We start from the raw sequence: 288,358 nt of genomic DNA, 5'->3' as shown, positions 1-288,358 counted from the left end.
TCTGAGCTATTGGAAGCAGCACCCTCTTCCCCCAATGGATGCCAATGTGGGTCAACAACTGGGTCATCCATCACCTCCTCTTCTATGTCATGTGCACCTTCCTCTGTGTCACCGTGTATGGTGGTATAGTGTGCGGGAAGGGGCACCTGAGTCTCATCAGGGTCAGAATCTGGCTCTGTACACTGCGAGGACAATGTAGTGCTCTGAGTGAATGTACCAGCAGAATCATCCATCAGCGGCTGTGCATCAGTGCACTCCATGTCAGATTCATCTTGGCCTGGGTAATTCACCATTTCACTTGATAATCCAGGCATGGTATGTGAAAACAGCTCCATGGAGTAATCAGTAGTATGGCCTGCGTCATCCTTCAATCTTGGTTGGGGTGAAGGACACAAGGAAAGGTGTGGTTCATGAACATGAGCCTCCAATGACGACTCAGTGCTTTTACTTTTTACAACTGAAGAAGAGGAGGCGATAGAGCTGGAGGCTGAGTCAGCAATGTAACACAAAACTTTTTCCTGATGCTCTGGCTTTAAAAGCGGTTTGCCAACTCCTAGAAAACTAAGCGTTCGAGGCCTTATGTAGCCAGACGATGACGCAGGGTCAGCACCTCCTGCATTCGGTCCTATTTTGCTCTTGCCACTACCATCAGATCCACCACCAACACCATCATTACCAGCTGCCAACCCCCGCCCAATTCCACGGCCTCTTCCACCAGCCTTCCTCATTTTTGGTAGAAATGTAGACAAAATCCAACAAACTATATAGTAATGTAAAACAAGGTACAAGGTGTCTATAGGACAGGGGAGATTTTGAATTTCTGCAGACACTTGTGGACACTGGACACTTTTGGATTGTGTGAGGCCCACTGATATCTGAGCGCTATGTGACAGGCTCGATGGCACAGCTGTGACCAAAGTGACTAGAGGATAAGGGAGATTTTGAATCTCTGCACACACTTTTGGACACTGGACACTTTTGGATTGTGTGAGGCCCACTGATATCTGAGCGCTATGTGACAGGCTCGATGGCACAGCTGTGACAAAAGTGACTAGAGGATAAGGGAGATTTTGAATCTCTGCACACACTTTTGGACACTGGATGGACACTTTTGGATTGTGTGAGGCCCACTGATATCTGAGCGCTATGTGACAGGCTCGATGGCACAGCTGTGACCAAAGTGACTAGAGGATAAGGGAGATTTTGAATCTCTGCACACACTTTTGGACACTGGACACTTTTGGATTGTGTGAGGCCCACTGATATCTGAGCGCTATGTGACAGGCTCGATGGCACAGCTGTGACGAAAGTGACTAGAGGATAAGGGAGATTTTGAATCTCTGCACACACTTTTGGACACTGGATGGACACTTTTGGATTGTGTGAGGCCCACTGATATCTGAGCGCTATGTGACAGGCTCGATGGCACAGCTGTGACCAAAGTGACTAGAGGATAAGGGAGATTTTGAATCTCTGCACACACTTTTGGACACTGGATGGACACTTTTGGATTGTGTGAGGCCCACTGATATCTGAGCGCTATGTGACAGGCTCGATGGCACAGCTGTGACCAAAGTGACTAGAGGATAAGGGAGATTTTGAATCTCTGCACACACTTTTGGACACTGGACACTTTTGGATTGTGTGAGGCCCACTGATATCTGAGCGCTATGTGACAGGCTCGATGGCACAGCTGTGACGAAAGTGACTAGAGGATAAGGGAGATTTTGAATCTCTGCACACACTTTTGGACACTGGATGGACACTTTTGGATTGTGTGAGGCCCACTGATATCTGAGCGCTATGTGACAGGCTCGATGGCACAGCTGTGACCAAAGTGACTAGAGGATAAGGGAGATTTTGAATCTCTGCACACACTTTTGGACACTGGATGGACACTTTTGGATTGTGTGAGGCCCACTGATATCTGAGAGCTATGTGACAGGCTCGATGGCACAGCTGTGACCAAAGTGACTAGAGGATAAGGGAGATTTTGAATCTCTGCACACACTTTTGGACACTGGACACTTTTGGATTGTGTGAGGCCCAATGAATATCTGAGCGCTATGTGACAGGCTCGATGGCACAGCTGTGACAAAAGTGACTAGAGGATAAGGGAGATTGGATTGCTTTTAAAAAAGCAGTTTACGGAGCAGTGGGTAAACAGCAATGCAGGAATGTCAGGAAGCCTTAGAAGGCAGCCCAACAACCAACACCACTGATACACCACTATATAGCCTCCCCTTGCACTGTACACACAGTGACTGGTGTGTTGTGCAGGCCAAATTGCTAGCAGCAGAAGCAGTTTTTTTGTCTTCTCAGCAGGACAAAAAAAAAAATTGGGATTGCTTTTAAAAAAGCAGTTTGCGGAGCAGTGGGTAAACAGCAATGCAGGAATGTCAGGAAGCCTTAGAAGGCAGCCCAACAACCAACACCACTGATACACCACTATATAGCCTCCCCTCGCACTGCACACACAGTGACTGGTGTGTTGTGCAGGCCAAATCGCTAGCAGCAGAAGCAGTTTTTTTGTCTTCTTCCCTGCCTAACGCTCTCCCTACAGAATCAGCAGCAACCTCTCCCTATACTAAGATCGGCAGAAGTAAGATGGCGGTCGGCGTGCACGCCCTTTTATACCCTTTTTGACGCCCACCAAAGCAAGCCAATCACTTGCATGCCCTTCTGAAAGATGGTGGTGACCCGTGCCTATGTCATCACGTTGCTCACAGTGTCCATGGATCCTGATTGGCTGAAAAAGAGCGCAAAACAAACTTTTGAAACGCGACTTTGGCGCGTAAGTCGCCGACCTCGTGGCCAACCTCATCCTAGGGTCGGGTTTCGTTTCATGAAACCCGACTTTGCCAAAAGTCGGGGACTTTTGAATTTTTTCGACTCGTTTCGCTCAACTCTATTCATAATACAAGTTACGCACTGAAAAATGGGGGTTATTTGGCTACAGTTGTGGGGGGGGAGGGCTGGCTCCAGGTTTTCATGTGCCCTGGGCGAAAGAGCGCCCCTTTAACACATACCACAACTCATCATGCTCCGATACAGCAGAGAAATAGCGGTATAGTACAATGAAAAATACTTCACTTTTTACATCTCATGACGAGGCCCATCTATTTCTCCATACAGAATCATTGGTCCCATATAATGTTTGAAACAGTATATGATGAGCTCCACATAATGCTACAGTATATGTTGGTCCCCATGGATGAAGCTCCACTGTCTTATGGGCCCAAATAATGCTCCAAACATAATGGGCCCCATTTCTAATGCTCTAGTGTATAATGGGCCCTGTAAATGCTGCTCCAGTGTCTGATGTCCACCTTTGGAATGTTCCAGTGTATGGTGGGCCCCATCTATCATTCTCCAGAGTATAGTGCTCCCCAAAAATTGCTGTCCCAACATTGAAAACAATCAAATAAGTCTCCTCGCTAGGGAATCCCTGTACTTGTCTGGACTCCTCGTCATCCCCATCTTCCATCTCACTGCACAGTATTTCAACTTTGCAAGTGCTGTGATCCTGAGCAAGCAGGGGGGGGCCACTCGTTGGCGACGGCACTGGCACAGGGCCCCTGATAGTATGGTGGTGTGTCTGATGGCGGGTGGGCCGAACCTGCACTTTCATCTGCAGCTTCCTCTTTGTCACCGTGTAAGATGGAACTGTATATGGGAAGGGTAACCTGAGTTTCATCAGGGTCAGATTCAGGCCGTGTAGCGTGCGAGGGGAATGTAGTGGTCTGGGTCAATGTACCAGCAGATTCATCGAGCAGTGGCTGGGCATCAGTGCACTTGTGTCGCCCCCAGGAGTACGGTCACCACAGTGGCATTACCTTCCTCCTAGGGAGTGTGATGTCATGCTTGGGAGCAACGAACGATCTCTCTAGCAGGTTAACTGATTGGGCGGCGTTATTCCCACGAGTCATGACCCTCCAAACAGCGTTCATGAAGGCAAAGTGTTTGTTTTACGTGGGCAGTATGGTTGCAAAGCTGAACCTTAAAGGAATGTCCAGAAGGGCACCACCAGGAGTGGAGCCTACGGTTAAATTCGACTCCACCTGGGAAACCTCAAACATGCCAGCTACAGAACAGATGCACACATTGCAAGCTTAATTCCGTTAACGAACGAGACTCCGTCATGCCCCGCGGTCCGAGTCCGGCTTACTAGAGGGACACGTGAGGCTCTGGCACATGAGATTGGCCAATAACTGGTGTGTCATGCCCTTACATGCCAATGGCTGCATGTGCGCTACACTGAAAAGGCCAGCGTTTGTCGCTTACAGGTGCAGATAACCCGCTGAACAACGTTAGTGATGGGGATCACTGATTACAATTATTACCCGCGAACAATGATTTCCCAGTAAGTGCAGGTCAACCGCAGTTCCGGAATTAGGCCTAACCGTCATTCCTGAAAAAATGAAAAACTTACGTGTGCAAACCACAGGTGCTGTAGCTTGCTTAACAGCTCGCCAGCCATTCTCACGCCCAGTATGGATTACACGTGATTGCACAAAGGTGAGAAAGGGTACCGTATCCCCAGATAACATGTATGGATAGCGTACACATTCAAAATATATGTCTATACATCAGGAGGCAGGCTCAAACGGTGTCAGGCCCAGTATGGATTGCACGTGATTGCACAAAGGTTAGAAAGGGTACCGTATCCCCGGATAACATGTATGGATAGCGTACACATTCAAAATATATGTCTATACATCAGGAGGCAGGCTCAGACGGTGTTAGGCCCAGTATGGATTGCACGTGATTGCACAAAGGTTAGAAAAGGTACCGTATCCCCGGATAACATGTATGGATAGCGTACACATTCAAAATATATGTCTATACATCAGGAGGCAGGCTCAGACGGTGTTAGGCCCAGTATGGATTGCACATGATTGCACAAAGGTTAGAAAGGGTTCCGTATCCCCAGATAACATGTATGGATAGCGTGCACATTCAAAATATATGTCTATACATCAGGAGGCAGGCTCAGACGGTGTTAGGCCCAGTATGGATTGCACGTGATTGCACAAAGGTTAGAAAGGGTACCGTATCCCCGGATAACATGTATGGATAGCATAGTGTACACATTCAAAATATATGTCTATACATCAGGAGGCAGGCTCAGATGGTGTTAGGCCCAGTTTGGATTGCACGTGATTGCACAAAGGTTAGAAAGGGTACCGTATCCCCGGTTAACATGTATGGATAGCGTACACATTCAAAATATATGTCTATACATCAGGAGGCAGACTCAAACGGCATCAGGCCCAGTATGGATTGCACGTGATTGCACAAAGGTTAGAAAGGGTACCGTATCCCCGGATAACATGTATGGATAGCGTACACATTCAAAATATATGTCTATACATCAGGAGGCAGGCTCAGACGGTGTTAGGCCCAGTATGGATTGCACGTGATTGCACAAAGGTTAGAAAGGGTACCATATCCCCGGATAACATGTATGGATAGCATACACATTCAAAATATATGTCTATACATCAGGAGGCAGGCTCAGACGGTGTTAGGCCCAGTATGGATTGCACATGATTGCACAAAGGTTAGAAAGGGTACCGTATCCCCGGATAACATGTATGGATAGCGTACACATTCAAAATATATGTCTATACATCAGGAGGCAGGCTCAAACGGTGTCAGACACAGTATGGATTTAACGGCCCAGATTACACAGCGGAGGAGCAGGGAGAGGTAAAGATTGCAAATGCTGGGGCCCTGCCCAAGCAAGGGGGGCCCACTCGTGGGCGTCGGTACTGGCACTCCCCTCATAGTACGGCAGTGTGTCTGACGGCGGGTGTGCACCACCACCGTCAGAGACACTTGATTGCACTATGAGGGACCCTGGGCCAGTGCCCGCGCCCAAGAGTCGGCCTACCCACCTGTCCAGGGCAACGGCACTCGCACGGTGTCGTGCGCTAGGTGGTGACCCCGGCCATGGGGGGGGAGGCAGCACAGTTAGGGAGTTTTAGAAAGTGGCATATGTTGATGTTGGACATTCAGCTGATGCAAAAGGTGAAATAGGTCAAGTCCCAGGAAGAGGTGGACCAAAGCAAGCCATTTTTCTGTCACCCTATGTGTCATCAGGGGAAGGTGGGACAAAATCCTTGGAAACCCATGCGTGGTTCATTTTAATGAAGGTTAGATCATCCACATTTTGGGTTGACAGACGGGTCCTTTTTTCTGTCAGGATTGATCCAGCTGCACTGAAGACTCTTTCCGATAGCACACTTGCAGCTGGGCAAGCGAGCTCCTGTAAGGCATATTGTGCCAATTCAGGCCAGGTGTCCAGTTTAGCGGCCCAATAGTCAAAGGGGAATGACCTGTGTGGGAGAACATCGATATGGGAGGAAAAGTAGTTTGTAACCATAGTTGACAACTGCTGTCTCCTGTCACTTTCCATCGATGCAGTATTACCAGTTGTGTGAGCGGTACTTGAAAAATCAGTCCACAACATTGTCATGAAACCCCTGTCTCCAACGCCACTTCTGCTGTGTGCACCACGAACACCTCTGCCAAGCTGACCCCGGCCCGTACGGCTCGTGTGAGAACCATCACCGCTGCTGTGTGCTGGGAATGCCTCAAGCAACCGATTTACCAGAGTTGCTTGTTTATTAGCCAATATTAGGTCAAGGTTCTCCTGTGGCATGATGTTTTGTAATTTGCCTTTATAGCGTGGATCCAGGATGCTGGCCAACCAGTAGTCGTCATCGTTCATCATTTTGGCAATGCGGGGGTCCCTTTTTAGGATCAACAAGGCATAATCTGACATGTGGGCCAATGTTCCCGGTGTCAATGATGCACTGCGAGTGCTGGGTGGAGGAGCACTTTCTGGCAAATCCACATCCCTCCAGTCACGCACAAACCCTGTACCAGACCTTGCCACGCCAACATTTTCACTTGCGCCACGAGATGCATCCTCCTCCCCTAAGTAATCATCCCCATCATCCTCCTCCTCCTCCTCCTCTTCTTCCTCCACCTCGTCCAGGAGAGGTCCCTGAGCAGACAATGGCTGAATGTCATCAAGGATTCCCTCCTCCTCTTCCTCCTCATCAACATTGGCTGCAGAAGCCTGCTCCTTAAGGTGCGTCAAAGTTTGCATGAGCAGACGCATAAGTGGGATGCTCATGCTTAGGATGGCGTCGTCTGTGCTTACCAGCCGTGTGCATTCCTCAAAGCACTGAAGGACTTTACAGAGGTCTTTCAGCTTCGACCACTGCACACCTGTCAACTCCATGTCTGCTCTCAAAGTGCCTGGCCGTGTATCCTCCCACAAATGCATTATGGCCTGCCTCTGCTCGCACAGCCGCTCCACCATGTGCAGGGTGGAGTTCCACCTTGTTGCAATGTCGATAATGAGGCGGTGGTTGGGAAGGTGGAGCAATCGCTGCAGCTTCTGCATACGAACGGAGTGTACAGGCGACCGGCGGATGTGCGCGCACAGTCTTCGCACCTTCTGGAGCAGGGCTGTTAACTCCGGATAATTTTTGAGGAAGCACTGCACCACCAGGTTCAAGGTGTGAGCCAAGCAAGGTATGTGGCTGAGTTTTGAAAGGGCTATGGCTGCCACAAAATTACGGCCGTTATCACTAACTACCTTGCCTGCCTCAAGATGTACACTGCCCAGCCATGACTCAGTTTGTCGCTGAAAGTACTCGGCCAGCACCTCGGCGGTGTGTCTGTCGCCCAAACACATCATCTGCAACACAGCCTGCTGACGCTTTCCACTAGCTGCTCGATAGGGGGACACCTCGTGTGCAACAGTGGCAGCTGCAGATGGAGTGCTCGTACGACTGCGCTCTGTGGACGAGCTTTCGCTTCTGGAGGAGGAGGAGGGTCGAACGCCTACAGCCAACTGTTTAATATACCGTGGGCTAGGCAGCACTGTCCCACCACCGCTGTCCCCTGTGGACCCTGCATCCACCACATTAACCCAGTGCGCAGTGATGGACACGTAACGGCCCTGGCCATGCCGACTGGACCATGCATCAGTTGTGAGGTACACCTTTCCGCTCACTGACTGCTTGAGTGCATGGACAATGCGGTCTTTCACATGATGGTGGAGGGCTGGGATGGCTTTGCGAGAGAAGAAGTGGCGACTGGGTAGGTCATAGCGTGGTACTGCATAGGCCATGAGTTCGCGGAAAGCTGCGCTTTCCACCAACCGAAAGGGCATCATCTCAAACGAGATTAGTTTGGCAATGTGGGCGTTCAAACCCAGTGTACGCGGATGAGAGACTGAGTACTTTCTTGACCTACTCATAGTGTCTGGGAGGGTGAGCTGGACTTGAGAGCTGCATATGGTGGAAGTAGCGGTGGACAGGGCGGACTGAGAGAGGGTTGATGATGGTGATGGAGTTGGTGTTCTTTCTGATGGCCTAGAATCAGTCTTTCGTTGATATAACAGTGGGATTCCCTGACTGCTGTGGCCTTGCAACGACACCTCAACATTTGCTGCTGTGCTAACCGGTGGGCTTACAGTGGGGGAAACAATGTAGCATTGCTGACTACCTTCGTTGTGATCAGTTGCACATGTGGCACTTGAGGTTTGGTGTTGTGTCCACGCTTGCAAGTGCATGCTGGTTAAATGTCTAAGCATGCAACTGGTATTCAAATTTTTCAGATTTTTCCCTCGGCTAAAGGTCTTTGCGCACTTCTTACAGATAACCTTGGCCTGATCATGAGGATTTTGTTCAAAAAAGTGCCACACTGCACTCTTCCTACTTTGGCAGACATTTTGCGGCCTAGCACGCTGTGATCTTTTGACCCTCTGGACAAGCTGTCCAGCAACTCTTTTGATTTTTGGAACCTGTCTTTGGAGTGCTCCGGGCCTGCCAGATAACAGCTGTTGCGATGTCGAAGTCTGCTGTGGATGCTCCTCATCTGAGCTATTGGAAGCAGCACCCTCTTCCCCCAATGGATGCCAATCTGGGTCAACAACTGGGTCATCCATCACCTCCTCTTCAATGTCATGTGCACCTTCCACTGTGTCACCGTGTATGGTGGTATAGTGTGCGGGAAGGGGCACCTGAGTCTCATCAGGGTCAGAATCTGGCTCTGTACACTGCGAGGACAATGTAGTGCTCTGAGTGAATGTACCAGCAGAATCATCCATCAGCGGCTGTGCATCAGTGCACTCCATGTCAGATTCATCTTGGCCTGGGTAATTCACCATTTCACTTGATAATCCAGGCATGGTATGTGAAAACAGCTCCATGGAGTAATCAGTAGTATGGCCTGCGTCATCCTTCAATCTTGGTTGGGGTGAAGGACACAAGGAAAGGTGTGGTTCATGAACATGAGCCTCCAATGACGACTCAGTGCTTTTACTTTTTACAACTGAAGAAGAGGAGGCGATAGAGCTGGAGGCTGAGTCAGCAATGTAAGACAAAACTTTTTCCTGATGCTCTGGCTTTAAAAGCGGTTTGCCAACTCCTAGAAAACTAAGCCTTCGAAGCCTTATGGAGTCAGACGATGACGCAGGCTCAACACCTCCTGCATTCGGTCCTATTTTGCTCTTGCCACTACCATCAGATCCACCACCAACACCATCATTACCAGCTGCCAACCCCCGCCCAATTCCACGGCCTCTTCCACCAGCCTTCCTCATTTTTGGTAGAAATGTAGACAAAATCCAACAAACTATATAGTAATGTAAAACAAGGTACAAGGTGTCTATAGGACAGGGGAGATTTTGAATTTCTGCTCACACTAGTGGACACTGGACACTTTTGGATTGTGTGAGGCCCACTGAATATCTGAGTGCTATGTCACAGGCTCGATGGCACAGCTGTGACCAAAGTGACTAGAGGATAAGTGAGATTTTGAATTTCTGCAGACACTGGACACTTTTGGATTGTGTGAGGCCCACTGAATATCTGAGCGCTATGTCACAGGCTCGATGGCACAGCTGTGACCAAAGTGACTAGAGGATAAGTGAGATTTTGAATTTCTGCAGACACTGGACACTTTTGGATTGTGTGAGGCCCACTGAATATATGAGCGCTATGTGACAGGCTCGATGGCACAGCTGTGACCAAAGTGACTAGAGGATAAGTGAGATTTTGAATTTCTGCAGACACTTGTGGACACTGGACACTTTTGGATTGTGTGAGGCCCACTGAATATCTGAGCGCTATGTCACAGGCTCGATGGCACAGCTGTGACCAAAGTGACTAGAGGATAAGTGAGATTTTGAATTTCTGCAGACACTGGATACTTTTGGATTGTGTGAGGCCCACTGAATATATGAGCGCTATGTCACAGGCTCGATGGCACAGCTGTGACCAAAGTGACTAGAGGATAAGGGAGATTTTGAATTTCTGCAGACACTTGTGGACACTGGACACTTTTGGATTGTGTGAGGCCCACTGAATATCTGAGCGCTCTGTCACTGGCTCGATGGCACAGCTGTGACCAAAGTGACTAGAGGATAAGTGAGATTTTGAATTTCTGCAGACACTGGACACTTTTGGATTGTGTGAGGCCCACTGAGTATCTGAGCGCTATGTCACAGGCTCGATGGCACAGCTGTGACCAAATTGACTAGAAGATAAGGGAGATTTTGAATTTCTGCAGACACTTGTGGACACTGGACACTTTTGGATTGTGTGAGGCCCACTGAATATCTGAGCGCTATGTCACAGGCTCGATGGCACAGCTGTGACCAAAGTGACTAGAGGATAAGTGAGATTTTGAATTTCTGCAGACACTGGACACTTTTGGATTGTGTGAGGCCCACTGAATATATGAGCGCTATGTCACAGGCTCGATGGCACAGCTGTGACCAAAGTGACTAGAGGATAAGGGAGATTTTGAATTTCTGCAGACACTTGTGGACACTGGACACTTTTGGATTGTGTGAGGCCCACTGAATATCTGAGCGCTATGTCACAGGCTCGATGGCACAGCTGTGACCAAAGTGACTAGAGGATAAGTGAGATTTTGAATTTCTGCAGACACTAAACACTTTTGGATTGTGTGAGGCCCACTGAATATCTGAGCGCTATGTCACAGGCTCGATGGCACAGCTGTGACCAAAGTGACTAGAGGATAAGTGAGATTTTGAATTTCTGCAGACACTGGATACTTTTGGATTGTGTGAGGCCCACTGAATTTATGAGCGCTATGTCACAGGCTCGATGGCCCAGCTGTGACCAAAGTGACTAGAGGATAAGGGAGATTTTGAATTTCTGCAGACGCTTGTGGACACTGGACACTTTTGGATTGTGTGAGGCCCACTGAATATCTGAGCGCTATGTCACAGGCTCGATGGCACAGCTGTGACCAAAGTGACTAGAGGATAAGTGAAATTTTGAATTTCTGCAGACACTGGACACTTTTGGATTGTGTGAGGCCCACTGAATATCTGAGCGCTATGTCACAGGCTCGATGGCACAGCTGTGACCAAAGTGACTAGAGGATAAGTGAGATTTTGAATTTCTGCAGACACTGGACACTTTTGGATTGTGTGAGGCCCACTGAATATCTGAGCGCTATGTCACAGGCTCGATGGCACAGCTGTGACCAAAGTGACTAGAGGATAAGTGAGATTTTGAATTTCTGCAGACACTGGACACTTTTGGATTGTGTGAGACCCACTGAATATCTGAGCGCTATGTCACAGGCTCGATGGCACAGCTGTGACCAAAGTGACTAGAGGATAAGGGAGATTTTGAATTTCTGCAGACATTTGTGGACACTGGACACTTTTGTTTTGTGTGAGGCCCACTGAATATCTGAGCGCTATGTCACAGGCTCGATGGCACAGCTGTGACCAAAGTGACTAGAGGATAAGTTAGATTTTGAATTTCTGCAGACACTGGACACTTTTGGATTGTGTGAGGCCCACTGAATATCTGAGCGCTATGTCACAGGCTCGATGGCACAGCTGTGACCAAAGTGACTAGAGGATAAGGGAGATTTTGAATTTCTGCAGACACTTGTGGACACTGGACACTTTTGGATTGTGTGAGGCCCACTGAATATCACAGTGCTATGTCACAGGCAGAAATTGGCTAGTGTATCACAAACTACAAGGTGTATGTAGAATTGGGCAGAGTAGGAATCTCCCTAGAGTGCAGGTCTGTAAGAACGGAACATGTCCTCGACTTATTCTCACAGAGTGACACAGATAGCTTCACTGTGGCTGTGATAACAGCCGTTACCCGGTACTGTGTGAGGAGCGTACACCGCTGTATGGTGTGAAAAAATGCACGCTCAGTACCTCAGCATGACAAAAAAAAAATTGGGATTGCTTTTAAAAAAGCAGTTTGCAGAGCAGTGGGTAAACAGCATTGCAGCTGTCAGGAAGCCTTAGAAGGCAGCCCAACAACCAACACCACTGATACACCACAATATAGCCTCCCCTTGCACTGCACACACAGTGACTGGTGTGTTGTACAGGCACAATCGCTAGCAGCAGAAGCAGTTTTTTTTTCTTCTTCCCTGCCTAACGCTCTCCCTACAGAATCAGCAGCAACCTCTCCCTATGCTAAGATCGGCAGAAGTAAGATGGCGGTCGGCGTGCACGCCCTTTTATACCCCCTGTGACGCCCACCAAAGCAAGCCAATCACTTGCATGCCCTTCTGAAAGATGGTGGTGACCCGTGCCTATGTCATCACGTTGCCCACAGTGTCCGTGGATCCTGATTGGCTGAAAAAGAGTGCAAAACAAACTTTTGAAACGCGACTTTGGCGCGTAAGTCGCCGACCTCGTGGCCGACCTCATCCTAGGGTCGGGTTTCGTTTCATGAAACCCGACTTTGCCAAAAGTCGGCGACTTTTGAAATTTTTCGACCCGTTTCGCTCAACTCTACTAATTACAAATGTGTTGTAGCATAATGAAAACAAAAATACAAAGTTAGCACCAATTATATCTAAAGTGCCTACCCACTTTAAATTCTGGGGGCAGCCCCAACACGCGTTTGAAGCTCGATTTCTCAAGTGGACTGTAGGTGGAAAAAGTAAGCATTAAATATGCTATATGTGGCCTTAAAGGGGATAGCCAATGAACAACATTTATATCCTGTCTTGTAAATTTAAGATTGCTGCTGGTGGACTATGGGGTCTCAGCTCCATATTTAAATAGAGGTATGATTGTCTATATATTGTACCATTCCATTCAATGTCTATGGAATTGACAAGAAACACAAGTACAGGGTGGGCCATTTATATTGATACACCTGGGTGGGCCATTTATAAATTTGGAATCCAAAATGGCCAACTTCAAAATGGCCACCATGGTCACCACCCATCTTGAAAAGCTTTCCCCCTCCCATATACTAGTGTGCCATAAACAGGAAGTTGATATCACCAACCATTCCCATTTAATTTAGGTTTGTCCATATAAATGGCCCACCCAGGTGTATCTACAGTGGGGAAAAAAAGTATTTAGTCAGTCAGCAATAGTGCAAGTTCCACCACTTAAAAAGATGAGAGCGTCTGTAATTTACATCATAGGTAGACCTCAACTATGGGAGACAAACTGAGAAAAAAAAATCCAGAAAATCACATTGTCTGTTTTTGTTTCATTTTATTTGCATATTATGGTGGAAAATAAGTATTTGGTCAGAAACAAAATTTCATCTCAATACTTTGTGATATATCCTTTGTTGGCAATGACAGAGGTCAAACGTTTTCTGTAAGTCTTCACAAGGTTGCCACACACTGTTGTTGGTATGTTGGCCCATTCCTCCATGCAGATCTCCTCTAGAGCAGTGATGTTTTTGGCTTTTCGCTTGGCAACACGGACTTTCAACTCCCTCCAAAGGTTTTCTATAGGGTTGAGATCTAGAGACTGGCTAGGCCACTCCAGGACCTTGAAATGCTTCTTACGAAGCCACTCCTTCGTTGCCCTGGCGGTGTGCTTTGTATCATTGTCATGTTGAAAGACCCAGCCACGTTTCATCTTCAATGCCCTTGCTGATGGAAGGAGGTTTGCACTCAAAATCTCACGATACATGGCCCCATTCATTCTTTCATGTACCCGGATCAGTCGTCCTGGCCCCTTGGCAGAGAAACAGCCCCAAAGCATGATGTTTCCACCACCATGCTTTACAGTAGGTATGGTGTTTGATGGATGCAACTCAGTATTCTTTTTCCTCCAAACACGACAAGTTGTGTTTCTACCAAACAGTTCCAGTTTGGTTTCATCAGACCATAGGACATTCTCCCAAAACTCCTCTGGATCATCCAAATGCTCTCTAGCAAACTTCAGACGGGCCCGGACATGTACAGGCTTAAGCAGTGGGACACGTCTGGCACTGCAGGATCTGAGTCCATGGTGGCGTAGTGTGTTACTTATGGTAGGCCTTGTTACATTGGTCCCAGCTCTCTGCAGTTCATTCACTAGGTCCCCCCACGTGGTTCTGGGATTTTTGCTCACCGTTCTTGTGATCATTCTGACCCCACGGGGTGGGATTTTGCGTGGAGCACCAGATCGAGGGAGATTATCAGTGGTCTTATATGTCTTCCATTTTCTAATTATTGCTCCCACAGTTGATTTCTTCACTCCAAGCTGGTTGGCTATTGCAGATTCAGTCTTCCCAGCCTGGTGCAGGGCTACAATTTTGTTTCTGGTGTCCTTTGACAGCTCTTTGGTCTTCACCATAGTGGAGTTTGGAGTCAGACTGTTTGAGGGTGTGCACAGGTGTCTTTTTATACTGATAACAAGTTTAAACAGGTGCCATTACTACAGGTAATGAGTGGAGGAAAGAGGAGACTCTTAAAGAAGAAGTTACAGGTCTGTGAGAGCCAGAAATCTTGATTGCTTGTTTCTGACCAAATACTTATTTTCCACCATAATATGCAAATAAAATGAAAAAAAAACAGACAATGTGATTTTCTGGATTTTTTTTTTCTCAGTTTGTCTCCCATAGTTGAGGTCTACCTATGATGTAAATTACAGACGCCTCTCATCTTTTTAAGTGGTGGAACTTGCACTATTGCTGACTGACTAAATACTTTTTTTCCCCACTGTATGTCTGTCAGTCCCACAGTGAATTGAGAAAGTAGTGTGCATGTACAACCACCACACCTTTCAAACTGGGAAATTGTGAACCCCATTCTAGTGACTGGCAGGGTGACCAGTAGTCTGCCCCTCAGCCCTCAAGCAGTTATCAGCTAATCTAGTACAAATTTAGTCCATACTTGGGGAAAATCTTTTAAAAAATTTCTAAATTGGTTGTTTCTAAGTAAAAAAATATTCTATACTATTAAAATTCTACAATGCATAGTAGGTTACATATTAAAAATATAATTGAGGAATAATTTTTGTACTGTACATATATTTCTAATCAGGACATAATGTGTTTCACTGATGGGGTGAATAGTGTTGATGCCAATTAAACTTTTCTCTATAATTTGTTGCTGTCACCTGAAATGATAAAAGATGCATAGTTGTCTGAAATCTTATTGGTACAGGATACAGCATTACTGCCATGTACTAATCAGTAAAGAAATGTGACTGCAAAATTACTTGAGTAAGATCAAAAGTAGACTTGACATGTCCATCCATGGAAGAGTTCTTTGATCAATACAAATGTCTGGTTATTATATACTGCTCGCTAAGAAAAATAGGGAGGGCATTACATTCTTCCAATGCACACAGCACATTTTCTCTGGTTGTTTGGATTCATGCCACTGTTTAAATATAGCCAGTTTTTTTTTCCTACCAACATCTGCAGTTTGATTATTTGACTATTTCTGGCATACAGGCAAGCCACAGCAGAACACACTATTCTGTGAACAGCCCCAGGATACTGTGAGGTAGCGCTGTCATTCACATAGGGGATCACTCGCTTAGCCGCCACAAAACCAGATCCGGCACGGGTTTTCCATAAAATCATTATAGTCCATGCGGTTTATTTATGCAGCATAAACCAAAGCATAAAGTTCATATTAGCATAGCGTCCTTGACAGAGCTTCTCTCTGTCTTCCCTGTGGTCACACAGGTTGGCATACACAGGCTCTTCAGCCTCATAGTTATCTCACCCATGTCCAGGTTTCCTCATGGCTGTTTCTCCATGCTGCAGACATCCATTCCCTCCCGGGAATCACCAGGCACGTGCAGCCATTACACAAAGCCGCTCCACATGCTGTTAGCCAGGAGACACATCTCCCACACCTTTCACAACGGACCAACCAGGTCCCTGCATTCACCACATGTGACCTACCCTGGCCACCTTATATGGTCCGTAGCCACGCCCACCGGGTCACATGCTATGACCTCATCACAGGTCCTTGAACCACTCACACACGCTTTGCACTAGCATTGTTAAACACACCCCCTGGGTGGGTTTGTAGGTTACATTGGCCCGCCCGTCTCCCCAGTTACCTGGAGACTTCTCCCTAATACATTGACACAACACGTCAGCAGTATCACTGCTGATCAACACACACATCAGTCTCCATCTCAAGGCTACTCACCTGTTAGGCGTCGGATTTCTGCATTTACTCTGCCGGGATCCAGACCCTCACATTCTGCAGTCTCCTGCTGTTTATCTACTGCAGAGGAGATTGCAGAGGAGATTGCCTTGCAGCAAATCTCTCCTGAGGCTAAGTCCTTCTGTCCTCCTACTGAGCATGCTTATGGGACAATCTCCCATTGGAGATCGGGAGTCATGTGCTCAGGTCCCGCTCCAGATCTCATTGGTCCATCTCAGAGATCTGGAAGCTTGCGGAAGGTCCCGGCTGCTATAAAAGGCACGCATGGCTGTTCCGCCATGCGCTAGTGTAGACTGTCCACATTTGTGCTCGAAACGCATACAGAGACCTGGAGAATATCCCCATGCAGTGAACTTTGTTGCCGTTACTAGATCACAAGCAGCCATGAATGTATTTTAAATATGATACAATAAAAATCCTGGATTTTAAATTTCTGGAGCTGGACCTTTCTTCCTTCTCCTGGAGTCATTATACGTCCTGGCAGAGACGTGTCTGCGCTCAGAGCTTTTCAATAGTTCTTACGAACTTACAGGAGGTGAGCTGAAATTTATCTTTTTCAGTAAAAGCCAGAACAAGCATTGTGATACAATAGGGACAAACTATAACGGAGTAACAATAGCCAAGCCAGGAGGTCAGAACCGGAGAAGACAATAGTACCAACATGTGAGTACAGAACAGAGTGAACGGACAGACCAGGTCATACACGGGAGGCAATCAAACAATGCAGTATACAAGCACTCCAGGGGGTCAGACACACAGTCAGAAAAACAGTATAGCTGACCGGGAATCCTAGTATTGAGTGAGTATAAATACCCCTCCCAGATCCAAAGGGAGGCCAACAAAAGTTAACTCTGAGAGAGCAGGACATTAACCATGTCCTATACCATGACACCTATGTAACTTGTTAGACTTTTTCAGGTAATGATATGCCCGCGCTCTGGGGCAAAACTGAAGGCAGAGTCTTATCTTCCTGCTCTAAGCCAAAGAGATTGAGAAAAGAACTGCCCACAGGCCGCCACGAAAATCAAACATGTTCCTCATCATAGAAACAGAGAAAGACAGACCGTTTGTGCTTCGAGGCAGAATATAAGAAACAAATGTTGACATCAACTATCTACAGAAACATGGAGAATCTGTAAATGATGCAGAATTATGGGGTATACAAAGAATCATAGAATGTTAGAGTTGGAAAGGACCTCCTGGGCTAACTGCTCCAACTCCCTACTCATGCAGGATTCACTAAACCATTTCAGACAAATGTCTGTCCAGCCTCTGTTTGAAGACTTCCATTGAATTAGAACTGACCACTTCTCATGGCAGCCTGTTCCATACGTTGATCACCCTCACTGTCAAAAAGTTTTTCCTATTATCTAATCTGTATCTCCTCCCATTCAGATTCCTTCCATTGCATCTATTCTTTACATGTGCAGATGAGAATACAGCTGATCCCTCTACACTGTGGCATCCCTTGAGATATTTGTAGACAGTCTTCTGTTTTGGAAGCTAAACATTCCCAAATATACAGAAAGATTCTAGACACTGGGGAAGTGGGGATTTTATTAAGCAAATGTCTTGTGCAGAAAGTCGGTGGATATTTGAACTACACACATTAAAACCAATAGGCTTGAATAGTGAGTTATTTGCCTCTAAATGACTGACAGATATGCACCTGATTGATATGATTATGTTTGCATACAAAAAGACCCATTTACCACCCATGGACCATCCATGAGGAAGGAATCTGTTGTTTTCCAAAATGTGTAGGATAAAATTTGGTACATTAACCCCTTCACCCCCAAGGGTGGTTTGCACGTTCATGACCGGGCCAATTTTTACAATTCTGACCACTGTCCCTTTATGAGGTCATAACTCTGGAACGCTTCTATGGATCCTGGTGATTCTGACATTGTTTTCTCATGACATATTGTACTTCATGTTAGTGGTAAAATTTCATTCAAATAACTTGCGTTTATTTGTGAAAAAATTGGAAATTTGGCAAAAATTTTGAAAATTTCGCAATTTTCCAACTTTGAATTTTTATGCCCTTAAATCACAGAGATACGGCACACAAAAAACTTGATAACTAACATTTCCCACATGTTTACTTTACATCAGCACAATTTTGGAACCAAAATTTTTTTTTGTTAGGAAGTTATAAGGGTTAAAAGTTGACCAGCGATTTCTCATTTTTACAACACCATTTTATTTTTAGGACCACATCACATTTGAAGCCACTTTGAGGGGTCTATATGATAGAAAATACCCAAAAGTGACACCATTCTAAAAACTGCACCCCTTAAGGTGCTCAAAACCACATTCAAGAAGTTTACTAACCCTTTAGGTGCGTCACAGGAATTTTTTTGAATATTTAAAAAAAATGAACATCTAATTTTTTTTCACAAAAAAAATACTTCAGGTTCAATTTTTTTTATTTTACCAAGGGTAACAGGAGAAATTGGACTGCAAAAGTTATTGTGCAATTTGTCCTGAGTACGGTGATACCTGATTTGTGGGGGGGAACGACTGTTTCGGCGCATGGCAGAGCTCAGAATGGAAGGAGCGCCGTTTGACTTTTTCAATGCAAAATTGGCTGGAATTCAGATCGGACGCCATGTCACGTTTGGAGAGTCCCTGATGTACCTAAACAGTGGAAACCCCCTACAAGTGACCCCATTTTGGAAAATAGACCCCCCAAGGAACTTATCTAGATATGTGGTGAGAACTTTGAACCCACAAGGGATTTACAGAAGTTTATAACGTACAGCGGTACAATTAAAAAATCATATTTTTTTCCACAAAAATGATCTTTTTACCCCAATTTTTATTTTCCCAAGGGTAACAGGACCCTAAAAGTTATTGTGCAATTTGTCCTGAGTATGCTGATACCCCACATGTGGGGGTAAACCACTATTTGGGCGCATGGCAGAGCTCGGAAGGGAAGCAGCGCCATTTGACATTTTTGGCTGGAATTGAGATCGGACATCATGTCGCGATTGGAAAACCCCTGATGTACCAAAACAGTGGAAACCCCCCACAAATGACACCATTTTGGAAACTAGACCCCCTAAGGAACTTATCTAGATGTGTGGTGAGAACTTTGAACCCCCAAGGGCTTCACAGAAGTTTATAACATAAAGCCGTACAATTAAAAAATCATATTTTTTCCACAAAAATGATCTTTTCACTCTCAATTCTTATTGTTCCAAGGGTAACAGCACCCTAAAAGTTATTGTGCAATTTGTCCTGAGTACGCTGATACCCCACATGTGGCGGTAAACCACTATTTGGGCGCATGGCAGAGCTCGGAAAGGAAGCAGCGCCATTTGACGTTTTTGGCTGGAATTGAGATCGGACACCATGTCGCGATTGGAAAACCCCTGATGTACCTAAACAGTGGAAACCCCCCACAAATGACACCATTTTGGAAACTAGACCCCATAAGGAACTTATCTAGATGTGTGGTGAGAACTTTGAACCCCCAAGGGCTTCACAGAAGTTTATAACATAAAGCCGTACAATTAAAAAATCATATTTTTTCCACAAAAATGATCTTTTCACCCTCAATTCTTATTTTTCAAAGGGTAACAGCACCCTAAAAGTTATTGTGCAATTTGTCGTGAGTACGCTGATACCCCACATGTGGGGGTAAACCACTATTTGGGCGCATGGCAGAGCTCGGAAGGGAAGGAGTGCCATTTGACTTTTTTGGCTGGAATTTGGATCGGACGCCATGTCGTGTTTGGAAAACCCCTGATGTACCTAAACAGTGGAAACCCCCCACGAATGACACCATTTTGGAAACTAGACCCCCCAAGGAACTTATCTAGATGTGTGGTGAGCACTTTGAACCCCCCAGTGCTTCACAGAAGTTTATAACGCCCGGACGTGAAAATAAAAAATTCGTATTTTTTCCACAAACATGATCTTTTAGTCACCATTTTTTTTATTTTCCCAAGGGTAACAGGAGAAATTGGACCCCAAAAGTTGTTGTCCAATTTGTCCTGAGTATGCTGATACCCCATATGTGGGAGAAAACTACTGTATGGGAACACGTCGGGGATCGGAAGGGAAGTAGTGACGTTTTGGAATGCAGACATTGATGGAATGGTCTGCGGGTGTCATGTTGCCTTTGGAGAGCCCCTAATGTACCTAAACAGTGGAAACTCACCACAAATGACCCCATTTTGAAAACTAGACCCCCTAAGGAACTTATCTAGATGTGAGGTGAGCACTTTGAACCCCCAAGGGCTTCACAGAAGTTTATAATGCCAGGGCATGAAAATAAAAAAATCGTATTTTTTCCACAAACATGATCAATTATTCCCCAATTTTTTTATTTTCCCAAGGGTAACAGGAGAAATTGAACCCCAAAAGTTGTTGTCCAATTTGTCCTGAGTACGCTGACACCCCATATGTGGGAGAAAACTACTGTATGGACACACGTCAGGGCTCGGAAGGGAAGTAGTGACGTTTTGGAATGCAGACATTGATGGAATGGTCTGCGGGTGTCATGTTGCCTTTGGAGAGCCCTTAATGTACCTAAACAGTGAAAACACCCACAAATGACCCTATTTTGGAAACAAGAACCCCTAAGGAACTTATCTAGATGTGTGGTGAGCACTTTGAACCCCCAAGGGCTTCACAGAAGTTTATAATGCCCGGGCATGAAAATAAAAAAATCGTATTTTTTCCACAAACATGATCAATTAGTCCCCAATTTTTTCATTTTCCCAAGGGTAACAGGAGAAATTGGACCCCAAAAGTTGTTGTCCAATTTGTCCTGAGTACGCTGACACCCCATATGTGGGAGAAAACTACTGTATGGACACACGTCGGGGCTCGGAAGGGAAGCAGTGCCATTTTGGAATGCAGACTTTGATGGAATGGTCTGCGTGTGTCATGTGCGTTTGGAGAGCCCCTGATGTACCTAAACTATTGAAACTCCCAACAAGTGACCCCATTTTGGACACTAGACCCCCCCACAGAACTTATCTAGATGTGTGGTGAGCACTTTGAACCCCCAAGTGCTTCACAGAAGTTTATAACGCTCGGACGTGAAAATAAAAAAATCATTTTTTTCCACAAAAATGATATTTTTGCCCCCAATTTTTTATTTTCCTAAGGGTAACAGGAGAAATTGGACCCCAAAAATTGTTTTGCAATTTGTCCTGAGTAGGCTGATACCCTACATGTGGGGGTAAAACACTGTTTGGGCGCATGGCAGAGCTTGGAAGGGAAGGAGCACCATATGACTTTTTCAACTCAGAATTGGCTGGAATTGAGATCAGACGCAATGTTGCATTTGGAGAGCCCCTGATGTGCCCAAACAGTGGAAACCCCCAATTCTAACTCCAACCCGAACCCCAACACACCCCCTAACCCTAATCTCAGCCCTAACCCAAGCCCTAACCCTAGCCCTAACCCTAACCCTAGCCCTAACCCTAACCCTAGCCCTAACCCTAGCCCTAACGGAAAAATGGAAATAAATACATTTTTTTAATTTTATTATTTTTCCCTAACTAAGGGGGTGATAACGGGGGGTTTGATTTACTATTTATGGCGGTTTTTATTTTTGGCAGCTGTCGCACGCTAAAAGACGCTTTTTATTGTAAAAATAGTTTTTGCATCACCACATATTGAGAGCTATAATTTTTCCGTATTTTGACCCACCGAGTCATGTGAGGTCTTATTTTTTGCGGGACGAGTTGACGTTTTTATTGGTACCATTTTCGGGCATGTGACATATTTTGATCGCTTTTTATTTCAATTTTTGGGACGCAGAATGAACAAAAACCAGCGTTTCATGAATTTCTTTTGGGGGAGTGCATTTACACCGTTCCGCGTGCGGTAAAATTGATAAAGCGGTTTTATTCTTCGGGTCAGTACGGTTACAGCGATACCTCATTTAGGTCTTTTTTTATGTTTTGTCGGTTTTATGCAATGAAAACTATTTTATATAAAAAATAATTATTTTTGCATCGCTTTATTCTGTGAGCTATAACTTTTTTATTTTTTCGCTGATGATGCTGTGTGGTGGCTCGTTTTTTGTGGGACAAGATGACGTTTTCAGCGGTACCATGGATATTTATAGGCGTCTTTTTGATCGCGCGTTATTACACTTTTTGTTTGGCAGTATGATAATAAATCATTATTTTTTGCTTCGTTTTTTATTTTTATTTTTTAAGAGGTTCGCTAAAGGGGTTAACTAATGGGAAAGTTTTATAGGGCGAGTCGTTACGGACGCGGCGATACCTAATATGTGTACTTATATTGTTTTGGGTTTTTTTTATTTTCAAAAAATGAATTTATTGGGGAATATTTTTTTGTTTTTACTAATTTATTTGGCGATTTTTTTTAAATTATTTTTACACTTTTTTTTAATTTTTTTTTTACTTTATTACATAGTCCCAGGTGGGACATCACTGTCCTGTGACAGATCACTGATCTGTCACATCACAGATCGCTGATCTGTCACATCACAGATCACTGTGACAGATCAGCAATCTGTCACAGGCAGTGCACAAGGCTTCCTCATGCCTGCGCTTTGCAGGCACTGAGGAAGCCAGCTTCCTCCAGGCCCCCGAAGGTCCCCGTCGCCATCTTGGATCCGGGGGCCTGGAGGAAAGGAGTCCCCCGCAGCAGCGCTGCACATTGCGCTGCCGTGGGGGGGCTCAGGGAAGCACGGAGGGAGCCCCCTCCCTGCCGATGCTTCCCTTTAACTCCCGGTACACCGCGATCATGTTTGATCGCGGTGTGCAAGGGGTTAACGTGTCGGGGGCGGTCCGTGACCGCCCCTGACACATAGTGCCGGGTGTCAGCTGTGATAATCAGCTGACACCCGGCCACGATCAACGGCGCTCACCACGTGGGCGCCGCTGATCGCGCTAGACGTACTATCCCGTCCATGGGCATAGGGGCCCGGGTCCCATGGACGGGATAGTACATCTGATGTCAGGAAGGGGTTAAGCGATTCACATTGGCACTGACAGTGTGATGCCACAAACTCTCTTCTCCTTCTTCAGCTTCTATGAGCTGTTTCCCGGCAAATCTCTCACAGAGTGCCTGCCACCTGCCAGGGGAACCACTTAGTTATCTTTGTTTTTTTAATATGCAGACTTGTCAATGCTTGAGGTTCTGGACTGACACTACAAGGTGTACAGCTCCAACACCTTTATTTCTGCACACAGGACCATCTGTCACTCTGCAGCACTGCAGATAAATCAAAAAACAAAAAACACAAATATTCTGAACTAAAAAGTAAAAAATATTTTTAGTTCAGGATATTTGTGTTTTTTGTTTCTTGTTTTCTCTGGTTAATGGTCATGTGTTAATATGCACTTACATTGTGCATACACATTAACTTACTTTTCTCTGTTCAGATTTGTTTTTTACTCATTTCATTGTGCATTCAGTGCATATATGGGTGTGACCGCCCTCTTTCTGAGCTGGGAAAGCCATCCAGTCTGGCCTAAGCTGTTACTAGTGGTTCAGCCGCTCGACCCTTATTCACATTCACACCACTGGGCAAGTGAAAAGGTTTTAAATACTAGAGTAGGGACTGTCCCACAAAGGTTGCCGTGACGTGGCGGGATGGCTTGTATATTATTTTGATCAAAATTATGTTTACTAAATACCCTTATTATTATTATTACCTTTATGCATTATTTGCAGTATATTTTTTACTTTTTAGTTCAGGATATTTGTGTTTTTTGTTTTTTGTTTTCTCTGGTTAATGGTCATGTGTTAATATGCACTTACTGTTGTGAGTTCATTTTCCCCTTCATTACTGAGGCCTGAGGAACTCCCTCTTCTGGTAAAGAAAGGTAGTGAGCCTGATTATCAAACACCTGAGGCTGATGATGATGACTGGCTGAGTGGAGTTACTGACTGGATATAAGGCTGCCGACGTCCTTCTGCCCTGCGGGTGATTTCTCTGTGGGATCCTTGGAGACCAGTCTGAATTCCTGCTCCTCTAAAGCTAAGTTTGTTGCTCGGCCTTTTGCATTTGTGCTTTGACTTTGTTTTGCTTTGTTTTTCTGGATTTCTGCCATTCCCTGCTGGGGTGTGCTGAATTCCTTTAGCTCTGTCTTCTGAAAATACCTGAGTGCTGATTTAGTTTTTGAAGCCTAGCTGCTTCAGGGCCTTTTTCATATCAGCTTGTTGGCTTATGTCTTTGATAGGGTTTTGGCAGATTGCAGACAGCAGCCTTCCTGTCCTTTCCTATCTAGGTAGTTTTGGGCTCCGTCTTTGCTCAGTCTATCTTTCTGTCTGTGTTAGTGTTTTCATCTTGCTTCACCGTCATTATATGTTGGGGGCTGCCTATTGCTTTGGGGCCTGCTCTGGGGCAGTTTAGATTTCCCCTTTCTTTCTTTAGGCCTATTTAATTCTCCGACTGTGATCGAGGGGTCTAGGGCATCGTAGGAACCCCCCACGGCTACTGCTAGTTGTGTTGATAGGTTCAGGGGTCTGCAATCTGATAGTTGCCAACTTCTCTGGTTTTCTGGACTTAGCTTGTATTTCTGTTTTTGCCTCCTACGGTGACTCTCTCATAACAGAATCACCAGCCATACCGCAGATCCTAGGGTACTCAATAGCAGGAAAGAATTGTAAAAAAAAAAAAAAAGGTGTATATTTTTTCCTCTATATCTCTGAGGCCGTAGGGGGAATTTTTTTTCTCTCTCAATGGAGATAAAGCAATTGTCTGATCGTGTGGAGCAGCTCGCCACGGAAGTGCGGGGAATTTCCGCCTACCTTGCTCATTCACATGCTGCTGAACCAAAGATTCCTACACCTGATGTATTTTTTGGGGATCGGTCTAAATTTTTGAATTTCAAAAATAATTGTAAATTATTTTTTGCCTTGAAGCCTAACTTGTCAGGGAGCTCCACGCAGCAGGTTAAAATTGTCATCTCTTTGCTGCATGGCGATCCCCTGGATTGGGCGTTTTCTTTGAAACCAGATGATCCTATTCTGACTAATGTGAATGCATTTTTTCAGGCCTTGGGGTTGTTGTATGACGAACCTAATGCCATTGATCAGGCTGAAAAGACCCTGCTGGCATTGAACCAGGGTCGTGATTCTGCAGAATTGTACTGTAAAAAATTCCGAAAGTGGGCAGTACTTACTACCTGGAAGGAATGATAATGCCTTGGCTGCTCTCTTTCGGAAGGGGTTGTCAGAAGCCGTAAAAGATACTATGGTGGGATTTCCTGTTCCCTCTGGTCTTGATGATTCTATGTCATTAGCCATTCAGGTTGATCGGCGTTTGCGCGAACGCAAAGCTGCACGAGAGGTGTTGCCACCTGTTGAACAAATGTCTGAACCTATGCAATGTGATAGAGTTTTTTCCAGAGAGCAGCGTCAGGAGTTCAGAAGACGTAATAAGGCGTAATAAGTTGTGTTTTTTCTGTGGAGATGCCTCGCATATTATTTCTGTCTGTCCTAAACGAGAGAAACGCTTTGCACACACGTTTTCTGTTGGGGGTATTCAACCTAAGTTTCTTCTGGCTATTACTCTGATCTGCTCCCATTTTCGGCCAAGGCTTTTGTGGATTCGGGAGCAGCCCTAAACCTAATGGACTTGGATTTTGCTAAACGTTGTGGATTTCCGATGACACCTCTGCAGACGACTATCCCTTTGAGGGGGATTGATGCTACTCCTTTGGCTAAAAATAAACCTCAGTTTTGGACCCAGGTGGTAATGCGGGTCGCCCCAGACCATCAAGAAAATTGCAGATTTTTGGTGTTGCATAATCTGCATGATACTATTGTTCTGGGGGTTTCCCTGGTTACAAATTCATAATCCAGTTTTGGATTGGAAATCTGTGTCTGTGGTGAGTTGGGGTTGTCGGTGTGCCTTTAGTGAGGCTCTGGTGTTTTCCACCTCTCCTCAGTCGCATGATGTTCCTGATTATTTGGCGGACTTTTATGATGTATTTAGTGAGAATGAGTCTGCGTATCTGCCTCCTCATAGGAGTTATGACTGTGCAATTGAACTGAGCCCGGGGTGTAAATTTCCCAAGGGTCGGCTCTTCAATTTATCTGTACCCGAGCACGAGGCTATGCGATCCTATATTAAGGAGGCGTTGGAGAAGGGTCATATTAGACCATCCTCGTCACCCTTAGGTGCCGGGTTTTTTTTTTGTAGCCAAAAAGGATGGATCATTAAGACCTTGTATTGATTATCGTGCCCTCAACAAAATTACTGTTAAATATCAGTATCAGTTACCCCTGATTTCTGATCTATTCTCCAGAGTTAAAGGGGCTTGCTGGTTTACCAAGCTTGACCTCAGGGGGGCGTATAATCTTATTCGCATTAAGCATGGGGATGAATGGAAGACGTCGTTTAATACTCCGGAGGGACATTTTGAGTACCTGGTGATGCCTTTTGGGCTCACTAATGCCCCTTCTGTCTTCCAGTGCTTCATGAACGATATTTTCCGAGATTTTGTCGATAAATTTTTGATTATCTATCTGGATGATATTTTGATCTTCTCCAAGGATTGGGATTCTCATGTGGAAAATATTCGGACTGTGTTCCGGATCTTGAGGGAGAATTCCCTGTATGTCAAGGGATCTAAATGCCTTTTTGGAGTACAGAGGATTTCTTTTTTGGGATTTATTTTGTCCCCGTCAACTATTGAAATGGACCCGGCCAAGGTACAGGCCATTTACGATTGGGTTCAGCCCACTTCTTTGAAGGCCCCCCAGAAGTTTTTGGGTTTTGCTAATTTTTATCGGAAATTTATAGTAAAATTTTCTAGTATTGCCAAGCCATTGACTGATTTGACTAAGAAGGGTGCTGATGTGTTAAATTGGTCTCCGGAGGCTGTTTCTTCCTTTCAGGAGCTGAAGCGAAGATTCACCTCCGCCCCGGTTTTGCGGCAACCTGATGTCTCACTTCCATTCCAGGTAGAGGTGGATGCTTCTGAGATTGGTGCAGGAGCTGTTTTGTCCCAAAAGGATCCTGTAACATCTAAAATGAATCCCTGTGCTTTCTTTTCCCGAAAGTTCTCTCCATCTGAACGTAACTATGATGTGGGGAATAGGGAACTGTTGGCCATGAAATGGGCATTTGAGGAGTGAAGACATTGGTTGGAGGGAGCTAAGCATCAAGTCGTGGTCCTCACTGACCACAAGAATTTGATTTACCTAGAGTCGGCTAAGCGCTTGAACCCTAGACAGGCTAGGTGGGCCTTGTTTTTTACACGTTTTGATTTTGTGGTTTCTTTTCTTCCTGGAACGAAGAATGTCAAGGCAGACACCCTCTCTAGGAGTTTCTTTGCTGATTCTCCTGTGGTGACCAAGCCTGCTACCATCTTAGGCGAAGGGGTAGTTCTTTCTGCCATCTCGCCCGATTTGAGACGTGCTCTGGAAGAGTTCCAGGAGGACAAACCTGAGTGTTGTCCCAGTGGAAAGTTGTATGTTCCTGACCAGTGGAGGAAGAGAGTGATGTCTGAAGTTCATTGCTCTGCTTTGGCTGGTCATCCAGGTATTTTTGGTACTAGAGATCTGGTGAGTCGGTTTTTTTGGTGGCCCTCCTTGTCTCGTGATGTCAGGAATTTTGTGCAGTCCTGTGGGACGTGCTCCCGGTCTAAACCGTGTTCTCGCTCTAGTGGGTTGTTGATGCATTTGCCTGTCCCCAAGAGGCCATGGACCTATATTTCAATGTATTTCATCTCTGATATGCCTGTCTCTCAAAGGATGACTGTTATTTGGGTGATTTGTGATAGGTTCTCTAAGATGGTTCATCTTGTACCACTCCCTAAGTTGCCGTCTTCCTCTGAGTTGGTGCCCCTGTTTTTACAACAGGTGGTTCGTTTGCACGGGATTCCTGAGAACATTGTATCTGACAGAGGAGCCCAGTTTGTGTCTAGATTTTGGAGAACTTTCTGTTCCAGGCTGGGAATTCAGTTGTCCTTTTCCTCTGCTTTTCACCCTCAGACCAATGGGCAGACAGAGAGAACAAACCAGACCTTGGAGTCATATTTGAGATGTTTTATTTCTGCTGATCAGGATGATTGGGTTTCATTTTTGCCCTTGGCCGAATTTGCTTTAAATAATAGTGCTAGTTCTGCCACTTTGATGTCACCTTTTTTTTGTAACTTTGGGTTTCATCCTCGATTTTCTTCAGGGCAGGTGGAGCCCTCTGCCTGCCCAGGTGTTGACACTGTGGTGGAGAAAATGCACCAGATCTGGGACCAAGTGGTGGATAAGTTATCTCTCTCCCAGGAAAAGGCCCAGCGGTTTTCCAACTGACATAGGACCATTGGTCCCCAGTTTAAGGTTGGTGATATGGTGTGGTTATCATCAAAAAATATTGCTATGAAGGTGGCTTCTCCTAAGTTTAAGCCTAGATTAATTGGACCTTACAAGATTGTGGAGATTATTAATCCGGTCTCTTTTCGTTTGGCTCTTCCTGTCACATTTAAAATCCATAATGTGTTCCATAAATCTTTGTTGATTAGGTTTGTTGAACCTGTTGTTCCGGGGGTGGCACCTCCAGACCCTGTATTGGTTGAAGGTAACATGGAATATGAGGTAGAGAAAGTACTGGATTCCCATCTGGCTAGACGGAGACTCCAGTATTTGGTTAAGTGGAAGGGTTATGGTCAGGAGGATATTTCCTGGGTCTCTGCCTCTGATATTCATGCCAAAAAATTGGTGCGTGCCTTTCATCGGGCTCACCCTGATCGCCCTGGTGGCGTAGTTGAGGGTTCGGTGACCCCTCCTCAAGGGGGAGGTACTGTTGTGAGTTCATTTTCCCCTTCATTACTGAGGCCCGAGGAACTCCCTCTTCTGGTAAAGAAAGGTAGTGAGCCTGATTATCAAACACCTGAGGCTGATGATGATGACTGGCTGAGTGGAGTTACTGACTGGATATAAGGCTGCCGACGTCCTTCTGCCCTGCGGGTGATTTCTCTGTGGGATCCTTGGAGACCAGTCTGAATTCCTGCTCCTCTAAAGCTAAGTTTGCTGCTCGGCCTTTTGCATTTGTGCTTTGACTTTGTTTTGCTTTGTTTTTCTGGATTTCTGCCATTCCCTGCTGGGGTGTGCTGAATTCCTTTAGCTCTGTCTTCTGAAAATACCTGAGTGCTGATTTAGTTTTTGAAGCCTAGCTGCTTCAGGGCCTTTTTCATATCAGCTTGTTGGCTTATGTCTTTGAGAGGGTTTTGGCATATTGCAGACAGCAGCCTTCCTGTCCTTTCCTATCTAGGTAGTTTTGGGTCCCGTCTTTGCTCAGTCTATCTTTCTGTCTGTGTTAGTGTTTTCATCTTGCTTCACCTTCATTATATGTTGGGGGCTGCCTATTGCTTTGAGGCCTGCTCTGGGGCAGTTTAGATTTCCCCTTTCTTTCTTTAGGCCTATTTAATTCTCAGGCTGTGATCGAGGGGTCTAGGGCATCGTAGGAACCCCCCACGGCTACTGCTAGTTGTGTTGATAGGTTCAGGGGTCTGCAATCTGATAGTTGCCAACTTCTCTGGTTTTCTGGACTTAGCTTGTATTTCTGTTTTTGCCTCCTACGGTGACTCTCTCATAACAACTTACATTGTGCATACACATTAACTTACTTTTCTCAGTTCAGATTTGTTTTTTATTCATTTCATTGTCCATTCAGTGCATATATGGGTGTGACCGCCCTCTTTCTGAGCTGGGAAAGCCATCCAGTCTGGCCTAAGCTGTTACTAGTGGTTCAGCCGCTCGACCCTTATTCACATTCACGCCACTGGGCAAGTGAAAAGGTTTTAAATACTAGAGTAGGGACTGTCCCACAAGGGTTGCCGTGACGTGGCGGGATGGCTTGTACATTATTTTGATCAAAATTATGTTTACTAAATACCCTTATTATTATTAACTTAATGCATTATTTGTAGTATATTTTTTACTTTTTAGTTCAGGATATTTGTGTTTTTTGTTTTCTCTGGTTAATGGTCATGTGTTAATATGCACTTACATTGTGCATACACATTAACTTACTTTTCTCGGTTCAGATTTGTTTTTTATTCATTTCATTGTGCATTCAGTGCATATATGGGTGTGACCGTCCTCTTTCTGAGCTGGGAAAGCCATCCAGTCTGGCCTAAGCTGTTACTAGTGGTTCAGCCGCTCGACCCTTATTCACATTCACGCCACTGGGCAAGTGAAAAGGTTTTAAATACTAGAGTAGGGACTGTCCCACAAGGGTTGCCGTGACGTGGCGGGATGGCTTGTACATTATTTTGATCAAAATTATGTTTACTAAATACCCATATTATTATTATTACCTTTATGCATTATTTTTAGCACTGCAGATAAATGCAGAGTAACACAAATTCCACTAGTTGGCAGCAGACTGGAGAGAGGGCTGAAATTCTGCTCAGAGCAGACCAGCAGAACTGCAGCAAGGCAACCACCAGGTGGCAGCAGAATAGTTAGACAAGCCGGGTCGATACCAGAGAGTAGTGAAGTAACACAGTGTCAGAGGAGCGCCAAAAGGTCAGTACTGGTCCATAGCAGAAGTACCAGAAGGAAGAGACAGAATCAGGTCAGAGCCAAAGCAGAGTCGAGTACAAGGGAATCCAAACACACAGGGACAAACAGAGTCAGGACAGGTAGAAGAGAAGTACACAGACAAGGGCAAAGTCAGCTAAACGCAGCGGGACAAATCAGGGTTTCACCAGAGCCAGCTACACACTCCATAGGCAGGATATATAACTGGCACTGCCTGCAGGATTCAGCGCAGAGAAATAGCAGACAAGACACCATAATGAGGCAGAGAAAGTTAACCCCTGACATGACCAGACCAGGAAAGGAGAGACAAGAACTAAAACCCGATCTGGATCATAACAGTACCCTCCTCTCAAGGCGGACCACTGGTCCCCCAGGTTTCCCAGGATAACATGCATGAAAAGCCTGAACTAACTGATCAGCATAGACTGATCGCGCTGGGACCCAAAATCGATCCTCAGGACCGTAACCCCTCCAATGTACCAAGTACTGAAGCGAACTGCGAACCAACCGAGAATCGACAATACATTCAACTTCATACTCAGTTTTTCCATCCACAGAAACAGGAGGCAGAGGGGGTGGAGACCCAGCAGAGAAAGGTACAAATGATTTAAGAAGGCACTTATGGAACACATTGGGGATACGAAGCATTGGAGGTAAGCGTAAACGAAAGGCAACTGGGTTGACAACCTGAATAATCTTGTAAGGACCAACAAACTTAGGACACAGCTTAACGGAAGGAAGTTTCAGACGTATGTTCTTGGTAGATAACCACACTTTTTCTCCTACGATGAACTTAGGTCCTACAGATCGTCGCTTATTGGCAAAATATTTCTGTTTGCTCTGAGTCACCCCAATATTCTTCTGGACCTCCCTCCAAACCTTCCTCAACCATTGAACCACCGAATCAGCCCCTGGACACCCTGAATCCAGCCTGTAAAATTCAACAAAATGGAGGTGAAAACCGTAGGTACAGAAAAATGGAAAGGTGCCAGTGGACTGATTTACCCGATTATTAAATGAGAACTCAGCCACGGGCAACGAGGAGCACCAATCATCCTGCTAGGATGTAGAAAGACACTGCAAAATCTGTATCAGTGACTTATTGGTCCTCTCCATCTGACCGTAGGTTTCAGGATGGTAGGCAGAAGAGATGGTCAAGCTAATACCCAATCTCTTGCAAATTGCCCTCCAAAATTTGGACACGAATTGTACCCCTCTGTCAGACACCAAATTCAGAGGCACGCCATGCAACTACACTACATGCTTAATAAACAACTTAGATAGTGTTTCAGCTTTAGGTAGTCCTGCCAAAGAGCAAAATGCACCTGCTTGCTAAATCTGCCAACCACTACCCAGACCACTGTTTTTCCATTGGAGGGAGGGAGATCAGTGATAAAATTCATGGACAAATGAGTGCAAGGTCCACCAAAACAGTCTAGCAATAGCTCTCTGAGTGACCACGACTCCCAGGTGTCCACTGAAAGCAGATTCGTGGAACTCCCAGAGCACCCTCAACCGATACTGAACTGGGACGAAAAGCTTGTTATCGGGCAATGATAGAGGAGCCAGAGACCAAGCCTCACAAATTTCAAGTTCCAATTTGGAGGACACCCCAGCCATGATCACCCCATGCTGAAGAATGGAGGAAGGAAGTTCAGGAGGTGCTATCAGATCCAAGCTGCGAGATAAGGCATCGGCCTTGACATTTTTGAAACCAGGCCAAAAGGTGACAGAAAAATGAAAGCATGAAAGAAAAGCGACTACCTCGCCTGTCTAGGAGGCAAATATTTGGCAGACTCAATGTAAAACAGGTTCTTGTGATCCGTAATCACCGTGATCTAATGAGCAGCCCCCTCCAAAAAATGCCTCCATTCTTCAAAAGCCAATTTTATGGCTAATAACTCCCGATTCCCAACATCGTAATTTTTCTCCGCAGGAGAAAATTTCTTGGAAAAAAAGACACAAGGTCTTAAGTTAGTCAAAGTGACGGGTCCCTGAGACAGCACTGCCCCCACTCCCACATCTGATGCATCCACCTCTACAATGAATGGTTCAGACGGATTGGGCTGGACCAACACAGGAGCAGACATAAAACATTTTTTCAATGTAGAAAAGGTTTCAACTACCGGAGACGACTAGTTTTTAAGATCAGACCCCTAACGAATGAAATCACTGAGAGGTTTGACCACCTGAGAAAACCCCTTAATAAATTTGCGATAATTGTCAAAACCCAAAAAACGCTGAAGACCCTTTAGGAAAGGACAGCTGTTGGACACAAAATGAACACTTCTCAGGTTTAGCAAACAGAGAGTTCTCCCGTAACCTATGAAGAACTGCATACAACTGACCAATGTGTAATTCTTTGTCAAATGAAAATACAAGAATGTCATATAGATATACCACCAGAAAGCGTCCAATGAAGTCAGAAAATACATCATTAATTAAATTTTGAAAAACTGCTGGCACATTTGTGAGACCAAAGGGCATGACCAAATTTTCAAACAAACCATCAGAGGTGAGAAATGCTATTTTCCACTCATCCCCCTTGTGGTACAGTAAAGGGTGTTTTACTGGATGGGAGATACATTTCTCCCAGCAGGTTAATGTTTGGCCAGGTTTTTACCTAAAGACAGGACCTGCGATGATGTCATGGTCATGTGATCAGTCCATGTGTTGTTTACCTCACTTGTAGGAGGGGTTATGGGCTATGTAATGGAGGTTGGTGTTTGGTACTTGGTGAGTGTGTCTGGAAGTTACAGGAACTTGGCTGGACTTAGCCTGAACTTGTACACAGGATCCCCGTGCTGCAGGACTATAGCAGCAAGACTCTCAATAACCCTGGGAATGGCACCTGGCAGACGCTTAGTTAAGCCCGTCCCGTGCAAGGGGTGAGTCTGGGACCAGTGGCTCTCCAAGCTGGAGTATATTTATGTTTTTCCTTACTTTCTGTTAACCTGCTGTTTGCAACATGACATTAAACCACTGAAATTGGACTTTAAGCCTGTGTGTTGCCTCATTACTGCAGCCCTGACATTACCTACCAGAGCGAATCCCTACAATTGGTGGACTGAATGCGGGCAAATGCAGTGAGGCCAGGCTGTTTTTCTTACATTTGATTTGTGCCCAGGCCTATGTCCTGGGTGAAACGAGTGGCCCAGGCTTGGAACTTTCCAGAAATGGAGGCCACGGTAAAAACGCTCATAGAGGCCATGCGAAAGCAGCAGCAGGCTATGCAGCAGCAGGCTACACAGCAGCAGCAGGCTATGCAACAGCAGCAGGAGGCCATGCAACAGCAGGCTATGCAGCAGCAGGCTATGCAGCACCAGCAGGGAACCAATCAGCTGTTGATACAGCATATCACGACAGCACAGACAAAAGGAACTAACCGGGGAATCCATGATGTCCGGAAAGCGGTTCGTACAGCGGTCCCCAAAATGGAGAAATCAGACGATGTGGAGGTGACGAGCCTGAGGGGCCGTGGGATACTCTGTACCGGGCCCGTTAATTTCAATGGGAGATGTCACAAGGCGGTGACCCGGTCCATGGTCCTAGGCGGTCATGTAAAAGGGGATAGAATTGGATGGAAATAAAGTTTGTATAGTGATTTGTGATACCAGTTGGAGTGTTTGACTGTAGTATAGCCGGCACTGCAGATGATCCCTGGGGGAGTAGATGGTGATGGCAGTGCAGATGTTAAAACCCTCTCCAACCAGGGCAGGACCCCCAGAGATTGTGATGCAAGTAGAAGGCACAGAGTAATAAGGCAGGAGACAAGGAAAGTCACTTTATCATTTACTGTAGTTCAGGTGCAGTTCAGAGGAGATATTACAATTCTCACCAAGTTACAGTCTGCTCTGGAGAATGGGAGTTACCTTTCCTTGCTGTGATTCAGTGTATCCTCCTGCTATTCTAATCTCTTCTGGGAACAAGGCTTTCTGGAGTATAGAACTTTCCAGTTTTGCCTCTACTCACTGTGTATTTCACCTTCAGCAACTTGCAGTTTGAATCCTTTGTGACGCAGCTCAAGTACCCACTTGCACTGCCATTCACTGTTTCCAGGCTATTGCAGTGTTTCTGAGGGAAAACACTTTTCTGCTGGTTGTGTAGTCCCATGCAGTCTCTCAGCTTACCACCCAGCTCTGAAAGTATGGATGATCTAGGGGCTGGTTCCCTGCTTCCTAGCTCTCACTCCTGGATCAGCCACATGTCATCATGGCATCCAAGACATTCTTCCTCCTTCTTCACACTGAGAACAAGTCGACCCCTCCCCCTCCCAGTTAGGGTATGTCTGCCAAGCTCTCAGCTTCAGACAAGTCAGGGAATGAGGCAAATTGTGTGTGTCTAGCAGAGAAAGCATAACTCCCATTGCTCACAAAACAAATACAGAACAGTACATATTTAACTCTTTTGTGGCGATAAAGACGCAGGGCGCCACATTGGCGTACCAGGAGATTTTCGAAGTAGTCGCTGAGAGAGAGAAGCTACCCTGGACCAGTGGGCAGAAATCATCGCTCCGTTTCTGGCCCCAGGACCTTTGAAAGCATATCAGGACCTACCCCCAGAGAAAAGGGTGGACTACACAGTCATAAAGGGTGAGATACTGTCACGCCTTGGGGTAAATGTGTTAGTTTGGGCCCAGCGGGTACACCAGTGGGAGTTTACCCCCTCCAAGCCAGCTCGGTCCCAGTATTACGAACTGATGCACCTGTTACGAAAGTGGTTGCAGCCTGAGGTGTTGTCCCCCGCGGCCATGCTGGACCGCATAGTGACTGATAAGTTTTGGAGGGCTTTGCCCCCCTCCTTCCAGACATGGGTCGGCAGGTATCCCCTACTAATGCCATGCAGATGATAGACCTCATAGAAAGGTATGGGGCTACCAAAGAGCTACAGGGAGGGACTCCCCGGAACGTAACAGGAAGGTTCCCTAAGTCTCCACCCCTGGTTCGGCGAACGGAGCCCAGGAAGGCCACTCAGGACTTATCTGGGGAAGTAATGGGCCCCATAATCTTCATCTGCTGGTGGTGCCAGGAATCAGGTCATATGAGAGCTGATTGCCCCCACCTGGCTGAGCCCATGGACACAAAGTTTGGGTACCGCCAGTCTCACTATGCCGAACCGATGTGTGCAATGGGCACCCCGAAAGGTCCCAATATGGAACATTTGTGTCGGGTTGAAGTGGAAGGCACCCCGGCTGTGGCCCTATTGGACTCAGGGAGTCTTTTAATCATGGTACGAGCCAGCTGGATACAAACCAGCGAGTATACGGGTCAGAAAATATTGGTGTTGTGTATACATGGGCACTTAAAAGACTACCCCACCGCACTAGTGGTGATAAACACGCCAGCGAGAAGGCAGTGTCACGAGGTGGGGGTTGTGACTAATCTGGATTATGAAGTGATAATTGGAAGAGACTTTATTTTCTGTGCTGTGGCCATCTGTTGTCCCACCTACGGAGCAACTGCCAGCACCAGAGGCAACCAGGTTACATTTTACAGAAGTAGGGCATGAACCTGTTGGCCCGGAGGAAGAAGTGCAGGCGGTAGGGGTAACCTTCTCTTCAGTGGAGGAGGGGAAGAATTTTCCCATAGATGTATTGGCTGGAGAGGTGGAAGATTTGCCGCCGGGACCCGAGTTGTCAGACTTGAATGTAGCAGGTGACAATTTTGGTACAGCGCAACTCCGAGACCCTACTTTGGCCTGGGCCAGAGAAAATGTACTGGTTGTTAATGGGGAACCCCAACAACCTGGGGCAGCTACAATGTTGCCACGCTTTGAGCTGAACCAAGATTTGTTGTACCGAGTGGAGAAAATACGTGGGGAAATGGTAGAACAGTTACTGGTACCTCAGGCATATCGTAGGCTGGTAATGGACTTAGCGCATGCGCATGTACTTGGAGGGCATTTGGGCCAAAAGAAAACCCTAGACCGAATTCTGCAGCGGTTCTACTGGCTAGGGGTACATAAAGAAGTTAAAAGGTACTGTAATTCCTGTCCAGTGTGCCAGGTAACCAGTCCCCAGCCTCACTTTCGGAGTCCCTGGGTGCCTTTTTCCAATCATAGAGGTACCCATCGAGAGAGTGGCAATGGATCTGGTCGGGCCTCTCAATAAGTCGGCAAGGGGACACCAACACATCTTGGTAGTTCTAGATTATGCTACCCGATATCCTGAGGCCATTCCTCTGCGCCACACATCAGCTAAGCTTATAGCAAAGGAACTCATGGGTATGTTTTCGCGGGTGGGAATTCCTCAAGAAATTTTAACAGACCAGGGAACCCCCTTTATGTCAAAAATTATGAAGGAACTCTGCCGTTTGCTAAATGTTAAACAGTTGCGCACATCGGTCTATCATCCCCAAACAATGGTCTGGTAGAAAGATTCAATAAGACACTGAAGAACATGTTAAAAAAGGCACTTTCCAAAGATGGGAAGGACTGGGATCTCTTATTGCCTTATTTGTTATTTGCAGTGCGGGAGGTGCCTCATGCATCTACGGGGTTCTCACCCTTTGAACTATTGTACGGCAGACATCCACGGGGCTTACTCGATATAGCCAAAGAGGCCTGGGAGAACCAACCTACCCCCCACAAAAGTGTGATAGAACATGTTGCAAAAATGCAAGAAAGAATGGAGACAGTCCTATCCTTAGTCCGGGAACATATGGAGGCAGCAAAACATTCACAGAATTCGGGTCTATAACCAGGGGGCTCGGGTAAGAACCTTTAGCCCTGGGGATCGGGTGTTGATACTTGTGCCTACCGTAGATAGCAAATTTTTTTGCAAGGTGGCAGGAACCCTATGAGATCATGGAAAAGGTGGGGCCAGTAGACTACAAAGTACCCCAGCCAGGACAGAGAAAGCCAGAACAGGTTTACCATGTTAATTTGCTTAAACCATGGAAAGATAGAGAAAACCTTGGTGGGGATAGTCCGCTGCCTGCATTTCAGATGGAGAAGGCTCCATCACCTCGGGGCGAGACAGGAGAAGCCCAACCCGCAGTCAAAATTGCAGACACTTTTTCTCCTAGACAGGTTCAGGAGGTCCGGGAGTTTGTTAGCCGAAACACAGACGTTTTTTCGGAGCTCCCTGGACGCACCTCCCTAATCCAACATGACATTGTCACAGAGCCATAGGCCAAAGTCCGACTAAAGCCATATCGGGTGCCTGAGGCCCGGTGACAAGCCATCTCGGAAGAGGTAAAAACTATGCTACAGTTAGAGGTCATAGAAGAGTCCCAAAGTGAGTGGGCCAGCCCAATAGTTCTAATTCCCAAGCCTGGTGGGTCTCTAAGATTCTGTAATGATTTTAGAAAACTGAATGACATTTCAAAGTTTGATGCCTACCCTATGCCCCGGGTTGACGAGTTAATAGATCGATTTGGGCAGGCACGGTATTTTACAACTCTGGACCTCACAAAAGGTTATTGGCAGGTACCCCTAACATAGGCGGCAAAGGAAAAACGGCTTTTGTAACACCCGAGGGGCTGTTCCAGTATAAGGTGTTACCCTTTGGGTTGCATGGCGCACCAGCAACGTTCCAGCGATTAATGGATATTGTTCCCCATCCCCATCACCGCTATGCCTCAGCCTATCTAGACGATATTATTGTGTACAGCACCGACTGGGAAAGTCACTTAGCAAAAGTACAGGCAGTGATAGACTCTCTGCGACAAGCAGGGCTAACTGCCAACCCAATGAAGTGTTCCATAGAGTTGGAGGAAGCTCGGTAGTTGGGTTACGTTATTGGGAGAGGAGTTCTCAAGCCTCAAGTAAACAAAGTGGAGGCAATTCAGAACAGGCCCCGTCCTCTCACAACAAAACAGGTAAAAGTCTTTTTAGGTTTGGAGGGATATTACAGGCGGTTCATTCACAACTTTGCAACCCTGTCCGCGCCTTTAACAGATGGCTTAAAAGGGAGGAAATCTGTGATGGTCCACTGGAATGATCAGTTAGGCGAGGCCTTTACAAAGTTAAAAGGGGTACTGTGTGGTACACCAGTCCTGATCACTCCAAATTTCAAAAAAGAGTTCATTGTGCAGACGGATGCCTCTGAGATAGGGCTCGGGGCCATGCTGTCTCAGGAGGTTAACGGGGAAGAGCATCCCGTTAGTTTCCTAAGCCGGAAGCTTACCCCAGCTGAAACCAGGTACACTATTGTGGAGAGAGAGTGCCTGGCCATCAAGTGGGGACTGGAGTCATTACGCTACTATTTGCTGGGGAGAACATGTTGGTTAGTGATAGATCATTCCCCTCTTATGTGGATGAGTAAAGCTAAGGAGAGGAATGCCCAAGTCACCAGGTGGTTCCTGTCCCTGCAAAATTTTAAATTTTCAGTAGAACATCGGGCAGGCAGACTACAGGGGAATGCAGATGCCCTGTCCAGAGTTCACTGTATGTCATGTGTCCACCCCCTTAGGGTTGAACATAGGAGGGAGGTATATGGTACAGTAAAGGATGTTTTACTGGATGGGAGATACATTTCTCCAAGCAGGTTAATATTTGACCAGGTTTTTCCCTAAAGACATGACCTGCGATGATCAGCCCATGTGATGTTTACCTCATTTGTAGGAGGGGTCATGGGCTATGTAATGGAGGTTGGTGTTTGGCACATGGTGAGTGTGTCTGGAAGTTACAGGAACTTGGCTGGCCTTAGCCTGAACTTGTATACAGGATCCCCGTGCTGCAGGACTATTTTATTATTATTATTATTATTTATTTATATAGCGCCATTAATTCCTTGGTGCTGCACATGAGAAGGGGGTTACATACAAGGTTATAGATATCGTTAACTGTAAGCAAATTTACAGTGACAGACTGGTGCAAAGGGGAGAGGACCCTGTCCTTACGGACTTACATTCTACCGGATAGTGGGGAAGAGACAGAAGGTCGGCGGTGCAGCAGCTCTGGTGGTGATGAGGCGGCAGATCGGGTGGTGGTGAGGCAGCCGAATGGTTATTGCAGGATGTAAGCTTTCCTGAAGAGATGGGTTTTCAGGTTCCGTTTGAAGGATCCGAGGGTGGTGGATAATTGGACGTGTTGAGGCATGGAATTCCAGAGGTTATGGGATATTCGGGAGAAATCTTGGAGGCGGTTGTGTGAGGAACGAATAAGTGTGGAGGAGAGTAGGAGGTCTTGGGAGGATCGAAGATTGCGTGAGGGAAGATATTGGGAGATTACTTCACAGATATAGGGAGGGGACAGGTTGTGGATGGCTTTGTAGGTCAGTGTTAGTAGTTTGAACTGGATTCGTTGGAGAATTGGGATCCAATGGAGGGATTTGCAGATGGGAGAGACAGGGGAGTAGCGAGGAGAGAGGTGGATTAGTCGGAAGCAGAATTGAGGACAGGCTGGAGTTGTGCAAGAGAGTTAGCAGGGATGCCACAAAGGAAAGTGATGCAGTAGTCAAGGCGGGAGATGAAGAGGGCATGTACAAGAGATACAAGAAGTTACTATAGCAGCAAGACTCTCAATAACCCTGGGAATGGCACCTGGCGGATGCCGCAGACCTGGCAGTCGCTTAGTTAAGGCCGTCCTGTGCAAGGGGTATGTCTGGAACCAGTGGTTCTCCAAGCTGGAGTATATTTATGTTTTTCCTTACTTTCTGTTAACCTGCTGTTTGCAACGTGACATTAAACCACTGAAATTGGACTTTAAGCCTGTGTTTTGCCTCATTACTGCAGCCCTGACATTACCTACCAGAGCGAATCCCTACATCCTCCTGAATACAGATAAGATTATAAGCTCCCCTGAGATCCAACTTGGAAAACCACTTAGCCCTAGATAATTGGTTGTAAAGATCTGGAATAAGCGGGAGAGTATACAGCTGTGGCCAAAAGTATTGACACCCCTGCAATTCTGTCAGATAATACTCAGTTTCTTCCTGAAAATGATTGCAAACACAAATTCTTTGGTATTATTATCTTCATTTAATTTGTCTTAAATGAAAAAACACAAAAAGAATTGTCCTAAAGCCAAATTGGATATAATTCCACACCAAACATAAAAAAGAGGGTGGACAAAAGTATTGGCACTGTTCGAAAAATCATGTGATGCTTCTCTAATTTGTGTAATTAACAGCACCTGTAACTTACCTGTGGCACCTAACAGGTGTTGGCAATAACTAAATCACACTTGCAGCCAGTTGACATGGATTAAAGTTGACTCAACCTCTGTCCTGTGTCCTTGTGTGTACCACATTGAGCATGGAGAAAAGAAAGAAGACTAAAGAACTGTCTGAGGAATTAAGAAACCAAATTGTGAGGAAGCATGAGCAATCTCAAGGCTACAAGTCCATCTCCAATGACCTGAATGTTCCTGTGTCTACCGTGCGCAGTGTCATCAAGAAGTTTAAAGCCCATGGCACTGTGGCTAACCACCCTAGATGTGGACGGAAAAGAAAAATTGACAAGAGATTTCAATGCAAGATTGTGCGGATGTTGGATAAAGAACCTCGACTAACATCCAAACAAGTTCAAGCTGCCCTGTAGTCCGAGGGTACAACAGTGTCAACCCGTACTATCCGTCAGCATCTGAATGAAAAGGTACTGTATGGTAGGAGACCCAGGAAGACCCCACTTCTTACCCCGAGACATAAAAAAAGCCAGGCTGGAGTTTGCCAAAACTTACCTGAAAAAGCCTAAAACGTTTTGGAAGAATGTTCTCTGGTCAGATGAGACAAAAGTAGAGCTTTTTGGGTAAAGGCATCAACATAGAGCTTACAGGAGAAAAAAGAGGCATTCAAAGAAAAGAACACAGTCCCTTCAGTCAAACATGGCGTAGGTTCCCTGATGTTTTGGGGTTGCTTTGCTGCCTCTGGCACTGGACTGCTTGACCGTGTGCATGGCATTATGAAGTCTGAAGACTACCAACAAATTTTGCAGCATAATGTAGGGCACAGTGTGAGAAAGCTGGGTCTCCCTCAGAGGTCATGGGTCTTCCACCAGGACAATGACCCAAAACACTTTTCAAAAAACACTAGAAAATGGTTTGAGAGAAAGCACTGGAGACTTCTAAGATGGCCAGCAATGAGTCCAGACCTGAGTCCCATAGAACACCTGTGGAGAGATCTAAAAATGGCAGTTTGGAGAAGGCACCCTTCAAATATCAGGGACCTGGAGCAGTTTGCCAAAGAAGAATGGTCTAAAATTCCAGCAGAGCATTGTAAGAAACTCATTGATGGTTACCGGAAGTGGTTGGTCGCAGTTATTTTGGCTTAAGGTTGTGCAACCAAGTATTAGGCTGAGGGTGCCAATACTTTTGTCTGGCCCATTTTTGGAGTTTTGTGTGAAATGATCAATGTTTTGCTTTTTGCTTCATTCTCTTTTGTGTTTTTTCATTTAAGACAAATTAAATGAAGATAATAATACCAAAGAATTTGTGTTTGCAATCATTTTCATGAAGAATCTGAGTATTATCTGACAGAATTGCAGGGGTGTCAATACTTTTGGCCACAACTGTAGGTATTTCTCACCATAATTTTATTTAGCTCTCGAAAACCAAGGTAAGGGCGTAAACCACCATCTTTCTTTTTGACAAGAAAAAATCCAGCAGCCACAGGAGAGACAGAGGGACGGATGTGACCTTTACGTAAACTTTCAGAGATATTATCTTTCATAGCGGTACTTTCCGGGCCTTGGGCAATTTAGCACCTGGAATAAGATTAATAGTACAATCATAGAGGCGATGTGGTGGCAAGACCTCAGCCTCTTTTTTGGAAAACACATACTTAAAATCTCCAGATAAACGGATGACACCAGAACAGCAGAAAGACAACCATTTGAACAATTAGGACCCCATTTCACAATATCCCGAGATTCCCAGTCAATAACAGGATTATGCAACTGTAACCAGGAGAATCCCAACACCAGTCACGCTGGAAGTTTATCCAGAACATAACATGAAATTCGTTCCTGATGCAAGGAACCCACCTTGAGGAGAGACACCTCAGAGACAAACGTAACAATATTTTTAACCAGCGGTGTCTTATCAATGGCAATGATATGCTTAACTGTTCCTATCTTACTCTTGGACACCAAGCTCAAATCAATGGAGTTCATGGACGACCCACAGTCCACAAAAGCTGAAGTGGGTGTGTAACCATCCCCACAACAAAGTTCCACCTCCAACAAAATCTTTTGAAATGAGGAAGAAGGTACCTGAGAGTCTGGGTGACCTCCTCGGCAATCACCCAGACTTAGGCAACCTGTTAGTCAGTGGGCAAGAGGGGCAGTCTTTTTTCCAATATCCTGGACATCCACAATAAAAATATCCCCCTTCACGTCGTCGCTTCATCTCCTTCTCCTTGAGGTTAGTGGCCCCAACCTCCATAGGTTCCATGTATGGCATAACTTCAGATTTAGCAGGATGTAAAGGAACCTCTTGCTGAATTACTCCTGTCTCCCGCAGTCTCCGATCCATGTGAATGGCCTCCAAGGAGCTGGGTGGCAGATGGAGAGCCAGAGCGTCCTTCAGAGGATCCAGCAGTCCTCTCCTGAACTGACATTTAAGCGCAGAGTCATTGCAGGACACTTCGGTGGACCACTGTCTAAACTCTGAACAATACCATTCAGTGACCAAACCTAGAGAAATGGGTGGAGCCACAGGAAGTGACCCCACCCACGAATGGGTGGAACACAAAAAAGATGAATTGTCTGTCAGAGGATGAGACGCCATTATCAGCTGGCATGGATAGGCGTAGCATGTCATACCACAGCGGCAGCAGGTGCCAGGATTGGAGGCACCCCAAGGCCTGAGCAGAAGCGGGCCTGAGGTTCTAGGCCTGGTGGTCAGAAGAGCTGGAGGCGTGAACCCCATGACGGCAGCCAAGTCATCAACCAGCGGAGGATGAGGACCTGATGACACCCCAGCAGGAATTCAGAGGAGTGTGGAAGATCCTGGAGGCGGCCTTGCAGGGGATAATGGCGGCCACAATCACTTATGCTGGCGGTCGAAAAAACCAGTGCATAGACGTCCAGAGATAAATAGAAAAATCACATATCTTTATTCACCCCCTGAGGAAGGAAGATTTGCTTCTGAAACGTACGTCGGGGCTCTTGCAGCACGGGGTGTCCAGTGTCCCATTCCCTGGTATGTAGTTTATTATTCCAAGTCCTATTTACCTGTTTGTGCTCTGGTTAGCTGGTCGGTCGGGGATTATACCCTTAACTCTTCATTGACTGGCCGGCTCTCCATTGCACCTTTACATGTTTACTAGGACTATTTAACCTATTCAATTTTGTATTATACCTGTCTCACTACCAGATGCTATGTAATATAGACTTGAGTACCATTTTATATGGACACTATACACCTATCGTTCTGCTACCTTTTTATGTCACTCTTGTCATGCCACCAAGCCTTTTTTAACCTGTGTCTCCTAATAAAGATATGTGATTTTTCTATTTATCTCTTGACGTCTATGCACTGTTTTTTTCTTCCGTCTTGCTTTATATATATATATATATATATATACAGTGTGTTCTACACTGTTTGGCTATGGGCTGTGTAAGACTTCTTTCATGACTTATATACAATAGATTGATCATGCGCAATGCTATTTTATTTCAGCCCTATGCATTGTCATTTCTGCCTATTATGCTGGCGGTCACACAGGAGGATTACTGACTGCTGCAGTGGTGAGTAAGAGACCCCTGCCAGGCCACCCCGATGCTTTTCCCTTGACCTACTCCCTGGAGGCATCCCAGCTGCTGACCCTGCCGTCGTCCCTGGAGGTGCCTCGGCTACCGACTCCGCCATCTTCACTGGCAGCGCCGGCACCTGCGCTTCCCCGGGCCGCACCCATTCCAGCTGACTTTCGCGGTCTGCGCATAGGAGAGCTGGAAGCACCCATCACTATGGAAGCCGAGTGGATTCACGGGGTAATCTGGGAGAAGAGGCAGCGGGTGCGCCACATCCTTGAGGAGCTGCAGCACCCTGGCGGAGGAACCGCAACAGGCCGGATGACCCGTGTCCTCGTCCGGTATCTGAACCAAAGAAAGGGTTACATTTTCCTGCAGGAGCTGGAGACCGGAGCCAAAGTGTTTATCAATTCTTGGTCCCTCATGTTCCGTGGTCCTCTCTGAGAGGGTGACTACGTGTCCTTCATAAGAGAAGAAGGGCCTCGGGGGACCTATGCAGTGGACATCAAACTGGCCTCTGATCGAGAGACCAGCCCATCAAAAGAGGCCTTGCATGTGTAATGGTCGGCTGCTATGGCCGCAGCTGCCCCCGCCGCACAGGAGAAAGCGGTGCCTCAGATTGGCGAGCCGTCCACCAATAAGTCTATGGAGCCGGAGGCTCCAAGAGCTACAGGACCACCACTGGAGGGAGTGCGGGGTCCCAATGTGGCCCACTATGCCACTCAGTGTACAAACTAAGTGGCCCTTTAAAATTTGATGCTACTGCTGGTTGCACCCAGAGCAAGGGACTGTTCCATGTCCCTAAGAGGGCAGTAAGTTCTATACGGTGCTCAAAGACAATAGTATCTTAAGTGGCTACCGGATGGCAGCCATGTTTGTATGTTTTCCCCTCCAGTTTGTTTTGCACCCATTGGTGCCTCCATTACTGGATCACCAGTCCAAAGTCCCACGGGGGTTAGTAGCATGGACTCCAGATGTAGCTGCTGGACTGTGTGCTCGTGAACTTTGCCCTCACTTTAACTCATGGACTGGCCCCATGTTTAACAAGTAGCCCACCATCGCTAGAAGGGCCCATGGTTCACTGAAAGGAGGGAGGGGAAGACTGTCCCCAGAAGGACTATGGCCACAACATAGACTGTTGGGTCTGAATGAGGCCCACTTCAGAGACTTCAGCCACCAGTGTTAAAGGGCCAACCGGCTCTTGTGGACTATGAACTGTGGGTTTTTTTAACCTACCTGCAGAGAGACTGGGACTCTGTTGTTATATGTTTTATTTGTCAAGGTTGCCATGCCCAGGTACATTGGCCATGGCAGATGTGCGCAACTTAAGGGGCACTGCCAGACTCCCAGATGGGAGAGATCTGTTGCCCCAGATCAAAGAATCATATGGACTGAAGGATTATAACACAGGCACCCAGGACTTGGGAAGGGCCTTTGCTGAAGGGGTCTCAGGCGCCCAGATGCCAGTAATTGGACTACTGTGAACTTCAGCTGCTACGGCCGTTGTGGGTACGGCCACAGCAAGTATCAGGTAGAGAGCAGGAAGCCAGTGTTGAAATTGTCTTTTCATCCATCCTTCATCATTGTTCAATAAAAGTTATTTTTCCCTGTTGGAATACAGTTGCATTCCCGGACCCTTAGTTGCCTGGACTGCTGTGACCAGAGGAAGAGAGGGTAACCTGTGGGGAAAAGCTGTGTTGGTCCCTTCTATCTATGTACAAGGGCCCAGGGGGGCTCAGAGACCATTTGCTCAGTGGACTCGCCACAAATATCCCCCCAGTTGCCCTTGTTACAAGTGCATACACTATTGCTACGCTCCCTAGCTGGTTCTATATTGACTCTAGAAAGCGTGAATTATATATATTTCGATATCGCTAAATAGGCAAATGGTGGCAGTTGTCCTTATTTGCTGTTAGCAAGAACCTCAGATACAAGCCCCACTGTGCCATAGTCACCTAAAGAAGTCAATTTCCCTGCATCACTATCACATGGAAAATTAAGAATTACAAAGAGCCAACTTCACATTGATCACTTGTTGGTACAATGAAAGATGCTCCTGTACATCACATGTGTTAATAACTAAATTATCTAAAGTGAGTAAAAATGGTACTTATAAATTGAAAAATGTATCAGTAAGTATTACATCAGTCTTTCCCAAACAGGAATTTTGAGCCAGAAAGGAGTTTCCCATATGTTTGAGCTCTTCTGGACTATTACAAACAAACAGTTAGGTTTAGAAGCAGAAGTGCAAGGCTATGTGCACACGTAGTTTATTGGGTGTGCGGATTTTGTAGAGAAAACCGCAGGTAAATCCGCTGCAGACCCGCAGGTGCAGAAATGCTGCGGAACCGCAGCAGAATCCGCACCGTGTGCACATACCCCAATGCTCTGTGGTGTCAAACATGAGAGATGCATGAAATCCCACTCTGGAATCAGCTCTGAACTGATTGAAATAACTGCAACATTGTACAGTGCACATAGGTCTACTATGGACTTCTTGGATGAGTTGCTACCAAAAATCCATTTCAATAGAAACAAAACCATGCAGACGCAAAGAGTGAGACACAGAACATTTGAACATGCACTTATACAGTAGTGAAAATATGGTAATTAATTGAAACACTGCTGGTTTTGCAAGTTTTCCCTCCTGCAGAAAATGGAGATGTCTGAAATTTTTATTGTAGGTACACTTCAATTGTGAGAGACAGAATCTTAAAAAAAATTCTTGCTGGTTGGTAGGTGATGAAATACTTATTTCATGCAATAAAATGCAATTTAATTATGTAAAAATCATACAATTTTTTGGGGTTTTTTTATTTTTAGATTTTGTCTCTCACAATTGAAGTGTATCTACAATAAAAATTACAGACCTCTCCATTCATTGTAAGTGGGAAAAGTTGAAAAATCGGCAGTGTATCAAATACTTATTTTCCCAACTGTTGATGTTTCAAAAATGTACACATGATTTATATACAGTGGAGACCAAAAGTTTAACTTTTTTTTAAATGTGATTACTTCTGTCTTGTTGTTGTGGTGCCATTTTCCTGGTGATGAATTGAAAGTGCATGAAGTTGTCATCATGAAAGACCTTAATTTTTACCAAAATGCTTTAGAATATAGGTATAGTCATTTGATTAAAAAAAACTGACTGCCAAACGTTTCACATATACTATTTATTGATCACAATATAGAGAGTAATTAATTGTTTACAATGCCATAACGTAGTATTTTGTAGCATAACCTCTTGCTATAATTACTGCACCACACCGATGGGGCATTGCAGCCAATAGGGTATTCAAGACATCCTGACGGATCTTGCTTCATTCCATTTGTAAATCTGCAAACAATTCATCTTTATTGCTATTGGTACGGGTCCCAACTCATCACCTAACTCATCCCAAAGGTGCTCTAGGGTTTAAATCAGGTGATTGACTTGTCCAGTGTGTGAGGCAGTGACCCCTGTAATAGCTAGGGGGCACTGTATGTTATCCCCAGGATGCGCACGGAGGCATATTGAGGCTATGGGAATGCATTGCGGTCACAGGCATAGCTGGGATTGCAATGGGGAAGCAGTGACCGATGTCACAGGTAAGGGTCACTGTATAGTCTCCCCAGGATATGCATGGAGGTTTATGAAAGCCATATGTGTGCATGGCAGTCACAGGCGTAGCTGTGGCTGCAATGCAGACTGATAATAAAAGTAGGTGTTAGGGCCCCGTCACACATAGCTTCTCACCAGCGATTCCAACAACGATATCAACTTGTCAGGATCGCTGGTGAGTCACTACATGATCGCTGGTGAGCTGTCAAACAGGCAGCTTCACGAGCGATCAGCACCAGCGACGCCGAGTGCGCAGCGTCACTGTGTACGCACTGATGCAGGGAGCTGGTAACTAAGGTACACATCGGGTTTCTAAGCAGCATGCATCACTTAGAAACCCGATGTGTACCTAGGTCACCAGCTCCCTGCATCAGCGCGCTGGTAACTAAGGTACACATCAGGTTTCTAAGCACAGTGCGGTGCTTAGAAACCCTGCATTTAACTTAGTTACCAGCGCACTGATCACTGGTCTTCCGTCTGTCACACGCAGTGATGCATGCTGGCCAGCGGGAGACCAGCGATCAAAAAAATGTCCTGGCTATTCCTGGACGATCAGCGATAACCGGCAGGGGGGCCGGTCACTGGTCAGTTTTGCATACAAAACTTGTGACTCAGCAGCGATCTCGCTAGCGAGATCGCTATGTGTGATGGGGGCTTTAGTCTTGGACATGTTAGTGTCCAAGACAGAGGTAGGGAAAACCTGCACTGGATGCTGTGTATGAAACAGATTGCAGTATGATAGTGTCGCAGTCTGTTCCATTCCAGACACAGGTTTTCCATGTGGCTGAAAGCCACAGGTTTCTGTGATAAAAGCCCTACAGGAAAGGGTTAGTGAGATCTGAGTAGGTCTGTGGGAGTCTCAGGTGTGTCAGGGCCAGAGTGAGTTGGTGCTTGTTGCTGTGCAGAGCACAGGACGGAACAGTGCCAATAGGCCTGGCACCCACAGCATGTTTAACAGTTGCAACCAGGTGGATATGGGGTCCGGTTGCGACCCGGATTATATCAAACACTGTGTACGGCTATGAGTAGAGACTGTGATAAAGTGGTGCAGGACACCCATTGGAACTAGTCAGTGGAGGACTAGCGTGTGCAGTGACTGCAATCTAAAGGATGCTGTGTACTATGAAGTGCTATGAACTGTTGTGAACTGAACACTGATAATATGCACTGAACTTATATGTAATGAAGTTATATGCATTTCTGTGGATTGGAACCTTCTCTGTGTGAAGATAACACATTAAAGACACTTTTATGTTTGAACTTTATTGGTCACTGCCTCATCACTTTGTACAGTGCTACCACTGCCTTACAACTGCAACAGGTGAAAAAAATTTTTGTTATCCAATTTTTTACTAAATTGTATGTGTGCTTAGGATCATTGTTTTGCTGGAATTTCCAGCAATGCCTACTTTGGTTTTACCATGGGGCAGCATTATATTCTCCAATATATCCTTGTACATGGTAGCATTCATATTTCCATCACTTCTATACAGAGGGCAAATAGCAGATGCAGAAAAGTAGCCCCAGATCATGACATTGCCACCACCATGTTTCACTGTAGGTGTTTGGTACCATACATCATAAAATAAGGAAAGAAAGAGCATATCAACCAACACCACCTATAATAAAGTTTAGTCAAAGGCTCATCTTTAGTGGTTGTGCATCCAGGGACAACAGTGTGGTAAACATGTGAAACAATAGAACTGCTGCTCCACCCGCTGGATCCCCCACAGGATCCAGAACATGTTGAAGAGGGAGGTTTCTTGTTGAGGTGATCTTACAGCACTGCCTACGAATAGCCAGTCCAGACCAAGAAAAGTAGGTTTTAAAAGCTTTATTTCCTAGGCGTTTCAGTTAACAAATCAAATGCTAGACACAACAGGTGATAATCCAATCTTCATTTTTGGTCATCAACAAATACCATATCACTTTATAAACATTACCAAACCTCTGGCGATGTGTACATATTTCAAAAATATGTATGAAAGAACCACTAATATTCCAAAGCAAAAAATAAAATGATATATATACAGTATATATACAGTTGTGCTCAAAAGTTTACATACCCCAGCTGAATTTTTGCTTTCTTGGCCTTTTTTCAGAGAATATGAATGATAACACCAAAAATTTTCCTCCACTCATGGTTAGTGGTTGGGTGAAGCCATTTATTGTCAAACTACTGCGTTTTCTCTTTATAATCATAATGACAACTCAAAACATCCAAATGACCCTGATAAAAAGTTCACATACCCCATTTCTTAATACCATGTACTGCCCACTCTAACATCAACGACTGCTTGAAGTCTTTTTTGGTAGTTGTGGATGAGGTTCATTATTTTCTCAGATGGCAAAGCTGCCCACTCTTCTTGGCAAAAAGCCTCCAGTTCCTGTAAATTCTCCTGCTGTCTAGCATGAACTACATTCCTGAGATCTCCCCAGAGTGGCTCAATGCTTGCCATCACTACCAAACAGATTTAACTTGGATTCGTTCGACCACAATACTTTAAACCATTAAACCAAACTGCTTTTTCCATTGGCTGTGTTCTTTGGCAAACTCAAGTCAGACCTTCCAGTTCTTTGCAGAGATGAAAGGCTTCTTGACCGGAACTCGTGCATTCAAGCATACTGCTCTGAACCGTCGCGCCACTGTTTGGCGACTCACTTTGACCCTATAGTCTTTGTTAATTTTGTGTGAAATCTGCACAGCACTTTTATGGACATCAAATACTGACTTTTTCTTAATAATGTGAGCAACTTTGGAGGAAGATTTCTATGGTCATCCACTTCTAGGTTTGTCAGCTGTTCCATAGCCTTCTTTTTCTTCTTTTTCTTTCTTTATTATACATGACACTGAGAGCAGTTGAATTCCATAGCTACCTCTTTTTGGCTTTTGCCTGACTTCACTCTCAGAATAATAAGCTTTCTGACATCTGGTGATAAATTTGGCTCTGTTCTTGCCATGTTTTAACCAAAATTCACACAAACAAAAAAGAGATAAAAATTTTAGGCAAAATTCGACTCCCCATGACAAAATATGCAAAACATTTGGCACAGCAAATGTTGAAAACTAACATCTAAAGGGATAAAACAGTGTCAAACACAATTTTCATCCTTATAGCTCACAACCATTTTCTTCCGGTTTACTAAAATCACCAGGAAAATTGTATCACAACAACCAGACAGAAGTTGTCATGATCCAAGGTGGATCTGACAGTTTAAATGGACAAAGTGAACTTTTTTCCTTTGGCTTGGTGCCAAAGTGGGTTGATTGCCCCCGGTGGCCATTAGAATTATTACACGTGGTGTTGTTCATTCTAAGTTGCCCGTGGTGGTGAGCGGTAGTGCACTTTAGTTTCTTTGGTTTAATGTGTACTTAATTACAAATCAGGTGTTAGGCTCTATAAAAGGGAGCCAGGTGTGTCTGATGGTTTGGTGACATTGATTGTGTGTTAGTCATTCACAAGCAAGCCTGGGTGAATGAAGGAGCTGAACATGAGTCCTGCGTAGCCCAGCCAGAGGGGACGAGTGGCAGCTAGATGGTCTGCAAGAAGGACTGGCATGGTGTGGTGGAGTTACAGTTTATGGTGTTGGCAGGAAGTGCTTGCATGGCTTGGTGGAGTGACCACTATGGAGAGAGTTGCACTCAGCATGCGGGACTTGGTTGCTGAGAGCTGGACTCAAGCATGCTTGACTTTTTGGGCAGGAGCTGAAAATAATCTTTGGGACTCTGTTACTGGACTTCTGCAATTGGTGGTGGACTCTGCTCCAAGGCTGCACTATGGTGAAGGATCCAGTTATGGTGATGGATCCGGGTGGAGGAGAAGATGTACACAGGTGGTGGGCTCTGTTGCTAGGAGCGTATGCAACAGAGCAAAGCTAAGTGGTGTTTCCCCTGTTTTGTCATCTTTCCTCATGTGTGTTTTAGTGCAGTGGTGGGATTAGTTTCCGCACCGACTAATTCCCTAGTGAGGGTTTAGGTCAGGGCGAGCTAGGGTTTTTAGGTTCCTGTTGCGCGCCCGGTGCGGAACCAGCATAGGGAACGTTAGGAGTGCAGGGACACTGGCTCAGGGGAGCTCAGGAGGTCTCCACTTCCCTATTCCCTATCGCAGGGCCCACCATTGTTAATGTTTCCCAGGTTTCCCTTATTGTTTAAATTCGCCTTACTGGAGGCGGGGTTTCCAGGCTTGTATTTACGTGTAATGTCTAAATTCACCAGTTGGAGGCGGTGTATCCAGCTGCACGTGTTTATTATTTAAATTCGCCCCACTGGAGGCGGTGTATCCAGGGTCACGTGTGTCATATGGGTTCGCCTTGCGGTACTCGCTGCGTCCAGACACACGTGACCGTGACAGAAGTAATGCAAAACTTTTGGTCACAACTGTATGTCTTATGACAATTAACAATAATACCAGCATTGTGGACTACCCGTGTCTATAAACAAGTTAAGTTAGAAATGTGGTTTTCGGAAGACAGTAAAATTCCTTACTATGCACTTTTATATTTTTGAACAAAAGTTGAGTTTCATTTGAATATATTTTAAAGGTAAGATTGACCAGCGGCCATAACCACAGCTTGATCCATTCCATCTGCACTATGTCAACTTGTCTGCTACCCAAGTGTCTGGAACATGTGCGGGTATGTGGCATATGAGTAAGACTTTATTAAGCCAAATGTGCATTTGGTCCCTTTTATAGATCTCATATTATGTCTGGTTTTAACTTTGAAGCAAAACGCTAACTTTACAGTGAAAATTTGGTTGGCACAAATTCATTCTATTATCCTCTAATAAGGTCCCCCTGTTCAGACAGACATTTTTTGCCGCGAGGTTCATATTAATACTGCTAATCAAAAGTATTGGCTATTTAATTTACTTAAGAGTAAATTTAGAATGAGCATGGTATGATTTCAAGATGGATAAAAATTCTGTCCCTTTAGGTTTGTTTTAGTTCTACAGTGTACAATCTGATGAATTGACAATAAAAAAAGCATCCATGAAACATGGTGAAAGCCACACATATTGTTAATATTCAAATGTACCAACCCTATTATTATGTTATTAAGGGAACAAAAATTAATCTGAATTTTGAGACTGATATGGGATATACAGTTAAAAGATTATACTTGCTAAAAAAAAGCATAGTTCTAAACTTTTCCCATAGTGTGACTCCTCTTATATAGGACAAGTGAACTTTAATTGCACATACTTTTTAGCATATCATTATAATGATGATCTTCATGATTATTGTCAATAGCAATAATATCATAGACAGATAACACCTAAACAATTATAAATTAAATAATATAAACTGTTGCTATTGGCTTGGGCTTGAGGTAGTCATTTTTAGTTTTCCCCAAATTCTCATTATTTGAAACATTTGTTCCCAGACATTCCAATTTATATTTGAGCCTTATAGAATACAAATTCATGTCAGAATTTTATCAGTTTTTGACCTCATATCGCTACACTGTACAAGCATAAAATGGTGATCCTTGACTGATTCTTGTCTTTTATACTGCCTCTCATAGCCCCCTGACTAGTTGTGCTAGGTCGTGTTATGCGATAGCTGCAGTGCCTTATGAGGAAGCCTGTGCAGCTGCGCTTGATGTCAATGGTCTGAGCCTTCAGTGTTTGAAAAAGTCGCAGGCATTTTTCCTTTTTTTGGCCAATCCTCAGTAATTGAGTTATAGAATGTACAAAATAACAGGGGCCTTCAAATTTCAGGAAATTACAGTAGACTCTAATTTGATCCTCCTTGAATCAATCCATGTATCTCTAGCAGACAGGTTTTAAAGTACAAAATACAAATTAGATAAAGTATAAGATACTAATAACCTCCTTAGTAATACACAGTACTTCATCACACATACGATGGGTAATCAACTTTGATTCATGTATGTGATGATCGTTCAAACTCACCTTTGTCAAGTAACAGGTGTTTGCAATATGAAAATCACACCTGAAACCAGGTAAAAAGGAGGAAGGTACCTCAATTTTTGCATTGTGGGTCTGTGGGTGACACACTAAGCATGAAGAATAGAAGGAGGACACCTGTCTGAGGACTTGAAAACCAAAATTTTGAACAATATCAACAATCTCAAGGTTACAAGTTGTGATGAGCGAGTATACTCGTTGGGTTTTGCCGAGCATGCTCGGGTGTCCTCCGAGTATTTTGGCGAGCTTGGAGATTTCGTTTTTGTCGACGCAGCTGCATGATTTGTGGAAGGTAGACAGCCTGAATACATGTGGGGATTTCCTGTTTGTTATGTTTTCCTATAAGGCTAAGTTCACACATACCGGAACTCTCGCGGAAATTACCGCGAGAATTCCATTCCGTGGGAAAATCACATTTTAAATTCCCGCAATTTTCCCCACGGAAAAACTAGCATTTTGCAAGCGTATTTAGCTTGCAAAATGCTAGCGTTTTCCAAGCGATCTGTAGCATCGCTTGGAGAACTGATTGACAGGTTGGTCACACTCGTCAAACATAGTGTTTGACGAGTGTGACCAACTTTTTACTATTGAGGCTGCCTATGCAGCATCAGTAGTAAAAGATAAAATGTAAAAAAAAAATAAAAAATGGTGTTATTCTTACCTTCCGACGTCCCGCGCAGCCGTTCCCAGTAATCCTTTGCGAAAATGCCCGCGATGACGTCCGTTCTCGCGGGATCGCGATGTTTCACGGTAATTCGCGATGACGTCGCACGAATAACCGCGAGACTTCGCGATCCCGCGAGAACGGACGTCATCGCGGGCATTTTCGCAAAGGATTACTGGGAACGAGAGCGTGGAGAGAAGCGGGAAGGCTGCGCGGGACGCCGGAAGCTAAGAATAACAATATTTTTTATTTTAAATTCTATTTTTTACAGGGATATGGTACCCAAAGCCCGGAGGACAGTCTCCTCCCCTCCGGACCGTGGGTACCATCCGCAAATGTTCTGCTTACTTTTCGCATGGTGTGCACAGCCACATGCGGGAAGTAAGCGGAACAATGCATTCCTATGGGTGCGGGATCGCCGCGATTCCGCAAAATTAATGAGCATGCTGCGGTTTTTACCGCGAAGCGATTCCGCCGCGGTAAAAACCGCAGCATTAGCACAGCATTGCGGAATCCCATAGGAATGCATGGGATGCTTATTTTTCGCGTTTTCGCGGCAAAATCGCGCGGTTAAAACCGCCTCGGAAACGTGAAAAAAACGCCACGTGTGAACGCAGCCTAAAAGTCACTGCTATTGATAACATCGTATGTGTGATGAAGTACTGTGTATTACTAAGGAGGTTATTAGTATCTTATACTTTATCTAATTTGTATTTTGTACTTTAAAACCTGTCTGCTAGAGATACATGGATTGATTCAAGGAGGATCAAATTAGAGTCTACTGTAATTTCCTGAAATTTGAAGGCCCCTGTTATTTTGTACATTCTATAACTCAATTACTGAGGATTGGCCAAAAAAAGGAAAAATGCCTGCGACTTTTTCAAACACTGAAGACTCAGACCAATGACATCAAGCGCAGCTGCACAGGCTTCCTCATAAGGCACTGCAGCTATCGCATAACACGACCTAGCACAACTAGTCAGGGGGCTATGAGAGGCAGTATAAAAGACAAGAATCAGTCAAGGATCACCATTTTATGCTTGTACAGTGTAGCGATATGAGGTCAAAGCACACTGCCCTTTCCACATAGCGACAGCAAAAGGCTTAATCTGATTGTGGTGAACTACTTCAGTGCTAACGCAAAAAATAAAGAGAGGAGGAGCGCACTAAGGTGGTAAATGAGGGACACCAGCATGTTTAACAAAGGTAATCCACTCACCTGATGTGGTTGTGAAGGGTCACAACCACCTAAGGAAGTTTTGGCCGCTGCAGATCCCGGGATGCAGATAAAATAGTAGAGAAGAGAAAAGCCGGGGTTCGTCCGCTCTAGACCACAAGGAACCAACCGAAGATGCAAGCAAACCTTTATTCACACTAAAGCCAATGCGTTTCATGGCCTCCTGGCCACTTCATCAGGGCAGGAATGTTGTGCTAAAGCAGATAAAAAATTGGAATGGTAGTCTCAGTCTGTGAATATTTATCCAAAGATTCAAGTGATATAGGGAAGTGCTGTACCTGTATAGTCACTCAGTGTGACTGTGAATAAATTGATCTGAAATATACTGCAGTAATCCCTCAAAGGGAGCCTGTCAGCAGGATTGTGTAACCTACAGATAGTATCAGGTTGGTGCTGTTACACTGATTAAAATGAAACCTTGGTTGATGTAATCCATCTTGTGGTTGTTGTTTAATCTTTATTTTCAATTTTCAGTTAATGATATGCTCGTGCTCAGGGCTAGCCTGTGGGGGGGGGGGGTTGTTATGTGACGCGCTGATTAGATATTCATACTGATGGCTTATGACAGGTCACTGATCCCTCACTGACCTACCCTTATTTTACAAACTGAATATAATATAGTTTAAAAAAATAAATAAATCACATTCAGTAGGTTGGCACCAGTGGCGGCATCTGCGCAGTAGCATGATCGCATCTGTAATGGTTGTTCAATTATGTTAATTGGTTATATAAATTTATTTGGAAGGAAAAATAATTCTCTCCTAAAAAGGAGCTGGCCATGTCTGCGCAATAGCATCTATTGGTGTTAGGGCTGGCGGAATGCACCAAATTATAAAATAATAGTAGGTGCGTTCGCAGCCCGGGGTCCACCGTGCAGAGGTGGTACACTGCTGCTAGGTAATGGCAGAAGAATATAGCAGCGTAAAAACAGTCACACGTGGGTTACGTCACCCAATGTGAACAGGTGCGAACTCTGTTAATGCACAGAGTCGCACAACCACTGAACGTAGATGCCGGAGCCTGTTTAGCTCACAGAGCCTGGCCAAAAGAGCACACAGTGTACGGCCACAGAACTCTACCCCAAGGACACGGGGTTAGAGTCCTTCTAGGCCCACTGAGCATGTGCGGCGTCGCTGCCGCGAGCGCCGCTATAGACGCTGGCTATGAAGCGGTGCATGTGCACTGAGGCGTGCCGAGTCCCTGGTGATGACTGATGCCTGATTCAACCTCTGTCCTACCTACACCTAAGCCTGGGCGCTAGCAGGCTAGGCTGCACAACACATGCGTACCAAGGGTAGGGGTTTCTTAATGAGTCATTCACCAGAGACATTCATACGTGCATACATCACTCACTCCACATAGTCTGTAAATACAGTCTATCCTAGCTCAGGCCGAGCGGCCATGCAAAACTTTTATAGGCGCGAGCGTCCGGGACCTTCCTGGCTTCTCGGATGGGCCAATCCGAACACGAGCAGGACCTGAGCACATGACCTTCGATCTCCAATGAGAGATCACTCCACGGGCATGCTCAGTGGCCTGACATGGGGACTTAGTCCCTGGAGAATCTCGCTGCTGAGCAGCATGTATTGCCATAGATGTGCCAGAGGTGGCAGCAGCACGCAAACCCACGGAGCTGGTCTGGGCAGAGCGCCTGGACCGACGAGTTTGCTGAGCAACCTCCTCTGCGGCTGGAAAAGAATGGGAGACTGCTGGAAGTAAGGCTTGGGATTCTTGCTGTGCAGCGACAGAAATCTGACGCCTAACAATCGGTATCTATTGGTGCTGGCCACGTCTGCAGAGAAGCATCTATTGGTGATCCGGTAGATGCTACTGCGCAGGCACCACCAGCGTCATTTTGCTAGAGAAAAAAAATGTCTCCATCAAGATGGCACGATTGTCGCCTGTGCAGTAGCATCTAGCAGATCACCGATAGATACAACAGTGCAAGCGCCATCTTGGTGAAGACAATTTTTTTCCTCTACCAAGATGGCGTCGGCGGCACCGGCACAGTAGCATCTATTGGTTTGTCAATAGATGCTACTGCACTGGCAATTTCTTTTCTCTGGCAAAATTGCCAAAAGATGCTACTGCGCAAGCGCGGCGGTGCCATTTTTTTACAGAAATTTTTTTTCCTGAATAAACTGGCTATGATAATGGTGGTGTATGATGAGCATAGGCACAAGTTTGATGATGGTAGGGGGTTGGCAGAGCTCAGGGGAGCAGTGCGCTTATAAACTTTTTTTTCTTTTAACTTTGTGTGCCAATCAGGGTGCAGGAAACATTCACAATGTTCCGACACAATGGCTTGTGTCATTGGGTGCTGAAATCACATGTTCCTCTCCATATAAAGAATAGACAACTTGTGTTAGTGCCATTTTGACAATGCAACAGCGCAGAGAGGCTGCTCCTGATGCTTCTTCTGGATGTTGATAAATTTTAGCTACCTAGCTAGACAGCTGCTTCTAAGTCACATAGTTTAGATAGCTAGTGTCTAGTGTTGATGTGAAATCGACCTTCCAGTAGAAGACAAGGACAGCAGTGCACATTTCATAGAAGTGTGTTGTGCACTGCTTCTATTGTGCTCCAGGCATGAGTAAACCTTTAAAAAAATCTTATTTTTTCACTTGCTAAATGTGATACAGCAAGGCATATGTCACCTTGTCATTTAGTGGTGTGGTGACCTTGTTCTGTGATGTGAGCTGTTGGCCAGGAAAACATAATTTTTTTGGCAGTTGCTACTGTGATTCAGCATGTCATATCTCACCTTCTTATTTAGTGGTGGTGAAATTTGGTGACAGGACAATTGTGTACAAGATAATTGTGTACGGACTATTGTGTACAGACAATTGTGTACAGGCCAATTGTGTACAATGACAATTGTGTACAAGGCAATTGTGTACAAGGCGATTGCCCTGTACACAATTGTCCTTGTACACAATTGTCCTTGGACACAATTGGCCTGTACACAATTTTCTGTACACAATTGTCCGTACACAATTATCTTGTACACAATTGTCATGGAACCGTGAAATTTAATTGTCTGCATAGCTCATGCAGATAACAAAAATTCTGTTGCTAAATGTGATATAGCCCACCATATCCCACGTTGTAATTTTGTGGCAGTGAAATTGAACTGTCTGCATAGCGCATGCAGATAAAAAAAATTCTGTTGCTAAATGTGATACAGCCCACCATTTCCCATGTAGTAATTTTGTGGTGGTGAAATTAAGTTGTTTGCAGACCTCATGCACATTAAAAAAAAATTCTGTTGCTAAACGTGATGCAGCCCACCATATCCCACGTTGTAATTATGTGACGGTAAAATTAAATTGTCTGCAGACCTCATATACATTAAAAAAATAATTTTTTCTGTTGATAAACATGATACAGACTGCCATATCCCACGTTGTAATTTTGTGGCAGTGAAATTAAACTGTCTGCAGACCTAATGCACATTAAAAAAATAAATGTTTCTGCTGCTAAATGTGATACAGCCCACCATATCCCTCATTGTAATTTTGTGGCGGTGAAATTGATGATGTGAACGGTGGTTGGCAAGACCCGCTAGTCTGCATTTTAGCGCAGTGAGATTCCCAGATTAATGCATGTTGATCGCGCATGTGCCAGTTCATGCATGTAGTAGTCAAATTATTGCATTTTTTAACTCTACTCTGTCATTTTTAACAAGTTGGCAGATAACATGATTTGTGCAATTTTTGACAGTCTGAAAAAAAAGACCCAAGCTAGGCAACTGCAGACAAGCGAACGCTGTTGGCCACTGACAGAAATGAGGCTGAGGATGCATTGATTGTCATGGTTGCATAACTCTGTGTCTGTGGGAAACCGCAACGTAACCTCCTGGTCTTTTTCCTCCTCTTCTGCTGAGCTACTCAGTTGCATACCTCTGGATTTACACTAAGTGGGATCAACTACCTCATCGGCATCCTCTCTGCTTTCCCACTCCTTGCCCTGGGAGTCACCCTCCTAAACTTCTTGCCCTGACAGCACAGTACAGTCTGTGAGTGTCTCAAGTATCTGAGTCTCATAAGGATCACCTCCACCCCCCGGGGTTAATGTCTGTTGACCAGGGTTATGATTCTGTTCAGACCGTACTTCATCCAGCCCTGGATCAAACTGAAAAAAAATGTGGGCATTGGTGCAGATGATTTCCTCCTCTTGACTGTGAATCTTTGGATTACACTTCCGATGGCCGTGGCATATAATGCGAGAACAGATCTGCAGACTCAGCCATCTGTGGTTTCCTACAGTCAGTTGGGAGGTTGGAGAGTTGTGACGGAGGGAAAACAAGGGTAATTTAAGTGCCACCTCTGAGGACTGTACTGTGTCTGATGTTAAGATGGAGGAAGAGGAGCAGAGGCTACTTGACCCAGCGCTTGCCATCTACAGGAGCATATGTTCTTTCTGACCTTCAGCTACAAAGTGTACCACTGTGCGGCAGGCAAAGGAAGGTAGTGGAGTAGCCCATCCAGTAACAGAAGTTGTAAAAATGCTGTACAATTGCTCATTGCGGCAAAACAAATCTACTTCTCATCTCTCATATCATACCTGTCTCATAACTATAAATGGTTATTCAGTACTTTAATTTTCTACTCCTTCCACCAGCCTTCCCTCCCTCTCCTCTCATCTCAGCTGAAAACTTTGCCTCATCACATGTGACCTTGACCCAATAGCGTTCTACCTCATTCCATACCTTACCACAGTCTTCATCACCAGCCTAACCCACCTCTTCAACCTGTCACTAGCAACTGGTGTCTTCCCCTCCTGATTCTAACATACCTCGATCTCACAATCCTCAAAAGCCCTCCCTTGACCCATCCTCTGTGTCTCGCTATTGCCCCATCTCACTTTTACCCTATGCCTCCAAACTACTTTAATAACACGTCCGATTTGAACTGCTGTCCTCCCACTTCCTCTGTTGCTCTCTTTGACAGCTTACAATATGGGTATTTGTCCATGCTGCTTACTGGCAGCACTTTGGACGGAGTGGAAACCCCGCTTCTCCCAAAGCGCCGCCCCCTGTTGTATGTGCGGTTATTCTGGATGTGTTCATTGAATACATGCAGAATCACCGCATCGTATCCATAGATTGGGTTATTTATCTTGTGGAGATGGAGCGTCTCCGCAAGATACATAGACATGCTGCAGTCTGGAAAAACGTGACACATGTCCGGATAAGCAGGGCTGCCAGATGCGGCCCTGCATGCATAGTGGAGACAGGATTTCATAAAATCCTCTCCACTATGCTGTAACATCTGGATGCTGTGGATTGGATGCTGTGGCTGTATGCAGCGTCCAATTCGCAGCAAATCCTGATGTAATCCGGACAGTGAAAACACACCCTAAAGCTTGCGACTGCACAATTCCACTGAAACTGCCTTGACTAAAGTCAACAACAACCTACTTACCGCCAAATGAAAGTGACGCTAGTTTGTCCTCCTCCTTCTCCTGGACCTGGCATCTGCTTTTGACACAATAGACCATTCCCTCTGACTACAGACTTTCTGATCTCTTGGCCCTTTGTTAGATCTCCTCATAATTAACAGACATGACATTAAAGGGGGTTTTACACTAAGCGATATCGCTAGCAATATCGCTAAAACGTCACTGGTTTTGTGACGTTATAGCGATATTGTTAGCGATATCGCTATGTGTGATACTTACCAGCGACCGGCTCCCCCGCTGTCCATCGCTGATCGCGCGAGTATGTCCAGCTCCATTTCTCATCGGGCGCTTCCTGCTGAGACTTCCTGCTGTGACGACGAGCGACGCGTGGAGGCGGGCGGGAGGACGTCAGGATCGCTGTGTGTGAATGGTATCGTGCGCTGCGTCGCTGCTGCATCGCTGTGAGGTCTTTCTGTATGAAAGCTCACTAGCGATCATTTAGCGATGCACCAGCGATCCTGACCGGGTCGGATCGCTGGTCGGATCGCTGGTGCATCACTAAATGTAAAAGGGCCTTAAGTGTATTACACTCACACATAACCTCATCTTGCCTCCTATGCATCAGTGTCCACCAAGGTTCAGTAGTAGGCACGGGCACTATGCTTATTTTGTGTGCACTCCTTCCCTCTTAAAGGGACAGCGCGAGTCACCCAAAGGTGTTCCCAGCCAATATGAAGGTGCCTAAGCAATGTTGATAGTTTGCCTTGCATGCTTGCTAGTTGTCAAGTTCACCAGGTTCGACCATCTGTTTGTCTACTCTGTACTCGTCTGCTCATACCTGTCTGTGCTATTCTGTCCATCAGCCGGTCCACATCACACCTGCCATTGCCCATTTGTCTAACACCCTGTCCAGCCCGCAACTGCCAGTGCTTTCTGTTCCTCAGCCGATCCCATCTGCACCCGTAGTTCCAGTGTCCTTAAAATACCTGCTGCCTGCATTCTTCATCCTTCCTTCAGGCCGTAGCAGCCTACCCGCTCTAGAGGGTCAGCTGCCCCACTCTGTAGGTCAACCCTGAAGTAGCACCTGGTGCCACTTCCTTGGGTTGCGGTTTTGTACTACTGATCTGGTGCCAAGCAACCTTCTTTCTCAGAGTAAAATATATAATAATATTTATATAGCGCTAACATATTCTGTTACAGTTTGCACCCATTATCATCACTGTCCCTGATGAGGCTCACAATCTAAATTCCCTATCAGTATGTCTTTAGAGTGTGGGAGGAAACCAGAGTGCCTGGAGGAAACCCACGCAAACACAGGGAAAACATAGAAACTCCTTGCAGATGTTGTCCTTGGTGGGAATCGAGCCCAGGACTCCAGCGCTGCAAGGCTGCAGCGCTAACCACTGAGGCACCGTGCTGCCCCAAAATATATAATCTTTCGGGTCTAGAAACTCAGGCCATGAAAGATTATACAGCAGACAGTCCACAAAAAGTATTCATCAGACCTTCCATTTCACCAACTGTCACAAGGTTTTTTTTTGTTGGTAAAAAAGATGATAACCGAAGACTGTGTATTCAAATATCAAAAGACTGACAATCACTTCCAAACAAAAATCAGGTGTGAACAATTGCTTATTAAGAGTAGCCATCTCCATATATAAACAACAAATAAAGTAGCACTCTTTTTTCTAGAGCAGTAATGCAATTCAAATTTCATATTTCACGCTTACATAATATAGCACTACAGTGTGCTACTTTATTTTGTTAATGTATGAAGATGGCACCTGTTATTCCAGTGGACCCGTTCGCTGTGTATAGAATTGTATGGGCTAATGCTGGGTAGCGCATGGTACCTGAGCGCTACCTAGCGTTAATGCATACCGCTAGCGCTAGGTCACTAAAGATGTCAAAAATGACATCAGCATTAGCGCATCCGTTTAACGGATCTGTTAAACGGATGCCCTAACGCAATGTGAACCTAGCCTTAGAGGACTATGGGGCAGAAGAGAAGCAGGTGTCATTGACGGAATGGAAATTCTGCTATGTACAACATTAAGTGTTATGGAAGAGAAGGAGGTGGACTGACTCCAGCTGATGATGTCACCATCAGAGGCTACATCATCCTGCAGTGGCTGAGATGAGTGATGGGACATATGCTTCATTACGCCCTCCACTTCCTCTCCACAAGTATTCTTTCCAGAGCCCAAGAAAGTCAAATATGACTTGCGTTTGGTACTACTACTATAGAGATGAATGCTAACAACAGCGTCGGAGGTGCTGCTAGCGGCTAATACATTTTGATCTGATTTTTTCTATCACTCTACCATGTATGTTGCACAAGCCATGTCTGGGGTTTAGACTACATTTTGGACATAAGGATAATGTTTCATTAGTTTCTAAACTATGTTGACAAACATAGAAAACCAAGGAAAAATATGACATCAACTAGAATTGCAGTGGAAGAATTCACATGACAGGATAATTCCACGGCACCCTGCCCTTAATATACGGTACTTGTGGTGTGTATTTGACAAGTTAAACTGGAGTGGCAATACAGACGTGCAGTTAAATGCCTCTATTTACTGTAATCATTTATTTACAAGTTTTTATGACTAAGCACAAATTCCTCTGGCCATAAAAGACTACATGAAAAGTGAATGCTGCAAAAGGCCATATTATAGTTATTAGGTAAGCTATTCCCAACATGGAATATTGAAATCGGCAAAAAGAATTGTAACAATTATATTTTTCACTTTTAATTTTGAAAAGGGGGGAGCGTGAGATATTTTTGGTTTAAATTCTGCCACCATTATCTAAAAATGATTAACACTAAATTTCGAGGTCACTACGTGGATACACGCACACAAAGTATTTTGCAGCAGCCAGCATTATTGTTGTGGCGACTATGATTGTAAACGTGATAAGTCAAAAAGTTGCAAAACCTTAAAGGGGATGTCCACCTTTGGGGATAATATTTTTCACTTAAATGCATGAAGATGGGGCTAAAAAACATTTTTGGCAGTTGGGTTTCATACAAAATGTTGCACCGTTTGCCTCCTATAGCCGCTATATTACACTGTCTATTGCTGGCTGTAGAATGAGTTACCGAGGTTGGCCACAATATCTTTATATCTTTATCCTAAAAGATGTGTTGCGGACATGACTTACTGGCACTTACTATTACATAAGTATGACAGGTTCTCCTAATGCTCTTGTTAGTTCAGCTTTTCGCACAGACTGCACAGATCTCTAGTCCATAAAATCGCTGCTGCTGGAGGAGCATGTGACCAGATCTATCTATCAGCCTTGTCCAATTGAATACCTCACGGGACAAAACTGCTTTTCTATTGGAGGAGACTGATGGACAGGTCTGGTCACATGCTTGTCCACCAGCAGCCATTGCATAGAGTGGACAACTGTTCAGTCTGTGAGTAAAGCTGCAGTAACAAGAGCAGGAGGAGAATCTGTCATACCTATATAATAGGAAAAGCCATAAAATCATGTCCTCAATGCATCTGGTAAAATAAAGATAATGTAGACGACCTTGGTAACTCATTCTACAGCCAGGAATAGACAGTGTAATACAGGAGGCAAATAGTGCAAAGTGCAGCATTTCTAATGAAACCCCACTGCAAAAATAATTTTTAGACCCAAATGCAAGCATTTAAGTAAGAAATAAATGTCCACAAAGGTGGACAACCACTTATCATTCTATTTTAGGTATTATTTAGAAAATGTTTTATCATACCATTATGTTTTAAACTTCCTGTCATGATACCAGTGCTGGTGGACCTGCACTTCTGGGGTTAATGTTTTGATCTCAGTGCAGACTCTTACCTGCACACCTGGGGCTTATTATGGTGGCCTCTCATTGGTTCTGGGAAAGCTTCTTAAAGCCTCAGGAAGCTCCCATCCTCGTCAGTTATGCTTTCGCCCTTGCAAAGAAAAGGAGACACAAAAGCGCAATAGGTAGAGTTGAGCGAAACGGGTCGAAAAAATTCAAAAGTCGCCGACTTTTGGCAAAGTCGGGTTTCATGAAACGAAACCCGACCCTAGGATGAGGTCGGCCACGAGGTCGGCGACTTACGCGCCAAAGTCGCGTTTCAAAAGTTTGTTTTGCGCTCTTTTTCAGCCAATCAGGATCCACGGACACTGTGGGCAACGTGATGACCTAGGCACGGGTCACCACCATCTTTCAGAAGGGCATGCAAGTGATTGGCTTGCTTTGGTGGGCGTCACAGGGGGTATAAAAGGGCGTGCACGCCGACCGCCATCTTACTTCTGCCGATCTTAGTATAGGGAGAGGTTGCTGCTGATTCTGTAGGGAGAGCGTTAGGCAGGGAAGAAGACAAAAAAACTGCTTCTGCTGCTAGCGATTTGGCCTGCACAACACACAAGTCACTGTGTGTGCAGTGCAAGGGGAGGCTATATAGTGGTGTATCAGTGGTGTTGGTTGTTGGGCTGCCTTTTAAGGCTTCCTGACACGCTGGCATTGCTGTTTACCCACTGCTCCGCAAACTGCTTTTTTAAAAGCAATCCAATCTCCCTTATCCTCTAGTCACTTTTGTCACAGCTGTGCCATCGAGCGTGTCACATAGCGCTCAGATATCAGTGGGCCTCACACAATCCACAAGTGTCCAGTGTCCAAAAGTGTGCGCAGAGATTCAAAATCTCCATTATCCTCTCGTCACTTTGGTCACAGGCAGCTATGCCATCGAGTGTGTCACACAGCGCTCAGATATCAGTGGGCCTCACACAATCCACAAGTGTCCAGTGTCCAAAAGTGTGTGCAGAGATTCAAAATCTCCATTATCCTCTCGTCACTTTGGTCACAGGCAGCTGTGCCATCGAGTGTGTCACATAGTGCTCAGATATCAGTGGGCCTCACACAATCCACAAGTGTCCAGTGTCCAAAAGTGTGCGCAGAGATTCAAAATCTCCATTATCCTCTCGTCACTTTGGTCACAGGCAGCTGTGCCATCGAGCGTGTCACATAGCGCTCAGATATCAGTGGGCCTCACACAATCCACAAGTGTCCAGTGTCCAAAAGTGTGCGCAGAGATTCAAAATCTCCATTATCCTCTCGTCACTTTGGTCACAGGCAGCTGTGCCATCGAGCCTGTCACATAGCGCTCAGATATCAGTGGGCCTCACACAATCCACAAGTGTCCAGTGTCCAAAAGTGTGCGCAGAGATTCAAAATCTCCATTATCCTCTCGTCACTTTGGTCACAGGCAGCTGTGCCATCGAGCGTGTCACATAGCGCTCAGATATCAGTGGGCCTCACACAATCCACAAGTGTCCAGTGTCCAAAAGTGTGCGCAGAGATTCAAAATCTCCATTATCCTCTCGTCACTTTGGTCACAGACAGCTGTGCCATCGAGCGAGTCACATAGCGCTCAGATATCAGTGGGCCTCACACAATCCACAAGTGTCCAGTGTCCAAAAGTGTGCGCAGAGATTCAAAATCTCCATTATCCTCTCGTCACTTTGGTCACAGGCAGCTGTGCCATCGAGCCTGTCACATAGCGCTCAGATATCAGTGGGCCTCACACAATCCACAAGTGTCCAGTGTCCAAAAGTGTGCGCAGAGATTCAAAATCTCCATTATCCTCTCGTCACTTTGGTCACAGGCAGCTGTGCCATCGAGCGTGTCACATAGCGCTCAGATATCAGTGGGCCTCACACAATCCACAAGTGTCCAGTGTCCAAAAGTGTGCGCAGAGATTCAAAATCTCCATTATCCTCTCGTAACTTTGGTCACAGGCAGCTGTGCCATCGAGCGTGTCACATAGCGCTCAGATATCAGTGGGCCTCACACAATCCACAAGTGTCCAGTGTCCAAAAGTGTGCGCAGAGATTCAAAATCTCCATTATCCTCTCGTCACTTTGGTCACAGGCAGCTGTGCCATCGAGCGTGTCACATAGCGCTCAGATATCAGTGGGCCTCACACAATCCACAAGTGTCCAGTGTCCAAAAGTGTGCGCAGAGATTCAAAATCTCCATTATCCTCTCGTCACTTTGGTCACAGGCAGCTGTGCCATCGAGCGTGTCAGATAGCGCTCAGATATCAGTGGGCCTCACACAATCCACAAGTGTCCAGTGTCCAAAAGTGTGCGCAGAGATTCAAAATCTCCATTATCCTCTCGTCACTTTGGTCACAGGCAGCTATGCCATCGAGCCTGTCACATAGCGCTCAGATATCAGTGGGCCTCACACAATCCACAAGTGTCCAGTGTCCAAAAGTGTGCGCAGAGATTCAAAATCTCCATTATCCTCTCGTCACTTTGATCACAGGCAGCTGTGCCATCGAGCGTGTCACATAGCGCTCAGATATCAGTGGGCCTCACACAATCCACAAGTGTCCAGTGTCCAAAAGTGTGCGCAGAGATTCAAAATCTCCATTATCCTCTCGTCACTTTGGTCACAGGCAGCTGTGCCATCGAGCGTGTCACATAGCGCTCAGATATCAGTGGGCCTCACACAATCCAAAAGTGTCCACTGTCCACAAGTGTGTGCAGAAATTCTAAATCTCCCCTGTCCTATAGACACCTTGTACCTTGTTTTACATTACTATATAGTTTGCTGGATTTTGTCTACATTTCTACCAAAAATGAGGAAGGCTGGTGGAAGAGGCCGTGGAATTGGGCGGGGGTTGGCAGCTGGTAATGATGGTGTTGGTGGTGGATCTGATGGTAGTGGCAAGAGCAAAATAGGACCGAATGTAGGAGGTGCTGACCCTGCGTCATCGTCTGTCTACATAAGGCCTCAAACGCTTAGTTTTCTAGGAGTTGGCAAACCGCTTTTAAAGGCAGAGCATCAGGAAAAAGTTTTGTCTTACATTGCTGACTCAGCCTCCAGCTCTATCGCCTCCTCTTCTTCAGTTGTAAAAAGTAAAAGCACTGAGTCGTCATTGGAGGCTCATGTTCATGAACCACACCTTTCCTTGTGTCCTTCACCCCAACCAAGATTGAAGGATGACGCAGGCCATACTACTGATTACTCCATGGAGCTGTTTTCACATACCATGCCTGGATTATCAAGTCAAATGGTGAATTACCCAGGCCAAGATGAATCTGACATGGAGTGCACTGATTCACAGCCGCTGATGGATGATTCTGCTGGTACATTCACTCAGAGCACTACATTGTCCTCGCAGTGTACAGAGCCAGATTTTGACCCTGATGAGACTCAGGTGCCCCTTTCCCGCACACTATACCACCATACACGGTGACACAGAGAAAGGTGGAGATGAAATTGAGGAGGAGGTGATGGATGACCCAGTTGTTGACCCAGATTGGCATCCATTGGGGGAAGAGGGTGCTGCTTCCAATAGCTCAGATGAGGAGCATCCACAGCAGACATCGACATCGCAACAGCTGTTATCTGGCAGGCCCAGAGCACTCCAAAGACAGGTTCCAAACATCAAAAGAGTTGCTGGACAGCTTGTCAAAAGATCACAGCGTGCTAGGCCGCAAAATGTCTGCCAAAGTAGGAAGAGTGCAGTGTGGCACTTTTTTGAACAAAATCCTCATGATCAGGCCAAGGTTATCTGTAAGAAGTGCGCAAAGACCTTTAGCCGAGGGAAAAATCTGAAAAATTTGAATACCAGTTGCATGCTTAGACATTTAACCAGCATGCACTTGCAAGCGTGGACACAACACCAAACCTCAAGTGCCACATGTGCAACTGATCACAACGAAGGTAGTCAGCAACGCTACATTGTTTCCCCCACTGTAAGCCCACCGGTTAGCACAGCAGCAAATGTTGAGGTGTCGTTGCAAGGCCACAGCAGTCAGGGAATCCCACTGTTATATCAACGAAAGACTGATTCTAGGCCATCAGAAAGAACACCAACTCCATCACCATCATCAACCCTCTCTCAGTCCGCCCTGTCCACCGCTACTTCCACCATATGCAGCTCTCAAGTCCAGCTCACCCTCCCAGACACTATGAGTAGGTCAAGAAAGTACTCAGTCTCTCATCCGCGTACACTGGGTTTGAACGCCCACATTGCCAAACTAATCTCGTTTGAGATGATGCCCTTTCGGTTGGTGGAAAGCACAGCTTTCCGCGAACTCATGGCCTATGCAGTACCACGCTATGACCTACCCAGTCGCCACTTCTTCTCTCGCAAAGCCATCCCAGCCCTCCACCATCATGTGAAAGACCGCATTGTCCATGCACTCAAGCAGTCAGTGAGCGGAAAGGTGCACCTCACAACTGATGCATGGTCCAGTCGGCATGGCCAGGGCCGTTACGTGTCCATCACTGCGCACTGGGTTAATGTGGTGGATGCAGGGTCCACAGGGGACAGCGGTGGTGGGACAGTGCTGCCTAGCCCACGGTATAGGAAACAGTTGGCTGTAGGCGTTCGACCCTCCTCCTACTCCTCCTCCTCCAGAAGCGAAAGCTCGTCCACAGAGCGCAGTCGTACGAGCACTCCATCTGCAGCTGCCACTGTTGCACACGATGTGTCCCCCTATCGAGCAGCTAGTGGAAAGCGTCAGCAGGCTGTGTTGCAGATGATGTGTTTGGGCGACAGACACACCGCCGAGGTGCTGGCCGAGTACTTGAAGCGACAAACTGAGTCATGGCTGGGCAGTGTACATCTTGAGGCAGGCAAGGTAGTTAGTGATAACGGGCGTAATTTTGTGGCAGCCATAGCCCTTTCAAAACTCAGCCACATACCTTGCTTGGCTCACACCTTGAACCTGGTGGTGCAGTGCTTCCTCAAAAATTATCCGGAGTTAACAGCCCTGCTCCAGAAGGTGCGAAGACTGTGCGCGCACATCCGCCGGTCGCCTGTACACTCTGTTTGTATGCAGAAGCTGCAGCGATTGCTCCACCTTCCCAACCACCGCCTCATTATCGACATTGCAACAAGGTGGAACTCCACCCTGCACATGGTGGAGCGGCTGTGCGAGCAGAGGCAGGCCATAATGCATTTGTGGGAGGATGCACGGCCAGGCACTTTGAGAGCAGACATGGAGTTGACAGGCGTGCAGTGGTCGAAGCTGAAAGACCTTTGTAAAGTCCTTCAGTGTTTTGAGGAATGCACACGGCTGGTAAGCGCAGACGACGCCATCCTAAGCATGAGCATCCCACTTATGCGTCTGCTCATGCAAACTTTGACGCACCTTAAGGAGCAGGCGTCTGCAGCCAATGTTGATGAGGAGGAAGAGGAGGAGGGAATCCTTGATGACATTCAGCCATTGTCTGCTCAGGGACCTCTCCTGGACGAGGTGGAGGAAGAAGAGGAGGAGGAGGAGGATGATGGGGATGATTACTTAGGGGAGGAGGATGCATCTCGTGGGGCAAGTGAAAATGTTGGTGTGGCAAGGTCTGGTACAGGGTTTGTGCGTGACTGGAGGGATGTGGATTTGCCCGAAAGTGCTCCTCCACCCAGCACTCGCAGTGCATCATTGACACCGGGAACATTGGCCCACATGTCAGATTATGCCTTGCGGATCCTAAAAAGGGACCCCCGCATTGCCAAAATGATGAACGATGACGACTACTGGTTGGCCAGCATCCTGGATCCACGCTATAAAGGCAAATTACAAAACATCATGCCACAGGAGAACCTTGACCTAATATTGGCTAATAAACAAGCAACTCTGGTAAATCGGTTGCTTGAGGCATTCCCAGCACACAGCAGCGGTGATGGTTCTCACACGAGCCGTACGGGCCGGGGGCAGCTTGGCAGAGGTGTTCGTGGTGCACACAGCAGAAGTGGCGTTGGAGACAGGGGTTTCATGACAATGTTGTGGACTGATTTTTCAAATACCGCTCACACAACTGGTAATACTGCATCGATGGAAAGTGACAGGAGACAGCAGTTGTCAACTATGGTTACAAACTACTTTTCCTCCCATATCGATGTTCTCCCACACAGGTCATTCCCCTTTGACTATTGGGCCGCTAAACTGGACACCTGGCCTGAATTGGCCCAATATGCCTTACAGGAGCTCGCTTGCCCAGCTGCAAGTGTGCTATCGGAAAGAGTCTTCAGTGCAGCTGGATCAATCCTGACAGAAAAAAGGACCCGTCTGTCAACCCAAAATGTGGATGATCTATCCTTCATTAAAATGAACCACGCATGGGTTTCCAAGGATTTTGTCCCACCTTCCCCTGATGACACATAGGGTGACAGAAAAATGGCTTGCTTTGGTCCACCTCTTCCTGGTACTTCACCTATTTTGCCTTTTGCATCAGCTGAATGTCCAACATCAACATATGCCACTTTCTAAAACTCCCTAACTGTGCTGCCTCCCCCCCCATGGCCGGGGTCACCACCTAGCGCACGACACCGTGCGAGTGCCGTTGCCCTGGACAGGTGGGTAGGCCGACTCTTGGGCGCGGGCACTGGCACAGGGTCCCTCATAGTGCAATCAAGTGTCTCTGACGGTGGTGGTGCACACCCGCCGTCAGACACACCGCTGTACTATGAGGGGCCCAGTGCCAGTACCGACGCCCACGAGTGGGCCCCCCTTGCTTGGGCAGGGCCCCAGCATTTGCAATCTTTACCTCTCCCTGCTCCTCCGCTGTGTAATCTGGGCCGTCAAATCCATACTGTGCCTGACACCGTCTGAGCCTGCCTCCTGAGACATATATTTTGAATGTGTACGCTATCCATACATGTTATCCGGAGATACGGTACCCTTTCTAACCTTTGTGCAATCACGTGCAATCCATACTGGGCCTAACACCGTCTGAGCCTGCCTCCTGAGACATATATTTTGAATGTGTACGCTATCCATACATGTTATCCGGGGAAATGGTACCCTTTCAAACCTTTGTGCAATCACGTGCAATCCATACTGGGCCTGACACTGTCTGAGCCTGCCTCCTGAGAGATATATATTTTGAATGTGTACGCTATCCATACATGTTATCCGGGGATACGGTACCCTTTCTAACCTTTGTGCAATCACGTGCAATCCATACTGGGCCTAACACCGTCTGAGCCTGCCTCCTGAGACATATATTTTGAATGTGTACGCTATCCATACATGTTATCCGGGGATACGGTACCCTTTCTAACTTTTGTGCAATCACGTGCAATCCATACTGGGCCTAACACCGTCTGAGCCTGCCTCCTGAGACATATATTTTGAATGTGTACGCTATCCATACATGTTATCCGGGGATACGGTACCCTTTCTAACCTTTGTGCAATCACGTGCAATCCATACTGGGCGTGAGAACGGCTGGCGAGCTGTTAAGCAAGCTACAGCACCTGTCCAGACAAGTACAGGGATTCCCTAGCGAGGAGACTTATTTGATTGTTTTCAATGTTGGGACAGCAATTTTTGGGGAGCACTATACTCTGGAGAATGATAGATGGGGCCCACCATACACTGGAACATTCCAAAGGTGGACATCAGACACTGGAGCAGCATTTACAGGGCCCATTATACACTAGAGCATTAGAAATGGGGCCCATTATGTTTGGAGCATTATTTGGGCCCATAAGACAGTGGAGCTTCATCCATGGGGACCAACATATACTGTAGCATTATGTGGAGCTCATCATATACTGTTTCAAACATTATATGGGACCAATGATTCTGTATGGAGAAATAGATGGGCCTCGTCATGAGATGTAAAAAGTGAGGTATTTTTCATTGTACTATACCGCTATTTATCTGCCGTATCGGAGCATGATGAGTTGTGGTATGTGTTAAAGGGGCGCTCTTTCGCCCAGGGCACATGAAAACCTGCAGCCAGCCCTCCCCCCCCCACAACTTTAGCCAAATAACCCCCATTTTTCAGTGCGTAACTTATATTATGAAGTTAATTAAGGTTGACAAGCTTAAGTAAGAAGAATTGATGCTTTTGGCATTCAAATGGGCACTGTAGGTGTGTTTCCTGTCCTCCTCTCACTGCCGACTTTTATTCCCCATTGATTTACATTGGGTTTCGTGTTTCGGGACGACCCCGACTTTTCCCTATAATCGGACGATCTTGCTCGACCCGACTTTTGGAAAAGTCGGGTTTCACGAAACGAAACGCGACCCTAAAAAACCAAAAGTCGCTCAACTTTAGCAATAGGGTCTTATCCGCGTTACAGGGAGAGATTACACTAAGAAATATGCTCACCTGATTAGGATGAGAGAAAGCATATAGTCTGGCGGCTGCTGCAGATCCACAGGTCCTCAACGACCAGAAGAAATCACGTATCCAGGGGAATTTGTAGTTATAGTCCGCGCTACCGCAAGAAAGGATTCCAGGAGATAGATGTCAAAGATTCACAGTGGTTTATTCAACGCGTTTCGGGGGTCTCATGCCCCCTTCCTCAGGAAATACCACATAGTATGTGCAGGCATCACACGTATATATAGTTGAGACAGGACGCTGGGATTTAAAAAAACGAGCGCCAACAGATCAGATGACACAATGTCAAAGTTCATAGTCGCTACAGGGCTAACGGTTCACATGGATTATGCCACATAAAAATGTACAATAAAACGATTATTAAATGGTGACTTTAATGGTGTCTTTCATTTATAGAAGACAAATTCAGTTTACAGCATTCAAAAAAGAAAAAGATAAAAAAAGAGAGAGTGAAAAATGCCGACTTTCACTGAGTGGACAAGAACTCACACTAAAATGAACATTCAAGCCAGATGCCCCCTGTCCCAACATGCCTCCCGAAGAAGCGAATCACGCGTCGGGGCAGAGGGACGTCCTACATGTGAGCAAACAGCGAGCCATCCAGGTAATGACACTTTTTTAAAGTGCAATATGGACCCTTATGAACCGCACCTCACCTTATGACGATTGTTAGGTCTAAGTGTTACTGGTATAGATACAAGGTTTTTTTCGGGGAACTTTCAGCAAACTATTGGCTTTCACTATTTCTGGCTGGTGTTATCTTAGTAATTGAGGCTTAATACAGGTGTTTAATTAGTTCCGTAAACCATTGATTTTTCATGGTGTGTATTTATTGGGAATAAGCTAGAGGGCATCTGTAATTAAATTGCATGCATATTATTGCTGTTTTTGGCATCACATGATATGGCAATGAATCCCTCTCTATTTTTTGTACTTGCACCTTTCTTGCTGTACAAATTTTAAAGATGTTTCAATAAAAATTAATTTTAACCTTTATGGTACTTCACTTCATTTCTCCTATATACTAATAGGGGTGAATTGTGGTGTATTTATTGATCCTGTATAAACCTAGTCCTAAGGCCTTTCATAAACAGGGGCTTCTCTCATAACTCCAACTAGACCTACAAGAACTGCATCTGCATCTGGCACCAGGCACCACAATAGTCTTTTTGTGGGAGGCATTTGTGAAAGAGGTATCAGGACCAAAAGCTTTGGGCGACGCAAGCTCCGTCCAGCCAGAGATGTTGGTATGGCTGGAACCTGTAGTGTGACCCAGTCTGGCAGTATGGGTCTGTATGCTGTCCAGTAAGAGTAATCAGCTCCCTGCTGTGGCCAATGGAACAACAACACACCATACTTACCTTGCATACTGGTGGGAGGTGCCAGTTATAATTTATACTTGGTCTGTTTCAGACCTGTTTTTTCAGCTCTTTTTCAGCCCGTTCGATTCCTGTTTTAACCTTAACCTGTGTTTTGACTATCCTTTAGCCAGACAATTCTGTTCCTGTCCCTGACATTCTTGCATTAATACGCAATTATGATTACCCTCTACCAGCTTACTCCATTGGCCAGCAGCCACTCTATGAACCCAACCCAGGGGCCCCTGTGTAAGTACAAATCCCTGTAAGGTGATAAAGGGTGAAGGCCAGGACACCTCTGGGATCAGCAAAATGGAGTGGTTAGTTCAAAGTCTGTCAGTTGAAGTCACAACTAGAGCCTGATAAATTCATAAGTTCATTCTTTTGCAGTGCTTCAAGCTGGTTACTTCAACAATTGTATTTTAAAAAAGGTTTCTGCAAATCTTTTCTGAAATGGGATATATTAGATATTTTTCTATAAAGCCTTGCATTTACTATTTGACATTAGTTTACATATCTTTCTCATTTCTTTGATCTGGTTCTATATCTAATTCCTAATAATGACACAGTATTCTGGAAGAAAAAGGATTAAAAAGTTGCATGATTTTGGCACAACTTTAGGCTGTGATAAAATACAGTGACTTTTGGGGTTCTTACGCCATTTTCAACAAATTGGGCAGAGGTGGGTGAGATGTGGCAAGGCAGTCGCTGCTTGTCAAAGTCATGATGAGCAGCATCGCTTGCTACTCCACAAATCTTGATCCAGCAGGGACTGGAGTAGGATTTGTGGCAAAGCGCACACAGAGTTGTACTTTATTTCATGAATCAGGAGCATCTGACTCCAGCACATTTCCTTATCAAGACTGGTAGAAAACACGCTGTTCTTGATGAATTGGGTCTAAAATGTCCAGTGTTCATATTGATGCAAAATAATATAAATTGCTGCAATATTTAACTTTCTCTATATGAAAATAGAGCAATGCTGTCAGAGATACCGCACTGAACTTGCTCACTGAGCCAGTGCGCGTGTCCTGAGTAAAGCGAACTGTGCTCAAAGCTACCTGTGGAGCGGGCAGCAATCGAATAGATGCGTACTTCAGAGCCGCAGGACCTGAAGCACGTGACTGCTAGAGGCGTGGCCTAAACTCCACAGAGCTAGGAGCTGCAAGACAATTCCTAGCAGAGTAACTGCGAGACAAAGTTACCCAGGGGCATAGACAGTGAGAATAGTCAGGACGTAGCCAATGAGTCACACACAGAGATAGCTGCAAGGTACCAAAGGGGGCGAGCAGAGAGTAGTCAGGTCACAGGCAATGAGTCGTACACAGATATAGCTACAAGGTACCAAAGGGGCGAGCATAGAGTAGTCAGGTCACAGGCAATGAGTCATACACAGATAGTTGCAAGGTACAAGAGGGGCAAGCATAGAGTAGTCAGGTCACAGGCAATGAGTCATACACAGATAATAACGCAGTACAAAATCAACAGGCAAACTCACAACGGGAAACAGAATCGGGTCAGAACCATATAAACAAGCTATAGCAACACACAGGCACATGGGGGTCAGCACACTAGGCCAAAGGCAAAAGTATAACTGGCAGGGATTGAAGCTACCCAGGGGTTTATGAAGCTCTCCCAGAACCAGAAAGAGGCCACAATCATTAACCCCAAGTGTGCAGGTCAAAACCTGCACAGAGCTCCAGACATTAACCCCTGGTGTGCAGCTCAAAAAACCTGCACTGGGATCATGACAAATGCTACCTAAAGCAAGACTGGCTTTAAATATAGCATCTTCTTTTGTAGAAAATGTTTCAATTGCTTCATCTTTAACCATTATAAAATGCTTTCACTGAACACATCTCTTGAAAGTACACCAAAAAAAAAAAGAGCAGAAGCCAATGAATAAAAATGTTTAATTTGAAAGAATTCCTCACTATTCAGTCTTATATATCTCATCTTCTTTCTGAACACATTACAATGCTCATTTTTGTAATGCACATTTCCTTTTTACCATTCGTTGGGAGCATCTGTTTTTAATTTGGGTCTTTACTGCACAGCAGGCAGGTTAACAGCGCTCAACTAAATACAAAGAGAAAAAGAAATGGTAGACAATGCCTCCAAACAGAATATATCCACTTACTTAAACATTTTGTATATTTATAGCCTTGACCTTCATGGAAGGAAAAGCCTTTTCAGGACATGGCAAAAGACAAAAGACTTATTTTTACATAGTAAATATTTCAGATAAATTACACATATAAACAGATATTTTAAGAATCTGAAGTATAACATTTTTTTAGAACTTTTTTTATTTTACTGAATGTTTTTTGTCCTTTTAACTATTCTAAAACTGGAGAGGAATTAACATTTCCATTACAGATTATCCTCTGGAATTTACGCTGCATATATCACATATGTCATACAGGGCTTCATCATGTCCATGCATATTTTTATAGTGGTACTGGTACATTTTTGGAGTGGCCTAGTCAAATCCTCACCTTAATGCGATTGAGATGCTGCGGCATGACCTTAAAAGATGATTCATGCTCAGAAATCCTCCAATGTGGCTGAATTACAACAATTCTGCAAATATGAGTAGGCCAAAATTCCTCCAGAGCGTTGTAAAAGACTCATTGCCAGTTATCGCAAATGTTTGATTACAGTTGTTGCTGTAAAGGTGGTCCATCCAGTTATTATGTTTAGGGGGCAATATCTTTTTAGCACAGGACCCTGTAGGTTTGGATTTCTTTTTCCCTTAATAAGAAAGACCTTAATTTAAAAACTGCATTTTGTGTTTGCTTGTGTTATCTTTGTCTAATACTTAAATTTGTTTGGTTATCTGAAACTTTTTACACTTAACAAAGATGCATAAGAATAGGAAATCAGAAAGGGGGTAAAAACCTTTTCACACAACTGTATTTTCTTCTATGCCACATGTGTTATGGAAATTTGCATAGATCTATGTATATCTCTGTGTGTGCTTCGGCCTGTCCTAATTAGAACAGAGTCTCATTGAGCGCTCAACGGAAAAGAAGACACACCAAACACCTTGTTAGCAGCATCTCTTTCTAGCAGGACTCTGGAAGTTTATTGCACATACATGGTTTTATCATTACGTACAGAAAGGGGTGGTTATCCAATTAACATGAGGCTGAACTTCTTATCTAATAGGCTGGTTTGAATACATGAACATACTGTATATGGAAGTGTTTAACAAAGAGCTGATTCTAGCAATATAATTTACTGCATCCATTCTTCTGCAATGTCAGCAAACAAAAGAAACAGAGGAATGGAAACATGTGACCCATAGAAGCAGGAGTATCGGGAGGCAGTGAGCACCCATACTGCTCAGGAACCAGTACCAGGCTCTTACACAGAAGAATGATGAAGAAATACATCAGGATAAGACTTTGCCCACAAACGGCAACTTTTATGCCCTCAGAGTCGTTCTGGATGGAGAAAGAAAAATGTTGTGAAGAAGAAACGGAGAGTGGTGGTCATGGGGGATTCCCTGTTGAGAGGAACAGAGGCCGCTATCTGCAGACCGGATATAACCTCAAGAGAAATGTGCTTTCTTCCAGGTGCAAAAATTAAAGATGTGTCTGACAGGATATCAGGACTCTTTAGACCTACTGATGACTACCCATTCCTGCTAATACATGTGGGGACAAATGACACAGCAAGAAACGACCTGGAAACCATATGCAGTGACTTTAAAAACTTAGGTAAGAAAGTGAAAGAACTGGGAGCGCAGGTGGTCTTCTCTTCCATCCTCCCAGTGGATGGCTGTCATGTCTCCGACAGATTTGGGGCCTGCTGTTCCGGTCGCAGCCACTAGGAGGCGCCGGACCGCCACTTCGCCGTCAGACTCGGGGACGGCTGTTCCTGCCTCGGCCACTGGGAGGTGCCGTGGTTCTATTACGTCACCGTCAGACTCAGGGCCTATGGTCCCAGCTTTAGCCACTAGGAGGCGCCGGTCTGTCACGTCACCGTTGGATTCGAGGACTGCTGTTCCGGTCACAGCCACTAGGAGGCGCCGGACCGCCACTTCACCGTCAGACTCGGGGACGGCTGTTCCTGCCTCGGCCACTGGGAGGCGCCGTGGTCCACCCGTGAGTTATGGTGGTGACAGAGAAGTGGCTCCTGCTCAGGCATCTGGTGGGCGCAGGCTCCGCCCCTCTGTCAGTCATGAGGGGGTTACTGCATCACCATCTGGCCTGGTCCTGGGGGCGGCCCTAATGACATCACCAGTCCAGGAACCTGTGAGGGATGACCTGATCCCTCAAATACCTTGGGACTGGTCTTGCAAGCCGCCGGATATATTCTTGGTTCCCCTGTGTGTTACTTAGTAATTGAGTTCTGTTTGACTCTGACCTCAGCCTGGATTTCTGACCCCTCTTTTGCCTGACGATTCTGTACTTCTGCTACTCTCTTGGTTTGTGACCTTGGCCTGGATATTCTGACTCTGCTACTTCCTAACGATTCTGTACCTCTGCCGCCCTCCTGGTTTTTGACTCTGACCTTGGCCTGAATTTGACTCTGCTATTGCCTGCCATTTTTGTACTTCACTCTGATGACCGTCCTGCTCTGGCCGCTGCTCATATTCAGACAGCTACCTCCTGGGCTCTGTTGTAAATCCAGATCCCTGTATAGGGGTAAAGGGTATCAGTGTTTCTTGGGGTGTTACCTGGCTGCAGCCCAGAACCGCAGACGGACGTTACATTATATCCGGCCATAAAATTAACTGCTTCTTGTGTATATACCCAACATATACAAAAGCAGTCTCCCTGAACTTTTTTTTTTTCCTTCTTCTGACTGAGCTGATTTATAGCCTGAACACCTGTTGCATTGCCCAGCCTGGAAGATCACTCTCATTTTCCTGGACAACTATGCGGCAGTCTGGAGTCTTCAGGGAGAGAGCTGCACCTCAGAGATCCATGCTCCTGGCACGTCGGCCTCTGGGCAACTACTCTGGCTATGGTTGCCCAGAGGTTCAGGTATTGCCCGCAGATGCGGCCAAAGTTTTATTACCTATCTCAGTTTCATGTGGTAAGAAAACGCTGTGTTTAAACGCGTATGTGGATAGTGGCTCTGAAGGAAATTTTATGGATTCCTTGACTGCTAGGAATCTGGGTGTAACACTACTAAAACTTAATGCCCCTATTAAAACCACGGCTATTAATGGCACATCCATTATTCAGGAGGGGGTTAAGTTTGTTACTGCCAAGGTTGCTATGTCTGTGGGAGCCTTACACACTGAGCTTGTGTCATTTTTTGTGATGGACAATTTAACCTCTGCAGTTATTCTGGGTATGCCATGGTTACGCCAGCACCATCCTGTCATCAACTGGCACTTGGGTGACGTTGTAAGCTGGAGCCCACAGTGTCAGAAAAATTGCATATCCTTTGCAGTAAACCAAGTTAAGGTTAAAATCCCCCACATACCGTTTGCTTTCAGAGATTTTGAGGATGTCTTTTCTATTGTAGAATCTGAAAAGCTACCCCCTCACAGAGAGTATGATTGCTCTATTGATCTAATTCCGGATGCCCGTCTCCCTAAGGGAAGAATATTTAATCTCTCTGGCCCAGAGCGTCAGGCCATGAATGACTATATCGCAGATAGCCTAAGAAAAGGGTTTATCAGACTGTCCATTTCTCCAGTTGGGGCCGGGTTCTTCTTTGTGGAGAAGAAAGATGGTGGTCTCAGACCCTGCATTGATTATCGGGAGTTGAACGCAATCACTATAAAAAAACAGTATCCGCTTCCACTCATCCCTGAACTATTTAATCAGCTAACAGGAGCCCGTTGGTTTACTAAACTTGACCTCCGGGGGGCATATAATCTGGTCCACATAAGAAAGGGAGATGAGTGGAAAATGGCCTTCAATACACCCCTTGGCCATTTTGAGTACCTGGTAATGCCGTTCGGACTCAGCAACGCACTTGCCGTATTTCAGCACTTTGTTAATGATATTTTTAGATACATTTGTGGGGTGTATGTCGTGTTGTATTTAGATGACATTCTGATTTACTCTGCTGACCCTGTGACACACTCTCAACACGTCTGTTCTGTGCTACAAAGACTACGTGAACACTCCTTGTTTGCTAAACTGGAGAAATGTGTCTTTTTTGCTGAGGAGGTACAGTTTTTAGGATACATGGTTTCAGGTAAAGGCTTCCGCATGGATCCTGCCAAGGTCCAGCCTATTAAGGCTTGGGTGCAACCCAAATCGCTGAAAGCGCTGCAGCGATTTTTGGGGTTCGCTAATTATTACCGCAAGTTTATTAGAGGTTTCTCAGAGATTGCCAAGCCACTCACGGATCTGAACCGGAAAGGGGCGGACGTGGCTAACTGGAATCCTGAGGCAATTCAGGCGTTTCTTACGTTAAAAGAGTGCTTTGTGGCCAACCCAGTTTTGGTTCAGTCGGATCTGGACCGTCCATTTATTGTGGAGGTGGATGCCTCTGAAGTCGGAGTGGGAGCAGTGCTATCACAAGGCACTACATCCCTCACTCAGCTTCGTCCATGCGCGTTTTTTTCCCCGCAAATTCTCTTCCACGGAGAAAAACTATGATATAGGGAATCTGGAACTATTGGCAATTAAATAGGCCTTCGAGGAATGGTGTCACTTCCTCGAGGGCGCCAAACACAAGATCACGGTAATTACCGATCATAAGAACCTGACATACCTAGAATCAGCAAAAAGGTTAAATCCTAGACAAGCAAGGTGGGCATTGTTTTTCTCTAGGTTTAATTCTATAATAACCTTCCGCCCTGGTACAAAAAATGTGAGGGCCGATGCCCTCTCTCGCAGTTTCTGCCCCTCACAAGCTGAGGACTGTGAACCAGTTCCGATATTGGCCACTGGGATCGTTGTGTCCGCAGTGTCATTGGACCTTCTGGAGGAGATCCGTAAATCCCCAGAACAAGCCCCTGACACTACGCCACCCAACAAATTGTTCGTTCCGCCTGCGTTTCGCCTACAAGTGCTTAGAGAATCACATGACTCTGTCTTGGCAGGCCATCCTGGTCTCAATAATACCGCCAGATTGATAACTAGGAATTTTTGGTGGCCGACGGTGGTTAAGGACTGCAAAGAATATGTCTTAGCATGTGAGGTCTGTGCCCGCGCCAAGTCCTCCCATAATCGCCCTGCCGGCTGGCTCCAGTCCTTGCCCACCCCCGAGAGTCCATGGACCCACATCTCCATGGACTTCATTATGGACCTACCGTCCTCAGATGGAAAGACGTGTATCTGGGTGGTGGTGGACAGGTTCAGTAAACAATGTCATTTTGTCCCCCTGTCGGGGTTACCTAACTCGGAAACGTTGAGTAAACTGTTTATTGTACATGTGGTACGTTTACACGGTGCCCCGGTCAATATTGTGTCTGACAGGGGTACCCAATTCGTGTCAAAGTTCTGGAGGGCGTTCTGTAAACGCATTGGTATTGAGCTATCTTTTTCCTCGGCTTACCACCCTGAAACCAATGGTCAAACCAAACGTGTCAACCAGGCTCTGGAGCAATACCTTCGTTGCTACGTCTCAGAACACCAGTCCGACTGGGCAGAACATCTGCCACTAGCCGCGTTTGCTCTAAATAATCAGTATCAGGACTCCATTAAGTCTACCCCCTTTTTCTGCAACCACGGGCTGCATCCGCGCTTTGGCTCATTCTCGGCCAGAATGTCGGAGCTTCCTGGGGTAGAGAAAAATATACATCGTTTAAAAACCATTTGGTCTGAGGTAAACTCGAACTTGAAAGGGGCCCAGGTTAAACAGACCTCGGCAGCGAACAAACGGCGATCCAAAGGACCACACCTGGGAGTTGGAGACAAGGTTTGGCTCTCCACCAAAAACATCAAGCTTGAAGTACCGTCTGCCAAACTGGGTCCCAGATTTATTGGTCCATACGAGATTATAGAGGTGATTAACCCGGTGGCCTTCCGTTTAAAACTCCCTCAGTCTTTCAAATTACCCAATGTCTTCCACAAGTCTCTCCTCAAGTTGTATCGCTCCCCAATTCACCCTGTCCCGTCCCCTCCTCCTCCCGTTTCGGTCGGAGGGTCCTTGGAGTGTGAAGTCCAGGGTGTCCTTGACTCCCGCCTTGTAAGAGGGTCCGTACAGTATCTGGTACACTGGAAGGGCTACGGCCCGGAGGAGAGGTCCTGGGTCCCTGCGAGGGACATCCGTGCAAAAGCACTAATTAGAAGGTTTCACCTCCTTCACCCTGACAAACCAGGTTTTGAGGGTCCAGAGGCCCCTCTTGGAAGGGGGGGTACTGTCACGTCTCCGTCAGATTTGGGGCCTGCTGTTCCGGTCGCAGCCACTAGGAGGCACCGGACTGCCACTTCGCCGTCAGACTCGGGGACCGCTGTTCCTGCCTCGGCCACTGGGAGGCGCCGTGGTTCTATTATGTCACCGTCAGACTCAGGGCCTATGGTCACAGCTTTAGCCACTAGGAGGCGCCGGTCTGTCACGTCACCGTTGGATTCGAGGACTGCTGTTCCGGTGACAGCCACTAGGAGGCGCCGGACCGCCACTTCACCGTCAGACTCGGGGACGGCTGTTCCTGCCTCGGCCACTGGGAGGCGCCGTGGTTCACCCGTGAGTTATGGTGGTGACAGAGAAGTGGCTCCTGCTCAGGCATCTGGTGGGCATAGGCTCCGCCCCTCTGTCAGTCATCAGGGGGTTACTGCATCACCGTCTGGCCTGGTCCTGGGGGTGGCCCTAATGATATCACCAGTCCAGGAACCTGTGAGGGATGACGTGATCCCTCAAATACCTTGGGACTGGTCTTGCAAACCGCCGGATATATTCTTGGTTCCCCTGTGTGTTACTTAGTGATTGAGTTCTGTTTGACTCTGACCTCAGCCTGGATTTCTGACCCCTCTTTTGCCTGACGATTCTGTACTTCTGCTACTCTCCTGGTTTGTGACCTTGGCCTGGATATTCTGACTCTGCTACTTCCTAACGATTCTGTACCTCTGCCGCCCTCCTGGTTTTTGACTCTGACCTTGGCCTGAAATTGACTCTGCTATTGCCTGCCGTTTTTGTACTTCACTCTGACGACCGTCCTGCTCTGGCCGCTGCTCATATTCAGACAGCTACCTCCTGGGCTCTGTTGTAAATCCAGATCCCTGTATAGGGGTTAAAGCGTATCAGTGTTTCTCGGGGTGTTGCCTGGCTACAGCCCAGAACCGCAGACGGACGTTACAATGTTTGTGGAACAAGGAGGTGGAATAAGATTCTGCAGGTGAACAACTGGCTACGTCGATGGTGTCGTCAGCAACGATTTGGATTTCTGGATCACGGAGTGAATTTCCTTTACGATGGACTACTTGCTAGAGATGGGGTGCACCTTACGAAGACTGGAAAACATGTATTTGGAAGTCGCCTTGCTACACTCATCAGGAGAGCTTTAAACTAGAACAATGTGGGAAGGGAAGCAAAAGGCCAAAAAAAGCCATACACCTGACAAATGCTATTGAGAACTCTGCTATTAGAAATGGGAGGAAAGAACAAAGACAAAAAAATCTAAATAATAAAAATATTGGAGAAAGAGAAACCAAACACAAACTAAATTGTTTCTATACTAATGCACAAAGCATGGGCCACAAACAAGGAGAATTGGAACTACTAATGCAGGAAAAGAAATATGATGGCATTGGAATCACAGAAACTTGGTGGGACAATACACATGATTGGAATACAAGGCTAGAAGGATACAACTTATTTGCAAGAAACAGACTTGATAAACGAGGAGGAGGTGTCGCATTGTATGTTAGAAACACGTATATCTGCACAGAGATTTAAGCTTCAGAGACTGGGAGTTCTGTGGAAACTGTTTGGGTAAGAATACAAGGACAGAACAATGGAAAGGACACCATTGTAGACATTTACTACAGGATGCCTGTGCAAGCTGAAGATATGGATGAACTCTTTATGCATCAAATGGCCGAGTTCTCCAAAAAATATGACACAGTTGTCATGGGAGATTTCAACTATCCAGACATTTGTTGGGAATCTCTCTCAGGCAGAACTAACAGGTCAAGGAAATTCTTATCCTGTCTTGCTGACAACTTTATCTTCCAAAAGGTAGGGGAGAAAACAAGGGGAACTGCTACCTTGGATCTAATCCTTATAAACAGGGAGGAAATGGTTGAGAAGGTAAAAGTGGCTGGGACCCTAGGAGGTAGCGACCATGTTATTTTAGAATTTTGGATAACGAGAGGCGGAAGAGCTGTGAAGACTCAGACGTCAAGGTTAGATTTAAGAAAGGCAGATTTTAAGGGATTCAGAAAGAGAATTGGAGGGATCCAATGGCTGAATATTCTTAAGGTCAAAAATGTCCAGGAAGGATGGGAAATCTTGAAAAATGAAATTCTCAAAGCACAATCGCTAACAATTCCGAAAAGAGGGAAGAATAGGAAGCATTTAAAGAAACCAGGATAGATGAACACAGAACTTAAGCACATGCTAAAAAGGAAGAAAGAAATATTTATAAAATGGAAAGAGGGAGGCATATCTAAAGAAGAATATAATGCTGTCTGCAGAACCTGCAAGGCACGAATCAGATTACTAAAGCTGACAATGAATTGAGGTTTGCAAGAGACATCAAAAGCAATAATAAAAGATGTTGGGGATATGTGAAAAGTAAAAGAAAAGTCAAAGATGCTATAGGATTTTTACAGGATGAAAATGATGAAATGGTAAGACAGGATGTTGAGAAGGTTGAACTTTTAAATTCCTATTTTGCATCTGTTTTCTCTCAGAAAGGAAATGTAACATCAACTATTCTTCACTGTCCTATTAAGGGAATAGAAGAATCCAGGATATCTATAAACAGAAATATAATAACACTTAGCTAACCTAAATGAATTCAAGTCTCCAGGTCCAGATAAATTACACCCCAGAGTATTGAAGGAGATAGCAGAAGAAATTTTTGAACCGCTCTCCATAATCTTTGAAAATTCGTGGAGAACAGGAGAAGTCCCAGAAGACTGGAGAAGAGCAAATGTTGTTCCTATCTTCAAAAAGGGGAAGAAGGTGGACCCAGGCAACTATAGGCCGGTAAGTCTGACTTCTATACCAGGAAAGATCTTTGAACAAATTATTAAACAACATGTATGTCAGTACCTTGATAAGAATGAAGTGATTAAACAGAGTCAGCATGGGTTTGTAACTAATAAGTCATGTCAGACTAACTAAATTTCCTTCTATGACAGAATCACTGATTGGGTGGATCAGGGAAATGCTGTAGATATAGTATATCTTGACTTCAGCAAAGCATTTGACAAAGTATCTCACACAATCCTTATTGAAAAAAATGACTAAGTATGGAATGGACAAGGCAACTGTTAGGTGGATTCATAACTGGCTTAGTGATCGGACCCAAAGAGTGGTCATAAATGGCTGCACATCCAGTTGGAAGAATGTCTCAAGTGGTGTACCACAGGGCTCTGTCCTTGGCCCTGTATTGTTCAACATCTTTATCAACGATTTAGATGAAGGATTTGAGGATAAACTGATTAAATTTGCTGATGACTCAAAGCTAGGAGGGATAGCTAATACTAGAGAAGAGAGAAAGAAGATTCAAAAATATATAAATAAACTGGAGCAGTGGGCAGCAGCTAACAGAATGGTTTTTAATAGGGAAAAATGCAAAGTACTACATCTGGGCAATAAAAATGAAAAATGCATATACAGAATGGAAGGAATAGGGCTAAGCAACAGCACATGTGAAAAAGACTTGGGTATACTAATAGATCACAGACTGAATATGAGTCAACAGTGTGATGCAGCAGCAAAAAAGGCAAATGCAATTCTAGGATGTATTAACAGAAGCATACAGTCTAGATCACGTGAAGTCATTATTGCCCTCTACTCCTCTTTGGTCAGACCTCATCTGGAATACTGTGTCCAGTTTTGGGTGCCACATTTTAAAAAAGACATCAACAAACTGGAGCAAGTTCAGAAAAGAGCGACCAGAATGGTGACTGGTCTGCAAATCCTGTCTTATGAGGAAAGGTTGCAGGATTTGGGAATGTTTAGCTTGCAAAAGAGCAGACTGAGGGGAGACTTAATAAGTGTCTACAAATATCTCAAGGGCTGTCACATTGCAGAAGGATCATCTTTATTCTCATTTGCACAAGGAAAGACTAGAAGCAATGGGATGAAACTGAATGGGAGGAGACACAGATTAGACATTAGAAAAAACTTTTTGACAGTTAGAGTGATCAATCAGTGGAACAGTCTGCCACAAGAGGTGGTGAGTTCTCCTTCAATAGAAGTCTTCAAACAGAGGCTAGACAGATATCTGTCTGGGATGATTTAGCGAATCCTGCTTTGAGCAGGGGATTGGACCAGATGGCCCAGGAGGTCCCTTCCAACTCTACGATTCTATGATTCTATGAAACTCCAATATCGGCTGGTGCATCTGGTCCAGCTTCCTCTTTTCCTGTGTCTGGCAGCTATATCACAAAACAATGCTACCACGAGACAATGCTGAATCTCCAGACTGGCTCATGGGGTTAGTAGGTCATTTTCAGCAGTTGATTATAAAGTTCATGTTAGTTGGGATCATATATATATATATACATGTGTATATCAGTATATAAGAATATATGCAAGTAAGATCTATATGAAATGTATATATTTCCATCACAATCCCCTCTTATATATCACTTGCCCTAAAATCCTGCTCCTGTCCCAAAGCACTGCAACTCTTTTATGCTGCCAGTGGGGTTGACGCATGCCTAGAGCATACGCCCCCGTCCGTACAGACTTTTGCAAATGGGCGGTCAGGAGGTCTGTCCTTAATGGGGGTTCATTGCATTGTAATCAAAGTCTCTTAGTTAGCAGTCTATGTAGTCAGTGGTGTGTATTCTCTATCAGGTAGGTAATGTATTCAGTCAGGTAGGGCATCCACAGCATCATTCCGGCTCAGGTGTATATTCTGGTATGAGAGCTTTCCCGCAATGCGATGCGTGGATCCAGGTGGGGGTGGGAAGTGTGTAGGCCTAAGTCTGACCCTACTGCTGATCAGATCTTTTGTGTCAGGTTTGCTGTGAATGTGGGTCCCTGATCACTTGCTATCACTTCTGGAACCCCCATATCTGCACACTATTTCTGAGAGTAGCTTGTTTGCAGTAGTCTTCGCCAACTGGATCCTTACTGGGAAAGATTCTGGCCAGATGATGTGGGAGAACTTTTTCCACTCATCCAATGTTGCATTTGTCGGGGGCCAGACAGCTGCTGGAATTTTGGCTGTTAAGGTGGGAGTCCAGTCCAATCAGGTCATTCATCTGTCTTCAATTCTGTGCAGGGGGGCCATGTGCCCATTGAACCACCATAGGGTACATACTTTGAGGTAGACTGGGTCTGCCATGAGGTAGACATTTGAGGTAGACAGGGTTTTTGGAGTCCAGTGCTTTTGCCCTTCAGCATCCAGCTTTCCTTCTCCTCCTTTGGAGTCTGGTCCTGCTACTTCTTGTACAGGTCCCAGGACGTCATTTTGTCAGGTTTTCTCATCTTCGGTCATCATATAGTAGCCGTCCGGCTCTACGACCTCTCCCATTTTTCCATATTGTCTTCTTCTGGCTGCTTCTTTGGCTGCCACGTCTGCAATGTCGATACCCTGTGCCTCTACTGTGTTCAGTTTTCTGTGTGCCTTGACCTTTTATACTGCCACCACTTTTTAGAAGTTGGAGAGCGTCCAGCAGGTCCCTGATGGCTCCATGATGCTTCACGGTTGACCTGCTTGCTGTGATAAAGTCTCTTGCGGCCCAGATGGGTCCGAAGTCGTGTGCTATGCCATGCGAGTATGTGGAAACGGCATTGACGTTCGCAGTTTTGTCCTTCGCAACCTGGCTGGCCTTTCATCAGCGCCATCAGTTCCGCTTCTTGGGCTGACGAACTTCTGGACCATAGGATGTCTTGATTGCTGGCAACTGCACATCCCATGTGGAATCTTCCTTCATCATCTGCAAAACTGGAGCCATCTACGATATCCTGCAGATTTTGTTCTGAAGAGTCCGTAAAACTGGAGCCATCTGCGGTATCCTGCAGATTTTGTTCTGAAAAGTCTGTATCCGCATCCCCCCCTTGGGAGTGGGAGTAGAGTGGCGGTGGAAGACGTATCTGCATCCCCCCCTTAGGAGTGGGAGTAGAGTGACGGTGGAAGACGTATCTCCTGTGGTTGCCCAAAAATGACATCAGCAGCCTTGTCCTGGAGGGCGTGTGCTGCAAATATTGTTTTCATGCAGGAGGGCTCCCCCTTGCACCTGGATCCAGGCCGGCTGAGAGGTAGTCTAGAGGCCTGGTTTTCCTCTGTGGGTCTGTTTTAAGACACCAGTAGCATGACTTTCTTTATCCATTTGGTAAAGATGAAATGGCTTCTCGTAGTCAGGGAGGCCTAGAGCTGGCGCGGAGACTATGGAGTCTTTCAGTTTCCTGTACGAGGTGAAGGCTGCAAACAACAGGAGCACGCCCCCGAAGAAGCAAGAAGCGAAACGCGCGTAAGGGTCCCGCTGTCCACATATCAGATAGGTTGGTACTTCCTCATTTTCTTATGTTTGATACCTAGGCATTCTGAATTTCTTGGCTGTCTCTCCTCTTTATTTTTGGATCAATCACACTAGCTGACAATATCTTCTATTAGCGGTCTTCAGATTTCTATCTTATTATTGTGTATTCAACTTTGTATAAATCTCTATGACCGTTCCCTATACACTATGCACTTTATGAGAGACTTTGTATGCTATTATATTTAAGGGATAATTGAGAGGGAGCTGATTATGTTACTGCCATTTTGTTTTTACTTAAATAATATTAAGTGTACCATGACCTTTTCTCATATGTGGTAATTGGATATCACTGATTCCCTTATTTTGTACCTATCCACACCCCCATTTTTTAGATATTGTATTTTACCCTATTGAGTATAATAAAAATCTTATATTTTATTGCTCTTGATTCCATTTTTTCTTTGGTTTGAACAGGAGGAACAGGGTTGCGTTGATGCAATCGTACAGAGGCTGTATTAAGATTGGAGCACCAGGGATCCAAGTTCTGCAGTACAAAACTAGACCAAGGAAGGCCTGCAGCATCTTTGGAGTCTTTGGGGGAGCCAGCTTCTCCTCAGCGGTCTTCCGGTCATCCGTCAAGTGTTTCGTCTGAAGGGCAATATGTGTCTTCAGGAATGTAACTTGCTTTTGACACCACTGGACTCTGTTTTTCCAGAACTTGCGTTGCTGCTCCACCAGGTAGAGTAGAGGAGACAAGGAAAAGGCTGTGTAGGTAGAAACGTCGATGATTCCTGCATGGTCTGCAATCCAGTTGACGAGGATGGAGGACAAAGCTTTGGTGAGCTGTGAAAGGTTGTCCTGGGCCCTCTTGGGCATCACTGTCCATGTGTTCTGCTTGAGGGAAGCATTGGACAGATCCATCACTGTGAGCACTGTTGCTGTGGCTGGCACATTTGACAGCAGAGTGTGCAGATCTGGCACAACTGGGGTTTCAAACACGGTTGCTTCGTTCACAGCTCTCAGGTCATGCATCATTCTGAACCTGGCTGCTTCTCCTTTCACCGTCTTCCCCTTGATCGAGAAAGGCTGGGACTGCATGATGATTCCTATGGACGAGGCGGTCCAGTCTGGCCTTGCTCTTCAAAAATGCCATGAGGGACTCCCATTTTCTGGCACAGGGAAGGCAGGAAAACAAGTGGTTTACTGGGGTCCTCTTCATCAGAGGTGACGTCCAGCTGAGCTTTCTTGCTCCCCACCAAGGCAGTCGATTTGCTGGGACGTCTTCTTTACCAGCCAGCAGCTGTTCCTTTCACCCAGCTGGTCAGCATTTGTGTACCAGTTTGTAAAGCTGAGTGGCTGTCTTCTGGTCCAGAGCCTGGATAAACTTCAGGGAGCGCCTTCAGAATCTTGTCCGAGATGATCCTCTGGCTCTGGAGCCGGAAGCAGCGCAGCCATTTCACGAAGCGGGTATGGTCCTTTTGGGTTGAAAAATTTCCTGGCCCATGCCAAAGTTCTTAAGCCATTTCTTGAACAGCGGTTCCACTTAGAGCTCCAGATGGTCATTGACTCTGGGTGATGGACAGGGGATGCTGGGCATTGTGAGGGTAAGGGATTCCAGACTTGAGTGACACCCGCAGTGGCGCAACTTGAAGTCTCCCTTGGACGATAGGCTTCCGGGTACTATGTCCAGCACCTCCTTGGGTAGGCTTGCACCGGTAGTTTGAGGCTCTTGTAGGGCCACCAGCCTGATTGATTCTTCTTGGGTCAGAGGTGGAGAAAATGTCATGGTCACATCTTCAGTGAACACTTTGGTCACCTTCAGCTCCTGCAGTAGATCTGCTCTCATCAGGTTGGGTGGGCAGGTCTCCACCATAAACTGAAACAGGATGGAGTGTCCTGGCTGTGTCCACACGCTCAGGGGCTTGTAAGCTGGGAATGTCTGCTTGACCTTCAGTCCCCACACAAGACACAGAGTGTTCTGATAGGCAGGTGGGGTCAGGGAGTTCCACATGCCTCATCACACTTCTGACTGCACCAGTGTCCACAAGGAAAAATATGACAACCCCCAGTGATTTGAGGTATTAGGTCCGCTGATGGGGTCTTACATATCAGGGACATGACGTCTTGCGGACCTGGCTTGCTTCTGTCCTATGGACTGGATTCTTCACTCCTTCCAGTGTTTCTTGCTTGGCCCATTCCCCTGCGTGATGTCCTGGGCTGCCGATGTGCTGTGCACTGGTTCTGGAAATGGCCAAGTTTGCCACAGTTGTAACACCTTGCAGGTCTCCTGTCCCTGCAGGGTGGTTGCTCCTCCACATTGGTGGCAACCATAAGAGGGGCTGCCTTCTGCACTCCTGGGTGGGACTCTATTCTTCTGGCTACTGTGAGCATGGCATCTACTGCTATTGACCTGTACTCAGGCCTGGCCACTACCAGCAGTTTCTTGATTTGTTCTCTTAGTCCATGCACAAAGGCCTGTGCCAACATTTTTCTGTGTATCTGATCATGAATAGTGAAGTCTAAAACTTGGAATACTTGCATCACTCTGCCATGAAACTCGTCTACAGATTCTGTCTTGTCTTGGCTCATCTCATGTAGGCTGAGGGCTTGCCCTGCTTGTCTGGCTTTGGCCCACTCTCTGAGCTGCTCAATTAGCTTTGATCCTGACTCCCAGGAGTGCACATCTAATTCTGATGGAAGCTTGAAGTGTTCCTTCAAGATTGGCTAGAGTGTTTCACCTGCTTTTATTTCCATTATGGACCAGAGATCAATCCAGGTTGCAGCATATGTTCGCTGGCTCTGCTGCATTCTTTGGCAAAATGGCATGGGGTCCATATCTGGGTCTGGCAGATTTTTCAGAATACTGTACACCTGACTAGGGGTGAAGGGCACATAGTGTAAAAGTTCTGGCTCTATCTGCCCCTGCCTACTTGGTGCCTGTGGGTTTCTTCCCCTAGTACTGGGCAGCATGTATGCATCAGAGGAGAAACTGTGACATTGTGTGTTTGCCTTTTTGTGTGTGGGTGCTCCCCCCTTCTGAGGCTGCAGCTCTGTCTGGCACATAGGTTCCTCATTCTTAGACCCAGCAGCTGCAGACACTGATGGAGCTGTGGGCTTTGCTGGCTGGTGTATCGGGGGGCACCTGTGGTGTCTTGTGATTTTCACTTTCTTCTCCCGGTATCATAGCTGGCTCGTGTGAGAGGGTGCCCTGTGGAGATAGGGACACCTCATTGTCTGGATTTGGCACTGGCCCAGCTGGTGACAATGAACTGAGAGATGGGAGAGAGAGAGAGGGTGAGGAGCAGGGAGGGGTGGAGGACAGATTGGAAACATGAGGAGGAAAGAGAAATGATGAGGGAGGAGAGGAGGAAGGTGACAGAAGAGGAGGGGAGAGAGAAGAGGGGGATGAGGGAGGATGAGAGGTGGGCGAGGGTGGAAAAGATAGAGAGGGAGGAGAGGTAAGAGAGGGAGGAGTGGAGATGGGAGGAGGGAAGAGAAAGAGAGGTGAGAGGGAGGAGTGGCGATGGAGGGAGGAGAGAGAGAGATTGGAGGGGAAAAGAGAGGGAAGAGAGGGGAGAGAGGAGAGGGAGGGAGGAGCGGACTCCTTCCCCATTTCTGCAGTCAGAGAAGGCATACTTGGACTTGTGGTGCCTTCTCCCAGGGGGGAAACGGGGTGCCTCAGAGGCGGCACAGGTTAGAATTCCGCTGAAAACACCTTTTCCTATCTTGTACACGTGAAAATAATCCTTTTCCTGTTCACATAACTCTTAGTACCTTCTATGCTGTAAGTCCGCTGCCACTTTATAAAACGCAGACAGCAATTCAGCTCAACTAACTAACTTCCCTTTGTCCTCTCAATACATTATGCCATGCTGCAGCTTCAGAAGCTGCCCCTGCAAATCCACATACGTAACTTTCTGAATCACACCTACTGTGTCTATTCCAAAACCTTCAACAAAAAAAGGTGATTAAAACTTCAAAAACTTTACAACCCCTTTCTTAAACTTGCTTAAAAAGGAAATAAAAAAGCAAAAAACAAAACCAAAATATTTATAAAAAGCTTCAAAAGAAAATGAAAAACTAATAAAAACTCAGAAAATGGACATAAAGAAAACAAAAAGAATAATCAAGAAGTTGGTAAAACTTGGGAAAAGAAATCAAAAAAATCTGTACAACTTACAACAATGTATATATATATTTTTTTTGTTTTGTCCGTGCACAGATGAAAGGCAGACACTTCCCCTTTCCTCTGCCCCGTCTCTCAGTTAAGTGGTGTCTCTGAAAACAAAGGGCATGCTGAACAATAGCATATACATATAGCTCAAATAACTGTAGTTAAAACCTCCACCAAAAAACAAAAATAATGATCAGTGGAAAACACAGCACAAAAAACACAACACAAAAACAGATGTGACAATATGAAAAATATCAGAGACGCACTCTACGGGCAAAAGAGGAAGTGTAAAAGAAAAGGGAAAAATAACTCTTTTTCTGCTTCAGATCTTCATGGAGAACAACGGTGAATTCACAGGTTGATGCACATATGGACGTCCGGGGAGAAATCAAGGTCCTTTTTTTTTTTTGTGACACGTATGTCAAACAGCTGCTGGTAACCGATAACTGCCAATCACACTGGGTGTACTGCGATCGGTCACCCGGGAATGTTAACACCCTGTACTGGTCATCCCGCCTGGCCCGCTGGTAACAGGAATCAGTGATAACTCCCACAAAATTGCCACTACCTGTCCCTGACTGGCCTCCTGATGTACAGGTGAATCTGTGGCAACTTGTCAAGTGATTTGGCTAGCGATATCTCCCCCAAGCTAAACACCACCACTTGCCTGGCGATCTGGGTGCTCCTGTCCCTTCCGATGCACGGGTGTATATGTGATAGGTTGATAGGAGACCATAAGCACAAATCAGTCATAGTTCCACCAGCTCTCTCCCGGATCTAGACACACACAGGAACCGCAGCAGACACCTTGGCTTATATCCCAGGGTTTGGATAAGAGCGTGAACTTTTACACTACCTGGGAATGCGGTGGTGACCACACCTGACCGGCTAGAGGTACAGACCCGGACTGGGCACAGGGGACATTCAGGTAAGATAACCAGATTTTCTTACCTTACTTATGGAGTTGCGCAAATCTCCATCCCCATGAGTCAAGGCCTTAGTCAGCACCTACGTCTCTCTGGTCAGCAGGGTCCCCGTGCGTTTCGTCCACAGCCCCATGTTGGGTGCCAGATTGTTCTGGAAATTTGCATAGATATATGTATATCTGTGCTGTGGCCTGTCCTAATTAGAACAGAGTCTCATTGAGCGCTCAACGGAAAAAAAGACACGCTAAACACCATGTTAGCAGCATCTCTTTCCAGCAGGACTCTGGAAGTTTATTGCACATACATGGTTTTATCATTAGGTACAGAAAGGGGTGGTTATCCAATTAACATGAGGCTGAACTTCTTATCTAATTGGCTGTTTTGAATACATGAACATATATGGAAGTGTTTAACAAAGAGCTGATTCTAGCAATATAATTTACTGCATCCATTCTTCTGCAATGTCAGCAAACTCCGATATCGGCTGGTGCATCTGGTCCAGCTTCCTCTTTTCCTGTGTCTGGCAGATATATCACAAGACAATGCTACCACGAGACAATGCTAGTTCTCCAGACTGGCGCATAGGGTTAGTAGGTCATTTTCAACAATTGATTATAAAGTTCATGTTAGTTGTGATCATATATATATATGTATACATATGTATATCAGTATATAAGAATATATGCAAGTGAGATCTATATGAAATGTATATATTTCCATCACACGTTTCCTTTTTAGCTCCTTTACCCCCAAGGGTGCTTTGCACGTTCAAGATCGGGCCAATTTTTACAATTCTGACCACTGTCCCTTTATGAGGTAATAACTCTGAAACACTTCCATGGATCCAGGTGACTTTAACCTTGTTTTCTTGTGACATATTGTACTTCATGATAGTGGTAAAATTTAATTGATATAACTTAAGTTTATTTGTGAAAAAAACGGAAATTTGGCGAAAATTTCGCAATTTTCCAAATTTGAATTTTTATGCCCTTAAATCACAGAGATATGGCACACAAAAACGTAATAAATAACATTTCCCATATGTTTACTTTACATCAGTACAATTATGGAACCAAAATTTTATTTTGTTAAGAAGTTATAAGGGTTAAAAGTTGACCAGCGATTTCTCATTTTTGCAACACCATTTTATTTTTACGCACCACATCACATTTGAAGTAACTTTGCGGGGTCTAGATGATAGAAAATACCCAAAAGTGATACCATTCTAAAAACTGCACCCCTCAAGGTGCTCAAAACCACATTCAAGAAGATTATTAACCCTTCAGGTGCTTCACAGGAATTTTTTGAATGTTTAAAAAAAATGAACATTTAACTTTTTTTCACAAAAAAATTATTTCAGGTCCAATTTTTTTATTTTACCAAGGGTAACAGGAGAAATTGGACTGCAAAAGTTATTGTGCAATATGTCCTGAGTATGCTGATATCTGATATGTGGGGGGGAACCACTGTTTCGGCGTATGGCAGAGCTCAGAAGAGAAGGAGCGTCGTTTGACTTTTTCAATGCAAAATTGGCTGGAATTCAAATCGGACGCCATGTCACGTTTGGAGAGCCCCTGATGTAACTAAACTGTGGAAACCCACAAGTGACCCTATTTTGGAAACTAGACCCCCCCAAGGAACTTATCTAGATATGTGGTGAGTACTTTGAACCCCCAAGGGCTTCACAGAAGTTTATAACGTACAGCCGTACAATTAAAAAATCATATTTTTGCACAAAGATGATCTTTTCACCCCCAAATTTTATTTTCCCAAGGGTAACAGGACCCCAAAAGTTATTGTGCAATTTGTCCTGAGTACGCTGATACCCCACATGTGGGGGTAAACCACTATTTGGGCACATGGCAGAGCTTGGAAGGGAAGCAGTGCCATTTGACTTTTTTGGCTGGAATTTGGATCGGACGCCATGCCGTGTTTGGAAAGCCCCTGATGTGCCTAAACAGTGGAAAACCCCACAAATGACACCAGTTTGGAAACTAAACCCCCCAAGGAACTTATTTAGATGTGTGGTGAGCACTTTGAACCCCCAAGGGCTTCACAGAAGTTTATAACGCCCGGGCGTGAAAAGAACAAAATCATATTTTTTCCACAAACATGATCTTTTAGTCCCCAATTTTTTATTTTCCTAAGGGTAACAAGATAAACTGGACCACAAAAGTTGTTTTGCAATTTGTCCTGAATAGGCTGATAGCCCATAAGTGGGGGTACAACACTGTTTGGACGCATGGCAGAGCTTGGAAGGGAAGGAGCACCGTTTGACTTTTTCAATGCAGAATTGGCTGGAATTGAGATCAGACGCCATGTTGCGTTTGGAGAGCACCTTATGTGCCTAAACAGTGGAAACCCCCCAATTCTAACTCCAACACTAACCCAAACACACCCCTAACCCTAGTCTCAACCCTAATCTCAGCCCTAACCCTAGCCCTAACCCTAGACCTAGCCCTAACCCTAATGGGAAAATGGAAATAAATACATTTTTTTTTAAATTTTATTATTTTTCCCTAACTAAGGGGGTGATAAAAGGGGGTTTGATTTACTATTTATGGCAGGTTTTTATGTTTGGCAGCTGTCGCATGCTAAAACACACTTTTTATTGTAAAAATAGTTTTTGCATCACCACATTTTGAGAGCTATAATTTTTCCATATTTTGACCCACCGAGTCATGCGAGCTCTTAGTTTTTGCAGGACAAATTGACGTTTTTATTGGTACCATTTTCGGGCACGTGACTTTTTTGATCGCTTTTTGTTCCAATTTTTGGGGCGCAGAATGAACAAAAACCAGCGTTTCATTAATTTCTTTTGGGGGGTGTGTTTACACCGTTCCGTGTGTGGTAAAATTGATGAAGTGGTTTTATTCTTCGGGTCTGTATGATTACAGCGATACCTCATTTATGTCTTTTTTTATGTTTTGGCGCTTCTATGCAATGAAAACAATTTTATATAAAAAATATTTTTGCATCGCTTTATTCTGTGAGCTATAACTTTTTTATTTTTTCGTTGATGATGCTGTATGGCAGCTCATTTTTTTTGAGGGACAAGATGACTTTTCAGCGGTACCATGGTTATTTATATAAGTCTTTTTGATCGCGCGTTATTGCACTTTTTGTTCGGCGGTATGATAATAAAGTGTTGTTTTTTTGCTTTGTTTTTTATTTTTTTTTAAGGGGTTGGCTAAAAGGGTTAACTAATAGGACAGTTTTATAGGGCGGGTCGTTACGGACGCGCCGATACTAAATATGTGCACTTTTTTTGCTTTTTTTATTTCCAAAAAATGAATTTATTATGGAATTTTTTTTTTTTATTTAGCGATTTTTTTATAAATTATTTTGACACTTTCTTTATTCTTTTTTACTTTATTACATTGTCCCAGGGGGGACATCGCTGTCATGTGTCAGATCACTGATCTGACACGTCACACAGCGCCGTGACAGATCAGTGATCTGACAGGCAGTGAAGCAGGCTTCTTCGTGCCTGCGCTCTGCAGGCATTGCGGTAGCCGTCTCCCTGCAGGCCTCCAAAGGCCCCCGCGGCCATATTGTATCCGGGGACCTGCAAGGAAGGAGGCCACCACAGCAGCGCAGCACATCGCGCTGCAGCAGGGGTTTCAGGGAAGCACGGAGGGAGCCCCCTCCCTGCCGATTTTTCTCTGAACCCCCGGTACACTGCGATCGTGTTTGATCGCAGTGTGCCAGGGGTTAATGTGCCGGGGCGGTCGGTGACCGCCCCTGACACATAGTGCCGGGTGTCAGCTGTGATAATCAGCTGACACCCGGACGCGATCAGCGGCACCCCCCCTGGGGAGCGCCGCTGATCGCGATGATGTACTATCCCATTCCCGGTCATAGGGGGATGAACCCTTTGTGACAGATCCAATTCGATACGTAATGATCAAGCCAATTTTTACATTTCTGAACACTGTCACTTTATGAGGTTTTAGCTCTGGAACGCTTCAACGTATCCAACTGATTCTGAGATTGTTTTTTGGTGACATATACTTCATGTTAGTGGTAAAATTTGTTCAATATGACTTGCATTTATTTATGAAAAAATTGGAAATTTGGCAAACTTTTTGAAAATTTTGCAATTTTTAAGCTTTTGATTTTTGTGTCCTTAAATCAGAGAGTGATGTCACACAAAATAGTTAAAAAATAACATTTCCCACATGTCTACTTTACATCAGCACAATTTTCTAAACAATTTTTTTTGTTAGGACGTTATAAGAGGTTAAAAGTTGATGAGCTATTTATAATTTTTCCAACTAAATTTACAAAACCATTTTTTTAGGGACCACCTCACATTCGAAGTGAGTTTGAGGGGTCAATATAACAGAAAATACCCAAAAGTGACACCTTTCTAAAAATTGCACCCATCAACGAGTGCAAAACCACATTCAAGAAGTTTATTAACCCTTCAGGTGCTTCACAAGAGTTAAAGCAATGTTGAAGGAAAAAATTTACATTTTACTTTTTCCACAAAAAATTTACTTTGGAACCAAACTTTTTTATTTTCACCAGTGTATCAGGAGAAAATAGACCACAAAATTTGTTGTGCAATTTCTCCTGAGTATGTCGATAACCCGTATGTGGGGAAAGCCACTGTTTGGGCACATGGCAGCGCTCAGAAGGGAGGGAGCACCATTTGACTTTTTGAACGAAAAATTGGCTGGAATCAATGACAGGCGCCATGTCGCGTTTGGAGACCCCCTGATGTACCTAAACAGTGGAACCTCCCCAATTCTAACTCCAACACTAACAAAGCCCTAACCCCAACACACCCCTAACCCTAATCCCAACTCTAACCATAACCCTAACCCCATCAACACAACCCTAGCCCCAACACAACCCTAGCCCAAACCCTAACCCTAGCTCTAACCCTAGCCCCAACTGTAACCTGAGCTCTAATATCAACCCTAACCCTAGCTCAACCCCTAACCCTAGCTTGCTGTGAATTCGCTTTCTGGCCTCCCTCTGGTTATTACTGAAGGTAGTGGAGCTGGTCACATTGACAGAGGGGTTGCGAGTTCTCTTTCTGGGCTCCCTCTGGTGGTTACTGGAGGTAGTGGAGCTGATCTGATTGACAGAGGCTGGCCACCTTATGAGGATGACGATTGGAGATCTGGGGTTTCAGATTGGGATTTAAGACTGCTGACTCTCTCTATCCCTGCTGATTTTCTTCCTGTGCCTTCTGAGGTCTGATGTCTCCTGCTCTGTCTCTGCATGGTTCAGCTAAGTGGTTCATTTGCTATTCTGTTTGCATTTGATCTGGTTTTGTCTATCTCTGCTTTGTGCGGGTCAGCCAGCTCCGGCTGGGGCTGTGCTGAATCAACACCCATATGTTACTGCTTGTGCCAGTTTGTTTTATCCCCTGTTATATTGGTCTCTTTTTGCTTTGCTTTCAGAATATACCAGAGTGCTGATATAGTGGGGGCGAAGTCGTGCGACTTCAGTGTTTTTTGTGCATCAGATGTGTTGGACTTTTTGCAGGGTTTTATGCGTTATTGCAGACAGTGTCTTTCCTTTCCTGTCCTGTCTAGTCAGTGTGGACCCCATCATTTACTCAGTCTATTTTCCTGCTTGCGTTTGTGTTTTTATCTTGTCTCACCGACAATATATGTTTGGGGGCTATCTATTCCTTTGGGGTCTGCTCCGGGGCAGTTTAGATTTCCCCTTTCTTGCTTTAGGCTGTTAGCTCTCTGGCTCTGCCAAGGCGTCTAGGATCATCGTAGGTACGTTCCACGGCTGCTAGTTGTGTGGATAGGATCAGGGGTCTGCAATCCACTTAGTTACCAACCTCTTTGATTTTCTGTGGCTTAGCCTGGGCCTGCTATCCTCCTCGGTGACCCATTCATAACACTAGCCCCATCCCTATCCCTAGCTGTAACCACCTACTATAACCTCAATCATAACCCTAACCCTAATGGAAAAATGTTAGTAAATACATTTTTTTTATTTTATTGTTTTTACCTAACTAAGGGGGTGATAAAGGGGGGTTTGATTTACTATTTTTTTTTTAATTTGTTCACCTTGATAAGGTCTATCACAGTGATCAAAATGAACCAATAGGAGAAATCTCCTATTGTTGCCCGGTGTCGACCGGCAGATCTCAGCGGGCACACTGCGCATGCACCCGCTATTTTCTTCACGGAAGACGATGCAGAGGGATGGGGGACACAGCCGGAGGGTCCGGGAGACACCAAAGGTACTGAGGGGCTTGGGGGACCCCATTTCTCTATCCTCTGATGTGCCAGATCATATCAGAGGAGAGAGAAATAAATAGGATGCCAGGCTTTTTTTTTGTTTGCAGTCGCAGGCACTGGAGTCGGTAAAAACCGACCGAAATCATGGTAGCTGAGACCCCGGAGATTTTTTTCGACGCTGGGGGGCGCTATATCCCTATTTCTCAGCACCAATAAAAGGGCCACTGAGGAATAAGTACCCTTAACTGCCGCCGTTAAAACGTGTATCAGTGGTTGCTAAGGGGTTAACATCATGTGTTTTCTCCTGCATTGTTTCCTTCTATTCACCTTGCTTTTGTTTCCATATTTTCACTTTTTGTTTTAATGCCATTGCCAATTGAGCATCCAACTACCTACTCCAACAAAGCTCTAGCAAAACATACATTTTTTTTGACGTGCTAAATGTTATATTGATTTTTTCGGATTGTCTCCAATTAATTTGCAGCAACTAAACCTTATTTGTCAGTGATATGTCAACAGAACCAATGATGAGGTCATACAGTGGGAGACATTTATTTAGACCGGTGTACTTTTCAAATTCAAATTCAAAGAAGCTTTATTGGCAGGACTAAAAACACATTAGTTTTGCCAAAGCAAGTGTGCAAAAGGGAATAGGGATAGGGACTGTAGGGATGTTGGGTAGTGTACTTTATGCTGATCTTAATAAAAAAAAACATACTGGTGTTAAAAGCATGATACCTGTTAAAAAATTTGGCACATCAAATCCTCCCTGTCAAAAAATAAAATCATATTGTCAGCAAATCTTGATATAGGTCTTCTGAAGTCACTCAAGTATTTTTGACCACTTGCCTTCCAGGAATCTATAATGGCATAATGGCAGCCGGTATTAGCTTCTGTTTTCAGCCACGTCTAGTGTATCCAGTGTTCTTGAACTAAGAACATGTGATTTACAGTAATTTTTTATGGCAGTTTTGATGAAAGTGCATGCTGGAGTCAGACACTCCTGATTCATTAAAAGGCCCTACAAATCTTACTCCAGTCTGTGAATGGAGTAAGATTTGTGGTGTAGTGAACACTACTGTTGTTCATTAATTTAAATGAGGGTAGCCATTGCCACATTCCACTACAGCTCTGCCCATTTTGAGTTAGCTGTGCAAAAATGGAGTGGGAATGCCAAAAGGTGAAAAATTTTAAACACAGCCTCGCGTTGCATCAAAATTGTGTGACGTTTCAAAACTTTTTACCCCAGAATTCTGGGGTAAAATCTTGAATACTTTGGGATCTATGATTCTGTTTAATTCAAGCACACCTGATATAACTATTGAAGCCCTTATTTATTAGCGATAGATGTGCTTGAGGCAAGATCTGATTAGCCACTGTGTGCCCTTATGAGGTATTCTGATCAGGGGATGAATAATTCAGAGACTGTAGTTGCCATTAAAAACAGCATTTGGTGTTGAATTTGGAGAAACCACTTGTTATATTAGTTGTGTTGAGCTGGAAATTTTTTTGTTCTTGGTTTATTGCAAACAGCAGAAAGTTTGTAAATTGTTCTTATAAACCTACTTTGCGGTGGTTAATGAATAATTTTGATTGCAATTGTACTTTGTGTCGTAGGTTTATAAAAGTAGAACACAATTTGAGCTACATGCCAACACCATGAAATGCAACTTTTATCAAACCTTAAGAGGCTGAACCGTATGTTACCAATTCCTCTAGGAGGTGGTCAATCTCTCTCTCTGGATTTTTTTGGTAGCCAAGTACACAAAAAAAGTGTCCAGTTTTTATTTTTTCACACATACTCCATGAAACATCTACTTGTATAAAACATGATCTAGTACTAATGACCAAGTTATTATCAGTTTCCAAAATTGTATGTGCATCTTAAATACAGATTAATGCTATTGCACTTATTGCATAAATAATATCTTAGACAAACGAAGACAGTAATCGTGGTATTTTATTCAATATAAAAATCAGATAAAAAATACCAACATTTATGCGGTTAACACTTCCTAGGCAACATCCTTGAGTACAAATTCCACTTTAATTAATAAACCAAAAATTGGCAGAACGTTGCACCAATTAAATTATACCAAATATATTATACTTTTGAAACTGATTTAAGAGCAATAAATAAAAGGCAGACTCAAATTAAAAAAAAAATCACAATTGCATTACAAAAATATTAAATAAAATAACAAATGCTAGTAATGTGCAGTCAAGTTTTTTTTTTTTTTATGTCTTCTAGGAATGAAAACATGCCAGTACGTCTCTAAATAACATTTCCAGTTAGGCAATAAGCACTTAAATTGCTGCTCATTCACAAAAATCCACTTACCAAAAAAAAAACAAAAGGCCTGGGCAAACGCCGTCTGTACAGAGTACCAATTCTTTGGTAGCATGCACCTTTCAGAAATACATTACAAAGAATACATTCATCGGGGAAATATGGCCTCTAGTTACTGTATAGTTCTCCCCATGTATTCTACAAGTATATAGAAAATCCTAGAGAATTTTAATAGCATATAGAAAATAGTATCCACTTATTACACGTTACACTTATAGGCATCTAAGCAAACAAAATCTATATCTATGAATAAATTCTTACACTGTCGCTGTAAAGTCCATTAACAACCACAACAGTTGTCCCAAACTAGTGCAGTTTTAAATATAGTAGTACTGTACTAATAAATCCAAGATCTCGTCAAGTTAAAGGACTTCTCATGAAGACGCCTTTTTGGATTTAAGCAAGTCCAATAGTCAGCTTTTATCCCCAGCAAGGCAGCAGGGGAAAATGTAGTATTGCATGTAAGTCAGTCAAAAGCGTATCTAGCCATGGACTATATGGACGTGCTTGGTCTGCCCGTGTGAGAGCCACTCTTTGTGTGACGCTCTCTATTCTAGCTCATAAACAAGGGTCCTGAGCAGGGGATTTCTCTATCACATCCATATGCTCTCATAGGGATCTTCATCAGAAACCTTTGAGGCTATACTCACACGTTGCATACTTGGCGAGACCTTTAAAAGGAATCTGTAACCAGGTTTTTGCTATGTAATCTGACAGCAGCATTGGGACATAGACTAATTCCAGTGATGTATCACTTAGTTTACTGGGTGCAGCAGTTGTGATAGAGTCACAGTTTTCTCCGCTGCAGAGCTTGGAATGCAGAGCCCTGTATAACCCCACCCAAACCGCTAATTGGCAGCTTCCTGTGTGGAATTTAGAGTGATATTGGTAATCACTGGTGGGGATGTGGTTGGACTAGGATGCACGAGGCCAGCTGTCCTGCAGCCATAATCTCCTGTTGATAAAACACTGATTGTTTTGATTCAGCAAAACACAGACCGGCAAGTGACACATCGCTGGAGTTAGGGTCTCTGCTCCTAAACTATGGTGATCACAGATCACATAGCAAAAACCTGGTGACACATTCATTTTAAGCGCAGATTCTCTGCACGTAAATTCTGCAGCATTTTATATTATTGACAAAGTGATGAGTTTTAACTTAACCTCATCTACACGATGCATTTTTTTCTGTGCATAATCCGTGTGTAAATTGGCTTTACGAGTTGCTTTTGTAAAAATGTATAGCGTGCTAACTTCTCTCTCCGCGGTAACAAAATGCACGTAAAACTGCGCGATTAAGTGCAGAAATTATGCACAGATTTTAAATGCAGAAATGCTGTGAATTTCATTCAAGAAATCGATGGACATAAGGTCCACAAATATGCAACACTCGATCCCGCCCTCAAAGTACTATATATTGCTTTAGAATTGTTCATTTTATTATGCCGACGAACACGAGAATGACATAAACCATACAAAACAGCAAACACAATAAATACCATAAATATGCCCAGTTGACCGAACATCAAAAAACACAGTGAAAGGGCACAATATGCGCAGAATACAAAAGTTAAAACCAATTATAAAATACTTTTAAGTACATCTTAATTATAAAATTATCGTAAACATGACTACAAGAAAATAAGGTTACTCCATATATTTGATTAAGAATAATGGTTTGTCACACATCTGTTGTCTCTAGCTGTCATGTAAAATCAAAGGTCTTAAGTAGACCATGAAAAGTTGTTCCTGTATCATCAATAAAAAACGGATGCTAGTTGTTGCCGTAAATTTATCATTTACTATGTTATGGGGCTATAAAAATTTTCTTAAGTGCCAATATTAATAAAAAACGTGATTGCCCCAAAATAACTTGGGGCCAATTGTAACCCACAGGCCTCAGACATCATATGTTGTGATCTAACATAAATGGTGGTAATATATTTCAAAAAAGCACCCTTTTTTGAGTGACAGGGCAGTGGATATTTTTTGTTAGCCAAGATACTTTTATACTACATTTCCAGACAATAAAGATGGCTCAACTATGACATATACAGCTATGTAACCAGATTTATACATATTTTAAACATTATCAAAGATCCACCTGTGCAAGATTTTCTAGTTATTTTACTCAGGAAGAATTAATAATCACTTAAATCTTATATTCGAGAGCTAGTCTCCATTTCATTGGTTTCCTCTTCCTTTACAGTGGACAGCGTAGACCACAGCATTGTTTTTGCCAGTGTCCGTTTCAATATAAATCTGTCATAGCTGTTTAAGGAGTCATAAAGGACTTTGTTATTACTTTTTTAGCTATGAGGCAAAACAGATATCTGCCTGTTGTGCCCTGTGATGATGTATCCCGGCGCAGGCGGAGATTGTCAGGCTTCAATTTACCTACCGTCAACAGAGCACCTCTTTCACTTCTGGTCTGCTCAGTGAACAGAGAGTCACTGCGAATACCATGCTCATCGACAGTCGGTTCCATGAACGGAGCAGGGAGTTGGCTGTCAATCAGCATGGCATCGGCAGTGATGCCCATCGACAGCACAGGACGGAAGAAAAAACACTACTCTGACAACGTAATGCAACAAGAAGCAGGAGAATCTTCAAGCTGGAATGGAAAATCGCAGATCAAAAAAGGCAGGTAGTTAATAACTACTTGCGATAAGTTCCTAGCCCCATAACCATGAATCCCAAAGTCCCAGATCACCGCATTAATAGCAGACACCATGGCACTAATGTGAATAGATTCTTATTAGTATGTGCAATACAAGTTTCCGCATATCGTTTGCCCAGGCCTGTTATCCAAAGCGCGCATGTTTTCAAGAGATCCAGTTGGCCACTGAGCACTTTTATGGCAGAAGTTACTTTAATCACTTTCTCAGAACTAATACCTGTCATAGACCCACCATAATTGTACTACGTATTCTGTCTTCCGGTCCCATCTTTATGCTTTCCACTTACCATTTCAATCCCATTTCTGAACAGACATCCCGTTACATTCCACATATGCAGCTTTTCTACTTGCCATGAGCCCCTTCCATCAACATTTTATAAACAGCCTGATCCAAGGTCACATATCCTACTCTGAACCCATAAATATTTCAGATCTTTTATTTGCTGACAGTGAGAGCAAAGAAATGTGAACTGTATGCTCCACTGAGTATTTGCCAACAAAAATGGTTGTAATGGGTTCTTCATGTGAAATACATCTGGAAGTGTGTCTCAGCTACAACTCAACCAAGGAGAGTGCCGCTTTCATTTTTAGCTAGGCGTTCTCAAATTTTATTTGGCATATATTTGCAAATATGCTTTAGATCCTAAGGAAAACATAAAAGAAGGGAACACCCATACCAAAATGGTTGGGCACCTGTCACTACATTTTCTAATGGATTGGGTTTTTTTTTTAAGAATCCCATAAATTCTGAAAACAGACATGATAAAAAAACACCAACTGTGGCAGTGAAATATTTGGCAGGTTCCAGCTATATTTTAAACTTTTAATGAAAAGTCATAATGGGTCCTATAAATCTAAGACCGTCTGCTTTTTCTTAACGTCTGCTCTTACACTCAGAGCCATAAAACATAGATTTATGTCGCCTTTAATATGCAATCCGCCTCTGATAATCTGCTACTACAAAGCATATATGCTCTACAAGGTGAATAAAACCACAAAGAGGTAACAACAATGTAAAAGTAGTGATAACCCCTGCATCATGTTTATAAGCTCTTACGTAGCATGTGATAAAACACAATTCTGACATTGTTTTTTGAGAATAGTTAAGGTAAAAATGACTATGCGATGTGATTCTTCTTGTTAAAACGATTACGGCGATACCCAACATGTCCAGTTTTTGCAATATTTTAGTAATGAAAAATCTGAGGTTTCGAAAAAAAATTTGGGGATTGGGGTTGTTTTGCCATTTTCCAAGACAAGTAACATTTTTATTTTTCGACCAATAGAGCCATAATAATGGTTTATTTTTTTGCCGGGCAATACAACGTTTATATTAGAACCATTTTGGGATAGATGTGAATTTTTGTTTGCTTGTTACAGCCTTTTTTTGTGGAATTGCGGAGACCAAAAAAACTTTGGCGTTCTTACATTTTTTTACATTTACAGTGTTTACTGATCGGGTTAATTGTTTTTATATTTTGATAGATCTGACTTTTCTGAAAAGTGGCGATACCGCATGTGCATTTTTTAAAAATATTTTTATTTTCAAAAGAGTGGGAAAAAGGGTGAAATTTTAATTTTTTTTAAATTTTTTCTCTTTTTTTGTTACCGTTATTGTTAGCCCCCTTAGGGGATGTGATGGTCCGATCTCTTGTACTGTATACAGCGATGAGAGAGCATCTCTGAATTTAGCAGAAATCACGGTCTCCTTTAAAGCCTGGCCACAGGCAGGGTTTCAAAGGAGCTCTGTAATGACAAGCACAAGGGTTATCAGCTGACCCGTCTATCATGACAACCCATCGGCAACCCGTGGTCGAGTCACGGACGTGCCAATGGGTGCAGAAAATGAAATGCGCACACATTGGCGCACGCTAAATGCCACCATCAGAGATTAACAGCGGCATTTAACAACTTAACAATCGCGGTCGGAGCACTGCTCCACCCATAATTGTTAGTGGCAGGTCCTGGCTGTAATACACAGCCACCACCTGTTGGGTATGGGTCGGGCTTGCTGCGTGAGCCTGTTCCATACACACGCTTCCAACAAGCGCTGTATGAAAGTGCTGTTTAGAGATTGTATTAAAACTAAGCCTACTTTTGAATGCAAAACAAATTTCCTTCCAATTTTCTGCAGTTAGTCTGCAATATGGGAATTTTGTCATTCATTTGCTGAGGATTCCACATTCGCTTTGCAAAGGGTAAATTCTTGAAAGAAAATCATCAAAACAGATGAAATGCTGCAGATGTCAAAATCCGCATTCCAACGCAATTTCTGTAGAAAACGTCAATATTTTTAAAATCTCATCTATTTAGCTGTACTATATTACACTGCAGCTTTCCATAAGTGTGCATTTACCCCAAACATATTGATCTTATTCTTATGTTCAGTTGTTAATAAAGTACAAAATGTGACCAGAGAAAAGCTTTTATGCTTGTATCCTGGTGACAACATTTACAGCACTTGCATTGTGGCAGCTCAGTGTCTATAAAGAGACACTGGATGTCATAGACGTCACTTACAAACTCGCTTTGTATGTACGGTAACAGTAAGACATTCAATACGTCACTGAACTGCCACAAACAGGGTAAAAAGTACTGTAGGGACACATGCAAGAGTGTTCTCATCTTCTGATAGTTCAGCACAAGAAACTAAGATTTAATGATCATTTTAATATATTTATAACATGCCAAAGGGACTTTAATTTATGGTACTCTCTTTAGGAGAGTATATTATGTTATTATTCTTGGAAAAGGTATAAATGATTATTTTGTTGTTTGATCAAATCTATTTTGAGCTAATCGCATGCTAACAGTTCATTCTAAACTAAAAAGTGGCTAAAGAAAATCAGTCAAAACGGGCTAACTTATTACCGATTTGTGTAAGTCATGCTACTTGAGTATTTTATATATTTCTCCCATAATTTAGCAGTTTCCTCAAATGTTGTCAACACTGTATTCCACAGGTAACATCACACTTTTAATGGAAAGAATTGTTTCCCAATACTCCTATTGTTTTGGCGTGTTTAACAGTATGTGACACTCTCCACTATCACTGTCAGCAAAGTAACTTCTGTGCCATAAAAGCTTATAGTCCCTCAGTAACTATTTAAGCTTGTTGCAGATCTCTAAAGCTTTTTTGTAAACCTGAGTGACGTCATCCATATCTGAAAGCAAAGAAAAACTGCTGTCAGCAAAGCGATTGCGGTATCGTTTCAAATTCTGAGGCCGAGGACTTTTAGGAAGTCCTTCAAAATCTTTAATAAAGAGGATATTTTCAGCTGAAACACAACTACGTATTCTTTGTCTGTTTGGTCTTCCGGCTGTTAATTCAAGCAATTCAAAAGAGTCATTAGACAAAATGCTGTCATCACTTATGACACTAGATGGACGACTGTAGCTTCGAGAAAGACCTTCTCCTGGTGCAAGACCTTGCTCCATTGATTCCAGTGATGTTGTGGCAGGTCCAGCCACTGAGGAGTCTGTGTTGCTATTAGAATATTTACTGTTGTGCTTTAAAATTCCTTTCCGCCTGTATGATAGACTGTGAGAAACTGTTCGTTTTGTTTCTGTAACAACTTGAGATGTCTCATTGCTCTCCGTTTCATCATTGTCTAATAATTCTGAAGACTCACTTCTCTCTGGTGATGAATAGTAGCCAGATTCCCTTTGCTGAGTCTTTTTTAAAATGCCTTTCTTTGGCATTGGTGTAGACTGCTTTGAACTATATAGTATTGATTTCTCAAGCTCCCTTGTACTGTTAGAAGATGGACTTGTGAGCACTTTCTCAGTGGCAGGTTTACATGTAGGAGACAATACTGGGCTGATGACCCCTTCTATGTAACCAGCACTGTGGCAGCGGTGTTCACTGTTACTCCTCTTTTTCAAGATGCTCTTAGGCCTCTTTGATATGGTTGTTTCTTCTTGTAATGCCTGAGCAATGTCATTGTCCTTTTTGGATTTCTTCAAAGACCTCTGTCGATCAAGAGATGCTTCAGATGGTTTTGAAAGGCACTTGGTTTTGTTCTCTGATTCCATCTGCCGATTAGTGGAGCGATTATGCCAGTCAATGAACCTGGCAAGCAATGGAGATTCTGAGTCCTTTAAGACATCACAGTCACACACACTTGTCTTATAGCTCCAGTTAACCCACCAATGGTTTGCAATATCCTCAATGGTTGCTCGACGCTCAGGATTAACCATTAGCATCCATCTGATTAGTCCACGAGCATCTGCAGAGAAAAATAATATTAAAATGCTAAATCCTTTGTGTCATAAGGCACATCTTATATTTACAGTTATTTTTTTACTGAGTGCATGCTATAAAAAAAATTAGTCTTTCAACTGAAACAGGTTCATACAGTTCCAACTAAAATTATTATTCTCATTATCACCATGAAGTACCTACCTGATGGCTGGGTTGGCTCTCTATATTCTCCACTGCTTATTTGTCGAATTAGATTTTTATGATCAAACCCATCAAATGGCATGGTGCCATACACCAGAGTATAGAGAAGTACCCCAAGTGCCCAACTGTCAACCTGAAACAAAAAGGAACATTTTTGAGTTTTAGTATTATATACTGTCATGTTAAATTTGCATTTCCGAATTATCAGAAGCAGTGTGATCTTTAAAGGGAATATGGTATGTCATCAGGAAATAACATTTTGTCTAAACTCTTTAAATTTGTTTTTTATTCTAAATTGACTGCATTCTTTTTCAATTTTTTTTCCTTTGTTTTCTTAAAATTTTTCAAATCACTATATATACTAAAAATAGAATCTGAAATTTTGCAAGTTTCACAATGACTACTTGCACCACACTCACACTTTCTGGTCATTGCTGTAGACTTTTCAGCAGTCTCATTATCATCAGCTAGGATTACCATGAAAGGTAACACCTGTATACACAGTTGCTAACACAGTGTTGTTCAATTACAATAGGTCATGATCAAGGCTCGCCTTCTCTCCCTCCTTACAGAATGATCTTTGCAGAGATCAGAGCATGTCTAGAATCAGGTACGGACTGGGGCTGAAATTCAGCCCTGGCATTTGAAATGACACAGACCCATGCTGTCCCTGCCCCCATGTACCAGATGGGATATATTACCCTGGATTGAAGAAAGGAGGATTTACTACAAGACCAATATTTCTAATGACACCCGTGGCCTGCTGGGGTAAGTAACATTGTGCTCCGTCACAACTCTTATCAGTATGGGTGTCTTGAGAACACCGATTCTGTTAACAACGTAGCAGACAAGGCAGCCCACAACCAGACAGGCCCTTCTGGCATTTGCCAGAATTGCCAGATGGCCTGTCCGGACCTGTCTAGAATACACTAGTACACAAGTCTTTTGACACTATTGTTAAATACAGATTAAAGACATTTGCTGTAAGCACCAATTCTCAGCCACTACACAGTGAATGAAGCTGTACTGTACACCTCTGTTCACTGTATTTAGACGCCCATCAATCTGATAATAATGACCTATCCAATGGATGCGTCATCAATAACATTAGCCCTGACAACCCTTCTAATATTTACAACAATTTATTTGCCATCAATTTCAACAGAAGAACATGTGGATGTGCAGCCTTATGGACTGATGTGCCAGTCCACTGTAGGTTTATCTGCAGCCTATCTCGATCTCTGAAAATACCAGGCACCACTTACCTCTGGGCCTCGATAGGGCTTTCCATTTACAATTTCAGGGGATGCATAAAGAGGACTGCCACAAAATGTCTGCAAAAATTTGTCTTTTTGGTAGAGATTTGACAGGCCAAAATCTGCAATCTGTAAGACAAGGTGAAAACACTTATTGTATACATTTTAACAAGCTTTGACTATATATCCAAAGCCAATGCAATCAAGTTCTTAATACACAGATTTCACCATAAAACAATAACAAGCAACTGATTTATTTTTTGAACTATTAGCTTTATCTATTGTCTTCCGTGCAGATGAAAAACCCTTCTGTCAGCCTAATTCCCCTATAATTTCTATTGTACGTATAGTAATTGCACCATTCTACTATACAAAATATGGTCCTAAAGGTAAATCAGGGAGAAAAATAACACCAATGGTTGATGAATGTCTTAACAGTAAAGCAATGTATTGAATTAGACAATAGTATGCAACTACAATTGTGTCATTAGTGTGCAAAAAAACTAGAGATAGTTTTTCTAAATAATTAAAAAAACAGCGTGGGGACCTCTCTATTCTTGATAACTAGCCTTGCTGAAGCTGACAGCTGAGGTTGCATCCCCCAGCAGTGAGTTTTGCCTGGCTGGTTAGCAAAAATACAGGGGAACCCACGCCGTTTTTAAAAAAAATGATTTATTTACAGAGCTGGAGCGGCTGATGAATACTCCCATCCACCGCTCCTGCTCTCCACTGTAATTAGCGGCAGCAAGTGTTGGATGATGGGATCAGTAATCCCATCAGCTGACACCAGTGACCGGAGGTAAACTTTATACCTCCGATCACAGCTGAGCACTCATGCTGTCTTTTGACAGCCTGAGAACAGTGGCTCTCTGACTGGCGGGGATGATTTCACCGCTGATAAGAAGTGATGTTTGCAGCTCTGCTATGCACATGACAGCGTGGCAAACACCTGGTGTTTGGGCAGCCAAGCCTGAACAGTAACACGGACTTCCTGGTGAAGTCCGTGTTCGGTGTCTTTCCCCGAACAGCAGGTGTTCGGTACGGACGCCGAACTTTACTGTTCAGGTTCGCCCATCTCTAAAAAAACAATACTGATACTGTACATACACTCAATACTGGTGCTGCTTTAAAAACTATTATACATTTAATATACATTTATATCTAAAAAATAAGCATTTGGCCTGTGTTCAGACCTAATTCTCAGACACACACATTTCTCTGAATTCCTCTTATCATTTCTCACTGGCTGCAGGAAGTTGCTCTTAAGCCTTTAGACGTGTGTCCTGCCAGTCAAGAAGAAAATAATGAAACATTGACACTACTAATGAATCTATGCTAGACCCTGACCTTTGTCCAGACTCTCAATATTCCGAACATTTTCCCTTAAAGTTGCGCTCTATGCTTTCCTTACAAAAACACATAGTTCTTAATGGCTTGGAATGTATGAAACATGAAATGCGAGGCATAATATATTTGTTTTCTCATGAAGGAGCGGTTTCTGCAGCCATGTTTTCATTATGGCTATTCAGGAAAAAAGTATTTACATTAAAGTCCACTCCCATCCTCGCAGACTGATGCTTATCGGCTTTTCCCATTAAACTTGTCAGACTCCTTGAAACAAGATTAATAGGATTTCAGATTACTTTAAGGTCTGGCACTTAAAACCCAGCAATTTAGTTATTTAAAAAGAGTCAAAAACAGGTTAGGACTTTAGAGAAATATTATAGGTTTAACTCTATTTTTAGAACATGTCCACATTTCCATTGATATTCAGGAACATGGTAGAAAACTGTACTATAACTAACAACACACTTTCTCAACCAATGCAGTGTGAGTGACATGATGGGCCATTATTTAGTTTCTGTTTTTGGCTTGGGTAACTTTGTTGGTGTGCTATGAAGATTGCAGTGGTGCATTGGAACATCACACCTTAATAATGTCAATGCAGCCGCACTGACACACAGCAGAAATTGATTGCGACTAGTGATGAGCGAGTATACTCTTTGCTTGGGTGTCCTCCGAGTATTTTGGCGTGCTCGGAGATTTAGTTTGTGTCCACGCAGCTGCATGAGTTGCGGCAGCTAGACAGGCAGAATACATGTGGGGATTCCCTAACAAACAGGCATTCGTCACATGTATTCAGGAGGACACGCGAGCATGCTTGAGAAAACCCGAGCAACGAGTATACTTGCTCATCACTAATTGCGACTGTCAACAAAATTTCAAGCTTGTTTTGATTTTTAGTCACCCTTTGCAAATTGTACATGACCTTCCCATTATAGATCACAATGCAAGTTGCAAACGGCTATGACTTGCTTAGGATTTTGCTACTATTCGGTAGCTTTGTCGGCTCAGTGGTCAGCACTGTTTCTTTGCAGCGCTGGGGTCCTGGGTTCAAATTCCACCAAGGGAAACATCTACAAGGAGTTTGTATGTTCTCCCCATGTTTGTGTGTATGTCTATGATTCTATTATTCTGTGACTGATCCCTCCCATACTACAAAGACATACTGATAGGGAATCTAGATTATGAGGCCCAATAGGGAAAGTGATGATACTGTCTGTAAAGCGCTGTGGAATTAATGGCGTTACATAAGTGAGTACAATAAATAAAGAGAAAATGCTTTCTAAAAGGTTAAGAAGGTTGTGAGACAGCACGTTACATAGCTATATCGCCTACTTGCAAAAAGACACATGACCATCAAGTTCAATTGAGTGATTGAAGAAGATGAAGACAAGGGGAAAGGGTGGGTTTACACTAGCCGGCCTACAGCGAACAAACTATGGCTGACTGGCTACATACAAGCCGATCAGTGGTCTTTTAATAGCATGTTTAGACTGACTGATTTCCAACTATAATCTGATCCTTCTGTAGCCATAGTGTATCACTATTATCTGCAGCACATATTCTGTTTACACAGGATGATGTTTTGTCGAGAATTACAAGTTTTAAGCAACCTTAAAAATCATTTCATCCGACGATCAAGCGTTTTGCTCATTCATTGGATGATTGGCAGCATGTTTTAGACAGGCCCATATAAATCCGCAGGTATTTTGGTCATGCCACGTGTCTGACATTTGATGTTGTGTGACCAAAGTTGGTATGTAGACAGATCCTCGTAGTGGTAACACCTTTACCTTACCTCGACCTAACACAGTAGCCCACCAAAAAAAAAAAAAAAGTTTGGTGATCTTAGTCTGGTTCAATAAAACCACTGAGGAGAAAGCTCTGGCCGTAATATGGAAGTGAAAATGTGGATGGCCAAAAACCAATTTCACATTTCAGTATTTGGGTCATTATTTCACATTACTATGTGAAAGCCAAAATCAGGCATGTAAATCTCTGTATCAGTTATCAAGCTAAACTGAGGTTAAAAGGGTTGTCCAAATTTGGGGACTATTTTTTTTCTTAAAGGGAAGGTGCCGTGTTTTTTCATAATTTAATGTAAAAAAGAAAATAGTATAAAAAGATATTGTCCCCTAAGCTTGACTCAGTGGTGTGTATGGTTTTTTTTTTTAACTATATTAATGCAGCCACTGGGGGCTGCCATCTTACCTCTCTGGCTGCTGAACGACACTTTCCATGCTCATTTACGGCAGTCTCTGGGCATAAGACTCAAGAGTCGGCTGCCGACCCTATCTGTATCACTGCAGCAGCATCAGCTGTGAACTGGGCACACCTCTGTGGGCAGCTCAATTCACAGCTGTAGGTGTGGCCAGGCGCCATCTTATTAGAGCTCAGTGCTTTCCTTTTAGCTACATTTACACTCTATTGCAAGCCCAGGATGCTGTACTGTTCCAGTATAACAGGGCTTGGATGTTCGCTCTGCACACACCAGCTGCAGGAGAGGGATACAGGATGAGCTCCTGGAGACCAAGCTGCTCTTTCCAAAACACCCGACCAGCTGCAGCCCCTGCACTTTCAAAACATAGGAGGAGCTGCTCCCTGCGCTTTCAAAACACTTGGCCATCTGATGGACATCTAATCCTATCCTGTGTGATACTGACTGCGGAGCCGTGTATCTAATCCTCTCCGTGTGTGATACTGACTGATGAGCCATGTATCTAAGGCTGTGTGCACACGCTGCGGAAAAGGTGCGGATTCATCCGCGTGGATTTTGTACAATCCGCAGGTGAAACCGCAGGTCAAAAGACCTGCGGTTTTACCTGCGGATTGCTCTGCGGTTTTGCCCTGCGGTTTTTCATCTCCTCAATGGAGGAGATGGCAAACCGCAGGAGAATCCGCAGAAAGAATTGACATGTCAATTCTTTCTGCGGATTGAAAACCGCAGATAATCCGCGCGGAAAATTCCGCACCGTCTGCACTGCGGTTTTTGATTCCCATAGGGAATCATTGTACTGTACACCGCAGCAGAAACTGCTGCGGGTCCGCAGCGGCCAAAACCTCTGCGGAACCGCAGCAAAATCCGCAGCGTGTGCACACAGCCTAATCCTCTCCTGTGTGATACTGTCTACTGAGCCGTGTATCTAATCCTATCCTGTGTGATACTGACTGCTGAGCTGTGTATCTAATCCTCTCCTGTGTGATACTGTCTGCGGGGCCGTGTATCTAATACTATTCTGTGTGATATTGACTGCTGAGCTTTGTATCTAATTATCTCCTGTGTGATACTGACTGCTGAGCTGTGTATCTAATCCAATCCTGTGTGATACTGACTGCTGAGCCATGTATCTAATCCTATCCTGTTTGATACAGTCTGCTGATCCGTGTATCTAATCCTATCCTCTGTGATACAGTCTGCTGATCCGTGTATCTAATCCTATCCTCTGTGATACTGTCTGCTGAGCCGTGTAGCTAATCCTATCCTGTGTGATACTGTCTGCTGAGCTGTGTATCTAATCCTATCCTGTGTGATACTGACTGCTGAGCCGTGTATCTAATCCTATCCTGTGTGATACTGACTGCTGAGCTGTGTATCCTCTCCTGTGTGATACTGACAGCTGAGCTGAGTATCTAACCCTATCCTGTGTGATACTGTCTGCTGAGCCGTCTATCTAATACTATTCTGTGTGATATTGACTGCTGAGCTTTGTATCTAATTATCTCCTGTGTGATACTGACTGCTGAGCTGTGTATCTGATCCTATCCTGTGTGATACTGACTGCTGAGCTGTGTATCCTCTCCTGTGTGATACTGACTGCTGAGCTGTGTATCTAACCCTATCCTGTTTGATACAGTCTGCTGATCCATGTATCTAATCCTATCCTGTTTGATACAGTCTGCTGATCCGTGTATCTAATCCTATCCTGTGTGATACTGTCTGCTGAGCCGTGTAGCTAATCCTATCCTGTGTGATACTGTCTGCTGAGCTGTGTATCTAATCCTATCCTGTGTGATACTGACTGCTAAGCCGTGTATCTAATCCTATCCTGTGTGATACTGACTGCTGAGCTGTGTATCCTCTCCTGTGTGATACTGACTGCTGAGCTGTGTATCTAACCCTATCCTGTGTGATACTGTCTGCTGAACCGTCTATCTAATACTATTCTGTGTGATATTGACTGCTGAGCTTTGTATCTAATTATCTCCTGTGTGATACTGACTGCTGAGCTGTGCATCTGATCCTATCCTCTGTGATGCTGACTGCTCAGCTGTGTATCTAATCTTATCCTGTGTGATACCGTCTGCTGAGCTGTGTATCTAATCCTCTCCTGTGTGATACTGTCTCCTGAGCCATGTATCTAATCCTATCCCGTGTGATACTGCCTGCTGAGCCACATATTTAATCCTATCCCGTGTGATACTGCTCTCCTGAAATACTCTGTGCTGCTGTCACCCTGCAGGTTTTATGTGTGATCTACATGGTGGTATTGTGTATGATCTATATGGCGGTATTATGTGTGAACTATATGGCGGCATTATGTGTGAACACTATGGCAGTATTATCTGCTAAAAGGGGACCCATTCTAGGGTCCGTGAGCACCTGCACACGGGTCAGGGGTAATAGTTAGGTGCAGTCAGGGGAGCGCTACTGTATGGCTACTTTTCCCCCCATCCTGCTTCCCAGCGTCACCCCGGACTGTGCCTGTCACCTCGCTTTCACACATCACCAGGACAGGATCTGAGGAGGGGAATGGGGTCTTTGCATGCAAAGTCTGGATCAGAACAGGCCATCAATCAGCAGAAATGTTTCCTGGATTTCTGTGGTGCTGTCACCCTGCGTCTCCCCCATATATCTCCCTCTGTGCCACCCCATAGACCAGCACACTGCTCTCCTGAAATACTCTGTGCTGCTGTCACCCTGCTCCCAGAATCCTTGCTGCCTGCCATCCTTGGTGACCCAAGACCCCATTCCTCTCCTCAGATCCTGTCCTGGTGATGTGTGAAAGTGAGGCGACAGGGGCCTGATATATGGTGGAAGGAGCAGGGTGACAGCAGCACAGAGTATTTCAGGAGAGCAGTGTGCTTGTCTATGGGGGGTAGCCTGTTCGGTGCCAGGGATTGTACATAGAGCACTGTGTTTTATACACATGGATGTCTGCTTGTCTGCTCCACAGAAATCCAGGAAACATTTCTGCTGATTGATGGCCTGTTCTGATCCAGACTTTACATGCAAAGACAGTCAGTAACTTTGCAGGCCCCATCAAAATGGCTGCTCACTGTGTTCCTAGATGTCATCCTCTCTTTTCCCTTAGCAAACACCCAGAAGGGGAGGAGAGGAGTGACACCACACCCATGTCAGCAGATTCTGCCCATAATTACTGCAGGGCAGTAATGTGAGCTAGTTGTACACTAGGTTTTTGTGCCAAATTTCAGTAGCTGCTCCCTCTAGTGCTAACAAGTGGAAATGCCAAACTGTTTAAAATTATTTTTCATATTTTACAAAATTAAAAACAAATGATAATATTTTTCAAGAAAATGTAAACATTAATTGTTTACATTTTTTCAATTGCAAAAAAAAATTGTTTGGATGGCACCTTCCCTTTAAATGCATATATTTTTGTCTAACCGGTACAAAGGAAAAGCTTGGCTTTTTTGGCATTTTCCCTGTACATTCAACTTTAATGGCCATAAATCAGCTGACAGGGGCTCAGAAAAAGACAGAAGAGTTACAGAGTTTCCTGACAGACCGTCAGAATGAGCTCAGTGACGGATTCTCAGGTAAAGAAGTTGGCCACTTTCCCTTGTTGGTGCAGTTTTTCTCACAGACTACTCAGCACTTCTGTCCATAAAATGGCTGCTGGTAGCGGACCATGTGACCAGAACAATCTATCAGTCTACTCCAATTGTAAAACACCTCATATGGGAAAGCTGCTTTACTATTGGAGGAATTGATAAGTGATCTGGTCATATGGTCCTCCACCAGCAGTCATTCCATGGACAGAAGTGCTGTGTAGTCTGTGAGGAAAGCTGCACTAACAAGAGAAGATGGCCGCCGTCTTTACCTGGGAATCTGTCTGCAAGATCGCTGTGACTGTCTAAAAGAAAAGTCTGTAGCTTTTATCTGCCTTTTTCTGAGATCTCCTCAGCTGAATTGATTGTCACAGACTACACTAAAGTTGAATGTAGAAACAAATTCATAAAGCATAGAAAAATAGTAATGTTGGCTAGAGAAATATCTATACTTGTCTCTCCATTTACACGTATATATATGTATACTTATAATGGATTAAATTGTATATAACCTAAAGATGGATACAAAGTAAACATAAACAGCTATTGAATCATAGAATCATAGAATGGTAGCGTTGGAAGGGACCTCCTGGGTCATCTGGTATAACCTCACGCTCAAAGCTGGATTCACTAAATCATCCCAGTCAGATGTCTGTCCAGCCTCTGTTTGAAGACTTCTATTGAAGGAGAACTCACCACATCTTGTGGCAGCCTGTTCCACTCATTGATCACCCTAACTGTCAAAAAGTTTTTTCTAATATCTAATCTGTGTCTCCTCCCATTCAGTTTCATCCAATTGCTTCTAGTCTTTCCTTGTGCAAATGAGAATAAAGATGATCCTTCTACAATGTGACAGCCCTTGAGATATTTGGAGACAGCTATTAAGTCTCCTTTCAGTCTTCTTTTTTGAAAGCTAAACATTCCTAAATCCTGTAACTGTTCCTCATAGGACATTGTTTGCAGACCGCTTTTCTCTGAATTTGCTCCAGTTTGTTGATGTCTTTTTTAAAATGTGGTGCCAAAAACTGGACACAGTATTCCAGATGAGGTCTGACCAAAGAGGAGTAGAGGGCAATAATGACTTCACGTGATCTACTGTAGACTGTAGGCTTTTGTTAATACATCCCATAATTGCATTTGCCTGTTTTGTTGCTGCATCACACTGTTGACTCATATTCAGTCTGTGATCTATTAGTATACCCAAGTCTTTTTCACATGTGCTGTTGCTTAGCCCTACTCCTCCCATTCTGTATATACTTTTTTCATTTTTTTTGCTCAGATGTAGTACTTTGCATTTTTCCCTGTTAAAAACCATACAGTAAGTTGCTGCTCACTGCTCCAGTTTATATCTTTTCTTGAATCCTCTCTCTTTCTATTCTCTAGTACTAGGGATACTATTGAAGAGAAATAGCGCAATAGTGCATTATCCAGTGTAGGTATATCAATTTAAAAATAATACTCTCACCAGAAGTAGTTGTAATAAGCATGGAGGATTCACTGCTGCAGAAACCACAGATCCACGAGGGACCGACGTAGAAGATGCAGGATAGGAAAAAAGTGGTCAGACAATCCACGCTGTGAATCACTATGAACAATTATTATTACAGTGGTCTTTATTCGACAAGACCTGGTGGTTTTTTCCTGAGGAAGGAGTTCTGTGAAACTTTGAAACGCGTCGAATAAAGACCACTGTAATAATAATTGTTCATAGTGATTCGCAGCGCGGATTATCTGACCACTTTTTTCCTATCCTGCATCTTCTTCTCTAGTACTAGCTATCCCTCCTTGCTCTGTGTCATCAGCAAATTTAATCAGTTTACCCTCAATTCCTTCATCTAAATCATTGGTAAAGATGTTGAACAATACAGGGCACAGGAAAGAACCCTGTGGAACTCCACTTGAGACATTCTTCCAACTGGATGTGCAGCCATTTATGACCACTCTTTGGGTCCGATCACTAAACCAGTTATGAATCCACCTAACAGTTGATTAGGGAAGTGACACTTGAGAAAGCACGTGGGCGAAATGTGCCATGGGACGTTTTGTGGTGGTGTCTGTAACTTGGCTGACTGCATCATGGGTAAGCACTGAACTGGTATTAGCGCCACATGTGTGGCTTGAGCGATCAATCCTTTCACTATACTAAGGGTACCGTTACACTTAGCGATGCACCAGCAACCCCGACAACGATATGGATCGCTGGTGCATTGCTAAATGGTCGCTAGTGAGCTGCCACACAGGCAGATCTCACCAGCGACATAGCAGCGGTCGGGGGTCGCTACTTACCTGTCAGACGCGGCGATCCTGACGTCCTCCCGCCCGCGTCCACGTGTCGCTCGTCGGCGCCACAGGAAGCCCAGCAGGGAGAATTCCTTGAAATGGTTGTTTATAATCTCAGGATGATTGGTTGACTCGTACTGGGGTCTAATGCGATCCTTTTGTCCTGTGTGACCTTTTTGACATATCACCATTGCTTTCCTGTTGCTTGGCACATCCTCTTTGCATAAAAACCTCATGCATATGTCATTTTTTGCTTGTGATATATGTCTTTTAAATATATGTTCAATAAACTTTATTGATTTTATCTTTGAGCAATAGTGGTTTATGGATATTTTGTATCCATCTTTAGGTTACATATTAAAGTTGAATGTGCAAGGAAACAAAGAGCCTGTAAAAGCTAAATGGTGCAAAATTTGTAATGAATCCTAATTGTAACATTTTTTTACCCCCAAAATACAAGTATTTAAGTAAAAGAAATTGTCCCCAAAAATGGCCAACCCCTTTAAAGGGAATCTGTCACCCTTTTTTTGGCCTTTCAGCTGCCGGCATAGACATCGGGGGCTTATCTACAGCATTCTGTAATGCTGTAGATAAGCCTCCGATGTAACCTGAAAGAGAAGAAATACACGTTATATTATACTCACGAAGGTGGGCGGTCTGGTCTGATGGGTGTCGCCGGCCCGTCCGGCGCCTCCCTTCTTCATGCGATGATGTCCTCTTCTCCCGTCCTGTAATGGCTCCGGCGCAAGCGCACTGCTCTGCCCTGTTGAGGGCAGAGCAGAGTCCTGCAGTGTGCGGGCGTCGGGAGAGGTCTGGCGCCTGCGCACTGCAGAATTCTGCTCTGCCCTCAACAGGGCAGAGCAATGCGCCTGCGCCGAAGCCATTTCAGGATGGGAGAAGAGGACGTCATCGCATGAAGAAGGGAGGCGTCGGACCGGACAGCAACACCCATCGGACCAGACCGCCCACCTCAGTGAGTATAATATAACGTGTTTCTCTTCTCTTTCAGGTTACATCGGGGGCTTATCTACAGCATTACAGAATGCTGTAGATAAGCCCCCGATGTCTATGCCAGCAGCTAATAGGGCAAATAAAGGGTGACAGATTCCCTCTAAGTAAGTGTTATGTTGCGAGTTCATTTTTCCCTTCACCATTGAGGTCTGATGAACTCCCTCCTCTGGTGAAGGAAGGTAGTGAGGCTGATTACCAAACACATGGGCAGCTAGATGATGACTGGGTGGCTGGAATTGAGGACTGGATATAAGGCTGCCGACGCCCTTCTTCCTGGCTGGTGATTTTCCTGCTGGATTCTTGGAGACCAGTCTGATTCCTGCATCTCAAAGCTAAGTTTTTCTGCTCTGCTTTGTACTCTTCAGTTTTGTTTTTGTTTTGCCTTGTTTTTTGAGAGTTCTGCCATCCCCGGCCGGGGGTGAGCTGAATTCCATTTTTGTCTCTGATCTGTTGATCTTTTGCTCTGTCTTCAGAATATACCTTAGTGCTGATATAGTCTTTTGAAGCCTAGCGACTTCAGGGCCTGTTTTTCCTATCAGTCGGTTGGCTCATTTTGATAGGGTTTTTGCGGATGGCAGACAGCAGCTTTCCTATCCTGTCCTATGTAGTTAGCTTGGGCCCCATCATTTGCTCAACCTATCTTTCTATCTGTGTTAGTGTTTTCATCTTGCTTCACCGTCATTATATGTTGGGGGCTGCCTATTGCTTTGGGGTCTGCTCTGGGGCAGTTTAGTTTTTTCCCCATTCTGTCTTTAGGCTATGTAGTTCTCCGGCTGTGATCGAGGGGTCTAGGGCACCGTAGGAACCCCCCACGGCTACTGCTAGTTGTTGTGGATAGGTTCAGGGGTCTGCAATCCGATAGCTGCCAACCTCTCTGGTTTTTCTGGATTTATCTGGTATTTTGTTTTTTCCTCCTTCGGTGACTCATCATAACAGAATCACCAGCCATACCGCAGATCCTAGGGTACTCAATAGCAGGAGAGAATTGTAAAAGAAAAAAAAAAAAGTGTCAGAATTTTTTTTTTTTTTTGTGTGCATATTTTTTCCTCTATATCTCTGAGGCCGTAGGGGAAATTTTTCTCTCAATGGAGATGAAGCAATTGTCTGATCGTGTGGAGCAGCTCGCTGCCGAAGTGCGGGGAATTTCCGCCTATCTTGCTCATTCACATGCTGCTGAACCAAAGATTCCTACTCCTGATGTATTTTTGGGGGATCGGTCTAAATTCTTGAATTTCAAGAATAATTGTAAATTATTTTTTGCCTTGAAGCCTAACTCGTCGGGGAACTCCGCGCAGCAGGTTAAAATTGTCATCTCTTTGCTGCGCGGCGATCCCCAGGATTGGGCGTTTTCTTTGAAACCTGATGATCCTATTCTGAATAATGTGAACGCATTTTTTCAAGCCTTGGGGTTGTTGTATGATGAACCTAATGCTATTGATCAGGCTGAAAAGACCCTGTTGGCATTAAGCCAGGGTCGGGATTCGGCAGAGTTGTACTGTCAAAAATTCCGAAAGTGGACAGTCCTTACTACCTGGAATGATGGTGCCTTGGCAGCCCTCTTTCGGAAGGGTTTGTCAGAAACTGTAAAAGATACTATGGTGGGATTTCCTGTTCCCTCTGGTCTTGACGATTCTATGTCATTAGCCATTCAGGTGGATCGGCGTTTACGTGAACGCAAAACTACACGAGAGATGTTGCCACCTGTTGAACAAATGTCTGAACCTATGCAATGTGATAGAGTTTTGTATAGGGCGCAACGTCAGGAGTTCAGAAGGCGTAATAAGCTGTGTTTTTTTTGTGGAGATGCCTCGCATATTATTTCTGTCTGCCCTAAACGAGAGAAACGTTGTGCACACACGTTTTCTGTGGGTGGTGTTCAACCCAAGTTTCTTCTGGCAATTACTCTGATCTGCTCCCTGTCCACATTTTCCGCCAAGGCTTTTTGTGGATTCAGGAGCAGCTCTTAACCTGATGGACTTGGATTTTGCTAAACGTTGTGGATTTCCTATGACACCTCTGCGGACGCCTATCCCTTTGAGGGGTATTGATGCTACTCCTTTGGCGAAGAATAAACCTCAGTTTTGGACCCAGGTGGTAATGCGGGTCGCCCCAGACCATCAAGAAAATTGCAGATTTTTGGTGTTGCATAATTTGCATGATACCATTGTTCTGGGGTTTCCCTGGTTGCAAATTCATAATCCAGTTCTGGATTGGAAATCTTTGTCTGTGGTGAGTTGGGGTTGTCGGTGTGCCCTTAGTGATGCTCCTGTTTTCTCCACCTCTCCCCAGTCGCATGATGTTCCTGACTATTTGGCTGACTTTTATGATGTATTTAGTGAGAATGAGTCTGCGTCTTTGCCTCCTCATAGGAGTTATGACTGTGCAATTGAGCTGAACCCGGGGTGTAAATTCCCCAAGGGTCGGCTTTTCAATTTATCTGTACCCGAGCACGAGGCTATGCGATCCTATATTAAGGAGGCATTGGAGAAGGGTCATATTAGACCATCCTCTTCACCCTTAGGTGCTGGGTTTTTTTTCGTGGCTAAAAAGGATGGTTCATTAAGGCCTTGTATTGACTATCGTGCCCTCAACAAAATTACTGTTAAATATCAGTATCCGTTACCCCTGATTTCTGATCTATTCTCCAGAGTTAAAGGTGCTTGCTGGTTTACCAAGCTTGACCTCAGGGGGGCGTATAATCTTATTCGCATTAAGCATGGGGATGAATGGAAGACGGCGTTTAATACTCCGGAGGGACATTTTGAGTACCTGGTGATGCCTTTTGGGCTCACTAATGCCCCTTCTGTCTTCCAGTGCTTCATGAACGATATATTCCGAGACTTTGTGAATACATTTTTGATTATCTATCTGGATGATATTTTGATCTTCTCCAAGAATTGGGACTCTCATGTGGAACATGTTCGGACTGTGTTCCGGATTTTGAGGGAGAATTCCCTGTATGTCAATGGATCGAAATGCCTTTTTGGTGTACAGAGGATTTCATTTTTGGGATTTATTTTGTCTCCGTCAACTATTGAAATGGACCCGGCCAAGGTACAGGCCATTTATGATTGGGTTCAGCCCACTTCTTTGAAGGCCCTCCAGAAGTTTTTGGGTTTTGCTAATTTTTATCGGAAATTTATAGCTAATTTTTCTGGTATTGCCAAGCCATTGACGGATTTGACTAGGAAGGGTGCTGATGTGCTGAATTGGACTCCGGAGGCTGTTTCTTCCTTTCAGGAGCTGAAGCGAAGATTCACTTCTGCTCCGGTTTTGCGGCAACCTGATGTCTCACTCCCGTTTCAGGTGGACGCTTCTGAGATTGGTGCAGGAGCGGTGTTGTCCCAAAAAGATCCTGTGACATCTAAAATGAATCCTTGTGCTTTCTTTTCGCGAAAGTTCTCCCCATCCAAACGTAACTATGATGTGGGGAATCGGGAACTGTTGGCTAGAAATGGGCATTTGAGGAGTGGAGACATTGGTTGGAGGGAGCCAAACACCAAGTCGTGGTCCTTACTGACCACAAGAATTTGATTTACCTGGAGTCGGCCAAGCGCTTGAATCCTAGACAGGGTAGGTGGGCCTTGTTTTTCACACGTTTTGATTTTGTGGTCTCTTTTCTTCCGGGCACTAAGAATGTCAAGGCAGACGCCCTCTCTAGGAGTTTCCTTGCTGATTCTCCTGTTGTGACTAAGCCTGCTACCATCTTAGGCGAGGGGGTAGTTCTTTCTGCCATCTCGCCCGATTTGAGACGTGCTCTGGAAGAGTTTCAGGAGGACAAACCTGAGCGTTGTCCCAGTGGAAAGTTGTATGTTCCTGACCAGTGGAGGAAGAGAGTGATGTCTGAAGTTCATTGCTCTGCATTGGCTGGTCATCCAGGTATTTTTGGTACTAGAGATCTGGTGAGTCGGTCTTTTTGGTGGCCCGCCTTGTCTCATGATGTCAGGAATTTTGTGCAATCCTGTGGGACTTGCTCCCGGTCTAAACCTTGTTCTCGCTCTAGTGGCTTGTTGATGCCTTTGCCGGTGCCCAGGAGGCCATGGACCCATATTTTAATGGATTTTATCTCTGATATGCCTGTCTCTCAGAGAATGACTGTTATTTGGGTGATTTGTGATAGATTCTCTAAGATGGTCCATCTTGTACCACTCCCTAAGTTGCCATCTTCCTCTGAGTTGGTGCCCTTGTTTTTGCAACAGGTGGTTCGCTTGCACGGGATTCCTGAGAACATTGTATCTGACAGAGGAGTTCAGTTTGTGTCTAGATTTTGGAGGACTTTCTGTTCCAACCTGGGAATTCAGTTGTCCTTCTCCTCTGCGTTTCACCCTCAGACCAATGGGCAGACGGAGAGAACAAACCAGACTTTGGAGTCGTATTTGAGATGTTTTATTTCTGCCGATCAGGATGATTGGGTTTCATTTTTGCCCTTGGCCAAATTTGCTTTAAATAATAGAGCTAGTTCTGCCACTTTGATGTCACCTTTTTTTTGTAACTTTGGTTTTCACCCTCGATTTTCTTCAGGGCAGGTGGAGCCTTCTGCCTGCCCAGGTGCTGAGACTGTGGTGGAGAGAATGCACCAGATCTGGGACCAAGTAGTGGATAAGTTGTCTCTCTCCCAGGAAAAGGCCCAGCGGTTTTCCAACCGGCGTAGGACCGTTGGTCCCCAGTTTAAGGTGGGTGATATGGTTTGGTTGTCATCAAAAAATATCGCTATGAAGGTGGCTTCTCCTAAGTTTAAGCCTAGATTTATTGGACCTTACAAGAGTTTGGAGATTATTAATCCGGTCTCTTTTCGGTTGGCTCTTCCTGTCACATTTAAAATTCATAATGTGTTTCATAAGTCCTTGTTGAAGAGGTTTGTTGAACCAGTAGTTCCTGTGGTGGCACCTCCTGACCCTATATTGGTTGAAGGTAACATGGAATATGAGGTAGAGAAGATACTGGATTCCCGTCTGGCTAGAAGGAGACTCCAGTATTTGGTTAAGTGGAAGGGTTATGGTCAGGAGGATAATTCCTGGGTCTCTGCCTCTGATATTCATGCCGAAAGATTGGTGCGTGCCTTTCATCGGGCTGACCCGGATCGCCCTGGTGGCATGGATGAGGGTTTGGTGACCCCTCCTCAAGGGGGAGGTACTGTTGTGAGTTCATTTTTCCCTTCACCATTGAGGTCTGATGAACTCCCTCCTCTGGTGAAGGAAGGTAGTGAGGCTGATTACCAAACACATGGGCAGCTAGATGATGACTGGGTGGCTGGAATTGAGGACTGGATATAAGGCTGCCGACGCCCTTCTTCCTGGCTGGTGATTTTCCTTCTGGATTCTTGGAGACCAGTCTGATTCCTGCATCTCAAAGCTAAGTTTTTCTGCTCTGCTTTGTACTCTTCAGTTTTGTTTTTGTTTTGCCTTGTTTTTTGGGAGTTCTGCCATCCCCGGCCGGGGGTGAGCTGAATTCCATTTTTGTCTCTGATCTGTTGATCTTTTGCTCTGTCTTCAGAATATACTTTAGTGCTGATATAGTCTTTTGAAGCCTAGCGTTTTCAGGGCCTGTTTTTCCTATCAGTCGGTTGGCTCATTTTGATAGGGTTTTTGCGGATGGCAGACAGCAGCTTTCCTATCCTGTCCTATGTAGTTAGCTTGGGCCCCATCATTTGCTCAACCTATCTTTCTATCTGTGTTAGTGTTTTCATCTTGCTTCACCGTCATTATATGTTGGGGGCTGCCTATTGCTTTGGGGTCTGCTCTGGGGCAGTTTAGTTTTCCCCTTTCTGTCTTTAGGCTATGTAGTTCTCCGGCTATGATCGAGGGGTCTAGGGCACCGTAGGAACCCCCCACGGCTACTGCTAGTTAATGTGGATAGGTTCAGGGGTCTGCAATCCGATAGCTGCCAACCTCTCTGGTTTTTCTGGACTTAGTTGGTATTTTGTTTTTTCCTCCTTCGGTGACTCATCATAACAGTGTTACATGAGTAGTATATGGTAACTTATGTTAACATTATCAATGATTTTAGCATCCCCTGTTCGAGTTCATAGAGAATATGATAAAAAAAAACCTCTGTACAATCTAGGAATATGGACGTACAATATAGGAATATGGACGTACATTTGTAAATCGGAAATGAGACAACGCCAAAATATGGTAGTGTGAATAAGCCCTTAGGGAAAAGCTTATATTTTCTACGTCTGATAAACTTTACTTCTATTTTAGAGAAAACTATTTCAGGTAAATGTTTAATTTGGCAATGTTATTGGAAAAATGCAATTAGGATTAATTATTACAAAAGTGTTCATGCACGTTCACCATTCATTGAATGTACAAGGTGCAGTTGTTTTCTTACTCTGTCACAGTGGTTGACTTGACCTTGTCCCCGATTAAAAAAGGAGATATTTGCATACTTAGCATTACGCACAGTACAAACTATTGCACTATTTTTGTCATTTCTGACTCAGGAATTTGCAACAACAACTAGATCTTCGACATGTGCTAGTCAGAAAAGCTTTCATTCTGCATTTTTAAATATTATGTTGAAAATTATGCAAAGCAGTCTGTTTGCTGGACAGCGATTTGTAAGTCTATTAAGATGACATTAAAATAATGAATCACATTATGAGAGCCAAGGTCACTTCAGGTTACCACACGAAGAGCGTATCCACTGAAATAATGATTGTATCCAAAAAAGTGGAGAGCGTGCTGGACAGGGCTGGCAGGCTGCACTGGGGCAGAATGTGATACATGAGCGATAACAACGCTTTGTAATCAACTGGAGGTGGGATGAGAAGGAAGAGATGAGGTGTGTACAGAACATGATGTGTGCAAGTGCTGTGGGTGGCACATTTGTACTTGGCTGCTGGCATGGGAGTGTGAGATTCAGGATGAATACTGCACGTTTCTACATGACTACATATGGGTGCCAGTAGTGAACTGTTAGTTTTGAGTGATTTATGGGTATAAATGTAATACTTGTTATTAAACAGAAGGAGTAATTTATATGTGACAAAAGATTTCTACACAATAACCGTGGTACTATTGGATTTTTTTAGAAATCGACAAGAAGCATAAACACAGTACAAAACTATAAGGGTAAGTTCCCACGATTAGGAATTGCTACAGGGTTGACGCCGCATATTTTCTAGAAATCCCATGTCCACTATGCGCCAGCGGATTACTAACAGAAACTGACATGTGGGGCATCTTTCCAGACCGCAGCATATCAATCTTTCTTGCGTAGACGCCAGTCTCCGCAACAGAAATTTAATCGATAGAATGTATTGGACACGGTGAATGCGCACGGTTCAGTAAACACATGTGGATTCACATGTGTTCAATAGAAGGCAGCGCTTTGGGAGAAGCGAACATATGCTGCATCCAAAGCGCTTCTACTTTAGGATCGTGGGTACATAGCTTAACAGGACCCACTAATTAGCTGCAGATGACTTCCATTCAAGTGGTCAACATATACCGACCCCAGTGCGCTGCTACCTCCTTTACCTATCATTTCTCCATCTGGCTTCTACACTTTCACTCTACTGACATTCTCACTGTCATCGACGGTGATTTCAACAAACCCAATGACACCCAAAACTAAGCAGCCTCCAAAATCTTGTCACTTGCTTCATCCTTTGATCCTACAATCGTTCTCCACAGTCACTCATGCAGATGGACACACTATAGACACTGTGATCCTTTCAGCTATTCAGCACTGGCTTTACTCTCTTTCAGATAAATCAAGCTCTCACTTCCACCAGATATCTGATATTTCCAAAGGAGGGAGAGTGAAGACAGTGCTGATCTGCCACAGGGATTGCATGACATAATGTCACGCAATCCCTGGGAAAGCCAGTGCCGACACTGCTGGAACAGTGCCGGCACCGGAGGGGAGTATAAATGTTATTAGTTTACAGGGGAAAAACATATGGATTCAGAAGGGGTTGTCCGAGTAGTGGGCAACCTCTTTAACCTCTGGTGTCTTCTCTTCTGCTTTATATAATGCAATAATCAGACTTATCCTGAAGAAGCCATACATTGACCCAACCTTTACGTCAAGCCATTAACCCATATAGCTACTCTCTTTCACTTCACGTCCACATTGAACATTCATCCTACCTTTCATCCAACTCACTCTTCAGCAACCTACAATGTGGATTCCATTCCCACCACTCCACTGAAACTGTCCTAACCAAAATTTCTAACGACTTACTAACTACACTGACATACAGGGCATGGGATTCAGTCAGGAGCATGCATGCTGTGCAGCCTTCCACCCCCACCTTTAGAAAGGTGTATTCAGTATCTGTGGAACTGAATACACAATTCCTTCAGAAACAGCATAGAGGGATTTTCTATTTTTAAAGGTTTTCCTTTGGATTTCATGTTTACGGTATATTTGAAAGATTATTAAAATCACTTGCTCTACATCTATCAGCAGGTTTTTGCTATATAATCTGAGAGCAACATGATGTAGGGGCAGAGACCCTGATTCCAGGAATCTTACTGGGCTGCTTATTGTAGCTTCAATAGAATCATTGTTTTATTAGCAGGAGATTACCAATAGAGTACTAGTTGTCTGGTGCCATGCAGTCTTCCTGCTCTGTATAACCCCTCCCCACCCCTGATTTGCATTCAGTTGCCAATCAGTGATGTGGACAGGGTTATAGAAAGCTCAGCATTCAGAGAACTGCTACATCTGCAGCAGAGAAAACAGTGATTTTATTAAAATGAAAGCGTTTAGACCAGTAGGAGTAACATCGCTGGAATCGGTGTCTCTGTCCCTGCTGCTCTCAGATTGCATTACAAAAACTTGATGATAAATTCCCTTTAAAGTGCTACTTTCTTTTATAACATTATTAAAACTTCCATAGAAACAAATCTTCCTTACCTTAATGTTACCATTTTCATCTAGAAGAATGTTTTCCAGCTTGAGATCTCTGTGTACAACACCATTCTGGATAAATAAAAAATGAATACGGTGAATGAAATAATATAGAAAAATAATGGCTTTAGTAATCCCTTCACTATGCTGTTACCAACCTGACGTCTATGAGCAGGCTATCTATTAGTCACGTGCTATGCGGTTAAGACAAGAATGAGTGGAATCCATCCTCCTACAAAGTATATGAAACAGAAGATTCTTCTAGTACCTTATTTCAACTCCCTTGGTCTGTAGTGTGCAGGAGTAATATAATCTGCAGCTTAGTGCCAAGATCTGGAAGTGCAAGTCTAATTCCATTTGGGTGCCTCTCAGATATGCGATAAACATTTCACAAAGATATGCTTTGATTATGGAGGAAAAATGTGTTATAGTGGAGAGTTAAGATTATCCAAGCTTTAACATTTTCAGTTGGCACATAAGAATCTTAGCCCCGCGAGGAAAAGTGTCTTGTGGTGTTTAGTCTGTGAGCGAGACAGCAGGAAGGATCCTCTATAAAAAGAATAGCCGGCAGATAGTCATGTAAACAGGGAGATAATGCAAATACAACTTTGTCACTTGGTTCCTTGGAAACATAATATGCAGAATGCAAACCACTGACCTAAATGAATAATAAAGGAGAGGATGGACCTAGGACATGTATGCATTGCTCAGCATTACTTTCCCTTTCTCATTTGAGATAGGAAAAGTGACACTTAGGACACTTGTTTTCTCATACATAAAAAAACAGACCAATTTTCATTAGTGTTTGGTCCGAATGTCAGTTCAGTGTTTCTCTTATTAAGAAAAAACTGATGAAGATTCTCCAATGAAACACAGAAAAACGGACAGCACTAGGATGCAACCAAGACGCCATCAGTGTGCTCTCCGACTCTTTCATGTTTCCATAGACTTGAGTGTAAACTTATTCAGATACGTGGACAAACAGCAAGACATTATGCATTTTAGTTACCTATTTGATGCTTTTCAAACTAGCAAATATACATTTCATGATGTTTTTTAGTTATGCATTTAGCAGAGAAGTTCCCAACCTGTGGCTCAAGGTCCATGATGTGTGGCTCGCGAGCCATGATGTCTGGTTTGCGGGCCATGATGTCTGGTTCGCGGTCCATGGTGTGGGCTCACGAGCCATGATGTCTGGCCAATGGGCCATGGTGTGTGGCTCTCTAGCCATGATGTGTAACTCGCGAGCCATGAAGTGTGTCTCTCGTGCCATGATGTGTGGCTGGCGGGTCATGATGTGTGGCTCATGGCTGCCTACCAGCTTGTTGTGTTAGCACCAGGTCCAGCAAACAACTATGAAGAGCAGGTCTCCAGATAGTGAATTCTGTGAGTAGCCCTGCACAAAAGAGCAGAACTGAATGTGCATATTCTGGCCTTGGGTGGTTGGAGATAATTTAAGTATCTAGCTGGAGGCGGGCTGATGCTAACTGTCAGAGGAGGTGTTTGAAGCTGGTTGTAACAGCGTGGTGGGATTGATTAATGTGAGAATACTGAATGGGAGTATTGTGGGAACCTCTGGATCTTGGTATACTCCCTCAGTGTGATTTCTGTGGAAACACTTTGTCATTATACCTGTAATGGGGGATCTGTGTGTCACTACTGTGAGAGGAGCAGGAGCTGGATGTGGCTCGCAACTCTCCCTTAGACGCAAATGCGGTTTGCAACCCTCTCAAAGTTGAATGTGGCTCTCAAGGTCAGAGACATTCGGTACCACTGGTTTAGCATATGAGATGGGAATGCTTCCACATGATGAATACATCCATTGAGGTCCAACACACCTGTGCCATCCTGATCTGTTTTTTATGTCTAACTGATGTTAAAACGGCATTAGTTGTCATCAGTCTTTTTACACCAGTTGCTGCTCAATACGTGTGAGCTGGATAAAAAGGACCCAAGTTGAAGGCCCCCTGATTCATCTTTGTCTTGTGCTTGTTTTTTGTCCAGCTTTGTGTGTTTAGTGCCTTGTTTTCACTTGCACCCAATTCATTCTTCTATTTGCTCCTTCTTTGCTGTCTATTTTATATGTGCTCACCTGTTTTCTTTTGTTCCGCTCAGATTGTGGGAGTAGTTTAGCTTTTCCAGATATTTTTACCTGATTCATCAATTGCCACTTTTTAAAAACTTGCAAAATTTGTCACAGCTCACTTAAGTCAACCCTCCTGGTATATTTTTGAATCCGCCAGAAATTGGTGGCAATTTTGCCACCAAGTTTTTCAAAATGTGCAACTTTTTTTAACCGAAAACTCACAAAAAAAGCAGTTCAAGACAGGAAAAAAAGACCAGTTTTGACTTTGTGCCAAAATCATGAATCGCGTGCTTCATTTTGAAAGCTTTAGCACCAAAACAGCAGCTAATACCACAAAAGAAAAAAGGAAAGGGACTTAAAAAAACTCCCAATAATGAAACAAGGTCGCAGAGTTTTCTAATCTGCTTCTCTCTTTCAAGGTACTAGTGTAGCAGCTCAAACACTGGATGAGTGTGAACAATCCTACAGCAAATTATGGGACTGGTTCTTGCATTATTTTGGCTACAGCATTTTCCTGCCATGCTCAAGGGAAAAAATGGTGGTTTAAAAGGGTCTAACAGTATTCTTCTGGCACACAGGCAGGTGAGTATATGTGTAAATTTAACTTTTTGTCAGCTATATTAAAAACTGTAGTTATAGTCTACGATACCAAGGCATCTCAAAGTGTATACTGTGTGGTGTTCCTTCCTTGTGCACGGTACCCTGTGGGTTTGAAAATGTCATTTGCGCACATTTTGGGAGATTTTCCTGCCATACGTGCCAAACATAAAGCAGAATCATTATGTGATCATATATTTGTATTTTGAACTCATAAGATAATGATATCTCCATGTCCAAATATGTGGTAACAAGACACATCTAAATGTTAAGGAGTTGGAGGATTAAAGGGGCTGTATGAGATTAGAAAAAAGTTCAGCCCCATTCAAGTGAATGTGTGCAAGCTGTCATACTGGACATGGGAAAGGGTGGAAGCTGTAACCCTGTTTTATAGTGTCATACAAACCCGTTACTTGTTAGCAATAATGTGTTTTAGCTAACTCAGAGACTCCAGTTCAAAACCTAACCATGGCATACAAAGCCATCCAGAATCTATGTCCTCCATACATTTGTGACCTCGTCTCCCGGTACTTACTTGTATGCAACCTCCGAACCTCACAAGATCTCCTTCTCTTCTCCCCTTTTATTTCCTCTTCCCACAATCGCATACAAGATTTCTCCCGCGCATCCCCCTACTCTGGAACTCTCTACCGCAACATATCAGACTCTCATCTGAAATCTTCAAAAAGAACCTAAAGACCTACCTCTTCTGACAAGTCTACAACCTGCATTAACCACCGATCCACCAAACCACTTCACAACCAGCTCTCCCCTCACCTACTGTATCCTCACCCATTCCTTGTAGATTGTGAGCCCTCGCAGGCAGGATCCTCTCTCCTCCTGTACCAGTCGGGACTTTTATTGGTTAAAATTACTGTACTTGTTTTTATTATTTATACCCCTTTTCACATGTAAAGAATCATGGAATATATGGTGCTAAAATAATAAATGATAATAACTAAAAGTTATCTGATGTGTTATGCCCAGATCTTTAGGCCGTATTCACAGCACATGCGAGCTTTCCATCTTACATAGAAAGAAAGAAAGAAGTCATAAGAAAAACATAGCTGTCCGCCTATTTTCTACTTTCTCGCCATAAATTGTATTTTCAGCACCATGAAATGGGTTTCTGCAAATGCAGTTATCTTCATACTTCACGGCCATAAAATACTAAAGCTTTGTATACTCCAGTACTGTTCCTGAAAGGTCAGCAGGATCTGAAAGGCTTCTTATCTGCACAAATATTTGCACAGTGAAAGCATCCATGAATTTTGTGTGTGTGTGATATTTTCAGTGTCTGGGCTGACTGTCGGAAAACTAAAAATACACTTAGCCTGGATTTCTGCAGCAGCCCCTGTCTTGTTCTATCTGCTAAGGGCTAAATCTGTATTCACTTTTTTATATGTTGCAGGGGTCTGCAGTTTATAGCAGAACAACACTTTACTGACCCCCTTAGCAAAAACAGAGGCTTGACTAAAGAGAAAAAATACACAGCATATGGCGAGCAATATGATATGTGAAATATGGCGGCATAACCTCATGCTGAAGGACTGAGGAATAAATCACCTTTTACAACAAAGGAGATGTGAATCCAAAACCACCAAATCTTCAGCCAAAGAGTGAGCCTAGCAAATCCAAACATGTTGCCTTCTTACCTTATGACAGTAGTGCACAGCGGAAACAATCTGACGAAAGAAATGCCTCGTTTCCCTTTCACTCAGTCTTCGCCTCTCGCTGATGTAATCATAGAGTTCTCCTTTGCTTGCATATTCCATGATGATCACTATCTTATCTTTATTTTCGAACACTGGAAGAAGAACAGAATGAAGTCACCATGCAAGTTCTAACTCCAGGTCAAGCTCAAGAACACATGCAAATCCATACGTTACATACCCACAAATACATCAACACAATCTAACCCAAATGTTAACACACTTAAGGGCGTTTATTCACCATTGGGGGTTTTTATTCTTACTCAATTGCTTATAATTGAGGTTAAACATAATGTTTGTAATTGGGTTTCATTAATGATTTTGCATAATTTCCAGCTATGATCGGATCGAATTCAAGTCTAATTTCTTGAAAAACATTGGTCCATTCAAGAAGATTAAGTTCGATCAATAGGGAGAGGCAGCAGTGCCAGTGTAATGATTAATGCTTCCACCCTCTCTCCCTTCTCCTCTAACCTTTAGGTTATATTAATAATAAATCAGATCAGATACAGTATTGGTGGCAAAATGTACTAAATACCATTCCAAGGCCATTAGACTACTTGAGATTCACAGCAAATACATTTGCTTTAAATCAAATTTTCTAGACACATTCATTAAACTTGGCAAATGGGAATTCCAAAAGGGTTGAGCTATCTGCTTTCTGTAGCGTCTGCGTTGTGCTGTCTATTGCTGGCGTAACTGAGAATCCATCTGTCGGCCTGATATAATGGTCTGACAGGGAGATTGAGACTCCTTTCTAGCAGTCTTTTTCTGCGCTCCTTCCAAGAGATGTATGACCACAGACCACATCAAAGTCAAATGTGCAGGGAAACAATAAGCCATTAGAATTTGAGTGAAAGACAATTGCAGAAATTATTTTCAGCCCCAAATACACAGATTCAAGTAAAATAAAAATCATCCCCAAAAGTGAACAACCCCTTTAATGTCCCAGCATGTTGTTCATGTAGAATATGATAATTTAATGGAAATAAAATCTATAAAACCCTTAGGTATTTCCTGTAAAACGTTCCTATAATTCAAGGATGCTTAGGATGCATTCTCTGTAGCTTTTTTCATCCTATCTATATGTGGAAATGTCTGGCAGAGATAACAATGTTATTAAAATATAGAGAAAAGTGTAGAATATGTCCAGACATACAGGGTGGGCCATTTATAGGGATACACCGAAATAAAATGGGAATGGTTGGTGATATCAACTTCCTGTTTGTGGCACATTAGTATATGGGAGGGGGGGAACTTTTCAAGATGGGTGGTGACCATGGCGGCGATTTTGAAGTCGCCATTTTGGATCCAACTTTATTTTTTCCAATGGGACGAGGGTCATGTGACACATCAAACTTATTGAGAATTTCACTAGAAAAACAATGGTGTGCTTGGTTTTAACATAATTTTATTCTTTCATGAGTTATTTACAAGTTTATGACCACTTATAAAATGTGTTCAAAGTGCTGCCCATTGTGTTGGATTGTCAATGCAACCCTCTTCTCCCACTCTTGACACACTGATAGCAACACCACATAAGAAATGCTAGTCTAAGGGAGTCAGATTCCTTGTAGGAATGCTCGGACCTGACACCTATAATGTGGTGGTGCACCATCTTGCTGGAAAAACTCAGGGAACGTGCCGTCTTCAGTGCATAAAGAGGGCAACACATCATCATGTAGCAATTTCAGATATCCAGTGGCATTGAGGTTTGCACTGATGAAGAATTGCCCCACTATCTCTGTACCCCATATACCACACTATACCATCAATTATAGGTGTCAGGTCTGAGCATTCCTACATGAACAGTTTCCTGGAAAGTGGATTGGTCGTTGTTAGAGTCTGCTCTGCTTGTGACTATCCGCCATTTTCTTGTAGTGTTTTGGCTGCTGCTCTTTTCCCCCTGGTGCTGGGTTTGCCTTTGGTCAGGTGATTGTACCACCCTTTATTAACCTGCACCTGTCTCCCATTCCTTGCTGGACAACAGTGTTAATCCGCTTGAAGCCTGGCTTGTTCTGGGACCTCTGGTTCTGCTAGTCTTAGTTTCTGTTTTCAGTTTGTTTCTGCAGCCTTATTTGTGTTTTCTGTTTGGAGGTGATCCGTTTTTGTACCCAGTCCGTATATCTTTCAGGGACCCCCTTCCCCCTATCTATAGGTCTTCGCTTGAGATTAGCCTAGGATCGTCGGTGGGTCTATTCGCAAGGAATGGGCTGCCCACTCCATCATAGGGTATCAGCCTAGTCGCGGTGCAGGGTCAGTTTTCCCCCTCCTACCCTAGTCCTGTGCTGCAGAACCGTAACAGTCATAGAGGACAAGTTGAATGGCCACCAAGGTCTCCAGATCTGACCCCCTTAGACTTTTATCTTTGGGGTCATCTGAAGGCAATTGTCTATGCTGTGAAGATACGAGATGTGCAGTATCTGAGACAATGGATACTGGAAGCCTGTGCCACCTTGGTCACCACCCATCTTGAAAAGTTTTCCCCCTCTCATATACTAATGTGCCACAAACAGGAAGTTGATATCACCAACCATTCCCATTTTATTTAGGTTTATCGATATAAATGGCCCACCCTGTATAATAACATTTATAGACACAGTCTTTAAATTACATAAAGAAGGCTAAAACCTATTCCGTCTCCATGAATATTCATTTCTTGGATAAGCAGGTCAGACACTCTAGCTACCTTGGCAATAGGCGAGCAATTTTCCCATTTAGAGCAGTTATGATCACCCAGCGGAACACAGGAGAATGACCTTCAAAATGGCCAACATTATCCAGTAATCAGATTTGATGAGATTATATTTGAACATACCATTGAATAAATCTTTCACCAGGATTTTGCCTCCTAATCTGAGAGCAAAATAATGAAGAAACAAAGAACCCGATTAAGCAATGTGACACTTACTAGGCTGCTTGATATAGTTTTGATAAAATCACTGTTTTATCGGCAGGAGATTATCACAAGAGGACTAGTAAGCCTGCAAGCCTGCTGCATAACTCTGTATAACCCCACCCCAACATTGATTGGCAGCTTTTTGTGTACACAATCAGTAGTGGCGATGGGCTTATACAGAGCTCTGCATTCAGAGAACTGTAGATCTACAGCAGAGAAAACTGTTATTTTATCAAAAAGATAGCAGGCAGCCTAGTAAGTGATACATCGCTGGAATCAGGGTCTCTGCCCCTACATTGTGCTATTCACACATTTATAGAGAAAAAAAACTGGTGACAGATTTCCTTTATACCTCAATACCCAGTGATCCCAGATAATTTTAGTCTGCGGCCAATGTTCACTGCAAATATAAGTCTCTTTGTGATAGATCAGTCCACGCAACCTGAAACCGAACCTTTAACTTCTTTGCTTGGCTTGAGTGGCACTGATACTGTTGTTTTTAAACAGTGGACCTACACCAGCAGATATTTGTGGATACTTCACACTGGACCTTGGAAATCAAGGTCCCAGAGACTGGAGGAAGAGTGGAGAGACACACAATCCAAGCTGCTTGAGGTCTAGTGTGAAGTTTCCATAATCAGTGGTGGTTTGGGGAGCCATGTCATCTGCTGGTGTAGGTCCACTGTGTTTTATCAAGACCAAAGTCAGCGCAGCCGTCTACCAGGAAATTTTAGAGCACTTCATGCTTCCCTCTGCCTACAAGCTTTTTGGAGATGGAAATTTCATTTTCCAGCAGGACTTGGCACCTGTCCACACTGCCAAAAGTACCAATACCTGGTTTAAAAACAACAGTATCACTGTGCCTGATTGGCCAGCAAACTCGCCTGACCTTAACCCCATAGAGAATCTATGGGCTATTGCCAAGAGGAAGATGAGAGACACTAGACCCAACAATGCGGACAAGCTGAAGGCTGCTATCAAAGCAACCTGGGCTTCCATAACACCTCAGCAGTGCCACAGGCTGATCGCCTCCATGCCACGCCGCATTGATGCAGTAAATGATGCCAAAGGAGCCCTGACCAAGTATTGAGTGCATTTATTGAACATACGGTACATTTCAGTAGGCCAACTCTATCTAATATATGAGCTTCACTTTTTGCATTGAAGAACTGAAATAAACTTTTTGATGACATTCTAGGATAAGTGCATTATAATTCTTACTGATCACATTCTTCTATGGTTTACAGCACCAAAACGATCCTCTCCTAGGTCACGTGACCTCATATCAAACGTGACAGCTTTATATGTGCATTCTTTATGTAAGCCTATGGAGTCATGCTCTGAGTCTCATAGACATACATTGGGAAAGCAGCACCACCCCACACATAAGACTGTGTGTGAGCCACCATAGAATGGAAATCCAGAAGAGGAATGGAGCGGCTTGGATTCCGGAGAAGATGGTAATCCCTAACTATTTTGATGCAATTACACTGCATTGAAACCATACTTGGAAGAGATTAGGAAATAAAAAAATAGCTGGAAGTATTTTTTTCACCAGTTCAAGATCAGGTCATTTACTCACCATTTCCAACCAGGCACATTTTTTTTTTTTCGTCCATGCAATTTAAAGAGCTGTAACATTTCTCTCTCGTTCGGATGGTCATGTAATTTTTTCATGCTACATGGGTCTTCATTTTTGTGTCCCTGTCACATTCTCTTTTTTTGATGATATAGGGTGCAACCAATAGGGAAATAAGTGATTTTTTAAAATTATTTTTATGGCTATAAAGGACCACACTAAAATACATTCTAGCAATTTGTGTCATTCTTTAGCAATTATTTTATATATCAGACACATTTTATTTAGGGGTTGGGCTTGTAGCAGCAGATGGATTGAATGTGGCATTTTTATTCTTTTTTGTACTTGTTTATTAATTTTATTTTTCCATTATTTTTTAACATTGTGCACCTCATAAGGTCATAAAAGACCCTTGGGAACACGATTCAATATTTAAGTTTTTTTATTTTCATCCTGTTTCCCTTGTATATGAGCCCCAGTAACAAAGGAAATGCAGCCTCCTCGCTGCTTAGTAGAGCTGTTTGGGTCTCATAAGACCCAGCAAATCCTCCCTATACGCAGTGATCACATGGAGTATGGAGAAGGAAGGGCAGTCAGCACTTCCTCTTAATCATACATGGCGCTACGTTAGTCCCCTCTCTGCCTCTGACAGCCAGACCCAACGCACAAGCAGCTACACAATCGCATGTAACTGCGCTACACTGCAGAGTAGGCCTGTTTCACACGTACGTTTTTCAGATCAGTTGAAAGCCGCGAAAATGGCGGAAAACGGATCCGTCGGCGGATTTGACGGGTCCGGCAAAGGTTGAATTTTAAAGGAACCTGAGCCCGGAAAAACGAGAGAGTCAAGATCCGCCAATAATGTAAGTCTATGGGGTAAAAAAACGGATTCGCCCCTTTTTTGGCGGATCCGTTTTTTTTCAAAAATTGGCGGATTATGACTGACGCAAAAAAACTGAAGTGTGAAAGAGGCCGTAGGAGTAGGATCTCCTGGACAGTTACAGTCTATGGGTGATTTACAAGCAATTAAAGATTTCATCAACGATAAGCAATTTCTCGCTGTACATGTTTACACTAGACAATAATTTATTTATTTTACTCACTTATATTATTATTATTTATTTATATAGCGCCATTGATTCCTTTGTGCTGTACATGAGAAGGGGTTACATACAAAATACTGATATCACTTACAGTAAACAAACTAACAATCACAGACTGATACAGAGGGTAGATGACCCTGCCCATTCGGGCTTAAACTCTACAGGATGGTGGGGAAGGAGACAGGTTGGGGGGTTGCAGCAGCTCCAGTGATGGTGAGGCGGTAGCTCCAGTAGTGGTGAGGAGGTAGCGGGGTCATTGCAGGCTGTAGGCTTTCCTGAAGAGGTGGGTTTTCAGGTTCCATCTGAAGGATCCGAGTGTGGTTGATAGCCGGACGTGTTGGGGCAAAGAATTCCAGAGGATGGGGGCTATTCGGGAGAAGTCTTGGAGGCGGTTGGGTGAAGAGCGAATAAGTGTGGAGGAGAGAAGGAGGTCTTGGGGAGGTTTTATATAGCGCCATTAACTCCACAGCGCTTTACAGACATCATCAAGGAAATCAACTTTGGGCTCACAATTTAAATTCTGTATCTAAATTTCCTAACTGGGCAACCCGGAGGAAACCCATGTACACACAGAGAGGATATTCAGACTCCTTGCAGATTTGATCCCAGGGCTGCAAGCACTGCAAGGCATCAGAGCTAACTGTGCCCACAATTATACTCTTACAATATTTTACCCAATTTGCTCCATGTGAAAGGTCCTTAACTACAGTTAGTAATTTTATTTCTATTATTATTATTACTATTATACAAGATGGAGAGAAAAGTAACACAATAGTCTAAAACACGGTGGCTCAGTGGTTAGCACTGTTGCTTTCCGGTGCCGGGTTCTTGGGTTCAAATCCCACCAAGGACAAACATCTGCAAGGCGTTTGTATGTTCTCCCCATGTTTGCGTAGGTTTCCTCCCACACTCCAAAGACTTTTAGGGAATCTAGAATGTGAGCCCCAATGTGCACAGCGATGATAATATCTGTAAAGCGCTGCGGAATATGAGGGTGCTATATAAACAATGCCTAATACTATGTTGTTTATAAAACTGAATAGCAAAATATGACTTCCTAAGTACGGTAAGTTTTACTCACTACTGTAAGGAAGCTTTAAGGTGCAGGAAGCAATACAATGTAATCATGTCTGGACCATGTGTGTAAAATGTTGCAACTATGTCACAGTTACTAAAATGCTAGTGCAAAATATCTCACTTGTGTGTGAGAAGTAGACACAAATGCTCATTCCTGACACTGTAAAGCTGGCAAACATTTCATTTCTCTTATATCTACAATGAAAGCCTGCATAGGACGTGGTTTGGACCTGTTCTTAGGTTAAAAAATTTCCCTTTCCATTTTCTTAAAAAAATAAATAAATAAATGCCCAACTGATAAGTTTAAACAATTCTGAAATAAGAAAGCAAAAATGTAGTTATTGCCTCACATGTTAAGCGATTTTTGCTAAAAATGAAAATTGCAAGTTTTTTTTCTATTCATAGCACAAAGGCTACAGAAAGGAAATGTGCTATTATTGAAATGAGGGGGAAGAAAATCGCAATCACGATCTCAACATTGTCCATGTATAGTACTAGACTCTGTCACCGCAAAATGACTGCTCAAGCCAAGCACAGGTGCTCAGTACACCTGTGCCGTGGCCAAGCAATTCAATTCAGGGCACCTTCCCAACAACTTATTTTCCATCTACTTGCATCCTCTTCTCGTTTCTACAGAGCCAGAGCGGTTAATAAATGAAGAGGGCGTTAAGGCTAGGTTCACATTACGTTAGGGCAATCCGTTTAACGGATCCGTTTGTAAGCGGCACTAACGCAATGTAACAGACATGTTAACGCACCCATAGACTTCCATTAGTGTAACGGATCCTAACGCATGTCAAAACCGGCATGCGTTTGCAATGGTCCGTTAATTTGTGACGCACCTTCCAACGCGAACTATCACGTTTTCGGGTCCGGTACGGTTAACGCACAGTGAATGGAAGCGTTCGTTCTGCCATAGAACTCTACTGCAAATGCAGGCAGACGCAATTCAACCTAATGCAGCCACATGCGTTAACGCGATGGCAAAAATACACCACAAAAAGACAATTTGGGGCTCATTTTTAGTGCATCTGTTTAACCGATCCTTAAAACGGATTGTCCTAACTCAATGTAAACCTAGCCTAAGGATAGATACAAAACAAGTAGATGGGAAGGTGCACTGAATTGTTTGGTCATGTTAAGGATGCCTTGAGCACCTGTGCATAGTTTGAATATTCTTATTGTACCCCCAAACTCCCTTTTAATGGGGTTCTTCCCATATAATTAAATTTCTCCGCAGGCTGCAGATTGTTATATAAAAAAAACCCAGACTGGGCTGCATTCACTTTCTCCAGGTTCACCGTCAAATCTCCGCCACTGTTTCAGGTATCTCGCCCTGGTTGCAGTCCTCAAGTCACCTTGAAAGAGCAGCAGCCATTTAATAAGCACAGTGGCACTAGGTGGGGGTTCCCAGGTAGACAGAATGCCACATTTATAGCTGTATGCAAATAAAGTCCGTGGAGCCTCATTTAAGAGTCTCAAACACGGGACTAGCCAGATCTTCCTCCAGGGAAGGACCCAGCCAAGGAGTGGCTCCTTTCGGAAACCACCATTACCACCAAATTAAGTGGCCCTTTAAGTCAATATCCATCTCTTTACGAGTTTACAGATATGACAAGGGAAATACCAAGGCCAGGTATCCATCCACAGACAGCTGTTTCGGGGTGTTGCCCCTCATCAGTGTGGAGTAGGATTCTGGCTGGGTGGGAGCATTGCCTAGTAGACCAACATCACGAAACAATCACTGACCTCAGGGAGACCAGCCAAAGAAAACACTGCGGCAGCCGGCAAAGGCGCTCAATCAGTGAAATCCTAGGTGCATTGCTCCCTGGGAAATAAGAATATGCAAATAAAGTCCGTGGAGCCTCACTTAAGAGTCTCGAACACGGGACTAGCCAGATCTTCCTCCAGGGAAGGACCCAGCCAAGGAGTGGCTCCTTTCGGAAACCACCATTAACACCATATTAAGTGGCCCTTTAAGTCAATATCCAGCTCTTTACGAGTTTACAGATATGACAAGGGAAATACCAAGGCCAGGTATCCATCCACCGACAGCTGTTTCGGGGTGTTGCCACTCATCAGTGTGGAGTAGGATTCTGGCTAGGTGGGAGCAATGCCTAGTAGACCAACATCACGAAACAATCACTGACCTCAGGGAGACCAGTCAAAGAATGGTCTCCCTGAGGTCAGTGATTCCTTCGTGATGTTGGTCTACTAGGCATTGCTCCCACCTAGCCAGAATCGTACTCCACACTGATGAGGGGCAACACCCCGAAACAGCTGTCTGTGGATGGATACCTGGCCTTGGTATTTCCCTTGTCATATCTGTAAACTCGTAAAGAGCTGGATATTGACTTAAAGGGCCACTTAATATGGTGGTAATGGTGGTATCCGAAAGGAGCCACTCCTTGGCTGGGTCCTTCCCTGGAGGAAGATCTGGCTAGTCCCGTGTTTGAGACTCTTAAATGAGGCTTCACGGACTTTATTTGCATATTCGTATTTCCCAGGGAGCAATGCACCTAGGATTTCACTGATTGAGCGCCTTTGCCGGCTGCCACAGTGTTTTATTGGACTGGTCTCCCTGAGATCAGTGATTGCTTCGTGATGTTTATAGCTGCAAAGCTCTGCTATTGACATGATGTACGCGCCAAAGCCAATGCAAGACACAGGGAACAGCAGGGGAGACTTGCCGATGGTCTCAAGGAAAGTGAGCACAGTTAAGTTTTTGCCTTATTTATTGCAGCCAGGAGAGAAATTTAATTGAAACAGAACAACCCCTTTAACGACTGATGTCCACTATACTGTTTAAATTTTCCATGTACAAAACATATACGGCAACATCTGCATGAAATATCCATGTTCTCCCTGTGTTTGTGTGAATATTCTCCAGTTTTTCTCCCCACACTTCTGGCCTAGTGTGCATGTTTACAAGAGATAGTGACAGAGACTAATCTCAGCCTCTGTAAAGCGCTATGGAATATGCTGCCACTATATAAGCAAGGGATCCCGAACCTGTAGCTCGGGAGCCACATGTGGCTCACGGTCCCATGAATTGTTCGCCGCGGCTGTCTGCCTGCTGGGTGCATTAGCTCCAGGTCTACCAAAGAGATATGAAGAACGCATCTCAAAATGGTGAATTTTGTGAGTAGTCCGGCACAGAAGAGCTGGTCTGGATGCACATATACTGGTCTTAGGGGTTCAGAGATAAGTTAAGGATGGTATGCTGGAGACAGAATGATACTACCGGTCAGGGTGGTGCTTGACGCTGGATATGACAGTGTGGTGGGCGTGCTTGATGGGAGAATACTGAAGGGGGAATTGTGGGAACTCTTAGATCTTGGTATACTGCTTCTGTGAAAAAGCTGCTTTGGCTGTCATTATAACCGTAATAGAGGCTTTGGTTGCCACTAATGTGAGGGAGTGTGGGAGTCGGATGTGGCTCGCGACCATCTCTCAAAGCTGAACATGGCTTGCGACCCTCTCTCAAAGCTGGATGTGGCTCACGACCATCTCTCAGAGCTGGATGTGGCTCTCAAGGTCAGAAAGCTTGGGGACCACTGATATAAGCACAAAGTAATGCACTTACTATTTATATGCATACAGCATTTGCAGCATGCAGTAATGCAATCTTCAAGATCAGCCAACCATGAATCAATGCACAATCTTAGGTGTAGAGATGTGATCTTTCAAGTTCTAATTTACCCTCCTCTTCCCCATTATTTGTCTTGGAACTGCATGCCAAAATGTGTTTCACGCTCCCACCCTTCTGTGACCAGCCAAGAAGATCTGATAAAGAAAGGAAGCTGAGGCATGCGTGTTCCCTGCCCTGAAGGCCCAGCTTGTCCTCTCCTGTCAGAGATTCCCAACTGTGCAATCCTTATTATAGCAAAGACTTCTAAAACCAGAAGGAGATGTCTCTGGAAGGATTACTTGATCCATAATGTTCCCCAAAAATGAGCACATTATTATTTTTTTTTTTTTTGCAGCAGGGATAATGAGTTTCACAGGCGTATGTCTTCTAATTTTGTTTGTTATTGGTGAGGGGCCAGGAAATAACATGGTTTTTCTCAGCAAAACGCTGGTCATTGCATAAAGTATGGTAAATCGCAGTACTATGCTTAGTACATTATTACCAGGTCAAGACACCTTTCCAATAAAATATTAATTACGGCGTCGAAAGAAATTGCATGATCCAAAGAACTATTTATAAAATGATGGTCGGAAGGAATGTCAGCCAGTTTTCTTTCATAAGTTTACAATCTACAGTCAATGGTAAAATGTTTAGAAAGAACCGCATGTAATTAGTTCCTTTTTGAGCAGCTTTATGTGTCCAAATGGAAACTTCTGTAATACAATGCTCATGTTTTTTTCCATGTATTTTATTATGGACAACAATGTGGCTTTGCAGATAACGGATTATGCTTTATGTTCCACATGTTTTAATCATAAGCACACACATGAGCTAAGGTAGTGCATATTCCGAGCCAGGGTTCACAAATGCAATGCTTTCATTTTCCATGTTCTAACAGGAAAAGAAAATAAATCCAATAAAAAGAAAATAAGTGGAACGCCGGGCTCGCAATAAAAACACCACTACGAACAAAAAAGCAAGGCTGCTGCAAGAACTGCATACCAGTGTATGGCAACCATATGCTTGAACTAGAAAGAAGGTCTGTATTCGGGGGTGCGTTTGCCCATACAATGACAGAAAGGCCTTATGGGTGCTTCCTCTCTAACATTTTTCCTTGTGGAGAGTGACATACCAGCTCGGGCTTGTCAAGGTAAGGAGGCTTATTCACCTGTTATGTCACTCTCTACAAGAAGAAACCTTACCCCTTAGGGTATGTGCACACACTGCGGATTCTGCTGCGGATCCGCAGTGGTTTTGGTCCTGCGGATCCGCAGCAGTTTCTGCTGCGGTGTACAGTACCATTAAAATTAATGGCAAATGAAAACCGCAGTGCAGACAGTGCGGATTTTTCCGCGTGGATTTGCTGCGGTTTCAAAACCGCAGCATGTCAATTCTTTGTGCGGATTCCACAGCAGTTTAGCACCTGATCAATGACAGGTGTCAAACCACAGGGGAAAACCGCAGGCTAAACTGTAGAAAAACTGCAGATAAACCTGCGGTTTTTGACAAATCCGCGCGGAAAAATCTGCAGCAGAATCCGCAACGTGTGCACACACCCTTAGACCTCAGTCCAAAGCCTCTCACCTAGCCAAATCAGTTCTCATACTTTGCACTGACGAGGGCCAATAGCCCGAAACACAGTGTCTGCAATTTGAGATTCTGATTTGGCTTTTATCCTAAGTCATATTACAAGACTCGTTAAAGTGTTGACTGTGACTTGTAGGATCGCTACTACCAACAGGTGGCGCTATAGAGTTCAAGTCCACTTTTTCGCTGAAGAGGCAATTTGCTCTCTATCGTTAAAATTCCAGTCAACTGGTACTGCTTCCTGCACCTTAAAGCTTTCTTACAGTAGTGAGTAAAACTTACTTAGGAAGTCATATTTGCTATTCAGTTTTATAAACAGGTATAGTAACTAGCCCCAAGAATGCTATAGCTTTCCAAGATATCTTGGACAATTGTAGCTTCCACCTTTGTGGCAACAGTGTTGGGAAGGCCCTTTTTCTCCTCCAGCATGACTGTGCCCCAGTGCACAAGGCCTATAAAGACTTGGTTGGGTGAGTGTGGAATTACTTGACTAGTCCACACAAAGCAATGACCTCAACTCCATCAAATGCCTAGAACAGAGATTGCAAGCCAGGCCTTCTACTCCAACATCAGTGTCTGACCTTGCAAATGCTATTCTGGGTGAATGAGCCACTATTCTCACAGACACTCCAAAATCTTGTAGAAAACCGTCCCAGAAGAAGTAGCTGTTTTTTTCTACAAAGAGGGCTCAAACGCCATAACATTACATGTAGATTGGATATGTGCTATCATAAAATTTCATGTACGTGTCCCGGGTAGATTGCTCAATATTTCTTTTATCCATAAGCATGATCTGGTCATGCTGATCTTTTTCTAATTTTGAAACCCTCTGTATGTCCACTCTTTCCATTGTTAAACATAAAAAAAGTTCTTGACAAATGTAAAAGACTACATTTACATTACAACAATGTCATCTCATTGAAGGCTATGTAGTCTAGTTAATCAAAGATATGATAATATCACATAAAAAATCTCAATGATGAAGACACAGATGAATTTATAATGTCATTTTCTTATTAATAAGATATTATTCTAATATAAACACAACCTAAGGGGAGGAGGAAAACACATTAAAAAGTAAGAAAATTAAGAAGACAGTAATCATGTATTTTAATGAAAGACACAATCTATGAATCAGAAAAAAAGCCACCAGCTGAGTCTGCAGGACTACTACTTCCATGGCTCTTTAAAGAAAGAACTGTGTTTGCTTTGCTACATCTCGGAAAATATGTAGCTAAAGTTATTGTTGGCTTGATGTATGCAGTTCGATAAGGCTAAAGCAAATGCCGTCTGTAGCTGACAATAGAATCCCTCAGTCTCTGCTTATTCTTTGGCTTGCTTGTGACCATAAGGGAAAAATTCAGTTTGTTGGTTCAAAGGGACAGCTCAGGTCTTGCAATGAATCTGCGGGAATTCTCCCTATGCTTTCTGTCTCAATGTGAGTAATCTACCTAAATTAGTTCCAGTATGTTGACATTCCTTCCATCTGGGGTCTTTCCATGCATTGGTATTTTTATTACTATTCTAGCAACCGCAGACAGCAGTACCTTTCCACAGTTACAAAGTGGTTCTTTATTAAAGAGTCGCCAATCAAACAGTACAGGCCTACATGTGTTTAATTTTAACTGTATAGAGCTAAAATAGCCATATAGCCAATAAAACTGACTAATACCCCATTACTTTCTTAAAGTAACAACCGATAAATTGTTCTTGCTGCCTGCACTTTGTAAAGAACACAGCATCCAAAAAACTACATGTGATGAAAGCGGCATGAAAGAAGCCTACATTTGCCTGGTGCATCCAGAGGTCAATATATTATGATAATCACTTTTAGTGATTGCCACCAATTTTTAGGCCGGTTTCACACGTCTGTTTATTTCCAGTACTGGAAAAAATGGTACCAGAGATATCCGTGTCTGTGTGTCCGTGTGCGTAATACTTGCGGCACACATGTCAACTGTGTGCCGCCCCAGTACCACACGGATGGCCGCCGGGGAAGAAGTGCTACAGTAATAACAGTGACAGGAGGAGCGGATGATCGGGGTTTTCCTCACCCGCCGCCTGCAATCTAACTAAATAAATTAATGAAAATCCTGACATGGGTTCACCCTATTTTCTTTAACCAACCAGGCAAAACTCACAGCTGTGGGCTGCAACTCTCAGCTTCAGCAAGGCTGGTTATCAAAAATAGAGGGGTCCCATGCTGTTTTTTAAAATTATTTAAATAAACCACAGCTGCCCAGAAAAGACGCAACTATTAGATGAGCCAATTCTGGCGCTTTGCCCTAGGGCTCTTTCCACTTGCCCTGTAGCGGTGGCAAGTGAGGTAATATTTGTGGGGTTGATGTCACCTTTGTATAGTCAGGTGACATCAAGCCCACGGCGTAGTAATGGAGAGGTGTCTTACAGACACCTCTCCATTATTAATCCTATAGTTATATGGTAAATAAAGACACAGCCAGAATAAAATCCTTTAATTTAGCAGCTGTGGGTTTATTTAAATAATTAAGAAAACAGCGTGGGAACCCTTCTATTTTTGATAACTGACCTTGCTGAAGCTGACAGCTGAGGATTGCAGCCCCCAGCTGTGAGTTTTGCTTGGTTGGTTAAAGAAAATAGGGGGCAACCCACGCCGGGTTTTTCATTCATTTATTTAGTTAGATCGCAGGCGGCGCGTGAGGTATACCCAGATCATCCGCTCCTGCTGTCACTGTTATTAGTGGCAGCAGGTGTCGGTTGATGAGAGTAATAGTCCCAAAAGCCCCCACCTGCTGCCATCATTCTGACTTTAATATCTCTCATCATTCTCTTCTGCTTGCGCCGATCGCTAGCAGAGCAGGGAAGAATGATGAGAGCCGTCTTGCGCACCCAGCGCCGGGGAACAGCTCTTACTGTAGCCCTTCTTCCCTGGTGCCGATGCGTGTCACACAGATGACATCAATGTGTGATCTCCATGTGCACGTGTGCGGGACATTTTGCAGCCTGTGCTGACGGTAAAAAACGGACATGTCTACGTGTGGTGCACACAGACACATGATCCGTGGCAACACACTGACATGTGCACAGACCATTCATTTGAATGGCTCTACATGTATACATGTGAAATCTGTCACTACACCTACCGGATACAAGGATGTGTGAAAGGGGCCTTAAGGCCCAGTCTCACATAGCGAGATCGCTAAAGTGTCACCGATTTTGTGACACAACAGTGACCTCGCCAGCGATCTCGTTACGTGTGACACTTAGCAGCAACCAGGCCCACTCTGCAATGTCGCTGATCGTGCTCGAATGTCCTAGGCCATTTTTTGATCGCTGGTGTCCCACTGGCCAGCGCACATCGCTGTGTTTGACACCAACGAGCGACCTCGCTAGCGACTCAGAAATCATGGACACAGGCGGGAGTCGTCAGAATCGCTGCAGTGTGACAAGGTCCCAACGACCGCTGAGGTCGTTATACAGATCGCTGGATCGTTGCTGCATCGTTGGGTAAATCTGACTGTTTGACAGCTTACTAGCGACCATTTAGCGACGCATCAGCAATCTTTACCAGTTCATATCGTTGCCGGAATTGCTGGTGTGTCGCTAAGTGTAACGGTACCCTTAGACAGATCACATGAAGAGGGCTTGTGCAGATGACCGTAATAATCGGGTGAATACTATCTGTCGTTTTGACAGATAGTGCTCATTCACATATTAGTCTATGTGCCATGCACAAGTCCGATGATTTTTCCCTTGTACAGAACACACCCGGGTAAAAAAAAATCACAACATGTCCGAGTTTGATCCAATACTCAAACAAATACGAAGAACAAATGTAACAGAATAACATTGGTCCGAATTATAGTGAGCACTGTGAGCGAGTCCTTTTAAAAAACTCTTTAACTTGAACCTTACACATTATTTTATTTGCGCCTTTTAGTTGAATTTTTCTTGATTTATCTGTTTTCTTCGTTATCATGGATGTGGTTTTGGTTATTTGGCTGTACTTTACGAAAAAAATATCACCAAATTTTTGCTCAATTATACTCTAGCATCCTATTTTTGTGCACAACTGAAGATTAACGTAAGACATAATAAATCTTTTTAAAAGACTTTTGCAAAAGGTGTAAGGCCTGTTTCACACTTCCGTTTGTGACCATCAGTCAAGATCCGCCGATTTGAAAAAAAAAACGGATCCGCCATTTTTCTTGGCGGATCCGTTTTTTTCCTCATAGACCTGCATTATCGGCGGATCTTGATGGATGGTCGTCCGTTCGATCCGCTTTTGTACGGATCCGAAAAAATTTTGGCGTCCGCTCTGCGGCCTGGATGGAGCATGTAACGTTATTTTGTTCTCCGGATCCGCTATTTACTAAATTAACCCGCATTTCTGTGTGGCTGCTGGATAAAATATTCATTCTCTCTCTCTCTTCCACGACATACCCCTCCACATCGCCGCTGCTGATCTCTCTCCTCCACGACATACTCCTCCACATCGCCGCTCCTTTACGGCATTCTCCATGCTGCTGCTCCCGCTACTTCACCGCTGCTGATCCCGCCGTGCCCACAGCTCCCGCGTCACCATGCCCGCTCCCGGACAACGCTACATCGCCGGTATTTTTACTTTTTTTTTTTCACAGGCGCGGTTCCTTTAATTTTTCAACTTCGGCGGATCCGTACATCCGCCGATCCGATGCCACACGTTCCTGTCAGTCCGCCTGCGGATCCGTTTTCCGCTATTTTGGCGGATTCGGACTGACAGGAAAAACTGAAGTGTGAAACAGGCCTAAAACAGCAAAATAGCTGAGAAAATAAGTATCTTTGAATTTATGCTAAATCATCAAAATTGTGTGTGCATTTTTATCATTCTGGTGCAAACTCTGCCAGTGCTTGAAGCAAAAGAAAATAAAAAAATTACTTGGAATAAAAACGGAAATGATGAATATTTTACGTATTCTATTATATTTGACGTATTCACAACATTTTTGCCCAGCAAGATTTAGAGTGTAACAAAGCGTGGTGACACCCGCTAGACAAAATCTTGACAAGTGGCAGCGTTTTAGGGTGGAACGAAGCATGGTAACCCCAGCTCGACAAATTCCTGACAAGTGGCGGCATTTGCTACACCACAAATCTTACTCCAGCAGAGACTGGAGTAAGAATTGTAGTGAAGACCATGCCACTTTGTGCATACGCCTCCTAATGAATCAGGAGACTAAGGCCGGGGTCACACTGGCGAGGAATACGGATGAGTGAGAGGCGTTAAAAGCACGCATTACACACGGACAAATTATTCTCTATGGGTTTGCTCCCAACAGCCGTATATTTCTCGGGCGTATTCTACGGTCCGTGCCAATCGCAGCATGCTGCGATTGTCAGCGTTCTACGCCCGTAATACGCCAATGCAAGTCTATGGGTGCGCTAATAATACGCATTACACACGGACCACACATGTGACTTGCGAGAAATACGCACCCGGTGTCTTTTACAAAAGCCGGCAATTCAGTGCGCTATACAGTAAACTCACACTGACAGGTTTAATAAAGAAAGAAAGAATAGATATAGACACATAGAATACATATATATATATATATATATATATATATATACATACATGTCATTGTGACAAACACATATATATATATTTATATTTCACAGAGTTCTTCATAGCAGAATAGCAGCTAATTAAATTGCCGGCTTCTATCAAATGATTCCCCAACCCGACATGAAATGACACATGGTTTACATTCAGTAAAGCATTTAATTTCATGTTTTTTTATATGTCCCTGACTAATAATTAGATGAGGGATTGTGTGCAAAATTTGGGAGTTGTAGTTGTTATTTTAAGGGGTTAATTCTTTGTTAAAAAATGCGTGGGCTTCCCATTGCCCTATATTGGTGGCGAGTGGGTTAATCTAACAAAGGGTTAATGTCACCATTCGATTGTAAGGTGACATTAACCCTTTGTTAGATTAACCCATTCACCACTACAACTCCCAAATTTTGCACACAAACCCACATCTAATTATTAGGTAAGGACATATAAAAAAACATGAAATGAAATGCTTTACTGAATGTAAACCAGGTGTCATTTCATGTTGGGTTGGGGAATTATTTGATAGAAGCCGGCAATTTAATTAGCGGCAATTCTGCTATGAAGAACTCTGTGAAATACAAATATATATATGTTTTTCTCAATGACTTTTGTGTGTGTATATATAAATATATATATATATATATACAGTATATATATATATGCATTCTATGTGTCTATATCTATTATTTCGTTTCTGTTAGAAACCCTGTCATAGGGCTCCATTATATGTCCATTTTGAAGGCGGCGCGAAAATCTCGCCATACGGATTGCATACGGATGCCATACGGATTACATACGGATGCAGACATGCGCAAAATACGCAACCACTCCTTGCTTACGGATGACATACGGAGCACTATTTAGGGGTCATTCATCCGTATTACGCATGTAAACTACGGACCGTATTTTGCGTTGGTTAGTGTGACCCCGGCCTAATACTTCTCCTGCATCAAGACAGGCGTGAAAAATGTCAGTGTTGATGAATCGGACTAATAATCTTCAGAAGTAAATATATGATGCTAATAGTTATGCAACAATTTTTGTTTTATAGCTTTCAAATTCTGTGCAGGTTACAGTGAAAATCTGCTCTCCACAAAGTTCTCTTTAACTGTTATTTTAGAAAGTCTCCTTTCTGAACTGTTCACAGAGGTGTAGAATAATTATGTAAGGAAATCCAAGACAGGTGGAATGTAACAGAGGGATTAAGTTCTTGATTTAAAGCCATTATGGTCTGAGATGACAAGGTTCAGGGTGCTATCAACGGAAAACAATGAGAAATTTAGCACTCTGACGTCACTGCTCAGCCAGACAGGAAATTAATTAGAAGCACGGTCTAATTGAGAGGTAAAATGAAGCCGGATTTATTATCCTGCTTCTATGTTAGGAGTCCGCTGATCATTTCATTATTTGTTTTTCAGCTCATTTTCTTCCTCGCGTAAGGTCACCTCATTCCAGAATACTCGGTGGGAATATAGAATGGTTCTCATAATTTGTAAAACCAGTCAAATACTTTTTATAACATGAAAGGAGAAAAAAAAGGAACGTGTGACATAAAAATGGGATGCACTTTTTTTTTAAAATACTTCCTTATGTATAAAAAAGAAATTGCGCAAAAAAGAAATTGAAAAGAAACTGAATGCCTGAGCAAATGCACCACTTTTCAGTATTCATTAGAAATCACTAACTAGAAGACAGAAAATTACAGTATTAAAGATTAAATGACTTGTCCCAACCATGGTGTCTGCGGCTATACCTTATATTCGGGCCATGTGCACACATTCAGTATTCGGTCAGTATTTGTAAGCCAAAACCAGGAGTGGAGCAATCAGGGAAAGTATAATAGAAACACGTCACCACTTCTGGATTTATCACCCACTCCTGGTTTTGGCTTAGAAATATCGCTGTAAAATATTGACCAAATACTAAACGTGTGAATCTACCCCACATGGAGAGTTAGTTAATCACTAGCTTTGTGCAATGACCAGATTATAGTTCATGGATGTAAGGGGGTAAGAGTCAACATTAACATGACATCCCTTCCGGTGATGGTCATCACCACCATACTCATTAAAACCTAGAAAAGGAGGAGATGATGATGCCATGAACTCCTTTATGCATAAGTCTAATAGTGGATGGCGAGGATTTATGCGCAATTTCTTGATGGCGATAAATATCATGCATTACAAAGAATAGCAGTGTTTAGAGGTGTAGACAGTGTGTCCCACGTTCATGAGCAGCGTGCACATGATACAGATGAATGGCGCACAATCCTAAAATGACATAAGATCAAATCTCGCACTGTTTTGCCACTGCTTTTCTAATTGGAGGAGAGCCAAGAAAAACTAATAAATTTGAGCATCTCTGAAAGTTTCTCACATCCTATGCTGTTCAATGCATGTATACTCGGCTAGCATATGCACAAATCTGCTGAGATAATGTTAATAAGCCTTCGACTATGTCTGTTGACTCAGTTCTTGCGCTAGAATATTAGTGTAGGCAGTGATATCAGCAACAACCAAATGAGTGTTAAAGTGGTTTTCCAGTCTGGGGAAATCCTTATTCTCTGCCTGCAGTTGTTTTTTGAAAAACAAAACTGTGCTTTACTCCCCATCCCTGGGTCCAGTTTTGAGTCTCTGACGTTGTCCCGGTATCTGTTAATGTCTAAGTCAACAGCAAGGAAAACAATCAATGAGCTCAGTGGCTCTGGGTGGTTAGCGCCACCGTGGTTAATGCCATTAGGCTCAGTTTTAAGGTACTGTCACACTAAGCGATATCGCTAGCAATATCGCTATAACTTGTGACGTTATAGCGATACTGCTAGCGACATCGCTGTGTCTGATACTTACCTACGACCCGCTCCCCCGCTGGTTATCGCTGATCGCGCGAGAACGTCCTAGACTGTTTCTCGTCGTCAGCTTCCTGCGGCGCTTCCTTTGGAGAGACGAGCGACGAGCGTGGAGCTGGGCGGGAGGACGCAGGATCGCCAAGTGTGACAGGTAAGTAGCGACCCCCGACCGCTACGATGTCGCTGGTGAGATCTGCCTGTGTGGCAGCTCACTAGCGACCACTTAGCGATGTACCAGCGATCCTGACCGCTTGGGCACCCTGAATGATTAGTACCTATTAGCACCCATGTTTATGTGGCGCCCCTGAGGCTCAGTCGCCACAGAGGTACTGCACCTCCTCCTGAGGTGTGGTGCCCCACCATAGAGGTAAGGTGGAGACTCCTGACCACACTCCAACACCTGCACCCCACACCACAAAGTAGTGTAGCAAAGCACCTTCGGCGACTCCCTGCTTGGAGTGTAGCAAAGCACCCATTGGTGGCTCCCTGCTTGGAACACGAAACATGCTGGGTGGTGGGTGGAGCTTAGTTTTACATTAAAGAGAGCGGGAAGAGTTTAGGGTTAATCAGTCAGTTGTTGAGTTGGTCAGTCAGTAAGCAGTGAGAAGAAGATCCCCAGAGAGAGGGATAGATGGATGGAAGTGCTGCAGCAGATCCCAGTGACCTGAGTCTGCTGGCACAGGAAAGGAAGAGGGAGAGAGCGACATAGACTGAGAGCCTGATTTTCCATAGAAAGAAAGATTAGTACGGAACGTGAGGAGTAAAAGAGAACAGAGGACGTGGGTTAGAAGAGAACCCTTCTTAGAAGTTCTAGGCGCAAGGCCGGGGCCCGGTCCCCAAGGTTGTATGGATACTAATGGTCCTGCAGCAGACACCGGAGGAATAGAAGTAGTGACCGCTTTATTCCCACACAAGACTTGGGGGCACAACAGCAACTGGATAGTGAGCCGGGACTTAGTAGCAAGGAGTCCCCGAAGCAGGCTACAGCTGTCTGCCATACAAGTAGAGTTCATAAGAACATCGGACAGGAGGAACTCCAGTGTAACTCAGTACTAGAAGTACTTCACTTAAAGGTGCTATAACAGGAGACGTTCAGAAAGGCACATGTTGACAGAGTGTTGGAAAGGAGTATTCCATCTGGGCTGGACGTTGACTGAGTCCCTGACCCGGAGGACACGGCACGGAGGCAGGTACCTGTTTGTACAACAGACTGTGAGTAAAGCTTTGGAACTACATGCCCTGGTGTCCTCCACACATTCCAGCGCCACACACCTGGCACCGCTACATCTCTGTGCCTACACTGCACCATTCCTGCAACTCTTATCTACACTGCCCTGGGAGTACAGCTTCACCTGTGGGGAGCTATAACATCTTTGCTGCGCCATACCATCAGTCCCAGAGGATCTGCACGCAGCGTCGGCTTAACACTTCCCTTGCCGAACACCACAGGTGGTGTCACGAACCATTCAACTTTATTCCATCATTCAAATCTCCCCTTTTTACTTGGGCGCCCAGGGCCACGGACCGGGTCACCGCTGCTGTGACATTCCCATCTGAGAGACCGGCCCGGTACAGAGTACCCCACAGCCCTGGGAGGGCGACCCAACTTCAAGTATCACATCTTGTAAACACTTTTCATAGCCAGACAAAAGTCCTTGGAAAATTCTTCCAGTTCTGTGAGATTCTTGGGTTGTGTTGCATGTACTACTATTTTTAGGTCTAGCTACAGATTTTCAATGATGTTCAGATCATGGGACTATGAGGGTCACTGTAAAACCTTCATATTGCACCTTTTGAGGTAGTCTATTGTGGATTTTAACATGTGTTTAGGATCATTATCCATTTGTAGGATAATTTGTTGAAATTTCATTGAATCCATTCTTCCCTCTACTTATGAAATGTTCCCCGTGCCATTGACTGCAACACAACCCCAAAATAAGATTGATCCACCACCATGTTTAATGGTTGGCGAGATATTCTGTGTCCTTTTTTCTCCACACATACCTTTGATCGCTGTGGCCAAAGACTTCTATTTTAACCTCATCGGTCCAGAGGACTTGTTTCCAAAATGAATCAGGCTTGTTTAGATGTTCTTTTGCATACTTCTGACACTGACGTTTATGGTGGAGATGCAGGAGGTTTTCTTCTGATGACTCTTCCATGAAGGCCATATTTGTGCAGGTGTCTCTGAACTGTAGAATAATGTGCCACAACTCCAGAGTCTGTTAAAGTTTTCAGAAGGTCTTTTACAGTCAAGTGAGGGCTCTGATTTGCCTCTTTAGCAATCCTATGAGCAGCTCTCAATGAAATTTTGCTTGGTCTTCCAGACCTTATCGTCTACTGTTCCTGATATCTGCAATTTTCTAAAGGGAACCTGTCACCAGTTTTGTGACATAGCAGCTAAAAATATCACCTTATTCAGCGTCTGCTATGCATTCCCTAAATCCTTATATAACCCTATGACTCCTTTTGTATACTCCAGAAAAACCTTTTTAATTTCTCCCACGCTGTATGGTAATCTTCTCAGACCGGTCCGATGGGCGTGGTTTCAGGCATCTACATCACTCACATCGGCTGTTGCTCGCTGTCCTACTTCATGGATGACGCCTCTTGCACCGTGCGACATCTCACGCCTGCTCAGAAATATTGCATTTTGCACCTGCGCAGTATTCCTTGCCTAACTGAGGGCAAAGTCAAAAACAGAAGTGTCATGCGCTGACACACGTACTTCTGCCTCATGTACTGGAACTACATTTGCACACTTCTATTTTTCGGATTTGCCAGCAGTTGAGCAGAGCATGCTGCGCAGGTGCAAATCGCAATATTTCTGAGCAGGCGCGATATGTCGCATGGCGATGTGGTTCATCCGGGGCGATGGATGCAGAGGCCCGAAACCACGCCCATCGGACTGGACAGAGAAGCTTACCATACAGCGCCGGAGATATTAAAAAAGGTTTTCGGGAGTATACAAGGAGAGTCTGGGGGTTCTATAAGGATTTAGGTAATGCATAGCAGAAGCTAAATAAGGTGATATTTTTAGCTACTATTTCACAAAACTGGTGACAGGTTCCCTTTAATTACATTTCAACCTAAGGAAAGCACATCTTGTAAATGCTTTGCAATCCTCTCATAACCTTCTTCTGCTTAGAAAAACCCATGGCTGCTATATTTTGGCACAAGGTTAGAGGAAGCTTGGTTTTTATGTGTACCAACTCAAGTCAAGCTCAATTTTGGTGTTTTTTCTTTGTATTATTGCATTCTGTGCAAGCCGGGGTGTGGCCTCCCTCTCCTGAGCTGAAAATTGCATATAAGTCTTCCCCAGACTGGTGTTCCACTGGTCGGGACCCGGTTCTTTTGTCTGCCCTTATTCACAGACTGAAGTCAATTTTGACACATGTTAAGGTTTTCAATGTTAGACAGTGTAGGACTGTCCCAAACAGTTACCTTGTCGTCGTGGGATGGCTTTTATGCTATTTTTGATTAAAAAAAGTATTACTAAAAACGTTTATGCGTTTATGTGCTGCATGTGTACCAACTCAAGTCAAGCTCAAATTTTGTGTTTTTTTCTGGGATTTTATAAAGCTGGAAAATTTGCATCACCTGGCCTTTCCTAATGATGATAGTGAACAAGTCATAACCCTAACAGGCTAATTAAGGTCTGAAACCTTGGTTAAAGTTATCTGAGCACAGAAATCTTCAAGGGTGTGCAAACTTTTGCATTAGCCCACTTTCCTTCTTGTAATTTTTAAGATGAAAATATTTTTTGTTGCCTAAAATACAAAGGAAATGTGTCATGTTTAACTTTAGGCCTTTTAGACATCATTTAACCCTCCGTCAGGAACAATGGATCTGACAGGCGCAGCTCTTCTGCTTTCATTTCTCCCTTCTCACCAGATTTTCAGGAAACCCCCGCCCTCTAGATAGTCTCCTGGCTCTAGCTGCTGTGTGAAACCTGATACCACAGTTGGTCTGCAGAGCTTCAGGAAGGAAGATATAGCTGTGCTGGCTTCTCAGGCTCATTGGTCCCGAACACATCACACTTTATAAGGATGGTATGTAATGTTTTTAGTAGAGTTGATCGACTTTTGTTTTTTTTAGGGTCGCGTTTCGTTTCGTGAAACCTGACTTTTCCAAAAGTCGGGTCGAGCAAGATCGTCCGATTATAGGGAAAAGTCGGGGTCGTCCCGAAACACGAAACCCAATGTAAGTCAATGGGGAATAAAAGTCGGCAGTGAGAGGAGGACAGGAAACACACCTACAGTGCCCATTTGAATGCCAAAAGCATCAATTCTTCTTTCTTAAGCTTGTCAACCTTAATTAACTTCATAATACAAGTTACGCACTGAAAAATGGGGGTTATTTGGCTACAAACTGTGGGGGGGAGGGCTGGCTCCAGGTTTTCATGTGCCCTGGGCGAAAGAGCGCCCCTTTAACACATACCACAACTCATCATGCTCCGATACGGCAGAGAAATAGCGGTATAGTACAATGAAAAATACCTCACTTTTTACATCTCATGACGAGGCCCATCTATTTCTCCATACAGAATCATTGGTCCCATATAATGTTTGAAACAGTATGTGATGAGCTCCACATAATGCTACAGTATATGTTGGTCCCCATGGATGAAGCTCCACTGTCTTATGGGCCCAAATAATGCTCCAAACATAATGGGCCCCATTTCTAATGCTCTAGTGTATAATGGGCCCTGTAAATGCTGCTGCAGTGTCTGATGTCCACCTTTGGAATGTTCCAGTGTATGGTGGGCCCCATCTATCATTCTCCAGAGTATAGTGCTCCCCAAAAATTGCTGTCCCAACATTGAAAACAATCAAATAAGTCTCCTCGCTAGGGAATCCCTGTACTTGTCTGGACAGGTGCTGTAGCTTGCTTAACAGCTCGCCAGCCGTTCTCACGCCCAGTATGGATTACACGTGATTGCACAAAGGTTAGAAAGGGTACCGTATCCCTGGATAACATGTATGGATAGCGTACACATTCAAAATATATGTCTATACAGCATGAGGCAGGCTCAGACGGTGTTAGGCCCAGTATGGATTGCACGTGATTGCACAAAGGTTAGAAAGGGTACCGTATCCCTGGATAACATGTATGGATAGTGTACACATTCAAAATATATGTCTCAGGAGGCAGGCTCAGACGGTGTTAGGCCCAGTATGGATTGCACGTGATTGCACAAAGGTTAGAAAGGGTACCGTATCCCCGGATAACATGTATGGATAGCGTACACATTCAAAATATATGTCTATACAGCATGAGGCAGGCTCAGACGGTGTTAGGCCCAGTATGGATTGCACGTGATTGCACAAAGGTTAGAAAGGGTACCGTATCCCTGGATAACATGTATGGATAGCGTACACATTCAAAATATATGTCTATACAGCATGAGGTAGGCTCAGACAGTGTTAGGCCCAGTATGGATTGCACGTGATTGCACAAAGGTTAGAAAGGGTACCGTATCCCTGGATAACATGTATGGATAGCGTACACATTCAAAATATATGTCTATACAGCATGAGGCAGGCTCAGACGGTGTTAGGCCCAGTATGGATTGCACGTGATTGCACAAAGGTTAGAAAGGGTACCGTATCCCTGGATAACATGTATGGATAGCGTACACATTCAAAATATATGTCTCAGGAGGCAGGCTCAGACGGTGTTAGGCCCAGTATGGATTGTACATGATTGCACAAAGGTTAGAAAGGGTACCGTATCCCCGGATAACATGTATGGATAGCGTACACATTCAAAATATATGTCTATAGAGCATGAGGCAGGCTCAGACGGTGTTAGGCCCAGTATGGATTGCACGTGATTGCACAAAGGTTAGAAAGGGTACCGTATCCCTGGATAACATGTATGGATAGCGTACACATTCAAAATATATGTCTATACAGCATGAGGCAGGCTCAGACGGTGTTAGGCCCAGTATGGATTGCACGTGATTGCACAAAGGTTAGAAAGGGTACCGTATCCCTGGATAACATGTATGGATAGCGTACACATTCAAAATATATGGCTCAGGAGGCAGGCTCAGACGGTGTCAGGCACAGTATGGATTTGACGGCCCAGATTACACAGCGGAGGAGCAGGGAGAGGTAAAGATTGCAAATGCTGGGGCCCTGCCCAAGCAAGGGGGGCCCACTCGTGGGCGTCGGTACTGGCACTGGGCCCCTCATAGTACAGCGGTGTGTCTGACGGCGGGTGTGCACCACCACCGTCAGAGACACTTGATTGCACTATGAGGGACCCTGTGCCAGTGCCCGCGCCCAAGAGTCGGCCTACCCACCTGTCCAGGGCAACGGCACTCGCACGGTGTCGTGCGGTAGGTGGTGACCTCGGCCATGGGGGGGGAGGCAGCACAGTTAGGGAGTTTTAGAAAGTGGCATATGTTGATGTTGGACATTCAGCTGATGCAAAAGGCGAAATAGGTGAAGTACCAGGAAGAGGTGGACCAAAGCAAGCCATTTTTCTGTCACCCTATGTGTCATCAGGGGAAGGTGGGACAAAATCCTTGGAAACCCATGCGTGGTTCATTTTAATGAAGGTTAGATCATCCACATTTTGGGTTGACAGACGGGTCCTTTTTTCTGTCAGGATTGATCCAGCTGCACTGAAGACTCTTTCCGATAGCACACTTGCAGCTGGGCAAGCGAGCTCCTGTAAGGCATATTGGGCCAATTCAGGCCAGGTGTCCAGTTTAGCGGCCCAATAGTCAAAGGGGAATGACCTGTGTGGGAGAACATCGATATGGGAGGAAAAGTAGTTTGTTACCATAGTTGACAACTGCTGTCTCCTGTCACTTTCCATCGATGCAGTATTACCAGTTGTGTGAGCGGTATTTGAAAAATCAGTCCACAACATTGTCATGAAACCCCTGTCTCCAACGCCACTTCTGCTGTGTGCACCACGAACACCTCTGCCAAGCTGCCCCCGGCCCGTACGGCTCGTGTGAGAACCATCACCGCTGCTGTGTGCTGGGAATGCCTCAAGCAACCGATTTACCAGAGTTGCTTGTTTATTAGCCAATATTAGGTCAAGGTTCTCCTGTGGCATGATGTTTTGTAATTTGCCTTTATAGCGTGGATCCAGGATGCTGGCCAACCAGTAGTCGTCATCGTTCATCATTTTGGCAATGCGGGGGTCCCTTTTTAGGATCCGCAAGGCATAATCTGACATGTGGGCCAATGTTCCCGGTGTCAATGATGCACTGCGAGTGCTGGGTGGAGGAGCACTTTCTGGCAAATCCACATCCCTCCAGTCACGCACAAACCCTGTACCAGACCTTGCCACGCCAACATTTTCACTTGCCCCACGAGATGCATCCTCCTCCCCTAAGTAATCATCCCCATCATCCTCCTCCTCCTCCTCTTCTTCCTCCACCTCGTCCAGGAGAGGTCCCTGAGCAGACAATGGCTGAATGTCATCAAGGATTCCCTCCTCCTCTTCCTCCTCATCAACATTGGCTGCAGACGCCTGCTCCTTAAGGTGCGTCAAAGTTTGCATGAGCAGACGCATAAGTGGGATGCTCATGCTTAGGATGGCGTCGTCTGCGCTTACCAGCCGTGTGCATTCCTCAAAACACTGAAGGACTTTACAAAGGTCTTTCAGCTTCGACCACTGCACACCTGTCAACTCCATGTCTGCTCTCAAAGTGCCTGGCCGTGTATCCTCCCACAAATGCATTATGGCCTGCCTCTGCTCGCACAGCCGCTCCACCATGTGCAGGGTGGAGTTCCACCTTGTTGCAATGTCGATAATGAGGCGGTGGTTGGGAAGGTGGAGCAATCGCTGCAGCTTCTGCATACGAATGGAGTGTACAGGCGACTGGCGGATGTGCGCGCACAGTCTTCGCACCTTCTGGAGCAGGGCTGTTAACTCCGGATAATTTTTGAGGAAGCACTGCACCACCAGGTTCAAGGTGTGAGCCAAGCAAGGTATGTGGCTGAGTTTTGAAAGGGCTATGGCTGCCACAAAATTACGGCCGTTATCACTAACTACCTTGCCTGCCTCAAGATGTACCCTGCCCAGCCATGACTCAGTTTGTCGCTTCAAGTACTCGGCCAGCACCTCGGCTGTGTGTCTGTCGCCCAAACACATCATCTGCAACACAGCCTGCTGACGCTTTCCACTAGCTGCTCGATAGGGGGACACATCGTGTGCAACAGTGGCAGCTGCAGATGGAGTGCTCGTACGACTGTGCTCTGTGGACGAGCTTTCGCTTCTGGAGGAGGTGGAGGAGGAGGAGGGTCGAACGCCTACAGCCAACTGTTTCCTATACCGTGGGCTAGGCAGCACTGTCCCACCACCGCTGTCCCCTGTGGACCCTGCATCCACCACATTAACCCAGTGCGCAGTGATGGACACGTAACGGCCCTGGCCATGCCGACTGGACCATGCATCAGTTGTGAGGTGCACCTTTCCGCTCACTGACTGCTTGAGTGCATGGACAATGCGGTCTTTCACATGATGGTGGAGGGCTGGGATGGCTTTGCGAGAGAAGAAGTGGCGACTGGGTAGGTCATAGCGTGGTACTGCATAGGCCATGAGTTCGCGGAAAGCTGTGCTTTCCACCAACCGAAAGGGCATCATCTCAAACGAGATTAGTTTGGCAATGTGGGCGTTCAAACCCAGTGTACGCGGATGAGAGACTGAGTACTTTCTTGACCTACTCATAGTGTCTGGGAGGGTGAGCTGGACTTGAGAGCTGCATATGGTGGAAGTAGCGGTGGACAGGGCGGACTGAGAGAGGGTTGATGATGGTGATGGAGTTGGTGTTCTTTCTGATGGCCTAGAATCAGTATTTCGTTGATATAACAGTGGGATTCCCTGACTGCTGTGGTCTTGCAACGACACCTCAACATTTGCTGCTGTGCTAACCGGTGGGCTTACAGTGGGGGAAACAATGTAGCGTTGCTGACTACCTTCGTTGTGATCAGTTGCACATGTGGCACTTGAGGTTTGGTGTTGTGTCCATGCTTGCAAGTGCATGCTGGTTAAATGTCTAAGCATGCAACTGGTATTCAAATTTTTCAGATTTTTCCCTCGGCTAAAGGTCTTTGCGCACTTCTTACAGATAACCTTGGCCTGATCATGAGGATTTTGTTCAAAAAAGTGCCACACTGCACTCTTCCTACTTTGGCAGACATTTTGCGGCCTAGCACGCTGTGATCTTTTGACCCTCTGGACAAGCTGTCCAGCAACTCTTTTGATGTTTGGAACCTGTCTTTGGAGTGCTCCGGGCCTGCCAGATAACAGCTGTTGCGATGTCGATGTCTGCTGTGGATGCTCCTCATCTGAGCTATTGGAAGCAGCACCCTCTTCCCCCAATGGATGCCAATCTGGGTCAACAACTGGGTCATCCATCACCTCCTCTTCTATGTCATGTGCACCTTCCTCTGTGTCACCGTGTATGGTGGTATAGTATGCGGGAAGGGGCACCTGAGTCTCATCAGGGTCAGAATCTGGCTCTGTACACTGCGAGGACAATGTAGTGCTCTGAGTGAATGTACCAGCAGAATCATCCATCAGCGGCTGTGCATCAGTGCACTCCATGTCAGATTCATCTTGGCCTGGGTAATTCACCATTTGACTTGATAATCCAGGCATGGTATGTGAAAACAGCTCCATGGAGTAATCAGTAGTATGGCCTGCGTCATCCTTCAATCTTGGTTGGGGTGAAGGACACAAGGAAAGGTGTGGTTCATGAACATGAGCCTCCAATGACGACTCAGTGCTTTTACTTTTTACAACTGAAGAAGAGGAGGCGATAGAGCTGGAGGCTGAGTCAGCAATGTAAGACAAAACTTTTTCCTGATGCTCTGGCTTTAAAAGCGGTTTGCCAACTCCTAGAAAACTAAGCGTTCGAGGCCTTATGTAGCCAGACGATGATGCAGGGTCAGCACCTCCTGCATTCGGTCCTATTTTGCCACTACCATCAGATCCACCACCAACACCATCATTACCAGCTGCCAACCCCCGCCCAATTCCACGGCCTCTTCCACCAGCCTTCCTCATTTTTGGTAGAAATGTAGACAAAATCCAACAAACTATATAGTAATGTAAAACAAGGTACAAGGTGTCTATAGGGCAGGGGAGATTTTGAATTTCTGCACACACTTGTGGACAGTGGACACTTTTGGATTGTGTGAGGCCCACTGATATCTGAGCGCTATGTGACAGGCTCGATGGCACTGCTGTGACAAAAGTGACTAGAGGATAAGGGAGATTTTGAATATCTGCACACACTTTTGGACACTGGACACTTTTGGATTGTGTGAGGCCCACTGATAACTGAGCGCTATGTGACAGGCTCGATGGCACTGCTGTGACAAAAGTGACTAGAGGATAAGGGAGATTTTGAATATCTGCACACACTTTTGGACACTGGATACTTTTGGATTGTGTGAGGCCCACTGATATCTGAGCGCTATGTGACAGGCTCGATGGCACTGCTGTGACAAAAGTGACTAGAGGATAAGGGAGATTTTGAATATCTGCTCACACTTTTGGACACTGGACACTTTTGGATTGTGTGAGGCCCACTGATATCTGAGCGCTATGTGACAGGCTCGATGGCACAGCTGTGACAAAAGTGACTAGAGGATAAGGGAGATTTTGAATTTCTGCACACACTTGTGGACAGTGGACACTTTTGGATTGTGTGAGGCCCACTGATATCTGAGCGCTATGTGACAGGCTCGATGGCACTGCTGTGACAAAAGTGACTAGAGGATAAGGGAGATTTTGAATATCTGCACACACTTTTGGACACTGGACACTTTTGGATTGTGTGAGGCCCACTGATATCTGAGCGCTATGTGACAGGCTCGATGGCACTGCTGTGACAAAAGTGACTAGAGGATAAGGGAGATTTTGAATATCTGCACACACTTTTGGACACTGGACACTTTTGGATTGTGTGAGGCCCACTGATATCTGAGCGCTATGTGACAGGCTCGATGGCACTGCTGTGACAAAAGTGACTAGAGGATAAGGGAGATTTTGAATATCTGCACACACTTTTGGACACTGGACACTTTTGGATTGTGTGAGGGCCACTGATATCTGAGCGCTATGTGACAGGCTCGATGGCACAGCTGTGACAAAAGTGACTAGAGGATAAGGGAGATTTTGAATTTCTGCACACACTTGTGGACAGTGGACACTTTTGGATTGTGTGAGGCCCACTGATATCTGAGCGCTATGTGACAGGCTCGATGGCACTGCTGTGACAAAAGTGACTAGAGGATAAGGGAGATTTTGAATATCTGCACATACTTTTGGACACTGGATACTTTTGGATTGTGTGAGGCCCACTGATATCTGAGCGCTATGTGACAGGCTCGATGGCACAGCTGTGACAAAAGTGACTAGAGGATAAGGGAGATTTTGAATTTCTGCACACACTTGTGGACAGTGGACACTTTTGGATTGTGTGAGGCCCACTGATATCTGAGCGCTATGTGACAGGCTCGATGGCACTGCTGTGACAAAAGTGACTAGAGGATAAGGGAGATTTTGAATATCTGCACACACTTTTGGACACTGGACACTTTTGGATTGTGTGAGGCCCACTGATATCTGAGCGCTATGTGACAGGCTCGATGGCACTGCTGTGACAAAAGTGACTAGAGGATAAGGGAGATTTTGAATATCTGCACACACTTTTGGACACTGGACACTTTTGGATTGTGTGAGGCCCACTGATATCTGAGCGCTATGTGACAGGCTCGATGACACTGCTGTGACAAAAGTGACTAGAGGATAAGGGAGATTTTGAATATCTGCACACACTTTTGGACACTGGACACTTTTGGATTGTGTGAGGCCCACTGATATCTGAGCGCTATGTGACAGGCTCGATGGCACTGCTGTGACAAAAGTGACTAGAGGATAAGGGAGATTTTGAATATCTGCACACACTTTTGGACACTGGACACTTTTGGATTGTGTGAGGCCCACTGATATCTGAGCGCTATGTGACAGGCTCGATGGCACAGCTGTGACAAAAGTGACTAGAGGATAAGGGAGATTTTGAATTTCTGCACACACTTGTGGACAGTGGACACTTTTGGATTGTGTGAGGCCCACTGATATCTGAGCGCTATGTGACAGGCTCGATGGCACTGCTGTGACAAAAGTGACTAGAGGATAAGGGAGATTTTGAATATCTGCACACACTTTTGGACACTGGACACTTTTGGATTGTGTGAGGCCCACTGATATCTGAGCGCTATGTGACAGGCTCGATGGCACTGCTGTGACAAAAGTGACTAGAGGATAAGGGAGATTTTGAATATCTGCACACACTTTTGGACACTGGACACTTTTGGATTGTGTGAGGCCCACTGATATCTGAGCGCTATGTGACAGGCTCGATGGCACTGCTGTGACAAAAGTGACTAGAGGATAAGGGAGATTTTGAATATCTGCACACACTTTTGGACACTGGACACTTTTGGATTGTGTGAGGCCCACTGATATCTGAGCGCTATGTGACAGGCTCGATGGCACTGCTGTGACAAAAGTGACTAGAGGATAAGGGAGATTTTGAATCTCTGCACACACTTTTGGACACTGGACACTTTTGGATTGTGTGAGGCCCAATGAATATCTGAGCGCTATGTGACAGGCTCGATGGCACAGCTGTGACAAAAGTGACTAGAGGATAAGGGAGATTGGATTGCTTTTAAAAAAGCAGTTTGCGGAGCAGTGGGTAAACAGCAATGCCAGCCTGTCAGGAAGCCATAGAAGGCAGCCCAACAACCAACACCACTGATACACCACTATATAGCCTCCCCTTGCACTGCACACACAGTGACTGGTGTGTTGTGCAGGCCAAATTGCTAGCAGCAGAAGCAGTTTTTTTTTCTTCTCAGCAGGACAAAAAAAAAAATTGGGATTGCTTTTAAAAAAGCAGTTTGCGGAGCAGTGGGTAAACAGCAATGCCAGCCTGTCAGGAAGCCTTAAAAGGCAGCCCAACAACCAACACCACTGATACACCACTATATAGCCTCCCCTTGCACTGCACACACAGTGACTGGTGTGTTGTGCAGGCCAAATCGCTAGCAGCAGAAGCAGTTTTTTTGTCTTCTTCCCTGCCTAACGCTCTCCCTACAGAATCAGCAGCAACCTCTCCCTATACACTAAGATCGGCAGAAGATGGCGGTCGGCGTGCACGCCCTTTTATACCCCCTGTGACGCCCACCAAAGCAAGCCAATCACTTGCATGCCCTTCTGAAAGATGGTGGTGACCCGTGCCTATGTCATCACATTGCCCACAGTGTCCGTGGATCCTTATTGGCTGAAAAAGAGCGCAAAACAAACTTTTGAAACGCGACTTTGGCGCGTAAGTCGCCGACCTCGTGGCCGACCTCATCCTAGGGTCGGGTTTCGTTTCATGAAACCCGACTTTGCCAAAAGTCGGCGACTTTTGAATTTTTTCGACCCGTTTCGCTCAACTCTAGTTTTTAGTCATTACTAGTGTTTATTTAGCTTGTTTTATGAATTGATAGAGAAAGGTTTGTGGATATTTCATATAAATAAGGCAGATTTTCTTACAAATGAAAGTGTACTTCTCAGGAGTTTTGAAATTTGTGTATATCAAAGTTATTACTTTTATGTTGAGTAAATGGGTTTGTTTTGCACCTGATAATGTGTAGTCTCTTTTATTACATCCCTATGAAGGTCTCTGATCACTTTTAGATCACTGAAATTGAGAAAATTAGATATTCTAGGCATTTTTCTAGCCTGCGCTTGACAGGCACATTGTTCCATTACAAGTTAGTGCGAATATTGTTCCTGACGGAGGGTTAATCTTCAACTGGCCTAACTGTTCATAATAACAGTAATTTTGACTAGGGGGTGCTCAAAATATCACATGCCACTGTATAATCTACCGGTTTATTTACTAAAATATAGAGGGAAAGATAAAGATATGGGTCCGGACAACAGGCAGAGATGGTACTGGCTGAAGCTGCTTATTTGATGCTATGCTGATGCATTATGGGGTTTATAGCAGAGCACAGAGGAATACAACACAGGGTGAAATATAAGGATTAAGAATGGAGGATGAAAAGGACAAAGAAGAAACTGAACTGCATGGAACTCCTAAAGAGCGGTTTGCTTTTCAGCTACAGTTGTGCTCAGAAGTTTACATACCCCGGCAGAATTTTTGCTTTCTTGGCCCTTTTTTCAGAGAATATGAATGATAACACTAAACCTTTTTCTCCACTCATGGTTAGTGGTTGGGTAAAGCCATTTATTGTCAAACTACTGTATTTTCTCTTTTTAAATCTTAACGACAACCCAAAACATCCAAATGACCCTGATCAAAAGTTCTCATACCCTGGTGATTGTGACCTGATAACATGCACAGAAGTTGACACAAATGGGTTTGAATGGCCGCTGGAGGCTGATGGGAGCAATGTTGGAAAATGATGAAGAAGGCGGCAAACATTTGTTATGCCGCTTGAGAAAGGTTCATACTATGAACCGAAAAGTCGCCACATGTATCCAGAAACAATTTTGAATAGTTGGTGCTGCTTGCAATTTTTTCTTATATATTTTGACAAAAACAAAGCTAATCTTAAAAATATAACGAAAATAATGAGGACAATTAAAACAATAGTATATCATGACTTTGGCTTGCTAGACCAAGCATACATTGTCCTTGGTTTTCGTACTCGACATGTAGCGCACAGGATTTTCAGGAAAGAACCAAGCTTTTCACAGATTAAATTTATACTCTCAGAAGTAAAGATTCTGGCAAGTGCAGGCCTAGCTGTTCACTACTATTCAAGATGTTTTAAGTCACTTCAAGAGTATTTTCCTCCCAGCTGTAGAGAGCCAATTGCCAACTTCTGTCTTGCTGAGCGGATGGAATTTCTCCAGACTGAGAATGAGGGTTTACTTCTTCCAGTTACTTCTGGAAATAAATGAGCTGTGATTGGGTTACAGAATGCGATTGCTAATAGAGAAAGCTTTATTCTCCTTTTAAAGAACTGTGTAATTGGAACGAAAAATGTTGTTAATAACCATAACTGTGCCATACATATTTACCTAACCATCCAGAGGAATATGGCCATTGGCAAATAGAGGGTATACGGTATATTGCAGACCAAGGCATCACCGCTACAGCAAGTGACTGACTGCAGCATTCACAGGGCTGTCACAACAAGAAGAGGAAGAAAGTGGGAAAAATAAATTGGGAATATGATCGTCCACATCAGTACAATACAGAATCATAGAATCATAGAATCGTAGAGTTGGAAGGGACCTCCTGGGCCATCTGGTCCAACCCCCTGCTCAAAGCAGGATTCGCTAAATCATCCAAGACAGATGTCTGTCCAACCTCTGTTTGAAGACTTCCATTGAAGGAGAACTCACCACTTCTCGTGGCAGCATGTTCCACTCATTGATCACTCTAACTGTCAAAAAGTTTTTTCTAATATCTAATCTGTGTCTCCTCCCATTCAGCTTCATCCCATTGCTTCTAGTCTTTCCTTGTGCAAATGAGAATAAAGTTGATCCTTCTACAATGTGACAGCCCTTTAGATATTTGTAGACAGCTATTAAGTCTCCTCTCAGTCTTCTCTTTTGCAAACTAAACATTCCCAAGTCCTGCAACCTTTCCCAGGGTTTGCAGACCCATCATCACCATTCTGGTCGCTCTTTTCGGAACTTGCTCCAGTTTGTTGATGTCTTTTTTAAAATGTGGTGCCCAAAACTGGACACAATATTCCAGATGAGGTCTGACCAAAGAGGAGTAGAGGGCAATAATGACTTCACGTGATCTAGACTGTATGCTTCTGTTAATACATCCTAGAATTGCATTTGCCTTTTTTGCTGCTGCATCACACTGTTGACTCATATTCAGTCTGTGATCTATTAGTATACCCAAGTCTTTTTTCACATGTGCTGTTGCTTAGCCCTATTCCTCCCATTCTGTATATGCTTTTTTCATTTTTATTGCCCAGATGTAGTACTTTGCATTTTTCCCTGTTAAAAACCATTCTGTTAGTTGCTGCCCACTGCTCCAGTTTATTTATATCATTTGAGTCTTCTCTCTCTTCTCTAGTATTAGCTATCCCTCCAAGCTTTGTGTCATCAGCAAATTTAATCAGTTTACCCTCAATTCCTTCATCTAAATCGTTGATAAAGATGTTGAACAATGCAGGGCCCAGGACAGAGCCCCGTGGTACACCACTTGAGACATTCATCCAACTGGATGTGCAGCCATTTACGACCACTCTTTGGGTCCGATCACTAAGCCAGTTATGAATCCACCTAACAGTTGCCTTGCCCATTCCATACTTAGCCATTTTTTTCAATAAGGATTGTGTGAGATACTTTGTCAAATGCTTTGCTGAAGTCAAGATATACTATATCTACAGCATTTCCCTGATCCACCCAATCAGTGATTCTGTCATAGAAGGAAATTAAGTTAGTCTGACATGACTTATTAGTTACAAACCCATGCTGACTCTGTTTAGCCACTTTATTCTTATACAGGTACTTACATACATGTTGTTTAATCATTTGTTCAAAGATCTTTCCTGGTATAGAAGTCAGCCTCACCGGCCTATAGTTGCCTCGGTCCACCTTCTTCCCCTTTTTGAAGATAGGAACAACATTTGCTCTTCTCCAGTCTTCTGGGACTTCTCCTGTTCTCCAAGAATTTTCAAAGATTATGGAGAGGGGTTCAAAAATTTCTTCTGCTATCTCCTTAAGTACTCTGGGGTGTAATTCATCTGGACGTGGAGACTTGAATTTATTTAGGTTAGCCAAGTGTTTCCTCACTATATTTCTGTTTATAGATATCCTGGATTCTTCTATTCCATTAATAGGACAGTGAAGAACAGTTGATGTTACATTTCCTTTCTGAGAGAAAAAAGGAGAGATACAGGGCGCATCCACTGTGTGAAATCCGTATAAAACAATTAAAATTGTGGAACAGTAAGGAAGGTGCTCACCTATTGGGGTTGTGAGGAAGTCACAACACCCATGAACGCTTAAGAAGCAGCAGCAAGTCTGCACAGGGTCCTAGGACAGAATTGCAGAAATGACGTGGAAGTGCAATAAGGACTGCGCTTGCTTCTGGTAGAATAAAGAATAAAGAACCGCTTTCTGAGAGAAAACAGATGCAAAATAGGAATTTAAAAGTTCGGCCTTCTCAACACCCTGTCTTACCATTTCATCATTTTCATCCTGTAAAAATCCTATAGTATCTTTGACTTTTCTTTTACTTTTGACATATCCCCAAAATCCTTTATTATTGCTTTTGACATCTCTTGCAAGCCTCAATTCATTGTCAGCTTTAGCTAATCTGATTTGTGCCCTGCAAGTTCTGCAGACAGCATTATATTCTTCTTTAGATATGCCTCCCTCTTTCCATTTTATAAACATTTCTTTCTTCCTTTTTAGCATGTGCTTAAGTTCTGTGTTCATCCATCCTGGTTTCCTTAAATGCTTCTTATTCTTCCCTCTTTTCGGAATTGTTAACAATTGTGCTTTGAGAATTTCATTTTTCAAGATTTCCCATCCTTCCTGGACATTTTTGTCCTTAAGGATATCCAGCCATTGGATCCCTCCAATTCTCTTTCTGAATCCCTCAAAATCTGCCTTTCTGAAATCTAACCATGACGTCTGAGTCTTCACAGCTCTTCCTCCTCTAGTTATCCGATATTCTAAAATAGCATGGTCGCTACCTCCTAGGGTCCCAGCCACTTTTACCTCCTCAACCATTTCCTCCCTGTTTATAAGGATTAGATCCAAGGTAGCAGATCCCCTTGTTTTCTCACCTACTTTTTGGAAGATAAAGTTGTCAGCAAGAGAGGATAAGAATTTCCTTGACCTGTTAGTTTTGCCTGAGAGAGATTCCCAATAAATGTCTGGATAGTTGAAATCTCCCATGACAACTATGTCATATTTTTTGGAGAACTCGGCCATTTGATGCATAAAGAGTTCATCCATAACTTCAGCTTGCACAGGCGTCCTGTAGTAAATGCCTACAATGGTGTCCTTTCCATTGTTCTGTCCTTGTATTCTTACCCAAACAGTTTCCACAGAACTCCCAGTCTCTGAAGCTTCAATCTCTGTGCAGATATACGCGTTTCTAACATACAATGCGACACCTCCTCCTCGTTTATCAAGTCTGCTTCTTGCAAATAAGTTGTATCCTTCTAGCCTTGTATTCCAATCATGTGTATCGTCCCACCAAGTTTCAGTGATTACAATGACATCATATTTCTTTTCCTGTGATGCAAAACATGTATATTTTTTTTCTTCTTTTAAGTGGTGAAAAAAAATTAAAGTTTAAAAAAAAAAACCACAAAAATTTTGGTTTGTGTAGTCATTTCTGGGAACAGCAACTTTTTGACTTTCACTCGATTAAGGGCTTATTTTTTGCATAGTGACATGACATTGTTATTGATACTATTTTGGCGGAGATACAATGTTTCGTTCTTTATGGCGGTGAGGTGAGTATTAAAATGTAAAGCTGGAGTCACACATAGCGACTTACCAGCGATCCTGACAACGATATCAACGTGTCAGGATCACTGGTAAGTCGCTATGTGATCGCTGGTGAGCTGTCAAACAGACAGCTTCACCAGCGATCAGCACAGCGATGCCGAGCGCCCGGCATCGCTGTGTTCATTAGTGCTGATGCCATATCCCTGTAAAAAAATAGAATTAAAATAAAAAATATTGTTATTCTCACCTTCCGACGTCCCGCGCAGCCATCCTGCCTCTCTCCACGCTCCGGTCCCAGTAATCCTTTGCGAGAATGACCGCGAGAATGTCACGGTCTCGCGGCAGCGCGACGTCTCGCGGTCATTCGTGCAAAGGATCATTGGGACTGGGAGCGTGGAGAAAGGCGGGATGGCTGCGCAGGACGTCGGAAGGTGAGAATAACAATATTTTTTATTTTTTTCATTATTTTTTACAGCTGATCGCTGATCTCCGACGCAAAATATGTCCAGAGGTTTCTTGCAGCGATCAGCGATACCGGCAGGGGGGCCGGTCGCTGATCGCTGTCACACACAGCGATCTCGCTGGTGAGATCGCTGTTGTGTCACAAAAGTTGTGACTCAGCAGCGATCTCGCTAGCGAGATTGCTATGTGTGACTCCCGCTTAATTCTGGCATTCCAATATATTTATTTTCTCTGTGCCATTTACTGTTCAAGTTAATTGACTTTATTTGATTTTTTTTGGACGATTGGAATTTTACAGACGTAGCGATACCAAATAATGTATGCTTTTTTATTGTTTTTATTTCTTTGCTATTAGCACAAGAGAACAGGTTAATGCAAGTTTTAATTTTTCTTTCATATTTTTTAAAACTTTTCTTTATTTTTTTACTTCACTTTTTAGTTCCCTTGGGAGACTTGAATCTGTAGTAATCTAGTCAATTGTTCTATGTACTGCTATACCACAGTGTTTTGAGATATAGGAAAATACCAGAGGTTGTGCTTCTTCAGAGGATAAATATGGCTGTTGCCTGCCATGACATCTCATTAGCATCCTAAGAATGCATCACGACAATGATTAAAGGGAATCTGTCACCAATTTTTAGTGATATCATGTAAAAATATCATTCAATTCAGTGTCACAAAAGGATTATATTAGTACTTTTGATTCCCCCTGACCCCGCACCTTTGATGCATAAATACCATTTTTATCAGCGTTGAGATGCATGTAAATTGCCGCGGTTCGGTCCGATGGGCTTGGCTTATTCTCCTACCCCCTCCACTCCTGTCTTGCTCTTCGTATTTTGTTATTGTTAGTCTTGCGTTCACGTAGTGTTTCAGCGCCTGCGCATTGAAAAGGCCGCTCGCGCTTGCGCAGTATGCTTTGCCCAACTGTGGGCAAAGTATATAATCACTACTGCGCATGCGCCGGTATTTTTCCCTGCCGTCTATGACCTGGAAGTCTTTTCAATGTGCAGGCACAAATACACAACGGCATCTGTGATATTCACAGATGAAATTACATCCAGCAAGCCAAGGGGGGGGGGGATAAGCCATTGGACCGGACAGTGGTGATTTACATACATCTCAACCCTGATAAAAAAAGTTTTTATGCATCAAAGGTGTGCGGTCAGGGGGAATCAAAAGTACTAATATAATCCTTTTGTGACACGGAATTGAATGATATCTTTACATGATATCACTAAAAATGGGTGACAGATTCCCTTTAACAGCGGCATTGATAAGGATAAACAGCAAGGATTGGAAGAAGATTCAGTCTCTGCTGCTACAAGTAGCTAAATGTATATCACAGTCGGCATGGGTATGGTGCCGTCTCAGCTACTGAGCCAGTATTCGACATGTGATCTACTATGTGATATACTATATGATATACTACAAAGATGGTAACTGGCTGCCATAACAATCCATTGGCCCCTACAATCATGACACGACATAACAGGAGCATGTCAATGGTTGAACAGCAGTGATTGGAACATGCTCCAGTTGTTCCTGTTACAGCTAACAGCTAGCTGTGAATCACAGTTGGTATCTTCTGGGTATGGTGCAGTCTCAGCTCCTGAGCCAGTTCCCTACAGCGGCAACCAACGCTTGATGTATTATAACATCACGTCAGTAAGTTATGAAAAAGTCACCAAAAAATCATTGTTATTAGGGAACTTATATAACAGGACCTGTGTTGTTCTTATGAGTTACTCTAGATAATCTTTATCCAATAACAATTTAATAACAGACTGAACTAAGTAAGTCGAACATATGCTTATTCATATATATCAATGACTGAACATTAAAATGGAAACTAAGTTACTTGTGTCTTTTCCATGTTTTATTATTTTCTGAAAACTTTGGTATACTACCTCTTTCAATTTGTAAAAAAAAAATCATATTAAAAATGGCCGGCGCCATTTTGGTAGTGAAAAAAATGTTTTTCAAAATGGCGCTGGCGAACAATGCTATTGCACAGTTGATGGAGCCTAATTTTCTTTTCTCTACCAAAATGGCACCGGCGGCTGCGCAGTAGCATCTATCGGCCGCTGGTAATAATAATCTTTATAGCGCTAACATATTCCGCAGCGCTTTACAGATGCACACATTATCATCACTGCCCCTGATGGGGCTCACAATCTAAATTCACTATCAGAATGTCTGGAATGTGGGAGGAAACTGGAGTATACTCAGAGGAAACCCATGCAAACACCGGGAGAACATACAAACTCCTTGCAGATGTTGTCCTTGGTGGGATTTGAACCCAGGACTTCAGCGCTGCAAAACAACACTGCTAATCACTGAGCCACCGTGCTGCCCAGTGCCATTTAGGATATTTTTTTTAATGAAAAAACTATATGTCTAAATAAAAAGAAAACAGGCATATTATCCACAGTATCATGCTACAGCACCTTTCTAATGAATGTTAATTTCTTTTTTTAAACCATATGCATGCAGTATGTAAAATAGGGGGCAGGTCTCTGAAGGATCAATGACCAGCCATAAGGATGAATATGTAAGCAGAGCACCACATAAAGACCCCCCACAGGCCCACACCGAAGCACGAGATTCTCATTAAGGGCTCATACTCAGTTGCGAGAGACTCGCTCGATTCTCTCGCATGAAAACCTGGCACTGCCCCCGGTACTTGGACCGGAGCATGCGGATACATGTATTTCTATGCAGCCGCATGCTCCGATCCCAGTGCCGGCGGCAGTGCCAGGTTTTCATGCGAGAGACTCGCACAAGATTCGTGCGAGTCTCTCGCAAGTGAGTATAAGCCCTATCTGAGAATTGCAAATACAGATTAAACAACAACCGCAAGACAGATTTCATCAACCAAGGTATCATTTTAATCAGTATAGCAGCGACAACCTGACAGTGTCTGTAGTTTATTTAGCAAAATCCTGCTGACAGGTTCACTTTAATATTTTTAAAACATTTCTTTTTTACTCTTCACATTTCTTGATAGTCCCCTTGGGAGACTTTAACCTACAACAGTCTGATCGCTTGTGCTATATACAGCAAATACCACAGCATCACTGTATATAGCAGAAATCACTGTCTCCTTTGAAGCCCAGCCATAAGCAGGGTTTTAAAGAAGCTCCACAATGACAAGCACAGTCTTCAATAGACCTCCATCTGTCATAGCAAACCTCGTGATCACATCATGGCAGCGCTGATGGGCTCATTGAATGATACCCCCCCAATGCTGATGCGTGTTATATGCCTCTGTCAGTGATTGACAGAGGCATTTAACAGGTTAAGAATTGTGGGCAGAGCTCTGCTCCAGCCATTATTGTTAGAGGCATTTCCTGGCTGTAACAGACAGCCATGACCTGCTGGGTATGGGGTGGGTTCACCCTGTGAGCTCGCTCCATGCACCCGCTTCCAAATTGCATCGTACATGTATAGCGGATGTCATGAGTGGATGAAAAGTATTGACATAAGGGTGCAGTGTTATGGTCTTCCTTTTTTTTGTTTGAGGAATAATCCATATCGTTAAAATTAATGGCCTACTTCTTAGAATAAAACACTGGTGGAGATTCTCTGTATTTGCACCAGTCAGATGTTTAAAGGGTGCTGCAGAGCTCCAGTGATCAAAATATCCCCACTTAACCACTTAAGTACCAAGCGATTTTGTAGGTTAATGACCAAGTCTAAATTTTGAAATCTGACCAGTGTTAATTTATGAGGATATCACTCTGGAACGCTTCAATGGATCCCACTGATTCTGAAATTTTTTTTCATGACATATTGTACTTCATGATAGTGGTAAAGTTTGTTTGAAATGGATTATGACAGAAAATATCCAAAAGTGACACCATTCTAAAAACTGCGCCCCATTCAAGAAGTTTACTAATCCTTTAGACACTTCACAGAAAATGGATGGAATGGGAGGAAAAAATGAACATATAACTTATTTTCACAAAAATGTTACTTAAGACCCATGTTATTTTCACAAGTGTATCAGGAGAAAATATACCCCAATATTTGTTGTACAATTTCTCCTGAGTGTGCCGATACCCCATATGGGGAAAAACCACTGCTCACATGGCAGGGCTTGCAAGCAAAGGAGCACCATTTGACTTTTTGAATGTAAAATTGGATGGAATCAAGAGAAGACGCCACGTTTGGAGAGCGCCTGATGTGCCTTAGCAGTAGAAACCCCCCAACATGTGAACCAATTTTGAAAACTAGACCCCGCAAGGAAATTATTCAGATGTGTGGTGAGCACCTTGAATCCCCGTAGAGCTGAGAAAATAAAAAAAATCTAAATTTTTCCACAAAAATGATCTTCTAGCACCAATTTTTTTTATTTTCACATGGGTAACGAGTAAATTGATCCTCAATATTTTGTGCAATTTCTCCTAAGTACGCTGATACCTCATGTGTGGAGGAAAACCATTGTTTGGGCGCATGACAGGGCACAAGAGGGAAGGAGCACAATTTGAATTTTTGAACGTGAAATTGTCTGGAATCGAGAACGGACGCCATGTCGCGTTTGGAGAGCCCCTGATGTACCTAAACAGTCGAAACCCCCCACAAGTGATCCCATTTTGGGAACTAGACCTCTAAAGGAACTTATACAGATGTTTGGTGAGCACCTTGAACCCCCAGATGTTTTACATAGTTATAATGTAGAGCCGTGAAAATTAAAAATCACATTTTTTCCACAAAAATCATCTTTAAGCCCCTAATTGTTTATTTTAACAAGGGTAACAGGAGAAAATGGACCCCAAAAATTGTTTTACAATTTCTCCTGAGTACGCAGATACCCTACGTTTGGAGGAAAACCACTGTTTGGGTGCACAGCAAGGCTTGGAAGGGAATGAGCTTCATTTGACTGAACAAAACAATTGGCTGGAATTGAAAGAAACCCACCACAAGTGAACACATTTTGGAAACTAGACCCCTCAAGGATCTTATCTAGATGTGTGGTGAGCACCTTGAACCCCCAGGTGCTTCACAAAATTTTACAACATAGAGCTAAGAAAATAAAAAAAATCACATTTTTCCAACAACATTTTTCTTTTAGCCCCAAATTTTTTATTTGCTCAAGGGTAACTGGTCAAGCATCAGCTGATAACTACTACTCTCATCATCGTGAGCCTGGTATCGCTGATAGCAGTAAGAGCAGGTGACACTGATGAGAGTATACACCAGCCAGCATCTGTGCATAGTAAGAAATATGTCAGTGAGATATATAATTAGTGCCCTGCGTGTGTAGCTTCCTGTACATGTATTTAACTAATAAAGAAATAAAAGAAAAAAAATGGTTTGGGCTCCCCCTTATTTTTAATACCCAGCTGAGAGAATGAGGACAGCTGGGGGCTGGTGTTATTATTCTGGGAAGGGGGCAACAAACATGGAGCTTCCATGTTACTAATATCAGCTCACAGCTGTCTGCTTAGTCTTTACTGGTCATTAAAAAGAAAATAATGTGGGGTACCCCATATTTTTAATAACCAGCAAAGGCTAAGCAGACAGCTGTGGGCTGATATTGATAGGCTGGGAATGCACCATGGATATTGGCCACCTTGCAGACTACTAACATCAGCCCTCAGCCGCCCCAGAAATGGCGCATCCATTAGATCTTATAAAATCTTATGGTGGGCACAGTGTGTAGAATTAAATAAATGAATGAATGAATGAATAGCATACTAAAAAATAAATACAGCAAAACTGCTGTTTCTAATCGTGCCCCATCAAAAAAAAGTCTAATATATAAAAATAATTTTTGCAGAAAAAGGAACCCAACTTAAAATATTTTTTGTGATCCATTGTCGATGTTAAAAAATATGAAAAACGTGAAAAATAGCCACATATTTTTTTTTTATATATATTTTCTCTGCTTTGCAGCCACAGGAAAAAAGGAAGATAAAAATGACATAAAAAATAAGCCTAATGCATCACGAAAAAGAGGGTAAAAAATGTTTTAATATTCAAATGAGTATTTGAAAGGCTGAGACAACAATTCTACATGAGGATACTGGTCTGTATACATGAAGCAACTACTTTTTTCACTTGATGTCACTTGTATGCATGCATAGGCCGTTTTGATCTCTGATGTCTGATTTCTAAAAAGGCAAGCTGAAATGCAGATGATTATCATTGCTGGAATCCTACAGAACCAAAGTGCGATGTTAGCAATAATAAATAATCCATCAGATCCAGTGAGTTTAGCATGTGTGAAATGCCAGCGACTAGCCCCTATGCTTTTAACCCCGAGACAATGTGAGGTCAGCGGTTAATTATCTGGCAGCAACTCAGTATTTCTCCCTATGGACCTGTCATCAAGAAATAAAATCTCATTTTCTACAATTCTGTATGAATTTGTATTTCATCGGTCTATTCAGCTGATTCTGGTTTTCCTCCAGAGTGAAAGGAAATCCCCATTAGGTGTTTCTACTTGGCTTGGCGCACTTGGCAAGTGCTGTCCCTGGATTAGGGTGTGTGCAGTACTTCAATCATCATTTTTCAAGAGACCATTGTGCGCACTGCTTGCTTCTACACTTCCCTTTTTTTGTGCCTATGACACTTTTCTGTAACTTCACTGACTGAAGTGACCTCCTTTGCCTGACCCTTATAAACTTGGCTTCTTGTGACACAACACACAACTCGCCCCTGTCACCTCATCTTGGCTGATGCTTTCCTGAACTGGTATGGGCTAGCCTCATATAAACTATCAGGAGTCTTCTGGATGAATTACTGTGATCCTTTCACTTTCCCATCAAGAGCAGCAAGCTCATTTTTTGGCAGTAACATTTCAGGTTACTTTGGGATAGTTAAGTCCATTTTCTAACTGTAAAATGCATTTCTTGCTGACACAGTTTACAACAGCTTTTATTCACTCTCACCTAAAAAGCGCTCACGGTTCAGCACCACTCTACATCTCCTCCCTCGTCTCAGTATACCACCCTACCCGTGCCCTCCATTCTGCTAATGACCTGAGGTTAACATCCTCAATAATCAGAACCTCCCACTCCCATCTCCAAGATTTCTCACATGCTGCGCCAATTCTTTAGAATGCACTTCCCAGGATAATTTGATTAATCCCAAAACCCACAGTTTTAAGAGTGGCCCAAAATGCATTTCTTCAGACTGGCCTACCGCCTCAACATACTTATCTAACTACCCCTATATGTTGCCCATTCAAAATTTTCTTCATAACCAGGTTCCTCATATCATGTTCTCACATGCTTTATGCATTTAATAGCCTTCTGTGTCTGTACTGTTACATATTCTGGCTGATACCCGGTTCATGCAGCATTACATGAACAACCGATTCTTACATCATGGCTGATCAGAACAAAGAAATCAATTGTTACCATTTACCTTTCGCGTCTCCCCTATTTCCTCATAGATTGTAAGCTTGCGAGCAGGGCCCTCACTCCTCTTGGTATCTGATGATTTATGTGATTATTGTTAATCTGTAATGTCTTTTGTCTGTACAAGTCCCCTCTAAAATGTAAAGTGCTGCAGAATATGTTGGCGCTATGGAAATAAAATTATTACTATTTATTATTATTATCCCAAAAATGTTATGGCCTCACAGGACAACTCAGCACATTATCCCAGCCTCTGCCTGGAGAATACAGACTACCATAAATCATACCTATATTCTCCTCATTGCTTCTGTAGATGAGCATTTGGAAATGCTAAATCCCTGGTTACTTTGCAGCAGGTTTAATAAAGTAATGACCATGCATTTTCAATAATCGCATTATGAGTAATTAATTACATGCATTCATCAAAATGAATGTGTGACCCACGTAATGGAAAGACATGCCACATACTAAAGCACCGAGACGTTCTTTGTAGTGATTCTTCGCTCTGGTGCACTGAAGCCCATATCATGGGAGACCTCATCCCCATTGTCTCCACCAGAATAAATAGATTTTGGGATTATCTGTAAACCGTATAAACTGTGAGAATTCCCTGTATTTCATACCCTACACCTCTACTGAATCCTTGTGAGTATTATTTGGTAAGGTGATGATGAACTGGGATATACTATAGTGAAAGCTGATTTCTGTTTTTTAGGTTTGAGAGGCAGGTATTTCACTTCTATATTGATGTGAGCTGCAGATAAAAGAGACTAGCCATAGTCTTAGTGGGATACAACAATTGGAGATGAGAATGGGAATTATGAGCTGAAAATTGAACAGCGCATGCAAATATGACTTAAAGCCATGAGTAAGGAATATCATCCCCAAGTCCATTCCAGTAGGGAAACAGTCATGGACAGTTATTTACCTGTCACTAGATTTAAAAGCACTAAAATAGAAACATGTTGTTATACTGGTGGGGTTTAGTTTCCAAACGTGCCCTTCTTAAAACTATCTGCTTTAACATAATGTCTAAGACGAAGGTATATTATAGTGTTTTCTGTTATGATTGGGTCACCGAGGAGGAAAACAAGACCAAGCTAAGCCACAGAAAACCAGAGAGGTTGGTAACTAAGCGGATTGCAGACCCCTGATCCTATCCACACAACTAGCAGTAGCCCTGGAGCGTACCTACAATGATTCTAGATGCCTCGACACAGCCGGAGAACTAAATAAGCCTAAAGCAAGAAAGGTGAGATCTAAACTGCCCCAGAGCAGACCCCAAAGGAATAGATAGCCCCCAAACATATATTGTCGGTGAGACAAGATGAAAACGCAAACGCAGATAAGAAAATAGGCTGCGCAAACAATGGGGACCACACTAACTAGACAGGACAGGAAAGGAAAGACACTGTCTGCAATCACGCAAAAAACCCTGCAAAAATGTCCAACACTTCTGATAGCAAAAAACTCTGAAGTCACTAGACTTCACCCACTATATCAGCACTCTGGCATATTGTGAAAGCAGAGCAAAAAGAGGCCAAGCTAATAAGGGACAAAAAACAAACTGGCACAAACAGTAACATAAGGATGGAAATTCAGCACAGCCCCAGCCGGGGCTGGCTGACCACACAAAGCTGAATAGACAAAACCAAATCAAATGTGAACAATAGCAAAGAACACTTAGCTTGAGCATGCAGGGAATGAACTGGAAACTAAGCCCTCAGGAGGGAGGAAAAATAACCAGCAGGGATAGAGGGAGTCGGCTGTTTTAAATCCAGTCAGAGACTCCAGATGTCCAATCGTCATCCTCATTATCAGGTGGCAGGCCTCTGTCAATTAGATCAGCTCCATTACCTCCTGTAACCACCAGAGGAAGCCCGGAAAGAGAACTCACAACTCCTCTGTCAATACAACCAGCTCCACTACCTTCACTTGCAACCAGAGGTAGGCCAGAAAGTGAATTCACAACAGTTTTCTATGTGAAAGCTACAGGAGAAGAGTCCTGGGTGAGTCCAGGACATATGGCAAATGTGATGTGTACTGGCCTTGGCTCCACTGGATGCCCCTGGATTGTTTGTGAATTCTTCATACTTTTTAGGCAAATTGCTAAAATGGTAATTTTGAGAATGTCATGTTTAGAACACTTACTTGCAAAGTTCACACTTATGATCTGGGTAAGATTTGCATTTGCACTCACACAACGTTGCACTGAGTGTACTGAGTGTGACCTGTGCACTTTGCATGATCATGTCCTACAATACTAAACAGCAGTATTTGAACAGTATAACAATGTGCAACCCACGCAAGCACAAGAAAGGCCGACAAGCAATTGGGGTGAACTGAAACAATGGACCACACAAAATTCACAGAATTTATGAGACAATATTACCTTCATAGATACTTATGATATGCGGATGGCTGAGTGATGACATTATTTCAATCTCTCGTCTGATGTGAACCATATCTTGTTCATCTCTTATTTTGTCCTTACGGATAGATTTTATGGCAACCTAGAATATTTAAAAGACTAAGCGTTACTTTGGGAACAGAAACAGATGTTAGGCAACAATTAGAACTGCTGAAAAATCAACACAGATGTTGTTTGCTGGCAATAAATACACAGCAAATGGATCAGACCAAACCTTCAAGACCTCCTCTAAGAATATTCCTCAAATGTGAATATTACCAAGAAATGATACCACATTTTATACTGACAAAACCACATCTAAACATACATCATGAAAGAGATGGAAGAATTCAAATCATAAGGTTATATTCTGTTTGGTAGTCATCCATGTCTGAGGCTATCTGGTGATATAGTCTGCCATGATAATGTCCATAGACAAGCAGTATATCAAAGGTATAAATGGAGCAACCACACCCATTGACCTCTATTTGTTCACGGTAAGGCTGAATTCAGATGTCTGACATATGGCTCTAGTACACATTATATATGAGGCAGCTGAGTTCGGGTCAGGAAACCTCGGTTGGTCAGAAAACCTCAGTCCATACACAGACATGTGAAGGCAGCCTAAAAAGCATAGAGATGGGCGTGTTAACGTAATAAACTCTTGCAGCAGTGGTACAAACCACTACTAAAGCTACAGCACTCACTTAACATTCTAACATGCAGAGTATTTGTGAACGGAGATCCAGCGTTAAGGCCCCTTTACATTTAGCGATGCACCAGCGATCCCGACAACGATACGACCTGGTCAGGATCGCTGGTGCATCGCTAAATGGTCGCTAGTGAGCTGCCAAACAGGCAGATCTCACTAGCGATGCAGCAGCGGTCGGCGGTTGTACTTACCTTTCAGACGCGGCGAGGGTGTCCATCTTCCGCCTGCATCCATGGCTCGCTCGTCGGTGCCAGTAGGAAGCCGACGACGAGAAATGGACCAGGCCGATCTCGCGCGATCAGCGATAGCCAGCAGGGGAGCCAGTCGGAGGTAAAGCCCCCGTCACACATAGCGATCTCGCTAGCAAGATCTATGCTGAGTCACAATTTTTGTGATGCAACAGCGATCTCACCAGCGAGATCGCTGTGTGTGACACTGACCAGCGACTGGCCCCCCTGCCGGTTATCGCTGATCGTCCTGGAATAGCCAGAACATTTTTTTGATCGCTGGTCTCCCGCTGGCCAGCACGCATCGCTGCGTGTGACAGGCGGGAGACCAGCGATCAGCATGCTGGTAACTAGGGTAAACGTCAGGTATCTAAGCAGTGCGCGTCACTTAGAAACCAGATGTGTACCTTTGTTACCAGCGCGCTGATGCAGGGCGCTGGTAACCAAGGTACACATCGAGTTTCTAAGTGATGCGCACTGCTTAGAAACCCGATGTGTACCTCAGTTACCAGCTCCCTGCATCAGCGCGCTGGTAACTAACGTACACAGTGACGCCGGGCGCTCGGCGTCGCTGGTGCTGATCACTGGTGAAGCTGTTTGTTTGACAGCTCACCAGCGATCATGTAGCGACTCACCAGCGATCCTGACAAGTTGATATCGTTGTCGGGATCGCTAGTGAGTCGCTATGTGTGACGGGGCCCTAAGTATCACATGTAGCGATATCGCTAGCAATATCGCTGCTGCGTCACAAAATCGGTGACGCTTTAGTGATATTGCTAGTGATATCGCTATGTGTAAAGCCCCCTTAAGAAGCCACCATTGCTGTCTGCATTCTAAACTTGACCATACAAGTCAGATGAATCTAATGATTATGGTGGGCCAATCATCTACTGCACTATTTCACCCTGGTGCAATTTCTGGTGTTTTGCACATTGATTTTCGGTAATGGCCTTTGGTTTGCATTCCACATGTGCCAAATATGTTCTGTGACCTGCACATTGTGACCTCTTTGTGTTAGCAACAGACAGTATTTTCTGATTCACAGTATAGGTTATCACTTGTTAATTAGTGGGGGTCCTTCTGCTCTGATCTGCACCGATTGGGAGAATAAGGACCTTTTATCCCCATTAGAATGAAGCAGCAGTGTGCTTGCTCAACCTGCACGCCATTCATTCATGCTGAATGTTGTACTTGTTTTTTTCCAGCAACTCCAAAGAGAATGAGTAGTGCGATCCAAGTTGACGCACCATTTTATAACTGTTTCCTGTTGAGGATGAAAAACTGCATGAACTGTCAATCGATGGGGGTCCCGACGATGGCACACCCACTGATCACAATGCCATCACCTATGCTTGTTTTCACTGAACAACACCTTTAAGAACTATTCCAGACAGAAGCATTTATTACTTATGTACTGAATACAAGAAGAATGTTAGATTAGTAGTGGACTGACCTATGGGACACCCATCTATTAGTAGAACAGGTGGCCCTGATCCACCACTCCCCCAACAGTAAGACCAAGCTAAAAGGATATGAAATGGAGCAGCAGTCAAGCATGAGCCTTGCACTTCATTCAAAGTCTACAGTACTGATGGAAACAACTACAGTATGTGTAGAATCCCTTAAGTTGGAGGTGAGGATTTGTAAAACGTTTGGCTGATCCATGACTGTTGGCTCAGATGTGAGGCCACGTTGAGGCCATATTATTTGGCCAATTGTGGGGAGCAGGTATTACGTCACCATTGATGCTGTCACACTAGGTTAAAGTGCCTTCATTATTCAGAATGGGTAACAGTCCTGCAGCTGGGTGTCTAGCTGATTTGGGGTGAACACCTAAAAGTTCAGAACCAGGCTGATAGCGATATACAGTGCCTACAAGTAGTATTCAACCCCCTGCAGATTTAGCAGGTTTACACATTCGGAATTAACTTGGCATTGTGACATTTGGACTGTAGATCAGCCTGGAAGTGTGAAATGCACTGCAGCAAAAAAGAATGTTATTTCTTTGTTTAATTTTTTTTTAAATTGTGAAAAGTTTATTCAGAGGGTCATTTATTATTCAACCCCTCAAACCACCAGAATTCTGTTTGGTTCCCCTAAAGTATTAAGAAGTATTTCAGGCACAAAGAACAATGAGCTTCACATGTTTGGATTAATTATCTCTTTTTCCAGCCTTTTCTGACTATTTAAGACCCTCCCCAAACTTGTGAACAGCACTCATACATGGTCAACATGGGAAAGACAAAGGAGCATTCCAAGGCCATCAGAGACAAGATCGTGGAGGGTCACAAGGCTGGCAAGGGGTACAAAACCCTTTCCAAGGAGTTGGGCCTACCTGTCTCCACTGTTGGGAGCATCATCCGGAAGTGGAAGGCTTATGGAACTACTGTTAGCCTTCCACGGCCTGGACAGCCTTTGAAAGTTTCCTCCCGTGCCGAGGCCAGGCTTGTCCGAAGAGTCAAGGCTAACCCAAGGACAACAAGGAAGGAGCTCCAGGAAGATCTCATGGCAGTGGGGACATTGGTTTCAGTCAATACCATAAGTAATGTACTCCACCGCAATGGTCTCCGTTCCAGACGAGCCCGTAAGGTACCTTTACTTTCAAAGCGTCATGTCAAGGCTCGTCTACAGTTTGCTCATGATCACTTGGAGGACTCTGAGACAGACTGGTTCAAGGTTCTCTGGTCTGATGAGACCAAGATCGAGATCTTTGGTGCCAACCACACACGTGACGTTTGGAGACTGGATGGCACTGCATACGACCCCAAGAATACCATCCCTACAGTCAAGCATGGTGGTGGCAGCATCATGCTGTGGGGCTGTTTCTCAGCCAAGGGGCCTGGCCATCTGGTCCGCATCCATGGGAAGATGGATAGCACGGCCTACCTGGAGATTTTGGCCAAGAACCTCTGCTCCTCCATCAAGGATCTTAAGATGGGTCGTCATTTCATCTTCCAACAAGACAACGACCCAAAGCACACAGCCAAGAAAACCAAGGCCTGGTTCAAGAGGCAAAAAATCAAGGTGTTGGAGTGGCCTAGTCAGTCTCCTGACCTTAACCCAATTGAAACTTGTGGAAGGAGCTCAAGATTAAAGTCCACATGAGACACCCAAAGAACCTAGATAACTTGGAGAAGATCTGCATGGAGGAGTGGGCCAAGATAACTCCAGAGACCTGTGCCGGCCTGATCAGGTCTTATAAAAGACGATTATTAGCTGTAATTGCAAACAAGGGTTATTCCACAAAATATTAAACCTAGGGGTTGAATAATAATTGACCCACACTTGTATGTTTAAAATTTATTAAAATTTAACTGAGCAACATAACTTTTTGGTTTGTAAGATTTATGCATCTGTTAATAAATCCTGCTCTTGTGTGAAGTTTGAAGGCTCTAACTTATTTGCATCTTATCAAACCTGCTAAATCTGCAGGGGGTTGAATACTACTTGTAGGCAGTGTATAATGTGAATAGCTCAAGTTTCCTCAACTATAAGTTACAAAGGAGAATAGAGGTAAAATAAGGTACGAGGCAAGGCACTCACATCCATGGAATAGTAAGTTAAAATTTCATACATATGGTGGCAATCAACCTCCCATTGACAGAACAGGCAACTGAGACATTGCTAAATTCATTTTCTAGTAGCGAACAAACCTTAAATGCAACTTTTCACATAAAAGCTCCTGGTTTCAAGGCCATAAAAAAGATTAAAAGGCATTCCAGAACCCTTTCCAGCTCCTCTGTGAATGTTTGTTGAAAGTGTTTGCATTTCTCTGACCTTTATAGTAAGTAAAGAATGGCCAAACGGTTTTGTCACTTTGCTAAAATACTACCACTATGTTCTAGTGATACAATGTAAGGATGACACACTAGGAAATTAAATAATAGGCATCAATTGAACAAAAGGTGAAATGCAAGAACCATTGAATTATAAAAGATGAACTATGTAGCTCCACAAATCAAAGCTGAATATCCCATTTTACCACTCTTAGAAAATTACATGCTCTAGTTGAAAGCCCGAGAAACAGATGGTGCAGACTGTAATAACTCAAGCTCCCTGAGGTGAGAATGAAGCCAAAGGCAGCACGACCCTTGCTAAAACGACTTTCTGACATTAGTAAAAATTAAACATTATCTGTAAGACCTACTCGAACCATTTTTGTCTAAGGGCTGCAAAATGTCATCTTGTAGTAATACTGTGAATCAAGTAAAAAAATGTCTGTGTCTACGGTATTTGGAGATACCCTTGTCTATATACGCCGGATTCCCAGAGAGTACAGTAAGGGTCTTTATATATTTTTGGGATAATTGTGCTTTTAAAACATTTTTTGCAACTTTTTTTTATTTTTTATGCAACAGTCTGTAATTTGCAATTTTCACACTAGCCACTGGGGCCATTCAAGACTCCTACTTTCCGATTTTTCAGAAAATGCACATATACATTAGCAGCAATAGACTAACTCAGACCCATCTTTTGCATTAAAGCATCTAATGTGCAGGTGCAAAAGTCACTGTAAAGGGAGTGGAGGTCAAGGAAATTGTGAATAGTGGGTCCTGTGTTATCAGCTATGTATATAGATGTCATCTGGAATTGGAATCCTACCTCTCATGATAATAAAACTACTGAGAAGTCATCTGTAAAGAACATGAACTATGAATGTAAAACAGCCCTAGTTACTAATGTGAAAATTGAATGATTTTCCATTTATATTTAAAGGGAACCTGTCACCTCATTTTTCGCATACAACCCCTGACAAAAATTATGGAATCACCGGCCTTGGAGGATGTTCATTCAGTTGTTTAATTTTTCCATAATTTTTCCCCTCTGCTTGGTTTATAAAGGTAACCATTACTGACTATCACATTTTTTGTTGCTGATTTCTTTTAGTGTTCCTTAAAGCCAGAAAGTTGCCATTTGAATTAATTTTGTTTTTGTGCCATGTCTGTGATCTGCTTTTTCTCTACAAAATTAAACAACTGAATGAACATCCTCCAAGGCCGGTGATTACATAATTTTTGCCAGGGGTTGTACTCACCCAGAGGGCGGTCCAGGTCCAGCGCCTCCCATCTTCATGTGATGACGTCCTCTTCCTTGCTTCTGTCACAGCCCTGATGAGGGCAAAGCAAAGTACTGCAGTGCGCAGCCGCCGGGAAAGGTCAGAGAGGTCCGGCGCCTGCGCACTGTAGTACTTTACTCTGCCCCCAACAGGGCAAATCATTACGCCTGTGCAGGAGCCGCGGCAGAAGCAAGGAAGAGGACATCATCGCATGAAGATGGGAGGCGCTGGACCGGACCACGACACCCATAGGACCAGATCGCCCCGGGTGAGTATAATCTAACTCGTTTTTCTTATCTTTCAGGTTACATCAGGGGCTTATCTACAGCATTACAGAATGCTGCAGATAAGCCTCTAATGGCGGTGGCCACAGCTTATATGCGAGAAATGAGGTGACAGTTTCCCTTTAAATACTGATTGCGATATGGAAAAAATGAGTGTATTGACAAATGAGCAAGAATCTTGTAGAACAGACATTTAATACTAGACTGGAGATTCTAAGGTAAGGGCTCATTCACATGTTTTTCACGTACAATAAAAACTGACAGTTTCATAAGAGATTTCAGTAAGAGTTTCACAAAAAAAAAAGTTTCACTACCTTCTCCTATCTAAAAGTCGTGATGGCAGCAGAGTGCTTTCCAGTTTTTTCATGGACGCATAGACTTTCATTACCGATTTTGATCCGACACTTGGATCAAAATTGGGCATGTGTGTGCGATTTTCTGTGGACCACACGGACATGCAAATCACCCCATTCACTATTTTAGGTGCAAGTGCTTTCCAGGAAAAACAGGGATAGCACTTGTTCACGAAGAACGGATGAACCTTTAAAAAGTGCTTCTCTAACAGCTCTCATAGCAGATCCTGCAACAAAGAGTTGTTCTCCACTGCTGCACTGCTAAATCATAATGAAAACAGTAGGTCATTAACATAGGGATGGGCAAAGAAAGAGTTTATATACAGTACTTCCATATGTAATGAATCAGCTATTATTATGTGTAATTTATCACCTTACAGAGTTAAGGCCCCGTCACACTAAGCGACTTACCAGCGATCCCAACACCGATATCAAGGTGTCAGGATCGCTGGTAAGTCGCTATGTGATCGCTGGTGAGCTGTCACATAGACAGCTTCACCAGCGATCAGCACAGCGATGCCGAGCGCCCGGCATCGCTGGCTATCGCTGTAAAAAATAGAATCAAAATAAAAAATATAGTTATTCTCACCTTCCGACGTCGCGTTCAGCCATCCTGCCTCTCTCCACGCTCCGGTCCCAGTGATCCTTTGCGAGAATGACTGCGAGACGTCACGGTCTCGAAGGATAACAAAGTCTCGCGGTCATTTGTGCAAAGGATCACTGGGACCGGAGCGTGGAGAGAGGCGGGAATGCTGCGCGGGACATCGGAAGGTGAGAATAACAATATTTTTTATTTTTTTTATATTTTTTACACCTGATCACTGGTCTCCCACCTGTCACACACAGCGATGCGTGCTGGCCAGCGGGAGACCAGCGACCAAAGAAATGTCCAGAGGTTTCTTCCAGCGATCAGCGATACCGGCAGGGGAGCCGCTCGCTGATCGCTGTCACACACAGTTGTGACTCAGCAGCGATCTCGCTACCGAGATCGCTTAGTGTGACGGGGCCTTTAGCGACATTTAATTAGAAATAATGGAGCTAGAATGGGCTACCTCCTGATCACAATCTGCTGGGGCACTGCCAAGATAAGTCTTATCGGATTTAAGTTTCTTTTTAAAATATGTGTTTATATATGTCAATAATGGAATGTTTTCCAAGACAAATGATGATGTTCCCAAACCTACAGCTGCACCAACATGTACGGCTGGGCAAGCAGGTACACGTTCAGAAAACCTATACAGGAGTTAATTATTTATTTGGCTTATCAGCCATCAAAAGAAAAAGGAAAATCACAAAAGCAAGTCTAAGGCACACAGTAGAAAGTATACAAAGTATATAGAGACAAGTAAATATTTTGAAGAAGCTTGTTCTTCTCAGTATTGATGTATGACCATAGTTTTTTCTAACGTCCTGGTTGAATTTCAATCTTTCCTCTATTAAATGTGCAAGTCAATTGAGGTACATCAGTTGCTATGTTTATTACTTCTTTCTAGAAAGATGCATAAAAAAGCATAAGAAATCATGCATCTGGATTTAAGGGCCCAGGCAATGAGTCATTTGCTGCATGTATTTATAAGGGCTTTCCCCAGGTTTATTATACTGATGACTTGTCTGTGGGATACATATCAGATTGGTAGGGACCGGAACCCAGCCCCCCATTATTAGCTGTTTTAGGCTGGAAAGCGTGAGCAGAGTCAAATAGCACAACTGTGTTCACAGTATAGTGGCCGTTCCTGGGTACTGCAGCTCAGCTCCTATTCACATTCAATACTGTTTACATCGGCCATTGCCGAAGAAAAAAACAGCTCATTAGTTTGGGTGCTAGGCATCATGCCCCCACTAAACTGATACTGTCTAACCATTTAAAGGGCATCAATATAAAAAAAACTGGAAAGACCATCTTTTCTTTTTCAATATTTTTATTGGGTTTTAACAAGGGTAAAAAGGGAGGAGGGAGTGAGGGAGAGGGGGGGTGAGGGGGGATAAGCAAGGTAAGTAGGGGGAAGGGCAAGGTAACAAACATAACAATACAAGAAGAATGGCTAGCAACATAATAGCCAAAATATAGGAAGGGATGCAACCCTTAAGTACAATGACATTGCAAATAAGCGATACATATTGCACATTTAAAGTACCATGAAAGCAGTAGCATAACATATCTGAAAATCAAGAAATAAGAGACTCCATCAAGAGAATTAAGCAAGAAAGCTGGTGAGACAGATCGCCAATTAGCTCAAAAATCTGTTGACTTATCATGTCAAGGGAGGCGGAAAGGACTGATCCCACTTATACCACTTCTTGTAAAACTTACCAAATTGGTTATTAGACAATGCAAATTTAAGTTAGATTATTCTGTGTTGGGAGATTAATTTGATAATTTCGATAGAATTAGGTAATGTTTCACTCTTCCAGTGGAAGGCAATCAAATTTTTTGCGAGTAAGCAAATATGCAGGAGCTCAAAAGCTCACTTAAGGAGAGCAAAGCTAAATGCGGGGTGAGAGAAAATTTGGTTCCTGACAATTTGGTGATTATAGAAGTGATCTGAGACCAAAAGACAACAACTGAGGGGCAATTCTAGAATAAATGAAATATATCACCTTTTTGTCCACAGTTCCTCCAGCACAGTGGAGAGTTAAGGGTACCCATGTGTGCCAATCTGGCTGGAGTATAGTACCATCTGGAGCATACTTTAAAATGTGACTCCTGTAGGGACGTGGATAGTGTAGAGCTGTAGGACAGAGAAAAAGCCTCTTCCCAGTTATCTGAAGGGAAAGTATGATTAAGGGTCTTTTCCCAGTTGAGCATATAGGGGGACTTAGAGATTGATGAGTCTTTGTTGAAACTATCGTAGAGAAATCTGTGACTCTAAAAAATGCGATGATTGGGGTTATTTAAAATTTTTAGGGAAGCTTCGGAAAAGTTGGGTTTACGACTAAGGAACTGTCTAATACTCTCTTTCAACGACAGAAAATCCAGCAAAAGATATGAGGGTACATTGAATTTGTTTTTAAAAATGCTGAAATTCAAAAGATCTGACCCATCTGAGATGTCACCCAATTTGCAAATCTTCAAATCTGCCCACTGGGGGGGGAAGTGACCTATGAATGAAAATACAAAAGCCAAAGGTAATTTGTGTAGCGTGGTTAGGCTTTGAACTCGGCCATCAACTCTCGAGATTTTATACCAAGCAAAGGCAATTGCCTAGAATATTGGGTGCGCTAACTGACCGGGGAGAGAGCCTGATATACAATTGAACACTAGTGTTCTGGGGTGTTTACCAACATTAATTGATATTTCAAGGTCCATCCATGCGGGGACATCTAAATCCGAAATCCACAGTGCGCTCTGCTTGAGAAGCAGCGTGTGATAGTGAGCGGCAACGTTTGGGAAACTCAATCCCCCATGTATTCTTTTTTTTATACGGGATCTAGTGTCAGTTCTAGGTTTCTTATTACCCTCAAATAATGGCATTTAACTGAGACTGAATATTGGCCAAGAGAATAGTGGAAATAGGGAGAGGGATACACCGCAATATATAGAGGATCTTAGGTAAGGTAAACGTTTTCACCGCCAGATTTCTCCCCCACCATGTTAGGTCCCTATCCCGAAAAATAATGCTGTCCTTATGAATTAGATCTGTTAATTTCTTCAGATTGGACTTAACCGTCTTTGAGAGATCTTTATTGATGATAACACCTAGATAAGATATTTCTTCCTCGCACCAATTGAGGGTAGTGAATGCCTTAATATGGCCAATTTCTTCTAGTTTGACATGGATAGGAAGGATATTTGACTTTGAATTATTTATTTTAAAATTTGAGAGCGATCTAAACCTATTTAATTCTGTAAAGGCTTCTAAAGTCGAGGTTACGGGATTTGTTAGAGTCAAAATAATATTATCTGCGAATAAGCTGAGCTTATGCTGACGATTTTTTGTAGATAATCCGATTATTTTCGAGTTGCATCTTATGTGTTCTACAAGTGGTTCCAAAGCTAAATTAAAGAGCAAGGGAGAGAGTGGGCAACCTTGCCTAGTGCCATTTCTAATAGGAAAGGCTTCGGAAACATGGCTATTGCACACGATCTTTGCCTTGGGACCCACGTATAAGGCCATGAAGGTGGTAATCAATGTTTCATTGAATCCGAATTTACTCAATGTATGTCTGAGAAAGCACCAATCGATATGATCGAACGCCTTCTCAGTGTCTAACGAGATAAGGACTGTTAGTGTTCTAGTTGAGTTAGCTAATTTGATTGAGTCGAGTACTCTTCTGGTGGCGTCGGCCGCTTGCCTCCCCTTTGTGAACCCCATTTGGTCGTTACCTATCAGACTGGGTATTATATAACTCAACCTGTTGGCGAGAATCTTGGAGAATATTTTTATATCGGTGTTAATGAGAGAAATAGGTCTATAGCTACCTAGTGACTCAGGATTCCCAGTTTGCTTCGGGATCAGGGAGATTGATGCTTCCAGCATCTCGGGGGGAAATGAACCCTTTGTGGAAGTGTAGTTAAACATCCCCACCAGGTGGGGGGACAAGGTTTTATCGAAAACTTTGTAGTAGTTAAAAACCATCTGGTCCGGGTGATTTATGCAAGTCAAGGTTTTTAATGGTATCTTCTACTTCTTGAGTATTGAAAGGCAATGATAAAGACATCAAATCGTCGCAAATGAGGGATGGTAAGTTAATGTCTGAAAGATATTTTTTAATATCAAGTTGGTTAGGCAAAGGGGATGCAAGATCTGAGTTGAGATTGTAGAGTTTACTGTAATATTTTGCGAACTCATTTGTGATGTCTTGAGGGTGGGATAGTTTAGTATTACCCTCTATAGAGTTTATTCTGTGCATTTGATTATGAATTATTTTCTTTTTAATCCTGTTGGCCATGTAGCGTGTAGGTTTATTCAAAGATGTGTAGAATTTATACATAGAAGAATTGATGGGTGCTTCATATAGGGAATAAAGCAGTGTCCTAAGTTCCTGTCTTAGACGGGTTAGATCAGATTGTTTTTGAGGGGAAGAAGAAGATAGGCCTAGTAGACTCTTTTCCATCTCACGTATTGCTGATTGAACCTTGTTTATTTTATTTTTTCCCTGCTTTCTCTTTTTACTTTAGAAGCTATACTCATAATAATGCCCCTGATGACCGCCTTATGAGCACACCAGTTGAGAGAAGGATTAGTGGAGTCTGGGTTGTTTTCAAGAAAAAAGTTTTCCAATGCTTTCTGGATTGTTGCCCTATGAATCGGATCGTGCATAATGCTGGCATTACACTTCCACAGTCTGGCATTTTTTAGGGTAGGGCCTATTAGTATTTCTCCAATGACCGGGGAATGATCTGAAATCGTCCTGTTTCCAATATACACCTTACTGATTTTTGTGAGAAAAAAAATGTCCATCACAATCAGGTCTATTCTAGATGCCGATTGGTGAGCTGTGGTGAAATGAGTGTACTCCTTGGAAGTGGAATTCAGACATCTAAACGTGTCATACAGCTCATTTCTGTCCAACCACCAATTTAAGTTGTCCGATGCCGGTCTAGAGGCAGAGGAGGAATCAAAGACATTGTCAGGAGTGAGATTAAAATCTCCTAGTATTAGAAGATTACCCTTTCTCACCTCTATTACCTTCTTCATAAGCTTTGAAAGAAACCTGGTTTGATTTTTGTTGGATGCATAAACATTTACCAAAGTATATGTTTGACCATTAATTTCACATACCAAAATATGAAATCTGCCCCCTTCGTCCCCGTATTCCTCTAGGGCTTAAAGGGGACAGAGTTCTTGATCACGGTAATCACTCCAGCCTTTTTACTGGAATTGCAGGCCTCAAAGATGTTGGGGAAACTGCGATGATTAAAATAAGGGTGGTTTCCGTCTAAAAACTTTGTTTCTTGTATACGTGCGATATCGACCTGTGAGCTAATCAGTTCCCTCCATAAAGTGTGTATCTTCTGTGGGCTATTCAAACCTCTAATATTATAGGACAGAATTTTGAAACTCATATCAGCAATATTAGTAATTACGATAATAAAAATATATGGAGAGTGCTGGTCAGTAGACTGGTTGGAGACCTAAAAGACAAAAAAGTCCAAAAGGACAAGATAGCAACAATAATAATTTAACAATTAACCTTTAGGTTTGTAGACTGAAGATATAGCAATTTACAATATAACTAATCAGAAATATGTACTAACAGTCAGTGAAAATGACTATAGGATTAATAAAGAAAACACTGCTCAGGTAGGATGCTCAAGCAGAACTACCTCAATAAAGCGGGGGTAATGAATGTGGGTGGGAATAGAGGGAAAACCTCAATGCAATGAATGTAGAAGAGGCCCCTGCCACATAAAAAGTGTTCCCAGAATGAGGAAATCTCAACCATTGCCGAGTTGAGCAGTATCTAAAGAACTGAGGAAGTTAAATCCTTCGTCTGGAGTAAAGATAGGAATTGTTCTTCCCCTCTAAAGGATTAAGAGTTTCAGCGGGAAGCCCCACTTGTAAGAAATCCCCTTGTCACGAAGGGCTGTAGTAATATTTCTAAAGTTCTTCCGTGCCTCCAGTGTGTCCTTGGAGAGATCGGGAAAAACCTTTAGGTCCTTGTGTGGTTCGGGGAATGTTTTTTGGTCTTTCAAATAGTTGAGGATCCCTTCTTTCGTTTGGAAGAAATGTACTCTGAGAATAGTGTCTCTCGGAAGATCAGTAGAGAGTTTAGGAGGTCTCGGCAACCTGTGGGCTCTATCAATTATTAAATCCGCCTCTGAGAGGTCAGGTAGGGCCTGCTTGAAAATAGTTTTGATGTGGTTTGATAGATCCTCTTGGATGACACTTTCATAGAATCATAGAATCATAGAATCGTAGAGTTGGAAGGGACCTCCTGGGCCATCTGGTCCAACCCCCTGCTCAAAGCAGGATTCGCTAAATCATCCCAGTTAGATGTCTGTCCAGCCTCTGTTTGAAGACTTCCATTGAAGGAGAACTCACCACTTCTCGTGGCAGCCTGTTCCACTCATTGATCACTCTAACTGTCAAAAAGTTTTTTCTAATATCTAATCTGTGTCTCCTCCCATTCAGCTTCATCCCATTGCTTCTAGTCTTTCCTTGTGCAAATGAGAATAAAGTTGATCCTTCTACAATGTGACAGCCCTTTAGATATTTGTAGACAGCTATTAAGTCTCCTCTCAGTCTTCTCTTTTGCAAACTAAACATTCCCAAATCCTGCAACCTTTCCTCATAAGACAGGGTTTGCAGACCGGTCACCATTCTGGTCGCTCTTTTCTGAACTTGCTCCAGTTTGTTGATGTCTTTTTTAAAATGTGGTGCCCAAAATTGGACACAATATTCCAGATGAGGTCTGACCAAAGAGGAGTAGAGGGAAATAATTACTTCACGTGATCTAGACTGTATGCTTCTGTTAATACATCCTAGAATTGCATTTGCCTTTTTTGCTGCTGCATCACACTGTTGACTCATATTCAGTCTGTGATCTATTAGTATACCCAAGTCTTTTTCACATGTGCTGTCACTTAGCCCTATTCCTCCCATTCTATATATGCTTTTTTCATTTTTATTGCCCAGATGTAGTACTTTGCATTTCTCCCTGTTAAAAACCATTCTGTTAGTTGCTGCCCACTTCTCCAGTTTATTTAAATCTTTTTGAATCCTCTCTCTCTCTTCTCTAGTATTAGCTATCCCTCCTAGCTTTGTGTCATCAGCAAATTTAATCAGTTTACCCTCAATTCCTTCATCTAAATCGTTGATAAAGATGTTGAACAATACAGGGCCCAGGACAGAGCCCTGTGGTACCCCACTTGAGACATTCTTCCAACTGGATGTGCAGCCATTTACGACCACTCTTTGGGTCCGATCACTAAGCCAGTTATGAATCCACCTAACAGTTGCCTTGTCCATTCCATACTTAGTCATTTTTTCAATAAGGATTGTATGAGAGACTTTGTCAAATGCTTTGCTGAAGTCAAGATATACTATATCTACAGCATTTCCTTGATCCACCCAATCAGTAATACCGTCATAGAAGGAAATTAAATTAGTCTGACATGACTTATTAGTTACAAACCCATGCTGACTCTGTTTAATCACTTCATTCTTATCCAGGTATTGACATACATGTTGTTTAATAATTTGTTCAAAGATCTTTCCTGGTATAGAAGTCAGACTCACCGGCCTATAGTTGCCTGGGTCCACCTTCTTCCCCTTTTTGAAGATAGGAACAACATTTGCTCTTCTCCAGTCTTCTGGCACTTCTCCTGTTCTCCAAGAATTTTCAAAGATTATGGAGAGGGGTTCAAAAATTTCTTCTGCTATCTCCTTCAGTACTCTGGGGTGTAATTCATCTGGACCTGGAGACTTGAATTCATTTAGGTTAGCTAAGTGTTTCCTCACTATCTTTCTGTTTATAGATATCCTGGATTCTTCTATTCCCTTAATAGGACAGTGAATAACAGTTGATGTTACATTTCCTTTCTGAGAGAAAACAGATGCAAAATAGGAATTTAAAAGTTCAGCCTTCTCAACATCCTGTCTTACCATTTCATCATTTTCATCCTGTAAAAATCCTATAGCATCTTTGACTTTTCTTTTACTTTCGACATATCCCCAAAATCCTTTATTATTGCTTTTGACATCTCTTGCAAGCCTCAATTCATTTTCAGCTTTAGATAATCTGATTTGTGCCCTGCAGGTTCTGCAGACAGCATTATATTCTTCTTTAGATATGCCTCCCTCTTTCCATTTTATAAACATTTTTTTCTTCCTTTTTAGCATGTGCTTAAGTTCTGTGTTCATCCATCCTGGTTTCCTTAAATGCTTCCTATTCTTCCCTCTTTTCGGAATTGTTAACAACTGTGCTTTGAGAATTTCATTTTTCAAGATTTCCCATCCTTCCTGGACATTTTTGTCTTTAAGGATATCCAGCCATTGGATCCCTCCAATTCTCTTTCTGAATCCCTTAAAATCTGCCTTTCTGAAATCTAACCTTGACGTCTGAGTCTTCACAGGTCTTCCGCCTCTAGTTATCCAAAATTCTAAAATAGCATGGTCGCTACCTCCTAGGGTCCCAGCCACTTTTACCTCCTCAACCATTTCCTCCCTGTTTATAAGGATTAGATCCAAGGTAGCAGTTCCCCTTGTTTTCTCCTTTACCTTTTGGAAGATAAAGTTGTCAGCAAGAGAGGATAAGAATTTCCTTGACCTGTTAGTTTTGCCTGAGAGAGATTCCCAACAAATGTCTGGATAGTTGAAATCTCCCATGACAACTGTCATATTTTTTGGAGAACTTGGCCATTTGATGCTTAAAGAGTTCATCCATATCTCCAGCTTGCACAGGCGGCCTGTAGTAAATGCCTACAATGGTGTCCTTTCCATTGTTCTGTCCTTGTATTCTTACCCAAACAGTTTCCACAGAACTCCCAGTCTCTGAAGCTTCAATCTCTGTGCAGATATACGCATTTCTAACATACAATGCGACACCCCCTCCTCGTTTATCAAGTCTGTTTCTTGCAAATAAGTTGTATCCTTCTAGTCTTGTATTCCAATCATGTGTATTGTCCCACCAAGTTTCAGTGATTCCAATGACATCATATTTCTTTTCCTGTGTTAGTAGTTCCAATTCTCCTTGTTTGTTGCCCATGCTTTGTGCATTAGTATAGAAACATTTTAGTTTGTGATTGGTTTCTCTTTCTCCAATATTTTTATTAATTAGATTCTTTCGTCTTTGTTCTTCCTTTCCACTTCTAATAGCAGAGTTCTCAATAGCATTTGTCAGGTGTATGGCTTTTTCTGGTCTTTTGCTTCCCTTCCCATGTTGTTCTAGTTTAAAGCTCTCCTTACAAGTGTAGCAAGGCGACTTCCAAATACCTGCTTTCCAGTCTTCGTAAGGTGCACCCCATCTCTAGCAAGTAGTCCATCGTATAAGTAGTTCACTCCGTGATCCAGAAATCCAAATCGTTGCTGACGGCACCATCGACGTAGCCAGTTGTTCACCTGCAGAATCTTATTCCACCTCCTTGTTCCATGGCCATCCACTGGGAGGATGGAAGAGAAGACCACCTGCGCTCCCAGTTCTTTCACTTTCTTGCCTAAGTCTTCAAAGTCTCTGCAGATGGTTTCCAGGTCATTTCTTGCGGTGTCATTTGTCCCCACATTTAGTAGCAGGAATGGGTAGTCATCTGTAGGTCTGAAGAGTCCTGATATCCTGTCAGACACATCTTTAATTTTTGCACCTGGAAGACAGCACATTTCTCTTGAAGTTATATCCGGTCTGCAGATAGCGGCCTCTGTTCCTCTCAACAGGGAATCCCCCATGACCACCACTCTCCGTTTCTTCTTCACAACATTTTTCTTTCTCCATCCAGGAGGACTCTGAAGGCGTACAAGGTTGCTGTTTGTTGGCAAAGTCTTATCCTGATGTATTTCTTCATCGTTTTCCTGCGTGAGAGCCTGGTACTGGTTTCTGAGCAGTATGGGTGCTGACTGCCTCCTGATCCTCCTGCTTCTCTGGGTCACATGTCTCCATTCCTCTGTTTCTTCAGGTGCACTTCGAATTTCTTCTCTTTCTGTAACTTGAAGAGATAATTCTGCTCTGCTCTGTCCAAGAACTCTTCACCTTCCTTAATGATCTTCAACGTAGCTAACCTCTCTTCGAGATTTTGCAACTTTTCCTCCAACAGGGTCACAAGCTTGCATTTGTGGCATGTGAAGTTTGGCTTTTCCACTGGTAAATCTGTGAACATGTAGCAAGAAATGCAGCTCACCAAATGGCTCCTGGCCTCTTCCATCTTGAGATTTCTTAAAAACGATGAAAGATGAGCCAAAATCGGCGCGCAGTTTTTCAGATTTCCTCTTTTCAGCTGCAACGGCCAAAACCCAGTGATCGTTGAGCTCGCGGAGACTCTTCACTTATCCCAGAAGGCACTGGGAATATGCAAATGATCTCCTCAAGACTCTATTGACCCGGTCTCTGGTTTGGTTTCGATGTCCGAAGGATTTATCTTGTTTTTGACCAACTTGTGGTTTGGACGGTGTTGTAGGGTTAGTTTTCCCCTTAAATTTTTGGTTACTCATGATTCCAGTTCAGATGTGTCTTCCTATAAGGGGAAGCTTGAATAATGATAGATCTGTTAAGGAGGGTCTATATGGTGTAATAGTCGATGCAGTGTCTGATATAGAAAAGGGGGGGTGGGGGGGCTCCCCCTATGCAAATAATCCCCGAGTGACTTGAAATTATCAGTGTTGTGGGGCTGCTCTAATGGCTTCTTGCGATGTGATGTGAGGTCGCACAGGGGGAAAAGGGAGTAGGAGTAGTAGGGAGGAGGCAAGTAGGATCCTCTGTTAATCTCCTCAGGCAATCTGTGCCTGTCTGAATGCTACGGTGGAGAGGTGGCCCGCCTCCCCGTTTCTTGTAGGAGACAAAGCCACTGAAACAAAGTGCCGAAGCTGCAGCACAACGCAGCTAGTGTAATTAGGTTCAGGTGTCTGCCTTATTATGTCGCCTCAGGAGGGGACACGAGTTATAAGTGAGTCTCTTTTTTTTTGCAGCCCCTATCAGTTGTTGCTGCCAGCGGTTATTGCAGTGTGTTGCTTCACCTTCAGGCTGCTCTGCTGCTGAGGAGCTAAGTGGTACTATGGAACGGAGCCTCAGCTGTTTGCGGCCAGATTGCCTGAGTGCCGCCTCTCACTTTCTGTGTTGCTGTTACTATGACGTGTGGGAGCCGGCTGAAGCAGAACTCTGGGGCCGCTGGTGTCCAGAACGCAGGGACGACGCGGGAGCTGCGCCTCTGTTTAGGTAGGCCAGGGGGGGTGGCCGCTTTGCGTGCCGCCAAGGATTCAGCGCCGGTAATAGGGGGGAGAGCGGTGTATCTATAGGAGCACGCCTCTTACCCTCCGTGAACTGGTCTCCTCAGCTGTGTGCCTGGGTGTACGGCGGCGGTGTGCCACTCCGGCGTCGCTGCCTCCCTCTTGAGAGCCACCGATGACGCTGCTGCAGCTCTGGATCACCGCCAGCCACCTGTCGCTCCCTCTAGTTCTTTCGATGAGTCGGGCTCGTTGGTGGTGCTGCGGTGTTGTCATGGTGGCTTGGGTCCGGTGATAGTGCGCCTCTCCTGCGGCGATGACCTCTGTGCAGACACAGTCGTTAACACTGCTGCTGGGCTGCAAGGTGCGGCCTAGTGGTGTAGGCCTCCATTTGTAGAATCGCTTCTGGTGGGTCCAGGTCGCACATTTTTGCATCAAAATGGTCCCTTTGTTTTTAGGGACTTGTCCCAGAAGGTTTTGGGCTTGGGTGCTTGATTTTTGTTGAGATATAAGTAGGATTGGGAGGTTTTCCCTCAGAGCTCCCAAATCCTGTGTCCTACATGTGCCAGGACATAGGCCACGCCCCCTGGAAAGACCATCTTTAACTGACACATGGCTTGCGTCAACTTCTGTGTGTAACTGTAGAGGTGAAGATTCAATTACGCTATAAGGCCTCGCCAACCTGTGTATCAAGCATTTGGAGGACAGTATTCATTATTTCCAGGCACATATCATAAGCCGAGATCCCCCCACATTAATCTATTCTTAGTTATTATCCTGAATGCCCAGCTTTGTTGAAAACTCTGTGTTCATACTTTTAAGATGGACTAGTCTTAGGTCAGGTTCACATAGCGTTAACACAGCCCGTTTAACATATAGCGTTGATGGGCTGCGTTAACGCTATAGCATAACGCAACGCGATATGCTTTATGCTGTACCGCTAGCGCTGATGATTCAGGCCGCGTCCGAGGCTCTGTCAGTGCTTGACGGCACACGCTTTATGCCATACGTCGCGATGCGCCACATATGGGGCTGAATGGCAGCTTTAACGGACTACGTTACACCGCAGTCCGTCAACACTATGCCAAAAACGCAGTGTGACCCCAGCCTTAGGTAGGTTAATCTGTAAATGTATTATTTATGTAAGTGCAGTTCTTGTTGTGACAGAGTCCCTGGTAATGTAATAGAGGGGAGATATGTTTCACTATGCCCTTAAATCAGAGAGATATGTCACACAAATTTCTTATTAAATAACATTTCCCATATGTCTACTTTACATCAGCACAATTTTGGAAACAATTTTTTTTTTTATAGGAACTTATAAGGGTTCAAATTTGACCAGTGATTTCTCATTTTTACAACAAAATTTACAAAACCATTTTTTTAGGGACCACATCATATTTAAAGTCATTTTGAGGGTTGTACATGACAGAAAATACCCAAAAGCGACACCATTCAAAAAACTGGACCCCTCAAAGTGCTCAAAACCATATTCAAGAAGTTTATTAACCCTTTACATGCTTCACAGGAACTGAAGCAATGTGGAAGGCAAAAAATTTACTTCAGAACAAATGTTTTTATTTTCACAAGTGTTAAAAGAGAAAATGAACCACAAAATTTGTTTTCTAATTTGTTCTGAATACGCTGATACCACATATGTGGGGCTAAACCACTTTTTGGGTGCACAGCAGAGCTCGCAAGGGAAGGAGCGCCATTTGACTTTTTCAATGCAGAACTGGCAGGAATTGAGATCGAACGCCATATTGCGTTTGGAGAGCCCCTGATGTGCCTAAACAGGGGAAACCCCCAACAAGTGACCCCATTTTGGAAACCAGACCCCTTAAGGAACTTATCTAGATGTGTGGTGAGCACTTTGAACCCCCAATTGCTTCACAGAAGTTTATAATGCAGAGCAGTGAAAATAAAAAATAATTTTTTTTCCTCAAAAATGATTTTTTAGCCTGCTATTTTTTATTTTCACAAGGCTAACAGGAGAATTTGGACCACAAAAGTTGTTGTGCAATTTGTCCTGAGTACGCTTATACCCCATATGTGGGGGGTAACCCCTGTTTAGGTGCATGGGAGAGATCGGAAGGGAAGGAGCGCCATTTTGCAATGCAGACTTTGATGGAATGTTCTGCGAGCGTCATGTTGCATTTGCAGAGCCCCTGATGTGCCTAAACAGTAGAAGCCAGCCAGGGAAGCTGCATGGGAAAGCAAATGCCCTGTCCAGACTCCCCTGCTTAGGGAGTGAATGTGCCAAAACCCCCAGCTTTGGGCAGAGGGGGGAATATGTGACAGAGTCCCTGGTAATGTAATATAGGGGAGAAATGTTTCACTACGCCTAATGGCGTCAGTGATATAAAATCCAGAGTTTTATTTCCTCCAGCACAGGAAGTGTTGCAAGGGTTAATTTAACATATGTTATGGGCTGGTTTTTAGGGGGACACTCATAGAGTGGGTGGGAGCGTGTCCCCCCCATATCTCCACCTACAGAGCCAGTACCACTGTGTGCTGACAGGACCTTGGTGATGTCAGAGTCATGTGGTTGAGGAGTCACATGGTCTGGGCTTAAATGGCTTAAAGAAAGAGCTTTCAGTGTCCGGCGTGTGAGCCTCAAGAGAGAACACTCCAGGACAGTGTTGTTTGGACTAGTGAACCTGAACAGTGTGTGTTCTGCCAGCTGTGAGCGGGAGGAACCCCGCTCACAGAAGGACTGTGCTTGTTCTGCCACCATTTTGTTATATTTTCCTGTTTTGCCCAGAGGACTGTATTTTTTTTTACTACACCTTGGTTTATGCTGCCTACAATAAACCAAAGGGAAGTTCTTAAAGCCGCAGTGTACCCGTGTCTACCTCCATGTGCAGCCGAGTGACCAGATCAACCACATTGTATAACTTGTTAAGGTTACAAAAAAATATAATGCCAAATGTTTGTACTGGGTGAGAACTTCCCCAAAATGGCATGTCTCATGGGATGTTCTAGGTATGCCAAAAGCACCTCCGAAAAGGGTTTCAAGGATGGAATAGCATTGAACTTGTGACAGTCTGGTGCAACCCGTGATGTGTGTGGGGAGTGTGAATGACAGCCATCTGTTAGTGGTCACTAACATGTTACTTCCTCTTCCAAGAATGCTGACTTTTCGATAGCAGTAATAGACACACAAGATCGGCCTGGCCCATGGAGGAACAGGTGAATCTCCTAGTGAACCCCTCCGATAGACTAAGCCACTTATCCCCCAATATGAGCAGTAGTTATACCAATGCATTTGATTCTTGATGTACAGACAAAAGCAGTATCTCATCATTCATGTAAAGAACTACCTAATACAGTATATTATCATTTTATAGAGGGCAATGTAATATTGGCATGTAGCTGAGTAGTGAGCCCCTAGAGTCAATGTTACTGATAGGCACTTGCCCCAAGAGTCCGATACTGTAGATATACATCCAAATTAAAAAGCAATTTAATAAATAAACTGGCCACAAAGGAGGGCACTTCTAACACACGGTATATAGTGTACTGAAATACGGAAACTTTTCCATATACCTTGTAAACCTGTCAGATATCCACAGAAGAAAATTATAATTAATGTTATGTTTTAGTCTTGTTACGGAGGGCGGTACTCTTACTTTCAAACATGTTTACTTTCAAGATATACAAGGGTATATTTGGCTTGAGGGTGAAACCTAAAGAGTGTGCCAGTTCCGAAGTGGGCTTCAAAGCCATTAGAGTATTTTAATGAGAGATGCTGGGCAGACAAAGGGAGGAGTGGGGAGAAACATTGCAACAAATAATCATCCAAGTTTGTACAGGCTTCTTATGGCAGTACATCACAAGACATATCCTTTAAACACTGTCATATTCCTGACCACATCCCAGCTAAATTGAAGATGAGATTTCCTTTCTATTCATGCATACAAAAAGCAAACGTTTGCCAGATGTTAACTACACACATTAAGAACAAAAATATATTCTCTTTCCACTAAAAAAAAAAAAAAAATAATAAGTTCAGCTGAAAGTATTTAGACATTTGAGTACAATTTCCTTACATATCCCCCATCTGCTAGGAGATAAAACACTAAGTGTAAATGAAAAGGTATTTCTTGATTTATGATCTCTTAAGGATTTATGCTCTTTTATTGGAACGACAGCTCATAAAGTATCTGATCTCCTAAGGAAAGGCAATTCCAAAGAGGGACACATTTTTTTTTATTTCAAAGATTCAAACACGAAATTGGACATGACGGCTTGACAAGGCAAGACCTATGTTACGACCAACTCTGACACTGACACCTATGTTGAAAAATATATAAGGATTATACTGCCACATCTTTATATATATATATATATATATATATAGTCATGGCCGAAAGTGTTGGCACCCTTAAAATTGTTCCAGAAAATGGAAGTATTTCTCACAGAAAATTATTGCAATTTTAAATATTTTGTTATGAACATGTTTATTACATTTGTGTGTATTGGAAATTGGAAAAATACAAAAAAAAAACAAAAACAGAAAAAAGGCAAATTGCGCACAGTTTCACACAAAAGCCCCAAAGTCGGTGGGACAAAATTGTTGGCACCTTTCCAAAATTTTAGGCAAACAATTTTGTTTCAAGCATGTGCTGCACATTCATACTCACCTACAGCAAGTAACAGGTGTGGGCAACATAGAAATCACACCTGAGACCAGATAAAAAGGGGAGAAGTTGACTCAATCTTTTAATTGTGTGTATGTGTGCACCGCACTAAGCATGGAGAACAGAAAGAGAAGAGAATTTTCTGACCACTTGAGAACCAAAATTGTTAAAAAATATCAACAATCTCAAGGTTGCAAGTCCATCTTTAGAGACCTTCATGTTCTTTTGTCCACAGTATGCAACATAATCAAGAAGTTTACAACCCATGGCACTGTAGCTGATCTCCCTTGACATGGACGGCAGATAAAAATTGATGAAATGTTGCAACGAAGGATAGTCCGGATGGTGGATAAGCAGACCTAATCAAGCTTTACTTCAGGCACAGAGTGCATTAGTGTCAGCGCGAACATCTGTCAACATTTTAATGAAATTAAATGCTATGGCAGGAGATCCAAGAGTACCACATTGCTGACACAGAGACATAAAAAGCTATTCTGCAGTTTGCCAAAATGTACATTAGTAAGCTAAAATCCTTCTGGGAAAGCGTCTTGTGGACAGTTTAGACCAAGATAGAGCTTTTCGGTAAAACATATCATCCTACTATTTAACAAATACTGATGAGGCCTACAAAGAAAAGAACACAGTACCTACAGTCAAATATGGTGGAGGTTCAAATATTATTTTTGGGGTTGTTTTGCTGCCTATGGCACTGGGTGCCTTCACTGTGTGCAAAGCATCATGAAATCTGAAGATTACCAATGGATTTTAGGTCTCTATGTAGTGCCTAGTGTCAGAAAGCTGGGTTTGTGTCCTAGGTCATGGGTCTTCCAGCAGGATAATGACCCCAAACATACTTCAAGAAGCATCCAGAAATGGATGGAAACAAAGTGCTGGAGAGTTCTGAATTGACCAGCAATGAATCTTATCTAAATCCCATTGAACACCTGTGGAAAGATCTTAAAATTGCTGTTGGGAAAAGGCACCTTTCAAATATGAGAAACCTTGAGTACTTTGCAAAAGAAGAATGGTCCAAAATTCTAGCTGAGAGGTGTAAGAAGCATGTTGATGGTTATAGGAAGCAAATAATCGCAGTTATTTGTTCAAAAGGGTGTGCAACCAAATATTAAGTTGATGGTGTCAACAATTTTGTCCAGCCCATTTTTGGGGTTTTGTTTAAAATTATGTCCAGTTTGCTCTTTGTTCCCTGCTGTTTTGTGCTGTTCCAATATACAGACAGAGAAAATAAACATGTATATAGCAAAACAATACTTGCAATAATTTTCTGGGATAAATACTTCATTTACTAGAACAATTTCACGGGTTCCAACACTTTCGGCTATGACTGTATATACAGTATTTTTTTGCTCTTTTTAATTCCTATTCAGAAGACTAGAAAAATGCCAGAAACACACTTAAAAGATACCTTTTTTTTTGCTCAAAAAAAGCACTCATCAGCGGGCAAAGGCACACAACTCCTGCATAAGCGCGAGCAAAGAGTGGTGTAAGGGCTTAACCCCTTTCCGACATCGGACGTAGATTTACACTTATGTCGGACTCCATCCCTTCGATGTGGCCTCTGGCGGTGAGCCCACAACTTTCCCGGGATATGTCAGCTGTTTTGAACAGCTGACATGTGCCTGCAATAGCCGCGGGTGGAATGGCAATCTAGAGATGAGCGACTTTGCCTTTTTTAGGGTCGAGTCGAGTTTCATGAAACCCGACTTTCGCAAAAGTCGGGTCGAACGATGGATGATACCGTAATAAAAATTTTTGAACAAAGGTACTGTATCAGCACATACCAGGTGTATCCAGTCTAGGGGTAATTGTAAATTTCCGTGTATACTTCCGGAGTCAGACACAGACACTCACAGGCTCACTATGTATTACACCAGAATTTAAAAAGTAGAAAAAGGGAAAGGTATTCGAAGCGTACAACAGTATACAGTGTTGTGGTACTTTTAAATCTTCGTTTATATTTCAATCTCAGTAAGCCAGTCCAGACTCTCCGCTACTGGAAACTACATGGATACAAGTACAGACGGAAAGTGGAGTGTTAGCAGAAATTTGGGAATTAGTCTTCACGTGAAAACCTCCCGGTAGATATTGCAGAGGCGATGCAGACCCTCAATTACTGTGTCTGTGGAGACAGCGAAAATGGTTCTTTGTGAAGAAAGGATTGCTTTATCACAGTAGCATGGATCACATCACTGTTACTCGTCTCCATCAAATTGTGACCACAGGGAGAGATATAGACATGGTCCTCACTGCCTATCATGATGTGTCTGGTCATTTTGGAGTGCAAAAGACAGAAGCCACAGGCCGTAGGCGATTCTATTGGATTGGCATGAGAGGAGACATTTAAAAATGGTGGCAGGAATGTCACACGTCTGTGACTATCAGAACTGTGAAAGGTGATCATAATGGTAGCCATTGACCATCTGAAGGTAGAGGCCAGCAAGACAGGCCATAGCTACATCTTAACCATCATTGATGAATACACCAAATTTCTAGTGGCCGTCCCTGTGAAGGATTTAACTGTCCAGACTACACAGGGGTGGAGCAGGGAGAGGTAAGTATTGTAACTTGCAAGTGCTGTGGCCATGACCGAGCAGAGGGGGCACACTTGTGGTCGACGGTACTGGCACTGGGCCACTCATAGTACGCTGGTGTGTCTGACGGTGAGTGGGCCCCCCACCATCAGAGACACTGTATTGTACTATGAGGGGCCCTGTGCCAGTGCTGTCGGCCATCAGTGGGCCCATCCACCGGTTCAGAGCAATGGCACTTGCCCGGGTGTGCCAGGTGTTGACCCCAGCCCTTGGGGGGGTGGGCAGCCCAGTTAGGGAGGTTGAAAAAATGGCATATGTTGATGTGTAGGCTGGACATTCAGCTGCTGCAAATGGCGGAATTGGGCAAGTCCGAGGAAGAGGAGGACAAAAGCGAGGCAGTTTTCTGGCAAACTATATGTCATCAGGGGAAGGTGGGACAAAATCCTTTGAAACCCATGCATGGTTCATTTTAATGAAGGTTAGATCATCAACATTTTGGGTCAACAGACAGGTCCTTTTTTCTGTCAGGTTTGATCCAGCAGCATGAAGACTCTTTCAGATAACACACTAGCAGCAGGACAAGCGAGCTCCTGTAAGGCATAGTGTGCCAATTCAGGCCAGGTGTCCAGTTTACAGGCCCAATAGTCAAAGGGGAATGACCTGTGAGGGAGAACATCGATATGGGAGAAGTAGTTTGTAACCATAGTTGACAACTGCTGTCTCCTGTCACTTTTAATCGATGCAGTATTAGCAGTCGTGTGAGTGGTACTTGAGAAATCATTCTACAACATGATCATTAAACCCCTGACTCCAACGCCACTTCGGCTGTGTGCACCACGAACACCTCTTCCATTGTGCCCACTACGGCTCGTGGGAGAACCAGCACCGCTGCTGTGTGCTGGGAAAGCCTCAAACGGTTTACCAGAGTTGCTTGTTTGTTTTCTAGCCAATATTATCTCTAGGTTCTCCTGTTGCATGATGTTGTGTAATTTGCCTTTGTAGCGTGGATCAAGGATGCTGGCCAGCCAGTAGTCATCATCCTTCATCATTTTGGCAATGCGGGGGTCCCTTTTTAGGATCCGCAAGGCATAATCGCACATGTGGGCCAATGTTCCAGGTGTCAATAATGCACTGCCACTGCTGGGTGGAGGAGCACTTTCTGGCAAATCCACATCCCTACAGTCACGCATAAACACTGTACCTGACCTTGGAATGCCAACATTTTCTCTTGCCCCCTGAGAAGCATCCTCCTGCCCAAAATAATCATCCCCCTCCTCTTCTTCCTCCACCTCGTCCAGGACAGTTCCCTGACGAGACAATGGCTGTCAGCAAGGCTTCCCTCCTCCTCCTGTTCCTCCTCCGCTGCAGATGCCAGATCCTTAATGTGAGTCAAACTTTGCATGAGCAGACGCATAAGTGGGATGCTCATGCTTATGATGGCATCGTCTGCGCTTAAAAGCCGTGTGCATTCCTCAAAACACTGAAGGACTTAACAGAGGTCTTTCAGCTTTGACCACTGCACACCCGACAATTCCATGTCTTCCCTCAAACTGCCTGCCCGTGTATCCTCCCACAAATACATTACAGCCTGCCTCTGTTTGCACAGCCTCTCAACCATGCGCAGGGTGGAGTTCCACCTTGTTGCAACATCTGTAATTAGGCGGTGCTTGGGGAGGTGGAGCAATCGCTGCAGCTTCTGCATACGAGTGGAGTGGACGTGTGAGCGATGGATGTGCGAGCACAGTCTTCGCACCTTATGTAGCAGGGATGTTAACTCCGGATAATTATTAAGGAAGCACTGCACCACCAGGTTCAAAGTGTGAGCCAGGCAAGGTATGTGTATGAGTTTTGCACGGGCTATGGCTGTCACAAAATTACAGCCGTTATCACTGACTACCTTGCCTGCCTCAAGATGTAGACTGCCCAGCCATGATTCAGTTTATCGCTGCAAATAGTCGGCCAGAACCTCCGCAGTGTGTCTGTTGTCACCCAAAGACATCATCTTTAACACAGCCTGCTGATGCTTACCACTAGCTGTTCGATAGTAGGACACCTCATGTGCAACACTGCCAGCTGCGGATGGAGTGCTCGTGCGACTGCACTCTGTGGACGAGCTTTCGCTTACGGAGGGGGAGGAGGAGGAGGGTCGAAAGCCTACAGCCAACTGTTTCCTATACCGTGGGCTAGGCAGTACTGTTCCACCGCCGCTGTCCCCTGTGGAGCCTGCATCCACCACATTAACCCAGTGCGCAGTGATGGACACGTAACGGCCCTGGCCATGCCTACTGGTCCATGCATCTGTTGTGAGGTGCACCTTTCCACTCACTGACTGTTTTAGTGCATGGACAATGCGGTCTTTCACATGCCGATGGAGGGCAAGGATGGCTTTTCGAGAAAAGAAGTGCCAACTGGGTAGGTCATAGCGTGGGACAGCATAGGCCATGAGCTCGCGGAAAGCTTCGCTTTCAACCAAACAGTAGGGCATCATCTCTAATGAGATTAGTTTGGCAATTTGGTGTGCAAACACAGTGTACGTGGATGAGAGGATGAGTACTTTCTTGTCCTACTCAGAGTGTCTGGTAGGGTGAGCTGGACTGGAGAGCTGCATATGAGGGAAGTAGCGGTGGGCCGGACGGAGTGAGAGGGGGTTGGTGATGGTATTGGTGGTGATGGCCTAGATTCAGTGTTGTGTTGCAAAACCATTGTGATTCCGTGAGTGCTTTGGCCTTGCGAGGACACCTCCACATTTAGTGCTGGTGGTGTGCTTAACGGTGGCGATGGTCTTACAGTGGGGGAAGCAACGAAGCGTTGCTGGCTACCTTAAGTTGGAGCAGGTGCACATGTGCTACCTGAGGTTTTGTAGTCCATCCACGCTTGCAAGTGCATGTTGATTAAATGTCTAAGCATGCAACTGGTATTCAAATTTCGGAGGTGTTTACCTCGGCTAAAGGTCCTTCCGCACTTCTTACAGGTAACCTTTGCCTCATCAGTAGGATTTTGGACAAAGAAGTGCCACATTGCACTCTTCTTGCTATGGTATACATTTTCTGGCCTTGCACGCTGTGCTAAGTTAACCATTTGGCCAAGCTGTCCTGCAACTCTTTTAGTTTTTGGTCCACGTTTTTGGACAGCTACGGGCCTGCCAGATAACCGCTGCTGCGATGTCAATGCCTGCTGCGGATCCTTCTCCTTATCTGAACTATTGCCAGCGCCACCCTCCTCCCCCAATGGATGCCAATCCGGGTCAAGAACTGGGTCATCCATCACCTCCTCTTCAAAGTCATCTGTACCTTCCTCTTTACCGTCCTCTGTGTCACGGTGTAAGGTGGTATAGTATGCGGGAAGGGGCACCTGAGTTTCATCAGGGTCAGATTCTGGCTCAGTAAACTGCGAGGACAATGTAGTGCTCTGGGTTAATGTACCAGCAGAATCAACTAGCAGTGGCTGTGCATCAGGGCACTCCATGTCAGATTCATCTTGGACTGGGGAATTCAGGATTTGACTAGATAACCCAGGCATGGTATGTGAAAAGAGCTCCATAGAGTAATCTGAAGTGTGGGCTGCCGCATTCTTAACTTTTGGTGGGGGTGAAGGACACAAGGAAAGGTGTTTTTCCTGACCAGAACCCTGCACTGACAACTCCGTGCTTGCAGGTTTCGAACTTTCAGAAGAGGAGGCAATAGAGCTGGTGGCTGTTTCGGCAATGTACGCCAAAACCTGTTCCTGATGCTCCGGCTTTAAAAGCGGTTTTCCTACTCCAAGAAAAGGGAACCTTACAGGCCTTCTTGGGCCAGACGATGACGCTGGCTCAACACCTCCTGCCTTAGCTGCTATTGTGCTTTTGCTAGAACCAGCCGATGCACCACCACCATCAGTACCAGCTGCGCCCCCCTACCCACGTCCGCGACCTCTTCCACCATACTTCCTCATGTTTGGGAAAATGTACCAAAAATACCAGCAGAGAGATGGTACTGTATGAGGAGCGTCCAGCTGTGTAAGGTGTATTAAAAAAATTAAATCTACGTATATATTTTGTTAGTCTCAGACGCTCTCCCAGTATGTATTTGACCATAATCCCACAAGCAGATATACGGAACTATATCAGAAGTGTACAGCTGTATACGTTTTTTGTGTAACTAACACAATCTCCGTATATTTATTTACGGAGTGTCACACACACGCTGACTCTGTATAGATGTGACTGTAATGCGAATGGCAGATATACAATACTGTTTGAGAATCGGACAGCTCTATATGGTGTCTGTATGGAAAATTGTCAATCTCCGTCTATTTTTATACGGACTGACACACGCTGTCTCTAGCTAGTTTTGACCGTAATCAAACAGCAGATATACGAAACTGTTTGAAAAGTGGACAGCTCTATAAGGTGTAGGTCTGGAAAAATAGAAAATCTCCTCGGCTTGTTTTTCCAGAGTCACACACAGATAGCTTCTATTTGTCCGTGATACTAGGCGGAACACGGTAGTGTGTGAGGAGCGTACACCGCTATACAGTGTCTGTATGGAAAATTGTCAATCATCGTCTATTTTTATACGGAGTGACACATGCTGTCTCTGTCAAGTTTTGACCGTGATCAAACAGCAGATATACGAAACTGTTTAAAAGTGGTCAGCTCTATAAACTGTAGGTCTGGAAAAATGGAAAATCTCCTTGGCTTGTTTTTCCAGAGTCACACACAGATAGCTTCTATTTGTCCGTGATACCAGCCGGTACACGATAGTGTGTGAGGAGCATACACCGCTATACGGTGTGTGAAAAAATGAACGCTTGGTAACTCACCAGAACAAAATAATAAAAGTTGGAGTGCTTTGAAAAAAGCAGTTTGAACAGCAGTGTGCGCACAGCAATGCAGCTATCAGGTAGCCTTAAAAGGCAGCCTAATCACCACCAGCGCTGCTGCACACAACAAAAATCCTCCCCTTTCACTGCACACTAACTGTACAGTGAAAAGCGCTATCAGCAGAAGCAATTTTTTTTCTTCTTCTTCCCTGCCTAACGCTCTACCTATTCAGAATCAACAGCAGCACCTCTCCCTATTCTAAGATCGGCAGAAGTAAGATGGCGGTCGGCGGTCACGGCCTTTTATAGCCACTGTGACGCCACACAATGCCAGCCAATCACATCAATGCCCTTCTCTAAGATGGTGGTGGCCGCTGCCCATGTCATCGCATTGCCCACAGTGTGCATCCTCCATCATTTGCTGAGAAAAGGCGCTGGAAGCATTATTTGAAACGCGACTCTGGCGCTCGGCACAGCGACCTTATGGCCGACCTCACGCTATGGTCGGGTTTCGATCGGCAAAACCCGACTTTAGCTAAAGTCGGTGAATTTTGAATTTGACTGACTCATTTCGCTAAACTCTACTGTTAACCAGTTAAATGCCACTAACGAACAGACAGAGCCAGGCAGAGCCTGATTCCCGGAAGGAAGATGGAAGTCCACAGCATCCATGGGGTCCCTAGGGATTATCCAGTGTCCAGGGTAATCATTGAGAGAACCACGATTATTACCAACCATGACGTCCCTGTAGTCCTAGACTTGCCATTCCCTATTGTAATAGGCCGTGACTTTAAATGGTTAGGGGACTTGTGGGGGAGGAGGTAGAGCCCCCTAAGGTCAAGAGTTAGGGGTGACCGGGGAAAAGTGTGGGTCTGACCAACTCTGGGACTTAGCAGAGGTGACAAACAGTGTGACTGTTAAAAACCGGGTAGCTCCAGGAAAGGAGTCCGACACCTATTTAAGTGGGGACTTGTTGTTCCAGGGTGACAGGGTGAGTAGTGATGACTCAAATTCGGACTGTGACGCTAACGCAAGGGAAAGAGAGTGCAGTAAGGTGGATCCGAGTAAAAATGGCAAGAGTTCCCCTCATTGCCGGGGACACGGCGACCACAGAAAGGCAGGCTAGGTTGAACCTTCTGAAGAAGAGACGGGGTCAGGTGCAAACAATTTTAATGTCCTAGATAAGGAGGTCGCAATACTGCTGACTTACCCCAGCACAGAGGTAGCCGCTGATGTCCTGAAAAAAAAAAAATGACACATTGTGACGGTGGAGATTCATCAGTAAAGATCGCGGTAGGAGGCGAAAGCCCAGAAAGCGCAGGTGGAGTGAAAACCCACAAAGGTCATGGAGAGCAGACTAGTGGTTCATTTGCCTCCTAGGTGGCGGAAAATGACAACCGCGCCAAAACTCTGGAAGGGGGTGAGAACTCCAGAGAACCTGAGGCTGGAGTGATGTGGAGTGAGAACAGTGACTCTTCAGAGAGACCAGCAGAGACCCTAGAGGCGGTTGAAGGTACTGGAGGGAAGATCCAAGAGATAGCTGAACCTGCTGATGAAGCAACAGGTAGTACTCTGAAGCGGCAGAAAGTGGGTGGGCAAGCTGTCCCATCTGAAAATAAAATTAAAGTTTATGGTACAACAAGTGTTAGCGAAAAGGGAAAAGGATCACAAAATTTAGGTGTTTAAAGAGAAAGTAAGAGACCACGTCGAGCGAGAAAAGGTCCAGAGTCAGATCACTGTGGATGTTATGTGGGGACTTGTAAAGCTCTGTCACCACTGTGAATATGATGTGTTGACATGTGAAGCTCTATCACCACTGTGGATTTGGTGTAGAGTGCTGTGATTGTGCTGCTTTCCACATGTGAGGACACAGCTTTGTAAGTTTGAATACTGAAGTGATGACAGAGGTCAGCGCAGGGGCAGAATACTGTCAGCCAATGAGTGTGCAGTGGGCGGGCAGAGGGCGGTGCTGGAAACTGAGGCCGGGCGGCGCCAGCTTTGGCTGTGAGGTTAAACAATAAAGAACAGGAAGCTGTCAAGTTTGGTAGAGCTACAGGTACACAAAGTGGGTACAGGAAGTGAGGTGAAATTCAGGAGGAATGAAAGGCAGAAACAAAAAACTAAATTTATAAGAATGTTGTATATCACAATACAACTCAGATAAGTTTGAAAAAAAATATTAGATTTCACGGTCGGACAACCTCTTTATGCAAGTGACATTTAATGGGGAATTTCCGCCTGTCATGGGATTTTCTTGTGTAAATACAGTGCATTGGAAAAATGTCCTTTGGCTAGGGCACACCATGACTTGTAGTCACAGAAGACATAAGATCACAATCTTGTTTTACTACATTGTAACTAATCATAGTGAATGCGGTCTTGTTATGAACTGCAAACTGAAGCCTAACAATCCTGCTGGATTTCTAAGAGACCACTTTAGCATTTTGTGTAGCATATGATGACATAGATTTTGGGCAAGATTGTCAGAAGTTTCCTAAAATATTGTGTAGAAAACCAAGCTATACATTATTTCTGAATGACCACTTTACTATTTAAAAAAAAAATGTTAATTATGAAAAGCAATTAGATCACCGTGAGAAAAAATAAAAGATCAGGTAAGTACTAGTATATGAACTTGGGAGGGACTTTTGCAAACTAGCTCAGCAGTTTCTATTACTTCCATTACCAAAACTGGAGAGAGACGCAGACATACACATCCCAGAGATGGGAACCCTATCAAGCATTTATGCTCACAGTAGAAAATGGACAAGTTCATACATGGTGTATTTTTTTTCTACTGTTTTAGCTGTTCAGTGTTTGGAAAATGTTTGTTTCAATAATGGGACACTGTCTTCCCCAAATACAAGGTCATTTATTACCTAAAAAAATGCAGGCATGCTAAGCATTTCTAATTGTCGTGCCGGCAGAAGAGAATACATAGGCATGCCCTAGTCTACTCAATACTCACTGGTTTGTCCACAAATCAGATAACTATCATAACAAGGAACTGGATTATCAATTGAATACACTTATCTAGATATACACAAAAAAGACTAATCAATATAAAATATAATCGTCATAAAACAATGCAGACACACACAGTAAAGTAAATGAAAGTTATAACTTCCTACTCAACCTCTCACATGGAGGTTTCTATAACTCCTAATCAAGCCAATGAAGAGTCACTAAGTAGAGCTAGTTCTTCATAAGCAATGGCATCTTCTTCTTTGTAACATCAGGGGGTTATAGCTGCCGAAGTCCATCGATCAAACATGTCATCAAGTTACCGTATATACTCGTGTATAAGCCGAGATTTTCAGCCCATTTTTTGGGGCTGAAAGTCCCCCTCTCGGCTTATACACGAGTCATATACCGGGGGTCAGCCGGGGAAGGGAGAGCGGGGGTGTCAGATCATACTCACCCTTCTCTGCAGCTCCCCTGCTTGTTCAATGTTTGTCGGCGCTGCTCTCTTCCTGCTTCAGCTGTCAAATGGCACCCGCTCATTAAATATGCGCATATTTAATGAGCGGGTACCACGTGACCGCTGAACCAGGAAGAGAGCAGCGCCGACATACATGGAACAAGCAGAGGAGCTGCAGAGACAAGCGCCAGGACCCGGTGAGTATGAACGGGGGGGGGAGGCATATTCACCTGTCCCTGCGCTCTGCTGTCTTGCGTCCTCTGCAGTGACATTCAGGTCAGAGAGAGCTATCGCACTCTCTGCCTGCACAATCACTGCATAGTGCAACGCTGATGAGCATGGGGCAGCGACGGAGGTGAGTATACAGTTTTTTTGTTTTTTTTTGTAAGGGAGTCAGGGGCAGCAGCAGCATAACAGGGGCCACTCACTGTGCAGCATAACAGGGGCCACTCACTGTGCAGCATAACAGGGGCCACTCACTGTGCAGCATAACAGGGGCCACTCACTGTGCAGCATAACAGGGGCCACTCACTGTGCAGCATAACAGGGGCCACTCACTGTGCAGCATTATCTGGGGCCACATACTGTGTAGATAACTGAGGCCACTCACTGTGCACCCTCGGCTTATACACGAGTCAATAAGTTTTCCTAGTTTTTTGTGTCAAAATTAGGGGGGTCGGCTTATACTCGGGTATATACAGTAATCATTTGTTTAACATCACAGAGTTCTTTCAGCACCTCAGTTAAGTCCTCTATGTTCTTCTCTAACAACATATGTGCCTAGCAGTTTACATGTACAAGTGCTTCTCACTAAACTAGAATATCATCAAAAAGTTAATTTACTTCAGTTTTTCAATACAAAAAGTGAAACTCATATTATATAGAGTCATTACAAACAGAGTGATCTATTTTAAGTGTTTATTTCTGTTAGTGCTGATGATTATTGCTTACAGTCGATGAAAACCCAAAAGTCATTATCTCAATAATTTAGACTAATTAACAAAAAACATCTGCAAAGGCTTCCTAAGCATTTTAAAAGGTCCCTTAGTCTGTTTCAGTAGGCTCCACACTCATGGAGAAGACTGCTGACTTGACAGATGTCCAGAAGGCAGTCATTGACACACTCCACAAGGAGGGTTAGACACAAAAGCTCATTGCTAAAGAAACTGACTGTTCACATGGAAATCAAAATAGACCCTATCGCAGTGATCAAAATAAAGAAAATAGTAAATCAAACCCCTCTTTCACATCCCCTTAGGTAAAAATAATTTAAAAAAAATGTATTTTTTTCCATTCTGTGCAGTTAGAGTTGGGGTTAGAGCTAGGGTTAAGGTTTGGGTTAGGGTTGGGGCTAGGGTTACAGTTAGAGCTAGGGTTAGGGTTGGGATAGGGTTAGGGTAAGGCTAGGGTTAGAGTTGGGCTAGGGTTGGGGCTAGGATTAGGGTTAGAGCTAGGGTTAGGGTTGGACTATGGTTAGGGTTGGGGCTAGGGTTAGGGTTGTGTTTGGGTTAGGGTTGTGTTGGGGTTAGGGGTGTGTTGGGGTTAGGGGTGTGTTGGGGTTAGGGTTGCTGTTAGGGCTATGTTAGGTTTGGAGTTAGAATTGGGGGTTTCCATTGTTTAGGTACATCAGGGAGTCTCCAAACGCGACATGGAATTCGTCATTAATTCCAGCCAATTTTGAGTTCAAAAAGTCAAAAGGTGTTCCCTCCATTCTGAGCCCTGCCATGCGCCCAAAAAGTGGCTTTCCCCCACATACGGGGTATCGTCATACTCAAGAGAAATTGCACAACAAATTTTGTGGTCCATTTTCTCCTGGTACCCTTGTGAAAATAAAAAAAGTTTGGCTCCAAAGTAATTTTTGTGTGAAAAAAGTAAAATGTTCATTTTTTTCCTTCCACATTGCTTTATTTCTCATGAAGCACCTGAAGGGTTAATAAACTTCTTGAATGTGGTTTTGCGCACCTTGAGGGGTGCAATTTTTAGAATGGTGTCACTTTTGGGTATTTTCTGTTATATTGACCACTCAAACTCACTTCAAATGTGAGGTGGTCCCTAAAAAAATTGGTTTTGTAAATTTTGTTGTAAAAATTAGAAATATTTAGTCAACTTTTAACCCTTATAACTACCTAACAAAAAAATTGTTTAAAAAATTGTGCTGATGTAAAATAAAGTACACATGTGGGAAATGTTATTTATTAAGTATTTTGTGTGACATATCTCTCTGATTTAAGAGCATAAAAATTCAAACTTTGAAAATTGCAACATTTTTGCCAAATTTCCATTTTTTACACAAATAAATGGAAGTCACATCAAAGAAATTTTACCACTATCTTGAGTTACAATATCTCCTGAAAAAACAATCTCAGAATCAGTCGGATCCGTTAAAGCGTTCCAGAGTTATAACCACATAAAGTGACAGTGGTCAGAAATGTAAAAATTGGCTTGGTCATTAAGTACAAAATTGGCTCTGTCACTAAGGGGTAAAGTGAATCAACCATTAAAATATTATGCAGCAGAGTGTTCTAAAATTTCACTGCTTTTATAGTAAAGAATCACCACCTGTGATAATGACGATTCTTTCCTCTGAACATGGAGGGTCTCACTTGTCATCGTTGCAGGCAGGGCCGCCATAAGGGCATTACTGCCCTGACTGGCGTATGGGGCCCGATCAGCGAAGAGGGCCCGCATTGGGCCCTGTCTCTTCTGGTCATTGGGCCGCAGCTGCAGGACTCTGCTGATGCAGAAATTTAACCTGTGTCTGAGACGCAGGTTCAGTTAAACTCTATTACCGTGCGGGCCCGCACGGCTATAGCTAAAACCCGTTAGCCAATCGGAGGCTAGCAGCTGATGTCAGTGCATATGTTGCTGGCGTATGTCATTGTCATTCGCCAGCGAGTGCCCGCTTGAACTACACAGAAGGAGCATTACCGCAGGAGCACGACAAGGTAAGGAGAAATATTTTTTTTTTCAATGAAAGTGGCATGGGGGCAGGATGGGAGACACAGGGGGAAGATTGGAGAAACAGGGGGCAAGAATAGATACACAGGGGGCAAGAACAGAGACACAGGGGGCAAGAATGGAGACACGGGGCAAGAATGGAAACACAGGGGGCAAGAATGGAGACACAGGGGCAAGAATGGAGACACAGGGGCAAGAATGGAGACACAGGGGCAAGAATGGAGACACAGGAGGAAGAACGGAGAGGGGAGAATGGAGACACGGGGGGCCAGAATTAAGACACAGGAGAAAGAATGGAGACACAGGAGGAAGATTGGAGACATAGGAGGAAGAATGGAAACACAGGGGTTGGATGGAGACACTGGGGGAAGGATCATGGGGCAGGATGGAGACATGGGGCAGGATCATGCGGCAGTATGGAGACACATGGTGCAGGATCATGGGGCAGGATGGAAACAATGGAGACAGATGGGACAAGATCATGGGGCAGATAGGGCAGGATCACAGGGTGGGGCAGAATGGGGCAGATAGGGAAGGATCACAAAGCAGATGGGGCAGGATCATGGGATGGGGCAGGATCACGGGGCAGGATCACGGGACAGATGGGGTAGGATCACAGGACAGATGGGGCAGGATCACGGGACATCACATGGGGGCAGGATGGAAGAACATATGGCTGGAGCCAGGAATGAGACACATGGGGGCCAGGATGGGGGATATTATTACTATAGGGGCTAATTAATGGGAAAGCGTGGATTTAATCTGTGCTGCCGAATAAATTCCTGATGAAGAAGGCATAGTACTTTGAAATGCGTTAAATAAACCACACTTTGTATGTGATCAATTTCAGACTTTCAGTTATTCGGCGGCACAGATTAAATCCACGCTTTCCCATCAATTTCCACAGTTCTGTCATGACTGGTGGATCTGCTGCAGTGGATAATCTTACATGGTATAATTGTAGCTCCGTCTGGTGAGTGCAATTTGATGGTATTAACCCAAAATATCTTGGATAAGACCCTATTCTGTGCTTTTTTTCTCCAACAGCAAGTATAGGGCTAATTAAGGCACATTATTACAGCAGTCATGAATTTTTTATTTTTTGAGGTTATTGTTTTAAATGGGGGGGCCCTGTTATTGTGCAGAGCAACACTATGTTGTATTTTTTTCTTCATCTGATGTAGTGTAGAAGTTAGGAAAAAATGAAATAATGTGTTCTGCAAGCGTTGCTCTAGATTACTTATTTACTGCAAAGACGAGCCCTTGCTGGGAGAAGTGATGGCGGTCTGTGCTGGATGAAGATGAAAAGCAAAGATGAAGGACTTCACCTAGAGATGTCACTGGTGAGTCAGTGTGTTACATGTATACCAACACTATACACTGTATACTATATGCAGCGGTCCTGTGTACAATGTCACCAGTGACCACTGTATTACCTTTACACGGACACTATATACAGAGCTGCTGTGTATAATGTCATTGATAACTGTATAATCTGTAAAATATATTCAACGCTCGTGTGTATAATGTCACTGCTGATCACTGTATTACCTGTACACTGATACTGTATAAAGAGCTGTGTATAATGTCAATGGTGTACACAGACGCTGCATACTAATTACAGATCTCATGTGTATAATTGCACTTCTGGTGATATTAGTATTTTTTTTATTAATGATCAGTATTGTAATATTCAGTCACTATGTGGTGGTAATATGCTGTCTAGCCATGGTGTGGCGGTATTTGTTCCTTGTATGTGCTGTTATTTGGTCACTATGTGGTGGTAATATGTGGTCTGGTCACGGTGTGGTGGCATTTCTTCTTTGTTGTGCTATTATTTGGTCACTGTGTGGTGGTAATATGTGGTTTGGACATGGTGTGGTGGTATTTGTTCCTTGTATGTGATATTATTGATCATTTAAAAAAATTGAAAAATAAGTAAAAAATATACCAAAATTGCATTGGATATTTAACAAATGATTAATAGGATAGAGTAGAGCTTGGCCAAAAGAGTTTACCTTGTCATGGTAGCGGCTTAAAAAATCTTTTGGCCAAAACAAATGCTGCTGGTTATATGTGTGATCTGGTGATGGGAACTGTTAATGTATGATTAGTGAGAAGTGGAGTTTTTCCAAGAGAGCGGTGGGGCTGTGGATAGTTCAAGGGGAGGAGCCATGGCAGAGTCTCAAGGGGGCTCCAAAAATGTTGCCAGTAAGGGGCCCTGAAATTGCTAGTGGCAGCCCTGTTTGCAGGCATAGGTGTCAAAAGAAAATTAGAAAAATCACTGGACGGTAGGCTCAAGAGCTATTTCTTCTGTAGACATACACATGCATGAGTTATTTTGCCAAACATGTCCGATTTCTCAACAGGAAGAGAAAAGCTGGTGTCAGATCTGTCTTGCTTAGGCTATGCTCACATTACATTTTGGCCACACTCGTAGCTTAGTTGGAGCTTCAGTCTGAAGATCTGAGACACAGGATCTGGATGAAACCCCCAAACGAGCCATTCACTATGATTCACTATAGTCACTTTGTGCTCTCTCGGTCCTGTGTTCCGGCAGCGTTTTTAGGATAGCACAAAAGCCTCTTTCAGAGGTACAGTGTGCATGAGGTACACAGTCTAAAACTTTATAAACTATATACTATTAGTAGGATTTGAGCTATATCCCAGACTAGTGAGATGTCTGAGACAATGCTTCATTTACATAAAATTTGCAGAATATATCTTCTCTCCAAGTAAAATTTTATCCTATTATTACCCATCAGAGTGCTACACTATTTAGATTTTTATGTGAAAATGTCTGTGTTGTATTCTTCATTTGTTTATGTGCATGACTTTGCTAGCTGAGGAAATGCACATAAAAGCATATACAAATATTCTATAAGATTCCACTTTCCATACAGGCAAAATAATCTTGGCTGTAATATATGCTGAATAAAATGAGAAACAACGACTCTGTTCCACTCCAATGTCAAAACATGTCTAGATAGCTAGACTCTGGAAAGGAGAGCCAGTATCATGTCTGGCAATGAGCTCCTCAGGATATATATAGAGTGTGAATACTGTTATGTGTTAGGCTTACTCTCATGTTGTTAAAACAACATCAAATGCATCTCTGTCTCTAGTAAACAAAAGAACATTAAAAAATGAGAACAAAAGTCATTCAGAGGAATTTCTAAAGATCTCAGCACTAAGCAAAAATAATGACTTACAGGCTTTAGAAGGTAGAAATATTCTTCTGCTGAAAACCCATAAGAATTACAGGGTTATTCCCCCAAAAACAAGTTATCCCTGATCCATTTGCCAGAAGTTAATTTTCTGATTGCAGGTCTGACTATTGGGACTCGCAATGAGAGGGACCTCACCATGGGGCCTTCCAGGGGCCGTATATTGGCAAAATTAGCATTCTCTATGGCAGGTGTGGGCAATTAATTTTCCCAAGGGGTCACATAAAAGACTGCAACTGTTGTGGAGTTGAACCAATCAGGTGCAATTTAATTCTGCATATTATTATTTCTTATATTCATTTTTATCACTTAATATTGAACAAATTAAGTCTGTTGAGTCGTTGCTACTGTTAATACATGTTACGATAGGGCTTATTGTAATGTGTATTCATATCAGTATCAGCTAATCAAAACCATATAATTTACCATATAACCATATAAATTTTATAAAAAACAGTAAATCATCCCGCTCATTTTATTCAGCCATTGTACCTTGATCAACAGCTTTCAGTATATTATGATGCCTCTTGTCTCCACAAATTATGATGTCCCCACACAGCAGGTCACCACAGAGCCCCCCATGCAATATGATGTGCCCACACAGCTCCCTTACATAGTTTGACATCTCCACACAGCCCCCTACACAGTATAATGTCCTCACACACACCCCTACACAGGATAATGTCCACACAAGACCAACCTACACAATATGATGTCCCCACCCACAAAGCCCCCTTACAAAGTACTATTTCCACACAGAACCCCCTTTGCACAGTATTATGTACGCAGTCAGCCCCCTTGCCAGTATAATGCCCCTACACAGACCCCTTGCACAGTATTATGCCCCCTCACAGCTGTCCATGTACAATATTATGTGCCCACACAGCTCTCTTGTGCAGTATGCTTTCCCCACACAGCTCTATTATATAGTATAATTTCCCCACACAGCCCCCTTGCACAGCATTGTGGCCCAACACAGCTCCCTTGCATAATATAATGCCTCCACACAGCCCCCTTGCAAAGTATTATGTCCCTCAACAGTCCCCATGTAGTATAATGTCCCTACACAGCCTCCCCATACAGTGCTATTTCCCCATACAAGCAGCTTGCAAAATATTATGTCCCCACACAGCCCTCTTTCACAGTATTATGCCTCCACATAACCCCCTTGAACAGTATAATCTCCCCAGCAAACCCCCTTAAACAGTATTATGTCTCCAGACAGGTCCTTTGAACAGTGTTATGTCCCCAAACAGCCCCCCATTCAGTATGATGTCCCCACACACCGCCCCCTTGCACAGTTGTAAAACCGGTAAAAGAAAAAGTAGCAATTGCAAAAGATGGGGTAATAAAAAAGAGAAAATAAATTTAATGACTAATAATGTGGCAGCCTGAAGCAGCAGTAATAGCAGTAGTATTGCCAAATGCAGGACTCAAATGGCCTCATTGCCTGCAGCAAGAGTAAAGGAGGCAGAGGGCATTATGGAGTATAGAGTACATCACTCGCCTCTGTCACTGTAGGATGATGTCACCTCTGACAGTGACACTGCCAGTTTCAGTCTGTGTTCTGCACAGTTCTCCTCCACTGCCATAACACTTAACCTTTTACTAAGATGAAAAATGTTTGCATAAATTCGTTTCTACGGTACATAGCTATGTGGGAACACTTATCCAACAAAGGAAAAGGAAAATATAAAAATCGCTAGAATTCAGCTGTCTAATATCAATTAAAAATTGTTGTTTACTTAATTCCAACAGGTCATAAAAGTCTCTCCCTCATGCTTTGAAAAAACCTTGTGTTCGAAATGCTTTGCTGCAAGAGCTGCTTTTATAACCAATTGTGCACCTGTGTCTGGGCCAACATCGCCCTTCATCTATGTTTGCTGGTCGGGCAATGTGTGGAGGCCAATCCTGATATGTCTATGTTCAGACCTTTTTGGCCTTCATCTGCACTTGCTTCATCTGGCTTCATGGGAGCGATCCAGTAATGTCCAGGTACAGATTGCACTTGATGTGGTCATGCTCTAAATGTATTTAGGAGGCCGTAATGGCACAGCATTTATTAAAAATGTAGAGTAGGACCCCCCACATGAGATTGCCTTGGCGCGGCGGGGTGGCTCAATTGAATTGATCAATTTTTTTGCTAAATATCTCATTTTTGAATACAGCTAGATATTATGTGCATATGCACTCCAATTTATGCGTTCTAACCTTAAGCAGTGCTGGCTTCCCCCCCTATTTTCTCATAAAAGTCTCTCCCTCATGCTTTGAAAAAACCTTGTGTTCGAAATGCTTTGCTGCAAGAGCTGCTTTTATAACCAATTGGTATTAAAAAAAAGAGCAAGTTTTTAATTGATGTCAGGCAACAGTGCACTGGAAATGTTCATGCAATCTTTCACACTGCAGACTTTCCATCATGTCATCTTTATCTGTTCTGCATCTGTCACAAGGGTGTCACATCCCGCCTGGAAGATCTGAAATTAGACTGTCATGTCGGGTAAGGAATCGCAAGTCTTTTTTAGAAATGGTGTGATTTGTGTCCCATAGTAAATGGATTTAGTTTCTTCTGGTGCTGAAGAGATTAATGACCCTTCCTATGCTGGTCAGAACCATACAGCTCCATTTCATTACCTCTTCCTATATAAACTCGTCAGACCTTCTTGTCCCTGCTGGTGAAAGATTCATCTTCCTGTGCTGTGTGATAAAGCTAAGTGGTTGAAGTAGAGTTGTTGTTGATATGTTCTGTGGTTTGCTGTATTACGTGTGCATTTATCTCCTGGTACCTGTTGCCATGTAGTTTATTCCTCCCTGTCCCTATTCTCCTCCCTTTTGTTGGTTAGTGCTTTTTGTATGAAAGAGGTTTTCTATTATCCCTGTTTTGTCTTTGTGTCTTGTTTACATTACATTTCTGTCCCATGCCTCATGGGTTGGGGGAGAAAACTGATCAGGGTTTAACAGGAGCATAGAAAGGTCATAGACTCGGGCTTATCTACTTTAACGAGTTCCCCCGAGACAGGGATAGTTAGGGTCTCAGTTCCATGGACAGTTTGAGGCACCCCTTCCTTATCAAAGACCGTCACAACGTGACAGCATCTTAATCCCCTAAATCCCAACACTTCAGGGGGAGGGTGGTGCTGAAGGAGCTAAGGAAAATATTCCAGAGTTGAACAGCCAGCCATTACACTCAGAAGACTTGGAGTCAGAGAAGGTGAAGAACACAATTCAAATGTCTAGCTTTGTTGATGGTTGTCAGCTGTGGCGCTAGGGGCAGTGGCTTTGGCTGCCAAGGTGGCAGTAGAACTCTCAGTCAGGGCAAATCTAAAAGTGGAAAGCAGGTGGGGTGCTGAGAGCTCTGGACATTTCCTATACTGAAGCAGCGGTCAGTCGAGTAAGCGATGATGATGATTGTGTGGTAGACAAGACCTGAGAATCAGATTGGGGTGATAAAGAAGCCACTGGAGGAGGAGAGTGATGGTATTGAAAAGAAAGAGAGAAGTCAATGTTTGTAAAAAATAAAAAAATCTTCTGGGGGCTTTTTCTGCAGTCAGCTCAGGAGCAGGTGATGCAACAACTGCTGCTGGGAGAGGGGGCTCAACATTGCCGGAAAGCAGATTGTGGAGAGTCCCATCTGTAGACATCTTGGGTTTGGGAATTCTTTTCCACGTTTATGACAGTGTACAGTCTCTGCAAGAGAGAAAAACACTCTGGAAGTCTAAATACTCCTTGGAAGTCAAAGGCGCCTCCTGAGGAAGTGACTATCACGAAACACGCGTTGGGGCGGCGGGAGTACCTTCATTAGACCTTGCTCACATTTGTAAGTTTCATTTTAATTTTGTTTTTTGATTATGTATACCTGATTTGTATATCATTGTGTTCTATATGCTATACTTGCAAATAAGCACTATATACCCTTGCGGTCTTTGATACTAACTATATCGCATGCTATTTAGCAGCAATTGATATCTTGAAAAAATATGTTTTTCTAAAATAATAGTGCATTTGCATTTATTTACTAAGCATTATAAAATCAGAGTATCCTTTTCACTATTGTATTATAGACCATTTATAGGCATAAATTTTATCTATGCTATTTTTAGCAGCAATTAACACTTTATGCAATTTATGATTAACTATAGTGAATTGGCTTCTATTATACACATGTAATCTGTAGCACTTTATTTGTCACAAAACACTTTTTAGGAGTGATTTTTGTTTACAAGTTTTTTTGAACATTTTTGTGAATAAGCAAAATGAATTACTTTTATATTTATTAAGCATTTTTTATCATGAATTTTCATGTGAGCTAATGATGTATTAAGGTCTCTCTGGACTGTTATTGGATTTGCGGCCTCTGTTCTAGGCTTAAGCACTTTTTTTTTTTTTTACTTATTTTTTGTATTAATAAAGATTTATTTTTATTTTTACTTGGTATTAAGCTCATTTTACCTTATAATTTATAATATCTTTAGAGCTATCTACCTTTATATTATTTTGGTATTTATGTAATACTCTGGAAGTCTAGGCTCGAATAGACTAGACACTATGGCATGCCATCAGCACACGAAGCGACATCACATGGGAAAAGCAAGCTCATCCACAAGAAGAGCAAGGCTTATCTCTCTTTTAGCCAGGTCGCTTCCTCAAATATTGACTGGTAGTGTCATCATTATTATCATTTTCCTCATCTATTGCTTTCCACACTCTTTTTCTGTTGCATTCTCATCTACGTGTGTGCCCAGAAGAGAAGCGTATATCCATCCACTTCTGTGGAAACTCAAGTCCTAAATGTTTAAGTTCATCACAACCACGGTCGTACCACGTAGATTGTACTGCCTTTTGCAAAACGAACGCATATGCATAGCATTGTTATGAAACTCTTATCTGCCACTATTTCTTGAAGAAATAAATCTGTATTTTGTAATCTCATATAGTAGAGACCGTAAGCTGCTTTCTGGAATTGATGTTGTGCTGCATGGTCCAAAGCACCAATGACATCAGCAATTAAGGCCAGGGAATTTAAAGGGTTTGTTTGGTCCAAATCTACAAATCTGCAGACATTCCCACCCAGAGCCCGTCTAGTGGGCATGCCTGTGCTCCATACACTTGTATTAAATGAGGCCACGCCCCATCCAGAGACATGGCCATCCAGTGGGTGTGAGTATGTATAACTCATACATACTCTCCAGTCCCGACTCAGAAACAGGCGAATCTCTGCAGTGCATGCGCTGGGGAGGATTCATAAGTCTGCAGTCACACAGAGTGGCTGCAGACTTATCGATTTTGATCAGACAACCTCTTTAAATTACTTTCATGGTCATTGAGTCAATGCTTTGAACAATGACAATGACCTACTGCAAGTGGATCAGATTTTTCTTAACACACTTCCTCACCTAGTGTATGTCACATCCTCAATTAACATTTTCCCGTATCCAAACGCAAACGGGAAGAATGCTGTATCAAATGTCACACTAAGTGGCTTTGTCAACTACAACTAGGCAACTTAGTAGGCAACAATGCCAAAAATATCATGGCAAAGTAACATATGCTCACTGGAAGATACGCATTGTAGGTGTTTCTGCTCTCTGGTAGCCTTTTGGATACGCACAGGCATAGGGTGTTTATATAAACACAGAAGAAAGTTGAAAACAGCCTTTCATCAGCACAAATGAAGAACAAACGTTCCTTTCTTTAGCACAAATGAAAAACAAAACAGTCCTTGCTCTGTGTAAGGCAAAGTAGATCAAAACGGTCTCACCAACTTGGCATTACAGGCATTTCTCAGTATCTAGCATATACTGTCCATCATTAACTGTCTTTCTTCAGGTCCAACACAACACACTCTGTAAGCTACCACAACTGCCTTTTATTATGCCTGTAAAACCAGGACAGGAATATGGGACTGACCGTTCCCACCCACGGTCTTTTCTGGCACGGACTTTACATTACCGAGGCTAGCCGCCTCAGTGACATTGCCTGTCATCTAAGCCATTAACTCCTGCTTTCTTACAGCATCCTCAATTTGATTGTAAACAAAAGGCAAACAACAATATCAAACTAAAAGTACAATTTTCTTTACCAACATTTAATTTTTCTTTTTTTTTTTGCAAAATTTAGCATCTTGTGAGAATCGACTGGACAAAAAAGGCAAATGTTTGTGTTAAACAAAACTTCATGGGCTAAAATGAGGATTTTTGGTGCCTTGACTAGTGTGATTTCTGGTAGGCCCCTGCACAGCATGAGCCTCACCAAGCCTAGGACTTGGTCCATAAAAGGCTGATGCAGTATTATTTTTCATCACTAACTCACGCAGTTAGAGAGGGTAATCAAACCAGGAAGTGAACCCTGAATTTATACTTTGCGATGTTTTACCATGGACAAAGAAAGCAGCACATAAAGTTGATAGGACTTTGACACAAAAATTGATGGTTATACTCAAGTCCAGGCCCATGCATGTCTTGTTAATAAAATACAAGGTCAAACCAGGTTTGATGGCCTAGGAATATTTAGGAGGTCTCTTAGCTGGAAATTTCAGTAGTTCTCTTGAACATACATGCAGCGACACAACGGTTTGTCTGATCAGAGAAGACTAGGAGGGATAATTTTTTGACCTTTTTTATAATAATAGTGACATAAAAACAACAACATGAAAGTCTGTCTTTAAGCTGTGTTATTAAACAGGATATTGTGTACTACTGATTGCCATTTGTTAATATGCTGAGGTCACTTTGAAATTACTAAGACTGCGTTTGTATTAAATAGCTCAAAAGGGGTTGAATACAGTCCTAGGAGATGTCAGAGTATTACATGCATCTTTTCAGGGAAATTGAAGGCTTTGCAGTATTTGTAATTTATGGTTTATCAATTTGTTGCAAATTAAATTTTGGTGAAAAATTTGTTGCAAATTAAATTTTGGTGAAAAATTTGTTGAAGGTGAATTTGAATTAAAATAGGGTAGATTTCCTCATCTCTAATTTGAAAATGTTGCTATTGACACTCTTTCTTTATGAGATTCAAATAATCAATTCAGTTGTGTTTACATAATTATTATATGCTGTTATATACAAAAAATCTACAAAATGGGGAAACTATGTACTACAATGCACATGCACCGCAGACAGTGAATGTTGGGAGATGTACTTCACCAAAAAAACACAGAATGTCATAATTGCTGTTCCCATTCTTTTATAAAAATAAATGTATTTTACATGTAATATATAGTTTACATTAAAGCTACAAGACTTTAGCATTAAAATATTTTTACGATGGCTGTTAAATGCAAGTTACGCAATCAATCACTGGATAAGAAGGCAGACTAAAAGCTATAAAAGTGTAACACATGACACAAGTAGTGTAATAAATGTGTAACTATCAGCAATACTTGCCATTGAAGACCCATAATGAAACCCCTTGAAAATCTTACGGTGTCCCAGGTCAGACTGCCCTGTCTACAGCCTTAAACCAGAAGGATATGATTAGATTCTCTTTTGTATAAAGTTATTAAAGTCATGTAGATCACAAATCCTTCATACAGTATATTATTATACTATAACTGTTCACTGTTGATAATGCTGGGGTTCAACTAAGGAGTAATGTGAGTATTCTGCATGAGACTGAGCCACTGAAGAAATTGTTTTACTTTAATAAAGATTTTCAATCAAGCATCCAACAATAGGACTTTTAGATTATAGCAACTATGAGGCTGTGTCATGAAGAAAGTTCATGCTGCCTAGCAAGAGCCCTCTCATGAGCCACGCGCTTGGCTGCATTTCCTACCGTAAATGCCGAAGTTGATATGAGGGGGTTTACATTGACATACCCATAACAAAGACCTGAATTGTGCCATTCAATTACTCAAGAAGCAAATTGTCTCTTCAGTTAGGAACAGGACTAGAACTCTAGTGCCACCTATAGGAAGTAGCAATCTTAAAAGTCAAGATCGACCCTTTAACGAGCCTTGTCACATGACTTAGGATAAAGGCAAAAACCCAAATCTCAATTTGCAGACACAGTGTTTCAAGGTGCTGCCTGTCATCAGTGCAAAGTGTGAGATCTAGTTTAGCTGGGTGAGAGGCTTCTGACCGGGATCCAAGGGGTAATGTTTCATGATACACAAAGTTAACTGCTAAAACTCTGTACAAGTCTACATTGTCTCTGATTGTATACAGCATCTCTATATCTTCCTAGTTAGTATCTATTTTTCACAGCATCTCTCTTTCAATCACATTCATCAAATGTTCAACTCACATCTTAGCGTTCCACCTCCACATTCTTGCTGTCTTCTGATAGCAATGCTCTAAGAAAACTGTAGTTGTGTGTATGACAAAGAATGAGATCAATAAGTATGATAGCAAAAATAAAGGGGTTCTCCAGTTTAGAAAGCTGTTTTCATATACCCAAGTTAGGAAATATAGAGGTCCTCTGTTCACAAGGCTCATCACTTGACCAGAGCAAAGAGTAGTTATAAAGAGCAATTCTCTATCTAGAGTAGTATTTCCCAAACCCCTTCCTCACGGCCCCAACACATCATGTTTTCAGCATTTTCTTAGTATTGCACAGGTGACAGAACCTCTGGTTATTTCTGACGCCTGAATAATATTTTCATTACCCGTGCAATACTAAAGAAATCCTGAAAACATGACGTGTTGGGGGCCATTAGGACTGGAGTTTGGGAATCACTGATCTAGACGATCTGTCCTGTTCTGATATGGATGGGTACTATGTAATGCCTAAATGTGAACTGGACTTTGAACATAAATAATAAAAACAAATATAAGAAAATTTGTCATACAATTTAGCAGAGAAATATGCTTCTTTTTCCAATTATGAGCCACTTTTCCCCCTATTGCCTGCCTCCTGTACTCATGATTTGCATTTAAAATACAGTTTAAATACCACTTCCATAAAAAGGACTGAAAACACAGTGAGGTATTAGGTTACATAGAAAACTGAAGTCTTCACAGAGGGAAGGAGACAGGACCAGAGTGAAAAGCAGAGTAAGAGGCAGAGAAACAGTTGAACAGATGTACAGATTCTAGCTAGCTTATCCCCGAGCTAGATTCACAGCTACACTACTCTATACTGCGGTATAGAGTCCTACATGTATCTGCTGCTTTTGTCTGTGTGCTACCAATGGAAAAAAAAGAGCAGGATTACATTTTCTGTCTTTACTGTATGGAAGATATCATAACATTTAGTATTCACCCAAGAGATCAAAGCCAGTTTCAAATTAAGAGATAGAGCCTGCAGTGGAAAAATGTGAAAAAAATGCAGGATAGGAGTCATATAATGGCCAAAAATTGTATTTTTCTCTATGTACACATACTGTACATGTCAGTTTATTATCAAAAGTTACTTGTAACTATAGTTCCCATTTAATTCCTCCTGTGATAGCACTGCAGGGAAAATATATTCTTATTGCCATAAATAAGAACTCAACACTAGAAGTCCAAGCAGGGGGACACTTTGTCATATGTGTATAGTTCAGAGACCTTTCTAACAAGACGGTATTGTTCAAAGTGAAGAACTCTTATAATATATTCTTCTAAAATACTTTTAGGTAATAGAATGCTAAATACAAACAAATACAGTATGAAGAACATTACACAGGTTTTGTTTTTCTTTGACAGTTATCAAATATTGTTTTATCATTTATTAATATGATTTACACAGTACCAATATCTCTTGAAGCATCGTACAAAGTATATATTACTAATACTAACAAGGAACACTTGAAATGTAAACCTCAGTAGAAATGATGAGATAAGCCAAGTGGAAACGTGTAAAAAAACATTAAAGTGGGGAGCCCCAAGTCTGATACATTAAGCAAAGGAGGACAGGTATAATGGAGGTATGTTCAGATAAGATTTTAGAGACAACGATAAAAGTCATTAAAATTCTGTGAATATTTGAGATGAAGAATGTCTGATATGAGAAAGAAATTTTCAGAAAATGTGTCTTGACGAAGTAACTGGAAACTCAGGAATGGTTATGGAAAACTCGAACCTTCTAAAAATGTAAGAAGTTGAGTAGCCTTATTTAAATTTTATGTGAAAAACAAGAAACGTTGTTGGCACAATTGTAATATATGCCGCATGTGATGTAATTATAGCACAGGTGTTTCTGCACGTGAAAAAAAATGAAAATCAGAATGGGTAGTTCAGGGCATGTTCTTACATGGGATCATCATATACTGTAGATGTAAGATTACGACACCGGAGCAAGTGGTATTGCAGCTCGGCCCACACTTGGCTTATGGCCAAGTGTGATGCTGTTGTTGGAAGAAAGTTTTTTTTAATCTCAAAAACTCCTTTAAAGAGAACCTGTCAACAGTTTTTTGCCGTATAAACACAGAGAGTATAAAGTTGTTATAGGAACCCCTTTTACATGATTTTAAAGGTAACGGGCATGGTTTACAAGGCAAAAAAATGGTGATAGGTTCCCTTTAACTTTAACAGCAAAATAATAATACCAACTAAAGGCAATGATGACAAATGCAAATCCCCCGAGCTCTGCATCCCCTGTATCAAGTCAATGGCATTTCTAAAAAGTGATGTCATAGTTGAAAAGCTCGAGTTTCATGTTGCAGATATTCCACTGACATTTCTACTTCTTCCGTTCTGTCTACGAAATATTTACATTTTTGGAAGAGAGGTATAATGATGAGTGGAAAAATTATCAGCGGTGTCTCAGACTGCTGCCTAAGCTGGAAAAACATATTATGGTTAATTCATGAAACTCATAAAACTTTCTGCCTTGCTGGAACATTGTAGCCAACTAGATTGAATGAAAAGGACGTGTGCCAGGCTAATTCTGGAAGGGTTCTCTCTTCCTCAATTTCGCATCAATTTAGATGCAGCGCTCCACAAGAATGTCGGCCTCATTACACAGGTCCGATTCTAGGGAGCCACAATAGCTATACAGTGCAAGGTTTATTTGGTGCTGAAACACATTGACATGTTTCATAAACTGACAATGGATGTTTTACTACCGATATTAAATATGTCACTGCTGTAGAAGAGCATTAACTGTTGACATGTAAACTGACATATACAGTGCAATCCTCGATGTACTACAAGACACAGATTTAATTGGTCATTCCCATCTTATGGGGTGATGGCATAATAAGATGGCCATATTTTTGTCATCATTAAGCATTCGATTTTCCAAACAATATATCCCTGCATTTAACCATCAAAACGTACAATTCATGATCTTGACTTTCAAGCCTTTTTATTTTTTGAAGACCTCAATTGCACATGTGGGTTTAAAAACCATAGTACATCGATAACACGTGAGCGTAATCCTTAAATTCCTGACATAGAACCCAAGATTTCTCTTCAAGCACCATATTCCAGCAAACTTAGTCAAGCCAAGAGAGAAGTCCTGGGTTTCATGCATAGGTTAATTTGACACTATCATAAGATTGTTGCAGAGAAACTAGACCCCTTTGGTGTTCCCTAATGACAAAGGCCTCTTTCATCAGTAAAATGTGGAATCTCACACTATAGAAATTTTTTAAGAATTATTTGAGGAACATTGCATATACTTTGGTGTGTTGACTTCGCCTCAGATTTACCAGATCTCAATGCCGTTGAGCATCTGTACCTCGAAGCTTGCAAGATTTTAAGTGGAATCAAAGAATCATAGAATCGTAGAGTTGGAATGGACCTCCTGGGCCATCTGGTCCAACCCCCTGCTCAAAGCAGGATTCGCTAAATCATCCCAGTCAGATGTCTGTCCAGCCTCTGTTTGAAGACTTCCATTGAAGGAGAACTCACCACTTCTCGTGGCAGCCTGTTCCACTCATTGATCACTTTAACTGTCAAAAAGTTTTTTCTAATATCTAATCTGTGTCTCCTCCCATTCAGTTTCATCCCATTGCTTCTAGTCTTTCCTTGTGCAAATGAGAATAAAGATGATCCTTCTACAATGTGACAGCCCTTGAGATATTTGTAGACAGCTATTAAGTCTCCTCTCAGTCTTCTCTTTTGCAAACTAAACATTCCCAAATCCTGCAACCTTTCCTCATAAGACAGGGTTTGCAGACCGGTCACCATCCTGGTTGCTCTTTTCTGAACTTGCTCCAGTTTGTTGATGTCTTTTTTAAAATGTGGAGTCCTTGCATGGAAAGACAATATTACATAGATGGTTTTAATGTTATGGACGATCAGTCACTACATACAAAACAACACAATAAATACAAGACCCATTTAAGGGGAACCTGTCATGGCTGATAATGGTACTAACCTGCAGATATTGGGTCAGTCTGCAGGTTAATGGTGTCAGAAAGGTGCCTGGCCATTGTACTGAAACTGCAGCACCTGTGAGAAAATAAACTTATATAGCATATAGTAAGTGATAACTGAAGCAACGACTGAAATCCAGCAGCTGCAAAAAGAAATAAGGTTCATTTTCTCAAAGGTGCCGTACTTTCAGTAGAAAAGTCAGGCACCTACATAATTCTGCTGAAAAAAGAGAGAGGACAGCACCTCCAAAAATCACACAATGATCCAATGCCTCTCGGCAAAATTGTATAACTGAACATGAGATTCTTAGTCCAGTATTCCGATCAGACTGTATGAAGCCCACTGCCACGTCACGGCAAACCTCGCAGTGGGTCCTACCCCGCCCTAACGGAGCAGAGCCGTGCGCCATCCACCACCACAGCGTCAATGCACCACCAGAGCAGATGGCCCGGTATCACCAAATTACACAGCTCCACCAGCAAAAAACCACAGCAACAAAGGCCGCCACACAGCACCAACACCAAATGAAAAGAGTCCCCACCGCCCCCACGGAGCAGAGCCACACGCCGACCACAGCTACAGCGGCAATGCTGCAGCAGGGCAGACAGCCGGTGTCTCACAGCACCCATGCAGCAAGACAGAGTCCCCATGACTCCAGACCGCTTCTACCAACCAGCACGGAACCACAGCAACAATGGTTGCCACACAGCACCACACCAAATGTAAGGAGCAAAGAAACTCACCTCCATTAAGCTCTTCAGTGAGAGCAGAAATGGACTAGACCCCTTACTTTGCATTCTCCTGCTAATTAAAATCACCTGTGCCAAATGGGAGGAGTGTACATCCAAAGAAAAAAAAACAACAGATCATGCAGTATGCTGAAAAAAGAGAGAGGACAGCACCTCCAAAAATCATACAATGATCCATTGCCTCTCGGCAAAATTGTATAACTGAACATGAGGTTCTTAGTCCAACATTCCGATCAGACTGTATGAAGCCCACTGCCACGTCACGGCAAACCACGGTCTGGAGTCATGGGGACCCTGTCTTGCAGCATGGGTGCTGTGAGGCACCAAGCCGTCTGCCATGCCGCTGCATTTCCACTGTGGCAGTGGTTGGCGCACGGTGGTGGGGACTCCTTTCATTTAGTGTTGGTGCTGTGTGACGGCCATTGTTGCTGTGGTTTTGTGTTGGTGGAGCGGCACGGTCTGGTGCCCCTGGGCCATCTGCTCTGCTGGTGCATTGCCACTGTGGCGGTGGTCCACACACGGCTCTGCTCCGTTAAAGCGGTAGGACCCACTATGAGTTTTGCCGTGACGTGGCAGTGGGCTTTATACAGTCTGATCAGAATGTTAAACTAAGAACCTCATGTTCAGTTATATAAATTTTTGCCAAGAGTCATTAGATCAACTTATGATTTTTGGAGGTGCGGATCATGCTCTTTTTTTTTACCTACATAATTTTATTAACCTGCAGATAAACTTTAACAGCCATGACAGGTTCACTTGAACCGTATTATGATTTTGTAATATTCAGCTACTTCTCTCCAGGATAAAAAAAATTTAATAAACTAATATTTAATAATAAAAACAAATTTACAGAGGCGCAAAGTGCTGAATACCGGTACCTGCAGCAGCAAATATGGACAAAACCACCTAATTTGTCCTATAGTAAAAGTCAATTAGCATACATAAACTATTTGCGCTAGCAAGATAAACCGGGGAGAAAGTCTGCACATAAAAGTATGTATATATGGTGAATACGCCCTCCCCTTCTTACAGAAAAAAGTTGCCCACCAGCAAGTAATTAGAAACAGTAGCGATAAAGTTAATCTCAATGCACACAAAGCGGTACCTTCATTCCAGCAGAGTATAGGGTAGTGAAGAAATCCTAGCTCCAAAAGGTCCCAGTATAGAGGCAAGAGTTCAGATGACACCCTCGATAAAGATACAAGATTCCTTGTCCTTGGAGAACAGGTTGATACCGTGAATATTGGACGCTGTCCCGGCCAGTGACAGACGTCCACCTAACCGCGTGGCAGCCGCTATTAGACGCAATAGGGAGCTAGGAGCTACGATTTCTTCACTACCCTACACTCTGCTGCAATGAAGGTACCGCTTTGTGTGCATTGAGATTAAAGAAGGGGAGGGTGTATTCTCCATATATACGTACTTTTATGTGCAGACTTTCTCCCCGGTTTATCTTGTTAGCACAAATAGTTTATGTATGCTAATATTGAATAATGTATGAACAGGAAATATAACAGCCCCATTTTAAATACCACCCAGAGTGAAACACAAAATGGTCTTTTAAGGTCTTCTCGGGGAAAACACCCAGCATGCATTAAACATCTGCTAGGCTATTTCTGGTAAGAATCCAGGATATAGGAAGGCTATATGAAAATACACACTTCTCATCTCTGCTGTCTCGTTCAAGATGCTGGGAATGGGTCATTCATTCTGTATAACAGATGTTCCATAGCTCCATCTGTTTGCTGGGATGCTCACTTAACAGACAATTAAGGGATCCTTACATTAGTACTACATATTAATTTCACTTTAAATTTAATGCCCAAAGCTAAAGATATGGAGTTAATACAATAAGATTTACATGTCATAAGAAAGGCTAAGAATGTCTGCACTTATTTCCTGCTGAGCGTGAGGGATGTCACTTGGCAGCAGCAAGGAATGGGAGGGCAACACTTTCTCCCTTATCTAGTGTCTTACAGAAGGATCAGGAAGTGTTGTCACCACTGGCTACATATTGGTACAATTAATCCACTGTGTGTCTAAAGAGTGGTTACATTTGTGGTCAGACTTCACTAACACATTTGTAAATTTCATAAATAGCTCTTTTTTCATATAGACATAACGGATTATGCCCCCGCAATACAAAAATAAGTCAATGGTTTATATCTGAAAATGTAAGATACTGTAAAAGTGAATTTCTTTACAATTAGGCAATTTATGATTGATGAGAAATAAATGTGTTGCATGTGTTCTAATACCAGGTTGCATGAACAGAAAAGCTCTTTAAGCAAGAGAAAGTGAATTGCGCACACACAGATCCGCCTTTCACCTGCACAGAAACAATATTTGCTTGTCGGTCTAAGCGATGTAGGAGACTGCCGCCATCATCTGACGGAATACCAAGTCAGAAGTAACGGTCACAAGTGTTTAATGCAAGTCTATAGGAGCCTCATTCTCACATCTAGCTATTATCCTTAAACAGGCGTTCCCATCTCCAAGATCCTATCCCAATATATAGTACTAGATTGTGGCCCGATGCTATCGCATCGGGAGGATGCGATAGCATCACACCTCTTGCCATGTTAACCCTCAACAGACACACTCCTCTCACCTTTCACCATCTCCACTCACTCTTTCACTCCACATACGACCCTTTCTCTCACTCCGTCTCTCATACTCACGCCGTCATCGCCACTGCTCCACGATCCCCGACATCTTCTTCCGCCGGCGCCATCCTGGATCCAGACGTCCACGCCAGCGACATGTTCTTGCGGCGACGCCATCTTGAGTATCGTGAAATCCTGCGATACTCAAGATGGCGTCGCCGGCGTGGACGACGTCGGGATCCAAAATGGCATCGGAGAAATCTTGCGAGTTTTCGCCGACGCCATTTTGGATCCCGACGTCGTCCTCGCCGGCGACATGTTCTTGCGGCGACGCCATCTTGAGTATCGCGGGATTTCGCCGATCCAAAATAGCGTCGCCGCAGGAACATGTCGCCGGCGTGGATGCCATCGGGATCCAAAATGGCGTCGGCGAAATCTCGTGAGATTTCGCTGACGCCATTTTGGATCCCGACGTCCTCCACGCCGGCGACATGTTCTTGCGGCGACGCCATCTTGAGTATCGCGGGATTTCGCCGATCCAAAATGGCGTCGCCGCAAGAACATGTCGCCGGCGTGGAGGACGTCTGGATCCAGGATGGCGCCGGCGTGGAGGACGTCTGGATCCAGGATGGCGCCGGCGGAAGAAGATGTCGGGGATCGTGGATCAGCGGCGATGACGGCGTGAGTATGAGAGACGGAGTGAGAGAAAGGGTCGTATGTGGAGTGAAAGAGTGAGTGGACATGAGTGGAGATGGTGAAAGGTGAGAGGAGTGTGTGTGTTGAGGAGGAGTGGTGTGTTGAGGGTTAACATGGCAAGAGGTGTGCGGTGACGTCACCGGTTACAACTGGACGGAAGTTGTTACAACCGGAAGCTGCTTAGGGCATTTATTATTATAGATAGTAGGAGTAATTTTTACACCTACTACATATTGAGATAGGATCTTGGAGATGGGAATTCCCCTTTAAGGATAATAGTAGATTATTAAACATTTTAATAAAACTGACTGTTAGAGATCATACACAAAATTCCTTGCTATTTCTTTGTAGCCTTGCTCAGGATCCACATCGGTCTTTGAGCTTTCTCTTGCAGCAGGAATGGGATTACCTACCTCTGTCCATATCGGTGAAGAGCACATCACTGCTGCAGTCAGTGACTGTCTGCAGTAGTCACATATTTGTATGACTGAATTAGGATGTACACAGTCAGCTTCTGTGCATTCTAAGTTTGTAGACTAGAGAAAATAATCTGCACACATCAGAGCATGCCTACAAAAAGTTGTTATAGAAGTCAATTAAGGCTGGTTTCACACTTGCGTTCAGGAGGGCAGCGGATGGCTGCCTACTTCCTCCTTTCTTCCTCCCTAAAGCGCCGCCTACTTCTGTTCTTTTCTTTGAAGACCTCTTTTTTTCTCCTGTAAACTCTATGTTGATGCCTTTGCCCAAAAAGCTCTACTTTTGTCTCATCTGACCAGAGAACATTCTTCCAAAACGTTTTAGGCTTTTTCAGGTAAGTTTTGGCAAACTCCAGCCTGGCTTTTTTATGTTTCGGGGAAAGAAGTGGGGTCTTCCTGGGTCTCCTACCATACAGTCCCTTTTCATTCAGACGCCGACGGATAGTATGGGTTGACACGGTTGTACCCTCGGACTGCAGGGCAGCTTGAACTTGTTTGGATGTTAGTCGAGGTTCTTTATCCAACATCCGCACAATCTTGCATTGAAATCTCTTGTCAATTTTTCTTTTCCGTCCACATCTAGGGAGGTTAGCCACAGTGCCATGGGCTTTAAACTTCTTGATGACACTGCGCACGGTAGACACAGGAACATTCAGGTCTTTGGAGATGGACTTGTAGCCTTGAGATTGCTCATGCTTCCTCACAATTTGGTTTCTCAAGTCCTCAGACAGTTCTTTGGTCTTCTTTCATTTCTCCATGCTCAATGTGGTACACACAAGGACACAGGACAGAGGTTGAGTCAACTTTAATCCATGTCAACTGGCTGAAAGTGTGATTTAGTTATTGCCAACATCTGTTAGGTGCCACAGGTAAGTTACAGGTGCTGTTAATTACACAAATTAGAGAAGCATCACATGATTTTTCGAACAGTGCCAATACTTTTGTCCACCCTCTTTTTTATGTTTTGTGTGGAATTATATCCAATTTGGCTTTAGGACAATTCTTTTTGTGTTTTTTCATTTAAGACAAATTAAATGAAGATAATAATACCAAAGAATTTGTGCAATCATTTTCAGGAAGAAACTGAGTATTATCTGACAGAATTGCAGGGGTGTCAATACATTTGGCCACAACTGTAAATTTCGAAGACTACTATTGTCAGAAAAATATAAGGATGGTAAAACAGGTAGCAGACTCAAAGGAGGCGGAGGTCTGATGGTCTTGGAGGCCTACTGCTACAGGCAACACGCATGGAGGAGACCCAACCAGGAGTCTACACATTTACAAAAATTTGTGGTACACACCAACAAAGTGGCAAAAATTGCAATAAAGTAGAATTAGTATAGCGCGGACTGACATCTCTTTGACACCTCTTCCACTACAGCCAGCCCAGCAGATGGAGACTGTAACGGGCAAGGTGGTGGTGTCACTGTTCCATATCCATCTGAAAGCCTGGAAGGGGGGTAACTAGGTGCCCTACCAAATTCCTACTCAGACAAGTGGCAGCAGGTGAAAACATCATACACATTACAGTCCTCAGTGGTGGCACCCCAGTCACCCTTTTTTTCTCCCACATCAAACTCTCCAAGCGCCCTACTGACACCTGGGAACCACAGATGGATGACTCTGCAGATCTCTTCACACATTGTATGCCATGAGCATAGGAAGTGTACTCTAAAGATTCACAGAGTCAAGAGGAGGAAATCATCTGCACCGATGGCCAAATTTTTTCTCACTTTGATCCATGGCCAGACGTAGTTTTGTCAGAGCATAAACCAAACCCTCGTCAACAGATGTTAAACCTGTTGGGTGAAGGTGATCCTTTGTGATGAGACTCAGATATTTGAGGTGCCTGCGGACTGTAATGTGCTGTCAAGGCAGGAAGAGGAGGAGGGTGACTCTCAAGGCGAGGAGTTGGAGGACAGAGAGGATGATGACAAGGTAGTAGATCACACTTGGTGTAAACCCAGAGGCATGCAGCTCAGTAGCTCAGCAGAGGACGAGGAAGACGAGGAGGGGTTACGTAGACAGAGAGTTATGCATTCACAACAATCAATGCATACTGAGGCCCATCTCTGGCAGTGAACAGCAGCGTTCGCGCTTCTGCAGTTGGCTATCTTGGGTCTTTTTTTTCAGACCATTGAAAATCTAAAAAATCATGTTATCTGTCAACTTTTTTAAAAACAACCTAGTCGAGTAAAAAAAGTGGAATCATTTTAGGTACTACATGTATGACCTAGCACATGCGCGATCAACATGAGTTAATGCAGACTAATGGATCTCGCCATCCACAGTCCACCCCATCAACCACGTCTTCTGATTCTTCCTCCTTCCTCACCAAGGCAAGTGTTTCCACACAGGTCTTTGGACGAAGAACCTCCACTTGATTGCCTCATATATATGGGGTGACTGAGAGCCTGTTAGTTGATATGGAATTCGACATGCCTGCTGTTTTTGACTGATCCTACATGCCAAGCATCTTTCTCAATCCACTGTAACATCTCCGCCTGCACCCCTCTCACAGTCCTGCAGCTTGTCGTATTCACTCTACTCATCCCTGTGTCAGCACAGCAGCAAACCCTCGTTTGTGCAGTTGTACTCACGTAAAAGATTCTTTAGTCCTACACATGGCAAAGATAACAGCTTGAATTTCACTATCTTCAATCTACTAATAATAATAATAATAAACTATTTATATCGCAAACACATTCCGCATAGGTTTTCGAGTTAGCAGTTTATATAAAACAGTCAAAAGTTACCAAGTTTAAGATAATTTAACAAAGCAAAAATAATGACGACCCTGCTCTTCAGAGCTTACAATCTACAATGAGGTGGGGGTGACACCAATTAAAGGGGCTTATTTACAATGATGGTACAACTGGGTATGGTGGCTGTAGGGGCAGTCGGGGAAGAGGCTGCTCCACAAGTCTTGCAATCTTCAAGACTTAAAGGGCACTTGGGGATGGAGAAATAAACCACTACACACCATAAGATGGATAACTACACTACTAAAAAACAGAGGTTGGAGAACTGAACTAGTAAACAGCTAGGGTTGTAGAAGTAAACCACTACACACCATACGATGGATAACTAAACTAATAGACAACAAGGGTTGGAGAACTAAACTACTAAACAGCTATGATTGCAGAACTAAACAAATTAACACCAGAACATGGAGAACTAAACTAATAGTCAACAGAGATTGGAGAACTAAACTACTAAACAGCTTGGGTCGGAGAACTAAAGTAGTACACACCAGGGGATGGAGAACTAAAGCAATAGACACCAAGGTGTCACTAGACACCAAGTCTTGGAATCCCAAGGTCTTGCAGAATAAACCTCTGTATGTAAAAGTTTCTGCAGTGCATCTGCTTCCTCCACCTCCTCTAGGGCCTCCACCTGTGCCCTCAACCTCTGCCTTAATTAAACACACTGTCATGCTATCTTCCACCATTCCACTTCAGTTGGTATAGAGATCTTTAGGACTACCGGTTATCCTGTTGATATGCGATATGACCACACCATGGAATTAAACTCTGCACATGTTGCAGTGACTGCGAAAGCAGCGCCAAGACCTGGTGCAGGATGACATTTTTCATAGCCTGGCACAACGGACATGATGCAATTCACACTTACGTACTTGATACAGATGAAGGACCACTGCACCCTTCTGTACATTTTCGTAATGGCTACTAAGATGGTTAGCGGTGATGATGCATCATCAGCATCCCTATTACTGTCATCTACATGCTGGAGCACACTTTAAATAGTGTGGGTGAGCAGGTATTGGTAGTGGTGGTCCTGTGGAAAGAGGATGAAGCAGAGGAGGATACCTTTAGGGTTAACAATATCTATAACTTCAGGTCTGTCGTCTCACAGACGTTTGGCAAGGGAGGAAGAAATGAAGGACCATGAAAAGGACAAGAAGGAAGAGGTGATGGACGCACAACAGTTAGGAGATGAAGACGATAATGATTCCCTCTATGTTGTCCGTGGTTGTCAGGAGGGTATGGAGGAAGAAAGCTTTAGTGTTATACCACCACCAACACACTGTGGAGTTGGACCTCATGAAAAAGACCGACCCATGAGTGCCTTCTTGCAGCACTATCTGAAACATGAGTGTTACCCATATAGTTATGATTCTAAATAATGCTGACTACTGGGTTGCCAGTACATTCTATCCACAATACAAAAGTAAATTTTGCTTGTTGCTTCCCCCTGGAAAGTGACGCGCCCATGCTGCAGTATCAAGACATGCTGGAAGACAATCTTGACAGTTTTTCCCCCAACACAGCAGTGATGCACACAGTTTGAATCACAGTGATAGCCTTTCATCAACACAAAAATTTTCAATTGTCAATGCAAAAACATTAGCAGTCTTGCAGAGCTGTAGTCCTGTGTTACAACCCTACCAACGACAGCATCTGCAAAGAGTTTGTATGTTCTACCAGGGTTTGCGAGGGTTTACGCCCAGTAATTATTTTTCTACCCACACTACAAAGACATACAAATAGTAAATTTACATTGTTAGTCCCAATGATGACAGCATGAGAAATGTCTGTAAAGAGAATGTTGAATTATCGGCGCTATACAAGTGATAAAACCCCCAAAAATTGAAAGTGCTGCTCAGCCACACTCAGGTGGCATACATATCAGTTTTGTGGGTTACTATTGTCAGAAAAATGTTTTCTCAAAGACAGTGGAGGACTGAAGGTATCCGAGGCCTACTGCTACAGGCAACACACATGAAGGAGACCCAAAGCAGAATCTATACATGTACAAAAATGTATTTGCACACACCAGCAAAGTGACATCAATTTCACCACAGTAGAAATAGTTTAATAGGGACTGACAGGTCTTTCACTACACCCAACCCAGCAGATGGACACCCAATCATGAATGTTCACATTTCCAAAAATTAGTGTCAGACACTAACAAAGTGGCATCAATTTTACCACAGTAGAAATAATATAAAAGGGACCGACAGGTCTTTCACTACACCCAACCCAGCAATACTAATATCACCATAAGTGCCATTATTATGTACTTAGTATGCAGTGTCTGTGTACAGGTAATACAGTGATTACCGGTGACATTATACACAGGAGCTCTGTATATAGCGTACAGTGTACAGGTAATACAGTGATCACCACTGACATTATACACATGAGCTCTGTATACAGTATCAGTGTACAGGTAATACAGTGATCAAGTGACATTATACACAGGAGCGCTGTATATATTGTACAGGTTATACAGTGCTCAATGACATTATACACAGGAGCTCTGTATATAATGTCAGTGTAAAGGTAATACAGTGATCACAGGTGACATTGTACACAGGACCACTGTATATAGTATACAGTGTATAGTGTCAGTGTACAGGTAACACACTGACTCACTAGAGACATCTCTAGGTGAAGTCCTTCATCTTTGCTTTTCATCTTCATCCAGCACAGACAGCCATCACTTCTTCCCACCAGGGCACATCTTTGCAGGAAATAACACAGTTATAGAGCACCGCTTGCAGAACACATTACTTAAAGGGAACCTATCAACTGTTTGGGTCGCTATAAGATGTGGCCACCAACTTTCAGGCATTATCTACAGCATTCTATAATGCTGTAGATAAGCTCCCAGTCTGACCTGAAAGATAAGAAAACAAGCTTTTTTATACTCCCCCGGGAGGGCGGTCTGATCCAATGGGTGTTGCAGGTTCGGCGCCTCCCATCTTCTTACGACGCCGCCCTCCTGCTTGCTTCCTCGCTCCCAGCATCGCATTTCTGCGCAGGTGTACTTCTCTGACCTGTTGAGGGCATAGCAAAGTACTGCAGTGCGCAGGCGCAGGGAAAGGTCAGAGAGGCCCAGTGCCTGAGCACTGCAATACTTTGCTCTGCCCTCAACAGGCCCCATTACTGGTGACATTATACACAGGAGCACTGTATACAGTATCAGTGCACAGGTAATACAGTGATCAAGTGACATTATACTCACGAGCGCTGTATATATTGTACAGGTTATACAGTGCTCAATGACATTATACACAGGAGCTCTGTATATAGTGTCAGTGTAAAGGTAATACAGTGATCACTGGTGACATTGTATACAGGACCACTGTATATAGTATACAGTGTACAGTGTCAGTGTACAGGTAACACACTGACTCACTGGAGACATCTCTAGGTGAAGTCCTTCATCTTTGCTTTTCATCTTCATCCAGCACAGACAGCCATCACTTCTTCACACCAGGGCACATCTTTGCAGGAAATAACACAGTTATAGAGCACCGCTTGCAGAACACATTACTTAAAGGAACCTAGTATCAACTGTTTGGGTCGCTATAAGATGTGGCCACCGACTTTCAGGCATTATCTACAGCATTCTATAATGCTGTAGATAAGCTCCCAATCTGACCTGAAAGATAAGAAAAACAAGCTTTTTTATACTCCCCCGGGAGGGCGGTCTGATCCAATGGGTGTTGCAGGTTCGGCGCCTCCCATCTTCTTGCGACGACGCCCTCCTGCTTGTTTCCTCGCTCCCAGCATCGCATTTCTGCGCTGGTGTACTTCTCTGACCTGTTGAGGGCATAGCAAAGTACTGCAGTGCGCAGGGAAAGGTCAGAGAGGCCCAGTGCCTGAGCACTGCAGTACTTTGCTCTGTCCTCAACAGGCCCCATCTTCCCCATGATCCTGCCTATCTGTCTCCATTGTATCCATCCTGCACCATGTGCCTCCACCCTGCCCCATGTCCCCATCCTGCCCCATGATCCTGTACCATGTGTCCCTATACGGCCCCATGATCCTGCCCCATCTGTCTCCATCCTGCCTCATGATCTTGCCTCATCTGTCTCCATCTTGCCTCATGCAGGGACTGCAGAGACCACGCCAAGAGGGGGCATGATCTGACATCCACGCTCCCCCTCCCCCGTCAACCCCTGGGACAATGACTCGAGTATAAGCCGAGAGGGGCACTTTCAGTCTAAAAAAATGGGCTGAAAATCTTGGGTTATATTCGAGTATATATGGTACCTACCTCTCATTGCAGGGGGTCAGGTGCCGGTGTCGATGCTGGCTCAGGCCCCTGGCACTTGCAATATTCACCTGCCCTCGTTCCACCGCTGTGCGTCACTGTGTCTGCCGGGTCTGTGCAGTGACTATTCAGGCAGAGGGCGCACATTAAACACCTCATCGCGCCCTCTGACCATCACAGCCAGAGAACCCGGAAGACAGAGCCCGGAGGTGGAACGGGGGCAGGTGAATATCGTATGGCTCACTCTCCCCCCCAGTCCTACTCACCCTGCTGGTGCTGCTACATCTCAGTCCGGGACAGGCGCCGGCATCTGTCTTCCTGTGTTTCTTCCAGCGCTGAGCGGTCTCGTGGTACCACTCATTAAAGTAATGAATATGCGCTCCACGCCTATGGGAGTGGAGACGCATGCATATTCATTACTTTAATGAGTGGTACCACATGACCTCTCAGCACTGGAAGGAAGACAGGAAGAGAGATGCCAGCGCCTGGACTGAGATGCCGGGAGGGACTGATATGCAGCGATGACGCCAGGAGGGTGAGTATGATGTCTTCTGCTCCCCTGCCAGCAATGACTTGTGTATAAGCTGAGTGGGCATTTTCAGCACAAAAAAAGTGCTGAAAATCTTGGTTTATACATGAGTATATACGGTATTTAGAATGCTATACTCGTGCATGGAGCACAATAGCAGCAGTGCACAACACACTTTTAGGACATGTGCCCTGCTGGCTTTGTCTGTGAACCTCAGTAATGACCCAAAATAAATTTTACAAAATGCTGGAAGGTAAATTTAACAGCCACACTGGACACTAGCTAGCTACACTATCTGACTGATATACAACCACCTAGCTAACTAGCTAAAATCTGGGACACAGCAGGCTTTTTCACATTTATCTAGTGAAAAAATATTGATAAGGCTACTTTCACATTTGAGTTTTTTTGCTGCGCGTTTTTTGCGCACACAAACGCATGAAAAAAATGCATCATGCGTTTGTGTGCGTTTTTTTGCTGGTTTTGGTGCATTTAAAAAAAATGAATGCGTTTTTTTGCGCATACGTGCGCATTACAATGCGCACGTATGCGCACCCATAGACTTTAATGGGTGTTTTGCTGTAAAAGAAAACGCATTGCGTGCGCATGCGTTTTTTGGGGGCAAGTCGGACGCACAAAAAATGCAACAGGATGCATTTTGTGCGCCCGAGCGCACACTGCAAAAAAACGCATGCGCATACAAACGCGTACGTGCGCATATGTATGCGCACATATGAGCACCCATGTTAAAGTATAGGGGAAAAAACGCAAGCTTTTTTTGCGCTAAAAAGCAGCGCAACAAATTCGCAAGTGTGAAACCAGCCTTAGAATGCTATACTTGAGCATGGGGCACAATAGAAGCAGTGCACAAAACACTTGTAGGACATGTGCCCTGCTAGCTTTGTCTGTGGACCTCAGTAATGGACAAAAAAAAGTGCTGGAACGTAAATTTAACAGCCACACTGGACACTAACTTACTACACTATCTGACTGATATACAACCACCTAGCTAACTAGCTAAAATCTTGCTGTTAACAGTGCCAGCATCAGGAGGATCCTCTCTGCGCTGTTACAGTGTCAAAATGGGACTAAAACAAGATGTCCGCTATTTATATGGAGAGGGACATGTGATTTCAGCAGCCAATGACACAAGCCATTGTGTCAGGATTTTGTGGGTGTTTCCTGCACCCTAATTGGCTAGCCGCAATGTGCACACATAAAGTTAGCGGGGAAAAATGACTGCTTGCAAGAACGCCGTGCCTCTGAGCTCTTCAAACCCCCTCCTCTCATCAAACACATGCCAAACACACTCATGATACACCACCATTATCGTTGCTAAAGTGTTGAAAATACTTTTGTGGCAACGTAAAAATTTTCCTGCACTTTTACCGAATGTTACTGATTTTTTTCCCAATTATATAAAATTTTGCTTGTGTTTTCGATCATGTATCCGAATGTGCCATATTCGTGCCGAATTTATGTTTGGCTATTGTTTTCCGAACAAATTCGCTCCTCACTACTCCTGATAACCTTGTATGGCTCTACAGACAGCATAACTGAAGTAATAGTAATTACTTAAACTTCTACAACAACATCATCACAATTCATCTAAACACTCTACTAAAATCTATTCAGTCTGCCATCAAGACCCTTCACAGACAAAGAAGTAGTTTCTGTATCAAACTCACAAACAGTGTGAGACGCCAAGGTAGAGTGCAATGTGTGCAGAGCAAACATGACTTGCATGTGCGCACTACTTGTTTGTGCAGGCGCCGTATTTACATGCATTGCTTGACTGTTTAGCAATCACTACAGTAGAAGTAGGCATATATTACACAGCCCATTGTCAGAGGAATCTGATAGGAAACAAAAACACTATTGTACTCCGCATACTTTGTCTTATTATGAGCAATGTTCGGTATTGCATTGCTTGGATAATGTTACATGCTAAGTGAATTACATGATTTTCATTACCTCACCTAATTATGACCGAAAGAAAACCGAGTTGTTACAAAGTGGATGGATGGAAGATTGACAAAGAGATAATATATAATAAATAAAACATATATCATGTAGAGTGTAGAAAGGCTCTTGTGCACTCTCAAAATCAAAACTAGAAGAACAGAAGATATTCAATGCAATTGTCCAAAATCTTGGAGTTTAGGCCTGTTTCACACTTCAGAACGGGTTTTGGGGTTAAATTTAATGAATGGAAATTCTTCTGGGCATGCTCGTAAACGGATTCCGTCATGTGACGGACGGGGACAGATCCGTCACCCATGGGCGTTCATTCTACCAGACGACAGACAGCGACGGATCAGTCACCGTCCGCCTTTTCGACACAGACAAAAAATGTTCCTATGGACGTTTTTTCCGCCAGACGGACAGCAATTTTATGTCGGATCTGCTGCACGACGGACGCAACGGTAGGCCATCCGTCACAATCCGCCGACAATACAAGTCTATGGGGAAAAAGACGGATCCGCCAGGCAAAGCCGTCAGATCAGTTTTTTTCGGCAAACAGCGGATTTTGACTGACGCCAGCAAACAGAAGTGTGAAACAGGCCAAAGTTCTCATTTTACAATAGTGAGAGAAGAAATCATCCACCTTTTCATTCTCTGTGGCTAGAAGTGCATCCAGAACCACTAATGGTATAGCACAGGCACAGCCTGCAGTTACAATTTGTTCCTACATGCACGTACCAGGATTATTTTATGAAAATGTATTCATTCATTTATCGTTTTATACATTATACTCATATCTTCTTCCACTTGTAGGGATGATCTATCAGTCTTCTCTTTGCTTACAAGCGGTTAGCATGTGACTGCTGCAGCTAATCAGTGGACTGACTACAAGCATCAAATGCAAATCGCTTGTAAGAAAAACCTAGAAGAATGCTGAAGTATGAGCGCTGGCTATCCAGGGAAAAGAAGAAGTGAATATAGTTTATTTTATTGTTTTATAACATTTGCAGGTGAAGCCAAAAAGCTTTTAAAAGTTGGAAAACATTCCTAAATAAGAACTGTACTTTCAACAAACTTGCATCATTCAATAATACAAGAATATATAAGAAAATAAATCTTATCAGAGAATTCTGTTTCCTTTTTTAAAATGAGACACTGTGATGGAGAAGCTGAGAAACAGCTGGGCAGATTCTGTATAGCTTATCCCAGTGCTGCAATTACAGCTACACTGCTTAGTATTGCTGTATAATTTCCTCCATATACTAGTTGGATCTGTTTGTGTGCTACCAAAGGTAAGAAGAGCAGAAATCCCTCTTTTCCTGTGTTTAGTGTAAGGGAGACATGACTGCAGCTTTACCAACTAGCTGTGAGTCAATTGCAAATTAGAGACAGAGTTCCCCTTTAAAGTGTTAATAAAGCAAACCGGTCAGCAGGATTTTGCACAATAATCTACAGACACTGTCACGTTGTCGCCGTTATACTGATTAAAATGATACCTGCTGTGAAGCAATCCGTCTTGCGGCTCTTGTGTAATCAGTGTTAGAAATTTTCAGTCAATGAGATGCTCAGAGGTAGGACTGTAGGCAGGATTATCTTCCTGCTCTAAGCCAGAGAAACCAAGAAAGACCTGCCCACAGGCCTCCCCAAAGCACAAACATGTTCCTCATCATAGAGACACAGAGGGACACTGTTTCGGGGTGGTTTTTGGGCAGGTCTTTCCTTGGTTTCTCTGGCTTACAGCAGGAAGATAAGACTCTGCCTACAGTCCCGCCCTAGAACACGGGCATCTCATTAACTGAAAACTTCAAACACTGATTACACAAGAACTACAAGATGGATTTCTTCACCCCAGGTATCATTTTAATCAGTAACAGCGCCAACATGACAATGTCTGCAATTTTACTTAGCAAAACCCTGCTTACAGGTTCACGTTAAGAAAAGAGCAAAACAAGTTTCCATTTTCAACATTATATTGACTCCAGAAACTGATTGTCATTTTAAAGATAATCTCTATAATTGTTACTTTATAACTACAGATGGAAAGAACATAGTTAAACTCTAAGTAACAAAAGTAAAAAAGACTGAATAATAATTTTAATAATTCAGTTTGCTAATCCCATAGGATCTAGGCGTTACTGTTCAATAAAGGCTTAATCCTAAACAGAGCTATTACAATATTATTGGCTAAATGTTTTATTTCAAGATACATCTGGAATTCTGCATAGTTATTGTTTGTATTGTTAAGCTAAAAGAATTAGACTAAAATGGTATTTAATAATATATTCCATCATAAAGGCTAAAGACTGTCAAAGTTCTGGAAAGTGGCAGAAATCTTTCTAAACTTCTCAGAGAAGTACACAATTTGGATTCTCAGCCACGGTGCCAATAATGAAATCACTCTTCAATTTCATAGTAAAACTCACAAATCACAAACTCAGAAGAATCTTTTACTACCATCTGTACAAAAGGAGACATTTCTTTATATCTTGCACAAATATGAGTTTGCCTATTGAAGACCTAATAAAACTCATCTAACTAAAAGCACACTCCACTGTATTACTCCTTTGTTAAGCTTCATACCTCAAGAATATCTAGAAACATTTGGGGCATTTCGAGCAGAAACAGATTCCATGAGGGTGGATTAAGGGCACAAATTCCTGTAGTGAGATCTGTCCTCATGGCCCAGCATCCTGCAGCTCGACTTGCATTATCCAGAGAAGACCAGAGGTGGCAGGCCCACCATTGGCTCACATAGTCTTCACAGATGGGAGCAGATCAGGTTCACACTGTGCACATGTGACAGACTTCAAAGAATCTGGGGACACCATGGTGAATCTTTTGCTGCCTGCAACATGATACAGCATGTCAGTGATGATGTGATGAGGCCTATCTTCAAAAGGTCACACAAACCTTGCTGTGATAGCCAAAGGTACCGTAACTACTATTAGGTACCTGATAAAAGATATGGAGCCATGTCAGACCTTATGCTAATGTATAGGCCCTGGGTTCCTCTTGCTAGAGGACAATTCGGGGCCACATGTAGCTAGAGTGTGTGAGCAGTTCCTGGATGAAGAAGGCATTGATGCCACTGACTGGCCCTCACCTTCCCCAGAACGGAATCTAATTGAGAACCTATGTAACATTATCTATTGCTACATATGACGCAGAGTGGCACCACAGACTGTCCAGAAACTCAGTGATGTCCTGATCCAGATCTGGAAGGAATTCATCCAGGACACAATCAGCCATCTCATCAGGAATATTCCCAATTTTTTGGGAATGCATACATGCATGCAGGGATCATACACACATTATGAGTTGTTATGATGAAATTGACACATATTTGTATGATTCCTAAAAAACAAATTTTTTAATATTTGGTAACTAGCTTGGCCAGTGCAAAATTTTCACACATTGGTCGTCGGGGGTGCAGGCAATTTCAGAAAAAGCAAGCTGGTCAAATGTAAATGTATTTCATGAGATGATGAACACAGACAGGTATTTATATGTGTAGATTGGTAATACAATAATTTGGTTTGATAAGTAGAGGCCAAAAAATGTCTTCCGGTTGAGGTGCCACCTGCAGGTCATTGTGTCATTTGTGCAGGTTTATGAAAATTAATGTTTAAACTGTATTTAGTGATAAAATTGTGAATGTGTGGTTCGTTTGGCTCTTTTCTCGCTGAAGGGAGCAAGTTTACCTTTCAAATGATGCATCATTTGTGTGTGGGGGGTGAAGTAATCACCGAAAAAGTAGTGCATATATACAAATGTGTTTGCATATGTGACTCACCTGCAGTGAAGTGTGCAATCCTCCAATGTGCCTGAAATAGGCTGGGCAAGCACTAGAGCAAGCTGGAAAGACCCCAAGGCAAATGTTTGAATTTGTTTGTGATGTTTGTAAGCAGCTTTGTGGTAGTGTGCTTTGGGGTAGTGTGCTACCACCTGCAGGTAATTTGACCTTTCAAATGGTGTATCATTTGATTGTGTGGGTGGAGTATGAACGGAGCAAGAGTGCAATTCAATAGGCAGTGCATGTTTACAAATGTGTTTGCATATGTGCCTCACCTGCTAAGACGTGTTCAATCCTCCAATATGGCAAAAATAAGCTGGGAAAGCAGTTCGGCAAGCTGGAAACCCCCAAGACAAATGTTTGGATTTGTTTGTGATGTCTGTAAGCCGCTTTGTGGTAGTGTGCTTTGGGGTACTGTGGTCATTTTTCCTTAATGCAGGTTTATAAAAATTAATGTTTAAACTGTATTTTGTGATCAAATTGTGGATGTGTGGTTTGTTTGGCTATTTTCTTGCTGAAGGGGGCAAGTTAATCTTTCAAATGGTGTATCATTTGTGTGCATGGGAGCAGTATGAACGGAGATACAAAGGAATCACCGAAAAACACCGTTCAGAAATAATAGAATAGATCTCCTACGTCCCCAGTGCAAACAATAAGTGCAGCATATGATCGGAGTATTCAGCTGTAGAGGTTGGGCTTTAGTGCGGCTATGATTGATGAGATCAATCACATTCACGGCTTGGCACATGTACAGGAAAACGCTCAGTATGAGAAGGGGAGGGGAACATGAGCAGCAATCTGTACTGCATCGGCACTGTTATAGATAAAGTGCTGTGTTTTATATTGTTCAGGAACTGCTCCAGACAGCGATAATACACTTAATTGCGATAATGGATCTTAGAATAATAAAATGAGATACTAAGTGAATATCTTATGGACAAAACCTTTATTAACCATATATACCGTATATTTAAAATATACAGTATATGAATTAAATAACAATGTAAAAGGGAAACGGTCATGTCTCCAAAGCCTTAGAAAACATCTACAGTACATTGTGTGCACTGGGCATGTTAAAGGGATAGTTCCATCTCCAAGATCCCATCCCAATTTGTAGCTGGTGTAATAATACAAATATTAGCAAATACCTCCAATTAGAAATGTAGTATAGTTTTTCTGATTCGCTATGTCTGTTTCCTCATGTGCAGGACCTTAGGTATCCATGGTTAGCACCACTGATATTGTGACAGTTAGCTAGTTGCTAGTAAGAGACATAGCGAATCAGAAAAACTATACTACATTTCTAATTGGAAGTAGTTGCTAATATTATTATTATTACACCTACTACATATTGGGATAGGATCTTGAAGATGGGAATTCCCCTTTAAGGATAATAGTAGATTATCAAACATTTAACAAAAACTGATTGTTAGAGATCATACACGGGGTTCATTATTTCTTTTTATATTTACTCTGTTTACTCATATTTTATTCCCACTGCTCCCCTGAGTATGCTGTTTTTTATTTGTATTTGTTTATTTTTCATCCATAATATGGTTCCACAGATATGGGCCTTTTTATTGTCTTTACCAAAGGGGCAGTGTATAAAACCGTATGTACCAGTGTATTCTATGATGACTATTTAAAAAAAAAAAAATTAAGTGTGCATATGTATTTTAGGATGTAATTTTAGTAGTGATAGAGTAATCTTATTGCTATAAAGCCATTGCAAGCACTACGTAATCTAGCAGTTACGGTGAGAAGTGACATTTCCAAATGAGTATTCCTATATGAAATGTATAAACTACAGAATCTATAAACCGATGTTGACAACTCATGAACATGTGAGTGCCAGAGCCAGTTTTGTTTTGGTGGCTGTAATGGGAATGCATGAATAATGCATATGTCCGCTTTACATTATTCAGATACTTCCTCCTGTCTGGTTGACTCTGTAATAAAATTATCTTTTAATTAAAGCACAAATTAACACAAAAATCAGCTGATCAATGATCTGGGATAGCATGGAGCTATATGATAAATATGAATACCGGCTGATTAGTACACTGCACATTTTCTCTACAGAAGACATGCTAACAATGGGGCTAGCCAAGTCAATAGTCAGATGCTGCTTGTGATCTGATCACCGACATCATTGCTTTCAGGTAGCTTTCTATACATTTTATAGGAATGTATTATTGGAAAATGACCTATTGCTGAAATCAAGCTTTTATGCTACAAGGGTTGTCGACAAAAAAATTACAACAACAGCCTTGCATGGTCTAAAAATAAAAAAAAACTCATGCAAATGTGCCGATTCCTTGCTATTTCTTTGTAGCGCTGCCCAGGATCCCCATCGGACTCTGAGCTTTCTCTTGCAGCAGGAATGGGATTACCTCCCTCTGTCCATATCGATGATGAGCACATCACTGCTGCAGTCAGTGATTGTCTGCAGTAGTCATTTATCTGTATGACTAAATTGGCAGGTACAGAGTCAGTTTCTGTGTATCCTAGGTTTGTGGACTAGAGGAAATGGACTCTGCATACATCAGAGCCTGCCTACAAAACATTTTCCAATAGAAGTCAATTAACTTATCCAATTTATTGTAATCCTTGTAGCTGCTGTAAAGCGCATTACAGAATGTTGTGATGACCATCTCCAAAATCTAATCATTAATAAAACAAAGAAAAAAATCTAAAATCAGAAAATAAAAACAGTATAGAGAAAACACAATCACAAAAATATATATATCACTCAAGCCCTGTCAGGAAGACAGAAGTCATAGGGAGGACCCCAGACGATTCTTCTCCCTATGATCGGCTTGTTTTACACACCATGTTTTGTCTGAAATGCCATAGAGTACAACAAAGTTGTATGTAATAAAGGAGATTGCTGGTATTTCATGTCTGGGCAACATAAATATACTATAGTCTGTGTCTTTGCAGGGGATTTGGAGGTATGTGCCAGAAAAACAGACCTCTGCTTGTCAAGAACAAACCGTGTCACTTTTAGATTTAGAATGGGTCAGGACTAGTGTTTAAATTAGTAGAAATGGGACGTCACTGAAAGAACACAAACACTCTAATGTACAGTATATGCTGTGGGTACGTATTCAGACTTCTTTAAATTTTTCATTCTTTGTTTCATTGCAGCCACTTGGTAAATGCAAGAAAAGTTAATTTTTTTTTCTCATTAATGTACACTCTGCACCCCATCTTGACTGAAAAAAACAGAAATATAGAAATTTTTGCAAATTTATTGAAAAGAAAAATATGAAATATCACATGCTCATAAGTATTCAGACCCTTTGCTCAGACACTCCTATTTAAGTCACATGCTGTCCATTTCCTTGTGATCCTCCTTGAGATAGTTCTACTCCTTCACTGGAGTGCAGCTGTGTTTATTTAAACTGATAGGACTTGATTTGTAAAGGCACACACCTGTCTATATAAAGGTCCCGTTACACTAAACGATGCACCAGCAATCCCGACAACGATACGACCTTGTTAGGATCGCTGGTGCCTCGCTACATGATCGCTGGTGAGCTGCCAAATAGGCAGATTTCACCAGCGATCAGGACCAGCGAGGACGCTGGTATCCAAGGTAAATATCGGGTAACTAAGCGTGCGCGTCACTTAGTTACCCGCTGTGTACCTTGGATACCATCTCCCAGCGCCAGAATGCAGGTATCCAAGGTAAACAGCGAGTAAGGCCTGTTTCACACTTCCGTTTTTTCAGTCAGTCAAAATCCGCCAATTTTTTTAAAAAACGGATTCACCAAAAAAGGGGCGGATCCGTTTTTTCCCCCATAGACATACATTATTGGTGGATCTTGACTGACAGTCGTCCGTCCCACCCGTTTTCTTACGGATCCGCAAAGATTTTAGCGGCTCCCGGGCGGATGAGACTGACCCTGCAACGTTTTTTGTCTTTGACGGTCTGCTATTTTGAACCGCGCATGCCCGGAATCTTAACTCCGGGATGCATTGTAACTCATAAATGCCGTTCCGGGAGCCGCTAAAATATCTCTCTCTAATACTGCATACAATCCCCGAGGAATGAATCGCGCTCTTATCGCGGCCATGACATCAATGCCGCGAGTTTGCGGCCTTCGCTTATCGCGGCCATGACATCAATGCCGCGAGATCACGGCCATGAGAGATATCGCGGCCTTAAGATATCGCGACGATGGGCAATGTCGCGAGATCACGGCGAAATTCCAGCCCGCGGTCACTTTAAATCCCGCCGCTTTCCATCTTCCACAGATCCGTACTGCAACGTGGTCCGCTGTCATCCGTACGTCACGAAACGGAGATGGATCAGTTGTTTTGTACCTTTGGCGGATTTCAGCTGACCGCCGACAACGTAAGTGTGAAACAGGCCTAAGTAAGTGACACGCTCGCTTAGTTAGGCTAGTTTCACATTTGCGTTTCAGCGCCGCTAAGCCCCGCCCCGTCGCGCCCCCTCCGATAGCTCCGCCTCCGGGCGCATGACGCTGCATGCGTTATGCATCCCCTATCTTTATCACTGAGGACGCAGGCCGTGCGCAGTATGCGTTTTGGCGGCGCCTGCGTCCTTTTGACGGTGCACCGACCAGCGCCAAACGCAACCTGTTGCAATTTGGTTGCGCTCAGCGCACCGTCAAAAGGACGCAGGCGCCGCCAAACGCATACTGCGCACGGCCTGCGTCCTCAGTGATAAAGATAGGGGACGCATGACGCATGCAGCGCCATGCGCTCGGAGGTGGAGCTATCGGAGGGGGCGTGGCAGAGGGCGGGGCTTAGCGGCGGCCGTGCGCAGGCCGTCACTGCGCCCTGAAACGCCAATGTGAAACTAGCCTTACCTGATATTTACCTTGGATACCAGCTCCCAGCGTCTGCTTACAGCGCTGGGAGCTCGCTGATAGTTGCTCTCCCGCTGCCACACGCAGCGATGCGTGCTGGCCAGCGGGAGATCAAAGATCAAAAAATGGCCCAGGACATTAGAGCACGATCAGCGATACCTGGCGGGGGCCGGTCGGTGATGCGTGTCACACACAGCGAGATCGCTGTTGCATCACAAAATCAGCGATCTCGCTAGCGATCTCCCTGTGTGTGACGGGGTCTTAAGACCTTACAGTTCACAGTGCATGTCAGACCAAATGAGAATCATGAGGTTAAAGGAACTGGCCAAGGAGCTCAGAGACAGAATTATGGCAAGGCACAGATCTGGCCAAGCAACAGGATTTCTGCAGTACTCAAGGTTCCTAAGAGCACAATGGCCTCCATAATCCTTAAATGGAAGAAGTTTGGGACCACCAGAAGTCTTCCTAGACCTGGCCGTCCAGCCAAACTGAGCAATCATGGGAGAACAGCCTTGGTGTGAGAGGTAAAGAAGAACCCCAAGATCACTTTGGCTGAGCTCCACAGATGCAGTAGGGCGATGGGAGAAAGTTCCACAAAGTCAACTATCACTGCAGCCCTCCACCAGTCGGGCCTTTACGGCAGAGTGGCCTGACAGAAGCCTCTCCTCAGTGCCACACATATTAAAGCACACATAGAGTTTGCTAAAACACACATGAAGGACTCCCAGACTATGAGAAATAAGATTCTCTGGTCTGATGGGACGAAGATAGAACTTTTTGGTGATAATTCTAAGCGGTATGTGTGGAGAAAATCAGGCACTGCTCATCACCTGCCAATACAATCCCAACAGTGAAACATGGTAGTGGTTGCATCATGCTATGGGGGTGTTTATCAGCTGCAGGGACACGATGACTGGTTGCAATTGAAGGAAACTTGAATACGGCCAAGTACAGAGATATCCTGGATGAAAACCTCTTCCAGAGTGCTCTGGTCCTCAGACTTGGCCAAAAGTTCACCTTCCGACAAGACAATGACCCTAAGCACACAGCTAAAATAACAAAAGAGTGGCCTCAGAACAACTCTGTGACCATTCTTGACTGGCTCAGCCAGAGCCCCGACCTAAACCCAATTGAGCATCCCTGGAGAGACCTGAAAATGGCTGTCCACCAACGTTCACCATTTAACCTGATGAAACTGGAAAGGATCTGCAAGGAAGAATGGCAAAGGATCCCCAATTCCAGGTGTGAAACAATTGATGCATCATTCCCAAGAAGACTCATGGCTGTACTAGCTCAAAAGGGTGCTTCTACTCAATACTGAGCAAAGGGTCTGAATACTTACGACCATTTGATATTTCAGTTTATCTTTTTTAATAAATTTGCAAAAATTCCTACATTTCTGGGTTTTGTTCAGTCAACATGGGGTGCAGAGTGTACATTAATGAGAAAAAAAAATGAACTTTTTTGAATTTACCAAATGGCTGCAATGAAACAAAGAGTGAAAAAAATGTAAAGGGGTCTGAATACTTTCTGTACTCACTGTATACACTGCTCCAAAAATAAAGGGAACATTAAAATACCACATCCTAGATATCACTGAATGAAATATTCCAATTGCAAATTTTTATTCATTACATAATGGAATGTGTTGTGAACAACAAAACATAAAAATGATCAATATAGATCAAAATTCATATCTCATGGAGGTCTGGATTTGGAATTATGCTCAAAATCAAAGTGGAAAATCACATTACAGGCTGATTTCCATCAGTGGAAATGCTTCAAGACAAAGAAATTATGATTAGCAGTGTGTGTGGCCTCCACGTGCCTATATGACCTCCCTACAACTCCTAGGAATGCTTCTGATGAGGAGGCGGATGTACTCCCAGACCTGGATTAAAGAATCAGGCAACTCCTGTACAGTCTGTGGTGCAATGGTGGATGGAACGAGACATGATGTCCCAGATGTGCGGCACATTAAAGAAATGCCACTCCACACCATTACTGACCCACTGCACAACCGGTCATGCTGGAGGATGTTGCAGGCAGCAGAACGATCTCCACGGCGTCTCCAGACTGTCACATTTACATAAAAGAAATGCCTCTCCACACTATTACTGACCCACTGCCAAACCGGTCATGCTGGAGGATGTTGCAGGCAGCAGAACAATCTCCACGGCGTCTCCAGACTCTGTCACTTTTGTCACATGTGCTCAGTGTGAACCTGCTCTCATCCATGAAGAGCACAGAGCGCCAATGTCGAATCTGCCAATCTTGGTGTTCTCTGGCAAATGCCAATCGCCATGCATGTTGTTGGGCTGTAAGCACAACACCCACTTGTGGACGTTAGGCCTTCATACCACCCTCATGGAGCCTGCTTCTGACGGTTTGAAAAAACAAATGGATGTTAGTGGCCCGCTGGAGGTCATTTTGCAGGACTCTGGCACTGCTCCTCCAGTTTCTCCTTGCATAAAGGAGGAGGTAGCGGTCCTGATTCTTGGATGCTGCCCTCCTACGGGTTCCCTCCACATCTCCAAGTCTCCTTGTGTGCTCCACACTCTGGACACAGTCCTGACAGACACAGCTACCCTTCTTGCCACAGCTTACATTGATGTGTGATCCTGGATGAGCTGCACTACTTAGGCAACTTCTGTGGGTTGTAGACACTGCCTCATGCTACTGTATGTACCTCTAGGGGTGAGAGCAATGCTAAAAAGCAAAAGTGACCAAAACAACAGCCAAAAAGGATGAGAACAGAGAAATGGTCTGTGGTCACCATCTGAAGAACCCCTCCTTTATAGGGGGTGTCTTGATAATTGCCTATAATTTCTACCTGATGTCTGTTACATTTGCACAACAGCAGAAGAAATTTATTCACAATCAGTGTTAAGTCATAACTAGACAGGTTGATTTCAATGTAGTGTGAGTGACTTGGGGTTACATTGTGTTGTATAAGTGTTCCCTTTATTTTTTGAGCAGTGTATACATATATCCCTGTTTGTAATCAAGAAGTACACTCAGGATATGTGCTCTAATGTGAAGAGAGTTAATGAATTTACTTTAGAAAATCCTAAAACTTCTTCAGTTAGAGGATGGAAAACAAAAGATCTAAGTTGCGAACTGGGGTATAATTGCTTCAATCACCGGCTCTGGACCCTGGATTCGATTCACTGCATGCTGCCAGTGACTATACCACTGGCAGCATGCATCTGTTCTCAGTTGGGGAAAAGTAAGAATTACAAAATTTCTGGCCTGGGGAAAACTATGAATAAGAAAAATATAGTTTTGAAAAAAGTCCCATACCATTTCTGCAGTTCCACCATGTCTGCTGGAAATGGGCCCCCTACCTTTCATCACACAAAATCTATTCTAAGTGTTACAAGTAGAGTTGAGCGATACCGTCCGATACTTCAAAGTATCGTATCGGATGGTATCGGCCGATCTTTAAAAAAAGTATCGGTATCGCCGATTCCGATACCGGAAGTCCCATTCAAGTCTATGGGACTTCCGGTATCGGAATAAGAAAAACCCTTTCCTGCCCTTGTACAGCCTCTCTGGGGTCTGTACGGGCCTTTCGGGGGGCTGTGCCGGCCTGCCAGGGGGTCTGTGCAGGCTCCGGTGGTCTGTGCCGGCCTGCCGGTGGTCTGTGCAGGCTCCGGGGGGCTGTGCCGGCCTGCCGGGGGGCTGTGCCGGCCTGCCGGGGGGCTGTGCAGGCTCCGGGGGGCTGTGCCGGCCTGCCGGGGGGCTGTGCCGGCCTGCCGGGGGGCTGTGCAGGCTCCGGGGGTCTGTGCAGGCATCGTCCGATGGGACTACAAGTCCCATCGGGCGATGCCTGCTACCATGACAGTGATTGACACATTAGCCAATGATGGGACAGTAGTAGTCCCATCATCCGGCTAATGTGTTAAATGTAAAAAAAAAAAAAAAAAAAAAAAATTACATGCTACATACATACAACATGCATACTACATGCATGCTACATTCATACTACATGCAACATACATACTACATATATACTACATGCATGCTACATACATACTGCATGCTACATACATACTACATATATACTACATACATACTACATGCATGCTACATGCATCATACATAACACATATATACTACATGCATGCTACATACATACTACATGCTACATACTACATATATACTACATGCATGCTACATACTACATGCTACATACATACTACATATATACTACATGCATGCTACATACATACTGCATGCTACATGCATGCTACATACATACTACATACATACTACATGCTACATACATACTACATATATACTACATACATACTACATGCATGCTACATACATGCTACATACATACCACATACATAACACATATATACTACATGCATGCTACATACATACTACATACATACCATATACATACTACATGCATGCTACATACATACTACATGCATGCTACATATATACTACATGCATGCTACATACATACTACATGCTACATACATACTACATATATACTACATGCATGCTACATACATACTACATGCTACATACATACTACATATATACTACATGCATGCTACATACATACTACATATATACTACATGCATGCTACATGCATGCTACATACATACCACATATATACTACATACATACAATACATACATAGACATACAGTACATATAACATAGAGTAACATACTTACCAATACTTGTCACATTGTTCCCCGAAGCCATTGTCTTTCCGGAATAAATATTAACATAACAAACCACAAAAATACTCACCCACGATCCGAAGCAGTCCACGAGTGTGTCCCACGACGATCTTGGGTAGAGAACTGCAGCATCAGCTGTTGCTGCCGTTCTCTACTGGCTGCAGGAATCCAATGACGGAAGGTAGGTATCCTTCCGCACTGTATTCCTCCGCCACTTAAAAAAAAAAAAGTCCCTAGTCTCACTTTATGCCATTGCTGTGTGGGAAATTCCCACGCAGCAATGGCATAAAGTGAGACTAGGGACTTTTTTTTTTTTAAGTGGCGGAGGAATACAGTGCGGAAGGATACCTACCTTCCGTCATTGGATTCCTGCAGCCCGTAGAGAACGGCAGCATCATCTGATGCTGCAGTTCTCTACCCAAGATCGTCGTGGGACACACTCGTGGACTGCTTCGGATCGTGGGTGAGTATTTTTGTGGTTTGTTATGTTAATATTTATTCCGGAAAGACAATGGCTTCGGGGAACAATGTGACAAGTATTGGTAAGTATGTTACTCTATGTTATATGTACTGTATGTCTATGTATGTATTGTATGTATGTAGTATATATGTGGTATGTATGTAGTATGTATGTAGCATGCATGTAGTATATATGTAGTATGTATGTAGCATGCATGTAGTATATATGTAGCATGTATGTAGTATGTATGTGGTATGTATGTAGCATGTAGTATGTATGTAGCATGCATGTAGCATGCATGTAGTATGTATGTGGTATGTATGTAGCATGTAGTATGTATGTAGCATGCATGTAGTATGTATGTAGTATGTATGTAGTATGTATGTAGCATGCAGTATGTATGTAGCATGTATGTAGTATGTATGTAGTATATATGTAGTATGTATGTAGCATGTAGTATGTATGTAGCATGCATGTAGTATGTATGTAGTATATATGTAGTATATATGTAGTATGTATGTAGCATGTAGCATGCATGTAGCATGTAGTATGTATGTGGTATGTATGTAGCATGTAGTATGTATGTAGCATGCATGTAGTATGTATGTAGTATGTATGTAGTATGTATGTAGCATGCAGTATGTATGTAGCATGTATGTAGTATGTATGTAGTATATATGTAGTATGTATGTAGCATGTAGCATGCATGTAGCATGCATGTAGTATGTATGTAGTATGTATGTAGCATGTAGTATGTATGTAGCATGCATGTAGTATGTATGTAGTATGTATGTAGTATGTATGTAGCATGCAGTATGTATGTAGCATGTATGTAGTATGTATGTAGTATATATGTAGTATGTATGTAGCATGTAGTATGTATGTAGCATGCATGTAGTATGTATGTAGTATTTTTTTTTTTTTTTTTTTTTTTTTTAACATTTAACACATTAGCCGGATGATGGGACTACTACTGTCCCATCATTGGCTAATGTGTCAATCACTGTCATGGTAGCAGGCATCGCCCGATGGGACTTGTAGTCCCATCGGACGATGCTTGCACAGACCCCCGGACATCAGCACAGCCCCCCGGCAGGCCGGCACAGCCCCCCGGCAGGCCGGTACAGACCCCCACAGGGTGCACAGCCCCCCGGCAGGCCGGCACAGCCCCCCGGCAGGCCGGCAGAGACCCCGGGCAGTCCACACAGCCCCCCGGCAGGCCGGCACAGCCCCCCGGCAGGCCGGCAGAGACCCCCGGAAGGCCCGAAATGACGGCGCATCATGATGCGCACACACCGCGCATCATGATGACGTCAGGCCGTCAATCAACTGAACTTCCGATTCCGATGCCGAATTCCGATATTGAAAAAATATCGGAAGTCGGTATCGGAATTCCGATACAGCAAGTATCGGCCGATACCCGATACTTGCGGTATCGGAATGCTCAACACTAGTTACAAGTATTTAATGCTGGTGAAAAACATAAAGAATTGGAATACTTGAAATGAGAATGTTTATACATTAAATCACTTGCATTTCACCTATAACAATAGCTTAGGTCGCATATTTTCTCTGTGACATCATACAAATTATGGAATGTATAATATCCAAGTAAAGCTACTGCCTGCCTATGTGAAATGTTATAGTATGTGTTATCTCACAAAAGGATTAGATCTGGGTAATCCTACATTTTCTAATACATTATGTGTACATCTCATATACTAGGATATGCAGTAAACCACAAAAGTGAGGACACCCCTTACATTTTTGTATATATTTTATTGTATCTTTTCATGGGACAACACTGAAGATATAAGAGTCAGTGATAAGCAGTCATAAAGGAGTGCTTAGGAAGCAACCCAGGGGCAGACAAAAATGTCAGGTCTCCACCGCAGCTCCAGCCGAAAACCTCCAATGGAGGATAGGAGCAATGAGAAAATGGAAAACGGTCTTAGGAGTGCAGGAAAGAGACTCAGACAAGAGATGGGGTTAAACCACAAAGCGTTTCGACGGAGGATCCGTCTTCATCAGGTGGAACTTTGATACAATGTAAAGAAGTTAGTGTACAGCTTGTATAAAAGTGTAAATTAGGTGTGCCCTCTACATAACACACAGCCATTAATGACTAAACTGCTGGCAACGAAAGAGCGTACATTGCTCAGTGAAAATGACCAAATTGTGCCCAATTAGCCATTTTCCCTCCCCGATGTCATGTGACTCATTAGTTATTGCTCTCACTCTCTCTTCTACTGGTCACTGGAAATTCAACATGGCACCTCATGGCAAAGAACTCTCCGAAGATTCAAAAAAGAATTGTTGCTCTAGATCAGTGGTTCCCAAACTCCAGTCCTCGCGGACCCCAACAGGTCATGTTTTCAGGATTTCCATAGTGTTACACATGTGAGAGAATTCCTAATGCCTTGATGATACTTCCATCACCTGTGAAATACTAAGGAAATCCTGAAAACATGACCTGCTGGGGTCCACGAGGACAGGAATTTGGGAACCACTGCTCTAGATAAAGATTGCCTAGGCAAGTGATGGCGAACCTTTTGGTGACCGAGTGCACAAACTGAAATCCAAAACCCAGTTATTAATTTCAAAGTGTCAACACAGCAATTTAACCTGAATACTGAGGTTTTAGTTTAGAAAAACAACTCGTTGATTATATATAGTCAACATTGAAGATATGACACTTTGATACAATAATGGTAAAATAGTCAGTGTACATCTTGTATAACAGTGTAAATTTGGTGTGCCCTCTACATAACTCAACACACAGTCAATAACCCCTTTACCCCCAAGGGTGGTTTGCATGTTAATGACCGGGCCAATTTTTACAATTCTGACCACTGTCCCTTTATGAGGTAATAACTCTGGAACGCTTCCATGGATCCCGGTGATTCTGACATTGTTTTTCTCGTGACATATTGTACTTCATGATAGTGGTAAAATTTCATTCATATAACTTGCGTTTATTTGTGAAAAAAAACGGAAATTTGGCGAAAATTTAGAAAATTTCACAATTTTTCAACTTTGAATTTTCATGCCCTTAAATCAGAGATATGGTGCACAAAATACTTAATAAGTAACATTTCCCACATGTTTACTTTACATCAGCACAATTTTGGAACCAAAATTTTTTTTTGTTAGGAAGTTAAAAGTGTTAAAAGTTGACCAGCGATTTCTCATTTTTACCACACCATTTTTTCAGGGACCACATCACATTTGAAGTCACTTTGAGGGGTCTATATCATAGAAAATACCCAAAAGGGATACCATTCTAAAAACTGCACCCCTCAAGGTGCTGAAAACCGCATTCAAGAAGTTTATTAACCTTTCAGGTGCTTCACAAGAATGTTTGAATGTTTAAAAAATTGAACATTTAAATTTTTTTCAAAAAAAATGACTTCAGGTCCAATTTTTTTATTTCACCAAGGGTAAGAGGGGAAATTGGACTGCAAAAGTTATTGTGCAATTTGTCCTGAAGGGAGGAGGCCCTCGGAACAACATGAGCACATCGCGTTGTTCCGAGGGTCTCAGGGAAGCCCTCTCCTTGCGTGATGCTTCCCTATGCCCCCGGTACACTGCGATCATGTTTGATCGCAGTGTGCCGGGGGTTAATGTGCCGGGAGCAGTCCGTGACCGCTCCTGGCACATAGTGCCGGGTGTTAGCTGTGATAACCAACTGACACCCAGCCGCGATCAGCTGCGCTCCCCCCGCTATGACGTACTATACCATCCACAGTAATACAGACCCGGGTCATCTGGACTGGATAGTACGTCATATGTCAGGAAGGGGTAAATGTCTAAACCGCTGGCAACAAAAGTGAATACACCCCTAAGTGACAATGGCCAAATTGTGCCCAAAGTGTCAATATTTTGTGTGGCCACCATTATTTTCAAGTTCTGTCTTAATCCTCTTGGACATGGAGTTCACTAGAGCTTCACAGGTTCCCACTGGAATGTTCTTGTACTCCATGACAACATCTTGTAGCTGGTGGATGTTAGAGACCTTGCGCTCCTCCACCTTCCGTTTGAGGATGCCCCACAGATGCTCAATAGGGTTTAGCTTTGGAGACACGCAAGACCATTCCAGCACCTTCACCTTAAGTCTCTTTAGCAAGGGTCGTTATCATGTTGGAATACTATCTGCGGCCCAGCTTCTGAATGGAGGGGATCATGCTCTGATTCAGTATGTCACAGTACATGTTGGCATTCCTGGTTCCCTCAATGAAATGTATCACACCTGCTACATAGTCACACCTGAGACCTTGAGACACACTAATGAGTCACATGACACCGGGGAGGGAAAATGGCTAATTGGGCACAATTTGGTCATTTTCACTGAGCGATGTATTCACTTATGTTGCCAGCGGTTTAAACACTAATGGCTGTGTTTTGAGTTATGTAGGGGGCACACCAAATATACACTGTTATACAAAGCTGTACACTAACTTCTTTACATTGTATCAAAGCATCATATCTTCAATGTTGTCCCATGAAAAGATATAATATTTAAAAAAAAAGTGAGGGGTGGATTCACTTTTGTGAGATACTGTATAAAATTGTGTTTTCTTTATTTCCAAATAGAGCAACTTTTAATTGTACAAAACTGAATGTTAGCCTAGACTAGTGCTCTGACAGGAGGCAATGTATCCGTTTCTATTCTAATTGGCATTTCACATGGCAAATTAGCAACTCTACCCAACTGTTGATTGACAATCTCTGTATACTATATACACACAACAGAAGACAAATTGGAAATCAAGTAACTTGTTCGTGGGTTTGGTTTTCACGGACTAATACAGCCCTTTGTGAGGATACAGAACTAAAAAGTGATGCTTTCTATTAGAATAATGGCTTTAATATCAGTTATAGATTAATGATTAAATGTAAAGTATCCACACAGTCTCAGCAAATTGAGATTCTGGTTTTGGCTTTTATCCTAAGTCAGGGGTCTCAAACTCGGCAGAGTAAATAGGCGGCACATAAAAAAAATTTAAGCTGGCAGGCCGCATTCGTTTCAAATTTAATACAGCCACAATTGATAGCGGTATCTAAGGGGTTAAACAGACGCGATCGGTGCTAATACCGATCGTGGCCGTTCAAATACCGTATATACTCGTGTATAAGCCGAGATTTTCAGCCCATTTTTTTGGGCTGAAAGTCCCCCCTCTCGGCTTATACACGAGTCATATACCGGGGGGGATCGGCGGGGGAGGGGGAGCGGGGGTGTCAGATCATACTCACCCTTCTCTGCAGCTCCCCTGCTTGTTCCATGTTGTCGGCGCTGCTCTCTTCCTGCTTCAGCTGTCAAATGGTACCCGCTCATTAAATATGCGCATATTTAATGAGCGGGTGCCATGTGACCGCTGAACCAGGAAGAGAGAAGCGCTGACAACATGTAACAAGCAGGGGAGCTGCAGAGACAAGCGCCAGGACCCGGTGAGTATGAAGGGGGGTTGGGAGGCATATTCACCTGTCCCTGCGCTCTGCTGTCTTGCGTCCTCTGCAGTGACATTCAGGTCAAGGGGGGCTATCGCTCTCTGCCTGCACAGTCACTGCAGAGCGCAACGCTGATGAGCAGGGGGCAGCGACTGAGGGGAGTATACAGGTTTTTTTTTTTTTTTTGTAAGGGAGGCAGCGGCAGCAGCAACATGATGGGGCCACACACTGTGCATCATAACTGGGGCCACTGATTGTGCAGATAACTGGGGCCACACACTGTACAGATAACTGGGGCCACTCACTGTGCAGCAAAGCTGGGGCCACTCACTGTGCAGCAAAGCTAGGGCCACTCACTGTGCATAACTGGGGCCACTTACTGTGCATAACTGGGGCCACTCACTGTGCATCATAACTGGGGCCACTCACTGTGCATGATAACTGGGGCCACTCACTGTGCACATAACTGGGGCCACTCACTGTACACATAACTGGGACCACTCACTGTGCATGATAACTGGGGCCACTCACTGTGCATCATAACTGGGGCCACTCACTGTGCATGATAACTGGGGCCACTCACTGTGCATCATAACTGGGGCCACTCACTGTGCACATAACTGGGGTCACTCACTGTGCACATAACTGGGGCCACTCACTGTGCATCCTAACTGGGGCCACTCACTGTGCATGATAACTGGGGCCACTCACTGTGCATGATAACTGGGGCCACTCACTGTGCATCATAACTGGGGCCACTCACTGTGCATCATAACTGTGGCCACTCACTGTGCATCATAACTGGGGCCACTCACTGTGCATCATAACTGGGGCCACACACTGCAGGTAACTGAGGCCTCTCACTGTGCACCCTCGGCTTATACACGAGTCGATAAGTTTTCCCATTTTTTTGTGGCAAAATTAGGGGGGTCGGCTTATACTCGGGTCGGCTTATACTCGAGTATATACGGTAGGTTGTCAGCTGCAATGTACAGCTTACCTCAGCGGATGATAGTGTCGGCTCTGCATGTGAGCAGGCGCTATCATCTCGCTGTACACGTACAGCCAGTCACCTGCAAAATCCAGCAATGGGGGGAAAGTCACACCTCCGTCTTCTGCGCGCTGGCGTGATATCATTACACAGCGTCAGAGGGATGTCATCACGCAGGGCCAAAGCCACTACGGAGCGGCACACTCCTCCTCTCTTCTAGCGTGAGCAGTGGCGTAACTACAAAGTTATGGGCCCCGGTGCTTACTTTCAAATGGGCCTCCCATGCCAAAATACACGCACATCTCCGCTCAGCACACCTCGTACGTGCACATCTCCACTCCGCACACGAGCGGCTGCGCTTTGCACACCTTGTACACACATGGCTCCGCTCCGTACACCTCGTACACACACGGCTCTGCTCCGTACACCTCGTACACACACGGCTCCGCTCCCTACACCTCGTACACACGTGGCTCCACTCCCTACACCTCGTACACACACGGCTCTGCTCCGTACACCTTGTACACACACGGCTCCTCTCCATACACCTCGTACACACGCGGCTCCACTCCCTACACCTCGTACACACGCGGCTCCGCTCCGTACACCTCGTACACACGCGGCTCCACTCTATACACCTCGTACACACGCAGCTCCGCTCCGTACACCTCGCACACATGTGGCTCCGGTCCATATACACGCGGCTCCGCTCCGTACACCTCATACACATGTGGCTCTGCTCCGTACACCTCGTACACACGCGGTTCCACTCCCTACACCTCGGTCCTCATACACACACGGCTCCTCTCCGTACACCTCGTACACACACGGCTCCGCTCCCTACACCTTGTACACACACACGGCTCTGCTACATCCACTCTGTAAACCCCTCCTGACCCCACACAGAAACTTATTGGCATCCAGCACCATGACAACCAGCAGACAGCAGCGTCCTGCATACGCTGAGGCCCCTGATCATGTGACCCCCTGACTCCTCCCCTCCTGTGACCTCATCCCAGGTCCTGTGCAGTGTGTGCACACAGAACAGCCATAGCGCGCTCCTGAATATGTGTCTTCTCCCTTCTACCTGCCTCAGGGAGTGAGACATGTGATGCACCGGGCAGCGTGTTTGAGACCTCTGTCCTAAGTCATGCAACAAGGCCCGTTAAATGGAATCTGTCACCTATTTTTTGGCCTATATGATGTGGCCACTGCTATCAGGGGCTTATGTACAGCATTCTGTAATGCTGTAGATAAGCCCCCGATCTAACCTGAAAGATAAGAAAAACAAGTTAGATTATACTCACCGGGGGCAGGGGCGGGTGTGATGGGTGTCGCGGTCCAGTCCGACGCCTCCCATCTTCAATCGATGACGTCCTCTTTCTTACTTCTGCCGCGGCTCCTGCGCAGGCGTACTTTATCTGCCCTGTTGAGGGCAGAGTAAAGTACTGCAGTGTGCAGGCGTCGGACCTCTCTGACCTTTTCCTAATCAGAAAGTAATATGTATTTGGGGGAAATTTAAGAGAAAATTATCACTAATTTACATAATGTGTGATAACTAATAGATCTAGAGGTCTATTGTCTAGTGACAAGTTGAGTTCTCAGTGGACCCACACTGATCTAGAAGTAATCATCACTCCTGTGGAAAGGTAATAACTTCTTACTGGAATATTGCTTTAAAGGGTGTAGAAAAGCCAGGTAGGCTAGGGTTAAAGGGGTTGTCCGGGCTTTTCACATAATCTCAGTACATATCTGGGCTGCAGAATTATGACAATAAGTAATTTACTTTCTGTCACTAGTTTGCACGGTTTTCTGGATATTCTGAACAGAACGTCCAAGGGGGTTGTTATGGCATTGAAATGAGAACTAGTCGTAACCTCCTACTCTACTCCACACATGCCCTCTATAGCAACAACCCCACCCTCCATAGCTAAAGGCCCTCCCCATCCACATGAAGCAGCCCTCATGAATTCTTCCCCTCCAGCAGCATAGTGCAGAGAGCAGCTGCTCCTCCCCCAGACACACACACAGTAATCTATATCTATGGAAAGTGAAACCAATGAGGAGGAGGGAAATTCGTCCTGTATTCTAATCTGCAAAGGGGATGGCAGTCACTGATGTAATCTGTTGTGTGACAAAGCCTCTGCTGTGTGAATGAGACAGCTCTGTGTCACTGATGTCTTCACAAAGCAGCAGATTTGGTGCAGTGTATGTGTGAGCACTGTGTCTCTAATGACACAAATACTGATGGGAGCAGCCTGTCCAATCAGCAGCTGTAACAGTGTGAAGTGTTGGGGGGTGTATGTACAGTGGGGAAAAAAAGTATTTAGTCAGTCAGCAATAGTGCAAGTTCCACCACTTAAAAAGATGAGAGGCGTCTGTAATTTACATCATAGGTAGACCTCAACTATGGGAGACAAACTGAGAAAAAAAAATCCAGAAAATCACATTGGTCTGGTTTTTTTTCATTTTATTTGCATATTAGGGTGGAAAATAAGTATTTGGTCAGAAACAAGCAATCAAGATTTCTGGCTCTCACAGACCTGTAACTTCTTCTTTAAGAGTCTCCTCTTTCCTCCACTCATTACCTGTAGTAATGGCACCTGTTTAAACTTGTTATCAGTATAACAAGACACCTGTGCACACCCTCAAACAGTCTGACTCCAAACTCCACTATGGTGAAGACCAAAGAACTGTCAAAGGACACCAGAAACAAAATTGTAGCCCTGCACCAGGCTGGGAAGACTGAATCTGCAATAGCCAACCAGCTTGGAGTGAAGAAATCAACTGTGGGAGCAATAATTAGAAAATGGAAGACATACAAGACCACTGATAATCTCCCTCGATCTGGTGCGCCACGCAAAATCCCACCCTGTGGGGTCAGAATGATCACAAGAACGGTGAGCAAAAATCCCAGAACCACGCGGGGGGACCTAGTGAATGAACTGCAGAGAGCTGGGACCAATGTAACAAGGCCTACCATAAGTAACACACTACGCCACCATGGACTCAGATCCTGCAGTGCCAGACGTGTCCCACTGCTTAAGCCTGTACATGTCCGGGCCCGTCTGAAGTTTGCTAGAGAGCATTTGGATGATCCAGAGGAGTTTTGGGAGAATGTCCTATGGTCTGATGAAACCAAACTGGAACTGTTTGGTAGAAACACAACTTGTCGTGTTTGGAGGAAAAAGAATACTGAGTTGCATCCATCAAACGCCATACCTACTGTAAAGCATGGTGGTGGAAATATCATGCTTTGGGGCTGTTTCTCTGCAAAGGGGCCAGGACGACTGATCCGGGTACATGAAAGAATGAATGGGGCCATGTATCGTGAGATTTTGAGTGCAAACCTCCTTCCATCAGCAAGGGCATTGAAGATGAAATGTGGCTGGGTCTTTCAACATGACAATGATCCAAAGCACACCGCCAGGGCAACGAAGGAGTGGCTTCGTAAGAAGCATTTCAAGGTCCTGGAGTGGCCTAGCCAGTCTCCAGATCTCAACCCTATAGAAAACCTTTGGAGGGAGTTGAAAGTCCGTGTTGCCAAGCGAAAAGCCAAAAACATCACTGCTCTAGAGGAGATCTGCATGGAGGAATGGGCCAACATACCAACAACAGTGTGTGGCAACCTTGTGAAGACTTACAGAAAACGTTTGACCTCTGTCTTTGCCAACAAAGGATATATCACAAAGTATTGAGATGAAATTTTGTTTCTGACCAAATACTTATTTTCCACCATAATATGCAAATAAAATGAAAAAAAAACAGACAATGTGATTTTCTGGATTTTTTTTTCTCAGTTTGTCTCCCATAGTTGAGGTCTACCTATGATGTAAATTACAGACGCCTCTCATCTTTTTAAGTGGTGGAACTTGCACTATTGCTGACTGACTAAATACTTTTTTTCCCCACTGTATGTATGTATTGTGCTGCTTTCACAAATACAGGATCACTGCTGTGTTCTTTCCAATGCTGGAATGATGATAAAGATGAGTGCTGGTGCAGTTTACTGCCAGCCAATGAGTGGGCAGTGGGTGGTGCTGGTCACTGGAGCTTGCTGAGAGTTTGGTGGAGCTTCGCACATACACTGCACCAAATCTGCTGCTGTGCGAAGACATCAGTGACACAGAGCTGTCTCATTCACACAGCAGAGGCTTTGTCACACAACAGATTACATCAGTGACTGCCATCCCCTGTGCAGATTAGAAGCTGCAGATCCCCATCATTGGCCATCACACAGTCTGTTCTCACTGCTGCCAGCAGCCTGGGACAGAGAGGGAAGGAATTACTGATAATGAGTTATGTATTGTAATCATGGAGTGGCCCAGAATACAGGACGATTTTCCCTCCTCACTACTTTCACTTTCCATAGATCACTGTTCAGCATGTGTCTGGGGGAGGAGCACCTCTCTGCTCTCTGCACTGAGGCTGCTGGAGGGGAAGAATTGGTTACTGTGTGATGAGGGCTGCTTCATGTGGACGGGGAGGGCCTGTAGCTATGGAGGGTGGGGGTGTGAGGGCATGTTTGGAGTAGAGTAGGAGGTTACGACTAGTTCTCATTTCAATGCCATAACACCCCCCCTTGGACGTTCTGTTCAGAATATCTAGAAAACCGTGCAAACTAGTGACAGAAAGTAAATTACTTATTGTCATAATTCTGCAGCCCAGATATGTACTGAGATTATGTGAAAAGCCCGGACAACCCCTTTAAAATTCTAGCTCTACAGGTTCTAAATAGGTGCACCTGGCAGGCAATACATATAACCGGTCTGGGGACTAGTCTGGGGGTTCACCTTAGTCAGTCAGCTGGGGTAGCTGACCAGAGTGGATTGTACTGGAGCTCGAGAGACAGACAATTTAGAATCCCTTTGTAAGAAGAGTCTGCACAGGCCGTATGCACCAAACTGCAAGTATCAGAGGTTGCTATGGAAAATAGCCATTGCGCTTGACCAAACTGGGACTAGCTCAGCTGTGAGTAGCCAGGGTCTATTTTGTTTATTTAGTGCCTGGACAACGCTAGGGATTTTGTGTTTATGCTTTTATTTTGGTACTGTGCAACCAGTAGATAAACATCACATTGTTTTGACCCAAGAGTCCAGTGTCTGTGCGAATGCTACCTAATGCCTACAATGGTTTATACCAAGATTAAAAATTGTTCCTATCCACAGAATAGGGAATAACTCGCTGATTGCTGCGTATTTCACCAATTCGTCCCAAAGAAATCCTGAGGATGGTGCTCTTAAAGCTGCATCAGAATGGAGCAGAGGTCAAGCCATCGATAGCCAAGCACTATGACTAGGGTATAACTTCTAATCTTGGCACAAGCCCTTTAAGTTTGAGGTGAAATATAAGAAATACCATTACATGTAAAGTTAGCCTTAGACTTAAGAACCAGCTCAGCTTAGGATTAGGAACCCAAAAACTTAAGGGGGTTTTACACATAGCGATATCGCTAGCAATATCGCTAAACGTCACAGATTTTGTGACGCAGCAGCGATATTGCTAGCGATATCGCTATGTGTGATACTTACCTCCGACCGACTCCCCTGCTGGCTATCGCTAATCGCGCGAGATCGTCCACGTCCATTTCTCGTCGGCTGCTTCCTGCTGGGCTTCCTGCTGGCGCCAACGAGTGAAGCGTGGACGCGGGCGGGAGGACGTCATCATCGCCGCGTCTGAAAGGTAAGTAAAGATCGCTGCTGCGTCGCTGCATCGCTGTGAGATCTGCCTGTTTGGCAGCTCACTAGCGACCATTTAGCGATGCACCAGCGATCCTGACCGGGTCATATCGTGGTCGGCATCGCTGGTGCATCGCTAAATGTAAATCTGGGCTTTAGTGCCATCATGCTAAAATTGCTTCTGTGATCTGTGCTCTGCCATGGCTAAGAGATCTCTCAAGATAAGGGGCCTACTCATCTGTCTATGATGTCCATATGTTCAATATGGACAGCAGTTTTTCTGAGTGCACAAATGGTATAAGAAAACAGATCTAAACTCCAGAGAAGAGCTAGCCAGAGAAGCCAATGGGGACCCAAACTTTAGTCTCTCTCTCTCCTCCCGAAAATCCGAACACTAAAACAGACTTCTTGGAGAAGTATGTGTTCGGAGTTCAGCAATATTTGTTTTACTCATTTATATAGCACCATTAATTCCACAGAGCTTTACAGCCATCATCACTCTCTCCATTAGGGCTCACAAGCTAAATTCACTATCTCAGTACATCTTTGGAATATGGGAGGAAACAGGACTACCCAGAGGAAACCCACGCAAACACGGGGAGGACATACAAACTCCTTACAGATGTTGTCCTTGGTGAGATTTGAACCTAGTACCCCTGCACTGCAAGGCTACAGTGCTAACCACTGAGCCACCATTCAGGCTCACTCACCTGCCACAACAAAATGCAACAATTTAATAGATCACATGGCTAGACCTATGATACTAGAGTCCAAGATAAAGTTCTGAAGAAGCAGGTTAATGTTCTTCATTTTTGGTCTACCACAGGTCACTAGTAAGCACTGGGCTGATGTTCAGCACATCAGTGGAAGCCCTAGCTTAGGTCCTCATCAATAAAATGTTATGATCGCTTTCAATGGAAGCGCTGTTGCTAGAATAACTGTTATGATTGGGTCACCGAGGAGGAGAGCAAGCCCAAGCTAAGCCACAGAAAACCAGAGAGGTTGGTAACTAAGCGGATTGCAGACCCCTGATCCAATCCACACAACAAGCAGTAGCCGTGGAGCGTACCTACGATGATCCTAGACGCCTCGGCACAGCCAGAGAGCTAACTAAGCCTAAAGCAAGAAAGGGGAAATCTAAACTGCCACAGAGCAGACCTCAAAGGAATAGATAGCCCCCAAACATATATTGTCGGTGAGACAAAATGAAAACACAAACGCAGACAGGAAAATAGACTGAGCAAATGATGGGGCCCACACTGACTAGAGAGGACAGGAAAGGAAAGACGCTGTCTGCAATCAGGCAAAAAACCCTGCAAAAAGTCCAACACGTCTGATGCAAAAAACAGTGAAGTCGCACGACTTCGCCCACTATATCAGCACTCTGGTATATTCTGAAAGCAGAGCAATAAGAGGCCAATTTAATAAGGGACAAAAACAAACTGGCACAAGCAGTAACATATGGACGGTGATTCAGTACAGCCCCAGCCGGAGCTGGCTGACCCACACAAAACTGAGATAGACAAAACCAGATCAAACACAAACAGAATAGCAAATGAACACTTAGCTGAACATGCAGGGACTGAGCTGGAAACATCAGACCTCAGGAGGCAAGAAGAAAATCACCAGCGGGGATAGAGGGAGTCTGCTGTCTTAAATCACAATCTGAAACCCCAGATCGCCAATCGTCGTCCTCATTATCAGGTGGCAAGCCTCTGTTAATCAGATCAGCTCCATTACCTCCAGTAACCACCAGAGGGAGCCCAGAAAGAGAACTCGCAACCCCTCTGTCATTCTGACCAGCTCCACTACCTTCAGTAAGAACCAGAGGGAGGCCAGAAAGCGAATTCACAACAAATAACCTTCTCTGTACATTTTATCCTAAAAATCACAGAGAGAACAGGAATGTTACCAGAAGGATGCTGTATGTACTTCATTTAAGGCCAAGTAGGTTAGTCAAAAAAATCACCTCATTGTCTACAAAGCTCATGCTCTGTATCAGATGCTGAATCCATCTTTACGATAGGTTTCTCTTCTTGACAAATATAATAATTACACAGTCTCACACTGCCATACAATACAGTACCTCTGGCAGAAAATGTCATGTTGCTATAACAATAGGCCAGCTTCGTAATTTCCTTAGGCATTAAAATGCCTCATGTCGTTGATGCGCAGAGCCAGTTGTCTTTCTGACTACAACTAGCAGCTCTAAGTATAGCAGCTACTGAAAAAGTGAGGAAACTATCTAAAATATCATGCAATGCAGATACTTCAGCAATGGATAATGATGTCCAATAAAAGTAAACTGCATTGGTGTAGTAGGGTGCAGATCACACTTGGGTTAACCATACATTTTAGACTGCTGTCGGCCCACAGAGCCCATGAGTGTGCATGTGTTCTGAAAAGGTAAAAGGGAATACGATGCTGCCAAATACCTTCAGCGTTGACTTATCTTCCCTAAAGGATCAGGCATCTTGAAATCTAACTGTCTGATCCTTCTCTCCACTGACTTCTACTGCCAAGTGAGATTCAGAAGGCCTTCATACCCATCGGATAGTCATATGGTGCTGCTGAAATCCGGTGGGTCAATACAATATTATTCTAATGACCACTTTTATACCTATATAACAGTTGACAATGATGCACCAGGCTTTTTGCACTATGATGTAATCATGCATGGAGTGACTTCGCTATAAATCCTTGACATTACTGATGATGAGGATGGACTCAAGAACACAATGGGCTCAGAGCGCCAAAGCTGGGTAGTTTTCTCCCAATGTCTATGAAAGTTCCGGTGACTATAAAAGGTGTCCCATTTGCTAATTGTGGCTTGCAAGACTACAGTATTTTGTCCATTATGCCATAGTGTAGCTTGAAGCTCATGGCTCTTGGTGTAAAGTCTGTGCCAGACCCTCTTAAGTATTTATAGTCATCCAAAGTGGCATTGAGTAATTTTGGTTCCCCATACACATCAGAGCATGGGAGTGAATATGACTTCCAATGCTACACCATTTGTATGTATACAAGCCAGCTTATACATAGCGGGCAGCTATTCCTAGTAAACTATTCCTTCTGTTATCTCATGCGCACTAGATAAATGAGTGCTGAAATGTAATTGGTCTCATGCGCAGTAAGCCCGTTTACTAATACCTGTTTTTATGCACCTGCCATTGGTGTGTTCCCCTTGTGGCATATGATAAGTGCTGATTTTCGTTTCTGTCTTTATTTTTGGGTTTGCAATTGTGACCTGTCAATCTGAGATCAGTGACGATATTTATACTACAGCTGAAATGCCTTTTGATCTACTAATGATAATTTCTGTACATATGGATGACTTATTGGGGTGGAAGTCTGTGCTCAAAAGACAGCTAGAGTTGGGAGCTGCTTTAAATGTAAAATTAACTGCAAACATCATTACACTGTATGTTATATTAAACAGATCTCATACCTAATGAGGCTGGTGAACTTACTGTGAACATCCATGTCACAATAGTCATTATAATCCTCAAATTAAAAAGTCCAGATAGAGGTGCACTTAAAAAAGTTCTAATTTTAATAGACAGGGAAACTTAATACAAAGGATTATACAGCCAATCTGACTTGGATTTAGTGAGTACACCAGTCTCATCAGGTGTAAATATTTATTTATTAATGTATATAGGGAGTATTGTCAAATTTGGCGACAGATCCACTTTAACTACTTCTGATAAGCGGATTGCAATTGAGTGGCTGTTATATCAACAGGATTTAATAGGTCGTATCGTGCATGTTTGGCTGCATCACAGGCCACATATTTAGAAGATTATCTCAAAATACATTTAACATGCCCCTGCTCTCCAGTCATCCCTTCAGGCACGCGGGAGGCTAAGTGACGGACGTCACCGCAAATATCTTCCTTGGATGCTTTCACCTGACACCCCCTTGGCTTGTCCCCATTTTGCATTTACGCTGTATCCTTGGCATTATACCAGTCGCCTGACTGGGGGCAGCAGCCACATTACTGCGTACAGTCCAAAGGTTAGATAAGCTGTGGTGAGACCTCACAGAGGGTTTCATAAGCTAGAGAACACTAGGCAGGACACAGAACCACGTCCACAAGTAGGGTCACCATCCTATACCTACACCTTATCCCTTACACACTGCCAAGTTATTCCTCGCTCTGATCACTACTGCTCGACTCCTCACCAGTCAAAACCTCTGCTTGACGTCAGTGAATAGAATCCAGAGCTACTTATTATTATTTATTTATAGAGCTGAGAGCTTGCTACATTTGTATCTAGTTTAGGCAATGTATTTTGTAAATTACACTGCGAACATCATGTTTTATACACAGTAACAAATGATCAGACTATAGACATGTGCGGCTGCTTTACACATTACCGCCTGGGTGTCAACAGCAGGGTGCCCATTCACTGACAGCAAGCAGAACCCTGCAAATGAATAGGATCTGAGACACAGCGATATGGAGCGGAGTAATCAGTGTATCAGAAAAAAGCAGAGCTCGCCATCATACTGGAAAACCCCGATTTACAGGGATATTCCTGAAAAAGTGAAAGTGTCTGCTCAACCTTCCAAGGTGGCAATGTATAGTGGGATGGATAGGCAGGTGTGCGCTACAATGGCAATAAGACCAATATGCAGATGATCCCGTGTCGCGGATACAATCATCCTTGTGATTACCATGAGACAAGCTTAGATACAAGTTGTGGGGCACACTTACCACTCGGCCAGAAAACCTTTCGATCGCCCTCTTGACTTTGCCATAGGTGCCTTTGCCCAGGGTCTCCAGCAGCTCATACCTGTGCTTCAGGTTGTGCTTGTGATGGTGCCTCTTGACCCCATGTTGTTTGGGTGCCAGCTGAGGGGTGTCTTCCTCCTCTGAAGGTGAATGGGATGGCGAGGACAGGTTCATCTGCTCCACCATGCCCACAGTGCTCTTGTCTGGCCCCTTGTCATCATCGCTGGGCTCCAGTCTGTCCACCTCAGCAGCATCCCCATCCATGTCTCGGGTTCACTACAGACTGGTCAGAGTGCGGCTTCTGCACATGGACTAGAAAGTGGTCAGCAGCCCCCCATGACGTGTGCCCAGGCGGCAGACTGATGAGAGCTATCCCAGGTGACTGGCAGGGCTGCTGCCGCTACAGCTCGCGGAGGTGCCTGACTCTTCCCATTCACTCAGCACAATGGCCGGGGAGCGGGGAGCCGTGGCCCTGAGGCGGGCAGTGCCTGCTGCCAGGATGCTGGCTCACCTCTGCTAATGCCATGCTCCTCCGCTGGCCTTCCTCTCGCCTATGTGATGCTCCGAGTTACCCGGCTGCTGAGGCCCTTTCATCCCCTGTTCTCTCCTCTCGTGTGAGGGAAAGCCCATGTGGGTGGAGCAGGCCGTCCTCCTCCCTCACATTCCAGTCAGAGCTGAGCGCACGGCTGTGGCTGAGGGGGAATGTGCCCGCTGCTGTGCTCCACTCACACATCTAGTCTGCCCAAACAAGCGCACCCCATCCCCTTTATAAGGGCCTGTGCACACTGCGAAGTAGTCAGACGCCTCACTGGTTTTGTTCTGCAGCGTTTTTGTTAACCTTTTTCAGCACGCTCCGGTCCCGAGTGCCGGCGGCAGTGCCAGGTATTGATGCCACCGACCATATCATACTCGCAAGCCTGACCCCGGCCTAAGGGCTCATACCCATCTGCCAGAAAAAAAGGCCAATTTCCAGACCGAATAACATGCGAGTGTAATGTGATTTCCGTGCGATTTTTCCACGGCACATCCGTATACCGTACGTATGCAATGCGATTTTAAAATGAGCTTTTACATACAGCAGCTCTCTCTATGTCAAATCTCATGTTAAACTAGCATTGTAAAAAAAATAATCTTCAAAACATACAGTATGTACACAGTATATATATATATGGGTGTGTATAGACAGATATATAGATTGATATAGTAAAAGCCATCAGATGCCGCATACAGTAAAGAATAGAATAGATATGCAAGATATATACACATAGTATAGGGGTATTCCAGGTACTAAAATTCAGCCCTGGCATTTGAAATCACACAGGCCCATGCTGTTCCCATCCCCAAGCACCAGATGGGAAATATTACTAATATTACCCTGGATGGAGGAAAGAAAGATTTGCTACAATATCAATATTTCTAATGATACCTCCATCACAACTCTCAACAGTATGGACGTCTTGAGAACACCAATTCTGTTAACAACGTAGCAGACAAGGAGGCCCATGACCAGACAGGCCCTTCTGGCATTTGCTAGAATTGCCAAATGCCAGTCCGGCCCTTGGGTGTATATATATATATATATATATATATATATATTTGAGAGAGAGATAGCACAATAGCCGATAATTCATTTGTCGGCTTTAGTAAAATAATTGCAGAAGCCGACAGGATAGGAGACATGCTTTACATATAGTAAACCATTGTATATTAGGGAGATTTTTATATGCTAGTCACTACTAATTTTATTAGTGTGTTTGTGTAAAATATTGGAGCTGTAGGTGTTAAATGAAAGACTATAATCACAGAAAAAAAATTGTGTGGGCTCATGAGCAATTTTCTCCGCCAGGGAGGGAAAGCCAGTGACTGAGGGAAGATGTTAATAGCCTAGAGAGGGACCATTGTTTTTGCCCCCCTCCTGGCTAAAAACATCTGACCCCAGCCAACCCAGAAAAGCCGCATCTCTTCCCATTGCCCAGGCACAGCCGCAGCATCCAACCCGCAGCATCCAGATGTTACAGCATAATGGGTGGAATTTCATGAAATCCCATCTCCGCTATGCATGCAGGGACGCCTCCAGCTTCCCTGCATAACCGGACATGTGGCGTGTCTTTCCAGACCGCAGCATGCCTATTTATCTTGCACAGACGTTCCGTCTTCGCAAGATAAAGTCACCCATACAATGTACAGGACGCGGTGATTCCGCACGTTTGAACACATGCGGAATCACCGGCATTCAAAAGCCAGCAGCGCTTTGGATGGAGAGGACATGTGCTGCGTCCAAAGCGCTGCCGGATACTGACCGTGGGAAACACACCCTTACTGGTCTCAGTGGTCATACCAAGGTAGGTGACACAACAGTGCAGAAGTCAGCTAATCCTCCAAAAAAAAAAATGAAAACAGGTTATACATCCATATATACATCAAATCGTGGCCAATTTCTTTATATTATGAGAGGTTTATATTAAAAGAGGTCTTTAGCAAAGAGGATTTGGTCTCTTTAAGGGCTCATACTCACTTGCGAGATACTCGGATGATTCTCGTGGGAGTCTCTAGCATGAAAACCTGGCACAGCCGCCAGCACTGGGACCGGAGTGTGCGGCTGCATAGAAATACATGTAGCCACATGCTCTGGTCCCAGTGCTGGCGGCTGTGCCAGGTTTTCATGCGAGAGACTCGCACAAGAATCGTCCGAGTCTCTCGCAAGTGAGTATGAGCCCTAATATGTGGTGAAGTCTATTCTGGAGTCTGGTTTGAATCTTTAGTAAGTAGGATAAGGTCTGCAATTGTTGTATGCCCCTGCCTGTCCAGTAGCTGTCAAGTACACAGGAGACAACAGTGATTGGAGGAGAGCCATTGGAGGAAAGGGCTCATCCACATATATATATATATATATAGTGTGTGTGTGTGTTATAGTGTTCATCTATTAATGTCCCATTCCTAGTAATTTAAACACTACTCCTGACCCAATCTAAAAGTGACAGTTTGCTCATTTTTGTGCAGTTTTTTTCCAATATACAGTATTTTAACAGAGGTTTGTTTTTCTGACACAAACCTCCAAATCCCCTGCAAAGACACAGGCTATAGTAGGTTTATGTTTCCCAAACATGAAATACCAGCAGTCTCCCTTATTACAAATAACCATGTTGTACTCTGAAATTCTATGGCATTTCAGACAAAACATGGTGTGTAAAACAAGCTGAACATAGGGAGAAGAATCAGCTGTGGTCCTACCTATGACTTCCAATCTCCTGACTGTGTTTTTTTTCTAATCTGGTCTTATTTTTTGATTTTAGATTTTTTCCTCTGTTCTGTATAAAATATTAGATTATGAAGGCTGCCTTCACATCATTCAGTAATGTGCTTTACAGCAGCAGTTACAAGCATTACAAGACCATAGTACAATAAATTGAATAAGTTAATTGACGTCTACGGAAAATGTTCTAGGCATGCGCTGATGTGTGCAGAGTAAATTTCCTCTAGTCACCAAACTAGGAAGCACATAAACTGACTCTGTACCTCCTAATCCAGTCATACAGACAAGTGACTACTGCAGACAATCACTGGCTGCAGCAGTGATACGCACTTCGCCAGTATGGACAGAGTTAGCTAATCCCATTCCTGCTGGAACTTTAGGCCTTTTAGAGATTATTTCATCTTCAACTTGCTTAACTGTTTGCAATAACAGTCATTTTGATCGGGGGTGTCCAAACATTTGCATGCCACTGTTTGCCCCCAATCCCGCCCACAAGACACGAAAAAAACCTTTTATTAGGCCGGGATCACACACAGCGAGTTACGGCCGAGTCTCACAGGTTAAAACCAAGCTCTGGCACCGGCACTCCGGAGCGGAGCGTGCAGCTCCATGTATTGCTGTGCGGATGCATGCTCCGCTCCAGAGTGCCGGCGCCAGAGCTTGGTTTTAACCTGCGAGACTCGGCCGTATCTCGCTGTGTGTGATCCCGGCCTTATACTCACTCCGGTCGGATGGGCATATCTGGTCTAGGACCCGCTCCCCTTCTCTTCTTGCGATGCTGTCCTCCTGCACTTTTTCGTGTGGATGACATGTACTACGTCACCCACACAGTGTCCCGTGCAGGTGCACGTCTCTCTGCCCTGTTGTGGGCAGAACAAGGTACTGTTCTGCACATGTGTAGGGTCGAGCTGGACCGGGCTGGGGGGTGGTCCCTCTGGGTACCGCGCAGTGACGTACAGACACAAGATGGAAGCAAGTTTCGGGTGCAACAGGTTCAAGTTTATTCTCTCGCCATCCACCTGACGGCCTCACAGCACACCACAATCCTCTTCAAGGCTCTCCGGTTACAGTACACATCAACATACCGTACTTTTCGCCTGGGACGTATATTTACGCACCGTCCCTTTAACTTAGTGACGCTCTGGCAGCTCCGTCACCGTGGCTGTCTTAGGCCTGTACACCAACGGTAATGTTACTGATCAAACATCGTTCCTTATACGGTATCCTCCACCCGGAGCCTCGTCTATACTGCGGTACTTCGTGTCAGGACCACCCCCCTTGACTTTCTTTCTCCTCAGTCCCCTAGTTAGGTTTTCCTCACAGTGCAACAACTGTCACAGTCTTCTTGTCACTTGAGCTCCCCCTGGGGACTGGAATCTTCTGGAACCCTCCTGTCAAATTTATAGCTTTCCCGGTTCCCTGTAACTCCGCCCCCATGACCAACGGTTTCTTAGCCCTAAGCTGATGTCAAGTCCTATGCTTACACTCCTCCCTGCCCTCTAATGTCAATTCCAGGTACTGCACGTCACCTACACTTTCCTAGTTGTTTTCCCTTCTGTCATAACTGACATCCTGCCTGACAAGTGCAAACCCCTTTGAAACCTGACCAGTCAGTCCGTCCGTCAGGTCACCATCCCTACATATGCACAGCAAAAGACCACAAAGCATTGGCACATGCTCAGTGCTCTACTTTACTCTGCCCTCAGCAGGGCAGAGAGAAGTGTGCCTGGGCAGGAGCGCAATGCTGGACACTGTGTGGAGGACGGAGTACATTTCATCTACACGAAGCAGTGCAGAAGGACAGCATCGCAAGAAGAGAGGAGACGCTGGACCAAGACCAGAGAAGCCCATCAGATCGGATGCCCCATAGGTGAGTATAATAAAAGGTCTTTTCCTTCTCTTGCAGGTTGGATTGGGGGCATATATGCAGCATATTAGAATATTAGAATGCTGTATATGAGGTTTTATATGTACTGGCCTTACCTCATATGGGAAAAACCCGGTAACAGTTCCTTTTAAAACATCATCTAGTAGGTTATTCCAACATCAATATACTCCAATTCTTCTGCATACTTGGCTGGTTTGCTTGCTTTTGCCATTTCTTATTTTCCCAGCCATTGGATATTTGACTTTTGATGGTCGTTATCTTACTGCATGTTTTCATTGTGGCACTGTAAGACATCAGAAAAATGTATTCCCTTGAATGATGTTATTGTCACCAATGCAATACATTCACCAACATCAATCTCTTTCTGGATTTCTGATTCAGTTTGTGCACTGGAGCATCCTCAATCCAACAGCTTCTGCCCTTAGTTGGATACTAAATAGGTCTAATTTTCTCTAGTCTGGTAATATGAATTTTATACTAACTAAAGGAATCCACTGTGATTTTTTCATTCAGGAGACATTCCAGTTGTAAGAATGCTTGGGAGCACTGTTTATCAGGCAGTGAACTGAATATGTTCAAACTGTTGCTTAGCAACAGATATTGCTGCCGGTAAGTATCACTGCCTGATCTTCCGCTCTCCATATTTTTTTCTGTGCTCCTCAAACTATAAGGCTAAACCAGGGAGACGTTTTTGACAGAAGAGATCATGTGTTGATCAGATCTGCTGTATTCAGATGACTGGCTTAACAACTCACCCCTATTGTGCTTGCTTTAAAGGAAAATTATACTCTCACATGGAAATGCTAGCTAGATCTACGTAGAAATAATGTAATCTTACTTTTGGAAATTATCAAAAATTTCTACACTTCTTGGCTCTGAGTGCAAATAAGATTATTTATTATGCTCTTATTCATGGTTCATGGTTTCAGGGTTCATGCTCTTTTTTCCTCCATCACATTTCACTACTAACTATTGAGATTAAAGTTTCTGTGTTGTACTGTACTGATGATTATGTGTGAGGAGAAGCATTAATCTTTTACATACCACGTAATGACTTAGGCATACTTTAGAAAAAAATATTTATGTGAAGATAGCCTCATATCTACAGGTGCCCATGAATATTACATGTAAGGCAGTGTAAGAAAGATGGACTGCCCACGTTCTCTCTTGAAGGCATGCGTACTGTTATAATGTATAATGTGCATTGTTGTAGTAGGTAATATATATGGTGACATACGTTTTTAGTGTTGGTATTCTGCCCAACAGTAGGGAGAGTTAGGTTTAATAGTTGGGATTAGCCCAGAGTGGGAGGGGCTAGAGTGCAGGGACTGAGACAGTTTACTGTCAAGATATCAGACAGGCCCTAGCGTGCCACAGAAGCAGACCTAAGGTCTGATTAATAAGGCCACAGGAGGCAGAATAAAATGTAAGATTTTTTCTTCACCACCATCTGAGGCGCTGTTTTTTTTTCCTATCTAAGATCTGATTACGTCAGCAGAGCTGAATGACATGGGTGTCCCTGAGGTGTGTGGAGATAGAGGCAGTGGATAGTGTGACCCTGAGGAAAGAGAAGTGATGTAAGAGATGCGTACCTCTCTTGTGGCTACCGGCCCATGCCACGTTACACTTGATATAGTTGTCATTATCAAGTTTTGCATCCAGAAGAGTGAAATAATGTGGGAAAGACTCTAGATGCATAGAAGATGGCGACTGTTACACTGGCGCCGAGCACTGACTTTAAAGTAACGGTTAGAGGCGCAGTAGTACAAGAGGGTCCCACCCATCGAGGGTGTAGATGACATGAAAGGGCCCAAAAAACTCATCCAGACCTCAAGAGGCTATGCCTACAGAAGGGAGTGTATTACCTGGGAGTGCCAGCCCATAAAAGAGATGTCCCGCCCGGTAGGGGGAAGTGCAAGGAGAAGGCCCACACAGAAAAGTATGATTTAAGAGAATGTACGGAGGCAATCGAGAAACGGGATGGTGCATCGAAGGAAGCCTCACCCAGTGAAATGCAGAGTAATTTCAAAGGATACTCAGCTACGAGAAGATCAGCCCTTTTTGT

At 43.8% G+C, this 288,358-nt stretch overlaps 1 protein-coding gene across 1 annotated transcript; it reads right to left on the bottom strand.

The window, feature by feature from the left end:
• Positions 1 to 102,689: 102,689 nt before the first annotated feature.
• Positions 102,690 to 281,774, bottom strand: NUAK1 (NUAK family kinase 1). The gene is made up of 7 exons (XM_073556955.1): positions 281,135 to 281,774; positions 184,142 to 184,262; positions 135,067 to 135,218; positions 130,735 to 130,800; positions 111,448 to 111,567; positions 110,183 to 110,315; positions 102,690 to 110,006 (listed from the first exon to the last, which is right to left on the bottom strand). Exons 1-7 carry the CDS (start codon positions 281,414 to 281,416, stop codon positions 108,880 to 108,882), a joined length of 2,001 nt encoding a protein of 666 aa, XP_073413056.1. The 5' UTR covers positions 281,417 to 281,774; the 3' UTR covers positions 102,690 to 108,879.
• Positions 281,775 to 288,358: the final 6,584 nt, after the last annotated feature.

The sequence above is a fragment of the Dendrobates tinctorius genome, unplaced genomic scaffold (assembly GCF_039654945.1).
Source record: "Dendrobates tinctorius isolate UK_male_01 unplaced genomic scaffold, ASM3965494v1 ptg000241l, whole genome shotgun sequence".
Classification (NCBI taxonomy): Eukaryota; Metazoa; Chordata; class Amphibia; order Anura; family Dendrobatidae; genus Dendrobates; species Dendrobates tinctorius.
Note: the sequence above shows the minus strand (reverse complement) of the source record. Positions and strands in the feature narration are given on the sequence as shown.

Bases quoted from the DNA above. Each gene is read 5' to 3' on its own strand.
- NUAK1 (XM_073556955.1), bottom strand. From the start codon at position 281,416: ATGGATGGGGATGCTGCTGAGGTGGACAGACTGGAGCCCAGCGATGAT. The intron at 130,801-135,066 runs GTAAGAAGGCAA...TTATTTATCCAG, and splicing joins CTGTGCACTACTGTCATAAG to AATGGTGTTGTACACAGAGA. The intron at 110,316-111,447 runs GTAAGTGGTGCC...TTTTTGTTTCAG, and splicing joins AGCCCTATCGAGGCCCAGAG to GTTGACAGTTGGGCACTTGG.